Source organism: Zootoca vivipara, chromosome 10 (assembly GCF_963506605.1).
Source record: "Zootoca vivipara chromosome 10, rZooViv1.1, whole genome shotgun sequence".
Lineage (NCBI taxonomy): Eukaryota > Metazoa > Chordata > Lepidosauria > Squamata > Lacertidae > Zootoca > Zootoca vivipara.
Genome location: NC_083285.1, coordinates 26,195,809 through 26,451,225, shown reverse-complemented (window position 1 = coordinate 26,451,225; position 255,417 = coordinate 26,195,809). Strand labels below are relative to the sequence as shown.

Genomic DNA, 255,417 nt, shown 5'->3' with positions numbered 1-255,417 from the left:
GGAGTGAATTCCATAATTTATCAATGTGCTGTAGGAAGAAGTACTTTTTGTTTGTCCTGAATCATCCAACATTCAGCTTCTACTATTAAGAGAGCAGGATGGGCTGGTGGACTTTTCCCCCATCCACTTTTTCCACCTAGGATGGCCAGGCTACACCTACCTATGTATCTACCTGGGTGTTGGTTGAATAAGAGAATTAGTCAATACATAGTGAGGGGGGGGGGAATTGGCTTAGCCTGGAAACAGTGCATCCTTTGCAGTTTTTACATTCAAGAACCATTGCTCTCTGTGTCACAGTCCCAAACTTTGGTGCCTCTAGTTAAAAATATCTGGGAGACAGGCTAGAGAAGCCCTCTTAAACTGATGATTCATTGATAGGATTGGATCACTGGGCTGACAGGTCCAAGGCAGCTCCCTATATCTATATATAAAGCACCGACCTGCTCTATAATCACTTCAGTTGCTCAGAATAGCAACCTAAAAGCTTTTCACATTTCAAATTCCATAATCTTGTCACTTTAGTTAAAGGCCTGCCTTCAAGATGGAGTAGATTTTTCTACCAGAAGTACACTTACAACTCTTAAATTTTTAATACTCTTCTCACTTTCAGTGTTTTCCCCTTAAAACATACACACACCACTGCCCCGACTTTGGAAACATAAAGTTATGAAAGTTGAGCAGCAAATATATGATACACAGTGTGCTTTAGGAACATTTGTTGAGCATGCCATGTTATAGAGTCACAGTCTGTTGAGAGTGAGTCAGCTGATCCACATGCCACCACTATAATGAGATATCTGGTGGAGGAAGAACTGGCCCTATGGCTTATAGTTAGACAATGGTTCAGTTGGCTGTTTTGAAACTTGGCGGTGCAGGGAAGGTAGGTTGGAGGATGGCCCATGTTGAATATGGGGTAGAAAGGATAAGAAATGGCTAATTTTACAAACGTTTGATGAGAGGCTTTAGCAAGTGGTGGGCACCAGGGCAATATCTAGTATGGGATGAAGAGCCTCAGCCTTGGGGGCCAAATGGGGCCTTTCGGGACTCTCTCTGTGACAGGTGATGAGGCTCTTCGAAAATGCATTTCCAGCAAGCCTTCAAATAGGAGTTTCCCCCATATTTCATTTTAGCACTCTTGTTGATACAAACTACTTCCTGTCCCTGGAGCAAGACACACTCCTATCATCCGCTGCAGCAAAGCAATGATCAGGAGCTCACTTTAAGCTCCTGGTTGTTCCTTGCGTCAGTACCTGCCCACACCTGATGTCAGGTGTGGAGCAGGTGGGTTTGGTTTTCCAGGCCAAACTGGTGCTTCAGCTGGGCCATATTTGACCCACAGGCCAGAAGTTCCTCACCCCTGACTTACAGATTTCTATACAATGCAACAAGCAAAACTGCAGTCAGAGTGGATATCAAGTTGAACATGTGTGCTTTAATTTGAGAGCTGAGAACCTAATTTTAAGTGAATTGCTAATTAATCCTACGTGTATTTTGAAGGCCATGAAGCTTGAGCTAAGACTTGCCTACAACCCCAAACTGTAACCACTTTAAAATGGATCTAAGATTTTAGAAACAATTTTATTCAATTGTGTGGCGATCAGCCTAAACGTTAAGCCGGGTTACTAAGGGTTAAATAAAATAGAACTATTAGAACCCAAGGGGGAGGGCTCTGGCAGAGTATAAAAATCCCACCCCTGGAGTCAGAGAGTCAGTTGGTGGTCAGTTAGTTGAGGTAGTTGGTTGGAGTTAGTCAGTTGGTTGTTAGTAGAGAGAGAGAGCTGGTTTAAAATATTGAGGTGAATCATAGATGGTGCGGGTTATTAATCAGACAGGATAGAGTTTGTGTGCTTATTTACGAATACAGTTACCGTGTTTCCCACATTTTAAGACACCGTCTTATAATGATTTTACTCAAGAAAATAAGCCTATGGCTTATTTTCGGGGGGTGTCTTAGTGGTTCCTGCCTCCTCCTGCCGCGGCCGGCGTTGCTGCTGCTGGGCTGGCAGCACCCTGCGAAGTCAGGAGAAGCCGGCCAGACCGCTGGGGGGTTTAGAAAAAACGTCCGGAGCGCGTCCCAATGGCAGTGCTCCTCCTCACCTAATGGCAGTGCTCCTCATGTGCCGCAAAAGCCACTAAACAACTGGGGGGGGTTAAAAAGGCAGCCGGAGCGCAGCCCGATAGCAGCGCTCCTCACGCACCACAAAAAGGACACAGAAAGCTGCCGGACAGGGGGCTAAAAAGCAGTGAAGCAACGGCCACAGCTTTAAATGGCTCGCAACGCCCCCCTCGCCGTCGCTAGGGCTGCCGAGGCTGGATCGTGCCTTTCATCCCGCGCCTGCGCTGCGCGCCGGATTTTGCCCAATCCATCGGGGAGCAGGGAGCGCTCAGAATCTGGCAAGGGGGGGTCTCTCTTCCCATTCGGGCGCCTGAGCATTGCCGCTTGAAAGGCTGGAGGCTCTCGGCAAGGTGGTCTAGAGGAGCGATCGCGGAGCGCTCCTCTCTGCAGCTGCCGGTTGCGGTGGCGGGCGGCAGACAAAAAAAAAAGAGGCCAGGCTGCTGCGCTCCGCCCAGCGCTGCAGGGCGCTCCGAGCGCTTGGCGCTGCGGAGCGCTCCTCTTTGCAGCTGCCGGTTACGGTGGCGGGGCGGCAGGCAAAAAAGAAAAAAAAGAGGCCAGGCCGCTGCGCTCCGCCTGGCGCTGCGGAGCGCTCCGCTCTGCAGCCGCCAGTTCCGGTAGCGGGGCGGCAGGCTGCCTCGGGCAGGGAAAAAAAGAGAAGCTAGGCTGCTGGCTCGGGCGCGCGGAGCACCCCGAGCCTCTGAGAGCCAGCAGGACGAGGAGGAGGCTTGCCGGGTCGTCGCCCAGCAGCGCGCGCGGAGCGCCCCGAGCCTCCGGCAGCCAGCAGCAGCAACAACAATCCCAGAGGCTCGGGGCGCTCCGCGCGCGCTGCTGGGCGACGACCCGGCAAGCCTCCTCCTCGTTCTGCTGGCTCTCAGAGGCTCGGGGTGCTCCGCGCACACTGCTGGATGCCGACCTGGCAAGCCGCCTCCTGCTCTTGCCGGCTCCCAGAGGCTCGGGGCACTGCACCATGCCTCAGCCCCCACAGCACTGAGCGCGCCTCCTTCGCCTCCTCTTCCCTCAGCGGTCTCGCTCCTCGGAGGTATGGCTTATTTTCGGGGTATGGCTTGTATTTCCTGAACGCTTAAAATCCTGCTATGGCTTATATAATGACTACGTCTTAAAATAGGGGAAACACGGTAGTTGTCTTTAGCGGTAATAGGCCGGTAATAGTTATAAATTAGAGGTAATAGGCCGGTATAGGAAACATATGTAATTTGGAACATTCTAAGACTAATACTGAAACCATTACGCTTATGTACGAACAATAAAGCAACATATTTTTACTTTCACACTATCCTGGTCTGAAGTGCTTATTAAGTGACAGCAGATATTTATTTTGTCATTGGCGCAGTCATCAATAGACTGTAAAACGTCCAAGGGTGCTGCACAGGTCAGGGTGACCGCAACAAATTGTTAGCTAGGAAATCCTTTGTCCAACAACTTTTTTCTGGCATTTTTGGGGTCAGATATCTATTCTCTATCATTTAGGCTGAAACTATTTTGTCCCAAATTAGCATTTTGAAAGTGTAGCCTATCTGCACTTCTTCTGTGGCTCAGGGCTGCAGAGATAAAATATTTAATGGTGTTAAATTTTTGACACTATGCTGAGTACACCATTTGCTAGTGAAGTACTGAGGATTTTCCATGCAGCATGAAAAATAACTGCACTGTTTACTGAAAAAAAAGTCTATTAAATATTTGAGCTATTTATGAGAAGTAGCAGATAAGAGTGACACAGAATCATCTGACTTCATTACATAACCTGCTAGTTAAATGTCAAAATTGATAGGCAGAGGATGGAGAGCTCCAGTTCTTACTGCTTCCCTATCAGCCTTCATGGGCTTCAAGGGTTAGTTCCAAAATGGATAGCCTTCTTTTCAGGTACTGTATATAGTTTTCAAAGTGTTTTATTATATTGAATCCTATGGTCCTCCAGGTGTTTTTGGACTGAAAACCTCTGTTATCTATAACCACTGTGTGGGATAACCAGCCTCATATAACCAACATGCTTAAGTTTAATTAATGCATGAAGGGGTTAAGATCATAGAGTAAGCAGTCCTGCCAGGTTTAACTCGTCTTGGTAAGGGCTAGGTAATCAAGTCTTCGTTTTCCTCCAGTCTGTCTAAGAAACTCAGTGTATGAAGAGGCTAAGCTTGTTGCTCCAGCATAACCCAATGGCTTTCACAAGCCACTTGAGTTCCTGTACTAATAATTTAGGAACTTTCAGCACTGTAACTTAGCCAAGTTTTATTTCTTGCGCAACTTTTTGGGAAGCCTGCATGGAAAAGGACATGAATCTAACTTAGCTGGAGAGTTTGTAAGTACAGTAAACCATTTTAAACTTATGAAACGTGGATTCTCCAATGCTAGGGGAAGAAGGGCTACTTTGGAACTTCCTTGAACATTTTTTAATGTCTTGATCTATATTTCTATTCTTTCCTTTGCTGCATATTTTGCGATTTTAAATCTCTGCTGGGGTTCTCTCACCAAAGAGTACTTGTATTAAACCTGGATATTGGCAGCCAGAGACTTCCCCTTTTATACCTATTTTTTCCTTGTGAGCAGCACATTGGCCATGCTGGCTAGAGCTAATGAAGCTCCACAACATTTGCAGTACCACAGGTTCCCTATCCTGGACAAGACTAAAATTCATGCCCTTTGTCAATGGACTGTATTTTACTGGCAGTGGTTTCTGTGCTGCTACCCCCAGGAAAGAGATTGATAAAGCAGATTGGAGTCCTCTGTGTGAGGGACAGATACTTCTCTTGTTACTTGCTTTGCCTTACCAGTGTGGCTCCCATGGGCACCAGTGCACCTGCCAGTACCTCCTATGGCACTAATGAAAGGTGGCATTAAACATCCGCTTAAAAAAATCCACCATACACGAAAGTCTGTTTGATCTTCCTGCTCAGTTCTTTGAACTGGCTCAGCCTCAACTACAGTGGTACCTCAGTTTATGAACACAATTGGTTCCGGAAGTCCGTACTTAACCTGAAGTGTACTTAACCTGAAGTGAACTTTCCCATTGAAAGTAATGGAAAGTGAATTAATCCGTTCCAGATGGGTCCGCGGCGTTCATAAACCGAAAATTCATAAACCGAGGTGTTCATAAACCAAGGTTCCACTGTACTTTGAAGCCATTATGCCACACCCCTGTGGCAGCCATTTTGTGATAGGCCACATACCCCACTGCCCTTTATCAGAATTACACATGTGCTCACTGGTGTAGTGGTTAAGAGCGGTGGACTCGTAATCTGGTGAACCGGGTTCGCTTCCCCGCTCCTCCACATGCAGGCTGCTGGGGCTAGTCACACTTCTCTGAAGTCTCTCAGCCTCCCCTCACAGAGTGTTTGTTGTGGGGGAGGAAGGGAAAGGAGATTGTTAGCTGCTTTGAGACTCCTTAAGGGGAGTGAAAGGCGGGGTATCAAGTCCAAGCTCCCTCCCTCCTTCCTTCCTTCCCCAAAGGTTGGAGCCCCCTGCTTTACAGGCTCTCTTCTTGAAATATACTCGGAGTCGAGAGTGAATTTCATGCTCTTTATTCAGCTCATATTCATCAAGGAGAAGAAGAGAAGACGAATGGCTCTTTTCCCAAAACCATCTGCTTATATACATTATTTACACAATGGGCCTTGCGTGATTGGCTACTTCAGGGCTACTACACCTGTGGGCCAATTATATTGTGGATTGACTTCTGCCTGCAGCCTGATTGGCTGCTCCTACAGGCCAATCAGGTAGCAGATTCACTTCTGCCAGCCGCCTGATTGGCTGCTCCAGCAGGCCAATCAGGTTGCGGATTCACTTCCACCTGGAGTTGGATTGGGTAGCTCCCGCTGATTCTGAATCCTATTGTTCTAGGATTCAGCTCAGTACATAACACCCCTCCCCTCTAAGTTCCAGTCCTGCCCGGGAAGTTGCATTCGTAGTCCCCAAGGTCTGCTGGCCGCCTCCGTGTGCGTTGTGGCCTGGGGTGTTCCTTGGTCAGGGGTTCTGGTTCTGGCTCGTGTTCCGAGGCTGCTGGCTGTGCCGGGGCTGTCTGGTCTGGCGCCACTGAACCACTAGGTTGTGACTCTGGTTCCGGTGTCCTTCCAGACTCGGGGCGCCCCTCTGTGCCTACTGCTTCTGCTTCCCCTGCCCACCCCTCTCGCTCTACAGGCCTCACTGCCCTGCTGTCCCCTTGGGACCCCTCTGTCCCGCTCTCCTCCCGGGTTCCTCCTGGGAATCGTCGCCGTAGCTGGTCGCAGTGGCGGCGCCAACATTGCCCCCCTTCCGTTAGTACCTCGTACGACACGGGACCGGTCACCTTGGTGACTGTGGCGGGTACCCATGCTGGGCCTGCCCCAAAATTCTTTGCATACACTGGGTCCTGGGCCACAAATGTCCGGGGGTTCCTGCCTTTCCCCACCACTACCTCATCCTGAGCTTTGTCGGGGTGAAGTCGGTCCAGTCTAGTTGCAAGGCGCCGGCCCATGAGTAGTTCAGCTGGACTCCGGCCCGTCGTTGTGCTTGGGGTGCTGTGCTGTGCTAGAAGAAATGCGGCAAGGCGGTATTCCCAGTCCCCTTGTGTTATGCGGCGGAGGCTGTCCTTGGTGGTCCGCACCATGCGCTCCACTTGGCCATTGGTGGCAGGGTGGAATGGTGCTGAGCGGATGTGGCGGATGGCGTTCTGCGCTGTGAAGGTCTGGAACTCCTCTGACGTGAATGCGGTTCCATTGTCCGAGACGAGGGTGTCAGGGAGCCCGTGGGTTGCAAACAGCTTACGTAGTACCCGGATGGCTGCCGCCGTAGAAGTGGACGGTACCAGTGCGACCTCCAGCCATTTGGTGTAGGAATCCACCACTATGAAGAATGTTTTTCCCTGGAAGGGGCCAGCGAAGTCCACGTGCAAGCGTGACCATGGATGTCGGGCGGACTCCCAGGGCTGGACTGGGGCCCTTGGGGGATCCGGGCGGGATTCTTGGCAGGTCTGGCAGTGTTGGACCCAGGCCTCTATCTCTCTGTCAATCCCCGGCCACCACACATAACTCCTGGCAAGGGCCTTCATCCTCACTACCCCTGGGTGTGTCTCGTGTAGGGCTGTGAGGACCCTTTTGCGGAGGGGCTGGGGAACAACAACCCTGCTTCCCCATAACAGGCACCCCTTGTGGGCCGACAGTTCATGTTTGCGGTTTGTGTAGCCAGCGAATTCTGGCCCGGGGCTGCTGCTGGGCCATCCTTGCCACACCCAGTCCAGGACCCGGGAGATGACCCTATCTTTTGTGGAATGGTGCGCAACTTCTTGTGCCTGAATGGGTCGGTCGGGAAGCAGCTCCAGGGTCATAACCTCTTGCGCAGGCGCTGGGTCGGGGCCTGTTTCTGGTAGTGGTAGCCTGCTGAGTGCGTCTGCGTGGCCCATCGCCTTCCCAGGGCGGTGGATTAGTGCATACTGGTAGCCGGCAAGGAAAATTGACCACCTGAGGACACGTGGAGACAACACTTGGGGGGGTCTGCTTCTCGGGGGCAAACAGGCCAAGCAACGGCTTGTGGTCAGTCACTATGGTAAAGGGCCGCCCGTACAAGAAATCATGGAATTTTTTTACGCCCTTCACGATTGCCAGACCCTCCTTGTCAATCTGTGAGTAGTTTCGTTCGGCTGCAGCAAGCGTCTGGGAGAAGTATGCCACCGGCACCTCTCTTCCATCCGGGAGTTGGTGTCCCAGGACAGCGCCGATGCCATAGGGAGAGGCGTCGCATGCCAGCACCACTGGCAGCCTCTCGTCGAAGTGTGCCAAGACCGAGTTCGAGACGAGCAAGTCCTTGACTGCCTGGAATGCGGCCCTTTGTCGCTGGCCCCACACCCAAGGGGCCCTTTTATCTAGGAGTCTGTGTAGGGGCTCCGCTACCGCTGCCTTATGGGGAAGGAAGGCATGGTAAAAGTTCAATAGTCCCAAGAATGACTGAAGTTCGGGCTTGCTCTTGGGCGCTGGGGCCTCACAAATGGCTCGTACCTTGTCACCGGTTGGATGGACCCCTTCTGCGTCCACCTTAAATCCCAGAAAGTCCACCTGCGGCACTCCCAGTAAACACTTTTCCCGCTTCACCTTGAGGCCCGCCGTCTGGAAACGGTGCAGGACGGAGCGGAGGCGGTCCTCAAATTCCTCTGGTGTGGGCCCGGCGATCATTACATCATCGAAGAAGGGGGTGACGCCAGGAATCCCTTTAAGGAGAGAGTCCATTAGATTCTGGAATATGCCTGGTGCCACGCTAACGCCAAATTGCAGCCGCTTTACTCTGAATGCCCCTCTGTGCGTCACAATCGTCTGAGCCTCTGCTGTGGCTTCGTCCACAGGCAACTGTTGATACGCTTGGGCCAAGTCCAGTTTGCCAAAGATTTTTGACCCAGCCAGGGTGGCGAGGACATGGCTGACCACTGGCACTGGGTATGCATGGGCCGTGAGAGCCTTGTTTATGGTGCATTTGTAGTCTGCACAGATGCGGACCGAACCGTTAGGCTTGACGGGTGTGACAATTGGAGTTTCCCAGGGGGCGTTGGGCACCGGCTCCAGCACTCCTTGCTCCACGAGCCGGTCCAGTTCCTCGTCTATGCGGGGTTTCAGGGCGAACGGGACCCGGCGGGCCTTGTGCCTGATGGGTCGTACAGCGGGGTCTAGCTGTAGGGCAATGGGGGGTCCTGTATATCGTCCCAATGCCCCATCGAAAACCCCTGGAAACTCTTTGCATATGGCGTCCACGTCCACTTGTAAGCTAGTGCGGTTCACCCCGGTAACGGCTAGCCCCAGAGGTCCAAACCATGCCAGTCCCAGTAAGCTAACGTAGGGGCCCTTAACTACCAGCAAGTCCAATTGTTGCTTTCGCCCTCGATATTGCACCCTGAAGGTCCCCACCCCCATTGTAGGGACCTTACGTTTCTGGAAGTCCCGGAGGGTGAATGGGGCCGGCCTTAGTTTGGGACCCCCATTAGGGCACAGTTCCCTTAATGTTCGGGCCGAGATTATGGATAGAGTTGAACCCGTGTCCAGCTCCATGCGGCATGGGGCTCCCTCTATCTGTACCTCTATATAAATTTTCTCTGTGCTGGGATGGGGCAACTGGAATACCTGGTAGTCCGTGATCTCCGTCGAGTTGCCTTGGTGCATGGTGCCGTGTGACCTAGGTCTCCTGGGTCGGTCATCTGATGCTTGTCGACGGGTGAGTCGAGCCCGACACACCCGGGCGATGTGTCCCAATTTTCTGCACTGCCAGCACTCTGCGTTGCGGAAACGACAGGTCCTCCTCTCGTGGTTCTCCCCGCAGCTTGCACAGTTCCCTCCTTCTCGTCGAGGCTGCTGTGGTGTGTGTGCTGCTTGAGTGCGCCGCTGTACTCGGTGTACTTCCTCCCTGTCAGATTCGGATTCGTCGGTGAGGTCTTCGTGGTAGACCCTCGGTTGGGATGGCGGGGCCGGTCGTGCCTCTTGCGTTGACCTCTCGGCGGCTTCGGTTGCCAGGGCTTCCTCCAGAGCAATCTGGAACGTGAGGTCTTTTTTGGCGTAGAGGCGTCGTTGCAACATCTCGTCCCTCAGGCCACCGACGAGGCGGTCACGAAGCATGTTCTCCAACTCTGAGAAGTTGCATAACCGGGCGGCTTGGCGGAGGGAGGTCACAAACCCAGTTATGGTTTCCCCCGGGGCTTGCCGCTTTGCGTAGAAGGCATTTCGGCAAGCTACCACCGAGGGCTGTGGTGAAAAGTGCTCCTTCAGCCATTCCATTATTGTTTTGTAAGAGACGGTAGCGACATCTCTAGGTGCAAGGAGAGCCCGGGCGATTTCAAACGTCTCCTCTCCACAGACGCTGAAGAATGTCGCCCTCTTCATGGCATCGTTGGTGACTTCTTTCGCTTGCAGGAGGAAGTTGAAACGGGCGGCGTACCCTTCCCAGTCTCCTGATGCTGGTTTGAATGGCAAGAAGCTGCTGTCGGTTGCCATTCTGGGTTCCTTGGGTCCTGGAGCTGAAGCCTGGATGCACGGTGCGATGCAGCGGTGCAGCAGGTGGCGGTGCTGCAGTGCAGTGCGTGGTGGCGGTCAGCTCAGCAGGATCCCACCTTCGTCGCCAGTGAAATATACTCGGAGTCGAGAGTGAATTTCATGCTCTTTATTCAGCTCATATTCATCAAGGAGAAGAAGAGAAGACGAATGGCTCTTTTCCCAAAACCATCTGCTTATATACATTATTTACACAATGGGCCTTGCGTGATTGGCTACTTCAGGGCTACACCTGTGGGCCAATTATATTGTGGATTGACTTCTGCCTGCAGCCTGATTGGCTGCTCCTACAGGCCAATCAGGTAGCAGATTCACTTCTGCCAGCCGCCTGATTGGCTGCTCCAGCAGGCCAATCAGGTTGCGGATTCACTTCCACCTGGAGTTGGATTGGGTAGCTCCCGCTGATTCTGAATCCTATTGTTCTAGGATTCAGCTCAGTACATAACACTTCTAGAGCTAAATTCCTTATATCGGATCAGATTATTTGTCCACCTACCCTGGTATCGCCAACTCTGTCTGCCAGTCACTCTAGGGTCTCGGATGGGTTTTTCTCATTACCTGCTACCTGGTCCTTTTTTAAAGCTGGAGACCCCAAGTAGTGAACTTATCAAGGCTTTCTACAGGCAAAGAATATGCTCTATCATATTCTCTCCAATGGCAAATTTATTCACACCATGAGCCCCTCCAGACATCATATTTAAGGGCTTTTTAAGGGCTTATTACGGTATTTGTGCTCAGGATGGTGATTATACATGATCCCACTTTGAATGTAATTTGTATCTGCATAAAATTTTCCATTCACTTTCACTATGGTAATGAGCTCAGGTGGTGTACATTGTTTTTTTGCCTCCCGATTTTATTGTTACAACACTATTAGGCTGAGAGGCAATGACTTGCCCAAAGTCACCCAGTGGACTAGGATTTGAACTCAGGCAACATTTTAACCGCTGCATTCCTTGGCTGAAAAACCTAATATCCACCCATGCAGGTATCAGCATGCTTGCAGAAGTACCTTTAGGGGGGAAAGCCTCAGGGTAATGTCCCCCTAAAAACAGAGTCCAATAAGGACCAAGAATGATGGGTGAGGGTTGGCGTGGGGAATGGAAAGCTGGCAGAGGGCAGAATGGAATGGAGAGACTGGAATCCTGGAGAACAATATGTTATGCTGCAATATTTTGTCGCAGGTACCTCTCGTTCCTCTCCTAATTCCAGTGTAGCTTTTCTACTCCCAGGCTGCAGCTGTATGACTTTGTGTAAGGATTCCTGCATGTTCACCTGTGGAGCAGATTATTGGATCTGTGTTGGGAGCCCCAGAGAATATAGTTTAGGGCTGGATGGTACGAATCCCAGTGTGTATGTGTTTTAAAGAAAGCAAAGCATTAGGCTGACTGTGTGAATGAAAGCAAGCCGCTAGAGGGAGATTCTGGATTAGAAAACAAAAAAATCAATCACAATGCATCCAGTTTTGAGGCACACACTGTCTAGCTCTCGCTAGTATGACACTGTCATGAAGGAGGCTCTCTACATCAACAGGGTTGATCCATGTAATGACACACATTGTTGTCAATGCATGCAAGCATGCCTGGACTGATGGGGAGACTCCAAATAGTTTTGGGGATGCACACAATGGATATAGTATTCCCCCTCTCGATTTTTGAATTAAGTCAAAGATTTAAAGGTATGTGTGTCTATACGCGCGCACACACAGAGTGGATCTTCTTTCACACTCTTTTAAAAAAATATGTTTCATTAAAGTTTTTTTGGTTTACAAACGTATGCTCAATGTCTCTTTTTTTAAAGTTACATTTTCCATAGGTCAGTTTCATTTGTTGAGACATTAGGGTTATATTAGGAAGAAAAAAAGAAGGGAAGAGGTGGAGGGGGCCATGGTGGGTGGGGGTGGGGTCGGGAGGCGATATTTCTATTTTATGTATTTCTAATGTATGTGTGGGTTTTTATGTCAGCGTCGTTTGTGCAGGTACTCTTTGCTATTCGCTTGTGTTCCTTTGGTGGTGAGAGAAATTGTGGTTGGCCTAGGATGTGGTTGCTTGTTTGTGACTGGCTGTGTTAAACTTTATTTTCGTGTGTGAGTGGGGTGGGTGGGTGTTTTTGAACCAGGTTAGCCATATTGATTCATATGCTGTTGGTAGATTCTTGTTGTTGTCTTGTTGGGCTGTGATATGTGATGAAGGGGATGTGGGAATGTTCAGGAATGTGGATGAGGAGATATTGTTTAATATATCCTATCCCCGCTTGCGCTAGCAAGCACAAAACTTTAGCAGAGTAAAACATTCCCCTTTTGCAAAATACACAGCAGAAGAACGTTTGCGCAGGCTTGATTTAAGCCACTAAAATAAAGTGTATTTTCCTGGTATTTCCCCTTTTTCCCTCTTAAAAGAAAAGACACAACACAATGCTCTTAAAAGTATAAAAGATGTTTACTTACAAGCATCTCGAGGTACAGCACACTCAAGAGGTAGACTTGCTTAGTTAAAAGGTAATATATACATTGTGAAGTTCACTTATAAGAAGTGAGACTCCATCTCATCTCTCTCTCTAGGCTGGAGGCCTTGAGGGAGAGACTCACTAAGATGTGTGTAGTCCAAGAGGTCTGGTCCAAGAGAGGGAAAATGGCTGTTTCCTTCAGGATTTATCTGCCACTTCCTCAACTCATTTGCATGTGAAGGAAGAGGAAACTACGCTTAGTCATATCCTCCTCCTCAGTCCTCCAAGTGGACTATCTAGGGATTGTTGTGACTTGACTGCACTTAACCCTTTGCATCCCACAAACCCCTTCTCAGGCAATTCACAACATACACAAAAACATACATAAATAACTTTAATCAACCACCCAAGAGTCCCAGCTTGCCACGAAGATCCTGGAACTTCTCTCTTGGCAGGGGCTTTGTTAGGACATCTGCAGTCATCTGGTCAGTGTTGCAGTAACACATTTCAACAAGTCCATCCTCGATCACCTGGCGTATGTAGTGGTACCTGACCCCAATGTGTTTGGTGCGTGCAAGGAACTTTTCACTTTGTGTCAGCTTCATACTGCTCTGATTGTCCTCCATCAAGCTGACAGGTCCCGTTCTTGGCACGCCAAAGTCCTTCAGGAGCTGATCCAGCCAGGGGATCTCTCTGCAAGCTTCCGAAGCCGCAATGTACTCAGATTCTGTGGACGATAAAGCTACACATTTCTGTTTATAGCTGCCCCATGCAATAGCTCCGTCCCCATACATAAAAACATAGCCACTTGTGGATTTATAATCCTTATTGTCCCCAGCCCAATCCGCATCAGTGTACCCAAGCAGTTTAGGGTCTCTGACAGCTGGCAGTTTTAATTTACAGTCCATGGTTCCCTTTAGATAACGAACAACCCTCTTAACTCCAGCCCAATCATGCTCAGTGGGACAACTTACTTTCCTACTTAGGATCCCCACTGCACTTGCCAGGTCAGGTCTGCATGTGGTAACCAAATACAAAAGTTTGCCGACCGCTGACCTGTATTGCGTGTTGTTTGGCAGCAACTTCGAACCTTGTTGATTCTTCAAGAAGTCTGTGGCCATCGGTGTCGCAACTGGGTGTGCGTCCTGCATCTGCATGCTTTCAATCAGTTCAGTTATCTTTTGCCTTTGGCTGAGTAAGAACGATCCATCCTCTTCTCTCTCAACTTGAATTCCCAAGTAGTATTTCACTTTTCCAAGTTCCTTGACCTCTACTTCCCTGTTGAGGTGTTTGACTATGTCTTTATAGTCTTTCTCATTTGACGTAGAAATTAAAAGGTCGTCAACAAAGGCTAAAATGTACGAAAACTGTCCATTCCTTTGTTTGGTGTACAAGCACTTATCAGCAGTCCCTTGCTTGTACCCAAGCTGCACCAGCATCTCATGGAGTTTCTGGTTCCAAGCCCTCGCTGCTTGCTTCAAACCATAAAGTCCTTTCTGCAGCTTGCACACTAGATGTGCCTCATTTGGTTTAATGAAACCTTTGGGCTGCTTCATATAAATCTGCTCAGAAATTTCGCCGTGAAGAAAGGCTGTCGCAATGTCAATATGGTAAACTGACATTTGCTTAGATGCTGCAATACTTAAAAGTAGTCTGACACTGCTGTATCGAACTGTCGGTGCAAACACTTGATCGTAATCCTCTCCATACTTCTGGGAAAAACCTTGTGCCACAAGCCTAGCTTTGTAGCGTTGCACCTCCCCTTCTGAACCCTTTTTAACCTTGAACACTCATTTACTTCCAATTGCTTCCTTACCAGGAGGTAGTTCTGTGAGTGTCCAGGTCCTGTTCCGATGAAGTGCATCTATCTCCTCCTGAGCAGCTTTCCTCCAGAGACTGGCTTCATCTGGTGGCATCCTCTCTATCTCTTCCCATTTGGAAGGTTCCTGTGGAGACGCCGACCTTGTAAGGTAGGACAGCCGTAATGGTGGAACACCTCTGTTGGTTCTGGATGAGCGTCTGACCTCTGGTCTTTCGACCGCATCAGCTTCCTCATCCTCCTCCAGCAGTGGCATATCCCCATACAGCTGCTCGTCATCATCTTCGTCTCTGGTGCTGCCAGGGGCCTGGACCTCCACGTCTTCTCGGGTGTCACCTATAGGGGGTGCTACGACACTAGAAGTTGGATAAGTACTTTGTATTGGTTCAAAAGGAAAAATCACAAATTCCTCATCCTGTGGCTCCTTGGAACAATCAATGGCAGTGTCCTTTGTATCAACTTTGCCTTGCTCATCGAAGTAAATTACATGCTGCGAACTTGTCTTGCCAGTTTGCGGATCCAAGACTCTATATCCTTTTCCTCCAGAAGCGTACCCAACTAGGATCCCTGCCTTCGCTCTGGAATCAAGTTTGTGTCTGTGCTCCTTGGGCACATGATAGTAGCACAAACTTCCAAATACACGTATATGTGACAAATTTGGGGCTTTTCCATGCCAAAGTTCAAATGGTGTGCGCTCTGCGCCTTTTGTGGGCAGTCTGTTCTGAAGATAGACTGAGCAACGAGCCGCTTCACCCCACAGCCTGTGTGACAAGTTAGCTTCCTTTAGCATGCACCTTGTCATTTCCAAAATGGATCTAAATTTCCTCTCTGCAATTGAGTTTTGTTGGGGTGTGTAGGCAACTGTGGTCACGTGTGATATGCCTTCTCTAGCCATGACGGCCTGCATCTCATGTGAACAAAATTCCCCACCATTATCGGACATTAAAATGGAAGGGGCTCGCTGGAACTTGTTCTTGACCATGTTAAGATAGTCCCTGAACAATTCCACTGTCTCACTCTTCTCCTTGATAAAGTAGGCTACGCAGAATCTCGAGAAATCGTCCAAAAATATCAAAATATATTTATTACCTCCTAGAGAAGACACATTCATTGGTCCACATAGATCTGTATGGACAATGTCCAATACTTTAGTGCTTCTCTTCTCTGCACAACGTGGGAAAGAAGGTTTAGTTGCTTTCTCACTAACACAAGTTATACATTTTGATGTTGGTGTATTTGTGTTGCTTTGCTTTACCTGCAGACCTCTCACAAGATCACCTTTCTGTAGTTCCAGAATAACGTTGGTGTCTCTGTGTCCAAGTCTCTTGTGCCAGAGTTCCAGACTTCCTTCGTCCTTTTGACTTGGTTGCGCCACCTTTGCAGACTGGTTCTGCTGGTTCTCTGAAACATTAAGCTCATATACACCATCCTTTAGTGTGCCTTGAACATAAACTTCATCATGCTTAGTCACAATACATTGTCCTTTTTCAAATGTAATTTTAAAACCTTTCCTGTCCAAACTGGACACGCTGAGTAAGTTGCAATTAAGCTTTGGTGCAAACTTAACTTCAGTTATCTTAGTATTAATTGTTTCATGATCTACGTTGAATTTCAAATTCACAGTTCCTGAACCAATTGCCTTTACAATGTTGCCATCAGCAATCTCAATTTCAGAGGTTTCATCCCCATTAATCTCATTAAAATACTCCTTTTCATAACAGAAATGAGAACTCGCTCCACTGTCAAGAATCCACTTATTGCGCTTATTTTCACAATCCTGGACAGCTAAACTCCTCTCCTGCATCAACATGGTTTGCTCATGACTCCCCTTCTTAACACCTTGTGGTTTTGAGGGGTGGGATTCAACTTTATCCCCATTTTGACTCTTGCAGTTCCTTGCTATGTGGTTTTTCCCATTGCATTTAAAACAAATTATTTCTCTAGATGTCTGTCTGGACTTTCCAAAATGCTTGGATGCATAGCTGCTATCCTTCCTCCTTGGATTCCTTTCTTGAGAATCAAGGCTATCTCTGCATTCCTCTCTTAAATGGTTGATAAGCTCATTAAAAGTTAAATCCTTTGTGTGATCCATTATACTTTTAAATGGAGCAAACGTAGGTCCCAATGATGCAAGCATAAACGTTACTTTAGTCACATCATCAAAGGCTCTGGGAGTAAGGGCAATTCTTTGAACAATCTCAGAAAAATTCTTAAAATGCTCTGTAAACTCTTCTCTAGAATTCATCTTCAACTTGAGTAACTTATCCAACAAGTATCTATAGGAACTCTCTGTAGATTGTGCATAAATGCGTTCAATGTCCTCTAGGATCTTAGATGCATCATCTTCAAAATTTATCATTGATAGATGCTCATTCCTCAAACTGCTCAAAATTATGTGCTTGGCTTCATCATTTTTAATACTCCAAGCTTCTATCTTAGCTAAAGCTTCTGCATCGGTTCCTGTAGGCTTTTCTTCCTTAATGGCCTGCAGAACACGCCTAGCAGCAAGATAAACTAAAACGCGCTGCTTCCACTGCACAAAATTATTGTCATCCAGCAGCATAAAACTTGGTCTTGCCTCACTATCAAAACTGGAGCTTGCCATCTTAAAACTTCAAAAATTTCCAAAATTCAAAAATCTTTCAAAAATCAAATTCAAAATCTCAAAAATATCTTCACTACCTCTGAGCTTTCTCAGTGCTGTAAACTCTGAGGGAGGGGAGGGGTAGTTAATCCCCCAAGCACACTGCAGAACAAAGAGACCATGTGCTCAACCTAACTGGAAAAATCCTACAGAGTTCAAAATCACAATCCAAATCAATCCTTCAAAAATACACAAAATACGCAACTCTGGGCCGCAATAACCCTTTGTGGGAATGTTCAGGAATGTGGATGAGGAGATATTGTTTAATATATCCTATCCCCGCTTGCGCTAGCAAGCACAAAACTTTAGCAGAGTAAAACATTCCCCTTTTGCAAAATACACAGCAGAAGAACGTTTGCGCAGGCTTGATTTAAGCCACTAAAATAAAGTGTATTTTCCTGGTATTTCCCCTTTTTCCCTCTTAAAAGAAAAGACACAACACAATGCTCTTAAAAGTATAAAAGATGTTTACTTACAAGCATCTCGAGGTACAGCACACTCAAGAGGTAGACTTGCTTAGTTAAAAGGTAATATATACATTGTGAAGTTCACTTATAAGAAGTGAGACTCCATCTCATCTCTCTCTCTAGGCTGGAGGCCTTGAGGGAGAGACTCACTAAGATGTGTGTAGTCCAAGAGGTCTGGTCCAAGAGAGGGAAAATGGCTGTTTCCTTCAGGATTTATCTGCCACTTCCTCAACTCATTTGCATGTGAAGGAAGAGGAAACTACGCTTAGTCATATCCTCCTCCTCAGTCCTCCAAGTGGACTATCTAGGGATTGTTGTGACTTGACTGCACTTAACCCTTTGCATCCCACAGGGGAGCCATACCTGGGTGAAGGTATTGTCTTCTATTTGTCCCTGTGCCAGTTTCAGTTTATCGGTTAATTTTTCTAGTAGGGCTGTTTCCCATACTATTTGGTACCATTGGTCCATGCTTACTCCTGACAGGTCTCTTCAGTGTCTGGCTATGATGTTTCTGGTTGCTGAGAGTAGGTGGGTTATGAGTTCTTTGTGATATGAGTGGGCATTATTGTCTTGGAATATGTTTAGTAGGGCCAGTTCTGGGGTGATTTCTAATACTTGCTTAGTTTTCTTTCACTCTCTTTTAAAGCAACCTGGTAGGATGGAGGGAAGGAAAGTTAGATTCTGGTGCTGATCAGAGCAGAGGTGCTGGAAGAGGAGCCCTTAAGCCAGGCATCCCCAAACTTCAGTCCTCCAGATGTTTTGGACTACAATTCCCATCTTCCCCATCCCTGTTAGCTAGGGATCATGGGAGTTGTAGGCCAAAACATCTGGAGGGCCGCAGTTTGGGGATGCCTGCTAAGCCTTCTGTCTGTACTCTCTTCCTGATTGTCATTTCTGCACTCTACTTTTAGCCCTGATGGAGTTTTTTTTTTTTATAAAAGGGCAAGTTGCTAAAACAAGGTGTTTTTCCTAATGGGGGTGGAATTTAATAGCTACTTATGAAAGGAGAGGGAATTTATTTACATCGGGGAAATTACATTGGAGAGTTAACCCACCAGACTGCTTCAAGAGAGCAAATCACAAGCCTCCCAGGGCTGTTTTAGCCCATTGTCATTTGTTGTTGGTTTTTTTGAAGTATTTTTATTAAAGATTTCTTGATTTACAAAGTATCTGAAATGTCTCTCTCTCATATTTTTACATGTATCATTTTTGCAAATCAGTTTCATTTGTTGAGACATTGGGAAGAAAGAGGGGGATTGAGGTGGATAGGGGGTGGAAGGGTGGGTAGGGGTGGGATCAGGTGGTGATGTTTCTATTTTTCTTAATATATGTAGGGTTTGATGTCCACGTTGCTTGTGCAGGTTCTTTTTTATTAGTTTGTGTTCTTTTAGTGCTGAGAGATTGGGGTTGGCCTAGGTTGTGGTTGTTCATTTGTGGTTAGCTGTGGTGGTCTTTGTTTTCATGTGTGAGTGGGGTGGGTGGGTGTTTTGGATCAGGTTAGCCATATTGATTTGTATGCTGTCAGTGCCCATTGTCATTTGTGTAAGCCAGGCCTGGGGAATTGGTGACAGGGTGGTAGTTGCTAAACACTATTAGGTCCAAGGTGGCCTTTTTTCCAGGCGTGGCCACACTGTCACCTCTTCCAAGGTGGTTAGAGCCACCCACTCATGCGAAGACTTATTCACCACACCCTGAACCCACCCAGTCTTGCACCTGTGGCTAACTTTAATAAACCATGAAGGTCGAACATCCAAGCGCCATGTTATTGGCTGCAAATTCACAAACACTCTTGTCAATGCCACCAGGCTGCAAAACTGAAGCTGATCCTACAAAGCATGGCTTGATGGGGCATTAGAAAGCTCACTCGAGACGGCATCGATCGCGGCATCTTGCTTGCAGTGGAGATGACTGATTTTTGTCCTCAAAGCGCCCAACTCTTTGAGGTTTCTGAGGTGTCCTGGTCTCCCTCCCTCAATGTAAGGCTCGACAGCTTATGGATCACTCTGGAGAATTCCATGGGCCGATTGATCAAGGACAGAATGCAAACCGTGAAGTAGGTCCTCTTCCGTCAGCCTGGTCTTGACACAGGGATAGATCAAGAAAGCAATCTTCCTACTGAAGTGTTACTGTTGTTAATCAGAAATATTGGACCGTCGTAGTAAATGGGGAAATTATGAATGCTCACTTTCAGAGAGCTGGTCTGTTCAAGATTTTTTTCTTAGGGTATCACTCAACCAGTACTTGCGGTAGAAGGTAATGATATTCAATTGGTTACTATGGTAATGATGCACTAGTTGCCATGGTGCGCAAGTACTGTATATATTTATCAATTTATTTGAAGGTAGCAAACGGCGGGCAATTTTTCAATGTAATCAAATATGCCGTAGGTAGTCTAGGCATAAAATGTAGATATGTACCAATTGCACAAAGAAATGGAGGGACCCCAGAGATAAATTCAACACTTCTTGGCACTCCACATTCACATAGCTGCTAAATATGGGTGTCCGCCCCCCCAGCCCACCTTCTCCCTGTCCCTTTGTCTAAAATATTCATACATCTTCACTAGTGTCTTTTGGGACTGGGGTGGGGCAGAAGTCAGCAGTAGATGGAGCCAACAAATTCTATTTTTTGAAATAAAAAATTGTTTTTTAATTTTAATTTTAATTTGTTTTGTAAAAGAGCATGACATTACGTTTCCCCTTCCTCGGACCACAGACTCCTATGAGAAAGCATTGTTCCAAAGCTTCAAATTTATCTAATGCTCCTACTGCCTTGCAAGATATCTTTGTGAGAAGTGATACACAAATCTGGAGTGGAGTCCCTAAGAAGGTTGGATGGTGCCTTGTATGCCTCCTTTCAGCTCTGCCAAGCTCTAGTGCCAGATATCTTGCTCTGCTTTCCTTCGGACCACATCAGCAAGGCAGAGAGGGAGGCCTTGTCATCTGGGTAGCCCAGGACCTCTATACGCACTGCAGAGGCTTGCATCCCTGAGGTCACTAGTCCAACCCCCTGCAATGCAGGAATCTCAGTTAAAGCATCCATGACAGATGGCCACCTAAGCTCTGCTTAAAAACCTCTAAGGAACTGTCAGACAGCTTTTTTAAAAAAAGTTTATTCAGGATCTCCTTTCTTGTAACTTGAAGCCATTGGTTCAAATCCTACCATCCAGAGCAGGAGAAAACAAGCTTGCTACCTCTTCCATGTGACAGCCCTTAAGAACTGTGACAATTCTACGATTTTATGATCACCATGGAGAAAAACTGCTCGGTTTTTTTGTGGCCCAGCTTCTTGGCCAACAGGATCATGGTACCCCAAGAAGAGAGAAATCAGGCCAAAGCATCACTCCTTTCCCTCTTAACCAGGAACTGACCCCAGGTCATGGCAGTTATATATGCTAAATCCTCACTACCTTGGACAGCTGAACAAGCTTCTCAGGCCTCAGCTTATCACCTCCATAGAATGAGTCAGTTGGCAGGTGCCATGTTATTTGTGATGGCAAGATATCCCAAGCAGACTTTCCAAAGTTTGCTCCAAGTTAAGTAGATGTAAATCAGCTGAGCAGTGATATATTTTCCTTTAACAAAACACTTCAGAGGGATTCTTTATTCATACCTCACCTAACATTTTCCTGGCGCTGTTGCATCCATAATAAGGAACATTTGTATTAGTTAAATATTGAAGCAGGTTTCTTGTTAAAGTACAAAAAGGGATGTGATGGAGATAAAACAAGACAAGCAGGAGATAAAAGGGTTGTGCCTTTGCGACATCAAGATTTACCATTGAATAGTAGGGTGAATATGCAGCTACCTCCCTTTGTAACTCTGTCGTACTGAAGAGGCTATTTCTGGAGACTCAGCTCCATGCAAAATACATGATTTGGCATCAATGTTATATAAAAAGAAATGCAAGGAATGCAATGCAGTGCATGGAGTTTCCTTTCTTAGCATTACGCATCTCCTTCATGCATAGTTTTTCTGCATTATTTCCTTCCAGAAGACGCAAATAATTCAAACTTGGTATATCCCTGTTCAGTTCTTATTGGCCCCTTCATACTGGCGTTTTATTGCAGCTGTGTTCTGCGACATGGTCTTGACACAATAATAGTGCATTAGTTAGTGGTGGATTTATTCTGCTCAAGTTGTATGTACATCTCCAATGATACCACATTATTGCTGCCCTGAGGGGCTATGGCTCAACCAAAGTGGGACAAAATAAACCAGGACATTTGTGCTATAAAAAAAAGTTATGGGATTTCAGCATGAAGTTACAGGATATGCTGTGATTGACACAGCGGAACCACTCCAAAAATTGCTGTCACAAGCGGTATTGAAAGTGGGATTCTGTGTAACTATCCAATAGCACCATGAGCACAAATCATAATAAACGCAGAATAAAAAGGATGTTTGCAGGACCCTATAAGGTATGGTTTTCCCCTTAATATTCCTTCCAGTGAATCAGAAAATTATTGGCTCATAGCTGTTTTGGAGGGAAAAATAACCTTCAAGTTGGGGTTTTTTCTGGAGTGCCTTTTGTGTTTGGTCGACATACCTTCAAGGCAGTCCTTGCAGCTACACCCCTCCTTGAGTGAGGGTCTTGGATGGCAGATAGCTTGGGTGAGAGCCAGGTGTACTAGTGTTATAGACAGTAATCTGTGTGATCTATGGGTAGGAATTTGTTTATATATTTTTATGGTTCTGCCAGTGAATGTTTGGTCTCCTGCTGTTTTTGCAGCTCTTTTGTAGAGCAAAAATGGTGCTAGAGTTGGAGTGAATGTGTGCAAGTAGAATAGGGAAAGTGATATTGGACGACTACTGGGTATTGTATGGTTTGTGTAGATGCGAAAGAATGTGCCTTGGACGAGAAATGAAAAGGGAAGGGGTTTCTTATTTTTTAAATGTGCTGCTATCTTAATGTTTTGGGTTTTTTGTTGTTTTATATTGCAGTTTTTCAGTTTAATTCTTTATTATTATTTTTGTGAACCGATTAGAAATTGTGTTATTAAGCAGTATATAAGTAAATGAATCTACTATACATTTTGGGAAATGGTTTGTCCATTTGTTCTCTATAGTTTTGGCTGCCTCTTTAGAGTGTGTTGCCAAGCTTGGCACAACAGTTTTCATAGTGGAGGCAGCCATCTTTGGGGATTTTTGGACCCTAGCTGCCCTTTTGAATCAAGATGGTGGACCAAAACATGACTTTGTGTGATTTCACCTGTTGTTGTTTTGCATAGGCTTGCCACCTATTGAAAACTGTCATCAAACAGGGGTTCCTGAGGTGGAGCAAATTTTATCACTGTTAAGAGGATGCCAGGTGTCATTTTGTCAGACATCACTTTGGTGTGACTTCACATGGTATTTGGCATGACAAGCCCTAACTCACAAATCACACTATTTGGAAACCACAGTATATTTTGCTTTCTAAAAAATACCTGGGCAGTGCGAGACACTCCTCACTTAGATAAATGTATATGGAGTCATCTGTGTTCTTTGTCTACCATTTCTGCTATGCATCCTGGAATGTGTTACAGTTGCTTTCATGAGTTGGAATTGAAAGAGGAGAGTTTGTTCGGTTTGAATCTGGACAGGGAAAAAGAAACGAGTTCTAAGCCTTTTTTAAAATGGCTGGTAGAAGTGGTCTTTGTACTTTGTGGCTGTCTGGGTTTGCTGTTGGCTTTGGGAACAGCACTACCTTCATGAATGGCAGCTTGCTTACCTGTTCAAGCTTGTACACTTGTAAATAAATGAGGTATTTCCAAGCACCGTAAGACTCCCAGGCTGCCTCCACTACAGGTAAATGACCCTGTAAAGGTGTCTTGGAACTTGGGGAATTGGGCCTCATTAACACTGAGCCTAGAAAAGGCATATGCAAGGATACGAATGCGTAGAAATATGTTGATAATTAGACATCATTAAAACAAAACAAACACAGACAAAACTACCCTTATTTATTATATAAAGTTACACTATGAGAAACAAATCTGAATGTATATTGAAGCCTGTAATGGTACATGCCAAAATGTACAGTACTATACATAAAAGTGCATTGTCACAACAGCTTAACAGTACATTTTCTTCTTTTAAGACTGTGCAATTGTAACTCTCCTGTTGTCTGAGAATGGAAGGAATGCAATGGGAATGCAGCGGAACATGAAATGGAACTGCAACAATACAAGAGCAAAGTTAAAGCTCCTCTAAAAATGTAAAGGCACTTTCACATGTACATACTACAGATGTACATTGACACAATTAGGTAACAGTCAACAAGCAGGAAGCTACCAGCACTGCAATCTATCAAACTGACAGTCAAGGACAATACTGATTTGATTAGGTACACAGGCAAGTTACCCTTTTACTATACAGCCTGTAGCTGTATCAGTCTTTCCTGTTAAATATCCATTTACTATACTTCAAGTAGCTATAACAAACCATCAAACTACACACATTTAACTCGCGTGAATGTTCTAAGCAGAAGCAATCACTGGATGCACTGTTTCTAATATTTCCCCCCCTCTCCACTAAACAATCTCTAATATAAGCAGTATGGAGGCTGGTACAGTTATTCAGACGTACAGCGTTTCCCTATGCAATTTCATGATACAGGCACCCACCTTAAGTTTTGCCACACAACCTATTAATACAAAGTCACTAGGCTAGAATGCACTTAAAGGAACGGCAACGCTTCCATTTGTCCCATAGGTCCTAGATTTGGGCTCGTTACAAAAATAATTCCTAGCCTTGCATGGGCCATGGCAACACTTCACTATGATTAGCATTAGCTAAAACAGGCATCCCCAAACTGCGGCCCTCCAGATGTTTTGGCCTACAACTCCCATGATCCCTAGCTAACTGGATCAGTGGTTGGGGAAGATGGGAATTGTAGTCCCAAACATCTGGAGGGCCGAAGTTTGGGGATGCCTGAGCTAAAAGCTCACTATAGAGTCCAGGAGCTTAGTTAAGCTTCCAGGGTGCAGTCTAGGGATATGGGATAGAGTTCCTCTCTAGATAGTGGCAGCTTTGGTGAATGTAACATTTCCTATGGTCTATTGTGGCAAACAAAATAATCATATATACTGTCTCACTAAGTGAATTCTTTGTCATCTTGTTTTTCAAATTTATGAATTCCACCCAGATCTGGTTTCCAATTTTGGCTTGTAAATAGCTTCATCATCTGAGATGAAAATGTTTCTCTCTCCCCCATTTTAGGGCACAAATAACTAACAGAGATGTGCGTGCAGGGCTGGCTCACAGATGTTCATGTGGGCAACTTCTTTGCAAAGCTACTTACGTCTTTGCCATGTCCATGCTACATGTGATTTGGCAATCCCATTCAGCTAAATATAATTAGTAAACAAACTGCAATGGGAGTAAATCAGCCCCAAACAACAATGGTAGTAGCTATGATGCCCTTAGGTAATTCTTTCTACGATAAATTCTCCTGTGGAGTGAGGTGGTGACCTTTTATAAACATTCACAGAAATGATATAGCTTACTGTTAAGTTTGTGCAAAACACAAACATAGATCATATGTAACAGTAACAACAAAGATGAAGCACTATGCAGGTTGATAGCTTCACTCACACATAAACACACATGAAAAAAGTAATGACGTTAATTTTGGGAAAAAAGTGGTTCTGATACATTTTGTTCAGATTCTAGAGTAGAAAATAAGATCTTTGCCCTGTGAACAACCTCTCGTCTCAAAAGGAGTTATTCCAGTTTAGAAATCAAAATTCACCTGAATAAATACACTTGAGAAACAGCATTCTCTTTTGTATACAGTAGCCCCTTTCACATGCCACAAGGAGCAATAAAACCATGGCTTACTATGAACCAGTGCATGCTGTTCAATCTGTCCTACTCTTCTTGGAGCCAGGAGTAACAAACCACAAAACCTGGCTTTGTCTTACGAACCCACACTGGTTTGTTTCTTGCAAACAAACCACTAGTGGCAAGCTACAAACAAATTGCAAGAGCTAGCTACTGCTTGTTCCTGGCTTACCACTCATGGTTTGTTTCTTGCAAAGACTTGCTCGAGTCAAGCCTCGTGGTTTGTTTCTTCCACCTCTAGGACTTGTTCACAGAAAGCAATAAGCCACGTCTTACTGTGATGTGCAGGCCAATGTGTTTCAGAAGGATATAGCAGCTTTAAAGTGTAGGTTTTCTAGGAATGTTTTGTTACAAATCATTGATTAGCTAAGTATCTGCAGAGACATCTAAACCATCGGCTCATAGGAATGTAAACGTTTTTTTGTAGTGATTTGTTTGTGTGAACAGTTATCTGAAAGAACTGGTGGCTAAAAATCTACCTTTATTGCAGTGCAGCAAGCCTGAGTGCAACCATTAGAAACTATTCTATATAGCATTTCTGACAACAGGCTTTAACTTTGATTTAGAGAGCTGCCATCTACGTCGGTGTGAGATGCAAATACATTCTCCATATGCAGTACTAACCCTACCAACACACACACACACACACACACACAAAGTATTTTGAAGGAAATGTCTTTCCTGATTCACTTCTTAATAATTCTCAAGATACAAACTTTTAGTCCATATAAAAAATTGAACTATACTGCAGCCAATTACAAGTAAACAAATCCATTAATTAGTCCCTTACAAATGACCACTCATAAGTCTAAAAACTAGAGTAAGTGTAACTTATTGAACCTCACGGGATGCTGGCTGTGACCTGTGATGCTTTTATTATAAAAGGTGCAATGTGGAGTTTTCAAGTAAAAGCACGTGTTCCTGTTGTTTTAAAACGACGCACACTGAACTGTCCAGTTTAAAAATTGGACCCATGTTAATGTAGGTAGCTTGGAGACATTATACTAAAACATTTTTTTAAAAAAACGAAACAAAACCTCTCCCGTTATAAATAAGAAACGAATGGTGTGATGGAACACAAGACATTTATCAGTGCTCCATCCTTTTGGTAGTTCACTCCATGCTTGTCACACAAACTGCTTGGTTTTCACATTGTGCAAGACTTGTCTGCTGGACCTTGGGAAGGAGAGGAAGGGCCCACGGCTGGGTTTGTTTTTGGAAGAATGATGGGCTTTGGCCTAAGGGCAGGCGGTTTCAGTTGCACCCCCATCCTGGGTGCTACCATGGGCTTGAAGGTACTCATAGTATCACTGGAAGAGCTGGCGCTGCGCCGAATCTGAGGCTCGGTGCTTCTTAAGAGGACACTGTGAAGAGGGCTCAGGGATTCTGTGGAGGCGGTGCTGGAGGGGGAATTTTTCATTTGTTCCAAGGTATCCAGCACTACATCTGGGGCATGTTTTGCAGAGCTTTGACGTTCTAGTTCCCGGAGTTCATTCAGAGCCGTGTTCATTGTTTCTTCAATATCCTGTTCCAAAGGAAGAAGCGAGTTTGCTAAAGATTAATGAAATACTGTACCGAACACCAAAGATGGCATGGGGGATTGCGCTGAGCCTCCTCCCTACACATCATGGTGTAAACGAAATCTCTTTCTCTTTCTTGTGTGTGAGAGTGAACATATTAACCAAGCACCAGTATTATTGAGGCGTAGGAATGCCTCAATAGATAACTACATACATGTTTACAAAATACCAAGAACACCATGTGTAAAACTATTCAGTCACAGCAAGGTGCAAGCAAGAACAATACCAGGTGTTTCCTGCTTATCTGAAGCACAATACCTATTTTTCAGATAATAATAAAAAATACTCATGTTTTTATCCTTAGCACTATACTTGGGGCTGGATGAACTAGTGCTACAGTGCTTCTCCTGGGCAACAGAGAAGTGGACACGCTGCAAGAAGTATGTGTTATTTGGGATTTGCTGTGCAGACTTGCTACTTTTCAAACTTTAAAAAGTAGCTTAAGTAATACTGATATTATATAAATGCTCTTCGCCTATTGTAGTAGAGCCATGAAGGAAAACCGGTTGGAATTCAATGCTGGGCCTGTTCATGAGTACACCCACTGAAGTTAATAAACATGAAAAATTTAGGTTCACTGTGTCTATTCCAAATAGGACTTAGCTGAATAGAATCCCCAAGGTTAAAAAAGGGATGTGAAAACAGGTATGTCTTGTAGTTGATTTTTAAAGAGTGGAAGAGACTGGACCACGTGAGTATCTCTGAGTTCCAAATATAAGGTGCAAGCAGCATGAATTTAACATTAATATGACAATAAAAGGAAAGGTAGTACAAAGATCATATTATGGACAAGGAAGATTAGATGAAATGCAGAGTGAAGAATAGATATCAGTAGTTTAAGATGAAATTTAGGAAGACCAATGAAAAAGGCACTGAAGTAATCAAGTATGGATAAAATAAGAGTCTCACTGTTATCTGCTATCTTGCTTACCTTTATCATTAAATATATCCAGCCATCATGTAAAACACAGAATTAACTCAGAGGTGAGGCATCCCTTTTTGTGTACCTGCACACATTACCAAGCTGATGTGAACACAACACAAGCAAGGAACTAGAAATAAACACTAATAGCACAGCCACCAGGACACCAGATTGAGGTTATAGGCTTAGTTATCTCAAAAGTTCACACTAACATTCCCTGTAGCAGAGAAAGCAACAACTCCTATGTTAACTCACAAGACGCACCTGAGCAATTGCCTCTGGGTCAAGTGGTTTGTGATCATTGAAAACTGGGTATTGGCCAGATGATGTTGATCTTCTAATAGGTGGACTGTCAATTTTCTTCAGGGATTCATGCCTACTAATATTGGTGAGGCTGCCATGACCAGGCCTTCGTCTCCTTTCTGGGCTATCTGTATTGAGGCTGCGGTTTTGAAGGGCAACACGAGAAGCGCTGTGGCTTGTCATACTGGGGGAACCCAACTCCAGCGATGAATTGGCAAGGCTGTGCGGTTGATGAACTGGACAGTGTCCATCGCTGGTTCTGCCAGGGCGTCTCCCGGGAAGCGAGAGTTCAGGTCTCTTGCGTTGCCTGCACAGAGAGGCAAAGTGAAGACACAGGAAATGAAACAAAGAACGTATAAATCATATCTGCCAATACATGTTGCCCAACAAAATGTGTTGGTGTGATGAATGCGAGCTGTGAAGCAAGTCCACCAGTTCAAATATTATCTCAACTATGAAGGTCTAGATCAGGCATCCCCAAACTGCGGCCCTCCAACTCCCATGATACCCTAGCTAACAGGACCAGTGGTCAGGGATGGTGGGAATTGTAGTCCAAAACATCTGGAGGGCTGAAGTTTGGGGATGCCTGGTCTGGATCAGTGTTTCCCAAAGTGGGAGATACTGCCCTCTGGAGGGGGCTGGGTCGATCTGGGGGGGGGGGCTGAATAAAAATAAAGGGGTGGTGGAAGCATAAAGAAAGAAGCTAAGAAAATTTTGAAAAACCATTTGTATATGTTTCACCTGTTGTGTAGTGACACTTGCCACTAGGTTGGGGCACTGTTGCAGGATGGCGATAATGCCTCCCCTGGATCTGACGGTCATGCTGGAGGTGGGGGGCTATCCTGGGTTTGGGTAAACCCTTTTCAGCTGCACCCAGTCCTAGGATGTGGATCACAGCTTGCCTATTTGGCCAATGGCAGGCAGGCTGTGGCACCACCCCCGCCCCTGGGGCAGATCGGATTGAGCTGGCGGGGGGTGGGGTGGGGGGTGAGTTGTTGTTTTTCCTGAAAAGGGGGCGATAGGCCAAATAAGTCTGCGAACCTGTGGTCTAGATGATCTTTGTCAAGCCAGTATATTTTATGCCTCAAACCCCCATGAATGAAAAATCTACACAGTTGTTTCATGGATTGCCAAAATAATACACGTGGTGTGCTTTTAATGTCCTCAAATGCAATATAAACGCCACGTATTTAGTTAATGCTGAGTACTCATTTCAATATACCTTCCGGAATATATTTCGGGTTGACGATCTGTGGGAGAGTTCATATCCTTAGAGGAGGACTTGTCCTCTGTTACTGGTCCACTGCTGGCTTCACTATCTGCTTTCTGGCTCAGTGTGTCTGAAAATGTATCATCCCTGAGCAGAAAAGACAGGTCACAATATAATTCTTGAGAAACCAATATTATTGGGTGGAAAGAGTAAGAGCAGTTCATGATCTTCCCCCTCTCCATTTTCAGTCATCTCCTTCTTGTTAACAACCACTATAACCATTATATTCAAAGGCATTAGGTAGATATATAATCAAACATCGGCCAATAGGAGGAATGCAATTGAAAAATTAGGAAGCTCTGCATGGCCAGAAGAATATTCACAGCTGAGCTTCTCTTTATAATTTGCCTCCTAGCTTCAGCTTTGTAGATGCTCCTAAGTGACATTTTGCCTTCCAAATGGCAACTGAGAAGGTATCACAATAAGGAAGCAAGCAATGTATCTTCCAATTAGCCTAACAAGGGTGCCGATACTTTTAGGAGATGGAAAGCATGCTTTTTCAAACAGAATTCTGAAAAAGGCAGAGAGACAGGAAAAGTGTAGTCATATTCACATTAAAAAAAACACCTGTGGGCTGCAAATGACATAGAGGATGGTTTCAGTTTAAGACTGAGAATTCTCAACCTTTTTGGATTTGGCAGCCCTCTTCCATTATTACAGCTGCTGTAAGCAGCGTTTCTGCTTATTTAAGTTATTTCTATACTGCTCTTCATATAAATATACTTCACAATATTTAGTGCTTTTTGTGTGTGATGATATTTACCAGTAAGAGGAACAGTCATTCCTCTTTTTTTGCTGCCTATGGCGGCCATTTTATGCAGCCAGCTACAGCACTTTAAGTTAGGAGTACCAGCACTTCATTTTTTTTTAACAACAAAAAAGCACTGTCCAGGACAGTTCACAATAAGATATTACAGTAAAATATATCACTATATGCTACCTACCAGAGGGGAGAGGGAGAGAATGAAGACATAAAGGAGGAAATGATGCTCAAACACTGATTGGCTCTTTGCAGCAGGAAATTGTCCTAGGGTCCTAGCTTCCACAAGCATTCCCACCCCTATCTGGAACCCCACTCCAGGGGCTCTGCCCCACAGCTTTGGTTTATAGGGCCTGTACAATTTCTACCAATTGACCATCGGTACTTGACTAGATTGGTCTGATTTGGCATTATGACAACTTCTAGTTTGCACCACTTAGCTGTTCCTTACATATCTTGAACCACTATGTATTGGTGAGGTACAAGGCCGTCAATTCCATTGTGTCTTCCTTCCCACCAGTCATCAGAAGCTCTATGATATAAGAGCAGGGAGGCCCCTTTTTTAAAAGACAGCTCTCGTGCAGATCTTCCAACATAGTCAAACTTGGCAATAGCTTCTATTGGTTCACATTCTGCAGAGGAAAGATGAAGCACAATGTATTAGACGGGGGGGGGGGGGGAAGTACTCGGGAGGAAGAATTGCTCATAAGGAACACATAATGGATGCAAGCAAAGGTGAAGAGAGAAAGACTTTTATCCAGAAATGACATACTGCTGATCAAGAAAATAAGCCCCATAGAATTTGTGGAGCTCTTTTTCTTGCCCTTACGATATTTCCAGTGACAGGGACAAAGAGAACACTTGGGATCTGCAAGAAACTTAGATTTTTGGAATGGTCAGTCGCAGAATGAACAAGTGCAATTTTCTATCAGCTGTTTACAATGACGCCAACAATCCTGCGTGAGACTTTTATGGGCTGCCCTCAGAGTTTTGATTAGAAACCAACTTCAGATCCAGATAATACTGTCATCAAGTTGTGGGATAATGATTCTTTGATGAATCAGCCTCATGTAGCCAATACCTTTAACTTTAATTAAAGCATGAAGGGGTTACAACCATAGAGTAAGCTATGTTTACAAAAAAACAAACAACAAGAACAACAACAACACCAACACAAGTTACAACACCCTTTTACAGAGAGTTGATAAAATAGGTCTTGTGAGCTTCAGTCAGTGTGAATACAGTTATACTGAGGAACAAAATAGTTCCACCTTTGCAGCTCCTTTGAAATTACAATGACACAACTACTTCCTTGACCGTTTAAAAAAAAATTCCTTCACCTATCTATAAATACAGAGGAGATATTCCTCTGTATTCCAACAAAAACATTGCATTTCTTTTGTGTGAATTCTACATCAGCCATGATCCATCTGTTTCGGGCTTCCTCAGGAAATTCACTCCGATTTCCTCTGGAAACGGATACTGTAAACTATTCGTTTTGAATTAGAGCAAAATAAATTCTAAAATGCCTCAGATATTGCTGATGATATATATGTCTAGTTCAGAGGCTGCTAATATGGTGACTGTTAAGTGCTGGTGTGCTTGCAGAGGACTTCCCTGGTACCCTCAGAGTCTCCCAACTCTTCCCCCTGCTGAAATTAGGCTTGAAAAAAGCACTCCTTTGCAGCCAATAGAATAAGCTAAATCTTGTGATGTGTGAGTGGTGCCCACAACAGATTCTTAGTGTTGTTGTTTTTTTTTGGGGGGGGGAGAACCCTTTCCTGTCCACTGTGGTCCTGCTGACCCCCCTCCCTGCTGCTATTAAACCAAAGCAAAATGCACAAATGGCACCTTCCTTCCCTTGACTAATACTAGCTTCAAAGGGAGATTTCCAACAGCAACACCACCCCGAGAATCTGAAGCCAAGCTGTCAATTGATGGCTCAAAAAAAGATGAGTCCCTGACCAGAAAGACAGCTTTGGGTAAACTCCACAGTAAAGCCAGTAAGAAAACTGAGGTGAAAAGAACCCTGACCAGAGGGAAGACTTCAAGTGAAGTTCTCTGTATGGCTTGTGAGTTAACCAAGATTAAATGTCTTTCTGTAAATAGCGGAAGGACAGGAATATGAGTGCGAAGGTCTGGGTCCATTGCATGATGGAGCAAGCTGAGGCCTGAGTGCTCATGCACACCTGGAGCCAGGTGCGCTAATGCCGGAGGAAACAGGCCTCTAGAGACCCTGCTGACTTCCTCCCCCCCCATTTACCTAAAAGCAGCAACGCAAACCACAGCACTGTGCACAAGAGTGTTTAAAATGGCACTTAGGACATGACACCGAGCCAGAAATTTGTGCTGAAATGCAGAATTCTTTCACTTGACCTTCCTTCTAACTGTGTTATGCAGGAAAGAAGCAAGGAAACAGCTGGCCAATGACAGATCAGTGTTAAAGACAAAAACAAGAAATACACAAAAAAGGAAGAAAGAAACACTGTGCCAGAGATTCTTCATTTAAAAGGAGAGGTGATGAGGAAAACAGCATTTCCTTCGTCAATTACATATACATGGAAGGGGGGGAAAACATGGCAAACAACACAAGGGTCCTACCATCCTCACTGGTGTGTGGTCCTGTACCAGCATCTAGGTCCACTTCTTCTAAAGTACCATGTTCACTATAAGGACTATCACTGTTGAGACAGTACCATATGAATTAATACCTTATGGATGGACACATTCATCATTAAAAAATCAATTAAGCTGCCATATTATTAACATACTGTTCCTGCAAACACTACTTAACATTTTCAGTTAAGACAAAGCACTCCTAGAATCTTAAAACACTTTTATCACCTCTTTTTTAATCTAGATGTCAGATAATCTCCTTGGTATTATTTCTCTCTCCCCCCTCTCTCTAACAGCTTTTTCTTCTTTTTAAATTGGATAGTGTTATGTAACCTGGACAGTGTTTTACTCATATGAAAGCGGGGGGGGGGGGGCAAAAGGTTGCCTTAATGGAATGCTGCCTAAAGACACAAACCAGAAGTCCTTCTAGTTACAGGCAAACCTGTGTAATATTAATCTGGGTTTAAAATCCAAAAGCAGTCTTCGAAGAAGGCAACTGGGAGCAGAAAAGGGGTTGTAGGGAAAGGAGGAAGCAAAGAACTCTTTAATCCGTTCCGTGATGGTCATTTTCCTACTCCAAAACAGCTGTTTCTGAACTCTCCTTCCTCAAGATACTATAGATTATTTTTTTTAAAGAAAGGACTGTCAAGATAATGTTACAAGCATCTGTGTGTAACATCTAGTTTGACCCTGAGTACTGGCGCCTGGTGTCCTGATCTCAACACTCTTCAGTGACAGAAAATCACAATGGAAAAAAAGAATCAATTTTGCTCTGTGGCATCAATTTCATGTTCAAACCCACAAGGGATGAACTGATGACACTTTAAAAAACGTATAAGGCCAACTGCACCAGAAAAAGCTCTAATATGGAAATGGTATGGGTCACAAAGTATTACTCTTATTTGATGTATTTTCAGCTATTCTCATTTTAAAGCCCACCACCTTGTTTTAAATGACAGGTCTTTAAGAGACAGGGATAGGGTTAGCTGTCTTAAATTATCAGGAAAAGAATGAATTGATCATGTTTTGCCATTTCAGAGATTGCTTCTTGAAAACGAAGTACCCTAAAAACTTACTAATTGTTTTCAGATAGATGGGAGAAGTTTTGTTTTAACTATAACTAGATAGGCCAAATGGGAGTAGCTGATGTTCAATAAAACCAGCCAAAAGATCTCATTTATTTTTGATGCAAATAACAATCATGCTAAATCTGTTCAGTCCTAAAGGACACTTTTTAGACATCTTTCCCACAAATTGGTCCTCAATGCAGCTTGCAATAAAATAATTAAAGACAGAATAACAGCAGCATAAGCACTAAACTTTGGTACTAAAACTAAGGAAGAGATAACAAGGCAGTTTGCTTCAAAATGACTTTCTGGAACGCACAAAACCTGACCAAACTAGCATGCTTTTACAAACATCTGCTTTTATGTAACATGGCCATTTATGCTGAACCATTTCCCTGTCAAGTAGACCTTAATCAACTGGCTTTTAAAACCACTAAAATGATATTAGGCATAATTTCACATAGCTGACAGACTGGAAAACATGTGGGCCACAAAGAGACTTGCTCAACCTGACAAGTTTTATTTTAGAGAAAAAACACCTGTGGGTCATCAAGTCAGAATATGTTTTAGGTCTGGACCCCAATGCCAGTTTTCTGCTGAAAAATACGGTTTATTTTTATTTAAACCATTTTTTTAAAATTATGTTATTTATCTCATAAAATTTATATACTGCTTGGTTGTCAAAAGCCTCCATGCAGTTCACAAAAAAACCGCTTATTTTTAAATCCGCTTACTATCAATAGATCTTGAAGTAGTTTCCACGTAAAAAATTAAATAATATACAGGCATATAAATATTTGATGTGTGTTGTATATTTATGTACTTGGATTTCCTTTTTACTTAAGTATACAATAAATATACAACGCAGCACAATATCCATTTGAGCAACAATAATCCTATCAAGATAAAATTCTTAAAAAGTAAAAGAAAAGCACATTATCACTTCTTTCCTCCTGGCTGCTTGTTGCTCCTAGAAGTATGGTTTACTGCAAAAAGGAGGAATCTGGAGCCAGGCAGGGGGCAAACTTCAGTAAAAGACTGGTATGGGCCCTGACCTGGTTAAACAAGTGACTAATGTCACATATAGTTTGACCCAGAGTTAGAGGCATCTATAGCTTTTTTAAAAAAAATGCTAAATGGGGGTGAAACTTTTCACAAACTAAAAGTCATTCATACCAAACTGAAGCAATCTGACCTGGGCAAAAGAATGAAGGGCTTACCAGTATTCATCACCAGCCATACATTTCTCATAAACGGGGCCATCCAGCTCCTTAGAATCTGGAAAAATGATTTCGTGGTGAATGATGATAGTTTTGATTATTTCATTCACGTGAGCCTGACACGACACTTGCTCTTGAATGTCTGGAACAGGCATCAATGTTGGTCCAAAACAAATGGCCAGGTTATATGGATCCATCATATTTTCATCGCTGTACTGCGAAAGGCTGTTTTAAAAAAGGGGAAAAAAAGAAGAGGAGGGTTCTGGGATCGTTATGTGACCTTCCGAAACAAAAATGCATGCTTAAGCTGCATACACAGTATTACTCAACCCACCTGCCACAAGCTAGTTGCTTAATCTTGCACTGGAACGCCATAAGAGCAATTTAATTAAAAGATCTTTTTGTGACGGGTGGACATGAAGATATATGGGTTACTTGAATGACTGAGAATAATTGGTGAGAAGATGCATGGGTAACACTACACTGGGGCAGCAGATCTAAAGCAGACATCATGAGATAGGATGCCCAATGTTGGGAGGTGATGGGAGCTGCAACTCAACAGTATCTGAACAGTTACAGCTCGAAGATAAAACTTGCAGAAATGTAACAGGTGCAACAGGTTTTCGAGTGCTGAAAAACTTGCACCTGGTGCTGTCAAGGACACAGGAGTTGAACCAAAACTGCATTGAAGCCAAACTACATGTTGTTCATGTAAATATAGCCTGACACTCTCAAGGGCTATTTCAAACTTTCAGTTTTCAATCTCCTCTAGTGGTGGAAATGAGAATCCATATATTGCTATAAAGCAGCTGTTGATGATAACTTAAGCGTTTATTACAACTGAAGCTTAAAATAATTATTACTATTCTCAATTATTTTTATTTAAGGTTTTCTTGAATTACAGAAATAATACAGTGGTACCTCGACTTATTAATAACTCGACTTACGTATGTTTCGAGTTACGAATGGAGTTCCGTCCGCCATTTTGGATGTGGTTTAGATAGGATTTGTTCGACTTACGAATTTTATTTCCCCCCCCCATTGGCTTCGATTTACAAATTTTTCGACTTATGAAGGTCCGTTCGGAACGGATTAAATTAGTAAGTCGAGGTACCACTGTATATGCAATGTCTCTCCTAACATTTTTACAAATCGGTTTCATTTGTTGAGACATTGGGAAAAAAGAGGGGGATAGAAGTAGATGGGGGGGGTTTCAGGTGATGGTGTTTCTATTTTACTTAATATACGTGGGGGGGGGGTTCAGCGTCACTTGTGCAGGTTCTTTGTTGTTTCCTTTGATGGTGAGAGAGGTTGGGGTTGGCCTAGGGTATGGTTGTTCATTTGTGGTTGGCTGTAGTGGTTTTTGTTCCGTGTGTGAGTGGGGTGTGTGTGTGTGTGTTTTGGATCAGGTTAGCCATATTGATTTGTATGCTGTTGTTGGATTTTTGTCATTGTCCTGTTGGGCTGTGTATGTGATAAGGGGGAACCATACAGGGGTGAAGTCGTCTTCTTCTATTTGTCCCCATGTCAGTTTCAGAACTCTTCTCAATTATGCAAAGATTTTGGGCAGTTCTTTTTACATTTGCACAACTGCTGCATTCAAGTCATTCCTATTACAGCGAGATCTCTCAGTTCAGGGTAAAAATTATTCCAGTTTGTTTGGAAATCATGGCTTTGCTGCCAAGTGAAATATTCTCCTCTGTTAAAATGAAGGAGAATTAAAGATCAATAGAGTGCTTCTGATCGGAAGTTAATGTACTTACTGATTGAGAAAAGCAAAAAGATATCTTAGCACTATAAGGACTGATCTGGGCAAAGTCAGGAGGAGTTTTCGTATGTGAAGAGCTCTCTCATAGAGATTTTCTATTCCTGCAACATACAAGCAGACAACATACAAATAAAATCATTGGCTATGTGACGGTACAGTATACAGCACTATGAAGAGGGCATCATTTCTAATATTTCCTACTAATATTGCTGATCTCATCAAGCTCCAACTGCTAGCAAATGGCCAATTAAACTCTTTAGCGTATTTTGCCCATATCTGGAATAGTCTAAACTGGGGGAGTAAACTTGGTTGCTTCCCTTCTGACCAGAACATCTTGTCACTCAAAGGAACCGTCATTCCCTTTTTCTGCAGGCTATGGTCACTTACAAGCCTGTTAAGATGATTTATTCACCTTCAATCTGGTCCATTTCCTACCCTCACATGCTCTCCATTGGCTTGTGGGCGAGTCAGGATGCATGCAGGGGGAGACTAGGGAGAATTTTCCCATTGGGCAAGCGGAAACAGTTGCACAGACAAAACGTTTGTAGCGGTGGAGCATTGAATTTCACTATATCTCCTGTCTTCTGGAAAGGCAGCTACAATGAGGAGGTCAACGGTACATTGAGTGCAGATTCAGAAATATGTATGAATACACATATATTAACTGCAGAGGATGGCAAACTGTCTTACGGAAATTGGTGGCGGGACTTCTGAGATGCTAGTGCATTTATTAGTAAGTAACTTTGCAGGCTGTTAAAATAAATTTAACTTACTGACACAAGAAATAAGATCATTAAATCTTTCCTTAGGAAAGACAGGGTTCTCCAGCCCTCGGAAATAGAGCTTCAGTACTCCAGCAACTGAGTTAATGTCATGGTTACTTTGATCATCTGCCAAAGGATTTTCACCTGCAAAAATAAATCAAGTTAAATACTTAATATAGGCATTCTGAACAGCATTTTACTACCCAGTAGGATCCTGAGCTGTATTAAATAAATAATAACTGGTTTAGTTAAGTCCAATCTTCAATTAAAGTGAATGTAAGAGAGTAAAATAAACATTCATCTTAATTGCATAGGCCAGGCATGCCTTGAGTCATCAGCTGAGAAAAAAAGTTTATTGGGTCAGACATGCTATACTCAATCCATCTGGTCTATTTATGGACTAATGCATCTACTAAAAACTAGTCCCACTGCAATTAAGATCTAATACACTTGAGAAAAATGGTCTGAGGATTGCAGCATGCGTCAAGTCATTTGTTCAGTCAAGTCACATGCCAAGCAAATATAGATGTCTTCAAGGTGCAAATCTTTCTTAGTGCTGAAAAAAACAGTTAAAGAGATTTCAAGAACATGCGGACTGCTGTGTATTGTGATGAGAAAAATGGATTCTAAATGCCATCCCCCAGTGGAAAAGATCGAGATTTCAGACCATAAAATGTGTTTAAAATAAGGATGCTAGCAGTTGAAAGGGTTGTTGGCTGGGTAACTGTTTTCTGTTCAGGTAGCTTTAAAAACTAAAGCAAGATGCTTAGCACTTCATTGCAGCTGTTATTTAAGAAAGTCAACAATTTATATTGATTTAATACCTAGATTTTTTTTTAAAGTGGCAAACACTGTAATATTGCCTCATAGGTACTTAGGTAGGTGCCTTCTTTGAGGCACCTGCTAAAAACTATTCTGTTTCAGCAAGCCTGCCCCAGATATGTAAATAAAGTTGACAAGTATTTTAACCTATGAATCATAAAACCCACTGACAAATACCCCTTCCTTTTGGTCCATGTGGGAACCAATGACACTGCAAGCCATAGCCTTCAGAAGATCAAAAGTGATTATGAGGCTCTCGGCAGGAAGCTGAAGCAATTAAATGCACAAATTGTCATCTCATCTGTCCTCACAGTTGAACGACGTGGCCCAGGGAGAGAGGGAAAAATAGAAGTGAACAACTGGCTTCGCAAATGGTGCAAGCAGGAACGGTTTGGATTCTTAGATCACGGTCTGCTGTTTCTTGAAGATGGACTTCTGGCAAGTGATGGGCTGCACCTCACAAGGGTTGGGAGGAATGTTTTTGCCATGAAACTCAAAAACCTCACCAGGAGGGCTTTAAACTGACTTATGTGGGGGAGGGAGACAGTGGTCTTGAAGGTAGGAGTCTACCAAGTACTGAAGATGATCACCCAAATGTCAAGGACCAAATGGAGCAAACAGCATGCAGACTTAGTGGTGGGAGGAAAAAAATCCTTAAATAAGAGACATGGGCGAATGATCAATGGTCTTCAATGTCTGTATACTAATGCACAGAGCATGGGAAGTCCTTGTGCTGAACTTGACCGTAGCAGTCCTTCCAATCAGTTTTGTGGCTCATCAGCATGGCACATACATCTGTCATTCACACGGGGACTGTACTGATTTCTTAAGCAACTAATGCTATTCCAAACAAGCTGGCAACATGCAAAAACATGTGATGGCAACTCCAAAGTAGTTTGCTCCTTCATAGTGTCACTTCTCTCATTTCCAGCTTGGTTTTATTTATCTGCTACGGTAGTTGTAGCACCTGGAAGTGTCTGTAGTAAAGGAAATGAGCCTGTGTTCATTAATTACTCTGAGTGATTTGGCCCTGTTTACAAAGACCCTAGGTTTAATGTGCAGGGTTTCTTTTCACACAGAGATTCATTTCTCCCTTTTGGGGTCCGTACAAGGTACAGGCACTCTATCAACATGCTAGCCCTTGTGCAAGTGGGACAACTTCATTTCATATAACCCTTAATAATGAGGGCTTAGCCAAATTCATTAATTTAAAAAATGGTTGCGCAAAAACAATCCACAAATAAGTGTTTCAGCATGATTTGATTCTTGTGTACTCCTGTTTTGGAGGCCTGAACTGATCCCCCCCCCCCATTTTATTTAAAGGACTGAGTTTTCTCCATGGATCTATTTGAATGAAAAAACAATCTGTAAATGTCTGGCTGTAAATTAAAATGTGGACAGTCATATCCCAAAAGAGGGCACAAGTTATTATACTTTTAAGTAACTTTCACAGTTCTATCAGTATCTAAGATAATTGCTGGAGCCCAAAGGTTCAAATCCTGACGTGGTCACACACTTAAATTTCCATGTTGACTTTCACAATCGATATTATCATTTCAGTATGCATGCATATGGGAGATAAAATGCCCGAAGCCCCTCTCACTATTGTGAAAGCTCCTTTTTCCTGAAAAGCTGGAAAGGTTCTAGCTAAGTCCTGGGATGAGTATACCGTAAGACTGAATTTGTGAATGGGATCATTTTTTTATTCTAGTAAAATTCATGTCTTGGAAAGCCGCTTTGTGGGAATTGACCCTAGTCCTAAGCAGAGTGTGAAAACATTAAGAGAAAGTCTACACCTTGCCCATGGCTGGCTTTGGATCTGCTGAACCAGTACACTAAACTGCTGCCACCTGAATGTGTTGCACCCATGAATTGCTTACACTCCTCCTGCAGTAATCTGCATGTTACCCTAAGGTATTACAGTACAGTATCCTTATTGCTGAAACAGCCCCACACAAGGACAGAGATGCAGAATCTGTCAAACGGGCCATCGTCCGACATATTTGCTTATCAGGATGTGCAATAATGATTAGGTTTCAAGGAACGGAAGCATTTCTGTGTGGTTAAAAGGTTTAGAATGCTGGCTCTCACGTTACCGAAATGGAACAAAATACAATTATGTATGCATGGCAGAAAATATAATTACCTCTCTCAAATGAATTTTTAATATCATTGACTTCCACCTGGGAGCCAGATACTCTGAAAATGCCCTGGTGCTGGAGACCTGAAAAACAAGAGTAATAAAGAAATATGTGTCATTAAATTGGGTACCAAGTTATTTCAAATCAGGGAAATACTGACTTGTTACTGATTTATTAGACGTATAACCTGTTTTGTTTCTTGTTTTTTATTTTATTAAAAAAAGCGGTTTACACCATTTTGAAACACAATTCTGACTTCTAATGCCACAATTCTCACCATCTCTACTGAGAAGTAAGTCCTATTGAACTCAGATAAGTGGACCTCCTCCTCTCTCCCAACCTCATCTCTTAGCTTGCTCCTGACCCCTTTTCACTCCCCATTCTTTGCTTCTGCCATTATACTGTGTACATTCTATTCATAATTCCATTCTTTTTGCTGCCTTCCCACAGCCTCACTGTGCCTGTTTTATGAATGTGTTGTTCCACACTAGGCTTTATTCTAGAGCTCCTCACACTGCCATACTGTGAGCCTCCTTAATGCTGGATTAAAGCTTTATGACCTTCCCTAGCTGTAATCAAAAAGTGACTTAAACATCAGAAAAAAGCATAATTATTAATAAGCACAATATTCTGAAGAAACAACTAGGATTAAGTTAAATTGAATTTTTGAACTCACCATACAAGTTGATAAATCGGATGCAGCTTTCTACAATGAGGGGGATTACTTTCCCGGAGTCCTATGAAGGAAGAAAAATCACCCAAAATATACCACAAATAATATAAGAGAGATTATCTCTGCAAATAGAAATTATCAATATTAGGAAGGAATCAGCCTCAAACTCATAATGATCTGTAAACACAAACCTCACTAGAACCATACTTGTTCCAGTAATGCATTTGAGCATCAAAGGCTTTATCTTAAAAAAATATCTTCCTCAGTTTGTCAGGAGCAGAAAGTAATGCACAGCCTTTATAAGTATGCATTCTGTATGTTTTTCCTGAAGGCAGCTGACCAAATGTGATACCAAGTACCTTAAAACAAATGGACTGTTTGCCAACACTGACAAGGAAACCACATTGAAAATAGAGAGTCTTGCCTTGGGAGCGTGAAGACTTGCCAGCACCTTTTTCAGAACTTCAGTTCATACCTTGGAAGTTGAACGGAATCTGTTCCGGAAGTCTGTTCAACTTCCAAAACATTCGGAAATCAAAGCGTGGCTTCTGATTGGCTGCAGAAAGCTCCTGCAGCCAATCAGAAGCCACAGAAGCCCCATCAAACGTTCGGGTTCCAAAAGAACGTTCACCAGCTGGAACACTCACTTCCGGCTTTGCAGCATTTGGGAGCCAAAACGTCCGAATACCAAGGCATTTGGGATCCAAAGTACGACTGTAAACCATGGTTTATTAGGTTATTACACTTGAATTCGTCCTATGTATTAGATTACAAATGTAGTTCCTTATGCCTTGTGTTAGTTTTATGCCTTAATATAATTTATGGTGATGCTATACTGCTATGACATATGGCCCAAATAAATAATAACAGAAACATTTACTCATAATTAGTTAAACAACTGCTTTGGCCACTGGGCCCCTGTAGCCTAGGGCTGCCCTCGCTTCAACATCCTTGCAGTCCTAAGAGCATCTTCATTAAGCTATTCAAGGGGAATAAACAGCAATGCTATAGTTTTACAAAATTAATAAATGCGTATAGAGAGAGGGAGGGAGGAAACGTTTAATAACCACATTCACCTTTGCCAAGCTGAAATATGCATGGAATGTAAAGCAACCCCAAGGGTATTGTTTGCAGTAAGAAATTTCAAGATTAAAATGAATGTATTGTTAAATGCATTTCCATGACATTATGAAAGTGTTTGCTAAAATTTCACGTTTACCTAATTCAATGCAATCACAAAAAGCTGTCATAGATTTTTCAGGAAAAAACTACAATAAGGAATCCATTACTCAAGGTTACTATGGGATGACATGAACCGAAATAATGCATTTACCATTTTGTTAATGAGAAAAATGTTCTCCTAGATGATCCCTGGGGTTTTTCCACCACCCCTGGAAAGCCCAGGGTGCCTTTTTAATGGGAAAATGCCAGAAGTAACCCCCTGCCCCAGTCACTATGAGTTCACCCAAAATTTCAGCCTCCCACAGCTGATTTTGTTATCCAAGCAAAGAAGCAAACAAGATGCAGGAGGGACTGCCTATACACAATTTGGCCTCAATTTCTCAGAGTATTACTACAGCTGTTCTCCTGCCGCTGCTATGAAAACTACATAGTTAATATTCTGAAGGCATATCTGTGTTCTGTCACTAGCTCTATGGGGGAAAGCAATTATCCCCTCTCTTTTTCTGATTAATAGTTTTCGCATCCATTGTCTCCCGATGTTTTTTACAATGTTTGGATTTTGACTTTAGTACAAGAAGGCCAGGATAATTTTACCTCCTGGGTATTAGAGACTAGTCATATGCCTGCTATTATGCTTCCGTCTATGCTTTAGTTTAAATTCCTGCATTGCAGGGGGTTGGACTAGATGACCTCAGGATCTCTTCCAATTCTATGATTATGATGGCTAGCATGTTGATAGAGTGCCTTTACCTTGTACGGACCCCAAAGGGAGCAGACAATGAATCTCTGTGTGAAAAGAAACCCTGCACATTAAACCTAGGGTCTTTGTAAACAGGGCCAAATCACTCAGAGTAATTAATGAACACAGGCTCATTTCCTTTACTACAGACACTTCCAGGTGCTACAACTAGCAGATAAATAGAACCAAACTGAAAATGAGAGAAATGACACTAGGAAGGAGCAAACTACTTTGGAGCTGCCATCACACGTTTTTGCATGTTGCCTTCTGATCCTGCCAGCTTGTTTGGACTACCGTGGCATTAGTTGGTTAAAAAATAAGTACAGTCCCCGTGTGAATGACAGGTGCTGATTGAGTCACAAAACTGATTGGAAGAACTGCTACGGTCAAGTTCAGCGCCTTAAAATCCTACTGAGAGCAATGGATCTTAAAAGTTCAACAGGGTACACGTTTATTTCAAAAGGATCCCATATTATTTGGAAAGATGACCTCCCATTTGTCCATCATGTTGCCATGACAAAGGGATAAAAAGAACACACGGGCCAGAAAGCACACAGTAAACGCAGACCCTGGATCCAATCGCAGCTGTGAGGGACGTATGATATATAGCTTATTTTATAAATTGTGAGAGGATCCATATACAAAGCATGGCCTTTGTTTGCTTATTCTAACTAGCAGTGCTTTATGTGATACTACAAGCTGTCTGCTAAGTCTTTGCTGGGTTTAAAAAGCAAGTGACAGTGCTGTGCTGGGGGAACAGATAGGTAGGGCAGATTTGGCATTCAGGAAATGCCATATTGCATAAAGTGGATTCCATCAAGACACTAGGGATAGCTAATTTTTCTAATTTAGAGATCCACTAGAAAAACACCAGGAAAGTTTGACATAAAATATTGGGAAAATATGTTGAACTTAAAATCAATGGGTATAGTGATGTATGTCGCTGTCAAACAGAAAACCTGAATGCATAAACAGAGCTTTGGGAAAACTCAAGTAATTCACTGTTGTTTTATGTATTTGTTAGTCCAAGAGATTCAGTGACTACAGCCTAACTATTTTACATGTCTGACAGACCTAAGGTGATGCCACCCGTTGTAAATAAAAAAAAGAGCATTTATGCTAGATATGCAGATAGTTTGCAAAAAAAGGAAGTTAGCCAACACATACCGTTTTTGTCAAACTCTCTGACTGCAAGATAGACACACATACAAAAATAAAATAGTAACAAGAGATGGTAATGTTCAATTTAATAGCCTTATACCTGATGCCTTGTGTGGGAGTTCCTTCGACCTCGGCTATAAGCGTTATCAGAACAGGGGGGAGGAAAGGATGAAGATGTAAATACAGCAGTCAAAAAATTGGGTTTTCAGAACCAGCATATTGTAACATAGTCTTTTGAGTCAATCTGAGCAACACATTAATCAGAAAATGTTGCGTATAGACAAAAAAGTTTTAGCTTCTTTTAATAGACTGAAAATGCTAATCATCATCAGAATTCTGGTATTCCCTCATCACTGTGTATATATTGTGGGTGTACTTGTCCTGACTCCAAGAAGCATTATACTGAGCAGCTAGGAAATAAGACCCCCCAGGACATGTCTGCCTCAGCGTAGTATAACAGACCTTGGCCATTATGACAAGGTGTTGAAATGAGTTGCTCGGCAGGGTGAACGATCCCAAATCACCATTAAAACAAATTGTATTTCTGAGATTTAGGAGGAAGACTTTGTGGTCTGAGAGGAGGGAATATATTTATTAAGCAAAAGATAAATAGTAACAAAGTACAAAACCTGAGAGGATGTTAAGGGATTCAGTAAGATTTGTATATTAATATTCATGGTGGGTGTAACAAGAATGCGACAAAGGTGCTAACATTAATAGTGCATATTTGTTTTTTGAAAACGTATGGAACAACATTGCACTCATCATCCACAACATTTATTTCCCCTGCTTGTGAACGTTATTATCATTACAGCTTTTTGTAATACAAACCACATAAAAAAGTTGCACTGTCTTACCTTGTAGTCATATATTCTGCTCTATGACCTAAAAGATAAGGGAACAATAATCTGAAAACTAATAGAACTAAAAGTGGATTTTCTATGAAACTATACATATACCATCTAGTTCCTCTTCAATCTTCAATTATTTTTAACTGCGCAAGAGTTATACTTGCATGCCAAGGGAACTGTTTTCCCACTTCCAGTGTTAAAATGTTCAAAAAGCAAAGCCGGTATATGAAGCTGCTTTACTAAAGCTTCTGTCTTGGAGTTTGCTTGCTTGCTTGCAAGTAAAACAAAACAAAATTTTAAGCAATCTTGAAGGCTTGCATGTTTTAATGAGCTATTCAAAGTTTACATAAAGAGAAAGGGCTGGCAAGGCTGGAAGGCATATTGCCAAAGGCCGTAGAGTTTAAAAATGCATCGTCCTTAGATGTAGATGTAGTTATGAGAGTAAATATTTAAATGTGTGCTGCATAAGAATGCTTAACTGCATATTACATAATATAAACACCTGGTGCTCATCTGCCCAACACGGCTACTATACATCCTTCATGCATTTCAGGGGCTGCAGCATAGCAGTTCCAAAGCACTACCACTCATGAAACAAATGGAGGATGCACAGCAGCAGAAACTGTTGGCTTGCACCCTAGGACAGGAAGTTCAATCACACATGCATAAAACAGATCTGCAGTTCAATGCCTTTTCGTTTACCAAACAGATGCTAGTTCTATATTATTCTAAACAAGCACAATGAAGGCACTTGGGTGGCAGAACATTTAAAGAATAAATTTTCACTCTTGCATTTGCTGCAGTTTCTGCCAGAAAAAGTTTATAGCACATGTGTTATGAAACGGTGATTTGGAAACAGAAATCTATCTGCGCTTTTGAGGGATGGTTCTAGTTGCACTAAAACTCAGCTCGACCCACTTTTGAAATAAAGGCTTCCATTAGCGTGCAAAGTTTGCTAATTGGGCTCAGAAACAACTATCCAGACTGTTTCATAACATTTATGATTTCACATAAAGGGAAATGTCACCACTTTCTCATAAGCGTGGTATTATCTGCAAGGGGGCAGGAGAGGAAAATAAAGCACAGAACTAAGCAAAAGGGGTTGGCCTTAAAAGCTACTAATATATATTTGTGATTCTTACAGCCTGATCCTGAGCTCTGCTACGGAGAAAGCCAAAGGATATGACTATGCAGAGGGCAGAAGATATAGGGAGGCACGTATTACATTCTGTGGGTAGCAGATATTTATAAACTTGTTTTTGCAAGCCTGCAACAGCCTGATTATTAATCCCACTGAAAAGTATGAAAGAGAGATTTTCTGTGATTCATAATACAGAAAATCCCACTGTTACAAGAATTACTCTACAAGGACCACATTTTAAAATGCAAGGCACATTTCCTCAATAATATAATGAACAAACTGATAATACCATGCTGGTGCATAGAAGGTTTATAATGCATTCTGTTCATAATGAGGCACTATTTCAGCCTACAGGGAAGTAGTTAATAAATTCTGCAGCAGAAGATGCAAGGTAATGCTATTAAGAGAGAGAGATACCCAGACTCCTAGGAGTTATAATTTAGAATGTTTCGCACACAAAATAGGTCACATGTGACCTTGCACAGTGGGCTGTCTAATTCTGCCAAAGAAAGATTTCTCCATTTTCTGTTCTATTCACCCTGCCTGGGTTTTTTTTTGTTTTTGTTTTTAAACAATGCCATGTACTCCCCCAAGCCACCAAAAATACAAGCCAAATTGAGAAAATACAATACATAAAATAAAGTGGCTTTCAGGTCTCTGTCTGGGGTTTTATATTTTGCTTTGCTTTTGTTTACTGGAAAAGGAACCAGAATATTTCCTAACAGAAGTATAGATTCTGTGACTAATCTACTATGGTTTCAGGACAAGCCAGGTTCTGAAACCATAGTTTGATTCTGGCTTGTTTATACTAACTGTAGTTTAAACAAGTCATCGTTTCTTGAGTTTAGGCATCATGGGGACCTGTCTTTAGTTTAAAAAAAGGAAGTGGATGCATTCAATCTCTTTCCCATATTTGCTAAAGAGGAAGAGGGGCAGGGAGTACGTGAGCCTCATGATCATTTACATAGCTTAAAATTGTGGCTTCTGGCTACACCTGAACCATGTGTTTAAATATACACATTGCAAATATTTTAGATTTATTCTGAGGTTCATTCCGATTCATTTACCTTCTCCAAGTGTTCGCTGCAGTAAATCATGCTTTGCTTGGAGCTTTGTGATGAGATTACTTCCCTCCAGATACTCTCTGAATTTCTGCAAAGACACAGATCAATGCATTTTGCATCCGAAGAGGTGCTATCTACATTTCAAGAACGTTGGGGGTGAGGGTGGGGAGAGCCTATCGCACGGAAAGCAGGCAACTCACCATGAAATAGAACTGTTCCGTCTCCTGCTGGTTCGCTCTTCTCTTCGCAATGCTAGGCTTGCTCAAGTAGGTCTCAGAAACTGTTGACTTCACAGACTCTGTTGAACGACTGTGCTGGAAACATTCAGAAACGTCGTAATCCTCAATGGTGACCATATCTTGTATTGTCTGTGAAGTAGCTTCTGTCGTCTTCTTAACCTGGAGTTAAAAAGGTGCACTTCATAGCATCAAGCAGAAAAACAGACCAAGTATGTTCCACCATCAGTAGGAAGAAGGGAGCTGCTGAGTGACTTGTCACAGGTGCTACATAATACTTATTTTGCATTAGTAAGAAATCCGTATTTTACTATGGCAGTGCCAAAACATGGAATGCCTATGGACACCAGGCAGCCCCCTTCACTTCACTGTTCAGGCAAGCCCACCAGAGATTTTGATTGCTGACATGTGTTTTATTCTCCTTTTTGCCTTATCGTTGATTTTAATTATTTTTATTGAATGTTTTAAACAGCTGCTTTCAACTGTTTTTATTGATAATGTTGTTGTGTTGGGATTTTTTCGTGAGGCTTTTTTCCTTGCAATTAAGTAAATAAAATATGCATTTTATGAGATACTAGCTGGCCCGGCCATGCGTTGTTCTGGCTCATCCCTGTGTTTCCCCCCACCCTGTCCCGATCCATGACGTATCCCGTCTCCTCCCCACCCCACCCCCGGGTCACCCCTGTGATTTCCCCCACCCTGTCCTGACCCATGACCTATTCCGTCCCCTTCTCCCCCCAACACCCACCGAGGCGAGTCCCCACCTCCATTCGGCCTAGACTGTAAAGGTGAGCCGAGCTGCTGTGGAGAGGGAATGTTTTCTAGCTGCAGTACCAGTGTAGCCGCCGCTAGGAGGTGCTGTTTTGCAACCTCTTCCGGCTTCTTTTCCCCAGCATGCACTTTGGGGTGAGTTGTGTGTTCTGAAACACGGGGTTTTTGGTGTTTTACATTGCGCAGGTGTGACATCTGTCTACGCAAACTTTCCTATAGCCTTCGGACATTCGCATGTGATGTTGTGTCAAAATTTCACCTCAATCGGTCAAGCGGTTTTGGTGAAAAGTGGAAACACACCCACATGCCCTGTTTACATTTTTATATACTGTATAAACAAACTAATATGCCTGTACTCAGTGTGCCCTGGACAATTTTCTCTTTGAGACTCCCCAAACCACCCTGGCAGCACCTCCTCCATGTGTCTCCCTGGTGGTCTGGCCCTCCCTGCCCCCTGTGAGCTTTCTGGGAAGGCTGCTGAAGGAAGGAGGAGAGGCCTACTACAGAGCTGCCGAGCGCTTCTCCTTTTCGCTCTGGGTCCTATGAAAAGGAGGGAAGGGAAACAGTGGTGGTCTAGTGGGATCACCCAGGCCTGCATGACTTCCACCCTTTTTTAAAAAAGTGGCCTTGAAAGGAGGAGTGCAGGGCCAGGTGTCTCTGAAGGGCCCAACTGGGCCTGCCAGGCAATGTGGCATCTCTCATGTCTACACCAGCCTCCCTCTGGGTGTACTGGGTGGCAGGGCAAGCAGCAACCTGCTGAAACAAAAGCTGATTCAGAGCCACCTGATCCAGCTCATCCCCTTTCAGGGCTGTTTCCTTGAAAGAAAAAGGTCATGTCAGCCTGGGCAGTACCCTTGCCTAAGTGAGTGTTGCTTTATTCCCCCTGCGGTGAAGGGGACATGCCAGCCAGCATCTTCTTTCCTCCAGTGGCATCTGGCCCTGAACAAAACATGTTTTGAGCATGGCACTAAAGTCGCTTCAACCTTCCATGCCACTGTTTTGTTTTGTTTCCCCCCAGGAGGGACTGTGGCTCAATGGACGAACACCCACTTTGCACGCGGAAGATCTCAGGTTTGATCCTGGCAGCTGCAGGTAATGGCTAGGGAGGTCCCTTGCCTGAAACCCTGGAGAGCCACTGCCAGTCAGAGCAGGCAGTACTGAGCTATATGGAACAATTGTCTCTCTATATATAGATGTTCTCCTTTTCAGTCCAAAATAGAATATTTTCAAAAATCTTGGGGTCATGGTTAGTAGGCCCTGATATTTGTCAGACACTATGTGGAGTGCCAATGCTACACCTGACAAACTGCAGTTCATCTTACCTCCTCATTTTCAATTTTCAATGTGGCCAGTCGTGACTGAAGCTGCTGGTACCTAAGCATGAGTTCCCCTTGGACTGGCTGCTGCACACTGACCTGAGAAACCTGAATATGAAATGGCAAACAAAGAGATTAGGTAAAAAATGTGGGTTTTTTGGGACGGGGGGGGGGGGGAGTTCACCAACACATGTATCTATGATTCTACTTGCATTCAATGGATCACTTCAGCAATTGTCAGGAGGACAAAGGATAAAATAAGCGATGCACATTATGCTGCCTTACTTAAAGGCAATAAATATTCAAACCAAACTAACGGAACCTGCAACATAATGTTGCAGTATGAAGTTCTCCCTGTTCAAGATTCCAGCATGCTCGGTCTTCACTGGGTTGTTCTGTCCAGTCAGTGGTTTTGTTCTGTGTATTATTATTATTTATTGAATTTATATACTGCCCTATACCTGGAGGTCTCAGGGAGGTTCACAGAATAAAATAAAAATATAAAACCACAAAATACATAATCAAAATAAAACCAACAACCCAATAACAACACCCCCCAAAACCCACACATTTTAAAAGGGCATAGGATGTCAATCAAATCAACCAAACGCCTGATTAAAAAGGGTTTTTGCCTGGCGCCTATAGGTGTATAATGAAGGTGCCAGGTGAACTTCCATTGGGAAGGCATTCTATAGACGGGGAGCCACTACAGAGAAGGCCCGTTCTCGTGTTGCCACCCTCCAGACCTCTTGAGGAGGCAGGCGAATAAGGGCCTCAGAAGATGATCTCAGAGTCTGGGTAGGTTCATATGGAAAGAGGCGGTCCTTGAGGTATTGCAGTCCTGAGCCTCTTAAGGCTTTATACGTCAAAACCAGCACTTTGAATTGGGCCCTGACACGAATTGGTAGCCAGTGTTGTCGGACCAGGATAGGTGTAATATGCTCAAACCGTCTTGCCCCGATGAGCAACCTGACCGCTGAATTCTATACTAGCTGGAGTTTCTGAACAATCTCCAGGGGCAGCCCTACATATAACGCATTGCAGTCATCTAACCTTGAGGTTACCAGAGCACAGAAAACAGTAGTCAGGCTATCTATCCCTATCTAGATAGGAGTATAGCTGGACCACCAGCCAAAGCTGATGAAAGGCACTCCAGGCCACCGGAGTGCCAGCAAAGGATCCAGGAGTATCCCTAAGTGACGAACCTGCTCCTTCAGAGGAAGTGTAACTCATCAAGAGCAGGCGATCTCCCACCACCCACTAACCGTGCCTCAGTCTTATCTGGATTGAGTTTCAGTTTATTGCCTCTCATCCAGGCCATTACTGAGGCAAGACACTGCTCCAGCACTTCCGCTGACTTCACCTGCAGTTGTAAAGGAGAAATAGAGCTACGCGTCATCAGCATACTGTAGACAACGTACTCCAAACCTCCAGATAACCCCACCCAGCCATTTCATGTACAGTAGATGTTAAACAACATAGGGTATAGGACTGAGCCCTGCGGAACCCTACATTGAAGGTTCCATGGGGCTGAAAAGTATTCCCCAAGCAACACCCTCTGGGAACAACAATCCAAGTAGAATTGGAACCACTGCAAAGCGGTGCCATCCATTCCTAGTTTGGACAGTCACTCCAGAAGGATACTATCAATGATAGTATCAAAAGCCACTGAGAGGTTGCGAAGAATTAGCAGGGACATGTTTCCCTTGTCTCTCTCTCAACAGAGGTCATCATACAGGGCGACCAAAGCAGTTTTTGTGCCAAAAGGGGCCTAAACCCCAACTGAAATGGATCCAGAAAATCAGATTCTTCCAAAAGCGCCTGGATCTGGTCTGCAACCACTCACTCCAGAACCTTGCTCAGGAAAGGGAGATTAGTACCGTAACTGATCAGTAGGTAGTTAGGTTTTCCAAATCCAGGGAAGGTTTCTTAAGGAGTGGTTTTACTACTGCCTCCTTCAAGCCGGCAGGGACCACCCCCTCTTGTAAAGAGGCACTGATCACCTCCCAGGCCTAGCCAGCTGTTTTCTCCCTGCTGGTTTTTATCAGCTAAGAGTGGCAAGGATCTAAAGCACAAGTGGGGGCCCCTGATGGATTCAAGCACCTTGTCCACATCCTCGAGCCTTACCAACTGAAACTCATCCAACACAATGGGACCAGACTGTGCTCTGGAGACCCCATGAGATTCATCTGCTATAACAGCAGAGTCAAGGTCTTGGTGGATGCAAGCAATTTTATCCTCAAAATGCTTTGCGAACAAGTCACAGCGAGATACCGTTGGCTCTGCCACCTCCTTTGGGCTAGCCTGTAAAAGGCCCTGGACAACCCGGAAAAGCTCTGCCAGACGTCATAATGAAGATGCAATGGAGGCAGCAAAAGTATGCCCTCAGACTCTCAGCAGGGTGGCTCCCGCTGGGATGTTTGGTTGTTACTGTTTGTATGTTAATGTGTTAGTTTCTACATATGTTTATGAGAAATCCATATAAGAAAGAGAAATAGTGGGAATGACGGCAATCACAAGGATATGTAAAATGGAACTGTTTTAGGCACGTGTATTTGAGGTTACAGTAATAATCACCATGGACACATAGGCAACACCCAACAGCTTCCCTTTAGAGCCACATATTCACATATTTATAACAGAAATCGGGATAAAGCTCTGGGTGTTGGTTTCATCTTTCTCCCAGCATCGCTTGACACAACATGGAAATTCGCAGATATAGAGTCTGACTAAAGGCCATGGGAAGACACAAAAAATGAACATGTGTACTGTAGGAAGATGGTTCTAATACAGTCTCCAAGTTTCTGAGAAGTTATCATATGTTAACAGCCAGTGTCTCACCATACTTTTGAAGATGCTCAGGGATGCTCTAGAGAAACATGAGCAGCATAAGAATGCTATGAAAACAACTTTCCTCTTGCTCTGTTTGTATGCCGAAAGCTACTTGGCCAAGCTGCAGAGAGTTTACCCATGTTGTGGCAGATTTCAATGCGCAGTAATGAAGGGTTCATTTGGCATGGGATTTGTTTAGAGCAGCTGGTAAATTAAGTTCTACACAAAACATTCTCTTGGTGTAGTTTGTTTGCTGATCTTCTTGTGTCTGTATGAATAATGCTGGCTCTCATTGTATCCTAACTAGACCCTTTGTTTGAGTGGATAAAAGCTAGACACTAACAAAAAGGAAATCAAAGTTCACAACAGAGGGGAAGGGCTCATCCAGGCACAAACAAAAATTTTGTTTGGATTTTTATCCTTTTCTGTCTATGAAGAGTCAACAGCTACTGACCTCATCACCCATATGGGGCTGGAACTCAAATCTCATTGGAGGGCAAAAGGCTGTCGGATACATCTCCATGAACCTCTGCTTGTCACTTCGTGGTTCCAAATTGTCAACAGCATTTTCGATGATGTCAAGACCCTCATGTCGAGAGGTTTCAAGGTTATACTCTGCAGAGAGATATGTTCTTAAGGCTCTGTTCAGGCTTGCATGATATCCAAGATCGCAACACTAACAGAATATGAAGGAGAAGAAGTTGTGTTTTTTAAAAAGCAAAAAGCAAATTCAGCAGTACTATCTAATGAACAAACAAGCACTTAATAAGAGAAACCATCCATAGTAAAATTCTTTATCTTTCAATTGGCTTGACAAATGTTACTTAATCTTTACCACAGTACAATTTATTATACCCATTCTGCAGACAGAAAAGTCGGATCAAATGGAACTGTGCACTACAATTATTTGTTTGTTTGATCTTTACATTATTCCAACTTTATCTTATGCTTCTAAACAGATCTTTTTTATAAAAAAAAACCATAATTCTTGTATAAGGAATGACAATATTTAATGAAAGTGGGCTACCCATCGTATAATGCATGCCTATTATCACAAGAAAAACTTTAGGCGATATGGTCAACCTAATCATAACAGTGAGTTAGCCTATAGACCTGCAGTGCCTGTGCATAGGGAAAATGTTTACAAAACATTGTGCTTTTCCCACACAAACGGTAATATTCATTGAATATAATAATAACAATTTATTATTTATACCCCGCCCATCTGGCTGGGTTTCCCCAGCCATTCTGGGCGGCTCCCAACAGAATATTAAAAACACGATAAAACATCAAACATTAAAAACTTCCCTAAACAGGGTTGCCTTCAGATCTCTTCTAAAATTCAGATAGTTGTTTATTTGCTAGAAATCCACAGGGTGGGCACCACTACTGAGAAGGCCCTCTGCCTGGTCCCCTGTAACCTCACTTCTCGCAGTGAGGGAACCACCAGAAGGCCCTCAGCTCTGGACCTCAGTGTCTGGTCTGAACGATGGGGGTGGAGACGCTCCTTCAGGTATACTGCGCCAAGGCCGTTTAGGGCAGGGGTCAACAAACTAAGGCCCATGGGCCAGAAGTGGCCCACAGAGGTCGTTTGACCAGCCCATGAGCCGCCCCCAAACCAAGCTGCCCGCTCGTGTGCTGCACTAAACTGGCACAGTGTGGTGCGGGGACTCGCTTGCGCAGACACCGAAAATCGCATCAACGCAGCCACTGAAAATTGTGCACAGAGGGATCTCCACGGGACTGATCCAGCCCAAGATAAACCTTGTTGACCCCTGGTTTAGGACTTTAAAGGTCAGCACCAACACTTAGAATTGTGCTCGGAAACATACTGGGAGTCAATGTAGGTCTTTCAGGACCGGTCTCGATAATAAACTAATGGAACTTTAGTTAGTGTTAGTTCATCCAGATGTTAAGGAATGCCCTTCAGCAACAAAGAACTGCTTCTCCAAAAAAATGGCTTGCTTCCCAACACAGCATGAAAAGAAGCACCTGCAATTTCAGCAGTGTGCACCAGCATGCAGTGTGTTCACATTTTAACTGTAATTTAGTGTAACTCGGCTTTAAAGTGATGTGTGAATCAGGCCACTGTCTTATGTCCTTCCAAGACCCTGGCTCTAATCAGAGCAGGATACTTTAGAGTCAGACATTTTTAGGCCCATGGGCACATCTGGATTTTTGAACAGTAGTTGTCTCTACTCGTCACTTCACTCTCTCATAGATAAGCCTTTCCCCAGAGGGACAGAGAGAAAGTATATGCACACACACGTACACAACTGTTTTCAAGGGATCTGTGTTCAAGTTAGATCCAGCAGAATTAATGTGAGCTTTTTCAAGGGAGAAAAGGGAACCCTGTCAAGGCCAAGGGGGCAGTGAGTAGGGGGCTCAAAGGCTTCGTGACCCCTTCATGTAAGAATTGCATGAATACCAGCTACTTACATCAATCAGATCTGAAAGGTCATGAATGTAATACTTGAACACAGTGCCATTTGTTGCTTCAAGGGTAAGCAGATATTCATTTCTGGCTTTAATGGATTTCAGCTTGTTTTCAGAATATTTTGCTTGACGCTGAGGGGGAAAGAATAGCATGAAAATATGGTAAAAATGCACCAGTTATCTCACTTACCAAATTCTAAATGAATGAATGTTGTTCAGAAAGCAACAGCAAAATGACCACATGGTCAGTATGTATTAAATTGCTGCTGCTTTCCAAAATATCCTCGTATGTTGCTATTTTCAAGTCTCCTTTGTGTACGCCTAGCTTCATTCTGCCTTAGATTTAAGATTTAATCATAATATAAAACAACAACAGCACTAATGGGAGTTCTAATCCCCTTTCAGGTCAACCTCATGTTGACTGGCCATCCTTACAAAAGATCTATGCCCCCATCTCAAAAGAATATTGGAACTACAATTCATTAACTTCCAATGATTAAGTGGTATTAATGGATAAATGTACTTTTTCCTTCATCTTTTCAATTTTCTTCACAGAGCTGCGTCTCTGGTGTCTGTCCTCTAGCCGAATGTGAAAAACAGGATCTCCCGACCTCCCAATTTGCTTCTCTTCCTGTTTTTCAGCTTCCTTTAGTTTGCATTCTGCACTGATGCTTTCTGTATGATACATATGGTAAGTTTTCATGACCTATGACAGAAGAAGTTAAAGGTGAGCTTAGAGAAAATGAATTATTACCTGTTTTAGTCCTTGGACTCTGGGCAGGCTGTAGAATTTTTTTAAAAAATCCAAGTGATAAATAAAACCTCTAAATGTGCACAAGCTCAAACACCTGAGCAGCTTATGAGGAAATAATCTAATAATGGTGGGGCTCAGAGAATAATTCCCTATGTATCTTCACTATCTACCTTGATCAGCAAGGCACACATGGTTGATCGTAAGAACTGCATAGCTATGACCAGGTTAACTGAGATTAGTTACATGCCATTCATGTCTGTTACTCCGAAGCTAGTATTTTTCTAAGTTTACAGAGGTGAGTAGTTCTCCCTCCCCTTCTGAACATTATGTTGTTCCCTTCTAGTAGAAAATCATTACCCCAGACTGCTTAAATAAGAAGGACACTTTGCCCCTTACTTCAAAATGCCCAGGCAAGTATAATAACCCTTACAAAATTACACTTATGAAAATTGCCTCTGAGAGCTTTTTGGCTGGAGAGAGAGACAAAACTGTGTAAATAAGTAAAATAAGGCAGCTGGTAGAGACATCATTTTGAAAAAAAAAAACACCCGACAGATAAGGAGCAGAGTGAAAGGAAATGAAAGTACTTGCTCTATTTAATTTGTTAATTATACAATAAAACTCAATATTTTATCCTTTTCAGCAAATGTTTTGAAATCTTAAAAGTAGGAGCGGCTACATCAAACGCCTGGAAATGCAAGGCCTTACTTTAACAGATAAAAAGAGAGTCTATAAAATGCACTCCAGTACATTTATGGGCATGATTTATTCAGGAAAAACAGTCCCATCGTTTCCAGACCTTGGGTGATAAATACAATTTTAACAAATGAGACTTCCAACAAAATCCTGCAGGGTCCCCATACCTCCTAGCAGGAGTGTTTTTGTTCAGGGTTTCTGCAACCACACATGCCCACCTGCAAGTATTGTTAGCAAAAGGAGCTCAACTACAAAATTCAATATCTGTTTCCTTTGCCCTCCAGTTATCTGTTTTTCTTTTCCAATTAACAGTCAACCATTCTGTGGCTACTCATTGGGCAGGTTTTTTTTTGTGTATGTTCTGCCACATTATTATTATTATTATTATTATTATTATTATTAATAGTAGTAGTATGGTAGTAGTAGTAGTTCTGCATATCTTGGAGGTCTCCTAAGTATATCAAGATATCCCTGTTATTTTTGCAGTGGTCCCATCCTGGCTCCTTTTTCTGTCTGCTCCCAACACATGAGTTCACTCCTAGAGGAAGCCATGGCTGCTTTCTGGATTGTTTTCCCCATCCTCAAAAACCACACGGCCTTTTGTGTAACTGCTACAGGCCAGGCTTATTTGCTGCTGTTTGTTCACTGTCTCAAACCTGATCATAGGTTAAAGCAGTGAAACTAAAGGCATTTAAATGAAAATAAAATCCATTAAAATACGTCTTGCCTAGTTACTATGCACTGTGCTTGGCTTCATGTTGTAGCTCTGCTTTCATAAGTTCAAATAAAGCCCCCAAACAGAAAAGGAAGTGTTTTCTTATTGAATGAATAAGCAAGACAACAGTGAGAGGATGGACTTGAAGAACATGCATATCAGAGTGTATGCTTGAACACAGATATAAACAGAGTAGCCTTTCAAATCAACTGTGTCAAGGGACACAGTTCACTTTTTAGAATATTAAAATCCTGCAGTATTAAAATCCTTGCAGTTTTTTAAAATATTCTTAGGAAGAGGTGGAATTTGGAGATACTTTTAATTCCATTTGCATGCTTCACATGCTATTTAGCTTTTTTACTTTTGTACTGAACATGCTGCAAGATCACTTTGTAGTCTATCTCAAAGAATGGGATTTTTGAGCTTCAGAGAGACTCAAGACTTTCAACTGCGTAAAGAACCCTTCAGCAAAAGGAGATATTTTTCAAAATCAAAAAGGCTTTTCATGCTCCAAGACCATGTAGGCAGGAGGTGGGAAGCACACCAGACTCCAGCAACCTCTTCTCCTTTAACCTCTTCTTTTTTCCTTAAACATATGACATCCATTATCTACTGACTGCAAGTGTGTGACTAAATTTTCATGTCAGTGATATGACAATTCATTATCTAATAATGAGGTGGCTAAAAATGCTCTGGCATGGGTATGTAGTCAACGCATGACCCATTAAAAATGGCTTTTCTTCAACTTTCAGTCTGCACTGATGCAAGGAGAACTATTAGGCAACAATCAGGATCACCATTGTGCCGGTGGGACTGTGGAGAGCAGGGGTCTCACTGTCACATGTGCAAAATAAAAAAATTCCTTCAGTAGAACCTTAAAGACCAACTAAGTTTTTATTTTGGTATGAGCTTTCGTGTGCATGCACACTTCGTCAGATACACTGAAACAGAATCAACCAGACCCTTATTTATATTCAGGGGGTGGGGGGTGGGAATGGGTGATGGGCTGATAGGAGAGGTGAACCTGTTGATGGCTGTAAACGACTGCTGATTACTGCAATTGGTCCTGCGGGGGGGGGGGGGGAGCAAGGCACAAAAGAGAGCTAGATCATGCATAATGAGGCACAAAAGAAAGCTAGATCATGCATAATGAGATAAGAATCCGATATCTCTGTTCATCCCAGGTGGCTCCGTGGTTTTAAGCTTGGTAATGAGTCCCAATTCAGCAATTTCTCTTTCTTGTCTGTTTCTGAAATTTTTCTGTAATAAAACAGCTGCTTTGAGATCTTGTATAGAATGTCCTGTCACATGTGCAGTTGTGCCAATATCTTGGAAACAAAATCTTGGAAACAAGTAATTAAGTAATTACAGAAATCAGTATACTTACAGGTAAGAATGTGATCCTGGACACTACACTATGTATTTTGTCTATTACTGATAAAGGCACTGCAGTTAATCGTATATATTCTGGAAGTTACTTGATTAGCAATCGCTCAGGGCTGAAAACAATATTTATATATACCTTACATCAGTGTTTCCCAACCTTTTTCTCACTGCGATCCCCTTCTGATCTTGTTTCCTTCCATTGCACCCCCATGGGTGTAGCCAAGGGGGGCAGCTGCCCCCCAGTAAGTAAAAATCAATACAAATCTGAGGTTCTGACCCCCCCAAAAAAGCCTGATGCCCTAACAAAAATCCTGGCTATGTCCATACTCCCCCTCCTACCAGTAGAATGGTAGCTATATAAATGTTTTGTTTTTAAATGGAACATGTTTTATCTATAACTTATACAATTTATACAAAATACAAATATAATAAAATGATAGGAACATAATTAAATATTGTTGAATCAGAAGAACATAGAATCACAGAGCTGGAAGGGTCATCTTTCTAGTGCAATCCCCTGCAATGGAGGAAACTCAGCTAAAGCATCTATGGCAGATGGTCATTCAGCCTCTGCTTAAAAACCTCCAAGGAAGGAGAGTCCAGAACTTCCCGAGGGAGATCCATCTTCCATGTATTATAAAAAGTAAACAACACTTATTTGACCCCGTTATCTGACGCAGAGGGGGAAACCTACAGAAGCAGTCCAAAAGGTGCACAGGGAGCTCCGTATATATGTGAGAATTTTAAAAATCAAGTGGTCCTTACTGACCTGGTGCAAAAAGATCGTATCATCCAGAGGATTCCTGGCTGCCTGGATAAAAGATCCTTGATCTCCCTTCTCTGCACACCTTCCAGCTTGTCAGCATCCTTCTTAAATTGGGGCTCCCAGAATTGGACACAGTATTCCAGGTGTGGTATGACCAAGACGGAATAGAGTCAATCTGGACTCTAGACTTCTGAGGATGCAGCCTAGAATTGCATTAGCCTTTTTTGCTGCTGCATCATGCTGCTGGCTTACATTTAGTTTGTAGTCCACCAAGACTCCCCCCCCCCAGTTCCTTTTCACATGAGCTTCTGGCAAGTCAGGTGCCCCCCACCTTGAAGGAGGTGATAGACCCCTGCCCCAAGCCAGAGCAGAAGCACCCAGCACCTAGAGCCAGCTTACTCCCCCCCTGTAATTGTACAAATCTCACTCCCGTTTCCTGTTTAACCATTTAATGTCTCCCCATGGGGAGTTGCTGCACCAGAGAATCTGAGCTTCCCTTTTCCAGCAACTTCCTTTTGGAGCTTGGACGGCCGTCTTCCACAGATTCTTCAGCTCTGATTCCAGCATTGCAAGGGGTTGGGCTAGATGACCCTCGGAGGATACCTTCCAGCCCTACAGACCTATGATTCTATAGGACTCCTCGCTTAGCCAGCCTCATTCGCTCTTGCATAGGGAAACAACAGGCAGCCTGGTGTGACGTAGCAACCCCCCCCCCACTATGCTTTAAAAAACGACATAGTGCATTTTTTTAAAGCAGTGAGTTGTTAATAGTCCAAATAGCAGCAACAACAAGTGGAGCAAGAAGCAATTAGTACCACTTGCAATAAAACACTGTGCCACAAATTAACAGGTCTTGAATGAGCTGCACTAAATACTAAAAGGTAGATCTCTATAGGTAGTAGTGAAATTCACCAAAACTAGAAAGTATTAGACTGAAATATGGACACTGCTTGTGTTTAAGCTGAAATCCACACAATATGCATCTGTCTGAGAAAATCCATTTTGCTAATTTGGTCCCCATTAAATAATTCAACCAAGACTCTTACAAGCTATTTTATCTGCACACTGGCCTGACTTCTCTTCAGATTTTAAGTCCCCTTGTAATTTATAGTACTTTCCAAATAGTGGTGCATAATGGCGTCTGCTGCCCCTGGGCAGAAGAAATTTGCTGCTTCCATTTGTCCACTCCTTCCTCCAGATGCCAGCTCTTCAGAATGTGCAGGGGCTCTTGACTTAACCCCAACCACACACACTGTTTAGTCACAGTGGACAGGGCCGTCTTAAGTATATCGCTCCCCAGGCTCCCTCCTCTCTCTCTTAGTAAGGCCACTGCATAGGTAACTAACAGACCTCAAGGCGATGGCGTGGCCGCCCATCATTGTCCTGTTCTGAAGCTCCAGAAGTGGCAGGCAGCTCTGATGCATTGGCATGGTTGAACCAGGAGAACGATAATGGCCAAGGTGCAATTCTGGGTTGAGTGATGCTAAGCCTTGGAAGCCTTTGTCCTCTGCTCCTGGTTGTGTGAAGAGGGAACCCCCAGCCACAGGTGTACCGTATTTAGGCAAATCTAATATGCCATCAAATCTAATGTGCACCCTAATTTTTGCGACATAATCTGGCCAAAAAAGGTGCGCATTACATTTGAGTAAATATGGTATTTATGTGACGGCAAATCAGCTTGTTGCCTCCTCAAATTTGCCATTCTGGGCAATTGCCCCAGTTTGCCCTCCTATAAATATATTCCTATTTCCAACTGGTATATTATTCTATCTAATTTCAAGTAGAGTAACTTTTAATGTCATAGAAATGCTTATTTTTACAGATACCTTTGAACAAAATAATCCACTATACTGTGGCAGCACTGAGATTAAAAATCTCTCCTCCTCACTCTGTTGCAGTAGATTTAAAACTTTAATCCTTTTTTCCCCACCAAGTGACTCCACAGTTCTATGGCACACCTGAATGCTAATGAGGAACCAGTCATTTAAATTTTAAAATAGGTCCTTTTGGGAACTGTTCATTTCATCAAACAAGTACAAGAAACTGAGCAAACCACTAGGGCCACGTACTGCAGAAACAGATATTCACCTTTCATTTACCTGAAACAAATTTCTATTTCTACGAAGGCACTGTGCCAACAGGGCTCTGAGTGTTTTCTGGCTTTTGTTACCAATATCCATGGGTTGTAGCCAATGCTAGGCATACTCGAGAGTAGACCCACTGGAATTAATGGATGTGACTTAGGTTCACTCACTTCAATGTGTCTAGTCCAAGTAGAACTTAGTTGGATACAACCTTTTATCAACAACAGACACTGCTTGGTAGGATATATGCCTACACAGAATGTCTCAAAACACACAAATTAATAGCTGCAGGAGTTTTATTTTACTATTCATTTTAGCTTTACATCAATTTGCATCCAACTGTTCAGACAAGGTAAAACATATTTACGTATTTAAAGTATCGTAAAACCAGTTAAAAATTAAATGCATTGTCAAAAGGATCCCATCTCTGGGCTCCAACACTTAAATTTGTAGGCGAAGGAAGAGTGGTGTTTTAGGCATGGGTGTTCTAGAAGCACCCACTTGTTGCTTTGCTGTTTCGGACCATGGATGGTATAGCAAACTCTGCTGCCCTACCTGGTAGACAGGTGGGCAGTCTCCTTTACCTGCCCAAATGGTGGTGGTGGCAAAACTTGAAGTACATCAGACCTACCTACTTAAAGGTTTATGTTAGGGCAAATACAGAATTTTAGTATGCAAATAGTTAATATTTTTCTCTGTTTTACTCAGCTGCGAATAACGGCAGGCTTTTATTTCGACTTGTATTTCGTTACACCTCTAAACCACAAACCACAGAAGCCACTCCAAATTACACAGCTAACCTTCCTTTTGCACTGTTTACAAACATCCTTATTTAAATTACAAAAACAGTAAAAAGGGGAGCCAATACTAAAAAATCAAAAGGAACGATGCTGCAGCATCTAATTACTCCAAACTCTACTAAAGTAGAGTACAGTGGTACCTCTACTTACAAATAACTCTACTTACGAATGTTTCTACTTACGAACAGAGCTCCGTCCGCCATCTTGGATGCGGTTTAGATAGGATTTTTTCTACTTACGAATTTTTAGATAGGGTTGCTTCGACTTACAATTTTTTCCTCCCAATGCATTCCTATGGGATTCGACTTACAATTTTTTTCGACTTACGGATGTGTGTTTGGAACGCATTAAATTCATATGTAGAGGTATAATATGCTGTAGTATAATAATATGCTTTATGGAACAAAACATTAAATTATCTTTTCCTGTCGAAATAACACAATTTTATTTATAAACTGTTTACAACTTTTCTTTTGAACTATTTAAGGAGGGGGGGGGATAGTTATGAGACATAGGATGGCCCATAGCTCAGAGGTAGAGCTCCTGCCTTGCATGCAGATGGCCCCGGCTTCAAACTCAGCATCTCCAGAGAACCTGGAAAGCCATGGCCAGGCAGGGTAGACAATCCTGAGCTAAATGGGCCCAATAAAGGTCTGACTCTGTATAAGGTAGCTTCCTAAGTCTGGGGTGAGCAAGGCTTAGGACGAGCATCTATGAGACCACAAGTGAAGCAGCACCTCCAACAATGGCATGCATTTTATTTTATTTTCATTTGTTGAACACGCGTTTTGCTCAGAATTTTCATATAGATTCATGTACTATATTTACCGTAAAATGCTCTGTTCCCCCCCCCATGTGATTAGGACATACAATAATTAGAAGGCAGTGAGCAAGAGTATACCAACCTCAGAGGCTTAACTTAGCTCTTCATATCAAAAAGCCCCCTTTCAAGAGTAGTAACTGAGGTGAGGGCAATAAAGGAATCTGACCCCATGCAAGGAGGACTGAGGCAACCATATTATGCATCCGTGTATGTCAGTGAAAAGCTCCGACTGACATAGCACTGTTTCAAGTGGGAGGAGACGCGAGGTTAAGTCCAGGAGCACTTCGAAACCCATGACATTGCTGGAAAGGTGAAATTACAACGAACCACCTAAGTGCACTAAGCATACCTAGGGAACTCAAAGACACCATCCAAAGTCCAGTTAAGCATATGGCAGGTTTCAAAGGAACAGCGAGTCTTGAAGATGATTAGACCTTCATAAGAATGTCTCTTCTGAGACCACCTCAAGAGCCTTATCTGTCAAGATGTCACCAAATGAAACACACCTTATTCTTCTACAACGTGTCAGCTCAATTAAAAACATTCAAACCTGTTAAAATGGACTTTTCGATGAACAATTCTTTCAAGCAAAGCCAAATCAATATGCTTACCGTATAAAGCTCATTAAGAACCCTCATTAAATCCTCATGAAGCTGGAATGCAATCTCTTTGCTCTGTAATTAAAAATAAATTATTAGGAAGAATCACTTATAACTAGAACCGAATCAAGAGGGTTGGGGAGGTACTTTTTTTTTTTACTGAAGTTTTGCAGGGAACAAAATTTGAGCCTACACACACACACACACACACACACACACACACACACACACACACAAGCTTTTTATGCCTCCTTGAGAAAGGGAGCGAAGTTGTTCTTCAGGCAGGTGTAAGGGAAGAGAATACACAACGGCTAGAAAGACAACTGAGCCAACAGTCTTCATTTTGCTACTCTGCAGCAAATAAATCTACTGCATACATCCCTGGAAAACAGCACAGTCTTGGCAGCACTGGCTCAACAATGACCTGCGTTTCTTTTTCCTGAAGCTGATTCAGAGTGAAGGCATTGAGGCTTTGTTTGGCCCCTGGTGACACCACCCTGTAGGCTAAACCTGATTGCCTATGTGGCACTGCGATATCATTACATCTCTAAGCAATCTCTAAAAAGGCTGCACTCGCTCAGGGGAGCCAGGAACACTGGGGGGGGGCGTTACTGAAGTAGCAACCCAGAGAGGAATCAGTAGCTGAGAAGAGTTGCAAACAGTCATAGCAAGGGAGAAGATGCTGCCCCCCCACACAAAAAAATGTTCAAATTTGAAAATGTTTCAGAATGAAAATGTGGTACAGGCAGTGCTCCCCCCCCCACAGGGGTTACTCAAGTGTGGCACTTACTTCGTTGTGAGTACCGACACCTTTCTATAAAAAAAGCACTGGGTGCAGCCATACTTCAAACCCAACCAAAATTTGCTCTTGTGCCTTTTTATACCACTCACTCATATTATCTGAAGGGTTGTGCAGTGGAGAGCTTGGCATTTTCTCCTGACAGCAATTCAGTATTCCAAATATTAATGATTCAGTGATGCATTGGCAGACAACAGCTGGAGGAAAAAATGCTCTCACACAGCTGAACAGCATAATTAGAAGACTGGGGCCAAACTGAAGGGTTAAGTTCAGGATGCAATAAGCCTTTTGGAAATGAAAAATACGCTGTATTAGACATAAAGATCGTGCATCTAACAGATTCACAGGTGATGCCATTTTATATTCAAACCTGCTTTTATCTTTATCAAACCTGAGTGGTACTAAATGTTAGCCAATGGAACTCACACGCTATCTACTAAGACGGTAGTGGGCTCACTGCAGTTTTGTGTGAGCTACTTAAAATAAAGTCAAAACTTAGGCTGCTTGTGCTCCATCAGCCTCGGGATCTCTTAACAGTAAGAATTAACCATTCTGTGTTGTGTGATCGTGGGAAGCCACTCTTGCCCAAGAACACAGGGATACCCTGATGGACCAGACCAAGGCCTACCAAGCCTGGCATCTTTAACAAGACTCTCAGCTTTGTGTAGTCAACTAGAAACTGTCCAGCGCTCCACTAGTGGACCCTGGTCTACTTTCTAACCATCTTCATATTAAGATAAAAGGTAAAGGACCCCTGGACGGTTAAGTCCAGTCAAAGGTGACTATGGGGTTGTGGCGCTCATCTCACTTTCAGGCCAAGAGAGCCAGTGTTTGTCCACAAACAGCTTTCCGGGTCATGTGGCCAACATGACTAAACTGCTTCTGGCACAACGGAACACCGTGAACAGAAACCAGAGCGCACAGAAACGTCATTTACCTTCCCGCCACAGCAGTACCTATTTATCTACTTGCACTGGTGTGCTTTCGAACTGTTAGGTTGGCAAGAGCTGGGACAGAGCAACGGGAGCTCACCCGTCGCGGGGATTTGAACCGCCGACCTTCTGATCGGCAAGCCCAAGGAGCTCAGTGGTTTAGACCACAGCGCCACCTGCGTCCCATCTTCATATTAAGGCCTAAAGCAATACATGTAACGCTTTCAAGAACATAATGCTATTTATAATAAACATGTGCAGCCTTGCATACGGGGTTTTTGACATGTGGGTGGCAGCTGGGGCACATATGAACGCACCACCCCCAACAACCCTGTGCAAAGCATACTCCCCATCGTCTCTGTGTTGCTCAAGGAACATCTACAGGCAGCTGCTATTTGCATCTGCTGGAAAACACAAATAAAGCCAGGTCCCCGAGCACACAGGGGAGTCTACCTGCATTCAGGTGAAGGCAAATGTTGGGAGAGAGGCTTACTTCATGTGCAATCCTGCCCCTGTCTGCACACAGAGCATTTGTGTGTGCAGGCAAATGCCTGAAATTTTAAATAAACTTGCTGATGACTTCTAGTTTAGCAAGTTGGACAAAGTGTTTATGTTCTTTCACCAAAGAATGCTGACTTTCAGGTCAGCAGCAGAGTGTTCTGAGAGTGTCCTGGAATGAGTGGAAGGGCATTTAAATCTCCTAGGACACTCTGCTGCGGCCTGAAAATACACCACTCTTCAACATTGTTCCTAAACCTGGCTCTCCATGATCTTAGAAATTAGCTGCTTTACAATCCTCTCACACTCTCTAGTCTTGTTGCTGTGCCCCTTCACCACACCGCATAAAACTGCTTTTCCATCTGTACTGGCAGTTTTAAGTCAATTCAACATGGAGGGACTAGCAGGGTCTAACTTACAAACGCTACATTTTTTTGTGCTATTAATTGGAGACCCAGATGTCACCTTATAGAAGAATTAAACAATTTCTCACTCTCATTATCTCCACTTAATCTTTTGGAAACAAGCAATTCTCATTTGCATGTGCAATCAAATTAATGATTACATATTTGATTGTGTGGGTTTCTCTATTTGCAGACTTGCAGCATGTACAAAGGTTAGAAAGGCTGCCGAGAAGCCTGGCTTGAAACCAATGCCAAAGCATACAAAGAGAGGCCAAAAGAACCCTTCTGCATTATCCTGACTTTCAGTGTAATTCTCTCTCTTTTTTTAAAGCTTTCATTACTTCTTGCCTTAACTTTGCGATTTTGTACCTGTACCCCAGAAACCTGCACCTATACCTTTTAGTACTTCTCACAGGCAAGCCAATTGATTTTACATTAAACTTGGTCCTGTTTTTTAAAAACAGAAATGGGCAGCATCCAATTATTAATTAGTTTCCATTGCATATATGTGGAGAACACCCAGCCCTCTGACATTTTTGTCCAAGGCCACCAAAAGTCTGCTGATCAAAATAGTTCAAACACCAGAAAAAGTGCTTAGTAGACGAATACATACTTGTAGGAACTATGATGACGTACATTTGTGCTGAAATTGTAGGATTTGGTGTTATATTTTATTGGTGTGCCATAGTCCATAGGGATGTTGGCTGCAGCTCCCTGCAGGATGTATCCGTGTGAGGAAATGACTGTTTTCCTTTGACAAATACGTGACAAGACTCTATGAGGTATTCAGTGTGTTTTTAGATAGATAGAAAGAAAAATTTTTGCTAATATATGCCTACTTGTATTGGTAATTTCACTAATGAATACATTTAAGGATTTAATAGAGATGACTCTTATTAAAACTTCATTGAAGCAGATTAAACCAATCTTCTTGTATTAAATTAAGGCCACTATATTCTTCCTAATTAATTTTCCCAGAGTTTACACTATTTTATTGGTCTGTTTTAATAATGTATTTCTTTTTAAAATATCTAGTAATTAAAAAATACACATTTCCTGTCAAAACAGTAACTGGCTTCGTTTATTAATGCAATGAGGAGTTTGAGTGCAAACTGATACTTGGTAAATTAAGTGGAATGACATTGCTTCTTAATCACGTCTACTCAGAAGTAAGTCCTATAAAAATTCAGCAGGCAAGTGAGGTTGCAATCTAAGATCTTCTGTCATTATAATACTAGAATGGCCAGCTGGCACATCCCAGGGAATGGGTGGAGCCTGATGGAGATGGTCTTTCAGCAAATCTGATGGAGGGAGCCCTGCTTCCCATATCGCCCACAAAAGTAGTCTGATGAAATGGCTGCCCCCAGCTTGGATGTGAGAAGAGAGGAAGCCCGAGATGCAAAGTAATGTTTATGTGCACCTTTCTGAAACTCTGCCTCCTCCCTGCCTCTTTGGAACGAGGGCACAAGGCAGCAGCCACGCCACCTGCACAGTGACCCACTCCCAGTGTCTTCCAACACCCTGATCACCCTCAGTGAGCAAAGCAAGTAGTATAATAATAATAATAATAATAATAATAATAATAATAATAATAATAATAATACTAATAATATACCCCGTCCATCTGGCTGGGTTCCCCCAGCCACTCTGGGTGGCTTCCAACAAAACATTAAAATACAGAAATCCACCAAACATTAAAAGCTTCCCTAAACAGGGCTGCCTTAAGATGCCTTCTAAAGGTGTGGTAATTGTTGTTCTCTTTGACCTCTGGTGGTAGGGCGTTCCACAGGGTGGGTGCCACTACCGAGAAGGCCCTCTGCCTGGTTCCCTGTAACTTAGCTTCTCGTAGCGAGGGAACCGCCAGAAGGCGCTCGGCGCTGGACCTCAGTGTCCGGGCAGAGCGATGGAGGTGGAGACGCTCCTTCAGCTAAGACCATATTGTGCCCCTCAATTCACTAGCTGTTGCTGAGTATATCTAATCTCTGGAGAGTCACTTCAATTCAAAGGCACTAGTACAGCAAAATGGGAAATCAGGGAATCCAGGTGCCTAATACTGGAAGCCTTTCTCTTGTCCGTGGCAGTGAAAAAAGGACTACACATAGTGGAGACCTACACATAGTGGAGACCACTATGACCTAAACAGTAAAAGCTATTCCTGGGTATTCAATACATCTTCAGGACGGATACAAGCCCTCTGAATACACCTGACTATCTTTAAGCTTGGCATATCAAAAGCTTCACACCGATCCTGTGCACTGCTGACAAGACAGTTTTACATACTGTTCCAAAACTCTGAGCATCATCTACCCCTTTCCTTCTCTGCTTTTCTTTTTGCAGGTGTATTTCAATTCTACCCAATGAAATCAAGTTCCTGGGCCCAGCAATCTCAAACACCACAGCATAGATTCAAAAGATCACACGCATTGCACTGTAACACTGCCTTTGAGTTAAGATCTTCTTGAGCTTGCACATGACCTAAAAGCTGAAGGAGAAATTGTGGTGTCTTGTTTTTTTAAAAAAAGTTTTATTGACTTTTAGATGGCCTAAAAAGCATTCACAAATACCTACTTGGCATTCATGATGAAAAACAAAGGCCAGTGTTTCCAGCTAACTGGATCCAATAGCCACTGTTACGTCTCTTCCCCCTGATCCTAATCAGAGAGTAGAGACAGGTTTAATCTAATTAATCCTTTAAAAAAGAGAGAAATGTTTATCACTGACATAGAATTAATAGTGCAACTGTGGTAAACATCTTAATTGAAAGGAGAGCTAATTCTAATTAAATTAAATGTGAAGTGATTATATAGCTGTTTTATCTTCCATGCCAAGGAACACCATTAGATGCCTTAACAGGAAAATTAAGTGTGAACTAAAAGCTATTCTGCAATGTAACTTTTTGTCTGATTTATACCACAATCCTATGTATGCTTACTCAGAAGTAAATCCCACCGAGTGCCCTGATGTTTAATGCATAGTACTGCAGCCCTTGACATGTAAATATTATTTTGCATTGGATTACATATTCTAAATGCTGTTAGGAAACCGTAATCAGGAAAGCAAGAAATGTAGAGTACAGACAGATGGTGCATGCAATGTAAGTCTGACTTTCAGCTATGGGGTAATTTACATGTAGCTGAAGGGAGAAGCAGGGTGGATTTTTAAAAAGGCTGATCTTCTGACAGCTGGAAAGCCCACTGGAAATGCCCAATCAGTGCTTGTTCTGCCATCTCTTCTGTATAAAAATGGAAAGCCAAAAATATCTTCAAAAACTAGGTTATAGTTATATGGCTGATGGACATGCCATCATCTAAAAATACTTCTTTAGTTTGCAGAGAAAACAGAATAATATAAACCGCAACACGCTGGAAGGCATCTAAGCTTGTGATATGGCGAACAGAGGTTCCTCTGACCTTGCTGCAAGCTTTGCAATAAACACAATTAATAGCTAACTACCATATCTCCTAATTATAACACAGAAATAAAATAAAATGCCCCAATTCAGAGAGGCTGGGCACATATGTTTCTTCTTCTTTTTCTTTCTTTGGAATACAAAGAAGAGTGCCGTACGTCACTATGTTGTGCAGCTGCAATGGAGCACAGAACTGAAGATCCCCATTTTAGAGCAATTCATTCTCTTTGCCTCAGGCATTTCACTCTGCCACATAATTTTATTATATTTTTATCCCTCTTTTCAGACAAGTATTCAGACAAGTGGCTCTTGGCAATGAGGGAGGGGGTACATCTTCAAGCAGCAAGATTATGTGGATATAAAAGACGGTTCACACCCATTCACCACATGGTCCATTTAGTGAAAAATGGACACACACACCCTCAACCTATTTTGTAATCAAATCAGAAAATGCGTATTTACCAACCATAAGCACATCTGGTCTGGCCCTGAGGACAACGTATACAGACTGTAGAAAACCCATAATAGTTTAATATATTGTCATCTGGACAATAAAGAGCAGCTGAAGTTTGTTGTTGTTGTTGTTGTTGTTGTAATAGTAATAATTTATTATTTGTACCTCGCCCATCTGACTGGGTTGCCCCAGCCGATAAGCTTATAGCACAGCATGGAGGTTTCTTGCTCCAACCAGTTTTTTCTCAATTCTCTACAAATGGAATCTCTTTCAAGTAGTTTAAGAAGAATAGAGTATTATTCTACTTTGGTAGGTTGAATCTATGAACTTCCCTCCCTATTGTGAAGACAACAAAAACGTCTCTTAATAACAAAGTGTAGGGCTCATTTTTAACCCTTCCTGTATTTAAGAAAAACCTTCATCACAAAAAGCACTTTATCGTCTACATTTACAGTAAGAAATGCTGTGAGCGAGATAGTAATATCCTAATGAAAGATATTACATCCTCCTGCACAGTATTCATTAAAAAAAAATTATGTCTTTTAGGCTCCAATCCCACACATGTTTACCTAGGATTAAGTCTCACTCAACTCAGAAGGGCTTACTTCTGAGAAAACATGTATAGAATTGCTTTATGGCACAGCACTCTTAACTTGGGGGGAGAGTGAAGTAGTGAATGGTTTCCTAAGCCCTGTCAGCTAACACCAGCCACACATTTATTTTTTTAGACAGTAAGTTCTGCATATATTTTTGCAGTGGGATTTTTAAAAATTATGGTAGCTTCAGGCTGGGCTTTGCAGGGAACGAAGGAGGTTTGGATAAACTAATAGCAGTAGACCTGTGCCTGTGGAGCTTTCTTTCCATGGGTGTAAATCTGGCCTCTAGAGTAGATGCACCCAGCTACTCACCCCATGCTGATTCCCTCCAGCTGGGATCTAGGGGACAGGATTGCTCTCACAGACTACCTGGATAGCTCAGTTGGCTACAGCCTGGTGCTGACAGCACCAAGGTTACAGATTCAATGGGGCAGCTGCATATTCCTGCATTGCAGGGGGTTGGACGGGATGATCCTTGGGTTCCCTTCCAACTTTAAAAATTCTATGATTTCAAGATGGAACCCGAGTGATCAAAATACAGTACCTTCTTGAACATCCTTGTGGAATCTTCACTTATCTGCATAAATCGCATGATGACGTTGTTCAGGTAGATGTCACTCAAGGTTGCATGATCTCTGCTTTCCCGTCTCACTTGGTTGAGGAGTAAATACCAGCAATTTACTGGAGACAGCAGATTCTGGTCTTTCCTGTTGAGTACAGATATTTTACATCATTTGTATTTATGACCAGTATCAATAAGAACATGACCACAACAATTTATCTGTATAAGTACTTTATGGAATGGGTAACTAAGGGAAACATATCCAGAATTGTATTAATAATTTGAATTGTATTAATGCAGCAATAATTTTGTAACACTCCTTAAGCAACCACTGACAGTGAACATCAGGGCGACTGCAGGATTGCAAAAGGGATTATTACAATGCATATTTAAGGGTGGTGGAGATTCTAATCTTTCATGGTTGTCCTCAACCAGGATATGTTAAGAACCTCAGATTTACTTGATAGGGGTTGTCTATTACATTAGTAATAAAACAAAAGAATGCATTTTTAAAGATATAATCATTTAAATGAAACTCTCCATTTGCCAGCATCATTCATATTCATGCAGGAAGTCACCAAACAACAAAGCACGATGCTTCCAGTTGAACATTGTAGTGTGTAACTGGAAACAAGGACATATCTCGGGGACAGGATGTCACCACACTCCTTTGTGGAAAGCAGGTCACATCAGGTGGAAAGACTAATATATACAGTCATACCTCGGGTTACGAACACCTCGGTTTGCGAACAGTTCGGGTTACGAACTGTGCAAACCCGGAAGTGTTTTCACCGTGCGCGCGCGAAAATCGCGAAAATCGTGCTTTGCGCATGCGCAAAATGGCACGTCGCGTCCCGTTCGGTTTACGAACTATTCGGGTTACGAACGCGATCCGGAACGGATCGCGTTCGTAACCCGAGGTATTACTGTACTTTGGATTATATGAAAAGGAGCACAAAAAGACACACGATTGTTTCACGCTTCTGCTTTCTACACTCTGATTTCATGGAGGGAAATAATGGTCCCATCCACTATACTACTTCCCAACAACCTGGTTATAGAATTACTGCAGAAATAGTGCTTTGGTTAATGGAAATGTTGTAAATTTATGTACTACTACAGATACAGCTAGCACAGTCAATTAGATGGTGTTTAGGATGCAATCTAAACTTAAACCCATGACCCCTGCCAGGGCTTTATGAGAGTGGCAGGGCCACTGCCACATTTGCAGAAGTGGAAGCAGTAACATAGCTGCGCCAGCCTTGAGCTGGTGCAGTGATCAGACCCAGATCGGCCATCATGCCACTGAATAATGGCAGCGTGATTAACTTGAGAGCCGACCAGATCAGCTCCACCTATGAAACACCCCGTTTCGGAACCTTCTGCTGACTATTGCTGTCAGGCATCCTGCTGATGGCACTCCTGCCCTGCCCACTTGTTTGATAGTGGAAAGATGTGTGTGACGAAGTGGATTTTGCATTACCGTATTGGTGGTAGTCAGCTGTTTTACTCAGCTGAGCTGCCCAATCTACTCCCTTGCCCAGCTTAGTGCAAGAGATGGTTGGGTGGATTTGGCTGACAGAAACCTTTGGGATTCGGTGTTTGGATCATTATTTAGTAATCATAAACTCACGGAACGGCATCAGTCTCTATCTGTCTATCTCATATCTCCTTCTCCCAAATGACAATCACAGATAACTCCCAGAGTTATCAGGAGGACCAACCAAATCAGAATACAAATGAATGCATACTGCTGTTTTTAATACTATATAAAACTGACGCCTCCCGCCAGCAAAAAACAACCACTCTGATCCCCAAGCAATTTCATTTTAAGAAAAAAGCACTTTAACTACGTTGAAATATCGTGGTCTTGATCCAATTGGACTAGGCATAAGTCACATGCCTGCACACTTCCTCCTTGCCTGCCTGGTTTTACCCAATAGATTTTGGTTTCTTTAACCAGTTTCCTGTGACACTTGTTTAAAGTCTCCCTCCAAACAAGGATATGTAACCAGAATACAGTCTTCGTTTCACATTGGAAGGAGCCCTTAAAACAGTTTCCTCATTTGGAGATTCCAGCTAAACATTAGGAAGAACTTTCCGACAGCAAGAGCTGTTTGGTAACAGAACAAACAACTACCTCAGATAGCGGTGGCCTCTCCTTCACTGAAGGTTTTTAAAGAGAGGTTAGATGGCCATCTGTCAGAGATTATTTAGTTATGATTCCTGCATTGCAAGGGGCTGGACTAGAGGATCCTCTGGGTCCCTTCCAACTCTACAATTCTATGCCATCATAGGAAACTGATTTTTTAGGAAACCAGGATATATTTGCCAAAGCCAGGTGGGCAGGCACATAGCTCGTTCCCACTCCAATGAACTATGGCTTATCAGACTAAGATCACAATATCTGAACTGGGCTATTGAGTGTATAAGGTTTCTTGGCTCACTTGTATTGTTGATGGTCCTTAGTACTTCTTGTTTTCGCCATGAATCTTTCTGCTAATTTTTCTAAATTGCGAGAATATTCAGTCTCTATTTCCGCTTTTTTGCGAAAGAAATCTTGCAAGTCTTGAAGAAGTTGCACCCTCATCTCCGTCTGCTGCTCCAGACATTTCTGTTGTTCTATTAGCTGAGCTCGGATCTCTGGAAACAAACACACAAAAGGTGACAAATTAAGTATAAATGCAACAACCTTCCCTGCAAATAATATTTTATAAAACCATGAAGGCATTGCATTATACTTTTACCATACTGTACATTACACCATTGAGCAAGAATCACATTATAATATGCTAGCACATTTAGCCTGTCCAGAATATGGCAACAACAACAAAAAAAGTTAACTGGGGCTGGTCATAGGAAACACGTTGCATCTGTGTTAGAAAGACCTCGCTGGTTCCCAGTTAGTTCCCAGGCATGATTAAAAGTGCTGGTTTTAAACTTTACGGAACATCTTCTAAATGAACATAAATTCCCTTGTGTGTTCTGGTCACCCCCAAAAGTCCTGTTTTGAGTAGCATAGCCAATGAAGTTTGTTTGGTGGCTATGAAGAGTAGAATTTGTTCTCCCAATTTGTGGAGAGCCCTCCCAGAGGATTTTTGTTGAGCTTACTCTTATTTTTATCCCGCAGGAGACAGGACTGGTTTCATTCTAGAATGGTTTCAAGAGAGTTCAATTCTCAAGCTTTATTCATGTTTTAATAGGTCTGGAAATCTCTTCCTTTTGATGTTATTGTTTTTTCTTTGTCAGCTTTCAAAGGAAATTTCAGATTCTGTCTTTATGTAGTTTTTAGTGCTTTTGAGCTACAGCTACACCTTTTGAGTCCTATCATGGAAAAAAGGCTAGGTTAAAATAATAATAAACAAACGGTGAGTGGCTTATGGTCTTAAGAAAAATGGGTTCGTACTCAAGAAGTGCAAACTAGATGTTTTAAGAGACACAGATCTAATAATGCTGCTCCACATCTCTTCTCCCTCACTTCCGTATCACATCTACCGGTAACACAAACAACATGTGACATGCCATTGCACTGCATGTTTCCTTTCCTCATATCATTTGCAGAGGAGGGCAGAGGAATGCATACTGCAATGAATGTCACATGCTGTTTGTAATTACCGGTATGTACAAGGAAGCAAGAGAAGCAAGACAAGAAGCGGGTGGCAGCTCCAATCTATTTTGGCCTGGAAGTGCATGAAATACATATAGTAGGAGAACTTGATGGATTTATCCCCTTTGTGCAGACAGGAAAGGAGGAAAAACAAACACGTGCTTTGCATTTCTCACTACAGTTTCATCCTGCAATCTGGCACACAAACACACATTAGCATCTGGGAACCTTTATTTAGCACTCGTATTTCTGTAGCAACCGAGTGCGAAGTATGTCTTTGATTACATGAGACCACCTAAAATTAAACCATTTGGAATGCTGTTGGCATAAAACGTTTTATTTTTCATTTCTTTTCAAACACAAATGAAACACCCATCAGGGTAGAGGAGAAATTCTAAGCTAAAGCTCCAGTGGATACTGGCCTCATTGGTCCAACCTTAACCGCCCAACTGTCCAGCAGCCATGAATAATACATACATACATACATACATACATACATACATACATACATACATACATACTCCGTCCATCTGGCTGGGTTTCCCCAGCCACTCTGGGTGGCTCTCAACAGAATATTAAAAACATGATAAAACAACAAACATTAAAAACTTCCCTAAACAGGGCTGCCTTCAGATGTCTTCTAAAAGTCAGATAGTTGTTTATTTGCTTGATATCCACAGGGCGGGCACCACTACCGAGAAGGCCCTGTGCCTGGTTCCCTGTAACCTCACTTCTCGCGGTGTGGGAACCGCCAGAAGGCCCTCGGAGTTGGACCTTAGAGTGAGTGAACTGGGATTAGAGTGATTTGAGATGTGCATGTTGCAATGACTGAAACACCAAGGCACCAAGCAGTCACACTTTCAGGAGCGAAGCAGCTCGTAGTTCCAAAGTCTAGAGAACTTTCCCATATCACCTGCCACCACCTGAAGCACAATATTTCTCTGTGGAGGCAGCTGACACAATTCAGCTGTAAGTCACTTAGTGATGAAACACAGAGTAACACTCATTAATGAATTAATCAACAGTGAGCGCAGAAAGAGATCCAGCTCCTCCCCTGCTTATCCCTAGCTTGGCACCTGCCCTTGATACTTCTGCCTACTCTCAGCTTTCAACACTGCATGCCTGTCTTGCGAGTCTCCCGTGTCTCCTTATTGTTCTGATTTATCTTTGGCTTTCTGAATCTTAAGTCTTGTCAGAATTTCGCTCAGGCAGCTCCTTCAGCACTCTCGTTTTAGGTTATTTGAGCAGACTGGTTGCTCAGCAGGTGCTGAAAGCATTGTTTATAACCTGCAGTGCACCTGGAGAAAGACATTCCTGTGGGAGTATTACAGCATTCCCTTGGTTGCTCTTCTCTTAAATTCCCTATTGCACTAGGAACTGGGAGACCAGTGTCCAAAAATCCCCATTCTGCCATGAAGTACACCGGGTGGCAGTCAACTGAATTTAACAGAGCTAACTTAGCCATGCACATTAATTACTCTTGAGTAAAATTGGTTGAAGACCACTCACCGTCTCTCCGCCTAACCTACCTCACAGGGTTGTTGTGAGGATAAAATGAGGAAGGAAATAACCATGCCATGTACTGCATGCTACCTTCAGGTCCTTGCAGGGAAGATGGAGTATAAATGTAATCAAATAAAAATAAATAATCGAAATGGTCTCAGAATGTTAAGCTAGCTTACAAAAACATATACCAGCTGAAATAGCGTGACTTTTTGGGAATTGGGTGGGGTCTGACAACCTGTTTTTCTTTAAATGCTGACACAACAAAAAGCAAACTATAGAGCCCTGTCATTACTAACGGTAAACACCAAATTACTGCTAATTACTATGGGGATTTTGCGGACCCAGAATTATGGTTAACTCCACCAAGACGACTGTATTCCCATCAACCAGTCCACTTACCAGCAAAACAAAATCCTAGGAGTATTCCTACCCTCTAAAAGCCTGAAAGCAACAGCAACTTGCTGTGAGTGATTGTTTACATAGTAATTATCATCTTTGGGGCGTATGACTAGGCGCTGTGTCCAAGAGCTGTGTGATGCACCTGGATCTCCTTTTAATGTGATACCCCAACGGATCTGTCAAAAGATTTTGTAATAGCAGAGTCATTTGGCATCTGGTAAGCAGCAGTAAAGCGTCCTCGCTCATTCAATGTACATGCAAGCTCAGTCCAGTCTAGCCTGACACACATTCTGCCTCTAGGACCTTAATATTTACGCTGCAACCCTATACAGTACACGCTTACAGACACTTATCTGGGAGTGACACTGAACACAATGGGCATCACTTCTGAGTAAACATGAACAGAAATGCATGGTTAGTTTGTGTGTGTGTGTGTGTGTGTGTGTGTGTGTGTGTGTGTGTGTGTGTATTAAATTCTGTCACATTCATTTGCCAGATTGTCTCATGTGGTGGCAAAAACTAAAACATATTAGCTGAATATTAGCTTACACGTCTATTTAGTCCTGCAATGAATTACACATATGGAATAGGGATTGCTGAAAGTCAATCAGACTCAATAATTCTGAGGCAAAGATAGTTATCATGTTTGATGGTCTGAAAGCAGTCAGCACACAAACTAGGCATGGAATATTCTAGGCATGGAGTTTGCCAACGTGGTGCCCTCCAGATAGTTTTAGCACCAGATTGTTAGCTCCTAAACATCTAGAAGACACCAGTTTGGGGGAGGCCGAACCACTTTCCTGCTGGTATTGGTTGTTTGAAGACTTACTTTGTCTCTAGGACTGTTGTGGCCTACATCTTCAGGCCGCAACTTCACCTGGTGGCAAAGATTCAAATTCTTGTCCTGGATTTGGATCCAGCAACCATCAAATTTGCTTTTATGATAAATGGTCCAGGAAACCTCAGGGCCTGTAAGCACTAACAAGTCTGACACCATTTCTGAGGGGCTGCATAAGAATTATTGGTGGCTTTCTTGCTTCAAAAAGTTTCTCAGCTGAATGTGGTACTCCTACTGTGCTTAGTACTCCTGAAACAAAGACTGCTACATTATCTTTCTGATAACTTTCTGATAAAGTTATCTTTTTGATAACTTGGTTTTCTACCCATATTTACATTGTCCTAATAAGGTCATGTTGTGCAGGTGTCTGATGATCGTCTTCCAAAGCAACTACTCTATTCCAAACTTAAAAATGGAAAGCATAATGCTGGTGGTCAACAAAAGAGGTTTCAAGACTGTCTTAAGGCAAATCTTTTAAAAATGTAGTATAAACACTGACAACTGGGAAACACTGGCCTGTGAGCGCTCCAGTTACCAAAGGTGTCATGGGCTTTGAAGACACTCAAACTCAGGACGCAAGGGAGAAATGTGCTAAGAGAAAGGCACGCTTGGCAAATCCACACTGTGATCAACTCCCGCCCGGAAACCAATGTCCCCACTGTGGAAGGATGTGTGGATCCAGAATTGGCCTCTACAGTCACTTACGGACTCATTGTTAAAACCGTGTTTATGGAGGAGGAGGAGGAGGAGGAGGAGGAGGAGGAGGAGGAGGAGGAGGAGGAGGAGGAGGCCACAAAAGTTATTAGCCTGCAAAAAAGAAAAAAGGGCAGCGCAGGAGGAAGAAGTATCGTCCTGCTGGAGGCTGCAAAAGAAGGAATGGACAACTTCATTGCTCAATGCAGCAGCTCCTTGCATTTCTATTCTGGACATGGAGAGGGCTTCCCCCCTCTGCTAGCCCACTTGGTTTCTATGCTGTGCCCAGAGGCGGAACAGAGTGATCCATCCCTCCTCTGCCAGCTCACTCACTCACCTGCATGCAGTTTCTTGTTGCCTTGGGCTACCAGGTATGTGCTGAAATATGAGGTTGAGTTATATATACTGTACCACCATACACATACTTATCTTCTCAACCCATTTCATGCATCTATTATGTAGCGTCAACTGCGGCTTATGAAAGGACTTGCCAAAGTAAACCAGTCAGTCACTGAAGGTCCACAGAACTACTTTTATTTTTGTTGCTGCAGACAATTATGCAACTAACTCTTCTGAATTAAATATGGATCTTGTATCCCACAAAACCAACTGGATCCTGGCACGCAAAATCCAAAACGGTTGCCTAGACTATATTAAGATGCTACTCACTAAGGTATATTAGGAGTGCCAAAATGATCCATGTAGTTGCAGGAACCTCTGGGTGTTTTTTTGTTCTTGGCTATTCATAATTACAGCTGATAGTCATTTGGCTGCCTGTACCCAGAGACACCTGGCTTGAGAGCAGTACATGTGAAAAGGATCTAGGAGTCCTGGTAGACCACAAACTTGACATGAGTCAACAGTATGATACAGCAGCTAAAAAAGCCAATGCAATTCTGGGCTGCATCAATAGGAGTATAGTGTCTAGATCAAGGGAAGTAATAGTACCACTGTATTCTGCTCTGGTCAGACCTCACCTGGAGTACTGTGTCCAGTTCTGGGCACCACACTTCAAGAAGGATCCTGACAAGCTGGAACGTGTCCAGAGGAGGGCAACCAAAATGGTCAAAGGCCTGGAAACAACGCCTTATGAGGAACGGCTTAGGGAGCTGGGTATGTTTAGCCTGGAGAAGAGAAGGTTAAGGGGTGATATGATAGCCACGTTCAAATATATAAAAGGATGTCATATAGAGGAGGGTGAAATGTTGTTTTCTGCTGCTCCAGAGAAGCGGACACGGAGCAATGGATTCAAACTACAAGAAAGAAGATTCCACCTAAACATTAGGAAGAACTTCCTGACAGTAAGAGCTGTTCGACAGTGGAATTTGCTGCCAAGAAGTGTGGTGGAGTCTCCTTCTTTGGAGGTCTTTAAGCAGAGGCTTGACAGGCATATGTCAAGAATGCTTTGGTGGTGTTTCCTGCTTGGCAGGGGGTTGGACTGGATGGCTCTTGTGGTCTCTTCCAACTCTATGATTCTATGATGGCACTCTGCCTGCCCACAAGTTGGTAGGCCTGAAAACTTCACAGCGGCAATGCTGAGTTACAATTTGGGAACCATCCCCCCTGCAGAAACTGGCCATCTGTGCCAGCAATTAAGTGCTGGCATTACATCTGTCCTTCATGTTGATCACACAGAAAAGTCTGTATTCTGCTCTCTGGCTGGTGGGGTCTGGGAACTTGAGGTCAAATCAAGGGAAGGAACAGTCTTCTCTTGCACTGTATGATTTCAAAGTGTCACTGCCCAAACAAAGCAGAGATGCATTCTAATATCCTTTCATATTTATCTTCAAATTCTCAGCTTGAGGTATGAGCGTGGGTATCAATAAAGAGCAACGTTTTTGCTCTCTCGCATTCACACTGGAAATGAAACTGGAAGAGGTGAGATGATTCTCTGAGAAGGAATAATGCTGCATGGAGGGACCCTTTCACAGTCACTGCTTCCATGCCCGTTAACAAACTCTGTTCCCTGTTATTGTACTGTTATTGATGTTAATATTTTAATGGTGTGTTTTATTTATATGTTTTATGGATATGATTCATGATTATATTATCTCTGCTGTTTTACTGTTTGCAAACTGCTTTGATCATTTTTGGAAGGAAAGGCAGTATAGAGATAGTTTTAAGAAATAAAATAAGTGCAAAATAATTGAAACCATATGTTTCCTGATCTTTTCATCTATCCTGGTCCAGTACATCCATTCCACTTACATAATGCCTCTACAACACCTTATCAAAAGTTCAAAAAAAAATTCTTTTATTTCACAGCCTTCCTTCCTTCCTTCCTTCCTGCCTCCCTCTAGAGTCATTTAGAGGGTCTTTTACTAGAATCTACGTTCAGTTTGAAGCTTCTTTGCTTTTTTCTTTCTTTTACTAGGGTCTTTTATTAGGGCCATATTTGCTGTCAGTGGAGGCAGGTTTCCTCCAGCTGGAACTCACCAGAACTCTGTTCCCTCCTTAATCTCACAATAGTTGCACTGCACTCATGTAGGTACGGTGTTCAGAGACATAGCGGACTAAAATGTAGCCTCCTATTTTGTCTAGTGAATATATACTTTTGGACATGACGAACACATAAGAGCACAATCCTCCAGAGATATCTTAGGCTCCCGTCAAGGTCAGAACTATCAGAACTCTTGACAACTGTTGGAACGAAATCTGAAAAAGCAGAGCTACTACAGTCCTACGGCATAATCAAGTCCCTGTAGAAACCTCTGCCTACAGCTAACTTGGCTGAATTGCAATAGATGCCTAGCAAACACAGGAGAGCAGTCAAAATGTACTTGACAATCTGCTTTCAGTTGTGAGGTGCTTTAGAATTAATATCAATATATCTATCACCCCTCTTATGCTCTGAGAGTTCTAAAAGCGGGAGAGAAAATTACTTCAATAACTCTCCTTCAAATGACTCTTCCACCCCTCCTTTTTTTTGTAGCACTGTTTAAAAATACCAAGCACTTGGAAATCTTTTGACAAGAGCATTTTGGAGGACAATCTTCCACTCCTCTGCAGTGGTGTGCCGTAAGATTGATTTACATTTATTAAAATATTTAACATATTTTGCTGCTGGTTCTATTCTCTCCAAGGGGTAGATGCTAAATCCTCTGCATTTGAGGCACACTGCCAAAGACAATTAAAATAAAAAGGGTAAATAATGGCAAAAGAGACGAGGCAAACCACGCTGCATAAAGCAGTCTTAATGACAGAGCAATGACACTAGGTATAAAATAAATTATCAGGGAAGCTAAGAAATTATTAAAGTCTCACTATAAAGCACCAGTGAGACCAAATTTTCAAAAGTTCCCTAAGCACTTCAGTCAGGGTTGTTTTAATCAGTGCTTGAGGTAGCAAGCCTATGCAGCCTTAAAGCCCAATTAAACACAGTGGGACTTGCAGCTCCTGTTGGATTATCGGACTGCAACCTTTAACGACAACCTATGGGACCAGCTTCCAAGTAAAATGTGTTTAGGGTCATGATCTTTTTTTTTTAATCAGGAGCCTAAGGCTGCAATACTAAGCATGCTTACCTGTGATGAATGCCACTCAATTCTATGAGTGAGCTGCTCTGAGGCTTTCCAATATGGGGTGGGGGGCAGTTCCAATTGCCTCCCCCTACCTGCAGTGCCTCCACCACATCCCATAGTATTCTAGAGGGTCTCCAAGAGTGGCTTTGGAGGGGGCATAAAGCCAGTGTTAGAAATTAGCTATATAGACAGGCTAACTGGCATTTGAAACATGATGATGTTATCATCTGATTTCTTTAACTTCAGCATGGAATTTTAACCTATTTGCTAGAAAAGCTACTCTTTGCGGACCGTAAGGCAGAATAATGTATCGGGTTTTGTTCACACTAGCAGCATGAAACTCTGTAAGGTTGCTTCCCACCACTGGGTTTCCAAGTCGGGGCCAGCCGCCGGGGCCAGCTGCCCGTGGCCAGGACCAGCTGGGGCAGAACGCTCCGTGGGGCCTCCGAGGAGTCTGCCTGCTTCCTCCTACTTCTCAGCCACCCTAAATTTGGGGGGGAGGCGGCCCGTTTGGGGCAACGCGAAGCCTGCGGGTGCCCGAGATGCGTGGCTCGGGCACGCTGCAGGCCCAGTGGTGAGTGCCACCCAGCATTTTGTCACCCCCCTCAGTGGTGACACCATGGGAGATCTCCACCCCTGGGCAGGAGAACAATTAATACTGCCTCATGGAAGAAATCAGAATCTTTTAGAAATGTTGTTTTGGGGACTGGAGATGTGTAACCAAGTTCAAAACAAAACAAAACAAAACAGAACACCACAATGTAACTGCTTCTTTGGAAACTAATAATAAGTTTTGCCCCAACAAAGGAGAAAGCTGTACACAAGTTGGATAATACAGTACCGTACAAGTGTAGGAGCCACGTTACAGCAGAAACTAGTGGTTTCTAGGTGCTCATTGCCGTTTATCAGAATTGTAGTGTTGTTTTTAAAGAATAAAAAAACACCCTGTAATATTACAGTTTGCTTGCGAAGACAAAGTTTGAAAGCACAACTGAACTGTAGCACACATTTAGAAGGCAATAACATATCTAACTGCAATTGGGACATATTTTATTTGAAACTTCCTCACAAATCCCTTCCTCGCAAATCCCAGTAACTGAAGTGAGATTTACTTAGGAGGAAATCAGCATAAAACCATGCCCTTCTCTAATTATTTTAAATATTTAGGGCTGACAAATCTGCCATGCTTTCAGAATTATAAAATACTGTACTGTTATTAACTTAATAAAGATGTTGCAAGACTTGAGTGGTTTCTGAGTCAGAAAGCCAGGTTCTGAACTCATTTAGAGTCTAAAATGAAACATGAAGGGTAGGTTTGAACAGTCCAAAAATGGTTGCTGAGAGGATAAAGGAGATGGTGAGAGGATGAAACACTTTTGATTATTGTTGGGAAGGTGCTTAATTCTAGCTTCCCACTGCTAGGGAGCTTAAATTGGATTGAGGAGCCTATTTAATTAAATGTAGCTTTCATTGTTATAAAGGAAGGAGAGGATGTCCCCCTTGGGCGCTGGAGTTAATGGCATACACAGGAAAAGAAAGATTTAGTATCCAGAGCTTGAGTTTTTATGACACTGGATGCCCAAAGTAGAGGTCAACAGGCTGCCCCCTTCTTCTCTCATACCAGTGACCTAAATAAGGTATTGCTTGTGTGTAGTTTGCAAGATTTTTTTTTTAAAGAATCAACTAAAATGCCAATGCAAAACTAATGGAATATTAAGAAGAGTAAATTGAACCTCAATCATCTCACAGACATCACATCTTTTCCTTCAAAGAGGCATACTGCACTAACCATCCAATTCTCTTTCCTAGGTAGGTAATTGCCAACCTGAATTCTTTTCTTGAAATGGCAGCCCTGTTCAGCCTCTGTACGAAAGAACACAGCACAGAATATATGAAAGCACAGAGTCCCAAGTTGGAACAATCTAAATCAGGCATCCCCAAACTCAGCCCTCCAGATGTTTTGGACTACAATTCCCATCCTCCCCAACCACTGGCCCTGTTAGCTAGGGATCATGGGAGTTGTGGGCCAAAACATCTGGAGGGCCGCAGTTTGGGGATGCCTGATCTAAATCACTCTTGTCCCTGTTAACATATGACACTGTGATGATTTTAAAAAAAAAAACACCATAAGGTGCTACATAGTGACACTCTTTGTTTTGCTTTATTAAAACATTTTAAATGTATTTTATACCTAGAAATACAAAAATCACCATTTGCAACCTAAGGAACAATAAAACAATGCAGAAATGAATAGAAAAGCAGTAGCACCCTTGGTTTTATTTGCATGTGCGACTAGCTGGCATGCCATTCCTCCCACATACTCAACAACTGGATTATTCAAGCAAGAGACATCATATTCGACAAAGAATTGGACATGGGGAAGGTTAACACGCTCTCACCCAGCATTAGAAGCCAGATTGATAAAGGACAACATACTTCCCTGTCTGTCAGGTGCTGAATGAAAGCAAGCCTTGTTGTATGTAATACTCCTTAATCAAAGGCAAGTTCATCATAAAATTGTATCACCTCAGATGCTTGTGTGAATGGGCCCTTAGCCACACCATGCACTCTTTATTCTTTATTAAATGACTGTTAGATTTCCAAGTCACCTTCCTCAAGACTGATGCAATCGATGTGAATTCTGATTTGCAGGCACCCTGCATTTATAATTAAAGTGCACCTACGAGCATGTATGAACTGAAACAGGCATCTTTACTGAAGGTGTCCTTGGTATTCTGACTACTCTGGAGAGATCACCTAGCCAGAAGGATCGTTCTGCTCCCTGTCATTTCCAACCTTGCATAGCACAGACATATTTTGTGATGCAGACTCTGTTTCAGGTTACGTGCAACTCATATCCTCATGAATTATTGGAAACCTGCACAGCTAAAATTCTTCTACTGAATGTTAAAAAATAAAATGTGCCTTTGAAGGGGATTTAGAGTATCCAAGCGTAAAATGCAATGAACATTGACTGCATACAGGGATAGGAAATGGACAATGAGATGAGGTAAGAAGAATATATTTGGGTCCTGCTAATATCTGCTAGCTTCTCCACTGACAAGAGAGAAAGCATCAAAGGAGGGCTAAGCACCCACCCACCCAAATGAAAAAGAAAAATGTGTGGGAAAGCAGCAAGAAACCATGTGACCCTGTCTCCAACGCCTACGCATTCAGCATTAGAATGAAAGGGTCCTACACAAGTAGTTGTGTGTTGGGCTCCTCCAGCTGCACATGTATATATATATATGTAAAAAGGTAAAGGTAAAGGGACCCCTGACCATTAGGTCCAGTCGTGACAGACTGCGGTTGCGCGCTCATCTCACATTATTGGCCAAGGGAGCCGGCATACAGCTTCCAGGTCATGTGGCCAGCATGACAAAGCCGCTTCTGGCAAACCGGAGCAGCGCACGGAAACGCCGTTTACCTTCCCGCTGTAGCGGTCCCTATTTATCTACTTGCACTTTGACGTGCTTTCGAACTGCTAGGTTGGCAGGAGCTGGGACCGAGCAACGGGAGCTCACCCTGTATGTAGTAGGTCCCTTTTACACGGACACTAAATGTGGAGATGTCATATGTGTGGCCCGCTTCCCCCTCCATACATTCAGTGAGCATGTGGGGGTTCAGAAATGTGTATGCAGTTCTAAAGTTTACCCTTGATTTGAGGAAGGGGAGGTTGCCCACTCCAAGCAACAGGTTTCAGAGTACAATTAAAAGTGGGAGGTTGTGAATCAGTTTGCTTATTGCCATGTCTTTACCCTCACGTGGTCACCATTTAGACATCTTCAGCATCATGTTCCAAAAAACATTTTGAATCATCTCTGGGATAAAAAACACACAGACTTTTAGAAGATATCTGAAGGCAGCCCTGTTTAGGGAAGCTTTTAATGTTTAATACATTATTGTATTTCATTGTTATTTTAATAGTCTGTTGGAAGCCGCCCAGAGTGGCTGGGGAAACCCAGCCAGATGGGAGGGGTATGTATAAATAAATAAATAAATAAATAAATAAATAAATAAATAATAATTAAACCAGTGTGATTGGTTCATCAATGAAAAGCCATTATTTTACATATTTTTAAAACCATGGATTTTATTGAATCTGTTGCAAATAACTTCCCAAACCACTAACAGTCTTTACTACCTAGCTGGGGGAGGGGATGGGGACGGGGGACCAGTACCCTCATAAAATATCCTCACAATATCACCCCTTTTGAAATAATTTTAACAGACTAAATAATCAGCAATTACTTAGAAAAGCACTTAGACTGGCTGATTGCCCAATTGAGACCTCATTGACTTTTCATTATCTAAAATTCAATGCTATAAACAGCAAGCCAAAGACATGTAACTATTAAGCCAAGTGAGGAGGCCTCCTTATAAAGAGGCAGTCGTTTTAGTGCTGGGTGCAGAGAGTGCTTATAAACCTGTCACTGGCTCCTAGGCATTTCTTGATCTTTTCCATCTGCATTTTTTTAAGTCGAGTGACTTGTTTCACAGAACGAAGGAAACCACCCCCTTGTTTTTCGAACTGTCATTCACCCTGTGTTTAATCATTCCAAAGTGCTCTGCCATATCTCAGGCACTAAAGCCTGAGTATTTGCACTTGTTCTTCCTTTTAAGTGTGCAAAAGAGAACACGGCTTGGCAGCTGCTTAGTTAGAATGCCAAAATTCTGTTCACTTGCTGGCTGTAATTCACCCATGGTCACGTTTCATCTGGATTACCGTAAGAGCCATTTGCTTAGGTAATGTACTTATTTAAAATGCCACAAAGCGATAAGGGGCATGTATTACATTATTCAGGCTGAAAGCCAAGGCCTGCAGTGCATGAGGGCCCAAATACACTTTGGTGGGGGGGGGGGCACCAAACCCAGAAAGCTTTTAAAACAATCATATACAATACTTTACTTCTATGCAACAGTTATATGACGATTTCAGTTTGCTTTTATTTATTTTTCTGTCACAGAAATGTACCAGAGGGGCCTGCAGTGGGGATTTGTAATATTTGAATTTAACTTTGTCATTTCAATTAATATTATGTATAAAGTTGTGTGTTTCTTCTTCTCATAATCATCTTTCCTGTCCAATCAGAAAATATGAAACTGGTTACTTGGTGTATAATCAAAATAAACAGCAGGGAGGGAAGGAAAGGAGGACAGCGGCCAGGGTTGCCCGTGGCACCCTTGACTATCATTTAAGACACCGCAGGGTGCCACAGCACACTGGTTGAAAACCCCTGCTCTAGAGCATTGTAAAACAAGCTTGCTGGATTATACATGTGATATTTGAAGATGGCTGAGGCTTGGTCACTAGGTGAACAGAAAAGTCAAGCCACAGTGGCCACCCGAATTGCTGCTGATCTTGTGTTCAAGAGAGCTCTACCTCTCTTTTAAATCAGAACTAGTGAAGGCGGTGAAGGTCCTGTGTGAGTGCCTGGAGGCGGTTGGAGGATGGATGGCGGCTAACGGATTGATGTTGAATCCTGGCAAGAGAGAAGTACTATTTTGGGGGGACAGGAGGCGGGCAGGTGTGGAGGACTCCCTGGTCTTGAATGGGGTAACTGTGCCCCTGAAGGACCAGGTGCGCAGCCTAGGAGTCATTTTGGACTCACAGCTGTCCATGGAGGCACAGGTTAATTCTGTGTCCAGGGCGGCTGTCTACCAGCTCCATCTGGTACGCAGGCTGAGACCCTACCTGCCCGCAGACTGTCTCGCCAGAGTGGTGCATGCTCTGGACTACTGCAATGCGCTCTACGTGGGGCTACCTTTGAAGGTGACCTGGAAACTGCAATTAATCCAGAATGCGGCAGCTAGACTAGTGACTGGGAGTGGCCGCCGGGACCACATAACACCGGTCCTGAGAGATCTACACTGGCTCCCAGTACGTTTTCGAGCACAATTCAAAGTGTTGGTACTGACTTTTAAAACCCTAAACGGCCTCAGTCCTGTATACATGAAGGAGCGTCTCCACCCCCACCATTCAGCCCGGACACTGAAATCCAGCACCGAGGGCCTTCTGGCGGTTCCCTCATTGCGAGAAGTGAGGTTACAGGGAACCAGACAGAGGGCCTTCTTGGTAGTGGCACCCGTCCTGTGGAACGCCCTCCCAGCAGATGTCAAGGCAATAAGTAACTATTTTGCTTTTAGAAGACAACTGAAGGCGGCCCTGTTTAGGGAAACAGAAGTTTTTAATGTTTAATGCTGTACTGTTTTAATATTCGGTTGGAAGCCGCCCAGAGTGGCTGGGGAAACCCAGCCAGATGGGCAGGGTATAAATAATAAATTATTATTATTATTATTATTATTATTATTATTAATAATAATAAGTTGAACCACTCAATGTTTCTTCACTTGAACAATCTTCCCGTTCCCCCTTCTAGTTCTTTCCTACCGAACTTTCAACAGGGCTCCATAGTTCAGTGGTAGAGCATCTGCTTGGCATGATGAAGGTCCCATGTTTAATCTCCAAGTGGGACTGGGCATGTCCCCTGTCTGAAACCCTGGAGAGCTGGTGCCAGTCAGCATGGACAATATTAAGCTAGATGGACCAATGCTCTGACTCAGCACAAGGCAGTTTCCTATGTTCCTATGAACTACCAGATGCCTCCTAATAGGATTTTCCTGCATGTTTCTGGGATCCCTTTAACCACCCAACCAGATTTCCTTGGGAGGCAGATCCTACCACACTCCTTGCCAACTTCCATAACTCTCTGCAGAGACAACATCTTCATGTAGCTGCCTTAGAAAGAGAACGTTTCAGCAAGCACAGAACCCTTGGAACTGTCCAAGGTTCTGCTCTTGTCTGCCCTCTGACTGTGACCGGGGGGGGGGGGGGCTTCACTGGACACGAAGCCTTAAGCCCTCATGGAACTGGATAGCTTATGTAGCTAGGCTTCCTCCTTCCAAAACACACACACACACACACACACACACACACACACACACACACACCTCTCTCATAAAAACGCTGTATCTTTTAATATCCATGTAAACGGTATTGGTTTCCCTAGCCAAACTTGAACTCTCATAAGTTCTCCATGTAGCCTGTCTCTCGATAAGTGTAGGGCAGGCATGTCAAACATGCGGCCCTCCAGATGTTTTGGCCTACAACTCCCATGATCCCTAGCTAGCAGGACCAGTGGTTGGGGAAGATGGGGATTGTAGTCCAAAACATCTGGAGGGCCGCAAGTTTGACATGCCTGGTGTAGGGCTACAAGAACAACCATTTTTCCTATCCTTTGTGTTTGCCAGTCAAAATTTTGATTTGTTCATATGCTTTCTTCCGGTTATGCTCCCCAGAAAATTAAACTCCTGTCTGTTAGGGACTGGGAGTTGTCAGCTGTGGGCTCTTGTGGGCTCTTGTGCCATTGTCATACGTACTTGTGGTACCTTCGTGCCTACTGGGTTATGTTTTGTTTGCATATGGGGTTGGATCACATCACAGGACTGTTTTTTTGTTGTCTCTCCATGCACAACATTGCAATTGAGCATTTGTCAGTGTCCGTGTTGATATGTCATTTCTTGTTTAAAAAGGTATCATTCTGCCACCTACTTTGTGGCTGGGAGTATGCAGGATGTAGCCAACGAGACACATGCCGGATGTGCCAGTTGTTACAAACTACAGCTTCCGTGCCCAGTGTCCCTGCTGGCCAAAGTCAATGGGAATTGTAGTCCTCAATGTATGGAGGGTACTGCTTTGAATACTGTCCTGATCCGCTCCATATTCAGCAGAGCCTAGCAGCTGCCTTGTATCATGGGACCATAATACTGCCTTGCTCAAGTGTGATATGTTTATCTGTAGCTTCAAAATGAATTGCTATGGATGTTGTTTCAATATGGGGCATTTCTTTACTCATTTTGCAAAAACAAACTACTGTATAGTAACAGGAACAAGACATATGTAAAGCTGGCTTTGTAATGTCTGGAATGTTGGTAGTTTGTTTTACTGGGGAAAACAGGTTATTATTTATGAAAGGAAATACGGCACTTGGAAATGAATGAGACGTTAAATCTATTTCTTGACTGAAGGGACTGCAAGAAAAAAGGGTTAGGTGTGAATTAGGCAGAAGAAAAGAAACTACAAATCAGAAGTTTCAGAGCTGATTTTTCACCATAAGTATAGGCAGTTAATCTACACATACTGTATGGACACTAGTGAATCAGAAACAAGGGTGCAAGCTGAATAGTAGCAGAAGACTGACAGCAGGAAGAAATGCATTTATCATAAAATATTTATTAAATATTAGTAAAAGTAATCCCAGAGTGGGTTACAATAAGTCTTTAAAACAGGAGAATCATGAAACAACAAAATAAATAAAACCCAGTACAATAGGTTGTAAAACTTGATAAGGAACAACTCAGCAGGCCACCAGACTTATTCAACAATTTGGGCAAATAGGTAGGTCTTCACATCAGATGTTGCCAGAAAGAGTTGGTGGCAGCCATACTTAGGGAGGAAAGGGAATTTCGTACTTGGACCACCTGTACCAAGAACATCCTTTCCCACATGATGAATTTGAGAGAGGTGCCACACTGATAGGAGGTTATGCCCCAAAAATCTTAACATACAAGTTGGTCCATATGGGAGCCAGCACTCACACAAGCATCTTAACCTGCTCTTCGCACCCTAATACTTTTGCAGGGTTGAGTAGTAACTAGCAAACACCCCAAATGTGAATACCGTAAAAACACAATTTGTGGTAAGTACTGTTACAACAACCAACAAACATCAGAGATGTTTTAAGTTGCATTGCCTCTCTACAAATTACCAATTTCTTTTGTTCAGTGTCCATATTTGCTGCTGCTGTATTTTTGTAAGCGCGGAGAAATTATTTTATTCTTCAAAGGCAAGTCCATCCTGAGTGCCAATATGAAGATCCCAGCAATTATTTTGGCTCAAATCATTCTCATAATTCACCTATTTGCCTTGGTGAGGAAGAATTGCACCAGGCCATGTGACTGAGTGGAGAGGCATGGATATCCAGTGGAACTGGGAAGTGCTCTTTGTGCAGCTCTCACTTCTGCCATTAAAGGCTAAAGGTCTAATTTGGTATAGGGCGGTGTCAAATATTCATACTGTAATTTCAGTAACAGGAAAAAGAAATTAAATGTGTTGCTGGTTGAGTAGACTGGGATCTACTGGGTGTTGGGCTGTCGATTCGCAAGAGTTTCTGATTACCAAATTCGTGGGCTGAGCATGTGCATCCTGTTCTTTAAGTGCCCCCCCATCCCCACAAGCCACAATTCTGCATTTGAGTTTGGGTTGGTGAACCAAAGGGGTCTTTCAAAAACCCAAAAGTCTAGCCAGCCCTTAAGGACTGCTGCAATTCACTGTCCCATTTTGTTTGAAATCGGTGCAACATTTCTTGGGGATAAGCATCAGAAAGCAGAAGCTGAGACTTCTGGTTTAAGACAGAAACCTGATGTTCTTGGAGGCTAATAGGATAGCTGGTTGGGGTAGGAAAGAAAGGAAGAATAATAGAATTGTAGAGTTGGATGGGACCACAAGGATCATCTAGTCCAGGCATCCCCCCAACCTTCGGCCCTCCAGATGGTTTGGACTACAATTCCCATCATCCCTGACCACCGGTCCTGTTAGCTAAGGATCATGGGAGTTGTAGGCCAAAACATGTGGAGGGCCGCAGACTGGGGATGCCTGATCTAGTCCAATCCCCTGCAATGCAGGAATCTTTTGCCCAATGTGGGGCTTGAACCCACAGCCCTGAGATTATGAGTCTCATGCTCTGCTGACTAAAGAAGGCACTAAGCACATTCTGTAGAGCTGAAATTAAGAGTTCCAATGCCCCGAATCCCACTAAAACTGGAGGTTAAAGTGAATGCTGCACAGTAAACTCAAACGATTCATTGTCACAATAGGTATCAGATCCTAATTGTGCAGAGTCTCTTTGTGTTACTCAGTTTTCTGCAGAACTCCTCCACTTTTATTTTCAGTGGTATGTGGCTGAGCAAGCTGTCACACAGTGCATGTGTCTCCTGTATCGATTTTTTTTTAAGGTGCAAAGAAATGAGTGTCTCTGTAAAAAATGTTTTGTCTTGTGCTGCTAGAAAACAACCCGCAGAGGCCCAGCAGCTGTCATTGGGATTAAGTACTGAGGAAAAGCACAATCAAATAAAAAAAAGAAGCTGTAAAAAGCATAAGCAAAAACAAAAACAAAAAAACACCAGCACCACTGTAAGGAAGGAAGAGGCATGGTCACATTTGATTTCTCTCTTCTTGTGTTAGGAAGAGGAGTATATAATAGTAATCCGCTGAATTATGAGTGATTGAGGAAAAGTGTTTTCTTTTTTTAAAAAAAGAAGTGTAATTTACAACAAAATATAAACTTCAAAAGCAATAGGGAATCAAACTAGGCATTCATAGGCAGAAATAAATGAAGTGTGAAATCTGTCTTAATATGTTTGGGCAAAACCCAGCCAAAGTTATGCACTTTGAAGACCTATTTGTTTCAATGAGTATTAAGCACAAGCTAAATTTTGGCTCTATTCATATATAATGCCAAACCACTGTTCATTACATGAGCAAGTATTGTACTTCTGCATTGCTTTCTGCCTAGCTTCCTGTTTAGCAGAAACCACTGTCTTTACTCTTGAACAAGCAAATTATGGTCACCAACCCAGAACAAGAAAACACATTTTGATTTGGTTTCCAGTTGTGGCTCAAAGGGCAAACCACTTTTTCCTAATTCAGATGCAATAGAAAACTATGGCTTGCACTCAATAATAAGTCAGGGAGGGACTCAAAGCACATATGCGGAGAAGGGAAAGGAATGAGAGGGAAAGTGAGTGTTCAGACTGTCTCACACTAGTACTCACATTAAATGTGAACAGAGTCTCTGCCACTGAAATATAGGATACAAAGAGGTGCTTAACTTTAGCTAGGTCGTGGCCTGTCTTCTTTCTAAAAATGGTATCTGTGAGAAGAAACAACTACACAGGTATCCATGCCATGCCCTTGTTTCAGAGAAGTATTGATTTGAATGTCCTTTAGATACCACCCAAGGTTGAAGATTGAGTAGATACCCATTTACTGGATGCCTGCTCAAAAGCAACAGGCCTTCTTACGTATTTTTAACACATACATTTCAAAATACAGCACAGTCACAAGAAATAGTACTGCTGATTGAGCCACAGTTCAATACTTAGAAAACAAAGATAGGGGTAAATGATCCACAAAACGCATTTTCAAGTGCTTCTACTGTTCTACAAACACATTTGCAAGATCTAGCGTTACCTGTTTACATTGTTCTTCTCTTTCAAGAGTGAACATGGGGAGCCTTTTGGCTTATGCACTCGAACTGACTTTCACAGTGACAGATGAAAAATGTCCTCAATGTTTCCTTCAGTTTAACAAACAACAAACATCTCCTGGCTCTTGAGAGCTGCACTGTCTAAACTTTAAAAGGCAGGAGTTTCTGGCAGCTGTCTACACCTGCACACTCAGAAACTGCACTCTCAACAACTGAGATGAGGTGGTGGAACTAAGGCTATTACACAGAACAAGAGTGTCTGTTGTGAACAGAAATAAAGGCAGGCTGCTTTAAATATCAAAAAGAGTCATTCTGGACACATGCATAGGGTTGCATCCAATCATGTCCTTCTTGGAGCAGACCCACTGAAATTAATGTACCTAAGTTAGTAAGGTCCATTCACTGCAACTAGTCGACTTTGAGTAAAACTAATGTTGGATACAACCCATAGTCTGTAAAATGATTTTGTTGCTTGTTTGGAAATAAAACAACCCAATAAAATATGTATCCGCTCGTTTTAAGAACCGTCTACAGCTGTTTTTTATTTGTAAATAACATTTGTTCCCCAAATTGTCACCCAGAGACCTCGATTTCAAAAATCTATTTGTGATTATTATATCAAGATGCTGAATTATTTCCACATAACTTTCCATTTTCAATGTTACTGACTCCAAGCCAGAAAAAGTGGTTTCTAACCTGATAAAGAGTTGATGTTTATCCTGTAACACAAGGCAGAAGTGAATGCGGTGCTAACAAGGGTTGAATTGGACGCTTTATGTCCCTCCACATGTTGTTGGACTCTAATTCTCATCCGCCCATTCCAGCATGACCAATGGTCAGGTATGGTGGCAGCTGTTGTCTAGGAACATCTGGAAGGCCACATGTTACTTTCCCTCCTTTGTAGCCAGATGTGCATCTCAATGCAAACCCATTTTTAACCTAGTTAAAGATGTTCTCCACAAATTTGGTCAAAATGTTTGGAGCTTTCAAAGGCTGATAAGTAATCAAAATGCTATGGAATCTGGCTGGACTTGCCACCAACTTCTAAACTCCGCACATTAGGACAAAGGTGAGAAAAGTCTGTGCGATTGTAAGCTCTATATTTATGACAGGAAATCCTGTAGAGGAAGAAGTCTGGGACAGCCATGATCTTGCTGTCCTTCCACATGATGACTAAATACTTGGAAAAGAATGACAACATAGAGCTTCTGATCCCCATCTGCATCTGATATCCATATGTGCGTTCTCATCCTGAAAAACAAACTGCATAAGGGTCTGTTTCCCCTTATTTATTCACCTTGCACAGGAAAGCTTCTTGATAAGATAAGATAAGATATAAGATAAGATAAATCTTTATTGTCATTGTCCCCTTGAGGGAACAACGAAATAGATTGTGCATAGGCGTTTAAATCCTATGGAATATTCAAGTTAACTACCTTTTTATCACATTCCAGTGCATTTTCACAAATCCTCATCTGCTTCATCAGATGGCTGTGTTTGCCTCATATCTCAGGTCAACACTAATTCCCATAATGATTACGGCTCCCCCCCCCAAAAAAAACCTCCAGTCAACAGAAATACCCAACACTATTTGCCTTGTACATGTGCGTGACTTCATTCCAAAAATCCTACTAATCTGAGCTACTACGGATCTGCACCAAATTTAATTTGTGCTAACACAGATGCTTCCCAATTCTGATTGTTCTTGTTGGAACATTTTGAACGGTTTGCGGGAAACTGAATCCCTTTTCCCCAATCGCCCTTTATTTCCTTTTTTTATTAAAAAAAATATTTTTATTGGTTTTCACATAAACACACAAATTAACAAATATAAAACAAACACACACAAAAAAATACACACATAACACAACCTCTTGCATCTTATACTCTTCTGTCTTAATATAATTCCCTTTATTTCCAAGTGCCATATTCAACATGTGAAAAGTGTGATGCTATAAAAGAATTCACTTTGTGGATCTGCCCAAGGAAGTTCTTAGGCAGCAAAAGGGAAAGCAGAGGGCTTTGGAAGTGAAAATCTCAATGCTGAATGCAGAGCAGAATTGCTCAAAGTCAGGCACCTCTCCTGTGACAATCACATACCAGTATTTGATGGCTTATCCAACTCAACCCACATCAGAAACTTGTATATCTCAAACTGCAGCAGAGGAAACAGCACTCATTCCTTTAAGTCACCACTGTCCTTGCATACATTTACTGTATAAAATGTAACCATCGCGATAAATAGAAGTACAGTAGCTGCAATGTACGGTACCTATGCTTTGAACATGGAAAAGCAGAACTGACAACTCAACCAATCATTGTTTGGTAACTCAACTGGACCTATATTCATACGAATGAATACAGTGGTGTTTGGGCTCAAAACGTTTTTGGGATTCATAATTATTCATAATCTTTTCAAATATTCTATCTTTCCCCATTCTTTATTTGCTTCCAGTTCCTCAGAGTTCAGCAATAAGAATAGCCATATTAGTAGAAAGAGAAAACCCTCTAAAATGGAATGTACGATACATTTGGGAATTTTAGTATTAATTCAGCAATGAAAAATATTCTTATCTTCTTCCAATGTCACGTTAGGAAAACCCACCATCTTCTAACACACTCTCAGGACTATAGAGCAGGGGTCCCCAGACTTACCGAGCGGCGGGCCGGTGCCCGCCGCGCCGACCGCGCGGTGGGCCGGACTGCAGGGGAGTGCGCGCGCAGCGGGCCGGAGGGCGGGGGAGTGTGCGCCCGTGCGCATGCGCACACGCACACGGGCGGGGAAAAAATCGGCGAAAATCGCTTGTGCGCATGCGTATGGGCCTCCCCCGACCCGGAAGTGCACCAGAAATGACCTCTTCCGGGTCGGGAGAGGCCCGTACGCATGCGCACAAAGGATTTTCGGCGATTTTTTTGCCGATTTTTCAGATCGCCGCTGCGCCGCGCGCCGTGAGAGCGGGCGGCGGCAGCGGGCGGCGGGGGTCGTCGCGGGCCGGATTGGAAGGCCGATTGGGCCGCATCCGGCCCGGGGGCCGTAGTTTGGGGACCCCTGCTATAGAGGTATTTCAGCAATTCAGCTGCACTAGAATTTCAGAACTAATTTTTAAACAAATACATAAAACAGAAACAATTAAACTGGGTAAATGAGTTGTTGCGTTTAATAACAGACACAAGAATGCACACATTACAAATATGTAATCACCCATTATGAAATGAACAATTTAAACTATTATTCTCCAGGGCTATAAAACCTACTCCATAAACAAACTTATTCCACTTTTCAGGATTACAGATTAACAGACATTTTATTAAAAAGTGAAAACTTGATTTAAGAACATTTAGTTCTTCATTTAAAAAGGCCATTCCTAACAATAATCAGCAAATGAAAACTTGCATGATTAAAAGCTCCCCATCTGGATTGCAGTTTTAGTTAGATTATAACTATAGGCTTTAACACAGATTGAAAATACTCCCCCCCCAAAAAAATAATTAATCAGGAAAACAATACAACAAAAAATATTTTTAACGCTGCAACTTTCAAAAATGCAACCTTTAATCTTCAAAAACGCATCCCAACCTTTCCATGAACTGTGCTCGAAGCTAAACGATATTAAAAAAACACTACCTAATCTTTCAGACATTAAATATTCATATGAAATATTAGCTATGCATTTGGAGGCTACCATCACAGTCTTGATCTATGGTGAAGCTTCTTTATCTAGACATGTAAAAGCAATACATAACTACTGCTATGATAACAGGTCTAATCATTCCCTCCATACTCTTGCTATTCACCATATGCCGAATGTGCATAATTCATAGGTTACACCAGATGCTGTCTTAAGGAAGCACCCTTTAAAAACATTCACTGCGCTACTAAAAGGCACGCCACTGTTAATTACATGCCACAAAAATACAGTTCCACAAAACTGCAGCCTCCTAAATACTACACAGATGTACTGATCCTCAAGTTATACTATCAAGTCACCCATGTAGGCTATTAAGCAAATACACCAGCAGTCCAATTTGCCTATTGGATGCATTCGATTTTTTTTATTTTAGAAAAGGTAAATCAAGTCATCTCTAAAGTTAAGGAAGCCAGTTCTGAAGCACAGTCAATGGAGGCTTGAGGAGACTTTGAATGAAGTATGAGCTAATGAGAAAAGGCGCTCGGGAATAGCTGCACAGAAATTAAGGTTTAGTCTGGAGGATCTGATTGATGCTAGAGGTAGACAAGAATACTGAGCTACAGTGGGCCTGACTCACTAGAAGGAATCTATGTTCTATTATTGCTCTCTGCTCACTAGACTATGTTCTACCAAACAATTATGTCCATTACTCTGCTCGGCATAAAGAAATTTTTTGGGGGGGAGTTAAGTGCCTACATTTCAATGTGCTTAAGCAAGCTTAACTTAAGTGTTAGATTTAGGCCAGGGTATTTTGCAATTGAAAACAAAAACATCAATGAGTCAAAAGGAAACAGCATTGTCCTTAACAAAAAAACAAGCTTGTGTACCATCAGGAAGGATAATGAAAGAGGGTGGGGTAAGACAGGAGGTAGCAAAATAAGAATATAACATACTGCAAACTTCATGTGTTCATTATGAAACAAGAGTCGACAATCAGACATCATGATAAATTATTATGGTGATGAGAATGAGACTGTGGGAGTCTTGGGCTTGCGCGCTCCCCTCTTCCTTTCCCTCATTCATTGCAAACATGAGAAGATTGGAAGCTTTCATTTCCATTTTTTAAATTAACCATATTTAGCATTACACACAAGCACCAAACTGTGGCTTGATGAAACAACCCAGCTTCATAATGGCCCAGTTCACACATCACAGCAAACCAGAATTCCATAGTGTTTTATACATTAAGCAGCCAATCTGGGTTCTCTTGCTCTTGGGTCTGCTAAAGCATGAAAGAAAGAAACCATGATCCCTCGCAGTGTGTCATGGCCAAACAAGGGTATGTGATTTCTATTGTCTAACAAACCATAACCAGTAATCCAGGAACAAACCTTGGCTACAGACTGTGGTTTTGGGAGTGAAGCAATTCACCATCCCCAGTTCAGACATAATCCTAAAGCAAGTGATTGTACTTTGTTTCCTTTTCACGCTAACAGGGAGGAGCAAAATGGCCAAGACTGGTGCACTCATGGTAAACCTCTCAAACATAAGGTTAACTGCAGTTTATCATGATGGGCCAACAATGTCAATCCATGGTTTTATGTTTCATTATTTGAAACAAATCATAGTTAAGATTGACAACAGGCATCCCCAAACTTCGGCCCTCCAGATGTTTTGGACTACAATTCCCATCATCCCTGACCATTGGTCCTCTTAGCTAGGGATCATGGGAGTTGTAGGCCAAAACATCTGGAGGGCCGCAGTTTGGGGATGCCTGGTTTAGAAGGTTTGGATCACACAACAAGCCACAGTTGATAAAAAAGAACGAAAGTGAAATTTGCTTTTCACAGCAACATCAGTAAAGACAGAGGTGGGCATTCACCCTCAAATATTGCCTTGAGGTCAATGAATAATATATTCCTTTTATTCTTCCAATTTAGTGCCTGAAAAACTGGGAATATTAGAAGTAAAACTGCATAACTGTGAATAATCAATTATCACCTGGAACTCTTCTCACCAAGCCTTGCAACTAACTCACAGCTGGTAAATTTCTGATTTTGGGAATCTCTGCCCTAAACAGCACTGCAGTGAGAAAAAAAACCCCAAGATTATACCAATTGTTTCAAGTTAACAAAACAAAACAAAACAAAAAAAGAGCTTTCACCTTTCTGAGCATAGCCCACTTGCAAGTCTTAGTTTTTCACACACTCCGTTCGCTACCTTACAGAGATAAGCTTATAAGAAATGGCAGACCGTATCTATCTTTAACCAACACACCTTTTACAGTGCCCATGAAAAACAGCAGTGGGGCTACTTTTAGCTAGTGAAAGTTTCATGCACAGAAAAGAGCAAAATTAATGGCAAAGCCACCCTGAGTCGCAATAACTTCCGTGCTCTAGGCAAAGTAGAGTCCCAGATAACCTTAATTCTATTCCTCCTTTAATCATAGGAATAATTTACAATTCTGTAACCTAACTTCCTGTTTGGATTTTCCTCTCACACTTTTAACTGCTATGCCAATATCGTTTCAATGTTATTATCAACTCATTACTTGATGCCTTGGTGACTCACCAGCAGTACAATCCAAGTTGTATGATTGCCTCATTAAATTCCTGTCTCACTTCCATTAGCATTTTATAAGTTCCATGGGATTTTGGTATGTTGTAGTCCAGCTCTATGTGGTTAAAGTTTTCTTTTCCTTGAATGGCATATTTTAATGATTACTTATGTCCTTTTATTGGAAACGATAGAAACAGTTTGCTCTAAGAGGTATGTCATTAATGAATCTAAAAGAAGATTGCTTCTTGCCTTTGGACATAAATTTGTAATACAAGCTTGATCCTTTTAGCCATAAAACACACACTATGTGTTTTTATATTGCTGAAGCTCATAATGTGTTATGAGTCCCAGTGTGATGTTGCATCAGGCCTCCAGAGGGATATAGCTGAATAGATATATATTAGTTCCAGAAGATATATGTAACCGTCTCAGAAGACAAAACACATATGAGCACAATTCTTCACTTAGGAAGGCTTTTCTGTTCACATCAATTGACAAGGCAGCTTGTTTATGACCTCTGGTACAATAGACCTCTCCGGATGTTATTTGTGCTCCTTTGTCTACTAAATACAATACTCTGGGCAAGCAGAGGCTTTATCCCATATGCATGTTCTTGTGTAGATGCTCTGCAGATGTGTTTAGGAATCAACACATAGTAGGGTTCAGAACCTGCCGCTATGATAGCAACATCTGCTCTGTATGTATTGTTTGCATACATTGCACAGAACTGGGTGTGGCAGACTTGAGGAAGTAAAATTAAGATGCTGCAGGCAAGGTGTCATACATGAAATGCCCCCACGAATCCTTTTAACATAAAAATGCACCCCTGGCCTGAAGACTAAAATAGTGCACACAAGAATTCTACCCACCTGCTTCTGCATGGAAACTCTAAAACAAAGGTCAATTGGATGCTTAAAAGACAAGAATATGGTCTTCTGTATATACAAAGGAAGCAAAACTATTGGGTAGCAGGAATTAATTTTCATGTATGCATTATTCAAAGCACAACCACAGAATTGTGGATGTGGTTTATAATACACTTTACCCACGAGATTGTAACAAAAATAGGTATGTTTCCTGCTGCATTGTGGATAACTGGCAAAAATTGTAATTGTCTTAAAACGGTTGTGCAATGTGTTAAGTGTTTGGAGAATAGGTATGAAATGAAATATGAGACTTGGTCAAGTTTAAACTTTAATGTAAGTTAAAGCTAAACTGCCACATTCTCTGAAATAGTATGATGAGGAGTAATAGAAGTCATTTGAGTGTTCTTGAAGCCACCAACATGAGTTTGACCAAACTGCGGGAGGCAGTGGATTGCAGAAGAGGGCCTGGCATGCTCTGGTCCTTGGGGTCACAAGGAGTCGGACACAACTAAACAACTAATCAACAACAACAACAAAAGAAGTCATTATAGAATCATAGAATTCTAGAGTTGGACCCTGAGGATCATCTAGTCCAGTGGTCCTCAACCTTGGGCCACCAGATGTTTTGAGACTACAATTCCCATCATCCCTGACCACTGATCCTGCTAGCTAGGGATCATGGGAGTTGTAGGCCAAAAACATCTGGAGGCCCAAGGTTGAGGACCACTGATCTAGTCCAACCCCCTGCAATACAGGAATATGCAGCCCTCCCATATGGGGAATCAAACCTGCAAACTTGGCACCATGCTCTAACCCACTGAGCTATCCATCATCGTTATCAAGTTATTATGTTCAACAGACCAGAATAAAGACCCAAAATTGTATCATGATTATAAGAAGTACAGAGCAAAGTAAAAAAGCAAGGTATCAACATAAATGCATTTGGCTTAAGTCGACATAGATGCAAGATAGCAAATGCCCCCAAGGAGCTCCCCAAAATGATCCTTCCAGTTCGAGATGCTTAACTGCCTCCTTGTTCTCACTTCTGCTGATAAAATTTGGCTGCTACTAATGACACCCATGGGATTTTATCTCCCTCCCAGCCAATATGTAACATAGGTAGGATGAAGATGACCTTTGTGGTAGCTTGGCTAAGGGGCAATCATTTGCTGACAAGCTGTAGTGTAAAGAATTACAAAACAAATGAACATATTCCACAGATTCCAGTTCCTGGAGTTAAAAGGACAGACCCTCAAGGAGACAGGAACATCAGCATTTTTTATGCCAAAGCAACAGAGAGGAGGCAATACATTAAATCTGGACTGAGTAAAAGCCCTGTGATACATGCAAATTTGTAAAATGAGCGGCTAACTTAAAAGGATTATCATAAGAAATGCTTTTGGAACAAGGTGAGGTAATGGAAGCCTTTCCACATTACATTTCCTGGCAAATAAAAATTGATAAATGAAACGATACGAAGTCTTTAAACATGCCAAAAATCCCATAAATTTAGGGGAAGAACAATAATCCAAACTGTAGAACTCAAGTCTAGAATACCAAACGAGTATCAACCTTCATAAGGACACTGGGTTGGCAAAGGCTGACTTAGATGGAGCAAAAGCACTTGCAAATTTAGCTCCAAAATTTCCTTCAAAAGAAACAGCTCAATAGCAGCATGTTTTATATTTTTTAAAAAATAGAATGGGACGACAATGACCATCCTCTTAATGCACTGATGCAGAAATCCAATCAGGTCATATAACGGTGCAGGTATATCTAAATGGGTATGGCTACGCCCGCTGAGGCAGATGTGCACATTTCTAAAAGACAGGTACCTACCCATGTTGAGACTCAGGAAAGCACCCGTGATAATGAGGGTAAGGAAAACGAGAGGAAGTCAACATGGCTTAACAGAGTCATACAACTGTAGAGTTGGAAGGGACCCCAATTGGCCATCAATGCAGGAATCTCAGCTAAAGCATCCATGACAGATGATTATGTGAAGCTTCTGCATGTGAAGCTCACCGAATGACCTCGAGCCAGTCACTAAGCTCAACCTACCACACCTGGTTCTTTTGAGGATAAGGGTGGTAGGTGTAAGAAACCCAGTGGTGAAGGAATGGCATAATGGTTAGTGTGTTGGTCTAGGACCTGGGAAAGCAAGGTTCGAGTCCCCCCTCAGCTGTGAAGCTCACTGGGCGATCTTGGGCCAGTGACCATCTCTTAGCCTAACCTGCCTCTCCAGGTTGTTGTGAGGATGAAATGGGGGAAGAGAACCATATACAGCGCCTTGAGATCTTTGGAAGATAAAAGTGGTATAAAAATGTAATAACTAAATAAAATATATGTTACACAATTTATACCAGGCATAGGCAAACTCGGCCCTCCAGGTGTTTTGAGACTACAATTCTCATCATCCCTGACCACTGGTCCTGTTAGCTAGGGATGATGGGAGTTGTAGTCCCAGAACATCTGGAGGGCTGAGTTTGCCTATGCCTGATTTATACCATGCTGTCCCTTTCTAGGACTTTTCTCATGACACACATATATGCCACCCAACCCTAATCAGGAGCTGCTCTCCCTGGCCCCAAATAACTTTGCTACCTCTAAGGCAGGGATGAATGGTAGCTCTGCATACATGTGGCTGGACTTCACCATGCCCAGTCCACATGACCATTCATCAGTGATGAAGTCACAAATTCCCCATCTCTGCCTTAAAAGGAAGTACCGGTAAGTGTGCCCATGGACCTGAACCTCTCTGGCTCACTCTTATTTCGAAGTCCAGGATCTAGCAGAACACCTGCAGTAGCAGCAGCAGCAGCCGCCAAAGCTAACCTGAGCACCGTGACTGACACACTTTCACTCCCCCCCCCTTAAAAAAAAGCAACATCCCTAACACATCACACTATTATTCCAATGTGAGCTAAAGATGACTGAAGAGGAGATCAGGCGCTGTGTACGAATTCTGTTAGAATGACATCGGGGTGACAGAAAGGCCAGAGATATTGTGCTTTTTTGCAGACTCAGTGGAGAAATGAGAGAAGAGGGCTGGGCTATTTCTGCCAGGGCCAAGGCAATAGGGCTATGGGTGGGCAGTCAAAGGAGATTATTGAAAGCGCAAGAATGGAAAGATTTGTTAGACATGCCAGTCGCAGCATGAGAACCGTGGGAGGATTTGATAGCCTGCAATCAGCTAAACATTAAGAGTTAAGAATTTGCAAGCATTTATTTTTATAGCATCTGCCACATAATCAAGGTCAAATGAAAGAGCTGTGAACGTTCATCTGTTTGTATTGTTTATTTTGATTTATTTTGACTGACTAATTAGCATGCTAACTCAGCAGTACTATGCAGAGTCCTCATCTTGTCTGATATGTAAAATAATAATCTCCAACATAATTCCATGCATGCATTATAGAAGCATGCAGATTAGTATGAATGCTGCACTTGTAGTTCAATTTACAAATAGTCTAATAATCACCTATTGTAATAGATAGCACGTAACTTTATTAAGGGGCTTAAATATTCAGGAAAAGCATATGCACTGATCATCTTTTGTCTACAAAGAAACAAAACAAAACTGTATAAAACATTTTCCAGTTGTTGAAATTATGTTTGTATACAGTGGTACCCTGGTTTACAACCATAATCTGTTCCGGAGGTCCGTTTGTAAACCAAAACAGGTTGTAACCCAAGGTGCGCTTTCGCCAATGGGGCCTCCCAAAAAAATGTATTCGGAATCCCCCCAAAATGGGTTGTAATCCAAAAAAAGGCTGCAAACCGGGACACGCACTTCCGGGTTTGACATGTTTGTAATCCAAAATGTATGCAAACCAAGACATATGCAAACCAAGGTACAGTACCACTGTATTTAAATCTAACTTAATTTCTTGCTTTGAAGGCAGACACCCAGTTTTCAATTTTTGTAGGAATTATTCTCAGGATGCACAACCCTATACTTGCATTATGCCATATCTGAAGAAGCCCCACTGCTATGTTAGTGGGATGGCAACCAAATTCAACATGTGCTCAGCCCAGGAAAATGGACTCACCAAAGGGCAGAGAAATGAGAGGCACACTCAAAACATCCCTGCAAACACTTCCACAGCACACCAATCAGTCTGCACTAGTGATGCCACCCCCACATACCACCCCCACGTGGAGGCAACCAATGGCACAGCAGCCCCTTGCATTATGACACACACAACAATGCCAGCGAACCACAACTCTGTCGGCTGCACTGCCTAAGCCAGGCGTCAGGAATTCCCCTAAAGGGTTCAAGTGCCATGATACCACAACCCAAGGGGAGGAATGGGAAGACACACAACACAACACCCACATTGTTTCCTGAGCAGAGTGTTCACACACAGCCCTATGGGGGGGGGCAGGACGACAAGGTTCAAGACTGACCCTGGAAGAAAAAGATCCTTTTGCCAAACAAGCCAAGCGAGGGGGAAACCAGGACAAGAAACAAGGGGAGAGAGAGAGAGAGAGAGAGAGAGAGAGAGAGAGAGAGAGAGAGAGAGAGAGAGAGAGAGAGAAGCAGCAGACTCCTCCATTGGCTCAAGGCAGGTGTGAGCTACTGTAGTCTTTCAAATTTCAGCGGTGCCTTGTACGAAGCCAAAATTCCTTCCCCTGCACCACCTCACCTTCCATTCTGCACACATAACAGTTGCAATGCCCCACTGCTGCCCACTTGGCTTGGCACCCAGTGTGGGGGAACCAGTCGTGCTGCCCTAACTCCGCTTCTGTTCAAACCACACAGAACCTGGTTGCGAAGTAGGGCATGGATATTCAAGCCTCACAAGGGCGAAGGGTAGAGAGAAATTTAGCCACACAAACCTTTTCCAAAAGAGAGGGAGCTCCTGGAACGCAAACCCCACCTTGCAAGGTCCCTGGCCAGCCAACCACAGCAGCAGATAGCTATCAGACACATCATGGGCCTTTCCCCATCCCAGAGGAACTCATAAATGCCAGCAGCACTGGAAGGACCCCTAGCCATTTGGATCCCTTCCAATCGGGATTGAGGCCTCACCATGGGATGGAAACTGCCTTGGTCGCACTGGTCGATGATCTCTGGCGAGCTAGGGATAAAGGTGAGAGCTGTTTCCTAATTCTGCTGGATTTCTCAGCAGCTTTTGACACCATTGACCATAACATCCTTCTGTTATACAGTGGTTCCACTCCTTTCTCCAGGGCCGTGTCCAGAAAGTGATATTGGGGGGTGAGTGTTCAGACCCCTGGGCTCTCACTTGTGGGGTGCCTCAGGGTTCTGTTCTCTCTCCCATGCTTTTTAATATCTATATGAAGCCGCTGGGAGAGATCATCAGGGGGTTTGGGCTGGGTGTTCATCAGTATGCAGATGACACCCAGCTCTACATCTCTTTTAAATCAGAACCAGTGAAGGCTGTGAAGGTCCTGTGTGAGTGCCTGGAGGTGGTTGGAGGATGGATGGCAGCTAACAGATTGAGGTTGAATCCTGACAAGACAGAAGTACTGTTTTGGAGGGACAGGGGGCGGGCGGGTGTGGGGGACTCCCTGGTCCTGAATGGGGTAACTGTGCCCCTGAAGAACCAGGAGCGCAGCCTGGGAGTCATTTTGGACTCACAGCTGTCCATGGAGGCACAGGTTAATTCTGTGTCCAGGGTGGCTGTCTACCAGCTCCATCTGGTACACAGGCCGAGACCCTACCTGCCCACAGACTGTCTCGCTAGAGTGGTGCATGCTCTGGTTATATCCCGCTTGGACTACTGCAATGCGCTCTAACGTGGGGTTACCTTTGAAGGTGACCCGGAAACTGCAATTAATTCAGAATGCGGCAGCTAGACTAGTGACTGGGAGTGGCTGTCAGGACCACATAACACCGGACCTGAGAGATCTACACTGGCTCCCAGTACGTTTCCGAGCATAATTCTAAGTGTTGGTACTGACCTTTAAAGCCCTAAACGGCCTCGGTCCTGTATACATGAAGGAGCGTCTCCACCCCCATCGTTCAGCCCGCACACTGAGATCCAGCGCCGAGGGCCTTCTCGTGGTACCCTCATTGCGAGAAGTGAGGTTACAGGGAACCAGAGAGAGAGAGCCTTCTCGGTAGTGGCACCCGCCCTGTGGAACGCCCTCCCAGTAGATGTCAAGGCAATAAGCAACTATTTTACTTTTAAAAGACAACTGTCTAGGGAAGTTTTTAATGTTTGATGCTGTATTGTTTTTAATATTCGGTTGGAAGCTGCCCAGAGTGGCTGGGGAAACCCAGCCAGATGGGCGGGGTATAAATTATTTATTTATTTATTTATTATTACTAGCCAAGTAAACAGGCCATGTTTCACATGCAGGGGGACCCTGGTCAGCATACAGGGTAGAAACTCCCAGCAGAGAATAGTCCCCGGTTACGTAGGCATATCTGAGCCAATAAAGAGGAGCACTGCATGGACAAATTGCTTGGTTCCTGCATGGGCCAGCCAGTGCTTTGGGCTCACTGCTTCGCTTGGCAAACCTCTCAAGCTTCCCAATAGGCCAGTGCTGCCAAGAAGCACCCCAACAGACCTAAATGCCCATCCTATGCCTCTTTGTACCTTCTTCTCCCCCCCCTGTCAACTAACTGCCTCATACTCTATGACAACAGCACCCATGCTTCTTGCATACCCCAAGAGGCCTGCACCCTTCAACATCCTGGGAACCTAAGCAAGGAGAGAGGAGAGGCCACTGCCCCAGAGCCCAGCAAATCTCCCCATTCGGTCTACCAACTACATTCACTGGCAGGAAGGGGTCCACCAGTGGAGTCTTGCAGAATATGCTGTGGCACTTCCACGGCTGCATCTAGCTCAGCTGGTAAGAGCATGGTGCTGATAACACCAAGGTTGCAGGTTCAATCCCTGTACGGGACAGCTGCATATTCCTCGCATTGCTGGAATATCCCATGGACTGCAAGAAGATCAAACCTATCCATTCTGAAGGAAATCAGCCCTGAGTGCTTCCTGGAAGGACAGATCCTGAAGCTTAGAGTCCAATACTTTGGCCACCTCATGAGAAGAGAAGACTCCCTGGAAAAGACCCTGGTGTTGGGAAAGATGGAGGGCACAAGGAGAAGGGGACGACAGAGGACGAGATGGTTGGACAGTGTTCTCGAAGCTACCAACATGAGTTTGACCAAACTGCGGGAGGCAGTGGAAGACAGGAGTGCCTGGCGTGCTCTGGTCCATGGGGTCATGAAGAGTCGGACACGACTAAACAACAACAACATGATCTGTCATGCCAGCTGTATATCTCAAGTTCCACTGGCATTACCAGAACCAAGACTCTCGGTCAGCATATCTTTTCTACGAGGATTGTGCCCTATTTCAGCAATCCTGTCCTGAAAAGACTGATAGATCTTGAGGCAATACAATGAAGACGGAATCTCTCTCATTGTTCTTGCCAGGCCTTTGCATTTTTGCAGTTTCATTTGTTTCCTTGGCAATAGTTGCTAAGATCACTTTCAGTGCTCAGAACATAGCTGTCCTGCAGGACAACCTCAAGCCTCACCCCCTACCATGCTGCTGTCTGGAAAATAAATCACATAATTCTTGTGTTTTTCATTAGCTTTAGCACCAGGAAGCTGAATTTGTGCCAATATTTCAACATGGCTGTTAAAACTCTTATTTGTTTCCAATGCATTCTGTAAAAACATTCTGTCTTACTGTCAGATTTATAGGCCTGATTCACCTTGCACTGCTGAAACTGAAGGCGTTTACACAAGCTTGGGATTAGTTTGTGTGCTTGTCAAGACTACCCATCAAAATTCCTGATCTTAATCCCAGAGAACACGATGGGATTATTTATTTCAGTTAACTTGTTGAAACTAGTTGCATACCAACATCAGCCTCTTCTTGACCTTCATTGTTCTCTGGCACAGGAGTTGTTCAAGTGATAAGTGATCATCACTTAGATAAAATAGTTTCTCCATTGATGGCCACAGCATTCATGACAGCTATTTGGATACCTGATAGCTATTTCACACAATCAAGCTTTTGTGTGAAAGTTGCAGTTATCACTTGATAAATATCTCCCCTCAGAAACTGAAGCACTGATGGGTAGAATTTGTTTGCTTCACTTTAGTTTGGTTTTTCAAAGACCTGTTGTCTTTTAACTACTGACCATTAACTATTAGGAGAGTTGAAATATTCTAAATAAAAGTATACAGTATACCTATTGGTAAGCAGAAGCAACAGCTACCAATGCCTGAGAGTTTGGAACCCGAAACACCTAAAAAGGGGAAAGGGACTGTACTTTCAAAAGGGGGACACTATTATTATTATTTTTAAATGCAGGAAGCCTCAGCAAGGAAACAAGCATTTTGTCCAAAATAAATAGTACAGCCCAATCCTAAAATTCGGGTGCAAGTCCTGTTTATTTTAATGGGACTGACTCCCAAACCACACTCAAAATGTAAATTGAATTTCAGATGGACATGCAGGTAGCAAAAAACGAAAAACCCTGTCAAAGTTAGCCAGTTTTGTCTCTCAAATGACATCTGAAATGCAAGCATTCATTCGGAACACAAACCTAGCTTGGGTTTTCACAGATTTTTCATGGAACTGCAATAAAGAGTCTAAACAGACAACCATTTGTGTGTCAAGCTGTCGATGCTCATATGTTTGTATCTGGATTAAGAAATTTCTCTTGATTGAAACAGACTAAGTGCTAGGGAAAGTTGAATTACTCTGTGGTTATTTGAATAGGATCAGCAAGCCAAAGGCTGCACAGGGCAAAAGAGGTAAAGGAATACTAAGCTCTGCCATTCCACACTGTAACCTCCTTTTTTTAACCTCCTGAAAAACAGGGCTTGAAAGGATGCCAGGTGATACTGAATTTGTGAGAAAGAAAAATGTGGCTTTACTTTAAATGTGGCATTTCTATCATGTAAAGCCCCCAAATGTGTGTGTGGTGTGGAGGGGGAGGGGAGGATTAAGATTATAGACTAGGCAGTTCACAAACCTCTTACTACAGACCATGCAAGGGAGTCAGAGGGGAAGAGTTTCCCATTTCACTAGAATAAAGGATTCCCGCTTCCACCCAAACCCTCCCTGTTTATGCAAAGATCTGTTTCCCTAAGAACACAGGAAGAGGCATGGGGAAAATACCCAGAGACTTAATTAAACTATAGCAGGGCTTGTAATAAATACAGTTGTGCCAAAGAAGAACCAAACCATGTCATTTTCCCATTTTTGACAAGGTAGATGAGTCGTAAAGTTTCTTCAAGAAGGATATCATTCTTGTGCCTTGATAAAAAACAGTCTTCGCCCTCTTGCCTGTCTTTCATTTGAGCTGCCAAACAGGGAGAAATGCTTAAGTTTCCCTTAAGGAATCTTTTGTGCTTCCTCTACCACTAGTTTCAAAGTGTTTCTTTCACTATTTGCTGCACAGAAAGCATCGCCATAACTAATGTGATTTCCCTGTTTTTAAAGAAGCCTATAAAAGGAGAATAAACAAAGGCTACTAGGTCTACTTCCCCCTTTGGTGCTAACAAATCATTTCTTTCTATTGTTTTCACAACAAGTAAACACTAGGCAGCCCCCCCCCCCCAGAATTAATTATTAAGGAAAAGGTCAGGGAGAAAACAGTGAATGAATAATTGCTTTGTTTAAAAGCACATCTTTAAGAAGTACTACACAAGTATCCCCAAACCATCTAGGCAACATCACCCAACAAAGCATCACTGGGGTCGGCGAGGAATACACTTTCACAACTACTAAAAGGTAAAAGGGAAAGGACCCTGGACGGTTAAGTCCAGTCGAAGGCAACTATGGGGTTGCAGTGCTCATCTTGCTTTCAGGCCAAGGAAGCCAGCGTTTGTTCACAGACAGCTTTCTGGATCATGTGGCCAGCAGGACTGGAATCTTCTTACTTGTAGTTTGAATCCATTGCTCCGTGTCCGCTTCTCTGGAGCAGCAGAAAACAATCTTTCTCCCTCCTCTATATGACATCCTTTTATATATTTGAACATGGCTATCATATCACCCCTTAACCTTCTCTTTTACAGGCTAAACATACCCAGCTCCCTAAGCCGTTCCTCATAAGGCATCGTTTCCAGGCCCTTGACCATTTTGGTTGCCCTCTTCTGGACACGTTCCAGCTTGTCAGTATCCTTCTTGAACTGTGGTGCCCAGAACTGGACACAGTACTCCAGGTGAGGTCTGACCAGAGCAGAATACAGTGGTACTATTACTTCCCCTGATCTAGATGCTATACTCCAGGCATCCCCAAACTGCGGCCCTCCAGATGTTTTGGCCTACAACTCCCATGATCCCTAGCTAACAGGACCAATAGTTGGGGAAGATGGGAATTGTAGTCCAAAACATCTGGAGGGCCGAAGTTTGGGGATGCCTGCTATACTCCTATTGATGCAGCCCAGAATTGCATTGGCTTTTTTAGCTGCTGCATCACACTGCTGACTCATGTCAAGTTTGTGGTCTACCAAGACTCCTAGATCCTTTTCACATGTACTGCTCTCAAGCCTGGTGTCTCCCATCCTGTATTTGTGCCTTTCATTTTTTTTTGCCCAAGTGTAGTACTTTACATTTCTCCTTGTTAAAATTCATCTTGTTTGCTTTGGCCCAGTTGTCTAATCTGTTAAGGTCATTTTGAAGTGTGATCCTGTCCTCTGGGGTATTAGCCACCGCTCCCAATTTGGTGTCGTCTGCAAACTTGCTCAGGATGCCCTCAAGCCCATCATCCAAGTCATTGATAAAGATGTTGAATAAGACTGGGCCCAAGACAGAAATCTGTGAAGGCTCTTAGTTATTTGCTTTTAAAACTGTGCCCATATGGCTATAAAGCACTCTCTCTTGTTCTTCCAAGTTAGATGGACTGCCACGTATGAAAAAGTTGCAGATTACAGTAGTCTTCTAAACACAAAACTAATCATGCTTGCCTGATAAAAAAATGGTTCCCTTAATTTAATTCGAATTTACTACCCTTTCATGATATAAATCACAGTTTGGGGGGTATTGCTATTCCCTGCTGTTGAGTAGAGAAAGGACAGTGATCTTGTTAACAGGGTGGAAAACATCTCTCTCTCTGTTTGTGAGACAGGGGAAAGGGTATGTGTATTTGTCTTTGTGTAGCCCCCTGACCCACCAATGTATGTGCTCTGCCTCTCCAAAAAGGTTACCCAGCCCTGCTATAAATGTTAGGAGGAGGAAGCCACAAATGATTTTTAGTTTCCAGGCAGTATCAAGGATTCAGCTCTGTAGCACTGCATGCAAGACATGCAGAAATCTATACAGCTTTTGATACACAATAGGGTGTTTGTTTCTTTGCTGAGCCACAGGTGCACCCTGAACGAACACACCCAAGATTTGCATTACAAATGTCATTTCTGCGCAGCCTTTTCCACAGGACAGACATGACACAGCTGAACAAATTTTACAAGTTATCTACCTCTATTCATCTACAGAATATATTTACAGTCCTCAACCCAACAGAGAGTATTCCTTTACAGAAAGTTTTGGGTTTGGTTCTTTTAGAAAGCAGTAATAATGCAAATTGCAGCAGCTCTATTATATACCGGAATATATACACCGTGTTTCTCCAAAAAAATAAGCCATACCCCGAAAATAAGCCATAGTGATAGGCAGTTTAACCTTGTAGGTTAAACTGTACAATACTTAATATTTTTTTTTAAAAAAAGACATCCCCTGAAAATAAGCCACCGTGTGTTTTTTGAGGAAAAATAAATATAAGACGGTGTCTTATTTTTGGAGAAACACAGTATAACAATACTCTCTTGCAATCCTACTGGTGTCACATTGCATCTATTAGCAATTGATGAATTAAGCTTTTAGTAGCAACAGTAGCCACATCCATTCATGCTGCTGACCTCTGCTTTTCTGAATGAATTAAGAGGAGGAAAAGAAAAATGTGACTTCCACAAAGCTTCCCTTCCAACACAGGAAATCCTGTGTCGTTAGACACAGTATGTGTCATGCACCGGGTTTTCATTCTACTCCCCTTTAAATGCCCACATTAGCAGCATGTCACAGGAAATTATTCCTTATTTTCAGTAGTTCCAGAACAGGGCTTCTTTGGATACAAGGTCAGCATGAATACATCACTGCCTCCTTATCATTGCAAAGCAGCTGTGCAGAGGATGCAAGACACAATATAGCCTTAAGTTGCTGAATACCTCTTTTCATAGAGCTTAGGCACCAGTTTTGGGGTGCCTTTGTGTCTTCTGAATCCCCCCTTCCCGTCAAGCCATATCCAGAAAAAACCATTAAAACACAGTAGTCCATGGTATGCAGAAGAAGGATCCAAATCTAAGACACAGTAGCATTTAGAAAGGAATAGTGACAGGCGGTCATCAATGAGCTGAGAAACAGGAAGGGAAATTTACAAACACAGTGAAAATAAGGTTCAATCTCTGTGAGAAAATATGTCTTCCTTCTCCTGGAAAGAGGACTGAACAAGAATTCTGTAGCCATTAGAGCCCTGCAGCATGCTCACTTCCGAAAAGCCACAGATTAAGCCTCCTGTGCAGATAAACTAAAACAGTATTTTGGCAATGTTTTGTTTATGGCTACTGTCAGAAGAGCTTTTGTGCAAGTGCGGAGAAAAATATAAAAAAATGCATTTGTTGAAAGACAATGACCCCCTCTACCTGACTTGGTATCTAGTTAGCACAAAAAAATAGTCACTGGAAGCTTTACTTAAGTAAACAGTGAAAGAAAATTATCTAAATGCTGCAGAAACAGCACACTGGCTACTGCCCAAACCACTTGCAAATATCTGGCAGATTGACTTTGCGATGTCAATCTTGAACGTGGAAACCTGTAATAAGGATTAGTACTGAAGGAACTGTTTCTACCACAGCCTCCCTCTGTTGTGATGGTTAGCTACTCTGGATGCATTTGCCATTCATAAAACCAGTTCATATAGGCATGTTTGTCACTTGAATTGCACGTGTGAATAAGTCATCACAGGTCAAAGACCACTAACAGAATTTTCATATTCTCTCACCTCATTTAAAACACAATGGTTTTCGGTTCAATCAGCTTTCCTATCCAGCCAAAACCAACACATGTGAATCAGCCTTCACTGGGTCCACACCAGCATATATCCCAGTTATAGATTCTTTACTGACTTGCATGTAGCCATTTTGGGGTACAGCTCTTTTTAAAATACTTTGGTTTTATACTGTTAATTTTGGAGCTGTTAATGTACTAACTCTCCTGAGCCCACACAATATCATGTAAGCAGGCTTCATTAAATGCCAATAAAGTACATAATGATGCAAGTTTAGTCACTATTTGGAAAAAATTATCATTCAAATAAGACGTGCATGACGAAGAACCCGAACAACTGTAAATGTATCTATCTCATGAAAGGTTTTCCTTTGATGAGTTTTCAAGAACAGATATACATTCTGTTTTAAGCTATGAAAGAAACATATCTTAGCCAGACATATCTCAGTATAACAGTCATCTCCACTCTCAATGAGAAAGACTGCCACACAGCCACTACACACTTAGAAAGTATTATTCACCTAAAAAAAAACCCCTCTACATTTAGAAATAATCATGCATTTGTCAAAAAGCAATTTTTCCCCAGGCACAAAGTCTTTAACAATGTTGGCTGCACGGCAAATAGACTTATTCCATTTTGAGGTCAAATAAATATCCTTTCCTGTCCTAGGTTTTGTTTTACTTGAATGGCAGTTTTGGTAGCAAGCTGGGGGGGGGGGACAATTGCTGTGACCATCTGTGACTCCAGAATATATTCCTGCAGCTTCTATAATAAATTTGAATTCAATACCACCACATTCTTTCCTGCTGAGACTTTCAGGCCCTTTGAAAATGTAAAGAAAACAGATATATTCAGGACATGAAAGAAAGAGGGGGCTCATCAGGCTTGACCCTGAATTTAAGCAACAGCAGACATCATTGTAACAGCATGGCAGATGTTAGTCTTCACTAACTTTCATCTCCAGACAGATTTGTACAATCTCTGGTTCCATCCTGTTTGCTGTCTCACACGTGCAAGTCTTAACAGAGTATACAAAAGTTTCAACTTAGCTTTTATTTATGCTACCAGATTACAGAAACTTGTATAATTTCCATGCAGAGCATTTCATTATAGATTTGATTGTGAACAAACTAGCCTACAGAATCTTTTGAATTCCCAAACTTTCCAAAGTCGGTATCTTTAGTTACTCTTTTAGAGTGACAGCCTTAGGATGGAGAGTTATACTTTAAACAGTTAAATGTCATATTAAATATTTATTTATTCAAGTAAAAGATTCATACCCTGCCTTTTATATTTCAATAATGCAAAGAAAGAAACAAGCACAACCCACCAAATAAAAAAGTTAAAAAAATACAACCACACAAAAGCAACAAATACAGAAAGATTTTTTTTAAAAAAAACCACATAAAATATTATGGAATATGGTTCAAGTTTAGTGTTCATTTCTGTGTCATTTGCTTCCAGAAAAATTCTGTTTGCAAATAACATGAAAATGACTCTTAAATGTGCAGGATATTCCACTGTATTTCTGGAAGGGGTTTTTTATGACACGTGAAAGCTCAAATATAATGCAAAGATTAATGGCTAGGGAAACCTCAGAAAAACGGAATAAACTGCTGTGTGAATTTAGCCTAGGTCTGCTGGGATTATACATCTAGTTTAGACAACCAATCTCATGGAAAAAATATTATTTTAAGTTACAGGTGTGCATGTTTCACCATAATAAAATCTAGCAAAGTACCGTGTTTCCCCTTTTTTAATACGTAGTCAAAAAGTAAGGCATGGCAGGGTTTTTAATCGTTTGAGAAATGTAAGACATACCCCGAAAATAAGCCATACTTCCGCGACGTGCGGAGCAAGACCACCTAGCGCCCCAGCCAGCTAGCGGGACCCAGTACGCCGGCCGCAACAGGAGGAGGAAGCCTGCCGGGTTGGGTCGGTGCCCGGAAGCGGCGGCTGCTGCTGCAGCGCCGATAAAGCGTGCAGCAGTGCCGCACGGAACACTGAGGGCACAAGCCAGCAGGACCCAGCTCCTGCAATGCCGGCCGTGGCAGGAGGAGGAAGCCTGCCAGGTCGGGTTGGCGCTCAGAAGCGGCGGCGGCTGCAGCGCTGACAAAGCGCGAAGCAGCACCGCTCTCCCTCTCTGTGTGGGTGTCAGTCTCTTTCTGTGTGTGCGCGCGCGTGTCTCTCTCTCTCCCCCCCGTGCGTCTTTCTCTCTCTCTCTCCCCCTGTGTGCGCGTCTGTCTCTCTCTGTTTGTGATCACGTCTCTCCCCCCCCCCCGACAGAGAAAAGGTGCCGTCCAGGTTCCTCTTCGGCTCGTCATTCAGCTGCCCCAGCCTCCTCGCCGAGAGCTGACGCCGCTCCTCTCCTCCTCCTTCCCTTTCCCCCCTCCTTCCGTCGGTCCGTCAGTTGGGGTTGCGCGCGCCAGAGCCGCAGGCCCAAGCCTCGTCCCCCTCGCGCTTCCCTCACTAGCGTCTCGGAGTGGGACGGGTCCCGGCCTCCCTCCTCATTCCCCGGCCAGCGTGAGAGAGCCCGGGGAGCAGCCTCTATACCTCCGCGCGCTCACACACACGGCCGCCGCTGCCTTCGAAGCCATGGCAGCAAGCGCCAAGCCGAAGCAGGAGGAGAAGCACCTAAAGCTGCTGAGGGAGATGAGCAGCCTCCCAGTGCTCCCACCCAATCACGAGTGCTTCGACTGCGACCAGTGCAGTCCCACCTACACTGACATGACGGTGGGCAGCTTCGTGTATACCTCCTGCTCCACCTCACAGAGTGAAGTCCGCCCCGTCCCCTCCGTGTGCACGTCTGTCTCCTAGGCAGGTGGACATCCAGCCTCAGCTTAGAAGCCTCCAAGGAAGGAGAGCCCTTGATTCAGGATAGGGGAGGAGGGGAAACGGAGAGAATAGAAGAGGCAGAAAATGCGCGCGGGAGAGAGTGCCAAGTTGACACCCCCTGAAAATAAGCCACCGTGTGCTTTTTTGAGGAAAAAAAGTTGTAAGACGGTGTCTTAAAAAGGGGGAAACACGGTAACTACAGTGGTATCTTGGTTCTCGAATGGCTTAGTTGTCGAACAAATCGGCTCCCGAACACCACAAACCCGGAAGTGTTTCGGTTTGCAAACGTTTTTTGGAAGCCAAATGTACGACGTGGCTTCCGCTTGAGTGCAGGAAGCTCCTGCAGCCAATCGGAAGCTGCACCTTGGTTTTTGAATTGTTTCGGGAGTCGAACAGACTTTTGGAATGGATTAAATTCGAGAACAAAGGTACCGCTATATTCAAGTTTAGGACCTCAAATGTGCAGACTTCCTGTACTTGGCTGGGCTTCTAAAATGTTCATTTTAAAAGAAATCAGAACCAAGCTACTGCGAAAGCTGAACCCATGCATGTTTAGTCATAAAGGGGCTTACTCATCTCCTTTCACTTGCTGACGTGCATCATCTCATGATGACACACCAGTGCTCTTTTAACCCTAAACCTGATGTCCTCTAAAGCAGGAGCTCCCAAACTGTGGTCCATGAACCAGCAGTCCTCTGTGAGCTTTATTCAGGTGGTTCATGGCATGTCTGCATTAAATATTCCATATTGCCACTTAATTGCACTTTTATTGCTTCCTTATTTCTTAAAATGCATGGAATGCAAACTGTAATTCAATAATAAAAGATAATAAATAATAGAAGCAGGTGGTGCTGTGGTTAAACCACTGAGCCTAGGGCTTGCTGATCAGAAGGTCGGCAGTTCGAATCCCTGTGACGGGGTGAGCTCCCGTTGCTCGGTCCCAGCTCCTGCCAACCTAGCAGTTCGAAAGCACGTCAAAATGCAAGTAGATAAATAGGAACCGCTACAGCGGGAAGGTAAACGGCGTTTCCATGTGCTGCTCTGGTTTGCTAGAAGCGGCTTTGTCATGCTGGCCACATGACCTGGAAGCTATACGCCGGCTCCCTCGGCCAATAATGCAAGATGAGCGCGCAACCCCAGAGTCGGTCACGACTGGACCTAATGGTCAGGGGTCCCTTTACCTTTACCTAAATAATAGAAGCAATAAAAATATATTTAAAAATCATAGCACAGCACATTACAATTGCTAAAACAGGCAGAAAAACCATTAAGTGGTCTGTGAAGAACCTTAGCCATTTTCAAGTGGGGGGAAATTTTGGAAACCATTTCTCCATGGAGCTTCTATCTACTGATCTTGACCCTACCCCAGTATCATTGCTAATCCAAAGCAGAGGATGGCCACTTTCTCAATAGTGTTCTGAGCTTTCAAGGTGGAAAAGTATTGGGGCTGAAAGACCAAGGAAGTGTGGGAGCATGGAGACTATGTTGTAAGTGAGAAAATAGAGCAATTTAAGAACATGCCTGCTGCCAATATGAAAGGAAAGTTAAGCTTGGGTATCTTACAATTTCCATACTTTTTAGAGCATGAGTGAATTTGCAATTCTAAATGCCTTAACTTTTTCTGTAAGCCAAATATGTTTTCTACTTTTTGAATATTTAAAGAAGGAGAAGGAAATGAAGTAATGCACTCTTCAAGGCTGTCAATCTGTACTAAACCTCTAGCTATAGTGCCCAAACAGAAGAAATACAGTGATGGAAAAATTACATCCCCTGCACATAAAAAAAGGAATTGAAGATTATGGTATACTTGTTACCTATCTTAGGTAAATGACATCAAAACCAGTGGCATTAACATCAAGAAAACTGAATGGAAAGGGTTGTGTTTAATGAAAATGAAATCAATGATATAATTCATTAGCTGGTTATTTATGAAATTTCTACGGTGAAGAAAAATGTACCAACGGGTTGCTGGCTCTTGGGGAAGTGAAAACCACAATTCCCAAACTTCAGACTAATGCAAGCATTTTGTAGGACATGATCAAGACTTTCCTGAGGCACCTGAATCACCGAAATAGAAAAGGCTAACTAAACTTCTATTGTTTAGTTGACACAGTAATCTATAAGCTATCAAAGTGAAAAATAGAGTTCATTGCTGACTTCCTTGCCAAAATGAAACATTTATAGCATTGTGGAAGCTAACCTGTCCCTTACCTCCGTATTTCCAAACTACGGCACTATACCAACAATACCCAAGGAAGGTTATTATGGCATCAAAGGTGGATAGCCCAGTTCAAAGGGTTAAGATTGAGTATCAAATATGTGGAAACAGAAGAGATTCCAAATCTTATGTACTGTACAGAGAATCAGACCATTGGTCCAGGGTTTCCCAAACATGGATCTCCAGCTGTTTTTGGACTACAATTCCGATCAGCCCTGACTACTAGTCCTGCTACATAGGATTCATAGGAGCCGACGCCTTGGGGCTGTGGGGGCCTATATTTGAGGGGGCTGGGCCCCACAAAGGTTGTGGCCATTCCCATTCAAATGATGTGCGTGCACTGTGTCATGTGATCAATTATGCAGGGTGGGGCTGCTTACCTGGGCCCCCACAATATTTTATTCATGTTGGCACCCCTGCTAGGAATGATGGGAGTTGTAGTCCAAAAACAGCTAGAGACGAACGTTTGGGAAACCCTGATCTAACCCAATACTGTCTACACTGGCTGGCAGCAGCTCTCAAGGGTTTCAGATAGGAGTTTTTATTTTTTTCAGTCCTACTGAGAAATGCTGAGAATTGAATCAGGGATGTTCTGCATGCATAGCAGTTCTTCTACCACTGAGCTACAGCTCTTCCCCAAATATACACCACCATGGACTGATTTTACAATATCTGCAGTCCTATAATGCATTGATTTGCTATATGAAGTCACTGATATATTTCCATTCATGAGCATGACATATTTTAAAATTTCCTTATTTGTCCTTTTTGTTTCCTAAAACTTTTCTGCATCACATTCATTGTTGCACATTTTTGTTCTGGCCGTATTGACATTTCATGTGTTAATGGAGCCATAAGCATTCCGATTACGCAATAAAGACAGTCAACGCAGCTGACAGAATGTTGTTAACATTTGCCGACAGCAGCTGGATAGGACTGGCCATGTGTTTGTTTATGTAATAGACCACTATGCCCCGTGCAGTTTAAGCTTTTATCTGTAACCATTTTATAGCACTGTTTTCGAAGCAGTGAAAAACCTTCCAGTAAATGCAAAAGTAGGTCTCTTGGTGTTACATAGGTTTTAAAAGATTAAAATGTCAAGATGTCAGCCTTTTTCAGTTCGCAGGTTTGCATTTTGTACGTACAGTTATGTGCAGATAAGCAAAATGGTTTCCCCACGTTTCATCTTCCTTACTATAGTTCAGTTTAAAGACTTGGGTGGCTAGGCCAGTCACAGAAATCGTTTGCTCTATTTAGTATTTCATTAAAAGTCACAAAATGTAACGTGACACATGTCAAGGGAACACCATGATTCAGCATACAGCCAATATGGAAATCACACAATTGCTTTGTAGTGTTTTACTGAAGGAGGGTGAATGAGATTTCCAAGCCTAGGAGGTTAAAGGTAGTGCCAGGACATTTCCCTTCTCCTTTCCCTGGCAAGGCTAGGGGAAAAAGAACAGCACTGGAAACCAAGTTTCTTGAGAAGGAAAGAAAGCAGGAAAAGGAAAGCTGGATCTTGAGGCAAACGGCCTGGTGTGGGAAACCCAACCACATGGCATTGGTGGTAGGGGAGCAGAGGGTTGTGAGGCAGAACATGAACACTGGGAAGCTTGTGTGGCCTCAAGGTCCCTGGACCTGCGCTAAAAGTCTTCTTCAGCCTCTCTCTGAGGTCAGGTGGGCTGGGTTACAAAGGGCAATGTATATTCTGCACCTTATATAACTTGTGTAGAATCACACGAAATATGCAACTGAAATTTGCAACTGATTCCCCTTGTCAAGAGGATTAGCAAAAAAAGAAAAACTATTTAAGGAATTGTACTCTGCATAGGTGCACGTAGGTAATTAATGCAGTGAAGTTTACTGGGGTGGCAAGCAGCAAATTTAAATGTCTCCTCTTAAACGAAGAAGGAGGCGCAAGGCAGATTCCATCTGGATGTTGTAGTCAGAGAGGGTGCGGATATCTTCCAGCATCTTGCCAACAGAGATCAGCCTGTTTGGTCATAGGGAATGCTTTCTTTATCTTCAAGGTCTTGGCCGTGATGTTCTCAGTGGTGTCACCTCCTTCCACTGGAAGACTGCTTACAACACTTCATGAAGAAACAGCTGTAAACTTTCAGGCATATATAGATATATAGATATATATATGCACATGCAAGTATGATGTGGCTGGGGATGACAGAGAAGCAGTTTGGCTTCTTGCCCACGCCAGCTGTCTGGAATGAAAGTCCAGGTATGCTGAAGGAGTGTGGGGGTGGAAGAATATAGAGACACGGGAGGGGCTGTTTATATGCAGCAAAGAAATCAGTAGGCAAACTGAAGAAAGAAGAAAAAAAGATTAATGAAGTTAAGAGTGTGAGAATGGTTAACGGGTGTTTAGGAGGGATAGGCTGTGCTCAATCCCACCTGATGAGTTGTGGTTCTTAGGCCCAAGAGCAGAGACCACAGGTGGCTGAGAACAGTCTGACAGCTGTGATCTTGTGACTAACACAGTAGCAAGCCTAAACTTGTTTACACACATATATGGAAGTAGAATGTCCATACCTGTATGCTGCAATAGCAGAATTGAGACATAACCCACAATCTCTTATGGGCGCAAAATGGCAAAAGAGAACAGACTGTTAGGTAGCTATAGGACTGAGCAGGGCCTTTGCCTCCACATGACAGTAAATGCTGCTTAAATATTGTGAAAGCATACAAAGAGTTCACTGCAAAGAGGTCTTTGGGAACAGATTATGCAATATTCTAGAAGATTCAGCAAGCAACAGAGTAAGATAATCAGAAGCATTGAGAGAAATGCCATCAGAGTCCAGATGAAACTTGGTTCTGTGCTTTTCACTAAATAAGCATTCAGGAGCAAATTACAAATCTAGATAAGCGGATGAAGCTAAACTGAAATTGGATCATTAACATGGAGGCAATGCTGGTGGTTAATTCCAATGCTCAGAAAGAAAAAATTATTGTCTAGTGTTTGAAATGAGGTGGTAGTAATCGCCCCATCTGACTAAGTGTGGAACTTGGAGATGCTCCTGAATCCTGCTCAGAGTGGTTTTGGGGCACCTTTTACCACTTGCATTTGTGTTACCAACAGAGATCTTGGCACACGCTGATCTTATCCATGCTACTGTAACCTCAAGGACTGAACACAGCAATATTCTTGACATGAGGCTCCCCTTGAAGATGACTTAAAATCTCCAGGTGGAACAGAATGCTAAATCTCACATACTGGAAGGAGATTATTTATTCTGTCACTTGTGTAGCAGCTGCACTAGTTGCCTGTGATGTGAACTTCTGGGCCCAATTCAAGGTGCATGTTTTTACTCTTTTAAAGCAATTCATAGCCTGCATACAACATTCCTTAGATACAATCTCTCCTGACACATTATGATAATTTGATGAGGACATGCTCATATCTTTGTTACACGAGTTTAAATAAGTCTGCTTTTAGGGGCTAGGCCTCGATTGCAATTGCCTCAAGCATCTGGAATAATTGCCCAATCGCTGCAAGTAAAGAGCTGTAAATCCCACTTAATTCATGGGTGGCTTTTTTGGCAAGGTAATTGAAGGGCTGTTCTGATTAATTTAATGTAAGAACCAGGACTTGTTACCCACCAGCTGTTCAGTTTTCTTAACTGCCAGGCATGAGCCGTGGGCAGTAGCCTAGGTGAGTCAAGAGCCACGAGACAGCTCAGAACCGAAAAGCATTTCTGATTAGAAGGAGCAATGGAAACCACAGGCCTATAGAAGATGCACTTTCAACACCCATCAGCTGATGAGCAGCAGAAGCATGCCTTACTCTAGCGTAGGAACAATCAGAAGCTTTCCTTTGTAGCCACATTGGTACCTGCCCCATACCTGACATCACATATGCCATATGGTATCAGATGTGAGGCAGCTGTGTGTGATTTAGGGAAAATAGCCTGGTGGGCCAAATGGGGAGACATGGTAGGCCCAGCTTGAGCCATGCAGCAGAGGTTCCCCACCCTTCACTGGAGTCTGAGCAAGGCTCAATTGAAAAAAAGAAAGTACTTGTGTTTTCCTGCCTGCCCAGAAGCAGCCAGGTCACAATCCGAAAATTCATCACATAATCCTTGATTGTGCTCTTCACTCATCGGCCAGGAGCAAGTTTCTTGCTCCATATCTAAAGGGAATCGCCGATGATTTGAATGAAGCCAAACTGAGATATCTACTAAATGATGAAGACCCCTTAAGATCACTCACGGTTGCCAGATTCTTGATCAACATCCTATCCCTAAAGAAGAAAAACGGACTCCTGTGCGGTTCGGATAACCCTTTTAAACCATGATTTATGTTTTAGGATGTAATTAGGTGATATCATCATTGATGTATTTTATTAATTTATGAGCAGAGGGCGATGTTTCTGTTGCAAATTTATTGTATTGTATGTTGTTGGTCTTTTGTTTTGTTTTTGTTTTTGTTTTTTGGGGGGGTTGTTTTTGTAAGTTTTTGGCTGTTTTAAATTTGGAGGTTTAAGTACATATATGTTGGTTTGGGAAATTGTTGTGTGATGGGCCAATGGCCGTAATAAATATCAATCAATCAATCACGATCCGAAAGTTCTTTCCTGATAACTTTTCCACATGGAGCAATAGCCGGTAGTTCATGACACCTACATTCAAATAACGTATAAAAATAAGTGTGTTTTGAGATTAGCATTTAAACATGCCTTCCAGAACAGCTTATTTTAACTATTTTTTCTTAATCATAGGAATAGGACAGAACAGACTTAAGAAGAAAATATGTAGAAGTGACAATGACTGATCAATCCATTTCTAACCGTAAACCGAAATGATACAGTCTTTGCTGTCCCATCTTTGTAACTGGAACACAAATTTGCAGGTGTATCTACAAACAGAAGCCCATTAGCCTTCTGTTCTCAATAGACGTACTTGCTTTGCAAGTATATACATGAATGCATAACCCTCTACTCATCCAGTTTGAGGGATTTATCATTATTCTACCATAGCAATGTACATATGGGCACTGTGAACAATAAAAACTTGCCTGGGATACTGGGGCGCAGAAAGAGATGACTATGAAAACCAATGCAAAACCATAAACCTGTAAAATACAACTGTGAAATCCTGTGATACAGTGAGCCTCTGATCTATTACCGACCTAAGCAAGACTCTAGTTGGCAGCCTTTAGCCTATATATTCCATGTCCCGTCACTAATCTCCCCCAAGCCATTCTGGAACTATCTTATTAGCATTCTGCTGCACAGTCCATAAGGGAATTAAAGATTTAGAGAATTCTCGTTTACCAAATGTTTCACTGACTTTAACCTTCTGACCCACTGTGGCTACATTGACCCATTAACATTATTAAAATCAATTGCAAGGGCAAAAGGTCTCGCAGAGCAAGTTCCGCCTTTGTACAGGGCAGAAACTAACCTACACTGAGCTGAAGTAGGGTGCTTAGCTACCCACATGTTGTGCAAGATAACCAGCTCTTTAATTAGCAGAACAGCTGTGCTTTAAAAAATGGTGTTTGAACTGTGGTAGCTTTCTGTAAGCTATGCAATACATAAATACAAATGTGATCAGCTTGAAAGAGTATGTAAACACATTTCTTGATGAGCTGCAGGAACTTAATATATAACAAAGACCTTGGTAAGTGAAAGGGAATTTCAGCTTGTTAATTCACAGGATTTCAAGCTAATAATCATTCATGATGAAACGTCAGCATGCACTGGCTCAGCCGGTTTCTGCTAGGCAGAAATTTTAAGCTAATGCCACACAAGAAATATATATTTATATATGTGTGTGCTGCTCCACTGGGAGACACTCTGGGTTCGAAATGTATCATTTCTTTATCATCTCTAATGCTCTTGCTCACATAGCATAAAAATATAAGCTTTCTTGATCTGTTAAACCACAAGTGTGTGACAGCAGTCTTTTGAAAGTGTGTCAAATCTCAAATTAAGAAGGAAACAGAGGGAAAATGCGAAAACGCAAGACAATTTTAGTATAGGCTCTAGAGTGCCCATTATCTACATTCTGAAACACTCGAATGCTGCTATAGTTCAGCTAGCTGTGCATCTCCTGTGGAGCCTGATGTTCCTATAACTCTTTTCCAAACAAGCTGCCATTATAAGCATACTTCTAATGTTCTGGTACGGGCGTCGGCAAGGTTATCCGGCCATGGGCCAGACGGGCACTGCGCAACGCCAGAAATGGCGTCTGCGTATGTCCGCAGTGCCAGAAATTGCTTCTGCGGCTGCGCAGACGCCGGAAATCGAGCCTCCGCAGAAGCGATCTTCAGCGTCTAGGCATGCGCAGACGCCATTTCCAGTTTAGCACAGCGTGCGGGGGACTTGCCGAGCAGGCGGCTCGATGACCAGGCGGCTCGTGGGCCAAATAAACTGCCTCCGTGGGCCGTATCCGGCCCATGGGCCGGAGGTTGCCAACCTCTGCTCTGGTATATGTATCTAGAGACTACTTCAGCCTTCCCACAATGCACTGGCTGAGGCTGACAGAAGTCACAGTCCAAAAGAAGCCTTTGGAGGGCACCAGGTGGATAAAGCATGTAGTATCTCATACCCTTTCTAACAATGTGTTTTGAAGAAGAGTTGCAGATTCCATGAAGGCCTTTGCATGCATAACCATATACACGAAGTTCCCCTTGGTTCATATGCTTGTGTTGTATGTCCAAATACCAAGGAAGGAGCCTGCAGTGTCCATACTCAGGGATACTCACGAGTCATATACACAGATGTCAAGGAAGGAATGCACAACAACAGGGGCGGGGCTTTTCATGAACCTGCGTCGCTCGACGTGGGAGCCAAGAACACTGAAACAGGGCTGAGGTATATGAAACGCAAGATCCAAGAGAAACGTATTTGGAAATGTTTCCATGGTAGGCACATAGGCAGGGCTTACTCTATTGTTTTGTGCAATGCTTACGATATAGAACCTGCATTATTAAATTATAAGAGTCATTTATAGTGAAGCTATTTATAGTGAAACTTCTAAAGCATTGTGTTTAGGTACGAGAGAGAGAACGTAATAAATATGTATTAAGCCACAGCCCGTATATATGGCATTATCTTTGGTGAACAGTGATTTGGAAGCATAGATACATGCTGTCGAAGTGGCAAGACTCCCAGCTCAATGCTCTCTGCTAAGAGATATTCTATGCAGTGCTTTAGAAGAAAGACTACATCTGCTTAAGAGCCTGGAGACACAATATTCATGAATCTACAGTACTGTACTCCCGTTATTTCCCCACTGTGGCCAAATGTAAAGAGTTACAATTATTACTTCATGGAAATCATCGTCTGGTAAATCCGACGGTGTTTGTAGTAATTCCAAGCGTGGTTTACAAGAAATGCCACACCATAAAGAGTTCAATTACAGCATACTTCTTGTAAACTACTATGCCTGTCTTCCCTGCAACAATTTTATAGAGGGCATCTTTAAATTCTCTTTTAATCACTGCGCTCAGTAGCACCGCTTCTTCACCACCCAACCACAACATAAAGTGCATGCAATTGCAGTTAGCAATGTTTGTGGGCAAAAGCAAAGGATACTGCCGGCTAGACACAGGAATAGCATGTATCATAACTTAGTTCCAAAATTCTCTCGTCTTTAAAGTGTGACGTGTGTCAGCTATAGTGAGGAAATTGAGGCAAATTCAGATATAATGGGGAAACATGACTTCCTACCTTCTGAATAAACTATGGCAACACTCAGGTGCTCAAACTTCCCATGTTCTCTTGCAAACCCAGGATGGAAGCATCCACTTCCCGTTTTAAAGTTGTCAAAAGTTAGGAAACGGCACTTTAAGTGCAGCCCAAGAACAGTTCAGGATATGGAATCATTGATTCAGATACAGCCATACCCCATGTGACATCCTCTGCGGGTTGTGTCCTTTCAGGTTACGGACGTGCCGAACCCGGAAGTCCTGGAACGGGTTACTTCCGGGTTCAGCGTGCGCAGACACAGCGCTTCAAGATGCGGCCTTTTCATGTTGCTAACGGGCCTCCAGAACGGATCCCGTTCGCAACCAGAGGTACCACTGTACTGGCTTGTTCTCACATGGTAATTTACGGAGTTTCCCAAGTCTAGATATTGCAGGGGACCTGTTGCTTCTGAAAGAAGAAGAGAGTGGAAGGTTGAACATGTGAACCTTGGCACACTGACTTGTTCACCAGGAAATATTTCCATTTTGAAACCTCTGAACTGGAACCAAGCACTCTTTTTATACACCAAAATGGCCACATTCTACACGTAGATGGCAGTTCAATTGCTTATAGTGAAACATGATGCATCAGTACAGCTGGGTGATAGCAGCATCACCCAGGTTTTTCCAGAGCTGCACTGCTTCTCTGCTTCCCCAGTATTTCTCGACACCATTATATCCACTAAGTGTGAATATAGTAATATTTTCCCACTCTATTTCACTATGGCATGAACAACTAGGAGACTCAGGCACAATGTAGATTGGTCATGTAATGTGCGATTCAAATGGGTCTACTGTGGTTTACATGTGGGTCTACATGTGGCAAAATGGTAGCATGATAACCAAATGCTAATTTTATCTTGGGGTGCTCCAGAAGTTAAAATAATTACCTTCCCTGCCAAAAAAGGGAGGGAATGATTAAAATGTTGAGTTCTGTTTAATCATTTGTGAAGATGCCATTCATTTTCATCTTGCCAACAATTATAGAAATATTTGTCCTCATTCATATTTCTTGCCACGATACTACCCACAGAATCAAGTTGGTTATCCTTGGTTACAACTTTGTACCAAACCAAAACTGTCACCTAGAGATCCTAAATATGTTGGGACAAATTTATCTGAAAACATAAATCACAACTTTATTGCTGCAAAAAAGAGACTCTGGACGACTGAGACAGCAGCAGCTGTGTCTCTCACCCAAACACACCCATGAAGAAATTCACAGCTCTCCCTTTCACACTTCTGCAATAAGTGTTGGCAAATGTTCTCCCTACAATATGTATTTACTTCTGAGAAGCAAGCTTAAGAAGTATAATATAAAGCAAGTGTGAAATATCAGCACGACCTTTTAAACCAGGGTCCCCAAACTAAGGGGATGCGGCCCAATCACCTTCTATTTTTTTTATAATAATATTTTATTAATTTTCCAGAAAAAAGGTTAACAAGACACTAAAGACAATAAAAAGAAAGCAAGATAGAAAAAGGAATACAAATACAAAAACAAAACAGAAAACAAAAATATATAAAGCATTGTATCTTATCTCCCTCACAATGTATATTGGGACCTCCTCGGGTTCCCATCCCTATGGTTCTTATATACGTTTATAATTAGCAAATTCTATATAAAAATATTCACCTTGTAAAAACTTCTTCTTTCCCTCTAAATAACATCTTCACATATTCCACAGTTTTATTTACAACTTAATTTCTAATCTAATTGCCAATCACCTTCTAAATCCGGCCCGCAGTCTGGGAATCAGCATGTTTTTACATGAGTAGAATGTGTCCTTTTATTTAAAATGCATCTCTGGCTTATTTGTGGGGCCTGTCTTGTGTTTTTACATGAGTAGAATGTGTCCTTTCATTTAAAATGCATCTCTGGCTTATTTGTGGGGCATAGGAATTCGTTCATATTTTTTCCCAAAATATAGTCTGGCCCCCCACAAGGTCTGAGGGACAGTGGACCGGCCCCCTGCTGAAAAAGTTTGCTGACCCCTAAACAATCAAAAGTAAGAATAGGGAAAGATAGTTTCTGTGTTTGATGTCTGACCAGTGGCTGTGGCTACACACAACACTAAATAATTGTACAGCTCTCAAACGGCTTAGTTGTCGAACAAATCAGCTCCCAAACGCCGCAAACCTGGAAGTAAGTGTTCCAGTTTGCAAACGTTTTTCGGAAGCCGAACGTCTGACACGGCTTCTGCTTCAGTGCAGGAAGCTCCTGTAGCCAATCAGACGCCGCACCTCAGTTTTCTAACGGTTTCGGGAGTTAAACCGACTCCCAGAACAAATTAAGTTCAAGAATCAAGGTACAACTGTAAAGCGTAACATGCATGAGCAGAACAGACCCTAAGTTTATCAGCTTCATCTGGTACGCAGGCTGAGACCCTACCTGCCCGCAGACTGTCTCGCCAGAGTGGTGCATGCTCTGGTTATCTCTCACTTGGACTACTGCAATGCGCTCTACGTGGGGCTACCTTTGAAGGTGACCCGGAAACTACAATTAATCCAGAATGCGGCGGCTAGACTAGTGACTGGGAGTGGCCGCCGAGACCACATAACACCGGTCTTGAAAGACCTACATTGGCTCCCAGTACGTTTCCGAGCACAATTCAAAGTGTTGATGCTGACCTTTAAAGCCCTAAATGGCCTCGGTCCAGTATACCTGAAGGAGCGTCTCCACCTCCATCGCTCTGCCTGGACACTGAGGTCCAGTGCTAAGGGCCTTCTGGCGGTTCCCTTGCTGTGAGAAGCCAAGTTACAGGGAACCAGGCAGAGGGCCTTCTCGGTAGTGGTACCCGCCCTGTAGAACGCCCTCCCACCAGATGTCAAAGAGAAAAACAACCACCAGACTTTTAGAAGACATCTGAAGGCAGCCCTGTTTAGGGAAGCTTTTAATGTTTAATAGATTATTGTATTTTATTTTTCTGTTGGAAGCCGCCCAGAGTGGCTGGGGAAACCCAGCCAGATGGGCGGGGTATAAATACTAAATTATTATTATTATTATTATTATTATTATTATTATTATTATTATTAAGCAAAAACTCAGGCTCTCATTCCTGTCCCCACCTCTGAGTCTTCTGCGCACAGCCAGGAGGAGGACTTTGCTCACATTTAATTTCACTTTCCACAAATTCTGGCTTGGTGTGTCCTATGAACCACAGATCATTGTTTAAAACTGACTCAGAACAATGGGTTACATGGCTTGCTTTGCTTAACTAACTAGATTAGTTTAAACCATGATTTCCAAATCATATAGCACAACAACCGTGGAAGCTAAGAACTGGTGACATCCTTCTGCTGGCCACATGGGGGTTGTAAGGAGGAGTATGCAGACCCAAGGCTTTGGTTAGGCTTCTTCTTAGTCATGCATGTAGGGTCAAACCATGGTTTAGCATCATAGAAGAACAAGACCAGTGTGCTATCTTGAAATGCGGCACACAAACCTCTTTTGGAGCCTAAATGAATGGGCACATTACTTAATACAGTTCAGAGGGACAAGCAGAAACAGAAACTCCTGCGCCTTATTGAATAGAGAAAATTTGCAGGATTTCTCAAGGTTGCACGTGAAACTGTCCACTGCAAACTTAAGTGGATTTTTTTCTGCCTTCTCACACATGCTACATTTGACCAAATTTAACTGTACCACAATTTTATTTTCTTCCCTGGAAAAATGATAGCTCTCTTATAGTTTAAACAAATTTTCATCTACTTTGAGAATATTGGAAGAAGACAGTTACATAGCATGGATTTCGTATACTTCGTTCTGCTAAAACTTCTTTCCTAAACACCTGCTGCTAATACGAAATCTTTTTAAAAGTAGGGCACAGAAGATTCAAGTAAATATTAATTATTACACTGAGGCTTAGGCAAATACTAAATGTTCAAGATCAGAAAAAGCAATATACTTTGTCACTTCCATAATTCAGAATTCTGAAATGTTATCATTTAAAATGTTATCATTGGATGTTATCATTTAGCAGTAGGTGTTTTGTGTTTGAGAGAACTATGGTGGTGCAATGACTAGAATATTAGGTGTGTATGTGAGAAGCCCAAGTCTGTTCAGATAATCAATGGCTGGCAATTCATCGGGTGACAATGGGCAAATCACTATCTCTCTTGTTTCACAACACTATATCCTGAGGTGGCCTGGCAATGATGGCACAATTACAAGCAACTTATCTGGTGAAAATTCAGAAAAAGAAACATCTGCACCACACACCTCTGACCTAAGAACCTGGCCACTGTTGTTAGACAAACTCCAGCTATTTAAACTAATTCATTAAATGGTGCATATGATAATATTCCATCTCCCCCAGTCCATGTTGTGTTGAGTCTACACTGCCTCCTGTACCATCTGCACTGTGACTCAAATGGATACTGGATGGGTTACAATGGCAAGTGCAGACTGCATGGTCAGAAAAGTATTTCTAAACTACACTGCTCCTGTTTCTTCCAGATAATAATTCCTACATCAGGAAGTACAGGAAACTGCTATGCAGAAGCAGTATTATAATCTAGGGATTTTTTGCATATTATATGGTCACCCACACCGATACGGCCTTGAACAGCAGTTACCAAATGTGAAATATAGCATTTCACCATGCAGACTTAACAATATTCACTACAAACCTTTCTTTATCAGGAAGTTTGCAGTGACCTGGAGAAGACTGCCAAATCAGCCCCTTGAATTACTGAATAAATAGAGCTTGTTATATGCCAACAGCTGCCACATGGAGTAACTTGAAACTTCTTTCAAATGGCAGCTGTAATGTATAACTTGGCCTTCAGAAGTATAATTGCTGGGTTCCTGTAAAGATTAATAGATAAAAGCTTGTACTCCATAGGTTAGGCTAGGCCTCGATCTGCAGTTAAAGCCTAAGATTTTTTTTTAAAAAAATATACCGTACTAATAAAACACCAGTGACTTATGGCATTTCCTTGTACTAAGTCGTTCAACTGAAGCATCTCACTAAATTATCCAACTAGTTTTAATGGAATGCAAGGCACATTCTCTCAATGTGTCATGCTAATTATTTCGGTGTTTCTTCAATAAGTCAAAATACAAGACTTGAACAAAGTCAAGCTCTAGCAGCCCCTGTAGAACACTGTAGAACACAGATAATCTTTTACATATTCTAATACTAGTAGATCTCATACACAATGACTGACTTCGAACTCTGTTTATATATTATTAAGGTTAAATATCATTGTTACATGTTAACAATGGTTCCATGCTGTTGTTCTTGAAGTATTTTCCAAGTTTTACCAGGACATGGAAAAACACAAATGACTGAGTTGAAGCAGAGGAGCTCAGACTAGCAGATGCTGGAAGAGGTGCTCTATCAAGTACTTGGGACCCAAGTTGTGTAGGACATGGAAAAACACAAATGACTGACTTGAAGCAGAGTGGCAAAATGCACTTTGTAAACTACCAGTCTCATCGCCCATTCGGATGCAGAATTCAGCACGCCATTCGACCCAACAGCCCTTGGGTCAAATTCTCCCCATAAGCCTTCAGGGGAAGAAATGTCTTCTTCTGACTTCACAAGCCTGGAAGTGATGACAACAACTGTGCCTTCAATGGAAAGTTCCACAATGAGAGTTCCACAACAGAGAAGGCCCAGTTTCTCATCATCAACAACAAATCATGGCCATTGATGGGAGCACATATAGGGCTCCCCTGCAGATCTTAGGAGCTCAGACTAGCAGATGCTGGAAGAGGTGCTCATCAAGTACTTGGGACCCAAGTTTTACCAGGACATGGAAAAACACAAATGACTGACTTGAAGCAGAGTGGCAAAATGCACTTTGTAAACTACCAGTCTCATTGCCCATTCGGATGCAGAATTCAGCACGCCATACCTAATTCTGCACACAACTGCAGCCTTGTGTACTTTGGCTTAGACCCAGCTACAGTCATGCACATCTAGCCAAAGACAATTAACGGCTCCAGGATGTGGGCATCCATCCCCAAAGCACACCCCTACATATCCAACTGGTCCAACAGGGGCTAGCGCAACCATGGATCAAGATACAAATTTCCACCTGCCTTAGTTGAAGGCAAAGAAACATATCCCTGTACACATCTCACTTGCCAGATATGACATTTATCATCATAGTCCTTTATTAACAAAGGCTATTTCTGCAAACTGAACGCTTCATTTTGTGACGAAAACAGTCTATGTGGACTAGAGTGAGGAGCACGTCTATTTTCTTGTGGCCAGATATAAGAAAAAGTAAACTAGACTGTCATGTTGACATGCTGCAGCCATTTGGGTGGAGCTTATTCTTTTTGTAAGGAAAATAACTGAGGAAAAATAGGATAATTATTTCCACTGGGATAAACTACACATTTGAGACTGTTGTTGTTTATGAAAAGTGTACTGCAAAGAACAGCCCCAGCAACCACTTAATTTATTTACCACGTTTGTTCTTATTCCTGAATTCAACGATATAGCCAGTTATCTAAAAACATGACAGCCCAAATCCTTTTCCTTGTATGGTTATTTTATTATTATTTATTCCTACTTTTGGAGGAAGGTTGGTATATTAATGCAATAAACATATACATACATTCCTAGACCACCCTTTGGCCCAAGGTAACACACAATATTTCCAATAAAATTCGTAAAATATGAAAACCATTCTAATACAAAATTGTCGACCACAGACCCACAGCTCTTGGGTCAAATTCTCCCCATAAGCCTTCAGGGGAAGAAATGTCTTCTTCTTACTTCACAAGCCTGGAAGTGATGACAACAACTGTGCCTTCAATGGAAAGGAGTTCCACAATGAGAGTTCCACAACAGAGAAGGCCCAGTTTCTCATCATCAACAAATCATGGCCATTGATGGGAGCACATATAGGGTTCCCCTGCAGATCTTAGGAGCTCAGACTAGCAGATGCTGGGAGAGGTGCTCTATCAAGTACTTGGGACCCAAGTTGTGTAGGACTTTATGTGCCAAGTCAACATGAAGTCTGATATTGCTCAGAACAGACTATTTTCTTTAAAAAAAAAGTGCCCAATGCTCTGTTAAATCTAGCATGCTCACAGAATCCACAAGCCCAAAATCATTTGGTGGTATAGGTAGTTCGGTGTTTCCTTCTTTTCCCATGTTTAGCAAATGCAAAAACAAAACCCATTAAACTGTATATAAGTTTGTTTCATCTGAATAACATACTTTCCCCACTAAAGTTTATTTTGTTTTCAACACAGAATGCACACAACCATTTAAATTATTTCTATTCTACTACTGCTACTACTTCGTAACTGTGTTCTGATAGTTGTCCCATATATCCCTGTGAAGCAACTGAATTCCTCAGATGGAACACTGCTGAGAGCTTAGCTATGTCCCAGGGGTGCAGTTGGCTTGTACAAGAACTCCCAGGCATTTTGTGTTACAGAGCTCCCTAGGAAAAGAGACTGATGGTTAAACCACTCTGCAAGGGGTAGAAAGGTATCCTAACAACTCTGAGCATCCTTAACAAACTACAGGACCAGAGTTCTTTGGCAGAAAGGCACGACTGTTGAAGCAATATAACAGTGTTTTAAATACATAGTGTGGAAGTGGCCTGGATTCAATTACTGGTACCAGCTGAAACTAGATAGGCTCCTAGCATTGTGATATTTAGCAACCTATTGAGACTTTTTGTTTAAGAAGGCTTTCCTTCGAGATCGATTCAGTAATCTGTGCAGCAATCTGAAGGAAGTGGGGTTTTCATACCCCCATACTCTGGAGGCACCAGCTAGGGGGCATTCATCCTTCAAGCTGGACACTCACAAGATTCTGAGACAGTTCTGGCAAAGAACTGTAAAGCCAGTCATACATTTCAAAGCCATGTGTGATTGTACAGTAGACAACGCATGCCTGGTCTTTTTCTGGCTGCTGCTCCACATTAAAAAGCTAGTAGGGTGGAACTATAGCAGGCACCCCCAAACTTCAGCCCTCCAGATGTTTTGGACTACAATTCCCATCATCCCTGACCACTGGTCCTGTTAGCTAGGGATAATGGGAGTTGTATGACAAAACATCTGGAGGGCCGCAGTTTGGGGATGCCTGAACTATAGCCATAGGTACCCAGTTGCTTGTCTGGGAACCCTTAGTGTAGAGATCAAGGTTTCCCAAACTTGGGTCTCCAGCTGTCTTTGAACTACAACTTTGAACTAGCAGGACCTGTGGTCAGGGATGATGGGAATTGTAGTCCAAAAACAGCTGGAGACCCCTTTGGGAAACCCTGGTGTAGATCAGGTATCCCCAAACTTCGGCCCTCCAGATGTTTTGGACTACAATTCCCATCTTCCCCAACCACTGGTCCTGTTAGTTAGGGATCATGGGAGTTGTAGGCCAAAACATCTGGAGGGCCGCAGTTTGGGGATGCCTGGTGTAGATGAACAGAGTTCTACCAAAGCCAACAGGACACTATGTGAAATGGAGTTCCTGATGACATCACATGTTGGATTTACATATACAAAGGGAATTTCATTACTATGGACAAACTCAAAATTGCAATACAGTATAAACTTTTATTAGGTTCCGTATGCACGCCAGAGCAAATTAATATAGCCCACATTAATTAATATAGCCCACATTAGTTTTCGACCAATGAAGTGAAGAACTTAAATCAGCACATACAAGGAACATGAACTAGCATATTTCTAGAAGGAAGATCTCGTTTGTTTCCAAGAGACATTTTATTCAAAAGCTGCCAGAAAACAGAAAACAGAAGCTGCAGATATAATGAAGTTACAGAACAGGAAAGTGAAACTCTTAAAATATTATGTATGGTTGTATAAACACATATTCTGCTGTGACATAAAAATAAAAAAGCAATCACAGAGAAACAGAACTGATGTACAATATAGGCAGGGAGGATGTTGTAGCATTGTTTCTACAGTACTGTTAACTGCTTTTTAAAAGGCTACCGAACATTTGTAACTACTGAACATTTGTAACTGATTAAATAGAAGGTGCATGGTCTAAGCCAGCCATTCCAGATACAGGGGAGCTGTCAATCACTTACAACCCTCCCTTTGCCAAATCAATGTCCAGTACACCCTCAAAGGGCATCCTGGACATAAATTAAGTGTAGCAATTGCAGTCTATGCTGTTAAAGCTATGCAATCAAGCAGTATTTTTAAAAAGAAAAAAGAAAAGTCCTCACTTCCAGTTTAACTGTGGCTTGGAAAGAGAGGGGCTGGAGAAGGCTATTCAAAGAACGGGTCTCCCAGCTTCCCTCTTGCTGTGCAAGCCCATTTCCCTTTCCACACTGGATACTGTGACTCTATTCACCAGATGACCGTGTGATGAGTCTTCAACTGGAAGCTGGGGCACTTATCACCTAAAATGGTTTAAGCTTATCCCCCATGACACACACTCGCCTACCAATTTATCACACTCTCAAATCAGCGAGTGGCCTGAGCGGTACAAAGGTGGACTTTCCCCCACCCTTTCAAACCCCTTTCGATTGGGGGGAGGGGCGGATTTAGCCAGGATTATAACCCCCGTTATAATCTGAGGATGGCAATTTTTTTGGGGGGGGGTAATTACTCGTAATAGAAGGATGTGCGCTCGCCTCCTTGCATTGGAGTTAAGGCAGGGTAAAAACAAACCCAGATGAGGAGGGTCTGAAAAGAGGAGGCGGCTTCACTGTCCCGCCCCGATGGCCACCCCAGACTTCTTACCTTTCACTTGACTTTCATATTCGGCCACGATCTCCTTGTCCTTCTTGAATCTGCTCGGGGTTGACATATTATCCGCCCGGTTCTTCTTTCAGAGCGAGGGTAGCTGGGTGGGTGGGGAACACCTGGCAGAGTTTCGCGCGGCACAATTTGTAATTGCGGCGCTTACAGGCAGAGATCTTCCTCGAGGTGGGAAGGACGGGCGAGCGACTTCGCTGCGCGTCCCAAGCTAGATCTGCCGGCGATCGTAGCTGAAAAGGCGAGAGAGAGAGAGGACTTTTAGGCTAATCCCGGAGCAGGCACCATCTCCAGGGCGCGGCAGCAGCAACCAAAGGCTGGGCGTCGAAAGCGGCCGGGACCAGCCCTTCCCCTCGAGTCTCGGCAAATCCCTCGCTCCTCTCTTCCTGCGGCCGCTGCCTTTCACTCAGTCCGCGCCAGAGCCGGGACGGCCGCCCGCAGCATCGCGGGACCGAGGCGGCGAAATTTCGCCTGCGGACCAGAAATTTCGCCTGCGGCTGCGAGCACGACGAGAGCCAAGCAGACGGGACTCGGGCAGGGGGCGCCTCAGAGTGGATCCTTGGTCCGCCGCCGCCGCCGCCGGGCTGCTCCGAAACAAAAGTTCTCGCTCCCCCCTAATGGCTTCTCCGCCTTCCCACTATCTCCGGAGCCAAGCCCCTCGGGTCGCCGCAGCCGCTGCTGCTACCACGCCTTCGCCGCCTCAGCCGCGCTCTCCTCCTCTTCTCCGCAGCTGCTGGCCTGGAAATGCTGGCGAAGGCGCGGATCCCACCCGAAGCCGCCGCGCGCAGGCGAGAGACTAAGCCGCCAGCCCGGGAGCTTCCAAGCGCCTCGCGGGTTCTCCTTCTGCCGCCCCTCCCCTGCGCCGAGCCGACACCCCTCGCGGCCAATGGGGGCCGCGCCGCCTCGGCCTCTGCCCAATGACAGGAGGGCGGAGGGCGGGGTTTAGCAGGCCAGGCTGCCCGGATGCCTCCCGGGGTGAGCGAGAACGGACCCTGCCCAGGCTCGCGCTGGAGGCTGCGCCTAAAGCGCCCGCTTTGCCGGGCGAGATGCCGCTAGGAAGGGAGAAGGGAGGGTTCTTGCTAGCAGCTGCAAAAGGGGAAGCGGCGGGGCGAGAGGAGGAGGGGTGGGGTGGGTGGGGGTTCTTCTGCCGGTTTCTCGCTCCAGGAGCATATGGTGAGCGGGGCTTTGCTAGGGAAAGGGGTGCGAGGCAGAGATAAGCTTTCGGGAGGGCCCTTGATCTTGGCGTGGAAAGTTAAATCCGCCGCTGTCTGGCTGGAAGTGGGAGGGGGAAGGCTGCTTAGTTTGGGGATCACGCTTTTGCAACCTTGTCGCGCGACCGCCGGAGCATTGTTTCTATTCTACAGTATTGGCTTGGAAGCCCCAGTTCATCTGGCTGGTGGTTCCTGCTTGCATCGCTTGCTGCCACCCAGCCATCAAGACGTTTCGTTGAAACTGCTAGAAGGCGATAGGGGTGGCTCAAGGGTTAATCGCACCCACCCAGCTTCGCTCCCTCTATATTACCTGAGATGCGGGCAGCTTCCCTTCTGATGTGACCACAGTCTCGATGCGAAGTGACCACACCCATCTTTGTGGAGGGGACACACACACACACACACACACACACACACACACACACACACACGAGAGTCTCCGGTAGACTGAAATCTGAATAGTAGGCGAGGCCCTTCTGGCCTGTGGATCTCAAAAGTGTGTATTTTAAGTAGCACGGACCAACATAAAGCAGCTGGGATTTTGCTATTGTTGCTCAATAAGAAGCAAAATCAACCAAGCCTTTCATAACATTTTTATTCAGGCTGGCTCTGGTCAATAATATCTGAACATCAGGTCAATAATAGTTGTTTTTTGCATGGGAGAGTATTTTTTAGTTTTTCTCTCACTATGTATTTCATTATTATCCTGCATTTGCTCCGAACAGCTTCCAAGGGCAAACACTTGCCTCCCCCTCTCTTTTATTCTCACAACAGCTCTTGGTTAGACTGAGAGATATAGCAACGCGTCCAAGGTCAGTGAGCTGAGTGGGGATGTGGACCCAGGTCTGCTAGTCTGACACTCCTAATTTGTTAGACCTCACGGGTTCTCTAATATGAACAAAGCATTGTAATTAAACAGAAAGTTTAGGAGTCAGATATGGGCCGGCCCAGGACGCATTGTCATTTCAAGCAAAACAAAAAAGGCTGTATCTGCCTTCTCCTCTTCCTCAGTCTGCCATGGCTGCCACCATCTCCCATCCCAGAGGGCTCAGTGGTGGAAACAAATCTGGGTTCAGAGAAGTCAGGAGTGAGCTTTGCCTTGTGCTTCCACCAGGAAGCCCATCTCATGCTTTGTGTCACACACACCCGGTCCATATAATTTAAAGCAGTGGTTCCCAATTGGTGGTCTACGAACCCCAGGGTTCAACGTAACTCCCCCAGGGGGTGTGTGGCACCATTCACATAACAAAAACTACCATAAACATATCAACGTTTTCTAAAAAGTAAGCAGTCCACGCAAGGGCAGAGAACGGGAGTGTGGAGGGAGTGGGCCGCTCCCGGCACCACTATTCCAGTAGGGTGCTATTGCCCTGCAGGCGATGCATCACGCCCCTACCTGCTCTCCGCCCCCGGGTAACGGAGCATGCAGCTACACCACTGAGTCCACAGCTTGACCCTATAAAAGCAGTGGGTCTGCAATACTTGGCTAATTGAGAACCACTGATTTAAAGCAGAAGAAGATGCATTAATTTATTTGAAAGTTCCATCCCTACCAGAGAGGAGTGGCAAACCAAGCTAATGGACTATGTCAAGATTGCAAAACTGAATGGAAAACTCAGAAATCAAGAGGACAATAACTTTATAAAAGAATGGGAAAAATTTATAAGCTAGTTAGGAGACCACTGTAAGCAGATGGAAACATTAGCAGGATTTTGATCTCACTTATAGTGTAAGAATTACCATGGATAATATGGTCTGATATAAAAATCTGAGTATGGAAGAATATGCAGTAATAAATGTTTAAAATGGAACTCCATGGAGGGAGTGGGAGAAAGTCCTGAGATTTGGAGGAATCTCTTTATATGGATATGTTTTTCTTTTCTTTTTTGTATATAACTTTGTACTTGTAAAACCAAATAAAAATGATTTTAAAAATATATATTTCAAAGTGCCAAATTGTCTATGACGACATAAATTTGACAGCCGTTCTGGGATCTCTTGCTTGCTTTCCTGCCTGATGGCTACTTAAATGTGCAGAACTTTCAGCAGAGTTCCTGGTGTGTTACAGCGGAAGCCACGTTCCATATATGGCCATTAGGGTGACGTATGCAGTCATGTTTCACAGTAGGCTTGGGAACATGCCAGAGGTCGAAGCTTTTTTTGAGCAACAGAGATAAATGTTAGTTTCTGGATTATATCTGGACTCTAGGGCAGCTTGGCTGAATTAACCACAGTAACCATTTCCCTCCCCTCTCTTAAGGATTGCAGAAGGATTGTACATTATTACATTGGTGTAATCTTCTTCCAAGATGTTTGAAGGAGTCAATAAGCTCAGGGCTTCAGACTAAAGTCGTCTCTGACTTACATGCCACGCAATCACATTGCGGTGGCTTGGATCACAGAGAGTAAGTCCCAGGAGCATTTAGGCTTTTAAGTACCAGAGGCAAAGATGGGAAGAACTTCTAAGGACACGAGCAAGATTATTGCAGAAAACCTATTTTTACATACGCTGGCTCAGGAAGGCACTTCATTAATGCTTTCATTTAAAACACAGAGAAAGGCAGAAAATTGTCATGTTTTGGTTCCACCCACACCCAAGTTAGTTTTGAAGCCTCACTATTTAAACTTTGTTTTTGGAGAGCACTTTTGGTCCAGCATCAGACAATGCAAATCTCTTCATTTGCCCCTGGATCCTGCTTACTTAACAAGTAACAAAAGGAAGTCCATCTGCCAGCAGGCAAAATCTAGAGCAGGATAGTCTGTGCCTAGTCATTGATGCAAATCACATAAACACACCATAATGGGAATGAATGAGGCTGCAAGAGATAATGAGGCAATAATTATCTGAAACTGGACAGCAGGACTTCTTAAGTTTCCTCCTAGAGCAGGGGTGTCAAACTCAAATTCATCGGGGGCCGCATCAGCAGTTTGGTCACCCACAAAGGGCCGGTTGTGTCTGTAGGACTATGTGTCCACTCTTTATTATCATAAATTATTGTCACTGCATTCAATTATTACTGTTTTTTGTAATAATGTAAGCTCATTCCCGCCCCCACGCGGATCACATTCCTGCGTCGTGGCGCGTGTGTGGGAGGGGATGTAAACGAGGGAAATTTGAACAAAAGGTGGGGATCGACGGCTTCCGGGGGGGGGGCTCAACTAAACCTTCGGCAGGAAGGAGAAAGCCACTGCTGGGATTAAAAACCTGCAGATGGAAAGAGGGCTTCCCTCTCCCGCCCTGCGCACACCCAAACCCCGCTAGGCAGGATGCCACACACTGCAACCCACCCCATGCTTTGGAGAGGGGCAGGAACATGCGGTGCAGCGCCAACTCCCTGCTTTGCTTTTGCATCCTCCCTCCTCAGCGCCAGAGTCCCTTCCCCTCGCGCTGAGGGAGGGCAGCGGATTTCCCGAGGAGGAAGGCGGCGGCAGCCCCAGCGGACGTGCATCTTTGCCTCAGAGCTGCTCTTCCCCCCTCCCGTGCTGTTGTAATCTTCGCCGCCGCCTCTCCCTACCAGGACTGCAGGCAGAGGCTTGAAAACCTCCCCCCCCAAATCCCCCTCCCACCTACTCAAACCGTGAGGCGGGAAGAGCAGGAACCCGTGCCGTCGCCGCCGCCTCCCTCCCGGCCGCCCCCCGGGGAGCAGCTCCACCGGAACTGAGAAGCCAAAGGGCGGCTCGGGGGTGGGGGGCAGAGCAAAAGCCAGGCACCCTCCCGAGTGTCTATGAGGAGAAAACGGGGGAAGAGGGAAGAGAAACCCGGCTCCATCAAGAGAGTGGCTGTTGCGCTTCGTCTAGTTCCCCCTCAGGCTCACTCTGCGTCCCTTTTGCCCGCTCGCTCGCCCACCTCCCGGATGCAGCCGAGGAGAGGAAGGGAAGCGGCGGGCGGCGGCTCCCCAGTGCCGTCTCACTTGCTCTCAGAGACAACAGCAAAGCCCGCCAAAAAAAAAATCCAGCGCTGCTCCGTCCCGGCACCAACTTTGCCGGCGGCGCCTGTAGGGCTTTCCTACCTCCTCAGCGGGCTTCCTCCTCCTCCTCCTGCATCTCACTTCCCCGTCTAGCCGCTGTGCCACCGCCTCCCTCAGCCTCATTCGAAATTGAAATTCCCTGGCCAAGGCCGTCAGCGCGGCTCCAGCGCCCCGGCCTCCGCCTGCAGCCCCGCCCCCGGTTTTGACCCTCGGCCAATCGCAGGCTCCAGAACTACTGTCAGTGGCTATTGTCGGCGGCGGCTACGCGGGCCACATGACGAGGTCTGGCGGGCCGGATTAGGCCCCCGGGCCTTGTGTTTGACACCCGTGTCCTAGAGTAAGTGTCACAGTCTGTCACATCTCGTGGGCTAATTTCCTTTTTACTTACTGCAGTATTTCTTTAGACATGCTGTATCCTGTTCAGAATATACCGGTAGTACATAGTATATAGTGGTTCATATACTTATTAAACCTTTCTGCTGTATAAAAAGAATGGAAACCAAACAGAAGCTTATTTTCTAAGGCGCAATACTTGGTGCCCAGAGATAACTTATTTCTTCTACATTTCTGTATATTGTTGTGATATCAGTGTAATCTTGTGTCTAGTTTCCAAGTACTTGTGGGCTGGCACAGTATGGCTTATGGCTAGGCTGTAAACTACTGTGGAGACTTAATGGTTAGCTATTTAGATAGCACAGTAAAAAGGAAAGATAATCGAGGCTGCAATCCTATACCCAGCTGAACTCCATGGGACTTACTTTTGCACCGCTTGGGCTTCCATCACATACCTCGTTGTAAGTGAGCCTGGGCTAAGGGGCACCGGCCCCTTATGCTGGCCCTCGCCCCACCCCAGCCGGCTGCCCATAGACCTGCTGAGATGGGGGCAGGGCGATGGCCTCCCTGGAACAAAGGTGGATGGCTCACCTATCCCAGGAGCCCAGGGCATAGCTGCCAAGTTCTCCCTTTTTTTAAGGGAAATTCCATTATGCTGAATAGGCTTCCTCGCGAGAAAAGGGAAAACTTGGCAGCTATGGCCCAGGGGTGTCGCAAACCCTGCCCACCCAAGGGAGGGAGCGAGCGGATATTACCATATTGCCCTGAATATAAGTCTCACTCCCCCCCCCAAAAAAATTCTGACTATTAAAAGTTAAATGAGGAATGGAGCAGGTTATATTCAGGTATTTCCTCCCCCCCTCCAATTTTAAAGGTGCAGCTTACATTCGGGTGTGGCTTATATTTGGGCCAATACAGTAATAAGGTAGCAGTTAGCAAAGGATTTGTTAGTGGTTTGAAATACTCAGCAGATACACAAAGGACACTTGGTACTGCTGTGTTGTGGATATATGTAGCATTTATTATATGAGGGCACCTAGATTTGAGAGCGTTTCAATGCAATGACTTGAGTTTAAACATATATATTTTATACATATATGCAAAAGAATAACATCCTGATGGTACTTAACACTAATATATATTCTCATTAACTGTTGGAATAGTTGATCACTGATTCTACTTATGAAAAGACACCCGCTAGCTGAGTGCTTTTCCTGGAATATCACGGAGAGACGAAGCACCCAGCATAATGAATCCTATCAGCCTCCTTGAATGAGAAAGCCAGACACTAATTTTTCAAGGAATGGGCAGATGACAGCAATAAATTCATTAATCCTTGTGAAAATCTTTATGCATATAGCCTGCATAAAACACTCTTCCTCTTTTAAAAAGCAAGACCTTTTATTAGTATATCAAATGAGAGGAATCCAATCATTGTCAGTGTTATGAGATGCATCCCATGTGCAATGCCAACAACATTGATGGATGTCTTGTATCTTTAGAGGGTGGCTATTTATTTAAAAGGTGTTACTTAATGTACAAGTGCATTCTTTGTAGCAGTTGCTGTTCCACTGTGCATAAATCTCACAGTTACCAAAAGAAAAGCTGAAAGAAACAACTGTGATTTGGGTGTAAGTAAATAATAATGCCACATCGCTAAGTTCTGACTTGATAGTTTTTTTCAGTGTGTACAGCAAATCTGATTCACACACCTAGAAATCTTTAAAAATCCTCTTTTCTTTCATCTCCCCTCTGTACTTGTGTGACTATAGAGGAACTACACAGAAAAGAACTGGTCACTTTTGGCGGGGGGAATCTTTCAGAAATCACTATCTAGAGCCCTGTTTTAATCGGAAGTGGGCTTTCAGAATCAAAATGGAAAACCCATCTATATTATTCATTGAGTGTTTTTAGAACAGTAGCTTGAATCCATATTCTTATTAACTATTAATAAGACAAAAGTCTATATGAAAAATGAATCACTTCGTGCTACTGAGGGCTAAGTGCAATTTTAGTAAGCCGACCAGTGAACACATTACTGTTTGAATGGAAGATGCACGCCTGCAACCTATGGTTGTATTGTTATAATGGGCAAACACCACCGGCTGCATTTTCCAGTCCCTAGATGGCTCCATTCAAATGTGGGGTTTATTATGTTAGTTTTACTGGTTATAATGCTACTCCTTCTGTCCCAATTTCTAATGTTCCTTTTACACGGCAGTACATATTGCGTAATGGGATGGTGGCTTTTTGAACAATATACTACCATGTAACGGTCAATTTTAAATATCGAGAAAGAAGTGTATCCTGGGATACTGGCCCCGATTTCATCACATGAGTGGCAGTGGGGAATTACAATGTAAAATTCCCACAAATTAGGTTGCAAATGAATAATTTTCAGGACACAGTGTGGAAATGAGTGTTAAACGTACTAGATTTCTGGAAGTGGCATTTATGTTGTGTGAAAGGTCACAGAAAGTGAAAAAATTAACAGTGCAGGAAACATTGGGAAGGTGGAAATACCGGTAGTGTCATCTGAATGCAGCTTATGTTTACAGATCCCTTCAGCGTACAAACATGCTAAAAACACCAATTATGTAAAGTACAAGACAGTCTTTGATCTTTTGCCTAGGTTAGGACTTACTTTGATATGAAGTGAGGACGCTCTAAATTAGGAGTGACTCATATATCAAGCAATAATATGTATTGCTTTTATGTATGTTCTACCTTTCTTTCATCATGGAATCCAAGGCAGTGTACAGTACATGCAGTTCCTGGACAGTTAACTAGATCTGAACCTGCTTAGCTTCCATGAAATGGTAGCTTTAAAACTGTAGAACTTTAAGACTTCAATTCTACATTGTCTTGGGAGTAAACCCCATTGAACACAATGAGAACACAATAGGATATACTTCTGAGTAATCTTATATGTTCACTGTATACGTTTAAATAGTTCAATGACCTTGTCCCTATTTAATTGTGATCAGTTTTAATAAAGTTAATTGATCATCTAAGTTCTTGGCTTTCTTTCCACGGGGAAATTTTAAATGAAGGCATGTGAGTGTTTATGCCTGGTTTGCTTCTTGACATAGTGTGGTAACATGACAATTAGACATCCACACAAATCTTGTTTTGGCTTGCCATCTTATTAGAGGCTCCTATGCCATTAGCACTCTTTATCAAAAAAGACATTAATATAATCAAATATACCATCTACAACAGTGTATATCAGTTCTTTCAAATGGGCATAAAGAAACATTCCAGTTTTCTTAAAGGCCATTATAACCTAAATAACAGGTCATTAGGCATTGCCTTTGGCATGCCTCTTATTTGTGTCCCTAATATGCTGGGGAGAAGGGACGCAGGTGGCGCTGTGGTCTAAACCACAGAGCCTAGGCTTGCCGATCGGAAGGTCGGTAGTTCAAATGCCCGCTATGGGTTGAGATCTCCCGTTGTTCAGTTGCAGCTCCTCCCCTCCTAGCAGTACGAAAGCATGTCAAGTGCAAGCACATAAATAGGTACCGCTCCGTTGGGAAGGTAAACGGCGTTTCCATGTGTTGCTCTGGTTCGCCAGAAGCGGCTTTGTCATGCTGGCCACATGACCCGGAAGCTGTGTGTGGACAAACGCCGGCTCCCTCAGCCTATAGAGCGAGATGAGCACTGCAACCCCAGAGTCATCTGCGACTGGACCTAACGGTCGGGGTAACTTTACCTTTATCTTTAATATGCTGGGAGGAAAATGGAAATTATCGTGTTAGTAGTTTTTTCTCTTGTTTCCAGCATATTGGTCTTAATGCTTCTAGAACTTAAAAATTACTGAACCTCCTATGATCTATTTAAAAGAGTGCAAATCAATTTACTGGCATAGATAACTAAATCCAAAGTATTGCATCACAAAAAAATTAATGACCATCATAAAACCTTTAAATTTTAGTAATAGCAGATCCATTCTCCAGGTATGGATTATTAGATAGCTAATTGTACCACCCACCTAAAGGAGGGGAGGTATTAACAGGCTTGGGGGAAGCAGCCTAGTGAGGACAGAAAGTAAGGAAATTGGCAGGCCTTCTCTTCTCTGCAAGAAGAACTCAATCTGCAACTTATTTACTTACTTGTCCTTCCAAACCTGTAGCAGAGACAAGCTGTTGTAGTTTATGAATAGGGCAGATCCATGGTTTAAGTAAAAATTCATGGCCGCTAGAGTTCAAATTATAAATTGAAAGGTTTATTTAAGATCAGTTACCGACCATGGATTAAACAGAGGTGGCAAACAATGCAAATGAACATTTCTGATCCCTTATCTTTAGACAGACTAGTACTAATTACACAGCATCAGACTTGCTAGACGCAAGGGACTCAATAATCTTTTGATGATTCTTGGGAAACATACAGTACTGTAATGGGAAATCTTCATTTTATGCTGAATGAACAGTTGGGTGTGGAGAAGGCATCCAAACAGCTTCAAGTCCCAGAACTTGCCAGGTCCAACTTAATGCAGAGAGATAACACCGCTTAGCACCTTGCTTAGTCCATGGAGGCAGTTTTAGAAGGTGTAAATCAGAGGGGAGGTCCTTCCTTTCCCAGCAGACAAAGTGTGTGTATTTGAGAGGCCTCCTAGGGCATGACTTGAGAAGGCTCATGGCATGGAGAAGCCATTATTGTGGCCCAGATAAAGATATTCTAAAGTGACAGACAGGCGTCACCATGGCATGATCACAGCATATAGACAAGAACCAGGGTCTGTAAAATATGCCACTTTTGATACAGTTTAAACAGATACAATGGGCACACTCCAGCATTTTAAAAGTTTTGTTGATTTCAAGCAAGTGTCCCTGTCATCTAAATCAAAGGAAATAAAAGCGCTTAATTCTCCCTGGAAGAAGGCACCCCTTAATTCACTTATCTGCATTTTCAGATACCACAGCTCCCTCATGTGGCTCGCAGATAGAGAGATGCCCTTTCTGATAGTGGTTATCAGAAAAGTGTAAAATAAATAAATAAATACATAAAGCTCTCTTCATTTTCCCACACACTCAACCGTTAAATGTATGTTTTAAGAGACAATAACAAGTGACAAGGGTTACCTGAGAAGCTGCCTTTGTCCATCCGCTGACATCATCAGAGGAGGTCTTTGTTATTGACATCATTAGAGGAGGCAGCCTTCATAGGGGTGCCACATGCCCTTGAAATTAATCTTGGGTCTTCCTGGAGTCATGACTTTCCTGCTACCTGGAACATTCTTCCTCCTGAAATAAGGCCTGCATCGAATATCTTTTGTTTGTTCTTCAGACCAGTTGTCAAGTCTGCTCCTCTCCCGCTGGGCTTTTATTTCATTTAGAAGAAAGATCAGCTTTTTTCCTTCGCTTTGTCCAGGAACCCATCTCACATTGCTGGACACATAGGCATCAGCATTTTGAATTCCAGGAGTTAATCAGCTTACCCATTGGGATGACAGGACTGGGACAAATTGAGATGAGAGGACTAGGGCAACTAGGATGGGCTAGAACAGACACAGGTTTTAGATCATCAACACCTGTAAATCGACATGACTTCTAATTCTACACCGCCCTGTGTTATTTTCTCACTTTCCTATCTCTGTTTCCTGCTGTGCCCTCATTTTATCTCACTGCATTCTTTACTTGTCTCACAGTTTATAGACACTTATCCACATTTCACACATGTACACTAATGCAGCAATATTATCTGATGTTGGTTTTGGTCTCAACTTCAGATGCCTATTCAGACAAGGCTACAGGTATGTAGAAAAGCTCTTCATTTAGGCCCTGGAGATGTGTGAGGCTAAACTACGCTAAAGTGTATACGTATATAAACTATACATTTAAAGCAAGCCTTCCCCAGCCCTGCCTAAAATTCCTGGGATTTGTAATTTATGAAGGATTTTGGGTATTGTATCTGAGGGCCAAACTACAGCTCCCAGGATTCTTGTGGGGTTTGTGCTTTAAATGTGTGGTATGAAAAACCTTCCTATCTGGCATTTACACTTATAGTGCCTTTTTCAGCAAATTGCACCCTGTGATGATCAAATATTTAACAAGTGAATTTGAAGGAAAGTAATTTCATGAGTAGGTGCAGCTGACTCTCAAGCAGAATAAACCATTCTATGTGGCAACAGGCGCTCTCAACCATTTCAAATACTGTACTTTAAAACACTTTGTGGAATATGTAACAAGAAAAGCTACTATCTTGCCATCAGTCAACCTTTTCAAGTTTCACTCGGTAAGATAAGAGTGGTATGATATCAGGTTGAAGAGGCCTTTTATTTTTTGTCCATTTCAAAACCACAGTGAAAAGTGTGTCCGAGTCCTCTTCTTTTGGTGCCTAAAACAACGTTTCCAGCAGATACCTCAAGGCCCATGAGGAGGTCTGAAGCTGCAGAAGTGTCTTTCACAAACATACCTTCTCTGCTCACACAGAGAGGTCACAAAAGGGATTTGAGCTAAATTAGGCAAACCTGGCAAGAGTTCAATTACATCATACCAAAATAAAAAAGCACATGTCAGCTTTCTGTTGAGGTGGTAACTGATCTGTAGGTGAGTTAATATATAGAGCTGGCATCACCATTAGGCATGCTGAGGTGATTGCCTCAGGCGGTTGTCTCCTACCGGGATCTAGAGGTGGAATATCCCACTACTGTACCTGCCTGCCGCTGAGGCCACCCATTCCTATTCTTGCTGGAGAAGTGAGGAGAAGCAGCAGCAGGAGGAGGTTCCCATGACCTCTTGCTGCTGCTGCTGGCTCTCCTGCCTTTCCCAAGTTCTGCAGATGCCTCTCCTCCTGCCAGACAAGCAAGGAGAGGTGGCAGCAACAGGACTCGGACTTCTGTGAGGTAAGGGATGGGGAGGCAGCAACTTCCCATTTTGCCTCAGGTGGCAAAATGGGCCGGGCCACCCTTGCCTACTTACATCAAAACACGACACCAAGTTCGATATTGAAAATCGTGGGGAGACTCTGCCAATGCATTTCATAGCTAGCACATTCAAATTCAACAGAATCTCCTGCACAGCGCATCCGAAGTGGCCATAATATTACGTCTCTTTGTCACTTCAGGTTCACTGCACTGTGAACATTCCATGTCTGTGGGCCACTTAAATGAATGGATGCTGCACAGAAGAATAAATGTGATCTTTAATTCCCCCCACCATGGGTTATTTCATGTGTTTTTGGGGGGGCGGTGTTTGTAGGCTAACATTTTGTGCAGGCTGCTGGGGCTGCTGGGAATTGGAGATCATCAATACAGTGGTACCTCGGGTTACAAACTTAATTTGTTCCAGAGGCCTGTTCTTAACCTGAGGCGTGCTTTCGCTAATGGGGTCTCCCACTGCCGCCTCGCTGCCGGCACACGATTTCTGTTCTCATCCTGGGGCAAAGTTTGTAACCCGAGGTACTACTTCTGGGTTAGCAGAGTTTGTAACCCGAAGTGCTTGTAACCCGAGGTGTTTCTAACTGAGGTACCACTGTATCTAGAACAGGGGTCAGCGACCTAAGGCCCATGGGCCGGAAGCAGCCCGCAGAGGTCGTTTGACCGGCCCACGAGCCGCCCCCAAAATGAGTTGCCCACTGGCACGCTGCGCTAAACCGAAGCAGTGTGGGGACTTGCTTACGCGGCGCCAAAAATCACATCTGTGCAGATGCCAAAAATCGGGGCCACGCTCATGATTGTGGGTGCGTGATCCGGCCCACGGAGGGATCTCGGTGGGACCGATCCGGCCCTGGCAAGATAAACCTTGCTGGCCCCTGATCTAGAAGGACATAGATTTCTCATTTCTCCATATATTTAACCTCCACGATTGTGAAATGTTTCTATACTAAAGACTCAGAAAACAAGAGGAAATAAAGGCTTCTCCCAATATCCCCCCCCCCCGATGATTGATTAATGTATACACTGAAAAGTGCTATATACCGTATTGGCCTGAATATAAGCCTCACTTTCCTCCCAAATTCAGACTGAAAAGTTAAAGTGTGGCTTATATTTGCAATCTAATGGTATGCAGCCAGGAGTGTGGGGAGAGCGAGTCCCCCGTCCTCTCCCCTAAAGTCGGGAAGGGAGAGAGCAAGGAAGGTATGCAGCCAGGAGCAGCGAGGAATGGAGCAGCTTATATTCGGGTAATTTTCCTTTTTTTTCTCCCCCACCCCTCCAATTTTAAAAGGTGCGGCTTATATTTTAAAAGGTGCGGCCAATACGGTAAATTAAGACATGGTATTGTGATGCTTAGAAATAAGTGTAATGAAACTTAGAACATCTTTAATTGTTTAAATAATCAAATTTAATATGGCATGACTGTAATGAAACATCAGCTGAAAAAGGAATCCAGGATATACTATTTTTCTGGAAAGGGAAAAGGTATGCTAATTTTTAAAAATTACAGGGTTACAGCTTTGCTTCCAGTACTGCTGACAAAGCAGTTGTACAACATTGCAAGGCGTAGTTAGTGCTTTGCACTCTGTAATTTTCTCAAAATGAAGGGGTATTTCAAAACTTCCTGATGATAACTTGTTAAAGGGCAGGAGGGGATTCTGAAAACCACAGAAGCCCAGGATTGCCTGAGGCTGCATTATGCAGACAAACTCTGTTACAGTCGGTTAAAACAAACAAGGCCTCAAAGACGCTTTCACCTAAAACACACATCAAAAGAATTTGCTATTGTGAATGATATTTCACTTACTTCATTCTCTCATTTGTTGTATGAAAGATGAACACATACAGTGTTTCATTGAGAAGGCAGGTGATGGCAAAACGTTACATGGTTGATTTCAAGGCAATCTATAAATCCTGTACAGAACAACTGAAACACCCGATTCACCATGCTGGAGGGGGTACGGATGGGGCAGAGATGCCCTGTTACCCAGCCCTGGCCAGATCTGTGGACCTTTGCTACTGGGGGAGTTCCACAGTCAGCAAGGAAATCCCATTTGTGAGGAGCACCCCAGTGCACCCACCCACCCAACCAGTGGGCAGGCAGAAGCTACAGCTGGCAGTGCCCCCACCAGTGGTAACCAGTGATGGGGCATTTTGAGGGAGTGGGCTATTCTGGCACAGGATTTGATGGATCCTGTGCCCACCTTGTTGCTGTCACGTAATAGCAATGAGCCCACTCTGGGCCTCTTTAATATGTCAACCTAGGAGGTGGCACAACAAATGAGTCTTCCCTTCCCTGTTCCACCTCTGACCAGTGTGAGGGGCAGGACCATGGAAGCATTGATGGATACACCATTCCATCAAGCCCTTGCCACTGCCAGCCAGGGCTTTGGACTGAATTCTAAGACTACTAGAAGTATAGATTACGCTGCTATGCCTAAACAAACTAGTTAGCATTGAAGAAGGAAGAAATAGATAGATGGTGCCAATAGAAGAAGGAAGCAATAGATAGATGGTGCCATATATCACAGTAGAAGATGAGCAGATGGACAAACCCTGTTGTTGTGGATGGCATTATAAAGTCCTACACTAGTCTTGCCAGAGTAGACCTGGGGACAGAGTTCGCATCTGGGTCCGCCACAGGATCTAGTCTCTATGTCTGTATTATTGTGTGACCTGTTGACTCTGGTGAGTACCTGTCTTAGGTTGTGGGGTTGTTTGTAAGTTAAATGCAGGCCTACCACAGACCCCCAAGTGTCCCTATTTTCTAGGGACACCCCTAATTTAGAGAAGTTTTCTGATTTGATCCTGGAATGCCCCGCTTTTCCTTAGGATGTCCCTGTTTTCATTGGAGAAATGTTGGAGGGTATGGAGTTATCCAACCCCCGAGCCATCTGAAGGCAATCCTGTATAGGGAAGTTTTTTTTTTACTGTTTAATCTTTTATTATGTTTTTATATATATTGGAAGCTGCCCAGAGTGCTGGGGCAACTCAATAAGATGTGTGGGGTATAAATAGTAAAATTATCATTATGGAATGGGACGTCCCTATTTTCATCAGATAAATACTACCACTCAAGACCTGGAAGAGGGAAGAATTGTTGTCCACATTATTGATGTTACATTAACTGGGAGCTTAAGTGACAACCACTGGTGGTCTGTCATTTTCTCTTCTGCATCTGTCCTACAGTAGATTTCCCCCAGGTACCAGTCTGGCCCTGATTATCTGCTTTCTCCCCAGTGCAGATTTGGAAATAATGATCATCATTTAACCAGGAATGCATCACATCATGGTAGGGAAGATTAGGGGTGTCAAACTCAAATTCATCGGGGGCCGCATCAGCAGTTTGGTCACCCTCAAAGGGCCGGTTGTATCTGTAGGACTATGTGTCCACTCTTTATTATCATAAATTATTGTCACTGCATTCAATTATTACTGTTTTTTGTAATAATGTAAGTAATAACTAGCTCTGAAAGCAGAAACATAGTCAGAATAATGGCAAGTAGATATTCAAATGTAGAATTATTGTACAATTTATTGAAAAATGATTTTTGGTAACTGCACTGGGTGGTGGAGGCTTGCTAGGGTTTCATGCAGGACCTTTGCAGAGCTACTAGTACCTGGAGATGCTGGGGTCCTTCTGCATGCAGGACAGATGTTCTGCCAGTGAGCCACCACCCTTCACCAAAGGGACTGGCTGAGGTTGACTCACTGGAGCTGCTCTCCTGGTTCCAGGGTTTAAGGGCCAGAAGTATAAAGCAGCATCCTATGTTTCTGAGGAGAGGGAGAGGGAGGGGAGGGGAGGGGAGGAAGGAAGGAAGGAAGGAAGGATGGAAGGAAGGAAGGAGGGAGGGAGGGAGGGAGGGGGAGGGAGAGAGGAAGGAAGGAAGGAAGGAAAGAGGGAAGAGAAAGAAGAGTAGGAAATAAGGAAGAGAATAAAGAAGGAAAGAAAAAGAAAGAGGGAGAGAAGACGGAAAGGGAGAAAGATGGAAGGAAGTAGAGGGAAAGAAAGAATAAGAATGAGGGAGAGGAAGAAAGTTGGGAAGGACGGAAGGACGGAAGGAAGGAAGGAAGGAAGGAAGGAAGGAAGGAAGGAAGGAAGGAAGAAAAGAGGGAGCAGGAGGGAGAGAGGAAGGAAAGAGGTGAGAGAAAGAAGAGTAGGAAAGAAGGAATAAAGAAGGAAAGAAAAAGAAAGAGGGAGAGAAGACAGAGATAAAGAAGGAAGGAAGGAGAGGGAAAGAAAGAATAAGAATGAGAGAGAGGAAGAAAGAAAGGGAAGGGGGGCTCGCCGCCTTGATTCAGCGCCAGAAAAGAGCGCGAAGGGACCCAGGGGCAAAAAGCATTTCCCCGGCCCCAGCTGTTTGTCGGCGCTTTGTTGGCGCGGCGCTTCAGCAGCAAGGTCCCACTGCTGGGTCCCGCTGGGCTGGCTGGGGTGCTCGGCGGGCCACATGACGAGGTCTGGCGGGCCGGATTTGGCCCCCGGGCCTTGTGTTTGACACCCGTGCTGTATAAGGTAATAAAGGAGCAACCATAGAAGGAGGAAGAGGCAGCTGGAGCTATACCTAGGCCTATTGGAAAGGCTGGGCCAGAAAAATAATCATGGGCCACACTATGTCTGAAGACAAGTTCACCTTGGCCCATACACAACTTCAGCTGCAGTGATGGATGTGATTGACACATTTGGAATGTTTAAATAGCTGATCCTTACTTGATTTTTAAGCATTATGGCAGATGGGGTCTTTCTTTAGCTAAACAAGGATATACTTCCTCATCGGTTATAATAGTGCCTTAGAAGTTGATTGATTTCTCCTTCCTCTCTAACCTCAAGTCTCTCAAAAGCCCAGCTGAGCGAGAATTGACTTTGAAAATCTGTAAGCTACTCAGTGAAAATCTCTCCACTTTTTCGTTTGCAGAACATGTTAGTAACTAGCACTAATGAACAAACAAACAAAAACAAAACCCATTTGGGCTTGCTAAAACATACCTAGATACATGGAAGCATTATATGGAGTGGTGGCAAAATTAATTGGGTCATATTTAACTAAGGAGGGAGGAAAGAACTTTTTCTAGATAAATACATCAATCCATGCTTCTCCAACCTGTCGAAAAGCAGCTATAAGGATATGCACATCCAAAACACCATCTGTGGGTTTATGAAGCTGAAGTGGCCTATTAAACGCAAATGAAAATCATGTCTTCCCTCCAGCATGGAAAACCAAAGTCTTTCCTGTTCCTTTTTATGTACAGCTGTGCTAACATAATCCCACATGCCTCTTGTAGGATGTGATAATATGCATCCCATGGGAGCAATAACGTGACCTTGGGGCAATAATAATTTTCCCCTCAAAAAAGAAACACGGCAAATCATGATAATTATCCTTTAGAAAGAACTGGGCATTTATTGCACCACCAAAGAGATGATCAGTGTTGACATGCCTTGATTAGATGGACTACTCAAGACTCCACATTTGACACTCTACCTGAAAAGCTGACGGGCACAGTCAGAGCTGGCATCATCTCTGATGGGTGGATGTAATCCTTGAAGGAGTGCAGAAAATTATAATTTGAGGAGCACTTGCTTAATAGAAAAGCATAGCATAGGGTTGGCATACACCCGAATTATCCCAGACATTAATGGAATTTCAAAGGCAGAACTGACGTCCACTGGGGGCTTCCGAAAGATGGTGCTTTTTCCTGGATCTTGGGCAAGTCATCAATTTTGGGGTCTTCCTAAAAAAAGCTTTTTGAAATATGGCAAACCTAGCATTGCAGCAAAATAGCTAATGGGAGTCCAAGCTCGGCCAAAAATTCCAAGTTCACCTATTCAACTCTAGGTTATTCTCACAATACACACACATGACAAACCAGCTCAGCTAGATTACCCCATATGTATCCACATACTCTGTGTCTTAATGTTATAAGAGGTGGAAAGGCCCCACACATACGGATGCCAACAAAAGGCCTTGCTGGTGTTTTTGTTTTTGTTTAAATCACTGGACTTTCCATTTGATAGGATTAATGTGAGCATAAAACTCCCACTTCTATCACATCAGGTAGATAGGCTTGGTTTGGCTTGGCTTGACCAGCATATGACATGAAATTAATATAGTGTTGTGTACTTCACAGATGGTGTCACTGGGTCTTGGGCTTGTGATGTCTTCCTATACGTAGCTTTTTGTACCACTGTTTTGCTGTCTAAAATAAAAATAAAAATCAAACCTTCCTTCCCTTTGAATCTATTTTGATGATGTCTCCTGTAGGAGACATCTTTCTTCTAGGAAGGAAATTATGCCTAAAAGACCGCTAGTACAGAAACCTCTATGAAATGTCTTAGGCTGGAGGAAAGATGATGGAAATTGCTTACAACAAGCCCCAGTACTCAAAACCCAAGAGACCTGATTAGAGACTTAGGATTTTACATTACTAAATGTAATTAGTAGAGAGAAATCACTGGAACAAACAAGCATGAATGCCTGCAGGCAGAAGAAGCTTCAAGGCATGTGCTGCACTCATCAACAGGGAAAGCATAACATCATTTGATATTTAAAGCTGCCTTGTGGGAATCATTTTACAAAGGTAAAAAAATACAAATAACCATAAGCAACCACTATATTTTCATCCTTGATATGTAAAAGAGCAGATATCCTTCAAGAGATATGAAGACCACTTGGAAAGGATCTGCCATCTTATTGCTCTACTACGGAGACACAATGAACCAGCCATCGGGCAGTATTTGAAGGACAGGAAGAGAACAAAGGTCCTATTTTTGTCCTTATGCCCCAACATTTGTGTTTGTTCATTTCCATGTAGCATTAAACCTGATGCTTGCCTGTCTTGGATATGCAGGTTTCCATTGTGTATGAAACAAGTGTCTCTGTCCAAGAAATTAAATAAAGCTTCCATATGGTTGCCTGTTAAAATGTTTTTTATTGACTGCTTTTGACATTTGAGACAGGCCAAAATTCAGCATGCCACATTTTCCCCTGCCTGTGCATGAAGTGATGGGCAACAGCTTAATCTGCTATGTTTTCCTCATGCAACTGGAAGACCTGTTGAGCCCAGATGGGGAAGAAACCTTGGGAGCCCTAAGCCACTGCAGTCATGTAGTAAATGGAAATGTACGAAGGCATGAGTAGAATAAATATTTTGAAAGCAGCAACTTTAAAAAAGATCAGGAATTCAGTGAATGAACATTGTAGACCAAAATGAACACACTATTTAAATGCATTTCATTAGCTGAAGCCGTTTCCTTGGTAACAAAAAACAGAAAGCAAGGGGAAGGCTTGCTTCCATCAGATAATGAAAATGCTGAAAATGAACCTGCTATTGTAAAAAATAAATTGACAAAGCGTTCTACTGTATTGTGGTAGGAAGAGGGGGCGGGGAACCAAGACCAGCACCCACCTCCTCTTTTCCTGATCTAGTATTTCTTACGATTCCTTCAAGTTTAATCTTCTTGTGATCTTCAGGCAACTCTTGGCTGGCAAGAGCATGACTTTCAAGTGGGGTTTAGCTGCATCTAATTTCACTTTACAGTGTTGGTGTACAGTACATTGGCCAAGTCTTGGAGTGGTTTTGCACCCAGTTGACTGAGTTGCATATTGTACTATATGCAGAACCTTTTGTTATTTCTGAACAAATATTTTGTTTTCTGGGGAAATGTTATTTGCAGTTCAATGCTGGGCATTCCCATTTTGGACAGATAATAATAAATGCCCCCCAAATTCAGGGGACCTCCCTGAATGCTGACTGTGCTAGGCTGAGCTATGTTGCACAGCTGCCCTACACAAGGGCCGCCCACGTACCAGCTGCCTCCTTCTAAAATAAAACAGCTGTCTTGTGGCTAGCTTTCTGGAAAAGCCAATAAAGAGACCACTGAAGAGGCCATATGCAATGTTTTAGTTCGTCGGATTTCCACATTTTCATTCATTAATGGTTTGGGGTTGTTTGGTTTTTTTGCTTGTTCCATATTGCTATGGGTGGATGGAAAAAATTATTAGAAGATGAAAAATCCTTGTTATGAAAAACTTGGGATTGAAGATGGTATTCGGGGAATGTGTGGAAACAGTTATGCTCAGAAACCATGAAAAACAAAGAGAACTCTGGGGAAAGCAAGAGGTACGGCACCAAGGAGCATAAGGAAGTATGATTTAGGGTTGTATCCAGCTAATTTCTGCTCAGAGTAGACACACTGATATTAATGGACGTATGATAGCCAAGTCCATTAATTTCATTAGACTGCTCTGAATATGAATAGCATTGGATACAACCCTTTTAACTCAGAAATAAACTAGACTCCATGGCACAATGTCCAGACTGGATAGCATTCTGCTCAGACAAGGCTTAGCGCCCTTGTTTGAGTCAAATAACATAGGTAACATCAAAATCACAGACCACACCCCAGTAGAAGCTACCCTTAAAATAGGAGAGGAAACACGAACCACCCCAACATGGTCTTTCAGTCCCATCCTAAGCACAATCAAATTAATCAGAGTCTCACGAAAACTTTCCAGAACTACTTCAAAGAAAATGACGCAGACAATATTACAACTTCGCTCCTTTGGGACACAATGAAAGCGGAGCCTGCATAAAAGAGAAAGCATCCCTTAAAAAACAAACCTCCTCAAAAATTAGCAAAATAGAACAAGATATCACAGCCCTCTCATCACACTACCGGTACAAACAGGAGCTAAAAGACTCCTTAAACTTATAGGACAAAAAAGAAGGGAAATAGACTCACTCGATCGAAATCAACAAAACAATGATCAACATCCTATACTCAAAAAAACCACTTCTATGAGTAAGCAGGGAAAAACTCCAGACCATTAGCAATCACTCAAAAGAAGAATACATTGCATCACCAAAAATGATGGCAGCAAAACATTCTCCTCCAAAAAATAACCTCAGAATTTGCAATAAAATAAAATACGTCAATCTATAAACCTCCCACAACTCATTTGAGAAGAGAATCAGAAAATTTCTAGCAGGACTGACCATGCTAACCTTAACCGCTGAAGACCAAGAATTAATGGACAGTCTTATCACCCTCCGGAGGAAATAGATACGGTCCTCAAAAACCTGAAACCATACAAAGCCTCAGACATACACTAAGTAAAAGAACATAAGCTTTACCACCCCACCCCCTTCTTCCCGTCCCTCTTTTCTTCCCTACCCTACACTACATATAACACCAATGTCTCACAACAAATGTAACTGATGTGTAGAAAACACAGCCTGAAGAAAGAGACAATGCATGTGCTTTTGTAAACGAGGAAAATCTTTAATCAATATTTTTTTTAAAGAAAGAAATAAACTGGACTATATTCAACTTATAAACAATTGCAACACAACTTTTCTTTTTTAATACTTTAAGTTCATCTTTTTAAAAATAGATGCATTTTAAACTGCATGTACTCCGTAGAACCGTTAGTATTGCGGAGTGTGCAAACACCTGCCTACACATCTATGAGCGCCCTTCCACCCAGACCTGCAAGACATTAGCTCCATTCATATATATATATGGGATTGGTGACATGGCAGCCAAAAATGCAATCACATAGAGGCTGCTTCTTGCAGCAAGCTGTTTGCTTGAAGTGATTCCCCCATGCATAGGCAATGATTTTTAACCATCCTATGAGTATGCATTCTCAAGGTTAAATAAGAAGAGACCCTCATGGGAATACACTTCATACAAATGGCATCTGGGCTCCACAGTCATTATGTAGTTGTGGTGGTTGTCCCTACCCCCCACCCCCTATAGCTATTACTGCAAAATTACCTTCCAGTAGCACCTTAGAGACCAACTAAGTTTGTCATTGGTATGAGCTTTCGTGTGCATGCACACTTCTTCAGATACACTGAAACAGAAGTCACCAGACCCTTATATATAGTGAGAGGGTGGGGAGGGGTATTACTCAGAAGGGTGGTGGGAATGGGTGATTGGCTGATAGGTGTGGTAAACATAGCTGCCAAGTTTTCCCTTTTCTCGCAAGGAAGCCTATTCAGCATAAGGGAAAATCCCTTAAAAAAAGGGATAACTTGGCAGCTATGGTGGTAAACCTGTGGACGACTGTTACGGCAGACCAACACGGCTACCTACCTGTAACTGCAAAATTACTACTCAGAGTGAATGGCAACCCAGTCAGATGGGTGGGATACAAATAATAAAATTACAATTCTTATTATTTTGCATGAATTGGGCCTTGCTAATAGGGGAGTGCTCTGTTTTGTCGTTGCTTAGATTTAACATACATTTCATTATATGTTCTATGGTTTCAATTTTTACTGACGAACCGCTCAAGGAACTTTAGTTATTGGGTGGTAACTAAATATTGAAAATAAACAAATAAACTTATTGATGTGATTTGAGGCAGATTCTTCAGTGACAAGACTTTCTTTTTTTGTAAAATGAGTTCTTAATTCATTTTCAGGCTGTTAGGCAACATCTAACACTATACAAGCAGACTTCTGCTCATGCAAAACGATGTTCTTTCCTCTTTTTCTCCCTCCAAATCTGCTCTGGGGAGTCCCATAGTGGATGGGACCGCAAGGTGGCATGCGAATCCATTTCGTCAACAATGACAGCTGGTATTCATGCAGGATCCTTATATTGTGGACATGCATTTATGTTTACATTTCTATTTCGTGGAGAGAAAAAACAATGCGGGAAGCAGCTCTGGCTTCCTACGACCCTCATTACACTATAGTCTATTCAGAGTAACAATTAACCCCCTCCGTCCTTAGCTAAAAAGGAATTTTCCAATGCACTAATAAATTTTTGTCTCATTTGCGCTTTGAATTGCCGATACCATTCCATAAGCTGTTTCCTCCTTTGAATCTTTTGTTGCAAAGTCATATTTTGCTCTTTTTCTAAAATGGCAGGAAGTTCTTTCCAGTTTTTAATAAAGATAAAGGGAGCTCCCGTGGTCTTTAGTAATTGCAGTGGGGCACTGTGGGACACAGATGAATTTCCGCAATTGCCTGGTGTCATTACATCTTCTACAACAGGAACGGAGCCAAATGAGCATGCCTCATAAACCCTGTAGCATTCTGTATTTACTCCCACTGGGCACAACGTGAGATCACTCTGTAGCAATGCATCGTGGTAGTTTCGAAGGCTCTCATTTGTTTCCTGAGGCCACCACCTAGAAAAAAAAGACAAAAGGATGCTGAAAGTGCATGGTTCGTCAACAACAATTTTTTGCGGAAAACAGAAGATTCACACCACATTTTCAGTGCAACTGTTCAGTGTAGCAGCCACAGCCACAACAGTAATATCTAAGAACTGTGGAGTGGATAGTTTATATCACTGTTTCCCCAGTGCCTTCATCAATCTTTACTGCCTTTTTTTAAAGAGCTTAATGGCTTGGCTCCTAAGATAAGTTAACTTAAGGAAGTTCACAAAAGGAATGTTTCCTGTCCTCTCCTCCTCCATCTCAGCAGCCTCCTGACTCTCATTCCACATTGTTCAGGTGACTATCAGGGGGCAAAGGGGGCTTTTGGAGGACACAAACAGATGGATCAGATCCAAGTCATTATGTTGATTTTCACTTATTCACGAGGTTGATCAGAAAGAAAGAGTGCATATTTTAAACGATTTATAAAATAACAAACTGGAATAGTCAAGAGAATGAACAACAGTGCTTTGACCTTGAGTGCTGCACATCTCAAACTACCGTATTTCTAAAGAATTTCCATTCAAATTCTATGCGTTCATACACACAGCTCAAAAATAGAAAATGTTTTCTGTGTCTTCTTATATTTTTTAAGTGCAAAATTCTAGTCTATCTACAGCATTTCCTCTGCTTAAGCCATTTCCTACTTCTCTTCCATCTGACTATGTGCATGCATGGGCACACGCACACACACACACACACACACACACACACACACACACACACACGGACTGGACAATGTCACTATATTCTGACATCTATGCCAATGAATAAGTGCATTTTAGAAAAACCTGAAAAAATGCAGACCACTGTATTAGATAATGTCATTATTTTGGTTGTTACTTTCAGGTTAAGACTGCTATTTTATGCAAATCTAACTAGAAGAAAATCCCATTAAACATTTTGGAACTTACTTCTGAGTACAAAAAAGGCATACCGGTAGTACGGTACTGAACACATCACTCACTATCAATAAGATGGAAAAAATGAAGTTTATAGTTACAAGTTAAAGCTCAATAAACTTGCCAATATTATTTATGTATGGGCAAGAGTAACAGCTGTGTATCTTCTCAAGCAACCCCCCCCCATTTTCTCAAGAACTATACAGATTTATATTACACGAAATCATTAAATTTAACCTGCCTTGGATTATCAAGCCATCTCTGTTCTGCTTCCTAGTAATTACTTCAGAATTGCATTTGTTGTTTTCCTGAAAGTGATTTTTTAAATGATTATTTTAAGAAGATTGAATAGTACTCTGACAAGATTCAAAGTTATATCTCAAAGAAAGAAAGTAGAGAAGCAGATGCAATATCCTGCAGAGTTTTCCAAAAAGAAATTGCAGGCCTTAAAAGATTCTTCTCACAAGGTTGCCCTCTAATCTCATCAAGTTAAAAAAAAAGTATTTGTTACAAGCTGACCAGAAGGACTACCTAACCTGATAGTTTACCTGAAAAAAGATACAATTTGTACTGTATTATGATGCTCAGTTGGAGTCTGCTCCTTCTGCTATTGTTACAAACATAGTGTCTGTAGGAGGCATAAGAGCATAAAAATCATATGTGATTGAAGCAGATCACTGTACACACTTTTGTTTTCTCACAACGCCTTGCAACATGATGATACACAGAAAATTAGATCAATGGCAGGACTTTCATTCAGACCTACATTGGCTCCCAGTATGATTCCAAGCACAATTCAAAGTGTTGGTGCTGACCTTTAAAGCCCTTAACCAGGCATAGACAAACTCGGCCCTCCAGATGTTTTGGGACTACAACTCCCATCATCCCTAGCTAACAGGACCAGTGGTCAGGGATGATGGGAGTTGTAGTCCCAAAACATCTGGAGGACTGAATTTGCCTATGCCTGCCCTAAACGGCCTCGGCCCAGTATACCTGAAGCAGCATCTCCACCCCCATCGTTCAGCTTAGGTCCAGCTCCGAGGGCCTTTTGGTGGTTCCCGCACTGTGAGAAGTAAGGTTACAGGGAACCAGGCAGAGGGCCTTCTTGGTAGTGGATGTCTGTGGATGTCTGTGGATGTCAAGCAAATAAGCAACTATCTGATTTTTAGAAGACATCTGAAAGCAGCCCTGTTTAGGGAAGTTTTTAATGTTTGAAGTTTTATTCTATTTTTAGTGTTCTGTTGCCAGATGGGCAGAGAATTATTATTATTATTTATTATTATCATCATCTTGGAACTTTACCTGCACATCACAATGCATATAGCAGTTTTATAAAGTGCTGGTATGGTATTTGAACCCTTATCATAAAGCCTCATACAACAATTTTGGCATTTCAACACACACACACACACACACACACAAACAAACACACCCATGCTGGCAATTATTGCAAATTGGTATCAAAATTCTAATGCAGTCAACATAAAACATTGGTATTTTTAACTGTTAATATTTTTGCTGTTACAGACTATAGTTCTTACTCTTCTCTGGCTGAAATCCAACAAAGCTTATCGAGTCCATTTTGCTTCAGGACGTCCACTAGGATCTCTCGTGTTGAGTTCTTATAAATGGTTCCTAAGAAATTACACTGATACGGTCTTGGCGTGTGGAGCATTGACCAACTCGGTTCAACTACAGGAAAATATCTGTAGCTGTAATGAAAATAAAACATGTCTCTGTGTATGAAGCAGTTGTCAGAGGGAAAGAAACAACGAATTTGGAACTATTTGTTTATGAAGGCTGCAATCCTCAGCGTACTTACGGGACTGTAAATCACATTTCATTATGTCTACTTCAGACACATGCTTTCCTCAGAGGAAGTCTCATTACATTCAGTGGGACTTAGGTCTTAGTAGACATGCATACATAGGAATCTGTTTAGCAGTCAAACCTATCTGTCTCCAACTCTGCTCACAGCCTTTTCCATGCTAGTCTGCCCTTTCATTTCATTCAAAACTGTCTATTCCTGATCTACATCTACTTTCTTGCCAGCAGAAGAGACTGGTTTGTTTTTTTAAAAAAATGACACTTATTTGGTTACGTGAGCCTGTTAAAAAGATGCAGAATGTAAAGCCCCATTCTTCCCTTTTCCCCCTAATAAATGGTGTGTCAATCCAAAGGCTTCATTCATTTGGCTTCATTCTTTCATTTCTATGTAAGCCATTCACATAATTGAAAGGCATGTCCTTTCTCCTCTTTCCATCTTAGTACAGCATTAACAACCACATTTACATCAGTGGAGTACAACTCCCCAAGTACAATTTTTGCACGCAAGAACTCTCCTTGCTTTTTTTTGTCTGTGATATTTGTATCAATCTTTGATCCAAGGAAGGTCAGTCTGTGATGCCCCAGATGCTCCTGGATGACTGTCTATGGCCATTGACCATGCCGGTTGTGGCTGTGGGGAGCTGAGCTCCACAGCATCTGGAGGCCATAGGATCACTATTCCTGCTTTAGCCTATTTTTAACACAGCACAATCTACTGAGCTCCTGAAGAAATGTACTGTACCAGCAATGCATTCAAAATCCAGAACTTTTTATTATCCATTTGACAAGTTATTCCACTTCATTCTAAGATTTAGGCCGCAAGGGAAGACCTCCTTTATAAGCAGCTCCCATAGTGAGGAGGATATACTGGTAATAGGAAGAGCCCCTCTTCTTGCCCCAAATCTGCTAACATTAACAGAGCAACAGGACAGTAGCACATGCTATAGTTATTTCCATCCCACCAAGAGTGCAGTCTGGGGGCCCCAAATATCTGCAAAACCATGTTTCATGAAATTCTGTTGTGTTCAGATCCACTATATCACCGACATAGTTATGCAACTGCCCCTCAGTGAGAAAAAGTAGTATACAAATATAAAATCAGATCTCTCTAATTTAAATACAATCCTAACCTTTTTTAAAAAAATAAAATAAAATATCAGTGTAAATTCTGGTAGATATTAGCAACCTGTGAAGACATCACATTTACAGTGCAATCCTGTACATGTTGACTCACAAGGAAGTACCAATGTTCCCAGTGGAGTTTTCTTCCAAGGAACTGTATTCACAATTGAATTCCCACCCACTTAAAACTGTAGTTTAATCAACAAATTATTTCTGATTCTTAAACGCAATCATCCTAATCCAAAAGTGAAAACTAGCACTATCAATGCTAGGAAAATGTTACTTTTTGCTTAATACAGCTATTCTACAAAGCATTATGTATTCAACATACATTCCATCTTAATTAACTGTTATACATGTTAATACACAGGACATAAATTTTAGGCATATGCGAAATTAAAAATATTTTCCTGAATATATTCATGACTTACGTAGCAACTCCCAAAGGCCAGTGGAAAATATCTTCTTCGTTCACTAAGGGGCTGTCGTATATTATGAAGAGCAGGTCCACAAACCCTCCATATCTTTTTAAGTAAGGGGAAATCCATTCATTTCTGCACTGTTCACTTCCAAGCAACACAACAGCAACATGCTGCAGCTTGTGAGTTTGTACTAATGTTTGTGCATAATGCAGCCACTGAGTGGCGTAGGAGATCTTTTCTTCCTCTCGGCCATTCAGCACCAGAACCACATTGTCAGCTTCTACTGAGAAGTAGCCGGGGACTACAGCTGGACCCGTAATGAAGCTGCGAATGACAAAGCACAGGCATTGCAAGGTTTACAAGTATTACAAATAATGCAATATAACACACCAGATGGACATTTTAAATAATAGTTATCACTCATGCTCAAAGGATTTTGCTCTATCATTTTTGTAATGGAATGAAGAGGAACTGTACAATTTCTCCCAAGAAATTAAGACCACCATAAGGCTTTGTCCTGCACTGTCTGTTGCTGCCAACTCTTCATGGCCTGACCCCAAGGCTTGTTGTACCAGCAGTGTGTGTATGTATATGTATATGTATATGTATATATATATATATATATATATATATATATATATATATATATTTACACACACACACACACACACACACGGTGAGATGTACCAACCAATGTGCAGGCAATATCACGTTACTCATTGTTGAATAAACATTCTATTTGAACAATTTAACTAACTAATGCACAAAATTACGTTAAATATGTTCACTGGGATATGAAATACTGCCACCACTAAACTGAAAAGGGGTATCATACAGTCGGTACCTGAATAATGATTTCCCTGCTGTGACGCTTCCTTCTCTCCATTGGGCTGACACATCAGCAGGCTCAAGCAGACCTTCAAAGATATGCTGCCACAGGTAAAGGCCTATGAAAACATGATTTATAGTTTGAATGATATGGGACGTATCTGAACTCCTGGATACCTTAACTAAAAATGAAGATTAAAAAGAAGCAAAGCAGGCCAACTCCAATAAAGCAACACAACTCAACAAGGTAAATAAAGATCTGCAATAAATAAAAGCAATTAAGGGTGCTTTAGGGAGAGGATCTAAGCAGACAAGAAAGCAAGAAACCTACAGGAGTGCTGTAGGTGCACTTAAATCTGCAGGGTGATATAAGACTTTGGGATATTTGGCGTGGAGAGAAGCCCTGGCCCACTGGGAGGAAAACCTGAGAGGCAGGGCTGCCTTTGACAGATCCCACTCTCAGGCTAACATTCCATCCAGTTCAGTACTGAAGGAAGACACCCTCCAGAGACCTTAGATAGAAGCATCATAGAGAGTGTCTGTCCATTTGCCACTGGAAAGGGCTTTACACCATCAAGGTGTGAAATCAATGAGAGGAATACAGAAAAATAGGAAAGGTGTCAGGGACTGGCAGGGCTCCAAGGAATGGGTAAAAGATATGGGGCCAGAGGCTAATCCAGCGAAAGGGGGCAGAGATTTATAGGGGTTTGTACCTCCCACGAGGCAGGAGCCAGAGCTGAAGGAGGAGTCTCAGCAAGGTAGCAGGAATGGACTTTTCCTTGGAGTTTACTCCCGAAGCCTTTCTCATATATAAGTATAGCTGCAAGGCAGCGGAGTTTTAGTATCAGGGTTTTCCTTCTTCTAGATGGGCTACCTTCCTAGGTTGATGAGCCCCATCTGCCCCTGTACATTCAAAAACCTTTAACGTCTGTCGTCAAATTACCGGTAATTTTTAAATCACTGGGCAGGAAATGTCATGCTCCATTTTACAAGATATGATCCTAATAATATGTACTAGGAAGCTAGTCCAATGGAAATTAACAAGGCTTGCTATCAGCAAAGTGGGCTTGGAATCCTGCCTAATATTATAACCCTAAACTCACTTATGAGGAAGTAAATCCACTGAATGCAATAGTTCAATAATGAAATGTTAAGGATCGAACCCAAGGAGTGAAGCAATATTATTTAGAAACAGCAATCACATCATTAATGACAAGTGCTTACCAATAGCAGCTTTCCCCCAAATTTGTACCCTCAGGTCTGTTTGTTCCTGTTGCACTTGCATCTTTTTTAACAGTTGAAGACTATTTGCAGACTTCCGTTGCAAATCGTTTTTCTCATCAACTTCCCAAGGATTCCATTCTTCAGTTCCCAAAACAGCATGTTCTAAGTATCAAAAATGTAGACAACATGAACCATTACACCAGAACTTTGTTGAATGTGTTGTTACAGGTCCATGCTGTAGATATACTAAAACTGTGACACCTGAAGTGCATAAATCCTTTTTTATATTAAAAAAACACCACGGAAACATAGCTCAGCATATGCTTTCTATGCAAACAGTCTGTCATGACCCCGAAGTCCAGCAATGATCAGGAGACCAAGCAGAAGGCTACAACATCACTGGTTAAGAAGCCATATTTTGTTCCTGATGGTGATTTTAATGCTGCTAATCCAAGACTGGCAGGAAGGAGCCACTGAACCAAATGCCACAGCATCAGAGCCCACAGATTGGAGCCAGGATCATTGGAGCCAGGGTGGATAAAAATCAATGATTTTTTTTTTAAAAATCAAAAAAATTGGATTTTTTTTATTTAAATCGATTTTTTTGATTTAAATTGGATTTTTTAAAATAAAATGCTTTTTGAGGAAAATATATTACCATCCAAAGGTTATTCCATCATGAAATAAAGATTAGTTTTTTAAGGTTGTATATGTTTAATTTTTGGGGTAAATAAATTGCATTAATCCATTCACAATGTCATGCTCTTCCAGAGGTTTTTGTAAGATTATTGGGCAGTTTCTCTGCCTACAAGATATTATCACAGATGCTTGGTTTACTTTTGCAGTTCTCAAAACTGAATTTGACTCAACAGAGATCACATGCCTCTTCTTCACAGCAAAAATGTTATAACATGAACAGAGTTGAGAAAAAGACCTTAATCCTATTGTTCTATAAACCTATGAATACAGAATCAACCCCTTCAGTGCTAAGTTTCAAGAAGTTCAGTGAATAGCATAGAAACAATATTTTTCTGATTGTTTGGAGTGGACAGTATTTAAGTTTTTCATGTGTAGGCTGGGCTGACAGTCTAAGTTTCTTAAAATATTTATATTTTGTTTTTGTTTAGCCAAATTAGTTAACAAACATGGATGTTTGTTTAAGCAAATAACATATGCTGTAATGTTATTGTTTCAGTTGAATAAATTTATTTAAATTATTATTAAGGTAATGATTATTTTTCTCCTTCCTAAGTACAACAGTAAAGTTGTCCAAATATGATTAACCCATTAAACTGGGGATAAAAAACTAATATGAAAAGTTGTTATTCTAAAAATCTTCATCTACTTGCATATTAAAGTTATACCAGCAAGAATTAGTCTTTATGTAGAAAACTATGATTTAAATCAAGCCTTACTGACTAGTGATTTAAATCATGATTTAAATCGTGATTTAAATCAGATTGATTTAAATCAAATCCACCCTGATTGGAGATACCTTCACTTGAATCAAGGGTCCCAATAGTACCCGTCCAATTCAACAGGTCATGGAATACAGTAGAAATGTCCATCCTCATGCCACAGGGTTGACCCTTTAATAGACTATTTCTCCCTAAGGGGGCAGTGCCTGGGAAATGTGGGTTGGAGGCATAGACTCAAAAGGCCTCAGTTCACTTCCAACCCTTGTTTAGAACAAGTGGCTTACTAGGAGCTTTCCATGGTGCTGAAATTATTCTGTGGGCTCCTTTGTGGAACCAGAACAATACATGGTCCCAGCTTCTAACCCTGGGCTGCAAAAGATTTCCTGCCTGAAACACTGGAGATCCTCTGCTTGTCAATGCATATGTTGGACTAGATAGACCAATGGTCTAACTTGGTCTAAGGCAGCTGCCAAGGAGTCAGTTATAACTCTTTGTGATGTGCTTCTTTCAGTGCTGCCTCTCATGACTCACAGAGACACAACTGTCAGAACCATCTTCAGGACCCTCCCAACCATAGGGCACGGTATTGCCACCTCCTCTGGTTCAGATGACTCATGCATGGTGCCCTTGTCTCCTCAGTTCCACAGGAGAGGAAAAAATTGGAAGAATAAGGTAAGAGCCATTTTAAAGGCTGGCTTGCAGGTACTTGTCAAGAAAATAGTTCACAAAGCTATCATGTTAGAACTCTGGGAACTCTCCAAGGTCCTGCAGGTGCTCTGTGTGCCTTGAACTCTTGATGGGACACAGTTGGGGTTCCCCTATGAGCCTCAGATGTGTACTGTCCCACTCCTCTCCAACCCGCCATCCCCACCAGGCTTGATCATTTATTTCCCCTTTCCTCCATCCTAATTGTGGGGAGCAGTTCTTCCAGGAGGGTGTTTCACTTGGCTCAGCTGGTAAGGCTGCCTCTTGTTGGCTTTTCTACCTTCTTTTATGAAACTGTGTTTACATTTTTGCTCCAGTCATTTAACTTCATAGAGTCAATACGTAACAGCAGCATATACAAGAGCTCAGTAAAGTCACAGCAGCTACCCTATTAGTCTTTATCCCTCTTGTTTTTGGAAGAAGGGAGAGATTCTCTCAGGTAGCTGCTTACGTTATTATGGAGAATGTAATAAATCACCCATTGCATGCCTGCCTGGCTACCTTACGGGTCCTGCAAACTGCCTTCCTTAAAAGACTGAGCCATGGAAAATATAATGAAAATATAATGAGCACTTTTACTGGGGTAGTGGCAATGGCTACCAAACAGACCAACACAATTTAAACCTGAAGCCCTTGGTGTCTCTTTTCTCCTTGCACTTTACACACACAAGATAATGGAAGAATGTAAAATGTGGCAAACTGCCCATTATTAGAGAAACTAAATCCCAAAGTTCACTATGGCAACATGCATGTGAGAGTTTCCTTCACTGATCTTATGAAGCAAGAGAGAACTATTGTAAGCTTCAACCATGTTAGAAAGAATTAATAAAAATTTCGACAGTTGAGATATTTGCTCAATATTAGTAGGCCTTGTGGCTCTGGCTTGGCGGATGAAACAGGAACTCAGAAACAGACATTCAAACAAGCCAGCTGTTTCACTAAGCAGTGTTATTTGTACCTATGCACACCAGAGGGCAGATGTGCTTGTATAGGAACTGCGAGCCTATATTGGATGTGTGAATAAAGGATTGTTTCTTTGCACTTCTTTCAATAGAGCACACATCCAAAGGAAAGCAAAAAACTGCTAATAAATGACATCTGTGCTCAGGTGCACATTTAGACTGATCCTACCTAAAGTGCTTTTAGGAGTTAGGAAGAATTTTCCTGCAAACCTTGGTTGTTTCACCAACTGTAAGGACCCTCCCCACAGTCTTGTCCTGTCCTTCATTTTGGTTGCAACACGTAATAGGAGTGATAGTGATAGTAGCTTGGAGAGAACTGAAGTGATTGGCTAGGATTCAGGGAAGAAAGGCCCAACTTTTATTACAAAGCTTGTAATTTCCAGACTCTGCCTTGCTTCGACCACTTGGAAATTGCAAAGGGTTTAGCAGACCACTTAATGAATTTTCTGCACTAGGTGCTAAAGTATTTTGGAATTCAAATTTCAACACGATAAAATACAATAAGAAATGAGAAACGTTATAAAAAATACAGTTAAAATCAATATGACTATTTCAGTGTGATGGATATGTCTGTTGTGCTAAATGAATTTATTTCTTACTGTTTCCATTTCCATATGTATTAACTCTCCATTCCTCTTCAGTGCCTTATCTGTCTCTTTTCCCTATTTGGGTTCTTCCTTTGTTTTGATGCCAACCCTGAATTTATTCCCATGACGACATCAGAGCCTCTCTGCCCCTCATCTTTTCTGGCCCATCCCATCCACCTTCTAGGCAGACTTCTGGGTTCAAAGAAAGACAGGACAGCCGCTGTGCCTACCCTTCTTACGCACAAAGCATTCTTCACTTCACATAGCTCCACTGCTCCACACAGAGCTGCCACCAGAGAGTTGAAGCTTGTTCTAAGGCCCAATACATAGTCTACATCAGCCTTTGCTAACCTCCAGATGGCTACTAGCCAAGGCTACAGCTACTCACCATGATGGCTCGGCTTGGCTCCAGACAGAGGAGCTGATCAAAACCACAGGAGAAGAGAGTGCTCTTGTGCTCAGGTTTTGCTTGTGGGTTTCCTGCACGCATCTGGTCGGCCACTGTGAGAACAAGATGCTGGCCTACATGGGCCACTGGCCTGATGCAACATGCTCTATGTATGTTCTTAGATGTTGCTGGACTACAACTCACATCATCCCATCATTGGCCATGCTAGCCAGAGTTGATGGGAGTTGTGTTGCAAAACATCTGTATGGCACCTGGTTGATCTATTATACTAAGAAGTAATCACCTGATATTAACACCTGCTTCAACTATCATACAGTTAAATACCGGTGTTTGACATCTGCTTGTAATAGATTTGCTTAATGAAAAACAATGGTGGGAAGCTTAACCTGACACTGTTCCAACCTCTGCATGAATCTCGTTTCCATGTTACCATTTTCTAACACAACCAAGCCCAATACAAGCCCCAAACAATATATACCTATCTCACGTTCCCTTTCTCTTCTTAAAAGCACTTCGGAGTTCTGGGGAAGCACCTGATGGTACAAGACTGTGGACCAGGGCTTGGCAACCTAAGGCCCATGGGCCACAAGCAGCCCACGGGGGCCGTTTAACCGGCCCACGAGCCCCCCCCCCGAATTGAGCCACCCGCTTGCCGAGTCTCTGTGCACTGCGCTAAACCAGCGCAGTGTGGGGACTCGCTTCCAAGGCGCCGAAAATCACATCTGTGCAGATGCCGGAAATCACGGGCAAGTGTGCGCACGCGCGCATGCAATCCGACCCACAGAGGGATCTCCACTGGAGTGAACCGGCCCAGGCGAGGTAAACCTTGCTGACCCCTGCTGTGGACTCTCGGAATCTGGCCAGCAGGGGTTAGATAAAATATTGGAGGGAACGGACAGGTGAGCCCCGCCCCCACATAATGGATCACAAGACGGGCATGCACACCATTACAACGATAATGCCCATCCACTTTGAGGGTCAGCCCCTTCAAATATTTTTTGGGGGGGCGGAAGGGACCTCAGCCCCTAGAAGTGTGCCCCCAATGCTGGCCAGTCCCCTGGATACATCACTTGAAGCACCATATAGGAACAGAGTAGGACTTGTATGTGCCTGTCCTTGTCTTGCAACATTGCATTTCCCCATAAAACTCTGTAATGCAAATCCTGCTGTAAAGGGGAGTGCAGAGAGTCAGCGTCTCAAGGAGCCAAGACTGCAATCCTATACACACACCTAAAACTAAATACTGCTACTAATAATATATGACTGTGGGGATGCTTGTCACACAGAGAGAAACAGGGCGGCAGAATTAGAGGAGGCGGAGTTGGCGGGGAGGAAGGAAGGAGGCGCGTCGCGGTCCCCTTTTACCTCGCCCCTGCTTCTCCCTCGGGGCGGCAGCTCGCGAGGCAGCCGGGCGGCGGGGCTTCAGGAAGACGCTGTAAGCCGCGTAGAGGGAGAAGAGCAAGTAAGCGGCCAGCAGCGCGGAGCACAGCCGCTTCCGAGTGAGCCGCATCGTTCATGGCCCCGCGGGCGCCGCCATCTTGCTCGGGAAGTGACGCGCTGAGGGAGGCTTTGCTGCCGAGAGACGGGCGGAGAGAGAGAGGCAGGACGCGCGCCCGGAGGATTCGGGACACGCGCGTCCCGGACGGGCCCCGAGGGGGGCTTCGTGGGTCACGCGCGCGCTTGCCTCGGGGCTTGTTCTCCCGGGGAGTTTCAGCACCGGGACTCGGGAGGGGAGCTTGCCTGTCTGTGCAACTCTCGCGAAGAAGGCGAGGGTCTCATCCTGCGTGCGTGGTTTTAGTCCGCAGCTTCTTCAGATAGGGCTGGGAAAGCCTCTTCCCAAAAACCCCCAGAAGAACCTTTACCTGCCACAGGCTGCATGCATTACGCAGCATACGTCCAAAGCATGGGCGTAGCCAAGGGGGAGGGCAGCAGACTCCCCTAAATCAATCAAAATCAATACAAATCTGAGGTTCCCAACAAAAATCATTTCTACACCTATGATTCAAAGCACACACACCCAGAATCCTGGGAGCCCGCAGTTTAGCCTTCACAGAACTACAATTTACAGCACCCTTGAGAAACTATTGTTCCCAGGATTATTATTATTTTGAGGTGGGTGTGCTTTAAATGGATGCACCTGCAGCACATACCCTCCAACATTTCTCTGGTGAAAATAGGGACATCTTATTCCATAACAGCAGCAGCAACAACAATTTTATTTATACCGCACACAGCTGACTGGTTTGCCCCAGCCACTCTTGGCAGCTTCCAACATAATAAAACATTTTTTTAAAAAACACTTCCCTGTACAGGGCTGCCTTCAGATTTCTTCTAAAGGTTGTATGGCTATTTATCTCCTTCGGGGGTGCATAACTCCATACCCTCTAACATTTCTCCGATGAAAATAGGGAGGACACTCCGGGATCAAATCAGAAACAAGGACGGCTTCTGTAAATCTGGGGTTGTTGCTGGAAAATAGGGACACTTGGTGACCAGTGGTTCCTAAAACTTCCCCCATGAACTACTGAAAGATTGTATAGGGTCATAGCAGCACTCTTAATAAACTTAGGGCACATCCACACTTACGTTTCCTCTGCTTTTTCCAGGCATGGTCTGTGATTAAAAGCTCCATGTCCGAGTGCCCTTCCACACACACACACCTTTTTTTTGCTCTGGAGCTTTTCCTGCGAAAACCTCTTTGCAGCTTAATCGGAGCGAATGTCAATTTGCAGAAAACCCAAATTGACATTTGCTCCAATTCAGCTTTAAAGAGCAGGTTTTCAGGGGGAAAGCTTGAGGCAAAACAACATAAACAGACAGAGAATCATAGAATTGTGGAGTTGGAAGGTACCCCAAGGATCCAACCCCCTGCAATGCAGGAATCTCAGCTAAAGCATCCAGCCAAAGCGCAGACCTCTGCGTGGAAAGAGCGGGACAGAAGGTAAATGTGGGTAAACCTTACTTTGGGGAGGTTGTATAAGTCAAAGCACATATCTCTCAGTCCTATCTCTCCCCGCTCCTTCAGCGCCTTCATCATAATCAAAGTGAGGGCCCAATTGAAATATCAGGAACTAAGCCAGCTTGCTGAGACGAGTCCTTTTAATTTCAAAGATAATAAAATACTGGACTACATCAGCACCGTACTCTATTATAAAAATCACGGGCACCAGGTGAAAAACTTGTTAGCTAATCAAAATGTGATCGGCTTCCCAAAAATCAATCAAATGCAGGTCTGAATACAGATATTCTTGACTGCTTCACAGCTTTCTGGCAGATGACCTAAATTAAGCCTGTGAATCACATTTTGAAAACCTTTGCTGTAACACTGCATTGGACTCAATGGGGCAACTTGATATAAAACAGCTCTTTTCATTTTGGACACCCTTGATTAATCATATCCATGCCATCAGTTTTCCTCTTGACCATCTGAAGCTGAGGTACAACTGCTTTTGCATCCACATTTCTCTTCCTTGTTGTCACCCTGCCTGCGTGACTAGATCCTGGCCTATAGGTTAGACTCAAATTTGACAGACTTCTCTCTGCAGAACAACAGTTTAAGGAAGGCTGACTTTGGAAAGTGCTCAAAACACTTGTGGCAAGAGATGGGAATGGAACTCCCTTCTTGGATGGCACTACTCTATCTGCTTTGTTTATTCCATTTAAATCCCACCTTTCCTTCCTTTATCCTTATAACAACCCTGTAAGGTAGGTTTGACTGAGAGACTATAATTTGCCAAGTTCACCCAGAGAGCTTCATGGTTGAGTGTTCATTTTGAACCCTGGTCTCTCAGATCCTACTCCAATTCTCTAACCAAACTGACTGTGTCCCCATTGCAATGTTTTGGTATAATTATTTTCCCCAAACTAGTGTAAGTATGCCTAGGCATAACCATTTAGGCTTGTCACCAACAATTTAGGCCTGTTGGAGAGAAAGAAAGAATGTGGTTTGCTCCCACCTTGATTTTTGGACTTGTGATTGTCTGTGTTCCCCAGCATCCCCAGCGGTGGCCTAGGGCGTGAAACTGGAGGGGGCGCTGGCCAGCCCGACCGACCGCCGACCGCCTGCCCGCCCGCTCGTGCCGCCCGGTGCTGCCTAAGGCCACCTCCCGCGTCTGCAGGGGGGCGTAGTCAGCCCCCTGCACCAGCCCCTCCCCATCACCGCATCATACCCCTCTGCCAGCCAATAGGGCTCAGGGGGGCGGAGTCCAGCTGCGGCAGGAGAATCTTTCCAGCTTCCTGCTGGACTTCCGGAGAGGCATTATTGGCGCGCGCCGCGGTGCCACCAAGCTCCTGAGGGCAGCCAGCGTGTTCGCGCTGCCCGAAGGACTCCTGAGCCGCTGAGACTGCTGCCGCCGCGTGCATTCTTGGCCAAGTGAGTTGCCACAGATTTAAACCTCATTGATTTCAATGGGCCTTAAGCATGAGTTGGATTGGGATAGCTGATTGTGAGGGTCCTTTATTCTACTGCTACTGCTTCAGTTTAGTATCTGAACAGTACAAGTTAAAACTTGGTAATTTAATGAAATTAGGGGCCTTTCACACCTCTTTCCTATATTGCCTTACTCCCTATAACAGGGACAAGTAAATAAGTATATTTCTCATTAATTTCAGTTATGTATATGTTCAAGTCATGAGTCCATCCATATTAGCCTGCAGATTTTTCTCTAAAAGTCTGCAGGAAAATTCACATTTAAACATGAATTTTTTTAAAGGGCCTTTCTCTCAAAATGCACATTTTAAATGTATATTTGGCACTTTACATACTGCCTTTTATCCATGCCCTCTGGGTGGGTGACAATATTTTTAAAAAAGCAATAAAATGGGATTAAACTATAATATCAATATAAATACCTAGAGCCAACGCATGCAGCATAAAATTATTCTAAAACAGCATTCAGTCCTAAGAAAAACGATTTGTCTCTCAGAAAGCCTGGAAGGTTAAAAAGGTATTTTACCTGGGGCAGAAAATATTTCAACCTAGGCACCAAGGTAGGGGTGTGTGTGTGTGTGTGTGTGTGTGTGTGTGTGTGTGTGAGAGAGAGAGAGAGAGAGAGAGAGAGAGAGAGAGAGCGCTCTCATAGACACATTTCTGCCTTAACAACAAGCCATCAAGATTGCTGAACTAGTCATTTACAACCTGAAACTTTTTGGTGTTTGACCTGCAATGAGAACAAAATGCAGATGGGGGTCAGAATGCCTAAATTTAAAGTACTACAAGGCTGAAGTAAATCATAGGACGGACTATCCAGAATAGTACTAAAAATATTATAGCCTTTTGTTAATGATGCACAAAGTGTCTGTCTGTCTGAATTTGGGGCTTCCTTCTGAATAAACAATATGCCACATTGTTACTCCCCCCTTTTCTTTATAAGAATATTTAAAAACAACCACCCCATAAGAAAAATATAACAGCATACAATCAAATCATTAAAACATAAATTTGTGATTTTTGTAAGAATAACATACAAAACAAGTGACTAATAGTGAATCAAATTCTCTAACAGAAACATTTGTGAAACACAAATGTTTTCAGCATTCTTGGCGTGCAGTCAGTTTTTTCCTTCAGAGTTTACTTTCACAAATTTATCCTCCACAGTTTTTAAAACTGTGCCGAGGTAGACCCCCTTAGTTCCATCCCTCACGCCTTTGTTGGTATTCCAAATATATGCTTTCCCTTTTACATACCTCCTTTTTTGTGTATTTGTGGTCGTTTGGAAAGCAATGCTTTGATTTAATTTCTTGTCTCAGAGTAGTGCAGCGCTACTGGATTGAGTCTTGAGGCGTTTCTGAGCGCATGAGATTCTCCCTTCCTCCTCACTTTTTAGTTCTTGCCGGAGTACTCGGGAAACCCCCTGGAACTGTTGACACTTAAGATCTCCACTTAAGCGCTGGGGGTTATTTCACCTGCATCATGCTCTTTCCCCCTGCTTTACATTTGTGTCCCACTCAAGCTTGCCAGAGATCAGACCTATGGCCTGTCGCTCAGTGCACTAGACCGGAATTTAAATTCTTAATCTGCAGCCTTCGCTTTGACCTGTCAGACTCCCATATGTTTCCTATGTTTTGGGGTATTTGTCATGTTCAATTTGAATGTTCAATGTTGTCAGCTCTGACTATTAGTGTGTCTCCAGGCTCTCAGGTGGATGTCAACACTATATTGTTGTTTTTAACTGGAGATGTGAGAGGTTGAATGTGTGGCATTCTGTAAGCAAGGCATTTGCTCTACCACTGATCCCTTCCCTCTTAAAACAACATGAATAGAATTTCAAAGGAACACAGGGCGGTGTTTTAAGAGGGTTCAATTGATGTCCCTATTTTCAAAAAGGGGGAAAGAGAGGGCCCAAACAATTACCGCCCAGTCAGCCTGACATCAATACCAGGAAAGATTCTAGAGCAGATCATTAAGCAAACAGTCTGTGAGCACCTAGAAAGGAACGCTGTGATCACTAAAAGCCAGCATGGCTTTCTGAAAAATAGGTCATGTCAGACTAATCTGATCTCATTTTTTGACAGAATTACAAGCCTGGTAGATGAAGGGAATGCTGTGGATATAGCCTATCTTGATTTCAGCAAGGCCTTTGACAAGGTGCCCCATGATATTCTTGTAAAGAAGCTGGTAAAATGTGGTCTAGACAATGCTACCATTCAGTGGATTTGTAACTGGCTGACCAAAATGGTCAAAAGCCTGGAAATGATGCCTTATGAGGAACGGCTTAGGGAGCTGGGTATGTTTAGCCTGGAGAAGAGAAGGTTGAGGGGTAATATGATAGCAATGTTCAAATGTATTAAAGGATGTCGTAAAGAGGAGGGAGAAAGGTTGTTTTCTACTGCTCCAGAGAAGCGGACACGGAGCAATGGATTCAAACTACAAGAAAGAAGATTCCACCTAAACATTAGGAAGAACTTCCTGACAGTAAGAGCTGTTCGGCAGTGGAATTTGCTACCAAGGAGTGTGGTGGACTCTCCTCCTTTGGAGGTCTTTAAGCAGAGGCTTCTCAGGCATCTGTCAGGAATGTTTGGTGGTGTTTCCCGCTTGGCAGGGGGTTGGACTGGATGGCCCTTGTGGTCTCTTCCAACTCTATGATTCTATGCTGGACCAGACGAGAAGTCCCCCCCCCCCGCGAACGCAACACCATTGAGGCATAGTTTGCCGAGCTATAGAAAACAGTAGGGAAGGTAGAAAAAAATATATGATTGAATAAAAATGATGGTGGCACTCGTTATATAGCACTTGAGGTGGAATTTGTTGCAAATATGCACCTTTTGCACATTTTCTACACAATAAAAAGAATAAAAGAAAATTATGTTTTGAATAAGGCAGACCATTGATTGGACTGAGCATAAGGTAGCTCCTCCTCATTTCTTTTTACGAATACAAGGGATTTGTGGGAGGGAGACAGAGTGGGAAAGGAAGGCTAAGAATTAGCCAGTGTCATTTGCTTACTTGCTTTCACATGTGTTTGAAATATGTTTGGCCGGGGGGGGGGGCAGAAGGTGATCTCGCCTAGGGCGCAAAAAACCCTAGCACCGACCCTGGCCACCTGCAATCCAATATGAGCCTCTAGTCAAATGTTATTCAGCCAGATGTTTGACTACAATTCCCATCATCCTTGAGTACTGTCCTGGCTACGCTGGCGGGCGATGAGGGGAGTTTTGGTTCAAGATCATCTGGGGCTCCAGGATTGAAGCACAGATGACTGACAGCAGTTGCTTTATAATTATGGGACTTAATTTCTTTGGAATAAACTTTTGGGAGTAGTATGAAGTCAGTATCTAGGATAGGTCAGGGGTTATTATTAGTCTAGAACTTTGCAGTTGGTTTATGGATGGTTGCCTTGAATTTATTAAGCCCTTTAGTTGAAAATCTACTTTTTCAGATTCTTTTCCATTTTGCAGCAAAAACAATCATGGTAAGGCTTCCAAATTTATGTGTGCTGTCCTTTGCTGTTGGATAGCCTCTTTATCTGCTGTCTACTGTTTTAAGTTTCTTGGAGCCAAAGTAATTGGTCATTGTGCTGTGTTGATACATGGTTTCAATTATGCTGATAAGAATTTATTCACTGATGGAATTTCAAGATATGATACCTTTGATAAAAGTTCTTTGGAAATCTTTTTAGTCTAAAAGAACACCACATATTTAAAGTTTTCCAAAGTATCTGTGTATGCAATTCCACAAATCCCTTGACGATTGTTGGAGGGTGAGAAATGTTTATTTAAGAAGGAACAAAATATTTTTCCTTTTAAAATGAGCAGGTGGGAGGAATGGTGAAATAAATATTGTCATTTGGGAGTAGTTTAAAAATAAGTTATAGAACAACAAGTAAGCCCTAAATTATAACTGTGTTGATGGCTGTATTTCTTGAAATAAGGTACAGGGGGGGAACATTTTAATTGATCTTAAAGTGTTGTCATTGATTTTTGTGATTGAGAACAGCAAGCAATGATACCTCATTTATGAAGTATGTGTGTTTTAAGTTTTTCAGAGACAATGCTTTTGCAACCATGCAGAAGAATCAATTATTCAGGTTTTATTAAAACTATACAGAAATGAAAGGCAAGGTTCCTTTGTGCTTCTTGTTGTTGTTTAGTCGTGTCCGACTCTTCATGACCCCATGGACCATAGCACGCCAGGCACTCCTGTCTTGCACTGCCTCGCGCAGTTTGGTCAAACTCATGTTCGTAGCTTCGAGAACACTGTCCAACCATCTCGTCCTCTGTTGTCCCCTCCTCCTAGTGCCCTCCATCTTTCCCAACACCAGGGTCTTTTCCAGGAAGTCTTCCCTTCTCATGAGGTGGCCAAAGTATTGGAGCCTCCTTTATGCTATGTGAGCTTTAATATATACCTCAGATATGCAGATGACACAACCTTGATGGCAGAAAGTGAGGAGGAATTAAAGAACCTTTTAATGAGAGTGAAAGAAGAGAGCGCAAAATATGGTCTGAAGCTCAACATCAAAAAAACCAAGATCATGGCCACTGGTCCCATCACCTCCTGGCAAATAGAAGGGGAAGAAATGGAGGCAGTGAGAGATTTTACTTTCCTGGGCTCCTTGATCACTGCAGATGGTGACAGCAGTCACGAAATTAAAAGACGCCTGCTTCTTGGGAGAAAAGCAATGACAAACCTAGACAGCATCTTAAAAAGCAGAGACATCACCTTGCCAACAAAGGTCCGTATAGTTAAAGCTATGGTTTTCCCAGTAGTGATGCCTGGAAGTGAGAGCTAGACCATAAAGAAGGCTGATCACCGAATAATTGATGCCTTTGAATTATGGTGCTGGAGGAAACTCTTGAGAGTCTCATGGACTGCAAGAAGATCAAACCTCTCCATTCTTAAGGAAATCAGCCCTGAGTGCTCACTGGAAGGGCAGATCGGGAAGCTGAGGCTCCAATACTTTGGCCACCTCATGAGAAGAGAAGACTCCCTGGAAAAGACCCTGATGTTGGGAAAGATCAAGGGCATAAGGAGAAGGGGACAACAGAGGACGAGATAGTTGGACAGTGTTCTCGAAGCTACAAACATGAAGCTATTGTCAATGGGGTCACGAAGAGTCAGACATGACTAAACGACTAAACAACAACAATATAATGGAGTCACAGTAAATAAATCCCAAGAAATAGCAGCTCAGCAGAATACTGCTATTAAAAAGGCAGCTTGACAGTTATTTGTCTGCAGATACCCAGCTGAACAAAATAAGGTACAGCAGTCCTATTATGCCTGTTGAAGAGTCCTAGGAAGTACGCAATCGCTGCTCCAATGGCATATTTGTGACCCGGCATTCCAACAAAAATATATTCAGAAAAAAGGAACCCATATAGGAGTCTGACTAGGTTCTCTCTCTCTCTCTCTCTCTCTCTCTCTCTCTCTCTCTCTCTCTCTCTCTCTCTCTCTCTCTGTCTCTCTCTCTCTCTGTCTCTCTCTCTCTTTCTGTAACACACATAGCTTTCATGCACATTTTTTTTTGCTTTTTTTGCATTTCCTGTTATAAACATTCGTTTATTTCACCATAATATTCTATAACTTCTTTTGATACATCTAATGGTAATAGTAATTATCTATTACAACCACAAGACATATCTAGTTATTTCCTATCATGAGCAGAGGCGTAGCAAGGTCAGGTGGTACCCAGTGTGAAAAAAATTTTGTCACCCCCATTGCGATTTTTGGGGTGCCAGTGCCACCCCCTGATCACAAAAATCTGGCCACCGATCACATAAAACCGCCCGCCAGTGATGCGAGTGCCGCAGGTGGATTTTCGCGATTGGTGTGATCGCCGTCGTGAAAATTGCCGTCGTGCAAATCCATCCGCTGATTGCACAAATACGCCTGGCTACAATCGGCAGGCAGCACTGGCACCCACAACAGGCCAGCGCCGCCTGCCGCCTGCCGCCTGCCAAAATCAGACCATCGATTGCATAAAACTGCCCTCCAGGGATGCAAGTGCTGCCCGCCAGGGGGTGCCAGTGATCACAGGGCATTTTTGCGCAATCGGCGGGCGAATTTTCACAACGGTTTTTCACAATCCCTCCCCCTTGTTCCTATATATCATTGTTTAATAGTGAGATGGGCCTAAAGTCTTTGGAATTCAGAATATCTTTCTCAGATGTGGGGATTAGTGTTATAAACACCTTCTTCCAAGTTTCAGGTATATCGTCCCATTTTAGGGTTCCATTCATTACTTCTTTCTTGAAAAGTTTTATAATAAATAGAAGTGAGTCCATCTGGTCCTGGCGATTTTCATATTTTTGCTTGTTGTATGGCCATAGTTATCTCTTCCATTGATATTGGTTCATTGAGGTAATTTATCTGTTCCATTGTTAGTCGAGGTAGGTCACTTTCTGTAATGTATGCGTTTTCTCTTCATCTTCTTTTCCTTTTTCATGTCGTTTACTTGAGTACTTTTGGAATTCTTTACCAATGCCATTGGGATTAGAGATTATTCTATCTTCTACTGCAATTTTGTTTAAGGTATTTGGTTTCCCCCCCTATTTTCAATTGCCATGCCAGTAATTTCCCAAGTTTGTTTGCCCATTCAAATTATTTCTGTTTCAGTGATCTAATTTTTTTTGCTGTAACTCATTTTGCATTATCATAAAGAACTGTGTTTGTAGGAATTTCAGTTGTTTTTCAGTTGTTGAATCCACTGGTTTATCTATAAGTTTCTTTTCATACATAAGCACTTCTTCCATTAATTTTCTTTTCCCTTCTTCTATCCCCCACCTGTGGTTTACATTGTTGTATGAAAAAGCCTCTTACTACCACCTTGCTTGTGTCCCAGACTGTCTTTAAATCTGTCTCATTGTTTAGATTGTACTGGAATTATTCATTTAGTATTTGTGAACATTTCTTGATTACCTCTTCGTTTCTTAAGATGTTTTCATTTAATATCCATCTTAACCACGTCTTCCCTCTATTCCACAAAGTCATTTTTATTGGATTATTATCTGATAGTGCACAATTTGTTACTGGCCACAGATTTCAGCAAATATGAAGTACTTCCAGATTGAATAAGAATGGGTCATTGGTAACACGTAACGCATATTACATTGCAAAGTATTACATTCTTTAGAAGATAAAACCATGGTTGACATTTCTTTTTAAAACAAAACCAGCAGACACATTTTAAAAAGATGAACAGAAATTATCAACACCTTGCTTTTGTAAACTGTGTATAATCTCTATGACAAGGGCCTCCTCCTAGGAAGATAATACAGTGCTATCTGCCTTCTTAAATGTAGCCCCTTGAGATTTAATCTCCCTGTCAAGTACTTGGCATGAAAAACCAGAACATTCCTCCTTTCCCAAAACAGGGTCCTACTGTAGAGACTGACAAGTTGTTGGTGTGCAGAATTTAATGTAATCTATGAGAGACAAGCAGAGTAAATAAAACATCCTCCTCTTCTAATAAATTTTCTCCCTTCGGTTCGTAACAGAGAAAGATTCTTTACCTGAACTGCAGGCAAAAATCAGGAGAGACTACATTGGGTTTCTGCTTTCTCTTATTACCCATAAGCAAACAGTTTGATCACTGCAGAAAGTTTTCTGTTACATAGATTTCTGCTATTACATTTCCAACACAAACTGCAAGTCACCCGACTATTGAAAGGAATTGGTAGCCAACGTGGTGAAACTTCAGGTGTGGTTGGACTACAATTCCATTCCTGACCATAAGTCATGCTGGCTGTGGTTGATGGGACCTGGATTCTGATGTATGAAGGGATTGTGTTGGCTACTCCTGTCCTGGTTCTCGCTGGATGAAGAACTGGAACTTGGATTACAGTTTCTGCCAAAAACTTTAATGCACAAATCCTTACAGTACATAAGCAAGGGTTAGAAGCAAAGCAGGAGATAAGCATGGCATGTCCCCTGGACCTCTGCTTAAAAGGAACAGGGTGGGAAGAGCTTCAGCATAGCAAGCAAGAAATACCTTTGGACTGGGCAAGCAAGCATGCACTCCGAGTGGGTAGGGCTGGTAGCTGCCTCCTTGGATAATCAAAGTCCAACTCTTGGAGAGCCTCCCACCCTTCTTCCCGATTTGACCATTCCTCAAGGATGTTTCCACGGGGCTCATGACATATTCACCCAAACTTTTTTGGGGTGGAGTAGGTAACCACCCTTGCCTCCTCATGACAAAGGGGTGAGTAGGAAGTCAAGAGGTTTAGCAGGCACCGAGGACAATCCTCAAGGGCGCTATTGCATCCATAGATGCAGTGTTGGTCACCTCAGGTCAGGGAGTCAGAATCTGAAACCTGCACTTGAAATGAGAAACCCTTAATTCCAGCAGTCAAGAGGATGTTGAAGAAAATCTATTTTGATTCTGATGGATCATGAAAAACTATTGGCCAATATGGGTAAAAAGACTTTAAAATCAGGATTTGAAATTTAGATGTGTCCTCCTGGGCCTTGAATTTGGAACCAAGGTGTTACCTTACTGTGTGTCATTGTCATTAAAGGCGTAAACACGGGGAATGCAGTTTGGTGTATTGTCTCAGTGTGCATGTAAGCAGGTACGTCTAATCTTGTAATGTGATCCCACCAACTGGTGGTGAGAACTTTACCACACATCCATACCCACTGAGAAACCTGGGAATCCTGTTGTAACAGGATATTATAGATGAGTTTCCTACTTTGAAGTCAATGTGCTAAAGCTGGGTTGGGAAGCCTGTGGTGCTTCAGATGTTGTCAGACTTCAGCTCCCATCATTCCCTATTACTGGCCTTATTGCCTAGGGCTGATGGGAGTTGGAGTCCAACAATCTGGAGGGCTACAGGTTCCCATCTGTTGTGCTAAGGATTAAGAGTATTGCTTAAAATCTTATTTTCTCAATTGTACTCTGCTTTTCCATCACATGAGCTAGAATAGAATAGAATAGAATAGAATAGAATAGAATAGAATAGAATAGATCTTTATTGTCATTGTCCCCTTGCGGGAACAACGAAATTTCTCAGTTGCTGTATCAACTCAATTAAAAAACTCCACATGAATTAAAATACTAATAAGCACAATACAATACAGAACAATAAACAAATAAAAATAAATATAAAATGACTTCAAAGTCCAGAATTTCCATTTAAGGCCAAAATTGCTCTAGGAAAGAAACTGTTCTTGAGACGGCTCATTCTCACCTTCATTGTTCTATATCTCCGTCCTGATGGCAGGAGCTCAAAGAAACGATGACCAGGAAGCGATGAATCTCTTGATATGTCTAGTGCCTTTCTATGGCAAGCAGCATATACTAACTAGGACCCAACAGCAGCCGAGTAGATTCTTTGACCTTAATGTGTGACATCTGTTGTTAATTATTTTGTAGCATTATCAGTCCAAACACTTGCAGGTGTTTGCCCTTGTTTTAATTACCTGTAATGTGTCTTGAATTGATAAAATGAACACTATGTTTATTTTTATGTTCGTAAATAAAAAGGGGCATTCTTATGCTTGGAGTTTAGTTATGTAATAATATTGTGTGCAATTTTGTAAGTTTTTTGGGTTTGTTTTTTACATATGGTAAGATTAATATAATAAGTGATATTGTGATCCCACTATGCCAGTCTGTTGCTACACTGGGGCTAATGCTGGCATAAAGAGCTGTGAACCTAATGCTCCACTGGCAGCAGTTGCAATACAGCATCATCAATAAAGCCCTAAACGGCCATGGCCCAGTATACCTGAAGGAGCGTCTCCACTCCCATCGTTCAGCCCAGGCATTGAGGTCCAGTGCCAAGGGCCTTCTGGCGGTTCCCTCCCTGTGAGAAGTGAGGTTACAGGGAACCAGGCAGAGGGCCTTCTCTCTCTCTCTCTCTCTCCCTCTCTCTCTTGGTTAAATATATGTTTATTGTTTTTCACAATTAATTCCACATTAACACCAATAAAAAGGAACATTTTTACTCCCCAATCCCCATATGTAGCAATACCTTTTCAAAACCTTTTCTTTGAGATTCCAAGAATCTCCAGACTTCCCTCCACCCCTCTTCTGTTTTTTATACAATTTTTAAAATGTTTTTTATACAAAATTCTCTTACATTTCCATATCCATGTACCCAATTTTCTAATAATTACACATAGTTAAGTAAAACTTACTAACACTTCAAATCATTTCCCATTATTTAACACAGATAGCATTTAAGCATCAAGAATATCATTTCAAACAACTTTCTGCATTCCACATCTGTGCTTAACTATTATTTACCCAATTTTCTAATAATTACCCATAGTTAATCAAAACATACTAACACTTCAAATCATTTACCATTATTTAACACACATGTACTTTAAGCATCTAGAATAGAATTTAATACAACTTTCTGCATTCCACATCTGTGCTTAACTATTATTTTCCTCTTCTAATTTTATCTCCATCTCTACTAATTGCAAGCGTTTAATCAAAGCCTGCTAATGTGCCAATATCTACCATATTTTGCACATAAACAACAACCATTTCCAGGAATATTTCCCATTCCTTTCCCTAACTTTAACGTACTCAGATTTCATCAGAAGGCATCTGTCAGTTGAGGCAAGTTCTAGATCCAGCTCGCAGAGGGCCTTCTCGGTAGTGGCACCCAACCTGTGGAACGCCCTCCTATCAGATGTCAAGGAAATAAACAACTATCTGACTTTTAGAAGACACCTGAAGGCAGCCCTTTTTTAATGTTTTATCGTGTTTTCAATATTCTGTTGGAAGCTGCCCAGAGTGGCTGGGGAAACACAGCCAGATGGGCAAGGTATTAATTATTATTATTATTATTATTATTATTATTAGTAGTAGTAGTAGTAGTAGTATCAACAGCTGTGGAACCAAATGCAGGTTTTTGCAACACCAACAGGCATGCCCACAGCATCCTTTATGACCAAACATGATGTCCCTCCTTAATTATGTATCCCCGTCGCCAATTCAAAGAAGAAACCAATCACGATCCTATGCACCAGTTATGCCTCCCATTTTAAGGAAGCATCAATCAATGTAGAGCAATGGCTGGATGATCCCAGACACAAAGATGGCAGCATTGATCAAAGCTCCCTTGCCAGTGAATACTATCATTGCACAGCACCCAGGAGTATTCAGTTGCTAACTCCAAGGCTCCCCACCTGAAAGATCCTAACAGAGGCGCCAGGTGAACTTCTCTGAGGGAAGCTGCAAGACTGGGTGCTACCACTTTCTCTAGTCGTCATCTACCTTGGTTCACTAGGTGAGGAATCTGGAGAAGGGCTTCAGATGAATATCTTAAGGTCCACGAAGTGACTTGCTGGGACTACTGGCCCAAAGATGTGATAAGAACGAGACTTTTTGCAAGAGAGAGTCACACACACACACACACACACACACACACACACACACAAACAGAAGAGCAGAATATCACAACAGGAAACATCACGGGGAGCAACACAACAAACCCCTGCTAGCTCAGTGGGAGAAAGGACTGAAATAGAAAACCAGCGGGGTGGGTTTAAGTGCTGCCATGGAAACATGTTGACATGACCTCCACACAACATACTTTCCCTTTTCTGCCAGCAACAACGATTTTAAGTCTATAGTGCATTGTGACATTAGTTATACTGCTTCATCATGGAGGGTTTTTTTAAAATTTGTTTCTGTTTTGGGGAAATAGCTGGCATGGTTGTCCCCCCAAGTTAAATACCACACACAGGTCACCCATCCCATCCCCCTCAATGTGGACCCCAGTGTTCAAAGAGAGGAGATATAAACCTTTCCTCGCCAGCCACGAATTCTAAAGACACCCCCCACTTCGCGTGCTGCAATTAGTATAAGGGGTAAAAGCTCCCAGCTGTAAAAGCCTTTCCCCAACCCAAAGTTGTGGGTAGGTTTTAGATCATGACTGGTGAGGGAAGGGTAAAATCTCATTTCTTTGCATGCTGTGGTCCTGAGGATAATAAAGCCTTCCTCTTCTACCTAGCATTAATTTAATTAATTTAATTTATTGCTGTTGTTATTTAAAAAGCCAGGTGTAGTTGTTAATCACACTGTTAATATCTGCTTTGGCCCTGGCTTTCCAGTGACTATTGACATAACAGATGGGACACAGAGCCGTATGAATCATATTGCCTAGCACATTTGTACACATTTGTATAGCACCACTGTTAACACAGCATTCAGAAAACTTCACCCACCTGCCCCAATAATCTTCACAACCACCAGGTAAAGTAGGTTTGTGAAGGATAGGAGGTGACTTGTCTAGGGCTGCCTAGCGATTTGAGGCTGAGGTGCATAGGCATACCCAAGGGGGGCAGCTGCCCCCCAAATCAATAAAAACCAATAAAAATCAATACAAAACTGAAGTTCTGCCCTCTAACAAAAAGCCTGCCCCCCTTACAAATGCCTGCCCACCCCCTAGCAAAAATCCTGGCTACGCCCATGTTGAGGTGAGATTTAAACTGGTAATATCTCAGTTCTCACCTCCCAGATATATATTTGGGAAAATGCCATCTCACTCTTCTAGATTAGATGATCAAGTGGTAACATTTCTGTTCCATTTTGGAGTTGAAAGAAATCTCAAGTGGCCAGACAACAGTCAGTAATGGCAAATTGCAGGAACCAGTGATACAAAGTTCTTAAGGTAGTATCTTTCAGTAGCTAAAAGTAATTTCAAGGGTACCGGTAATGAAATTGGATTGTAAATGGCAATAAAATCATTTTCACGTAAAGTTTTGGCCCATAGATACAGAAAAGGCAGCTGAGTCACCAAAATAAGCAATGCCATAAAAGTTGCACTACAAAGATGATTTTATGAGCAGATATGCCAAAAGCAGAAACAGAAAAACCCCGAAATTCCCCTGTATTTTCCACATTGCTTGATTCCCGCCCCCCTTGCATTAGGATTTGTTTATTTATACTTATATCCTACCCTTTCTCCAAAGAACTTGTAGCAATATTTATGGTTCTTCCCTGACTCACTTTTTCTTCTCACAACAACCCTTTGAAGTAGGTTAGGCTGAGAGAAAGAGAGCGACGGACCCAAGGTCACCCAGAATGTAATCTACACAAAACAGAAGGTATATATTTATTATAAGCTTTCCAATCAATTTTGACTCAAGTGCACTTCTGAATATAAAAAGAAATGTTTCTTTTTTAGACACATGATTTTATTAAGCTAGAATTTTAAAGCAACTTTCTTTACTCCGTCACGTTACTCTTACAATAAAAAGTGATGCCAAGAAAGCACCTGTTTACAACTAGTGTATACTGTATATTTGTGACACCAGCATACAGAACACTGGCATATGCATATCTGGATAAATGAATAAATAAGAGTGCAAATTATTCCCACAGTAGACTTGACGAGTACTGCAAGAGCAAATAATTGTTTTGAAAGAGACTTGCTTGTGATACAATAGAATATAGCGGACATGATTTGAGAATCATGGTTGTACAGCATGTTTCTTTTCTTACTTTCTCAGCAGAGACTGCTAATGATCATCCTATTTACCAGCGTCATGTTATGAGCCTAACCTTTCTGAAACCACTGGGCAATTGAAGTGCTTTCAGTTAGCAAAAATGATCTATAATAGGTATACATTTACACATTGTGTCTAATGATAGCTTGCATGTGTGAAAATGCAATCGGAGTACAAGCAGAACTCTTATCATAAATTGAAATCGACAGTCACAGACCTGGTAAATTGATCATGTCATTATAATTCCCTCTGTTTCAGTTGTCTTCCTGTGATAGTGGCCGTTGTGGCCAAAACCAGAGCATGTGAGGATTGCAGGAGTACAAGGGGAAAGAAAAGTTGCAGGACTTTTTAGTTTATAGAGGAAAAAATGAATAAGAGGTGGCATTATAGAAGTTTATAAAATTATCATGCATGGCATGGAGAAAGTGGATAGAAGAAAGGTGCTCTCTCTCTCTCTCTCTCTCTCCCTCTCTCTCTCTCTCTCCTTCACAACTCATGGACATAAAAAAATTGAATGTTGGAAGATTCAGGGCAGATAAAAGAAAGAACTTCTTAATGCAGCACATAGTTTAAACTCCCACAGGAGACCAGGATGGTCAGCAACTTGGATGGCTTTAAAAGAGGATTGGCCAAATTCATGCCAGATAAGGGTATCTGTGGTTTCTAGCCATGATGTCTAAGCTCTGCTTCTGGGACCAGAGACAGAAGTGCTTCTGAATAACTCTTGCTGGTAGCCACAGGAGGAGAGAGAGTTTGGATTCTGCCACAGGCATCTAGTAGGCCACTGTGGGAACAGGATGCTGAACATTGGCCTGACCCGGCAAGCTATTCCTATGTACTCACCTGCAGGGCCGGATTTAGATGAAGAGAGGCCCATCACTACTCCACTTGTGAGGAACCTCCCCATCCCCCACCTTCACAACTAGAAGAAAACGGAAGAGTGTTATAAACAAAACTGAGTGAAGCCAAGGATGATGACGGGTATTTAAAATTCTGCAATTCACAATTGCTCCTTTAAAGAACATAAGATATTATTGTTAAATACCATGGTGATTTTTTAAAAAATGAGCAAAATTAACACTGAAAAACTTTTGCAATAACTGGGCAGGCCGCAGGAATACCTGCTGGAATTGGCAAGGCATCTGATCCTCACCTGAATCTCATACCGGTAGCTCTCCTGACGAGTGCTTTGGTCCCTTTCTCAATTAAGGATCCCCTTCTCAATTTAGTAATCAATTTTAATCTAGAATTTAAATTCTCAAAACTTTCTTATTTGTTAATTTGAGCAAGTAAACTACTGCTCTCACTTCATTACAAACAGTATTTCTACCTGCAACACACTTGCAATTAACCAACCAGAAGGATTACTGTTAATAGCACCAGTTTTCCTATAACTTGATATTGCTGGATAGTTTTGATGAACTGCAAAAGCATTTTTAGTTTGCTTTCTGTTGCCACCCTGGAACTTTTCTTTAGTAGTGCCACTTTGTTTTGTATGATTCCTTGCAAATGAAGAAAAACAACTTTTCTGTTTGTCTATGTTGATAATATAATTTTGGTTACTTAGGACCAACCAGATTGTACAAAAACAAGATTGGGCACAGGCCTGGCCAGGACATAGGCATCCTGACTGTGACAAAGGTGACCTGTGTGCTTGCTTGCTTGCTTAACAGCTGTTGGGAACTTCAATGTCCCTGCTCTCCCTTCTTATGGTCTTTGTACTGGACCTGGAGACTCCAATAGAGAGCATTCCATGTCAAGAAGGAGGGAAAGTGGGCACCCTATCAAATGACAGGTAAGGAGCTACACGGAGCAGGGCCTTTTCACTTGTGGTGCCCATTGTATGCCTTGCTCTTCCCAGACCTGCTCTCTTTTGGCCTGTATTTTGTAGCTTTATAATTTAGGAAGACTTTGGAAGAACTGGTTGACAAGTCTTATCAGTCACTGACGTATGAGCGGATTTTATTTGCTGCTATTCTGGGCTTCTGGTGCACCAGGGTTTACACCAGAGTAATAGAGTTGGCCAGGATGCCAGAAGGGATACAATTTACGAGATTTCTCCATTGTACAGCAGGGGATGTTTAGTCAAAGGCTGAGCTGAAGCATTCCCTGCTGGTTACCTGCTTTCAGCAATAGGGATCGCTGTCAATTGGTTAGCTGTCGGATTCTAGAGCTCCCTATTGGTGGCTGTTAGGTAATTCACAAAATACAGAGTCCATTCATAAAACACAGTGTTCATTCATAAAGCAGTAACATAAATCTCCATTGCTACATATTGGGTGTGGGGCGCTGGTGGCGCTGTGGTCTAAACCACAGAGCCTAGGGCTTGCCGATCAGAAGGTTGGCGGTTCGAATCCCTGCGATGGGGTAAGCTCTTGTTTCTTGGTCCCTGCTCCTGCCAACGTAGCAGTTTGAAAGCAAGTCAAAGTGCAAGTAGATAAATAGGTACTGCTCCAGCGGGAAGGTAAATGGCATTTCCATGCGCTGTTCTGGTTCGCCAGAAGCAGCTTAGTTATGCTGGCCACATGACCCGGAAGCTGTCTGCAGACAAATGCTGGCTCCCTCAGCCAGTAAGTGGACTTAATGGTCAGGGGTCAATTTTCCTTTTACATATTGGGTGTGTATTTCAATGGTTGAACGTACAGATTTATGGCCATGCTGTAGTGAGTGCTTATGCAACTGTGAATAAAAGGTGGCTGGGCTCATTGTCTCGGGGTTTGGGGGGGAGGTGACAAAACTGATTTCCAATAAGTGCCCCCCTTATTTCCATAACAAGTCCTTGAGTCTATACTTTGAATAGTGACACCAGGGACCTAGAAGGGGCAGGGCTTTTCAGTCCAACCCCTGCACAATCTCATCAGGGCTGACCTTAAGGCAATTGGAGCAATTTGGTCAAATTGGGCCCCACGTGCCACTCCTAAGGGCACCAGGGCAATCTAGATGGATTTTATTTATATCCATAAGATTTTGCAGACTTTGGCTGTGAACTGGGTCCCTACCCAAAAAATAAAATAAAATAAAGTTGTGCCCCACTGCTTCAAATTGGGCCCCACTGGCTAGCCCTGAGTCTCATAGTTGCTGGGCCTGAGTTGCTGAGCCCTTGCAAGAAGTCTTGGGTTTACAATTTCGGGAGAAGGGAAACTATGGCACTGGGGAAAGGTCAGGCTGATGAGGCCTCCTAGAGTTAGAGGCCCAAGTTGCCCTGCCCTCGCATGAAGTATTGAGTTTGGTTATTTTGGGAGAGGGGAGACTGCCCGCTGGGGAGCGGGCGGGCTGGCAAAGCCCCCTAGATTTAGAGGCCCTAGGCTTCAGCCTACTTAGCCTATACATAAATCCGTCACTGCTCACCTGCATACTTTTCTGTAGGTACGGTACGTACAGGGAAAGCACAAGCTCCCCAAGAAGAATGAGCTACTCTCTATGCTACGTCTACACTTGGAAAGGAAACACTTTTGATGTAGCTGGTAGCTCAGCACCAGAATATGAGAGGTTTTCCCCTTCCCCCTCTGCAGTAATGTCAGTCGTCCCAGTTAAATCCACTAGAAATGGTTTTTACATTTATTTTTTCTATAGCAAGCTAGTCAAAACACCACACTGACTGCAGGTGTGCCTCAAACTTGCTAATGGTTCTATAATTGCAGACCCTCCCTTGTTCTCAATATGTGGCAGTGGAGCGAGTCATAATCATATTTAGTATTTATCTAGAACACCTGTGCAATCCATTTTTCCGGAAGGACCAAACTGAGCCGTTCTTATTCTGATTGACATTTCCTAATGATGCCTTGCTTTTGCAAAGCTTGAATAGCTTTCATTTTGGTAAAAAAATATACTATTTCTGTTCCACTCAGTGCAGGCTTCTGAGTAACTACAACTTGTGTTATTTATGCACGACCACACCCTGGTGCATTATTGAAAAATGTATGAGTTTATTTATTTAACTACTGATCATGCACATTATTTCTAAATTTGCTGATTGTAAAACCTAGTACACTCATAAAGACCTGCCTGGTAGTTTGACAAAAGGAATAAAATAGATGTACTCAAGGTTCTTCCAGAAATTTTCTAAAAAGAAGGGGTGATGTGTCATTGCCCAGCTTGCAGTTCCTTCATACACTTCTTCAAGACTCGTGGCAATATCATTTTCCCTAAAAGCCTGAATGTGGGGTGGAGCTGTCTCTCCAGTGTATGTGTAAAACAGAGAAATCTAATACGATTCAGCACTCATTATGCCCAAAAATGATTCAGCATTTCAGAATCAAAACTCCAGAAGCCTTTGCCCAAGATCACAGATTCCATAGGCTATGCAAGACCAATCAAACAACAATACAAAAGAGGAAGCCATAATTAAACTTGCAGAGTTACAGTACAAATGCAATAAAACACTAGTGATAAATATTGTAGGGCCACAGGCAAAACAACAATACACTTCATGAGACAAAAACCTGGATACATAGCAATGTCTTTAACCTTTGCTTGAAAATTTCAACTGCAGGGGAAAAACTGGATGCCGCCTGGCACAGGGAGTTACATAAACAAAGAGCCACCACCAGGAACACACTGCCACATGTCCCCACATTTTCAACATTATGAATTTTGTAATTTTAGAGCAATGTGATATTATGTACGGTAGCAATAAAAAATCACTTACTGAGCAACCTATGCGTGAAAATGTGATTTCAGGCAATAAGAAAAGTATTACTGGTAATGTATGCACTAATATCTATGTAAAGAAATGTGTATTTTTTGGTAGGGTATTCCTTGCCTTGGAATGGACTTACCCATTTTAAGGGGAGGGTTGTCATTCTGCAAATGCCTTGTTCACCGGGTGTTAAAAGGTTGTACTTATTTTGCTCTGCTGGGCACAGGAGAGTATTAAAACAGGACTCTGTAAACATCAACCCTCCAACCACAGATTAAGCATCATCATTCAAACTAGTAGTTAAGGACACAAGTTATCAGAACTGAATGTACCTCATCCTAGTGATGCCTGCATAATTTTAGAAACACATTTTCCACCCCTGCCGTTGTTATATCTTGATTGTTCTAGCCATATACATAACAGCAGAACAGAATGTAAATCTCCCTTAGGAGAGTGTACCGCAAAGGAAGTGGACTTCAGAACATCCTGAAGAAAATGCAGTATCACATCTGACCCCAATGCTATCCTAGAGACTTAAGGAATTCTATTCCCCAATTGGGACTGCAATAAACTATAGCGAAGTGCAGAAGGTCAGCTTACTCAAGATGATTCATATCAGAGACTCCACTTCCTGAATAGTTATGGAATATCCCAAGGTAGTTCTGAAAAGTTTGGTGAACAATAGATGACCTCTTTTGCCCCAGCTTGCCCTGTATAGGGAAGTTTTTAATGTTTGGTGCTTTATTGTGCTTTTATATTTGTTGGATGCTGCCCAGAGTGGCTACCATCTGACTGGTAGTTTCGGGTTGTCCTTCCTCCATTAGTACAAGATTTACAAATTAACGGAGAGTTTGCACCGTGTAGCTAAAATGCTGCAAGTAAATTGAAAAATTCTCTAGGTGTTTCATTGTAACTGCAGTTTCACCTTATAATAAATTTATAAAATCAGTTTAGGTGGGAAGCAAGAAAAGCAACCACCATAAACCCTGTAAGCCAAATTCTTCTTGTAGGCAACAAGCACATTAATATAATTAAGGGTTGTGGCTCAAAGTGCAACTGGCCAATGAAACAGACAGTAATTCTAATGAATGGATAACCAGGTTTTGCATGTTGCAGCCAGCAAAATTCAACAGTCTATTCTTACCATGAGAACCCTACTTCAGTTTCTAGGATTATGTTGTTACTGCGTGACTTGTTGAACCTTTCACTTCTGATTCAGTCTTCACCACACAGGTGCTTAGATTATCTCAGGTTTGTTAGGGTTACATAGCTCCCAGGCAGGGTCACAGCTGGGGTATCTTCCACTCCAGGGGAGGGGAACTTCCAAAGGGCTTGTGAAGACAAAATAGGAAAATCTCATGTAAGACATTCTGAGATCCTTGTGGGAAGGGGGCTCAAACTGTGGTATAAATTATTATTATCTCTCCCCAAATTGCGCATTGTCAGTCTTACAGAAAGGGTGGGTAGCGTTAAGTTTTTGTCTGTGAATGCCTTCTGAATAGCATTCTTGTTCCCAAGCAATTTGTAAGGTAAATGAAAATATAAAATGGTCCCTTCGTGACAAAAAGGGGGGGGGAGATGCCACTGAATGTTTTGAGCCAATTTTATGAGCACCTGGAAAATTGGCTCAAATGCACAGTTATGTTACCTCTCATCAACCTCACTCCTTCATAAAAGAAAGGAAAAAAGGCACACGGCTGTTAGAAAGTAACAGATCTATTTGGAAATTGACCATATTCTGTCAGTGTTACCTTCCAAAACAGAACAGTGTGCTGCTGTCAGTGACTTCCTTTAATTAAGGAAAGTAGCTATTACCAATATCCAAATGGACAGTTTTCTGAGGTCTGGCTAGATGAGGTGGTAAAGTTATTCAGCAAGGAGAAACACTGATCTTTAAATTCTTGACCTTGTAAGACCTTCGTTCCCGAATCTGCCCCTTTCATGTTAATGTCAAAAACTTCTTGCTGAACTGAAATTAGCATTGTATAAATTTAGATTGTGCTGAAATGTCTTATGAGCATCCTTGGCTTGCTTTCAGGAACTCTTAAAACTTCTAACGAAGACAAATACCATAAGTGCAATTAATATGAACATCTTCTTTCTGTATTTTGGTGTAACATACAAAAAGGAATTTGGACAGCTGAAATGCACTCGTGTCAGAAGCATTAAAAACATTTAAACACCAGAAGCCCCTTTTCATAGATTACACCAGATACAGGAAAAAGAACAACAACTAATTGTGTTCCTCTCCTTTCCAGACCTTGTTTAGAACCTGCAGCGCTACTCATTGGCCGTACTAATGAGACTATGGAGCATGATGACCAATAGAAAGACTACTCTCACTCTCCATTTCATGCTGTGTTCCATGTGTAAAGCCTAACATTTGAGTTTAGTAGGCACACAAAGAGAGATAAAACTCAGGAAGCATGTCATAATGGTTCTTTCTCCAGCAATGTTATGTCTGGAAAACACGAGGCATGAAAGGTATAGCCAAGCAAAATGGCAAAAAGCAACTGACATCTGGTATTTTCATGTACCCAGGGGCGGCTGGTATCCACTAGACCGGGCAGGGCTGCCGTGAGGTCACAGGGGCATAGAGAAGGAGTATCCACAGGTGTGTAGCCAAGTTGTTCTGAGTTTCTCCCTAATCTCCTTCCTTGCAAAGCCACTGTGGACCCTGAAGCAAGCCCACACTAAACCATGAAGTCCACTGGGTGATTTTGGGCCAGTCACTGCCTGTCAGGCTTCAGGGAATCTGATCCCCCTCCCTCACGGCAGGCTGCCAGTAATGGAAAGAGAAGAAGCTCTTACCAAGGTATTTTGTTCAATATTCACAGAGAGAGACGTAGAATGCTGTCTCTTGGATAATGGCTTTGCTCCGAGTAATCTCCTCCCCCTTTTCTCTCTTAGTTGTCAGCAGCTCCACCCCCTTTATGGTGGCTGCATAAGGCTCTTCGTCTATTCGCTTTCTGCTCTACCACTTTCACTGCCCTCCAAGTCCTAATAAAAGGGGGGTTTGGAGTGCTTTCTAATGATAATGTGTCAGCCAGCTGCTCTGGCTCTGCTGTTCCCCCTCCTCTTCTTCCATTATCTCTCAGCTTTGTCCCTTTTCTGTCTCAGAGTCATGACCCTCTGCAAACCACCATTGTAAATCTATACTGTCCTCCTCCTCTCAGGAAGATTCAGGAGAAGGGGGAGGTGCGACGGCACAACGGCACTTTCCCCTCTGGCGCCATTGGGCCAGCCGTCACTTAAATACAGTGCACCCACCTCACAGAACACCAATTCCTACAAATTACCCCAGATTATCTTGTGGGGGACTTGTGTGAGGGAAAACTTAACAATTTGGAGTCTCAGGTAGGATTTGATCAAATATACAAGAGAGATTTTATTTAACAAAGGATGTTTATGTCATAAAGTGGGTAACATAAGATACTTCAGATTATAATGTTCTTTCACTTCAGTTCTTTCTCAGTTGTTGCACAGCTGCTGCTGCTGCTGCTGCTGCTGAATACTTTGGTTCTTAAACAAGGTGGTACTTCCTGTCAGTTACACACCCCTTAGACAACCCTACTTCTGACATACTCCAAGTAACAGACCCAAGGGATCTCCACACCCCTCTTAACTGGTTTGGGAGTCTTCTCTTTTTGTAGAAAAATCTCTCCCCTCCTGACCATAGCTGCCAAGTTATCCCTTTTTTAAAGGGATTTTCCCTTATGCTGAATAGGCTTCCTCGCGAGAAAAGGGAAAACTTGGCAGCTATGCTCCTGACTGGAATGAGTCCTAAATAGACTGTATTCTCACAGCTTCTACTTCTCCTGGTTCAGCCTCAGCCTCCCAGTTAATTCCTGGCCTATTACTCTTACAGGACACCACACACCATCCTTCACACTAAACTCAGATACTCCTTTCTCTAGCTTGTGTTACATTCCTCAGAGTGGATGTTTCTTCGACCCAGAACCAACTCTCTCTCCTCTCCCTCCCTATCTCCCAACCTATCAAACCGTCTCTCCAAATCCTCTCCTTTTCAACCCCCTCTCCTGGAACCCCGGCCAATCAGAAGCTGCCATTTGTTAACCGTTTGCAGGCAGGGAAAAAGAAAAAGGAAACACTTGGGAACCTAACCTGCCCAGCAAAACAAACTTTTCCATTACAGGAGGTGGTCTCCATCATTTCTCCTCCACTGCCCAGTCCCTGACAATGCCTCTCAGCCTAACCCAGGGGTCCCCAAACTACGGCCCCCGGGCCGGATGCGGCCCAATCGGCCTTCCAATCCGGCCCGCGACGACCCCCGCCGCCCGCTGCCGCCGCCCGCTCTCGCGGCGCGCGGCGCAGCGGCGATCTAAAAAATCGGCAAAAAATCGCCGAAAATTCTTTGTGCGCATGCGTACGGGCCTCTCCCGACCCGGAAGAGGTCATTTCTGGTGCACTTCCGGGTCGGGGGGGGGCCCATACGCATGCGCACAAAGAATTTTCGGCGATTTTTTTTCCCGCCCGTGTGCGCGTGCGCATGCGCACGGGCGCGCACTCCCCCGCCCTCCGGCCCGCTGCGCGCGCACTCCCCTGCCGTCCGGCCCACCGCGCGGTCGGCGCGGCGGGCACCGGCCCGCCGCTCGGTAAGTCTGGGGACCCCTGGCCTAACCTACCTCACAGGGTGTTTTGAGTGTAAAAATGGGAAGGTCAGGAAGTGTGTATGTTGCCTTGAACTCCTTGGAGGCTAGGTGGGATTTAAGTTTAATAATAAATGAATAAATAAGCAATATTGATTTTTCGATATACATTTTTGAAGTGCCAAGTGCTTTAAATGTAGTGTACATCTACAGGCTGAAGCCTCTTAGTATCTTAATAGTAATTTTAATTGCAATTTTGCAATTAGAATAAATAAACATGTTTTTGATTAGGGCTTTTTTTGAGCTGGAACTTGCTGGAACTCAGATGGGTGCTATTGGCATTACAGTGGTACCTTGGTTTGCATACGTCTTGGTTTGCATACGTTTTGGATTACAAACACGTCAAACCTGGAAGTGCGTGTCCCAGTTTGCCACCTTTTTTTGGATTACAACCCATTTTGGGGGGGAGGCCCCATTGGTGAAAGCGCGCCTTGAGTTACAACCTGTTTTGGTTTACAAATGGACTTCTGGAACGGATTATGGTTGTAAACCAAGGTACCAGTGTATAAGAGAACAGTGGAAGCATTAATGGTGCATTCCAGCACCTCTTTTTCTATGAAAGTTGCAGTGGCTTTGATATTCCCATACTGGCAACAGAGAGGATGCCTAGCTTTCGGGGGGGGGGGGGAAAATACCAATGGATTTCTTTCAGGGCAATTTTTCCTGCAGCTGCACTGCTAGGTTAAATTTAGCAAACCACATTATGTAGCTATGAAATTTCTTGTGCTGAAAGAATTGCCTATCTGCCATCTTTATAATTTTTAGTATAAGACAGCAATTTGGCTATAATTGGATTCAAGTTTCCGCAAATCAACATTCTGGGCATGGCTATCTGGCTTGTAGATCTTCAATTCCTGTTAATTGTGCTGGCTTCCAACAATTATTATTTGGCTACTTTAGTGCATTACACATAAAAATAGATATAATATTCAGTGCACCATTGAGTAAACTCAGTGATTTGCCATTTCTAGTTAAGCCCATTATTACAATATACTATAGGAAGGCATCCCCTTGTTATTAAGACAATTGCTACTTCTCCTGCTATCCATAATTGGCATTTTTCAGAAATAATTACTTCTCTCTCTCTCTCTCTCTCTCTCTCTCTCTCTCTCTCTCTCTCTCTCTCTCTCTCTGTTGAGGTTTCCCTATCATCAAAGTTCTCTGGTTTTCAGTGGTTTACAGGGATTAAAACAAAATAACAGTAAGGGAAATATAAAATAACAAGTTGCATTAATGCAGAAAGTTTGCACCCACAAACGTTTAAAACTGAGGGCAGAGGAATGCAATTGACAGAGCTAAACCAGTATAAATCTGTAACTTCATTTAAGAGGCCTGAGGAAATGAAAAGGGGTTTTCCTGGTGCAGAAAGGTATTAAAGGGGGCATCAGATGAGCCTCTCTGGAAAGGACATTCCAAAATCAAAAAGCCACCACTGAAAAGACCTTTTCAGGGTGGGAACACTTGGTGGGGCTCATCCAGACAAGCTGTGTGTTGAGTTACAATCCTGATTTGCTTGCAGAAAACTTGTGTGGAGATATATCTGGTCTTTATTGACCATTTATTAAGTTTTGTCTTTGGGGAGGTTACATGTCAATGAATATTCATCCTGAATTGCTTACAGGGTTTCTATATATTTTCCCAGTGCTTTTTTTCTGGAGGGATGCAGGGGTACTCATACTACTAAATATTTTCTAAATCTAACAGGAGAAGTAACTAAAAAATATCTATTAAAAATGTTTCTTCTCTAGCACGGTGAATCATTAGTTCCATTGAATAGCACGGTGAATCGTCAGTTCCATTGCTGCCCCTCATTTCCTGTCGCAGTGTTTCCTGAGTCCCAGAGAGAATGAGAATACCCCTAAACATTTTTAAAGGAAAAAATGCACTGTATTTTCCCATTAATCATTTGTTCCTTCCACACTTTTTGATTCATTTCTAAACCACAAATAGTCTTTATCGTTTTTTGAAAAGTGGATTTGGTGCACTTGGGCAACTGCAACAGAGCCCATTAATCCACTTACTGCAGAAACCTAAAACTCCAGTATGCACTTGATTTTCTCCTGCAAAATAGTGACAGACTGGCAGCACCCCAAGGTGTCTTTTCAACTGTGTGACAGCCACACACGTATAAATCTCTCTCCCTACTTGATGCCCATTCTACAGTATATATGTGTATAACAAGAAGGCTGATCACTGAAGAATTGATGCTTTTGAATTATGGTGCTGGAGGAGACCCTTGAGAGTCCCATGGACTGCAAGAAGATCAAACCTATCCATTCTTAAGGAAATCAGCCCTGAGAGCTCACTGGAAGGACAGATCTTGAAGCTGAGGCTCCAATACTCCAATACCCTGTGGGGTGCACACTACTTTTGACCCTCACACCTCCTCCCCAAAAGCCCAGCACCTCACTTACCTGACTTTGGGAAGGCAGTGTGAGCATGGGTGTGTATGTGTGCATCAAATGTTGCCAAGGGCCACACATGGCCCTCAGGCAGCATGTTAAACCACTCTGGTCTAGGAGCATGTTGCTATAGGATGCTGAGTGTTGCTGATCCTTAATTATGGTGCCCTCTCATTCACACACACCTATATAGATAGCTTTTTTATTTCGATGTTTTTTAATTAAAGGAAATACAACAAAATACACAGTTATTTTTCACTTCACATTTGAAACAAATGAAAAACAAATCCTGAGTATGAACAATGATAATCTGAAAGAATCATAATAATGATAACTGAAAATAGTGTACCGCCAGAGAGGTAGTAATTATTTATTACTCATTCCAGTTTTATTTCTATAGGGAATTGGGGGGCAGTTTGGGGTTATATTTTAACAGTTCACAAATTGCTAAGAAAATGAAGATGCAGTTAGATGTTCCAGATGTTATTGTAGCATGATGGTGCTGAGTGTTGCTTTTGATATTTATGTAGAAAAATAAATTATTGAAATGTCTAAAATAATAATAATCTTCATTTGTTCTCTTTGTAAACATAGTTTTTTGTCAGGTTGGTTTTTTTGTTTTGCTTTTCAATGGACCATATTTTATTTACTATCCTTCTTTTGTTACCCTCTATAGGTGTTTCCAAAATCTTGTAATGATAATTATTGCAATTGTTGAGCAAGTGTTTTGTTAGGTTGTGGGTGGTACCATCCTTGTTTGGTTCATCTCATATACCCAAAAAGGATAACTTGGCAACTGGTAATAAATTTTGTTTTACAATCTGTTTAATTCCAATTACAGGTAGGTAGTGTTGGTCTGACGTAAGTCGAAACAAAATAAAAAAAATTCCTTCCAGCAGCTCCTTAATTGGTCTCTAAGGTGCTGCTGGAAGGAATTTTTTGTTTGTTTGTTTAATTCCAACAAATGCAACCTCCCAAAATTGTGCAGTCCCACTAGAGATGGAAGTAGGTGCTTTTTGCTTTTTTTTGCATCTCCAGCAGAGTGGGGAGAGGTTTTTTGTTTGTTGGTGTACAATAGCTTTACATGCATTTTGTACCACCTAAACACAATCTGTAACATTGATTCCTTAATCGGGCTGAGACTGGATCTACCAACATTGCGGACCAGATTTTCCTCTAGTCTGATAGCTCAATTTTGGCTTGTAAATTGTTTTCCCCACAGGCTTATATACCATTCGGGTCACCTAATTCCAGTCCAGCTAATATTTTGTCCATTTGAGCTACGTGTTCCCTGGTATTTGCATAAAATGTTAAAAACAAGTGCTGAAAAGCAGTTATTATTATTTATTAAATCTGTATACTACCCTAAACTGTAGATCCCCTTTTGCTTGCTGTACTATGTGGTCCTTCGTTATCATAATGTGCTTAAAATCTAACCAGTTATGGCCCACACTCACTATACATGCAGCTTCATTACAGTCCATGAATGTAAAAGTCACTGAGTCCCTCAGCTGAGCAATTCAAGAAGCCTACTGACCTGCTCTTACTTTTTTAAAAATGGGTGAAAAAGTCTGAAGGTTCCTTTGGGAAGAAGGGTGGGATAGAAAGGGTGGGATAGAAAGGGGGTTCCCCCCCCCAGGAGTTCACTACGGTATACACCTAATCCATGTTTTTAGGCTCTTCTTAAGGAAGAAAGCAGCCCGAACAAGTATTCCACTCCATGATTCCTTTTCAATACTGACCCAATTTTTTGTGCCATCCTGTTTACTGGTAAATATCGAGAGCATTTTGGACAGCTGGTCTGTCACAACAATGCAGCCAGATAGTTGGGGTACCCCAACCACTGTCCCCTTTAGAAATAATTGTTTCTTAATTCAGCTCAGCCCCTGAAAACCTCCCTTGATTAGTTTTTGTGAGGGGGGTAATATTTTAGATGGATTAGGGGTTGGCGAAATGTAGAATAATGATAAAAGATCAGGCACGGCAGATTTAACATTTTCACAGCTACCATTTTCCCAAGTAATGAGAGGTTAAATTTATTCCATTATGTCAGATTTTTAAGAAAAGGCAAGCCTGGAATGGTTTGTTTATGTTCTTTGCTACATTAACTCCTAAATAACAGAAGTGCTTGGCAACTGATAGGAATCTTTTATCATTTTTACTTACACTTTGAAATTTAGGGTTGAGATTAAACATCATTATATTGCATTTGGAGTTTTTTATTTCAAGGCCTGCAACATTTTCATATTTCTCAAATTCATGTTGCAGATGGGAAGTGCCGGTTAAAAGGTCTGCTGGCTTGGCGGCCATGTTGTCTGTGAAGAAGAGATTTATTAGGTGTTAGTTTCCATTTATCGCAAACCCTTTCATGTTATTACCATGGAAAGCAGCTCTAAGGCCAAAACAAATAATACGGGGAGTAGGGTACATCCCTGTTTCTCCCTCTGGATATGATGATAGGCTTAGAGCCATAGCCATTAATTCTGATTAATGATGTGGAGGGTTGATATGTAGGTTGGATGGCATGGGCCAGTTTGGGGCCTAGATTTAGGTTAGTAATTATCTGCAATAGAAATCTCCATTCCATACAAAGGCCTTAAGGCACCTAGGGATAAAATTCCAAGCAGTGCTATTTTTCTAGAGAAAGAGGTGCTGGAACTCACCATGAACACCTCCTTTGTTCTCTTATAAAGGCAATGGCGCCCACCTGACAGAACTTAGTTCTGGCAAGTTCTGGCTTAAAAAAGCCCTGATACCAAGGGATACTCAGTGTTCCTTGTGGTAGTGGATTACATTTAAAATAAACGTAATCTAACTAGAGCTGCAATAGTTCAACGCAGTGTTTTCTTCTGGGAGGAAGCACAACATTTTGTGAATCTAAGTTGGGCCTCATTGAGGGGCAGTATTTCAATATGAATAGGAATATGAGAGTACCCCTAAACATTTTTAATAGGAAAAAAAGCACTGGTTCTACCTAAAAGAAGGCTGGACTGATCAATATATTGTGGAATGAAAATTGTAAGCCTATCAACTAAAAGGTAGCAAAAAAATTATAGCCTACATGAAGCAATGCAATCTTGTTGTTCAATATCTGTATCAGGTTTAGTGATTAAAAAATACTCTAGCCCATTTTTCATCAGTGGAGTCTCTCCTGCCAGACTGTGACTCTTCCCCAGCAGTAAGTGCTCTTCTTTTAGCAATAAGTCTTAGTCCTAGATTCACAGCAGTTTTAGCAGTTTTAGCTATGTCATCGACTGTGAGAATTAAATAAGCATGTTGTTGTTGTTATTTCAAGGGTTCCATGTTTCTGTGAGCACTGCAATGAGCTGTTGGAAGTGTGCCATTAAATCTTGAACACTGAGGGGCCCTCCTCTAAGGACTGAGGAGTTTTTGAGGGAGAAGTAAGCATTTTGGAATGAGTACCTACTTCCCCATATTCCTTTGCTTAGCCTAAAGCAGGAGTCAGCAACCTAAGCGTCCCATGGGGATCGTTTAACCGGGCCACGAGCTGCCCCCGAACTGAGCCACCCACTTGGTGAGTCCCTGTATGCTGCGCTAAACTGGCACAGCACTGCACGGGGACTCACTTCCGTGGCGCCGGAAATCGCTTCTGTGCAGACGCCAGAAACCGCGAGTGTGCACGCTCACACATGCACGTGATCCGGCCCATGGAGGGATCTCCACTGGAGTGAACTGGCCCAGGCGAGGCAAACCTTGCCGACCCCTGGCCTAAAGTAAGCTAAACAGCAAGTGGCCTCTCTGGGTTTGCTATAGGACTAGGATTACTTCCACATTGCTCCTACCTTGATTTGGGAGCGTTTTAAATTGTGGATGGTAGGTGCCAAGGTCTGTTTTTCTCCCACTGGTTTCTGAAACCTGGGATTAAGCCTCTGTTTTCTTGTTCCTCATGATGACAAAGATAGGTATGCAGATAATCCGTAGAGAATAATATCCTATTACTTTCTTACATCTGCATGACAAGAATATGTGATGTGTATGCCTAATTAAGGTGTGTGTGTGTGTGTGTAGCTGCTGCCTCCCTCAAGGAAAGATCCTGCAGGGAATTGCACAGAACAAAAGAGAACCAAAAAGCGCTTTATATCATCCAATATAAAGCGGATTGTGGTAGGGCTGAGAGGAAATTTACTTTAGGGTTTGGGTTATGGCCTAGGCCACAGGTCATGCTGAGTAATGGGGGCGTGGGTATGTAAATCCCTGTGTTCTGATTGGTAGAAGGGTCCCCCTTTTAAGGTCTTGCCCTCCATTTTCTAGGCACATTTTGCCTTGGCGTCCGAATCCCCTCCCACCCGCCCTTTTTTCTTGCAGGTTAGCACGACGGGCCAGTAGGAATTTTTCCAATTGGCTGATTGGCTTTGCCTCTTGGTTTTCGCCTACTGTGTTAGCAAATTGTCACAACTTGTTAGGTTGGCGGTTAGGCTTTTGGTTGGTTAATCGGTTGGTAGAGGGGTGTGGCACACAGATGCCTACCCCCACCTCCGTTTGCTCCATATAGTAGTATTCCGTTAAAGGAATCCCGGGGCTTACGCTCTTGTCCTTACCATCCCGCCATTGGCGGGGATGGTGGGCCCAAATTATAAGAGTAAGAGCCTTGGGGAACATTCTTGGGCAAAGAGAGGAGGGAATGACTGGGCTCAGCCACCTCCTCTCCCCCAGGTATGTTTACTTGACTTCCCTTCAGGAAGTCGGAGCAGGAACTGTCCAAGCGGACAGTGGTGAGTCCTGTCCCATGGTGACAGCTGATGTGAGTCCTGCCCCAACTGGGCAGATGAGGTGAGTCCTGTCCGAAGGGGACAGCTGATTGAGTCCTGTCCTAAATGGACAGATGCTGATGGTCCTTCTTTAGGAAGGATGAGTGGATAACGAAAAGCCTAAGCCAACACTCGGATTAAAATTGGTGTATTTAATAAAGTTGTGGCCCTAAATTATTTGCCAAAAACCAAACCATAATTACGTTGTCAGTTGTGAGTTATTTAAGGTAATTTCTGGAAGCCTCGACACACAAACTGTGAACGGTTGTGCAATGTTTGACTGTGTACTATAGGTTATTTCCACAGAAGATGCTTCCCCTGAATAATCCTGCGAACATACAGGGTTGTGCGAGCAGAGAAAGATCCAGAGGCTGCAATGCAAAGCTGTTGACTCTGCAGATTAAAAGTTGTGTTTTATGCCAGGCTTCCTTCTGTAATATTTATTATTGGACCAAAAATCATTACACATATACTAGTGGAGCCATAAAGGCAGCAAAGTTTTTGTCAATATAGAGTCTGGAGAGAAGTGTAAGTGCTTTGCAGGGTTTACTTTCAGAGAGTGTAGGATTAAAGGCAAACAGAAACATAGGTTTAGGTTTGTTGAGATGGTAGTTTGTGGGTTTTGGATGTACCTGCAAGGGTATAAAGTTTTTCAAATGAAACTGATGGAATTTATTTGTTATGACCCTAGATTTCAGTGTTTCAGTGTCAAATGGTTTTGGGTTCTCCTTAGGCTTTTTTTTTTTTAAGTCAATTATAGATTTCTGTTCAAAAGACCAATATGAAAATTAAGTAAATTTTCACATCCATTAAATAAGCAAATAGGCTTTTAAGCTGTTACACATTTGTTTCTTTTTAATTCCCTCTTTCCCCATGGGCAAATATAAGCGGGGAGAAAAATCAATATGTTATAAGCAGAAAGCAGCACACTGTCAGGCAAATATATATTGGAAGAAGTTTCAAGTGCTTTGTGAGGCAATGTATTGATCATTATAATAATAAACCAAACTATTATAATAGTGGAGGCCCATGGCTGATTTTTTTGAATTGGTGGGTAAAATTAGTAAGGAGATACCTATTGAGTGATAGCAATGTGGTACTTTGCTGTGGGACTGTGAAATCTGGAGCCAGCCCTATTGCTTTAGCTCAGGGGTCAGCAACCTAAGTCCCATGGGCCACAAGCGGCCCACATGACGGAGGTCATTTAACCGGCCCACGAGCCGCCCCTGAACCGAGCCGCCTGCTTGGCGAGTCCCCGTGTGCTGCGCTGAACCGGTGCAGCACAGCGTGGGGACTCGCTTCCGCGGCGCTGGAAATCGCGTTTGTGCAGACGCCGACGCCGGAAATTGCGGGCGCAAGCACGATCCAGCTCATGGAGGGATCTCTGCTACAGTGAACCAGCCCAGGCAAGGTAAACCTTGCTGACCCCTGCTTTAGCTGTTTCCCTCCACTATAGCCATAATTTGTTAACTCAATTTGTGCAGGGAATCCAGATAGTTATGGGTAGCTTGTGGGTGTTGCTGTTGCGGTTGTTTGTCAATTAAATGGGCAGACATGATAGTCAAGGTAAAGAGGTAATGGTAATCCCTTCCTCCGGGTTGAAAGTTACTTGAATCTGCAATCTCACTATCTCAAGGCACTCCACCCAGAGTTCCTTTAAGACCATGAAAAAACACTGAGAGGTGGAACTTTGTTTCTTCCAGGCACCAAAATGCCAAATAGGTCTGCACTTACGAAGCACAGGAGAAACACACACACAAAAAGACCCTCTGATATATGCAGGATAAATTAATTCATATTCAACGAAGCGGATGCATTTCGAGCAACTGCAGCCTCACTATCCAGGGGAAATGAAAAGGAATATAAAATAGCACACTTGTTATATATAACATCCCAAAAGAGACACAGAGGTGCTTATGGCTCACAAAGAAGGAATAGCAAATACAAAGCTTTAGCTGCCTGCTTCTTTTTTAAAAATATATATATGGGAAAACATCCAAGGAAGATGCTATTCCCATTCCACTGACTCATGGTTAGATTAATATTTTTTCTCACATTTGAATCTGCCATAAACACACACACACACACACACACACACACACACACACACACCCTAATTGTTATTACTGCTCTGGATAGTGTTCAGCAAATAACAATCTATCATTTGCCTTCAGAAATAACTGGATTTAGGTTGCACCCCGGGGAATGTTGTTTCAGAATCTTAAACTGCAATGCCTTTCAATTGGTTTATGTGACCTTCTTTTTATCTTAATAATATTCTTATTGAGGATGTTTTGAAAGGGCATATAGCTGTGATCGTACCTGTGTGCTCCATGAGAAGCTTCATTGCCGGCTAATATTCTTCAAAAATAACAAGACTAAAACCAATTATTTTTGTTTATTGACAATCTTAAAGGAGTAATTTGCAAAAGAAACGTGCCATTCGGGTGCAATCCTATGGAGAAGATCTTGGCTGAAAGTCTCTTGCATCCAACAGATAGTCTGCTATCCTGTTGGAACTTGAGGTTTGCTGTCATTATTTAGGCAGTATTGGGGTGTCTAGGGAAGTGTACAGCCATGCCAAACCCTATACCCCTTCAACACCCATGTACATTGGCGGAATATTACACCAGTCCTAGGCTTGGTGAAAGACCCCCGCCTCCCTCTCAGCTGCCTTAAATTGTCTTAATTTTTTTAATTACAAAAAAATAGCTGTCCCCACCCTCTGTAATGCCCACATTGTGATGGTAAGGCATAGCATATGGTATAGCCTAGCACTCAATCGCAGCAGAGCACCACAGGTCTATCAACCCCATAAATGAGGACCAGAAGCCATATAACAGAGCTTGGGGCTCTTTTGCCCTGGCCTCATGTTGTCCACACTTGCAGTTCACAAAGGATGAAGGGAAACAGAAGAAAGAGAACTTTGCACATGAAAGGGAAACTTCACACAAAGCAGCATGGCTTCGCAACACACATGGGATCTTGAGCTCATGGCCAACACTTCTTTGTCTTGCAGACTCTCCAAGTGCCCCTATTTTCCAGGGACAGTCCCAGATTTACAAAAGCCATCCTGGTTTCTGGTTTGATCCTGGAATGTCCTGCTTCTCATTAGGACACCCCTTTTTTATTGGAGAAATGTTGAAGGGTATGGAATAGGGCATCCCCAAGGCTCCCCCCCCCCAGCTGGAACTCACCAGAACTCACTTCCAGCACCTCTCACAGGTGGGCACCATTGCCATTCTAAGATAACGAGGGAGGTGTTCATAGTGAGTTCTGGCACCTCTTTTTCTAGACAAATAGCACTCGCCATCTCTATTTTCATCAAAGAGATGTTGGAGGGGACAGATAGGATGTCCCTATATTCATTGGGACTACAAACACCCAATGCCACTAGAGAAGTGCTAGGATGGAGCAGCCAATATAGGTAAACATGGAGGGAACTTGCTCTCCCCTCACCGCCCCCTTTGCCATGTATGAATATTGTGTCTTTTCTGAATTCCATTGCTCCAATGTTGATCCCTTCCAACAGTGGGGAGCAGGGTTCTGCATACATAAGGAAGGTCCACACACAAACAAGCTCTCCCCTTGGCAAAGGCCAGGCACTCCAACCCAACCGTCTCCACCGCTGGCCAAACATTGCATTGGCAGTGACTCCAGTCACCTAGCAGTGAGATAGATTAGGCTATGCCCAAAGCAAAGTCCAGAATGGTTCGGCTTAGTTATGAATCTAAAATAATACCCTGCATGTCTTGGTACATTTAAAAAAAAAAATCCTACAGTGGAAATGGTTGCTCGAAATCATGCATTACTTCAGGGTCAAAGACATGAGCAAAAGAAAATTGCACTGGGAGATGTTTGGGCAACAGTAAAATCGTTATGATCTGAACATCTGTCAAATTATTATTATTCGTTTCTGTATAGCTTCAAGCGTACAAATTTATTTTCAACTGCAATTTCCCCCACAATGAAATGTGTAAGGCGGTATAGCAGCAAGCAGATACTGTAATTTGAGTACTCATAAGCAGTTTAGGAGTCCTGTTGGGGCGTTATCCTTCATATGATCTTATAAGTGTTGAGAAATAGAGCAGAGAATGCACTGAATTCCCCCAATGGGTCATGCATTGGGTGGGCCTGAAGAGAGGGCTTTCTGTTCTATGTGCATAAGATATCTTCTGCGATTCAGAACCATGCACCATCAGCATTCTGCATCATGAGGGGAAGCCAACATGCACAGAGAAGATTCCTCTTTCCTATGCAGAAAACAAGAGAAGAAGGATCATGTGTCTGAAGACCATATAAGAGGGAGAAATGATATTTTTCAATGAAGTCAACAAGGAGGAGGAGGAGATGACTTTCCTATCAGGCCATACCTTGCTCACGAGAACCTGAAGAGTGGGCCTCCTCCTGACTTTCCTCAATATCCATCTACCCATTACAGGTGAATCCACCATACTATGGGAATAGAATCTTCTATGTAGACAGTAAGGTCTGGGGTCCTCCAGGATATCCTGGGGCTTCAAAGCTCCTGATTTGAATACTTCAAATATGAGATTCAGTAATTTTCTAGGCTCTAGTGGCTTAAGCATGATCAAAGTGGTTGACAGTACGGACGAGATTCAAGATTCAAATGAGGTGTGAGGAGATCCACTCTTGTCACATTGTAGAAATCAAGCCCTTGTTTCCTTAAGGAGAAAAGGCTTGGAAACACAGCGGTGAGAAATACAGGGATGAGGATAAATCTGTTGAGTTTTGCTTCTTGTCCTCCTATTACAGGCCCATTGTAATACGACTGTTGGGAAAGACTGCAAACTTCCACCGTTTAAGCTGAAATAAAGCAACACAGTTCCGTTTCTTAAGTTTCTGATTCTATTTCTATCAAGTAGCAGTACACAGTGTAATTTTGTTTGCATGCCCTCCTGAAAGTTATATTTTTAGAACTCATTTTTTAAGGTTCCTGATTTATCGAAAAGGTCTTCAATTTGTCTTTTGTGGAACTGTGGAGCAAAACAAGAGTCTCAAGGGTCTAAAACAGGGGTCAGCAACCTTTATCAGCAGGTGGCCGGTCCACCGTCCCTCAGACCATGTGGTGGGCCGGAGTATATATTTTTTGGGGGGGGGGAATGAATGAATTCCTATGCCCCACAAATAACCCAGAGATGCATTTTAAATAAAAGCACACATTCTACTCATGTAAAGACATCAGGCAGGCCCCACAAATAACCCAGAGATGCATTTTAAATAAAAGGACACATTCTACTCATGTAAAAACACACTGATTCCTGTCCGCGGCCCAGATTGAGAAGGCGATTGGGCCGCATCCGGCCCACGGGCCTTAGGCTGCCTACCCCGGTCTAAATCAACCCTTTTGTCAAATGGCAATAGATTTTCCTTACATGCACCACTGTGTAAAACAAATATGAAGATTCTGCTTGAAAATTGATAGTAATCTGGTGTGTTAGCAATCTTCCGCTTCTAAGTTGATTGCTGCCAGTTTCTCCCTCTTTCTTAAAAACAAGTTTGCATGTGTAATTTTGTCAGTTCCTATTAGTTTTCTATGCATCAGCAGATGTCCTATATGGCTAAGATCCGCTTATGCTGCAGAATACATTCTACTTATAGGGGTGAGACCTTTCACATAGCCTGTTCTGGCCTAAGATGTTCGGGAGGCTCTTACATTTGGGGGTCACCATATTGGCCTCCACTGGGCTAGAGGGTTAAGCACAGGTCTATCCCAGATGGGCTTCTTAATGCAGTATTTGTGGTATTATTTGTAGTATCAGAGTAATACTATGCAATGGAAGGCTATCTAATGCCGCAATATAGGGCACAGGGCTGAGGGACAGTTAGTGAGCATGACAACACTGAGCAAACAATGAACAGAGGAAACTGTCTCATCCCTCCCCATCCTGGGTAGAGGACATTTCCATTTTGGCCATCAGTATCTTCTCTTCCTCAAAATGTCTCTTAGATATGAATAATATATTCTTTGAGTGAGGAGGAAAGACACATGAAGTGTGCATTTAGAGTTGCTCTGGTAGAGTCTGCTATTCTGCTCATTAAGTCTGAAGTACTCATAAGCATCTTAAAAAGCAGAGACATCACCTTGCCGACAAAGGTCCGTATAGTTAAAGCTATCGTTTTCCCAGTAGTGATGTATGGAAGTGAGAGCTGGACCATAAAGAAGGCTGATCGCCGAAGAATTGATGTTTTTGAATTATGGTGCTGGAGGAGACTCTTGAGCAGGCATCCCCAAACTTCGGCCCTCCAGATGTTTTGGACTACAATTCCCATCTTCACCGACCACTGGTCCTGTTAGCTAGGGATCATGTGAGTTGTAGGCCAAAATATCTGGAGGGCCGCAGTTTGGGGATGCCTGCTCTTGAGAGTCCCATGGACTGCAAGAAGATCAAACCTACCCATTCTGAAGGAAATCAGCCCTGAGTGCTCACTGGAAGGACAGATCCTGAAGCTGAGGCTACAATACTTTGGCCACCTCATGAGAAGAGAAGACTCCCTGGAAAAGACCCTGATGTTGGGAAAGATTGAGGGCACAAGGAGAAGGGGACGACAGAGGATGAGATGGTTGGACAGTGTTCTCAAAGCTACGAATATGAGTCTGACCAAACTGCAGGAGGCAGTGGAAGACAGGAGTGCCTGGTGTGCTCTGGTCCATGGGGTCACGAAGAGTCGGACACGACTAAACAACTAAACAACAACAACAAGTCTGAAGTGCCAGGTCTCATGTTTGACTTTTTGCATAAAAGGGAGGAAGAATAGAAGGAACATCATTACCAGAATTAAATAAATGGTATGTGAAAGAAAAAATTGATGCGTATCACATCTTCCCTACTATTAGTTTTATTGCAGTCAGAACTGCTTCATTGTTTGAAATTACCATAAAGCATGTTCTCTGAAGAAGCTCCCGGTGCTTTAAAATTGTATTTTGAAATAGGCCTTCCAAGGCTTAGCTCCGACTTTGCGCTGTAAGTCACTTACACATTTTTTTGCAACTATCCAATACAATTCACCAGTTGAGAAGTAACTGGAGGTAATCTCAGTGGTGCCAGTAAGAGGGCACATAGTCTTCTCAGCCATTTTATTATGAGGATTATTCAACCCCCCCACCCACCCCGGAGAAGTATTTCATAAATGGCAGAAAAGATTTCTGGCATTCCACAGTATAATATAATATCTTAACAGATGACGTTCTGAAAAAAATATCCTACCCTCTAGCCCTTTTTTGGTAGAACATATCTTTGTGAGCCAAACCCTAAGCTCACTAATTTAAGTAAACAATTTTCATTCCATCCTCACAGAATGGAATCCTTGCTGCAGTTGTTGAAATCCTACTACATCTGCTATGCATGACCAACATTCACAGCAGGATTCTCCTAAGCTTGGTGCCTTCATGTTTTGGATGTCTCCCATGATCCCTGACTATTGGATATGCTGGTTATAGCTGAAAGGGTTGTAGCCCAACCTCTGGCACACTTTTTCTCCTGAACCTCCTAGCTGTTTTCCTCTGTTAGAGATCAGAGCTATGTGTGATACACACACACACACACCTAAACTCACCTGCTGCCTTCAGGTACACTGGAAGATGTTATCCATTGTTGAATCAACTCGCAGTCCAGTCAGTTTATGTTCATGGAATTTGGTGGTGGAGGCAAATCTTGTCCTTTGACCGAAGCAGCAAAATAACTTTGGCCAGCCCTGGTGCTAGAGTAGGGAAGGCCAACCAAGAGAAACTCCTTTTGGTATGCTTAAACATTTTGAAAAATAGCCATACCCACCACTATGTGTAGCCACAAACTGATTTTTAAACTTTCACATGTAGTCCAGTTGAATTATAAGCTACAGTATTGGTTATAAAGCTGGAAAGTAGTCTACAGAGAGAGTAAAGGACCAACACTATTACACACACACACACAAAATCCCACCAAATGTCTATGGAGTTCCCACAACTATGGCCACTATTCCATTTGATGTGACCAGAGGATGTGGTGCCCACAGCACTTGCTCAAAAATTCAAATGTATCCATGGACCTAAAAAGGCTGGTGACTCCTTGGGATAAGTAACTGACTAGATGATCTGGTATATTGACAAAACTGGCAAAATTTAATAAGCTTAATTTAATAAAGAAAATAATTAATAAATTAAATAAGCATGAAAAGTTTATTGAGTTGCCCAATGCATTTTAATAAAATCACAACTATATTTGGTGGGGAAATCATTTTATTTATAAGTTCTGATGGTGAATATTCCAGGAAAATTTGATTCATGTCACTATGCCATTTATACAGATACATTTCTGATGATCCAAACAATTTGGACTCATGCATGTAACACTTACATTGCATTAGTTTTTCATGTATTCTGAGGTATGGAGACCACTTGCTGGAATAGTCCTGTGACTAGCAAATATTTATGGATCAATCCTAAGATTCTCTCCCCATGCTTGTTGCTATGTAGATATCTATATCACTTGACTTTGCCACTCACCATGGTTCTGTTGGGAGCTGCCAGACTCTCTTTATGGCCTTAACTTACCCCACATTGTTTTCTGAACTTAAGCCAGCTGAGCTTTTACTAACATGCATAGAGGACTATAAACTACATCTTAGAAGCTATGAAATAGCTGCGTAACTGTATCCAGGACTTTAAAAGTTTAAGAGCCATTTGGCTGACAGCTGTGTTTGTTGCTGTTCAAATAATGCAGTCTACTAAAGTAGTTTTTATGCACCTTTCCCCGTTAAGGAAGTGGGTGTGTTTAAAATTACACACTTTAGTGTTTATCATTCATTTTGGACTATTATTTTGAAAGCAACCTGGATATTTGTGTTGCCTACCAGTTACAAAATGTGTGGGGTGTGTGAGACAGAGAGTAGACATTAAACAGAGAGTGTATTTTCTAATCCAAAACAAGGCAGGGTAAATATTATTCTTCCAGCTCTCTGTTCGTGCACAATTTCAAACTTGTGCAGTGTCATGCCAACAGCAAATAAAACACTGAAAATGGAGATTAATCCTTGTTACCTTAACATCTCAAGCAGAATAAACTTGTGTCAAGAAACCAGACCTGTCTGATAAAGGAATGAATGAATGAATAAGGTAAAGGACCCCTGGACAGTTAAGTCCAGTCAAAGGCAACTATGGGGTTGTGGCGCTCATCTCACTTTCAGGCCAAGGAAGACGGTGTTTGTCCACAGACAGCTTTCCGGGTCATGTGGCCAGCATGACTAAACCACAACGAAACACTGTGATGGAAACCAGAGTGCACAGAAACACCGTTTACCTTCCCGCCTACCATATTTTTCGCTCCATAAGACACACTTCTTCCCTCCCAAAAAAGAAAGGGGGGAAGTCCGTGCGTCCTATGGAGCGAATGCGAGAGCCAGAGCCCACGCAAAAGCCAGAGCCTGCACCAGAGCCAGAGCCTGCACCAGAGCCAGAGCCACGCCTAGGACAATTCAAGAAAGCAAAATATTTTTTTCTTGTTTTCCTCCTCTAAAAACTAGGTGCGTCCTATGGTCAGGTGCGTCCTATGGAGCGAAAAATACGGTGATTATCTACTTGCACTGGCATGCATTTGAACTGCTAGGTTGGCAGGAGCCAGAACAGAGCAACGGGCATTCACCCCATCGCAGGGGTTCAAACTGCTGAGCGTCCAGTTGGCAAGCCTAAGGGGCTCAGTGGTTTAGACCACAGCACCACCCACGTCCATAAACACATCTAATACTACTTCAGAGGTGTGTCTCTTTTCTTCTCTCTCTCTCTCTCTCTCTCTCTCTCTCTCTCTCTCTCTCTCTCTCTCGTGTTTCTTGTAAACTGCTTAGAGGTTTCACTACAATCAAGCAGAACAGAAATTTTGTAAAATAAATGAACATATACCCCATGTTTACACCAAAGATCTTAAGTTGGCATACATTATTTCCACTCCTCCCCATTTTATCTTCAAAACCACCCTGTGAGGTAGGTTAGGCTGGGAAGAGAGTGGCTGGCCCCCAAGTCAATCTAGTGAGCCTTATGGCTGAGTGGGGATTTGAACTCTGGTCTCCAAGGTCCCAATTGAACACTCTCTGCTTCTCCACACTGGCTCTCCTATTCCGCTGCCTCTGTTGCAAATCTTCGTGGAACTTGGCTTGGCTGTAGCTATAGAGGTATTTATACACACCTCATTCTCCATTCTGTGAAAATAGAATCATAGAATTGTAGAGTTGGAAGGGACCACGAGGGTCATCTAATCCAAGGCATGAATTGTTTCCCCAATGTGGTGCTCAAACCCACAACTCTGAGATTGAGAGTCTCATGCCTTACCAACTGAGATGTCCCACGGACAGTGTGAATGTGCTTGCTGGTTGTGTTTGTCAAACGCCACTGCACCTGCTAGGTACGTCCCCTGGCTGTCGTGTCCTAGGCATAAAGAGTTTTTCTCACTAACACCCAATGTGTGGCTGATAGGAGCTTGGCAAGTGAGCATATTGGCATGGGCAGGGAGTGGCCAGGTTACCTATCACACATTCAATGATAAGGTGATGGGGGTATCCTATGAATGCACATTCTTTAGACATGGAATGTGTATCATGACTGTAGTGTCATGATAGAATAAAGCGAACTTCAAATCCTGGTAAGCAGTGCTGCCCTGTTTGGTGCTACTCTTGTTATAAAGTGGTGCTTTTTTTCTGGCATCACGAGGTCGGTCTGCAATGTCAACCTGATGCCTGTTCTATTCTGTGCACTACTTTTGCTTAGTTCTTTTCATACTGGTTTGACATGAACATCCCGTTCCTTTTCTATTCATAATTCCTTTTCTATTCATAATTGTCTGACTGCAGCTTTTCAGCACCAGAGCTGGGGAAGATAAGAAGGCACTGACTATACACAAGTTTTGTGTTGTATTCTGGCAAAGTGAATTAATGTCCTTTTCAGTACAAGCCAGCCTACAGACTCTCATTTTTCCTTCCTGCGGGACAGCATTATGGGCCAATTGTATAGAACCCTGCTAACAAATCTGTTTACCGTACTTACTTCTACCTGCTTGAAACCTGAATTTAATAGTTAAGGTTCAACGGGCACCCCCAAAATCTCTAGTAGTTAAGTGACGTGCTAGATTCAGTCATGAGTTCAAGCCACAGTCACTGGGTAGTGGTTATTAACTTGTATAAAAGAAGTGTGTTTTGCTCATATTTAGAGCAGGATTGCCAGGTCAAAACCCTTGTCGGCTTCACAATTCCTTCATGACACTTTTGCTTTGGCTCTCAAACTTGTCTTTGAAGGTCTCTGCTCAGAACCTTCCTATTCAATAGGGTTCTCAGTTTCGTTTTTAGCCATAGTAGCAGGACCCCTACATGTTGCTCAGATTGAGCAGGCAAATGCATTCTGATCACAGCATCTAATATATCAGGGGGAAAGAGTTCAGCACTTTCAAGATGGATATGAAGGATACATCAATGCTCAACTTGTGCTCAACTTGAATATTTATGGAATAAATTATGTCAACGTCAGAGACAAATGGAGGGCCAGCTCTTAAATGCATTTGTGAAAACTGCTATAATATTAGCTATGATCACATTGTGTAATGTAACTTATAACGCATTGCAAAATGGCTTTCTTGGTGCTGCAGTCTGTTAAGAACCCCAAAATTCATTTACAAGCACTATATTTCCCAGCTCTCAGCTGTCATGCTTCTAATTTGAAAAGCATTATTTCCAGTGATGAAAGCAGTTTTATTATCTAAAAGGTACAGAAGGGGGGAATGCAGCCCCCAGAATATTAAATGAATCACTATATTGCTGGCCTCCTTTGTCAGAGAATGAATTCGTGAAACCAATGGCTATAGAACTGCAATCATTAACATTCATCTTGAATAATAAGGGGACAAGTTAAAGATCCTATTTTCACTTGCTATTTCATGGAGAATTAAAATTCTTTTCATAAGCAGTAACAGTGGAAAAGGAAAAAAAGAAGGATGCATCAATTTCACAAGCAAGAAGTTATAGCTGAGATGAGCTTATCCTTAATGCTATAATATATGACATTTGGGAGTGTCTGTAGTAATGGTGGAGTATCTGCTTTGAGGCAGAAGGTCCCAGGTTCTGTCCCTGGCATCTCCAGACAGGTCTGGGAGGGTCCCCCATCTGAAACTCTGCAAGTCAGTGTAGACCAGGGTTTCCCAAATTTGGATGTCCAGCTGTGTTTTGGAGAACAACTCCCATCACCCCTAGCTAGCAAGACCAGTGGTTAGAAATGATGGGAATTGTAGTCCAAAAGCAGCTGGAGATCCAAGTTTGGGAAACACTGATGTAGACAATAGTAAAGTAGAGGGATAGTTGGTCTAACTCTGCATACATCAACTTCCTATGCTCCTGCGGCATATTTTACAAAGCATGATTTGTGAGTGGGGGAGCAGCAGCTGAGGAGCATCAAGTGGAAGTCATGTGACAGTCATGTAACCATGAGATGGAAGGCAACTCAGAACTGGAATGAAGTTCAGGGATTCTGCAGGAGACTCAGCTGTTGAACTGGGGTGTGGAAGAGCATGAGTTTGCTATTTAATTAAATCTCCCATATTCTTCCAGGAGTTAAAAAGGCAAGCATATCTGGGGAGATGCAAGCAACCTTTTGTAAAACAGGCATTAAAATCCGCTTGCTGTTTGTCAGGAAAATCCTGACCTGTCCTGGTTTCGGGTGTAAAAATGGCGTCAGGGAGGAATTTTGCTGAACCAGCAAAATGTCAGGGAAAACCTGGATGAAAAGGTGCTAGGTGGTCCAAAACCCAACCAGCTGATTGTTTTTAGTCACAGGAGGTTGAGCAAAAGTAGAGCCAAGAAAAAACTACCATCACTAACCCAAGAAGTATGAGATCCCCAGGTTTCATTTCATTTCGTTTCACTTTTAATTTGTATACTGCCTTTCTGTATTACTAAACACAAGGCGGTTTACAAGCCGAAGAAACAACAAAATAGACAGCAAAAATCACACACTAATAACAGTCTGATCAAATACAAAAAAGTCATAATAAAAACATAACTCTAAAATAAACAACTTCTATCAAATAAAGCAATATTCAACAATCCATTAGAGTAATAGTAAATAGTGAAATTAAATATAAGCAAATAATAATTAGAGAGCTTACACTTAACAATTACGATAAAGAATTACTAAATTATAAACAATAAAAACGGCAAGTCACAATGCATAACATACCCACAAAGCTTAAAAAACCATGTAAAAGGATCAAATTGAGAAACAAGGACACACAACTTTATAGATGATTAGATATAGATATAGATATAGATAAAGATATAGATGATATATCTCCCTTAAGGTTCTCAGAACAAAAGCATTTTACTGATACTTCCCAATATTTTCTGTCTCTGAACATACACAGCTCTTCTATGTTGAGTCAGACAATTTAGTCCAGAACTGGGCTAGATGCCCAGTTTTCAATCTACTCTGAGTGGCAGAGACATCTTCCCCAGCCCAGCCACCTGAGCCCCTTTACCTAGAGATGCTAGGAACAGAAGGGCTTCTTGCACCTCCCACCTGCAGCAGACCTATTACCTCCTTAACCTAATTGTACAAAGGACTACTGCAAATTCAAGCCATTGTTTTCACGATGTTGATGATGAAAATGAATGTTAACAGTACTTTCAGACTGGGGGAGGGAATGTGACTACAACAGTAACTATCCCATAACTATTACAGTAAAGAGAAGGATTGCACAGAGCGTTATATGTTTGTTCCAAATTGTGTGTCGAGGTCACCAGACATCCCCCCCCCTAATAACTCACACCAGACACTTAATTTTTGTTTGGGTTTTTGGCATTATTTTGGCCACAGCTTTTGGCTTAGGCATTGGTTAAACCATCTGTCCCCCGCCTGGGACAGATCGGCTCCGACTTCCTTAGCCATCTAGGGAAGTCAAGTAAACACCCCTGGGAGAGGACGTAGCTGTGTACAGGCACTCTCCCCTCAACCCCAAATGCTCCCTGAGGCTCGTGCTCTTGTAAGGCCCCAGCCCCTTGCGGGGTTGTATGGACAGAGCCCATCAAGCCCCAGGATTCCTTTAACTGAATACTTCTATGAGCAGCAGCACTTTAATGAGGTGTAGGCACAGCACAGCCTTTCCAGGGCCGGTGCTAGGGTTTTTTGCGCCCTAGGCGAGATCACCTTCTACCCCCCACCCACCCCGCTTTGAGACTCGTTCAGGTAGTGATAAAGCTGGATATCAAATCCAAACTCTCCTTCTCCTCCTCTTCTTCCTATACCAACCTTCCTCTGAAGATCACAAAAACACAAAAATGCATACCATAATAACAAAAACATCTCTCTCTCTCTCTCTCTCTCTCTCTCTCTCTCTCTCTCTCTCTCTCTCTCTCTCTCCTTCTTCCCCAGCCTCCTTAAAAGGCCATAGATTGTTTAACTAACTAAAGGCCTTGGAGAAGAGTAATGGTTTTGCCTGGCACCTTACGTGCATCAAAGCCCATGAAATAAATTCCTTGATTTAGGTTTCCTCTGCTAACAACCACAGTTTCTTGGTAGAATCACTCTTAGCAGCAATCATGCTTTCAAAAGAAAAAAAGGGAAGAACAAAACTAATAAGGCTAACTTGCATTAGAGAAATATAATGCATAGTGTTCTTTTGTTTGCCATCCCCACTGAGAATTGAAATCACTGTGTAGAATAGAAAGGTACTATGATGATCTCTAGGCATTAATGACCTGCTTTCTAATTATGGATTTAATAAGTAAACAATTTTTAAAAAGCGCACCAGTTCCTCAAGATCTTACTGTGGTTAGCTGGAATCCTTTTTTGCCCCACTGGTGGCAAAATGGTAAATGCCATTTTTAAATCAAGTGAAAACCAATCCAAGCTAAATTATCTGTGCTGTTTTGCTAACTGCAAAGGAAACCCTGCAGTCATGCAAGCAAGTCCAATTCTTTGAAGGCTTTGGCATTCTTAAGTGATTTAATTTTCCCCAAGTTGGAAGATGAATTAGTTCTTGATATTTATAATGCTTGCCGCTACCCACTCCCAGCTGCCTAACAATATTTTTGGGGGACGCCCTCCCTGTAAAAGGGTCAAGCAGAATTTATACCTCAAGGAAGTTCTACCTGTGACTAAGGGAGCAGTCAGCAAGTCAACAGCTGAACTGGGAATGGAGCTATGAAGATTGTGTGTGTGTGTGTGTGTGTGTTCCACTTTTTAAAGTGAAAAACATACCGATATCTTCCCAGAATCAAAATGCATGTCTCTCTCTGTGTAGTCAGTGAGACAAGGAGAAGTGCATTCCACTCTCCAGAGAAAAGGTGAGGTATAAATGTAATGTTATAAATAAAACAAAAAAGTACCAATATAAGAATGGGGTGTGTGATGAGGTGGCACTGAAAAACAAGAGGGAAGAAAGCATATAGGGCCAGATAAACATATTTATGTGGGGAAATGTACAAGTTAAGGAAAGGGGTTGGGTGGGAAACGAGTTACATTGATGAAAAGAAAACTGATGCAAAAAATATTCCTCGAAAGAAGAGAAGATACGGAAAATAAGAACCAAGAGAGAAAGAGAGAAAACATTGGAAAAGGGCAAAGGAGGAGAAAGAAAGTGGTGAAGAGAGGAAAGGAAGAGAGGAATCAATGAAGGAGAAAACCGAGAGGCACCTGCTCAGTCCACGCTGCAAGTCTCCAGGTCGAGGGCCGCTGGCAGGGCGCCCTCGGAGGCAGAGCCGGGCTTGGGGTCTCCGTTGAGGCTGGGGTCTGGCGTGGCCGCTGCCGGCGAACCACATCGCAGGCAGGCGGGCCAGCAGGAGGCCCAGTCTTGGGAGGCAAGGAGCCCCACCAGGTTGACGGCGAGGCTGAGCGCGCCAATTATAAGGATGAGCTCGGCATCGCGGATGGCCTGAGGGCTGGCCAGGCGCTGCACGGCCTCCACAAGGATGGTGAAGGAGAGCACGGCCAGGAAGACGGCATTGCTGAGGGCGCCCACCACCTCGGCGCGGCCGTAGTCCAGCGGCGCCCGCCAAGCGTTCAAACGGCCAGCTGGTCTGGCCCCTTCCCCTTCCTCAAAACCAAGTGGCAACAGCCAATCAGCCAAATGGCAAAATTCCTACTGGGCCCCTGCCAAGCAGGCGACCCCATGAGAGGCAAAGCAATGTCAGGCTAAAAAAGAAAAACCATTTAAAAAGAGGTGGGCAGGAGGGAGATCCGAAGCACTTTGCAAAAGTGAAACCAAACTGCTGCACACCGAGGTTTTAGAGACCCTTCCTGTCAATCAAAAGTTGTTACATGCTCTTTACCCCAGCAACACAGAAAGGACCAATCACACACTCTCTCTCACTGCCTACACCACCCCCAACCCGGGAGATGTCTTATTAACCCTTCCGCAACCCGTGCTTTCCTTGAATTGGAGAACGCGCTCTGTCAGAATAATTCAAGGTACGAAATTATCATGCGAGAGGCTGGACTAGTTGAATCCCAAACCAGAATTAAGATTGCCGGAAGAAATATCAACAACCTCAGATATGCAGATGACACAACCTTGATGGCAAAAAGTGAGGAGGAATTAAAGAACCTTTTAATGACGGTGAAAGAGGAGAGCGCAAAATATGGCCTGAAGCTCAACATCAAAAAAACTAAGATCATGGCCACTGGTCCCATCACCTCCTGGCAAATAGAAGGGGAAGAAATGGAGGCAGTGAGAGATTTTACTTTCTTGGGCTCCTTGATCACTGCAGATGGTGACAGCAGTCACGAAATTAAAAGACGCCTGCTTCTTGGGAGAAAAGCAATGACAAACCTAGACAGCATCTTAAAAAGCAGAGACATCACCTTGCCAACAAAGGTCTGTATAGTTAAAGCTATGGCTTTACCAGTAGTGATGTATGGAAGTGAAGGCTGATCGCCAAATAATTGATGCTTTTGAATTATGGTGCTGGAGGAGACTCTTGAGAGTCCCATGGACTGCAAGAAGATCAAACCTATCCATTCTGAAGGAAATCAGCCCCGAGTGCTCACTGGAAGGACAGATCCTGAAGCTGAGGCTACAATACTTTAGCCACCTCATGAGAAGAGAAGACTCCCTGGAAAAGACCCTGATGTTGGGAAAGATGGGGGGCACAAGGAGAAGGGGATGACAGAGGACAAGATGGCTGGACAGTGTTCTTGAAGCTACAAACATGAGTTTGACCAAACTGCGGGAGGCAGTGGAAGACAGGAGTGCCTGGCGTGCTCTGGTCCATGGGGTCACGAAGAGTCGGACATGACTAAACGACTAAACAACAACAACAACAACAATGAAATTATACTATGATTCATTTTAGAAGCATCTGATAACATATTCATTGACACTGATGATTAAAAAATCTGTTCCTTTCTTTAAAATCTCAGTATATAAAGCTAGTGTCCCAAACGTCACCTGCTAGGTATCTTGGGTGAGTGTAGTAGATTTCAAAAAGTGTTTTTTCTTTATCAAGAATAACATTAATCACTATCAAGAATAATAATGACTCTGAGGTGCCTATTTTTTGGGTGCACAGAGGGCTGTTGTGCGGATTCATCTTACTCAGTGGGCAGATTATGTGATTACATCTGTGCAGCTCTTAATCAATTCCTATACTGACACATTAATTACAGTGCAGGCCTTACAAAAATGAAGCGGTTGTTCTTTTTATTCCCATTAAAGAACACTTTCAACATCAAATAAGCCAGGAGCAATGAAGTGAGTTAGAAGGAAGTTATTAATTAATAGCTGTTCGTTAGGCTGTGTTGCCAACCATGATTCCAAGACAAATACAAATCAGCCCATGTGGTGTCATTAATTATAATTCAGTACACCACACTTTGCTAATAGATTTGACTACCTGTGCTTTGAAATTCTGTATGGTTTCCTTATATCATTATTTGATATTAACTCAACAAGTTGACCGTGTGCTTGTTTAGAGGGTGACATAAAACTGTCTTTCTCCATTGGCAGGAGCAGAGTGTCATGAGTCCCATGGAGTTACCTTGGTGGAATTCATCAGATGAGGGGGAAGAGTGAGCTGGGAGACACCAAGGGAGGGCCCCAGCAGGCTGGGAGGCAGTGCTCAAGATCCACAGAAGGACTCTGACCACAGGGAGGGGCCCAGCAAGTTGAGAGTTGGGGCAAGGCTGAGCTACTCATCAGAAGAATGGCACCATCAGATTCTCTCAAGTTCTGCCTTTCAGCTGACAGACACGATGCTCGCTCCACCTCCAGTGCTGCTCACTGTCCACAAGAGCTACCCTCGTCAGAGGAAGCCCTTAAGGAAAGATCTGGCAGTGAGCAGGCTCAATTGGCTCCACTCCTGTCTCCAAGAATGCGGAGCTGACAGCACTGGCATGAACAGATGCTACATGCTCGGCCTACTTGGAGGAGTGCTCACTTGCTTGCCAACCACATGAATGACTGTGTCCGCCTCGCTCTTTGAAAGGAGAGCTAGAGGACATGTCAATTGTTGGAACAACATGTTAGCTTATTCCTGGTGATGAATTGCAGAGCTCTTCTGTGCCTTAGATCCTTGTAACCTGCCTTATGTTGGGATGCTGTATTGGTTTCTGGGATAAAACCTTTAAATCTAACAACCAAGATGAGAACATTCCTTCCAGTAGCACCTTAGCCTTAGAGACCAACTAAGTTTGTCATTGATATGAGCTTTCGTGTGCATGCACACTTCTTTTTTTTTTTGTTTAGACTACGGCAGACCAACATGGCTACCTACCTGTAACTAGAACCAAGATGAGAGTTCAGAAAGTGGAAGCCAGGATACAGAGATTTCTGTTGTGAGTTCCAGAAAGTGGAAGCCAGGATATAAACATTTCTGTTGTGAGTTACACACCTGCTTGATTTGTCACCTTGGATTATGAATAGTCTTCTTACAGTTTGAGTTGTACTGCAGTGGCACACAAACTACCAAGAGAAATGACACTTTGTTTTTATGGTAGTGTTGTGGCGATAAAAGGCATTATTGTAATTTTGCAATGTGGTAAAATAATAATAAATGGCATGCTGCCATTTTACCATGCCCATTAAAAGCCATCCCAGATAATAACAACAAAGTCTCACAAAACATTTGGAGAATACTCAGGTTTGGCCTTTGAGGGGGCTCACAGGAGTTCTACAACTGCAAAAGGAGCTGAATTCAAGACCATGGTGCCCAGTCTAGCAAAACTGAACTCTTATAGTATACACAGTTTTTGAACAGCGGTAATAGTGGGTTTCTGGGTGTCCAAAGCAGATTATTAAAATGGGTAGAAACTAATTGACAGCTGGCTGTTTCCTGCCAATCACAATTCACACCAGGTTCATCAGGTAGAGGTTTGACACATTTGGGGAGTTGGAAAGACGGCCATCATGGTGTGAATTGCCACCAGCTTTATCTTGTCTGTCCTACTCACAAAGAAAGGAAGACAGCATCTCAGAAACAGCAGCCTTTCTGGATCTATAAAACAAATTCACACACAGGCGTCTTCACATGCAGAGGACATCCCCAGCAAAGCACAGATTTGAAGTTCATTTTAAGGGCAAGACACTGACTACTCTGTTACCTTCCAGAGTAAAGATGTGCCCGTTTTATGAGCCTCCCATAAATCCCACTGTTGACTGCATAAAGTGATGTAGTGATATGGAGCCATGGCTCTTAAATAATAAGGATTTGTGGGGTGTTTTACTGATGGTTGTTTTTATATAGCATTAAGGAATTTGTTAGGAGATTGACACAGCTAACAGAAAGACATTGCACGATCTAGAAGGAGACGTGAGGCAAGAAAGGGGGAAATGATGATGTGTGGGATTAGAGAAGAATCAGCTTTACAGCACAGGTTCCCTCCCTCCGTTGCTTACATCTTCTACTGATGACTTTTGCAGTGCTTTATGGGAAGGCAAATCTCTTGTGCCAAGAGCTATTTTGGAAATATCAACTAATATTGAGAAACCCATGTAACGAATGCCACCCACTGGGGTTTTAACACTTTCAAACAAACCTGTAAAATGCATGAAGGATGAAATACCTAAAATACTTTTGTTACTTAACAGGTTGAGGGGACCACAGCTGTTCAAATGCAAAAAGTTCCACTGGGTACATGCAGACTATTTGGGTATGTCCTGGAGTGTGGCCACTGACTAAAAATTATTCACACTGATGTAGACGTACAGAAGAAGTTGTTTTTCTGCCGCAGCCTTGTTTGTATTGCTTTAGTAGTTTAGCGGTATCTGGTCTGCAGGAACTTTGCAACATTATCCTTTGTGTGGGGAAGACCAGCATCCAATCACTCATTCAGTCCTTCTGGAGTCCATTTTCAGTTTCTTGCGATCCATCAGCTGTAAGCTTGCACACAGGCATGTATGTACTCAATGAGCAATCACCAGGGGCAGCCCAGCCTGTTTTGCCGCCTGAGGCGAAATGGGAAGGTGCCGCCTCCCCGGAAGCCTCGCTTACCTTCTGTAGTGCTAACATTAGTTATGCAAAGGTGGAGATGAACACGATGAACAACCATCATTTTAATATTATGTTCATCCTTGCAATCCTTTTTTATATTTATCTTCATAACCACCATAAAAATTCCCAAAGGATGATCAAGTACTATTTCTCTTAAACTTGAGATCCTGTGTATACTTACTTGGGAATAAATTCCATTCAACTCATTGAGATATACCTTCAAGTAAACGTCTATTAGATTGAACTGTGTTAACTGGCGGAAAATTCTGTTCTTCCATCTTTGAAGTCCTGCACCCCAGAACAAAATGAGATTTGAACTGGATGCTGAACACACAGATATCTTGTGTAAAATGAATGATGGAACTGATTTTACCTCTGTTCGCCACAATGATTCATTCTGTCTTCTGGTTCCCAGGAAGAAATTATGTCTGGAAAACAAGGTTTTGCAGGAAAGAGCCAAAATAAATTAGAAAGGCTTAATGAGCTCAATCTGATCAATGAATGAAATAAAAGCAATTTGATTAAGTACCATCATATAAAAAGATAGCTGTAGGGATTAAAGGGCTTTTAAATGTAGAATATTTAAATGTAGAATATTAAATGTAGAATATATATATAATGCCTGAGTAATTTATCACTCAAAAGGCCACCAATCTAGATTCTTTATATCCCTTATGGTACTTCCAGATACTATACAAGAATGTGTATATTAGGCAAAATTACATACAAAAAAATGTGTGTTAGGAGAAAATTGCCCTAAAATGCTGATACGTTTACAGGAGGACTTAAAAAAAAAGCAACCTAAGGGATGTGGCAATGCAAATAAGTGAATTTAAGGCAGGAAAAATGAGAAACTGATAAGAACCAAAACTGACAGATTTTCCCATCCCTATTTTCCCATTCCTAGGGGTTTGTTAAACTTTGAGTGAAAGTTTGTTTCATGCACGATAATGTAGCAATTTTTAAAAAATTAATTTTTATTTTTGGTGGGGAGGTGGGAGCAGCGATTGGTTGTACAATGCTTTGAGATTTTGGAAAAGTGGAATTAAAGTATTTTATTATTATGATTAACCAATGAATAGTTATCCGAAAGCAACAAATCATAGCAAATGCAGTGCCTTCACTAATGGCAGCTATAACAAAAGGATCTGAAGAACTCCCCTTGAAGTAGTCCTTTTGGCCTGAAAATGCCCTTGTGCACATCCACTTCAGCTCTCTGAATCAGGAATTCTGGGTGCTCCTGCATAGCTATGACCATAGGATAAGTATAAGGCCTATTTTTGTTTGCTCAGTTTTGAAAAATTAGATTAAGATTTAAGCTATCTAATTAAAAGCTTTCTAATTAAAAGTTGGGTAACTTGCCCAACTTTCAGGGGTGGGAGAGTATGAGCACAACAGGGAATAATACCTAGTCTTATCAATAATCATGCACAGAAGGGGAAAGTACTTTCAACTCTTGCCAAAGCTTTTATGTCTGTCATTTTAAATTAAAAAAGGACCCATAAATAATATTACCTGTCTCCCATTATCCAGTATGTTGGCACAAGCCTGGACAATTGAACTTCACTAGCTCTGAAAGCTCCAGTTTAGCCACATATTGATCTCTTGCAGTTGCTCTCTATAGATAAGATCTCAAACCCCAACACTTATGGAAACAATAGTATTATTATGGATTTACAGGGGGCAAGGATCCTCCAACATTCCTGGGTGCCAGCTTCTCACGATACTTCCTGAAATTAGTAAATGTGAGGATTTAGCAATGCCCCCAAAATATAAGACAAGCCAGCTCTCTCAGTAGATTGGCTGAGAGAGGTGCCATTGAAGAACAAAACAGGTGAGGTTAGTGTCATTATACTGACAAAAGGTGGGACATTCACTGTCAGAAAAGAAAGGAGTGGAGTCCCTCCCCCAGCTGTGTGTTACTTAACAAAAGACAACAGCAGAGTTGGGAGGGGGCAGTTGCCAGGGTTACAGGGGGCATGATGTCACGGGAATGCCTTTTGGGCACAAGGCTTGGGTTGCGTTTTAACAAGGGGGGTTGGGAAGAAGAAGAAGAAGGATGGGGGCAGATGCCATGTAGGCTGACGGATTGACACGTTGTGTAGAGGAAACATAAAGATGGTGTTTTGGCTGCTTTTCAATCCAATGCCGCGCTGCTGTGGGGAGCAAGCTCCTCTTGAGATGTGATGCTCAGAACCCTCTTTCCATCCAGACTCAGGTGTAAATATGTGTAAATAATCCATATTTCATAAAAACACTACAGTCCCTGCACAAACTCTGGTTAAGTGCCAAGACCACTGGAAATCTCACACTGCAAGGCAGAGATTAACAATAGGTTACTTACAGGTAGGTAGCCGTGTTGGTCTGAGTCGAAGCAAAATAGAAAAATTCCTTCAGTAGCACCTTAAAGACCAACTAAGTTTTTATTTTGGTATGAGCTTTCGTGTGCATGCACACTTCTTCAGATACACTGGAAACGGAAGTGTCAGACCCTTATATATATACAGAGGGTGGTGGGGGTGGGTGGGAATGGGAATAGGTTACTTACGTTCACCAGTGTGCATGGAAATTACCCTTAAGAGAAGTGCACCTTGCCAGGAGCCTTGAGGGGGGGGGAAGTCATTTTTAAAAGAATATATGAAAATATATACAACAGGCAGTCCCCATAGACCCCCACCCCCAAGAAACATTCCATGCATATGCAGTGTAAATAATACAGGTGTGTATAATAGTTTAGGGTTGACTGCGTCAGTTAGGTGTCTTCTACTCTCCATCTTAACAGATGGCCCCATGTTGTAATGGTAGATGATTTAATCTAGACTTGTTCAGGCTAATTCTGATTTGTGACCAAGTCACTTCAGTACTACTATTGGTATAATTATATTAGGGTTGTTAAGCCACCTTAATGTTGCTGTTCCAAAAGTGCACTATTGAGCGAGCTTTGCTTAAAGGTGGATGCTGTATGTTATGTACTCATAACATTCCATCTCTGCATTTGCAACGAAAATAGACATGTGAGATTGAAGTCCCAATAGAACAGGCAATGCCATTTTCCTGCTGCCGTTTGAAGGAACTTCCCTTCCCATACCTGTTCTACAAGACTTGGTGGGGGTGGGGTGAAATCAAATAAAGCCTACTACTTATAGTTGATAATCTGGACAGATTATCGGAGCTGTCAGTTCCACTCATTTCTGTATTCTCTGGATGGCAGATGGCCCAGCTATCTTGCAGAGTGGGTGTTTTTGCTATACCATGAATACTAATGGAACTAGTTTTTCTCATAATGGGAAAACTTGAGAGACTGAGATGAAACTCATCTTCTACAGATGATAAGTACCAGTTCCAGTATTCAGTGTTCTGATAGCTACTCTACAAGCGAGACCTGACAGTGCAGCGTGTACCCCATTGTGAGGAGACTTGTACGCCTATTCAGTTGAATGTGCCTGCAAGTCCCCTTCAGACCTTCCTGCTCAATGCAGGCAGGGAAGGGCATACTGGAGGTGGGGACAGCATGTCTGTACCCATGCCCCCTACATTCTTTATGCCTTCAGCTGCTATTTGAATGCCTTATTTGAAGCTTTAATGTAATGGTCACAGTCTATATGTTCATTTCCTTCTAACCTCACTGTTTACATCTTCAGTTAGCTGTAGAAGAGGACCAGGTCACCAGGCCAGGTTATAGACTGAGGACCAGTCTATAGAGGACTGGACCCATAGAGGACCTGGTATTAGATGTGACAGCAAAATGAAACCCATTAGGTTCAAATATGGCATTGCCACTGGTTATGAAGAGACAAGCAATAGGGCAGGACTACTGACTCCATGCCTTGCTATGGGTTTCCGAGAAACATCCTGCTGGCTGCAGTTGGAAACAGGATACTGAGCCAGATGGAGCCTTGGTGGGATCCAGAAAGGCTGTTCTTCTGTTTACCGCTCACCAGCCTTAAATGTCAGTGTCAATAGACTAGTAGCAGGCACACAGGCTATAAAACTAGCCTAGGGAAGAAATGGAATGAAAGAGCAATGTGTAACATGCCAAACAATGCGCCTTGACACGCACGGCAGTGGCTCCAAAAACATTTGTCCAGCAGACTATTTGTTTTGATATTTTATTGTTTGAAATGGGGGTGGCTTTTATGCTTTAATTGTGACTTTGTGGGGTTTTATTATAAGCCACCTTAAAGACCTGCTTAAAGCCAGAATAACAGAATGTAAACTAGAACAGTCTTTTTTTTAAATAATAATTTAAAAAATGGTGAAGGAACCAGAGCACTTGTAAGAGAGGATGGGTGTTTATCTAGGCTTCTGCCGGTCCCTCCCACTAAACCTAGTACTATTATCGCAAACCAGTGCACTTATTATTGCCACAGGAATCGTGTTGAAAATGGCTTTTTCGTGGTTCCATCTCCCCACTGGAAGACTTGGTCACTGTTAGTGCACACAGGTCAAGTCAGCCATGACATACTGCCACAGCTCCACCAAGTAGACATGTTTCCTTCCACAGAGAAAGGGGCTTGTAAACATTATAGCACAGAAGCGGAGAAATTGTTGGGATAGCACACTGAGCAAGAGTCGTATGTTCATCAGCAATAGGATGAGCCAATAAGATTAACAAGAAAGGAGAGGAAATCACAACCACCCATGCTTTGGTACCATGAAACTGTCTCTAGTTCAAAATAAAGTTGCCTGGCTATTGGCTGAGTCTGGTTGTTGTGAACCTAGCTTGCCAGTTCTGAAAGAACACTGACCTCCTGTCCATAGTTTGCACAATTTCAGCAGAGTGGGGTTGGTAAGGCAGCATTCCGTTCATTCAGAAACATGTGTATATTGGGAGAAAAGTGCACTAAAATGCTGGTGCATTTTCATGCAGACTTTAAAAAAAAACACCCACTGGAGCTGATGTGGAATTGTAGAGAACTGCACTTAAGCGGGGGAAATGAGAAATGGAGAAATACTGAAATTGACAGATTCCCAGACATTAGTCATAGGCTGGGCCTATGAATCAGGACATATTTCTTCTTTGTTTCCTTCTGGCCCTTACTCCTCACAACGAGGCCTCCTATCACTCCTTGTCACAAGGCACAGTGGAACTTGTACTATCACTAAAAAGCAACACTGCCTCATTTTAAATGAATAGGTCTTTAAAACGATCACTCTGGCAATGAGGTGCTATACTTAGCATCCTTGAAGAACATCCTGGAAATACTTCTGAAGATAACCATGTCCTGCCAGCAATAATAATTATACTAGGTAACATAGCATGCCCCCAATTTTCTGAGCTCCCTATTAGATGATGATCTTACCGAAAGGTCAAAATAAACAACTATAATCTCAACATGCTATAATGACTTACGCTGGTCTGACATCAACAGCTACAATTATTTTCGTAGCAGGAGGGGACTCTGCTTTCTGCGTTTGCCTTCTATCCTCTTAGAATTATCATTTTAAATAGCCAAATGTACTGTATGTTTGTGGTTCTGAGTTTCCAGGGCAGAGAGCATGACTGAGCTCAAGATTTATCTGTTTGCAATTGTGTATTGCACTGCTCAATAAGCTTAGTGGGGCTTATTTGCTTCTAAGCCTCCCACTTAGGACTGAAGCCTCTCATGTTGCAAAATCTCAAGTATTAAAAACCTAGGTCATGATTTGGATCCAAACTAAGCTAGTTGAATTTGACTCCTATTTAAATCAATGGGACTAAGGAGCCAGCCTGGTTTCAATGGGACCCAGGTTCAATCTTCAAATAGCACCTGGCTATTAAAATACCCAAGCACTGGTTCTGATTTTGGTCAAAGCTGCAAATAGACCTATCTGAACTCCGGTCCACACTTTCTATGCTTCCCACTGCATCTTCTTACAAAACACTTAGGCTAGTAAATGCTGCATAACTTACAAAAACAGAATGTAACTATCTTTAATGAAATAAGAACTAAGCCTGGGAGCAGGTTAAAACAGATTGTTTTGCAGCTGTGGTTTAACTTCCTTATCGGTACATTGTGGTACAGGAGACAAGCAATATATTTAGGGAATTATCTGGAAATATTAATCTGGAAGTGGGGGTGAGAGGCTAATGTGCAACTCTAATAAACCCAATGGCTCATCATTCATCAATTAATTATGTAACAAGTCGAGTGTTTTGGAAATATGAGCATTGTGTGCTGCATATTGTTATAAGAAAAACTGCTCCCTTTCCCTTATGGGGTATTAAGTGGGTTCCCTATCGGTAGGAGAAAATAACAGAGGCCAAGCAGAGTATACAGTACTGAGAAGCAAAGCGGCTAGTAAGCCTGATCTTTATTCAAGGAACTGTTGCAACAGGGTCCCCACTCACCACACACAGGAAGGAGGAGAACCCTGAACAATGGTGTGCAAGTCCCTATATAGACTTTTGAAATTGCCCACCCTGTAGCCCAAGACCACCACCCCAAAACATCATACATGCATCACAGAAGGAGGCAGTCTCCAGCAGAAATTTGAGAGTGTTGCTTCTCTCCTGTCTGCCACGATACCTGATAATGCCTTACTTGGTTGCTCAGCTTAACAGATACTTGCCAGACTGTATTTGAAAAGGGAGGTGTAAACCCTTACAGTCAAAAGACAATTTGAAAGCTTTTCCCATTTCCTTCCTCCTTGCAGAGAAATATCTGAGGTCAATTTGGGAGAGTCAAAATGGCTTCAAGATTGCTCTCCTGCACTTTTTCAAATACGCGGTTTATATACTTGTGTATGTGTTTGCCTTGTACATTTATGAACATTTATTTTATATTTGAGACCTTAGAATTCTTATAACAATATAAAAGATAAGCATTCTTGGCAGGGATTTATTCGAAATGCATGTTTGTGCTTTTTTGAGTAACATTCAGTTTAAATTCCTTTTCCGTTTCCTGATGCAGAAATGCAGACCTTATGACCTTCCATCTATTTGATCCTTGCTCTTCTTGGCTTATAACGCCTTGCTGAGGCGCCCGTCACCACCAGGAGGTAGCAAACGCCTCATTAAAAGAGGCCATGCTCCTAGATGTCTTGAAAGGAGGTGTGTGAAACTAAAGAAACCTCCCATGATGGTACTAACGTATCATTTGGACACAAATACTTGCTTTTGAAGGGAGAGCTCTTCTTTTCTAAGCAGCTGATGGTGCCTCGTATCAGCATATTCCTGGACGATATGTTGTGGTGAAAAGTGAACGTATTTTTTTTTTAAGGGTACACTAATTTTACCAGCTGCCCTGGGCTCCTCTTGGAGGAAGGATAAGATACAAATGGAAATAATAACAATAAGAATCACAATTGTTCCAATATCTTATTGTTGACTGAATATTATTTCCTTGTAGATAAATTTGTGTGACCCAGTGGCAGCAATGTGATCCCCAAATCCCAAGCGCTCTAGTACTATTAGTCACAAGGGTCTCCAATGTGGTGCCCGTGGGGGAACATGCACTCTCAGGTATCTTTCCTGGCACCCTCAGGGCACCCTCGCCATCCACACCCACTCACCACTGAAATTAGGCTTGAAAGCTACAATAGAATAGGTTGTGGGATATGCTTGGTTGCAGTGTGTGTGTGTTTGTGTGTGTATGTGTATTTTGCCCATAACGGTTTCTCTGCTTTGCAAATGTGCCCATGGGCTTAAATCCTACTAATTCAAAGCTAAACTAGACAACTGTTAGATTTCCCCATGTCCTTTTCCTTTTCAAATAACTAGGCATGACCCTCCCGGCAATTTGAATGTGGGACACAGCACAGGAATAGGAGACAGTAACAAAATAATGAGTGGAAGAATGATTGGCAGTGAGGAATTCTGTTGTAATAGTAAGTGGAGTCAAGAGTGTAGGAAAGGTGGAAAGAGTTAGTTGAGAAGGAGGCCTAGAAGGTTAGATAGTTGGAGAAAATTAGACTTTAATCTTAACCCCACTTGCCTGGGAGTTCAGGATTACGCTGTCATGTCAGAGAGAAGACTTGAAAGAGCAAGAGGAATCAAAGAGAATGGGGATGGAGATAAGAAGCAGGGAGTTAGGATAGCTTTTAAAGAAGGGAGTCAGGTATGCTGAGGCTGGATGCCGAAATTATTATTATTTGTTGTTGTTTCCAAATGACTACTTGCTCAAGTTATTTTCCATTAACTAAGCATGTGCACTAGTTTTCAAATCCAAAATTGTGTTCTGGTCTGAGGGGTTGTAAGTTAGCAGGATTCCTCCCCATGTGCTGGCTTTGAATTGCACAGCAAAGAAAATAAGATGAGAATTCTACTGCTCTCTGTATATCAGTAGGTGGTGGCAACAAACAGCAAGTTATTTTATTGAATAGTAAAGATTCAGTGCTAGTGGATAAGCTGAATGACTTTCCGAATAACCTCTAGGCGCTAAGGCCTACTAAGGAGACCCTGGGGACATCACAGGGAGGCTTTAGCATTTTGTCACAATTCCCCAATGCAAATTGTATCTCTGAAGCTTTTCTTAGTATGGATGGGAGACCCAAAGGTGCTAGTGTTGTTTTCTTCCCCCAAGTTGTTTCTTTAACAGATGTGAGGCTATGGGGGAAGGTGAAACCATGCCTTATTATTTATTCTTTCCAAGTCCTGGTGTGTGCAAGCACACCTTTCCCAAGTGCTCTGGGGTAACACAAGCGTCCTCTATTTTATAGTAGGTGGGGGGGGATGGGGAGCAGAGAAGCCATGTGGGCTGCATCCTCTTTTGCATCTGAAGACAGAAACAGATGCAATCTCCGGGTTGTGTCCTGGCAAGCTCTATCCACATTTCTAATCAAGTAAAATTTATAACTTCTGGCAAAGTCCTAAGTTATACGTCTCTGAAAAGTAAGCAGCCCTAGCAGGTTAAAATCAAAACCAAGAGTTAGAATAGCCAAAACAAATTTGAATCCTTCTTTTCCTTTTCTCTTCACAGCTGCTTTTTTATGTTAGCGGGGCTTCTGAAACGTGGTCTGCTGTTAAATGCATCTTTTATCTTCTGACTTTTACATTTATTGAAACCATGCATTCACCTTTGATGTTTTGCCAGCTATTGGCTCCACTTTCCTAAGATTTTTTCAAAGGTTGAATTAGTGCTTAAGTTATATGTTTTATTTGACTTTTCGTGTCAAGCTTCTGAAAGAAACAAAAACCAGCCATAGAGTGAATAAAAATACTCCTTCACAAATTCTTCTACCTATGAATGTAAGATGTTTTTAAATGTTTCATATAGCTTAGAGATTCTATATATCTTTTTAAACATCTATATTTGTCTGTCTCTCAGTATATACATCTTGCTAAATAAACACAGGAACAAAATGTAAATACTAGCCATGCTTAATGGTCCTCTGTTTTCCTTTCTGTGGTTTAATCAGTTTTGAACTGTAGTTCTATGAACCTGGAAGTAAATCCAACTAAATTTATGGAACTTACTTCTGAATAGACATGAACAGGATTACATTGCTAATTAGACTTGCCCACCCATCTGCCATTTAATCTATAATGGTTGAAAAAGAGCAGTCACTTTCCATACAATTCAGTCTGCTCACTTGATGTACATACTGTTTTCCCCAGACTACAGTGGCAGTCAAAGTTAGCACCATGTGAAATATTGTCTCCTTGGTTCATTTTCGTCCACTGTTGGAGAATGGCGTCATGTTCCTTAGAGTGCATTAGTAAGCGCATAAGATTCTTCTTTGACATTGAAGGAATACATTCTACCAGCTCTTGCCAATTTCCCATTTCTTCCTCTGCTAACCAGTACAGTAATTTATAATTCTCTTGTATGTCATTCCTATTGAACAACCGGGGTGGGCTGGGAGTTAACTCTCAGTATACACACATTCGATTGGGTTGCAGATATCTGGGTGCCCTGTTTGTGACTTTTCTGTACTAATCTATTTTATTACAGGAATTACTGAGGCTGAATACTCCATTTAAAAGTATTTAAGGTAAATGACCACTGCAATGAAAATGAGCACAGAGACAGCACTGAAACAGATGTGTTCAAATAGCTAACATAATATTGAGAGTGACGTGGTATCTTTAAGTCTTGTGTTAAAGTGTAATATGCAATCCATGTGATGTGGGCAGAGAATGAAGTTAGTCCAATAGGTTTTGAAATCTTACAAACTCATTTGAAATATTTGGAACAAGCTCTTGATAAGATTGGCATCTGCGCTAGAAGTGGTGACCAGACTCAAAGTTATTCTTAAATAAGTAAATGTACTCCCACTCATACTTACCTCCTTTCATTCTAATAGTGGAACCTCGGTTTATGAACACCTCGGTTTACGAATTTTCGGTTTACGAACACCGCGGACCCATCTGGAACGGATTAATTCACTTTCCATTACTTTCAATGGGAAAGTTCGCTTCAGTTTATGAACACTTCAGTTTATGAACAAACTTCCAGAACCAATTACACCCATGCTTCGGGTTAAGTACACTTCAGGTTGAGTACTCTGCGGACCCGTCTGGGACGGATTAATCCACTTTCCATTACTTTCAATGGGAAAGCTCGCTTCAGTTTATGAACAGACTTCCGGAACCAATTGTGTTCATAAACCAAGGTACCACTGTAAGGGAAAAAGCTATTCCAGGGTGACATTGTATCATAGGGTCCTTCATTATAAATTACTTTTCTTATTATAGAGATTCTGAATAGGCATTATTCAATAAAATTGCAGACTGGATGAATAATGTGCATTGTGCTGATTCATACTGAACAACATGCGTGTTTCTGCACAATTCCTTATTGATACAAACTATGTTCATTTCCATATATTATAGCTTTTATGTGGCTTACACAACAGCAGATATTTATTTAGAGAATAGATCATATTGTTTCAGTTCAATTATATTGAAATAATGCTCCATAAATGATATTGACATATTTCTGAAATCTAGTTAGGGCTAATCAGATTGCTAAAGTGTGGTATTAAATTTGAAGGGTGTTTTTTTATTTTAAAAAGTTGTGTGTGCAATTAGTTCTTTAATAAATACATTTTTGTGGGGGGGGGGGGAACAGGGGTAGCCACATGCAAATTCTGTAACAGGCCCAGTGGTGTTTCTGGCCAGAAAGTAGATCACAAGCAACAAAACAACTAGCAAATAATATATTATGATTTTTGTACTATTTTTCACCCATTACATAGGGACTGCGCTCACTTGTTTCAAAGTGGTTTGTTTAAAAAAATACTATGCGTACTGTGAGGGACAGGGGATATCGCGAAGTCCCTCCCCTCCTGAGTTCAAGCCAATCACCGAGCACAGGGGAAAGCAGAGAGAGTTCCGATTCCAGTAGGGAAGCAGGAAGTCGGGTCCGAGGCTCAGGCAAGGTAGAGGAGCCAGGGTCCCAGGCGGGACAGGAAGGGGCGAATAAGGGAGGGAGACCCATCCCCCCAACGCCAGAACTACGCAGAAAGAGGAGGGGAAAGAGGATGGGTCTGCCAAAGCTTTTGTGTTGGAGAAAGACGCGCCAAAAGCCATTAGGAGGTTCTGAAACCGACTGATCACATCACTCCGTGTAAATAGCATGACTTCAGCACTGTAAATACGCAGCACCAATAAAAGAATAAAATGCAGAGCTGCGTAGCGTCGTTACTCTGAAGTAGTCCACTCCGGCCACTGTGACAGCAACCTCCTAATCCTTTTTTGGGCTACTTTGGAGTTGCCGGGATGAGCGTGTCAGAGGCGGAGAAATGGCGGCAGATCGCGGAGCAAGCCCAGCAAGAACTGCAGCAGCTGTCGCTGCAGGCGCAGGGGGAATTGAAGGCAGCTAAAGAAGAGACTAGGAAGGTCCAGGACGACCGGCTACAACTTGCGGAACAGGTGAGAGCGCTACAGGAAAGAGAGCAGGAATTAAGGGCGGTGGCGGTAGACCTCCAAAACAAGCTGGATGCAGAGAAAAACAAGGCGGGAGGGGCACCCCAAGTCCAAGTGCTGCCAGGAAGGAGAGCCGGGACGCTAGTAAGCAAGTTCAATGGAGACCCGAGGGAATATCAGGGCTTTGAGACTGAGATTGTGTATGCTCTTGAGCTGCACCACGCTGAGTTCCCTGATGATGAGCACAGGGTAGCGTTTATTGTGGAGCACCTTACCGGGGCAGCCAGGGAGTGGCTAAGACCGTTAATCGCAACAAAGAATCCTTGCATGAAGAATGTCAAACTATTTCTAGAAGGTTTGAAAACGATGTATTCGTCCGATAGTCATATGGACCAGACTAAGGAGGAACTTCATAATTTACGCCAAGGAAATATGACAGTTCGCGCGTATTGGGCGAAATTCACCATGCTGGTGCACAGATTGGGGTGGGAACTCGAGTCACCCCCAATGCAAGCGGCGTTCTACTTGGGGTTGCATGAGGAGGTGAAGGATGAGCTCTCGAGAGGTCCAAAGCCCAGTAATATGGATCAGCTGAGCAAAGCGGCTCTGGCGGTGGGGGTGAGACAGGAATCCCGGTGGAGCGACAAGCAAGCAACGCGCGCAAAGCGGGCTTGGTTCCCACGGTCGCAGGAAAAGCCACTCCCCCAACAATCCTTTCAAGCCACGCCTGGGGCCAGTCAGGACCAGGAACCCATGCAGATTGATAGCGCGCGCGCGGGGGCTTTTCAAACCCCAGCGGCGCCAAGACGCAAGGTGGGAATTGCTTTCTCTGCAACTCCCCCCAGCATCTCGTCAGAGACTGCCCACATCGCAGGGAGTGGCAAGGAAAGGCGGGAACGGTTGTGCCCTCCCCCACTGACGCAGCACCACAGCAGGGAAACGGGAAAGCCTGGCTGCAGGAGACAAGGGGCAGCAGCCAGGCACAGTCAGCAGACAACAGCCCCAGCCCACCCACCCGCACAGAGAGGAGCAGAGCCAGCCCACCCCTCCCAGAGCAGGAGTGGTTCTAGAAGTGACGCTCACGCTCCCAAATGGCTATCCCCTGACGGTCCTCGCCCTAATTGACAGTGGGGCGTCAGCGAACTTCTTCTCGAGAAACTTTGCAGAAGAGCACCAGATCCAGCTTCTGCAGCTGGATTTTCCTCTGCACGTGGCAACCATTGACGGCAGAGAGCTGCTGGGAGGGGCCATCACGCATCAACCCCCCCCCCATGAGAATGACGGTGGGAAGGCACTCAGAGACACTGGCATTCAACGTCACCACCATCTCAGACCCCCCCATCGTCTTGGGCATGAGCTGGCTGGCGCGCCACGACCCCTCCATCAGTTGGCACCAGAGATGCATCACTTTTGGATCGGACTTTTGCCTGGAACATTGCATGCAGCACCAACCAGGGGAGGGGCCTCCGATAGCAACGGTGGCCACCATGCACATCAAAGGGGGTGAGGCGATACCCAAGCCGTACTGGGACCTGCAGGAGGTCTTCAGCGAAGCGGAGTCCGACCACCTACCCCCACACAGGCCTTTTGACTGCCAGATCAACCTGGTGCCAGGGGCAACTATACCCCCAGCCAAGCTGTACGCCATGTCAGACCAGGAACTGGAGGATCTGCGCGCTTTCATCGACAAGAACCTCAAGCGGGGGTTCATCAGAGAAAGCAAGGCAGCAGGGGGCAGCCCGGTCTTCTGGGTGGACAAGAAAGACACGCAACAGCGCCGTCTGGTGGTGGATTTTAGACGACTGAATTCAGTGACAGAGCCAGTGGCTTTCCCCATGCCCAGAGTGGATGATCTCCTGACAGCGGCACGCAGGGGCAAGATTTTCACCAAGCTAGACCTGAGGGGGGCGTACAACTTGATCAGGATCCGGGAAGGCGATGAATGGAAAACCACGATGTTCACGCCTCTGGGCTCTTTTGAATATCTGGTGATGCCCTTCGGGTTGCAAGGGGGATCAGCATGCTTCCAGGCCTTCATGCACCACGTCCTGGGGTCCCTCCTTTTCAGGAAATGCTTGGTCTTCCTGGATGACATCCTTATCTACTCCGATGACCCAGTGCAGCATGTGAAGGATGTCAGGGAGGTGTTGCAGCGCCTGAAGGAGAACCACCTGTATGTGAAGCTGGAGAAGTGCAAGTTTCACACCAAGGAGGTGGACTTCCTAGGCTACAAGCTGTCAGACAAGGGGCTGGCGATGGACAAGGACAAGGTGCAGGCCATCCTGGACTGGCACAGCCCCAGGACGCGCAAAGATGCCCAACGCCTACTAGGCTTCGCCAACTTCTACAGGAAGTTCATCAAGAACTTCTCTCGCGTTACGGCTCCCATCACTGACTGCCTGAGAGGCAAGCAGAAGTTCAGGTGGACACCAGAGGCGCAAGCAGCGTTTGAAAGCCTCAAGAGGGTGTTCGCCTCAGACCAGAACCTGTTCCACGTGGTTCAGGACGCGCCCCTACGCGTGGAGACAGATGCTTCTGATAAAGCTGTGGGCGCCATTTTGTTGCAACTGGACGCCAACAGAGAGTGGAGACCCTGTGCCTTCTTCTCCAGGAAGTTGACCCAGCCAGAGCGAAACTACACGGTGTTTGATCGGGAACTTCTTGCGATCCACGCTGCGTTCCAGCACTGGAGACACTTCCTGGTGGGCGCCAAGCACCCCATCCAGGTGTGCACAGACCACAAGAACCTGGAGTTCTGGAGAACTGCCAGGGTGCTCAACCAGCGGCAGATACGGTGGGCAGAGTTCTTCTCGAACTTCAACTTCTCCATACACTACATCCCGGGAGAGCAGAATGTCAGGGCGGATGCCCTCTCCCGCAAGCCAGAGTACATGGAGGAGGAGGCGCCACCGGCACCCAGGCACATCTTCCCCCCGTCAGCTTGGTCCTGCGGAGCAGCAGTGGTAAGCGAGGCAGAACTCACAGCACTGACGGCAGCGGATGAATTTGCCAACCGCATCTTCAGAGAACTGAGAGGGGGGGGAGCAGGCAAACGACTTTGCAGAACGCAGGGGGCTGCTTTTCTACAAGGGGGCACTGTACCTGCCCACCACCCAGCTTAGACGTACGGTCCTCAAGCAGATGCACGACAACCCAACGGCGGGTCATTTTGGGAGGGACAAAACCGCTCACCTAGTCATGAGACACTTCTGGTGGCCAGGGGTGCGGGAGGATGTGAGGGATTATGTAAGGGGCTGTGACACCTGCCAGCGGGCAAAGGTGGTCAGAGCGCCACCAGCAGGTTTGCTGGAGCCCTTAGCCACACCGCACAGGCCGTGGGAAGTAGTGTCCATGGACTTCATCACAGACCTGCCGTCGTCCAGGGGCAAGACCGCAGTGTTGGTGGTGGTGGACCTCATGTCCAAAATGTGCCACTTTATACCGTGTGCCAGGGCGGTCTCTGCAGAAGAGACAGCCAAACTGTTTGTGGATCACGTATTCAGACTGCATGGATTACCTTTAAGGGTTATTTCGGATCGTGGCCGCCAATTTGTTTCCAGGTTCTGGCGGCGGCTCATGAACCTCCTGCAGGTGGAGGTCAGCTTGTCGACGGCTAGACACCCGCAGACCAATGGACAGGCGGAGAGGGTCAACGCCATTCTGCAGCAGTACCTGAGATGCTACGTCAGCCAGCGGCAAACGGACTGGGTGGATCGCCTGCCACTGGCAGAATTTGCCTACAACAATGCGGTGCACGTCTCCACAGGGGTGTCGCCCTTTAAGGCCAATTACGGGCGTGACCTCAGATCTTTCCCAGAGAGGGAGGGGGAGGAGGAGGAGGAGGGCCCACAGGCTGAGGATTGGGCAGAGGAACTGGAGACGGTGCACCAGCAGCTCAGAGAACACTTGGAGAGAGCCAAGGAAGCGTACAAGAAGGGGGCAGATCGCCACAGGCGACCGGGGGAGGTCATTAGGGTGGGGGACAAAGTGTGGTTGTCCTCGGAGGGCCTTCCCATCAGAGGGTGATGCAAAAAGCTGGCGCCCAGAAGGTTGGGCCCCTTCACGGTCACGCAACAGGTCAACCCGGTGGCATACAGGCTGGCACTGCCAGAGGACATGAGGGTGCACCCTGTGTTTCATAGATCGCTGCTGTCGCCGTACAGGGAAAGCAGCAGGCTCCGAGACAGCGAACAAACCCCTGAGGGAGGGGGGGAGAGGGAAGGCAGGGAGCAACTCAATGAGGCCACGGCCATCCTGGATTCAAGGTGGGGGGTGGGGGGACTGGAGTACCTCATGGCATGGGAGGATGCTCCACCGTCCCAGAATGAATGGGTCCCAGCCACTCAGATACAGGAGGAATTCCTGGTAGAAGAATTTCACGCCCTCTTTCCCCATAGACCCAAGCCCTGGCACATGGAAAGGGAGGGGGAGGGGGAGGAAGCACGGGAGAGCAGTTCACCATGGCGCTGGGAAGCGGAGTTTGAGGAACCAGAGGATGAGGTATGGGTGTCACCGAGATCCACCCAGTCAGAGGAAGGAGCAGATTGGCAGAACATTTTTACCCCCACCAGCTCTGACGCCACGGACTTTTTGGGATTCCCATCCTCCCAGGCGGACGGGGGGGGGGGGGCTTGCAGGACTGGGGGGAGGTGTTCACACCAACGGGCTCGGAAAGCACTGAGTTCTTAGGCTTCCAGTCGTCACCGACACCTGGGGGGGACCTGGGGAGGGGTGAAGGAGAGCTTGGGAGGGGGGTGGATGTGAGGGACAGGGGATATCGCGAAGTCCCTCCCCTCCTGAGTTCAAGCCAATCACCGAGCACAGGGGAAAGCAGAGAGAGTTCCGATTCCAGTAGGGAAGCAGGAAGTCGGGTCCGAGGCTCAGGCAAGGTAGAGGAGCCAGGGTCCCAGGCGGGACAGGAAGGGGCGAATAAGGGAGGGAGACCCATCCCCCCAACGCCAGAACTACGCAGAAAGAGGAGGGGAAAGAGGATGGGTCTGCCAAAGCTTTTGTGTTGGAGAAAGACGCGCCAAAAGCCATTAGGAGGTTCTGAAACCGACTGATCACATCACTCCGTGTAAATAGCATGACTTCAGCACTGTAAATACGCAGCACCAATAAAAGAATAAAATGCAGAGCTGCGTAGCGTCGTTACTCTGAAGTAGTCCACTCCGGCCACTGTGACACGTACTATGAATGCTTCTCCCCCCCCCCAAAAAAACCCCTTAACTTACAGCTACTTTCCCCTGAAAAAGAAGAGAGATCTATCAGGTTTGCAGAAGTACAAGAAAAGAAACATAAAGAAATCTCAGGGTGCAGAATCTCTTGGGTGCAACTCTGAACAGGTGTTCCCTAGGTTAGAGGAGAAGCTGCAACAGATTGCTTCAGTTCCCATTTGTCTTAATATACTTGCCATGGTGTTCATATCATACCTAAACAAGTTGTTAGTGTGAAATTGATTTCATCTTGTATATAATTGTACATGAGTAAATTCAGGCAGATATTCAGGAAATGTCAGATCCTGGTGGGATTCTAACAGCATAATAAACAGAATCTCGGTATCAACACAAGGCAGATATATCCTGTTATCAATGGGACTGGGTGTTGCAAAGGCAGCTGCGGAATGGATGTCTATCCTCTATTAATTCACTTCAGAAAACATTTCAGCTATGCCATTAAACTGTTGGAGTAAATTCAACCACATGATTTACCTGATCGTTTCTTTCTTTCAGCAAATATCCTTGGCAGTGTTGCTGTGATGCTGCAGCACAAAACACTACTGCCATTTTTGGTGATAATGACTGCTATGTTCTATTCAAGACTTGGGTAAGCAATAATGTATTTATACTTAGATGAAGAAAATGGTATCGGGAGTCTGCAACACCACAGTTCCGTGATGTTAAACTCAAAGGATCAAAAAAAGAGGTCTTTAAAGGACGGGTGTTTTAAAGAAGAAAGGCTGGAGTAACAGAGTTGTGTTACACATACAGAAAATATAATCAAGTCTTTTCAACCTGGAAGTAGGTCTCCTTGAATTTAAATAAAAAAATTCCTTCCAGTAGAAGAATGATTTTTTAAAAATTTTGTTTCGACTACGCCAGACCAACACGGCTACCTACCTGTTCCTTGAATTTAATGAGACTTCCTTCTGAGTACAGAACTGAACTGTAACTGAGGGACTGTTGGCCATTTTGAAATATTTCCAAAGTTGCAAAGCACAATAAGTCATTTAAAAACATTTTTCCATGTAAGGAAGCACAAGAAGCAGCAATGTGTTTGGAGGAGTGCAAAGGAGTGTAGATTTCAGTTAAAACATCAAGAAAGGTTTTAGCAGAGAAACAAGATGCCAATCTCATTCACTGGAAGGAAAAAGGCAAATTGGACAAGCATTTATTGGAAATGCTTCAGGAAAAGAAAACTAGATTTAGGATCAAAAGTGGGACTAATTATTCCTTTAATAGCTATAATACTGCAGTGCAGTAGTCAACTAATCATTTTCATAGGCTTTGATTTTATTCAGCTGTGTGAACGGCCAAAATCTTTGTTTGTAATTCAGGTTGTTTCCATGCATAGTTTAGCCTGAAACTATCTTTTGTTCCCCCAGTTTATATGGTGAAGCTACGGAAATGACAATAATTGCACTGGCGGGGGAACAGGGCGGCGGGGGGAGCGCACCACCCCCAGTGGCACAATCCCAGTGGGGTGCCATTGCTGCTGCCCCCCCCCGCACTGGGCACCACGCCCCCAGGACGCATGTCACGCCCCTGCGGGCAGCGTGCCACTGATTGTGAGCCTGTTACATTGCATTGTTTTGTGTGTGGATATCTCTGACACTGTGCTCTCTCTGACACTGTGAAGCACAAAAGGTTCCGTGGTTTTCCAGGGAACTCCAAGCTATGATACATGTTGTATGAAGGCTAGAGTGGGGTGAGGCTTGATTTGAAGCTGATAAGACATGATCTGCAGCACATAGACATGCCTGTTGCGTGGTGGTGAAAGCAGCAAAATCCGTTGACTTTGCTGCATCCATCACATCCTTGAGTAGCTGGCAAGCAGAGCTATCCTATATGGTTGAGAGAAGTGTTGACACATATCTCTGGGGCATAGTGCTGGAGACCTGCTGTAACAGGTTTGCCAGGCAATTTGAAGATAAAACAACTCATCTCCATGTTGAGTTGAATGCTTCTGTTACTACGGAGCCAGGTGAGGTGTCCGACACATCTTGCCCTAACTTGTGAGATTGGTTTCAGTTGATGAGGCCTAAGGATGTGGACTAGGTGCTGGCAGTGGTTCAGTCCACAACATGCTCTCCTGACTTTTACAGCTTATTCAAGCTAGCCAAGGGGGAGTGGCCGGATTGGGTCCAGGGAGTGGATAGTGGATATTTATAGTTAAAGCTATGGTTTTCCCAGTAGTGATGTATGGAAGTGAGAGCTGGACCATAAAGAAGGCTGATCGCCAAATAATTGATGCTTTTAAATTATGGTGCTGGAGGAGACTCTTGAGAGTCCCATGGACTGCAAGCAGATCAAACCTATCCGTTCTTCAGGAAATCAGCACTGGAAGGACAGATCCTGAAGCTTAGGCTGCAATACTCTGGCCACCTCATGAAAATAGAAGACTCCCTGGAAAAGACCCTGATGTTGGGAAAGATTGAGGGCACAAGGAGAAGGAGACGACAGAAGATGAGATGGTTGGATAGTGTTCTCGAAGCTACACATGAGTTTGACCAAACTGCGGGAGGCAGTGGAAGGCAGGAGTGCTTGGCGTGCTCTGGGCCATGGGGTCATGAAGAGTCGGACATGATTAAATGACTAAACAAAGGGGTTCTTGGCACTCAGAAGGAAATGGTAGTGCAACCATTCCTAAAGAAGTCCTTGGACCCTGAGGTACTTGACAGCTACTTTCTTGTCACAAAAAACCCCCTCTGAGGCAGCCCTGTTCAGGGAAGTTTTTAGCGTTTGGTGCTGTATTCTGAAAAATAACAGGGGAACACCAGTGAAATGGAATAAACTGTTGTGTGAATGCTGCCTAATCCATGCAAAGACAAACTAATAATAATAAATTTGCAGCAAAGTTATCCAACTTCTGCAAACAGGTTTGTGGAAAGTGCTCCAATTCTTATATATGTTTCTCTGCTTGCAAATAAAGAAGTTATTCTCTCTTACCAGGACAGGTCTCTGTTTGCAGTAGTGAACACTGAGGACATTCTTAATAATGGATCAGATAGCCTCTCTTCTAACTGGGATGAATTTGGTAGGGCAAGTGCAAGGCTGATCTCTTCGGAGTTTCTCTGGTTGTGCCAGTTCCAAAATTACCATTTATCTTCATCTGAGAGAGAAGCACCTTCAACAAATGTACGTTGTTAAATTTCTTGATTTAATCTAGATCAAAACTTTCCAAAATCTCGAATCTTTAGGATTAATTCAAGTAAGCTAGCCAGGTTCAACCAGGGTCAATATGTATGTCATTATCTCTGAAAAGATACTCATTAACGTTGGTTTAGCTCACCAGAGGAAACTCAGCAAGCATCCATTGCAGAATGCTTGAGGCTTGGAGCTTGAAGCATGAATTAAAGCTATTAGCCTTTATGCCTGGCAATGGGCAAAATCCATTTGCCCTGGAGGAACAGTACCAATGCATGAAAGATTGTGATTGGATTCCATAGGGTCCTGGTTTTACAACCTTCTCTGCCCATGTGTGTCTATGGGCATATCGGCAGACCACAAAGCCAGATGCTGGGAGAAATGGGATGTCAGCATGTACCAACGGATTGTGCCAAGAGAAATAAAAACATATTGATCTCTGAGTTCAAGGCAGTGATTGATGCTTTTAAGCATGGTTGGAAGCTTCCATTGCATCATCAGAAAATCCTGGGGTTCATAGTTTTTATTCTTTCTGGCTGGTTGTTGGGGTGGGGGTTTTGTGAATGTGTGTGTGTGCTTCAGAACTATTATTTTTACCCCTATACAAATGTACAATGAAATAATCAATTAGGCTACAATCCTAAATTAATTTATCTGAATAACCTCCATAATGCATCCTACTTATTTCTGACTAGACATGTACAGTATTACATTGTTAGCTAACCTACTGAAACAAAATTTTCTTTAATACAACCAAACAATATATATATATATATTTTCTAGAACCCCTTATTACTGTCATTATATTGTGATGGATTTATAATGACGACTTTATGGTTTGGAAATTGACTTATTTGTCTTATAATGGATTTTGTGTGTTTTGTTAAATTCAACTGATTCTAATATGTAATCTCATCATTAGGCAATAGTCTAAATTGCTGTATTAATGAAAAGAGGTCACAAAAGCCAACAGACCAAAATACGGTATGTATCTCAATTAGAATAATACACATTAAAAGTAATATGGATATTTATCAGTTTTAAGGGGGGGGGGGATAAAGCTTCTAAAATGAGAAGGACATTGGGTACAAGGTAATCCCAAAAAACTGTAGATCCAACTCAAGATAGCAAATTAAGACATTGAAAAAAACAACCAATTGCTCATTCCTAGAATTAAATCTAGACAAGAAAGTATAGCCTTACACATGAAAGTATTAAAAACAGCAATAGCACATAGTTATATGACTTAATCTATGTAACAAAAAACATATCTTTGCTTTCAAAAGCGCCAAACATGTCAAGAGTATTTTTGTACACAGAGACATTGAGTACAAATACGTAAACTGAATCTCAATTTATGAGATGTTGGAGATCTTAGGTCAGGTCTCCTGTCTCTTTAAGGCTGTAGCCGTTTTACTCATTGAACTCAACAGGACTTACTTTTTAATAGTCAGGTATAGGACTGTGCTGTGTCGATGTATGTGGGTGAAGTGCATCAGGACCAACGTGCTGGGAGAGTACCAAAGAGGCACTTAAAAATGGGGTGGGGAATGGCATGGAGAAAGGATTCAATCACCCTTGCCCCACACTCTGTTTTTTATTAGATTTCCCTCTCATCTAATTTGGCAATCAGGTTTGGTCAGGAGCAGCACCTCGAGAGAGTTTTTCTTGTGAGAAAGAAAGGTCTAGTCTGTAACAGAGTAAAAGGATATGGTATTTCTACAGGCTGTTAGAATGGAAAATATACTAATTCTTTACAATCCATAGTATCGTCCTGTCATTCATGTACTCTGGTATGCATATGGAAAAAATCTGGATAGGAAAACTAGAGGAAACTTAAAATACACCTTTGCTGAAGCCATTTTTTGTAGTAAATACAAAGTCCTAATAGCTTCCTACATTAGACACTGAATCTGAGTTTTATTAGATGTTCTGCAATGGATTAGACAGCTTGCTTGCATTGAAAGCAGGCTCTGTGGATTTTTGAAATTGCATATATTAACACCCGGAGGGATTCAAAAATGGGGTTGCAACCTGTTTAAAGTGAACAGGGCACTTAATTCACCATCTGGGGTTCTTGTTGTGCTCTATATTTATCTGTGACCAAATGTAGCTATGTCTAAACCTGTACTGAATGGTGAATCCGGAGTGTTGGCATTTCCTAAATGCATTTTACACATTTGTCAGAAGCAAAATATACCCCCTGACAATACATGTGTAATATTTACATCTCTGAAAAAAGATGCTTCATGAACTATGATTTTATATGGTTTTTGTTTTAATTTGTATGCAACTTTTGATGTGATCTGAAGACAAAGAATGCAGTTAATCATTGTGCAAATATGTGCCAAATGTGGTTCTAGGGGATTCCAGCTTAAATGAAACAGACTATTTAATGCAACGTCGCAAAACTATAGAAGTAGAAATGTTATAGTATAAAGCTCTCATTAGTTTCTAATATCATATTATTTAAAGTCTCACCACAATGCACTTTCCATGATTTTAACAATTAATTTAATTCAGCACATCAATGTTCAATGAGGCTTACTCCCAGATAACCATAGAGCGGCCACATTACCGGTTTTCCTCATCATTTCCATCTCTGTTTCTGTGTGATGAGCTGTTTCAAATTCATGTTGAGGGGGATGACTGCAGAACTTGAGAATGGTAGTTACTGTAAACTGTTTAAGCCAGTAGGCATTTGAGGATTTCCATCACGGCAGTAATGAGTCTGCACTGGTATAAAGGCAGAGATTCTGTGCAACAGATAAACAACCCCAGAAGGGGAATCAGAGTGTCATCTTCACTTACCTTTGCCTCTCCAAATGCTCATGGTCTCCAAAACCAGGGGGGGCACCCTGCTTTCCTCTACCTTCTTTATTCTCTTCTTCCTTTCAGTCCTCTCTCCAAGTATCAGTCACCATCTTCCTCTATCTCTACAGCCATGTACACACTCTTTTACATTGCATTCAGTTCTCTCCCACCGCTGATCTGAGGAGCACACAATGTAAGCCACCCACCATCCATATCCATGTTTCTTAGGAAATTCTGCGTTTTGATGCATTTCCCCAAAAAACCAGCTTTGATTCGAATAGAGAAAAAGAATGGATCTAGCTATGTTTTAAACTGGTAATGTGTAGGCAGCATACTCAGACATGCATTCTCTCACTGCCCCCCACCCCCACCCCATTAAAAGCTTGACAAGTACCCTGCTATCACTTCTACGGAAACAGCTCTGTTCTAAAAAACCTATAGAAAGGCTGGTGGGGATCCACTTGGATCCCCACCGAGTTGGGATCCAAGTGGAAGACAGGAGGAGCATTAAGACTGCCAGCCATAGGAGCCAACTCCTAGGGGGTGAGGTTCTTTCGGGCCCCCAATAAAATATTTGTACCCCCCGCCTCAGTTGATGAGCACTGCCATTCAAATGCTGTGTCTTGTGGTCAATTATATAGGGTGGGGCTTACCTGGGTCCCTTCAGTACTGTATTTTATTCAACTTAGCACCCCTGCTGCCAGCCCTCACTCACTGCCAGGGCTTCTATGTTTTTAATTGGTGCCTGAAGTTCAACAGTGGAGCTGAATTCCTGCAGTTGGAAGATATAGAAACCTTTCTACCCAAAGGCAGTAGCCCTGCTTAGTGAGGAAGGTGTGAGGGGAGGGGGGAAATCTCCCACATCTATTCTCAGCAGCTGGTGGTAGCAACTTGCGCATCAACTTTCACGTGTCAAAACACTCTAGCCATCTTGCTTCGTAGTGGGGCTTTTCAATGGAAAGGCCATTTCAACATTTAGAGCGATGAACACACAGTGAGGTTTTAAGATGGGGAGCTGCCTTTATCAATCAGACCTCACAGCAGGGGTGCTGCCAACTTGGAATATTGATAAGCCCCGCCCTGCACAATCGACAAGACGTGCACGCACACTAGTTGAATGGCCATCTACAGGGGAGAGGGGGCTGCCCCCTTCAAATGTTTTTTTGGGGTGGCCGAAAAGACCTCAGCCCCTAGGGGTGGGCTCCTATAATCGTATACACACAAAGAAAAGGGTTAAAAACAAACGAACACCCTGTGTGACGGCGTCAAGCGGAACGAGTTCCTGGCCTGTGTCAGCAGAGTGATGTCCAGAGGGGAGTCCCGGACGCCCGGGCTGGGCGCCAAAGCTACGGGCTGCCTTCGACGGGAGAGCAAGGGGGCGGGGTTAGGGCTAATTCCGAAGGAAAAGCTGGAGAGCGGGAACCGGGGAAGCAGAAGCGCGCGGCGCGTCTGCAAGCAAGGCGTCCCGAGCGGAATTCAGGGGAAAGGAGCGCGAGGAGGAGGCGAAAGAGGCTGGCCATTTGGCGCGCTTGACCGACGGCAACCGTGCTGGAGAAAGAGGCGTCACCGCTCTCGCGGCTCCTCTCTGGCTGCTTCAAAGAAGGAACCCCGTCAGGAAAAAGTGAGCGGGAAAGGAGTGCGTCGGAAAGGCGGGAAAGCTGAGAGAGCGCCGGAGCGCGAGCGGGAAGCGTCGCCATGCACTTCGGAGAGGGTGCCGGCGGTTCCGCCGCCTGGGGAGCGCCGTCGTCCGCCTGGAACGCGAGCGAGGCGGAGGAATCGGGCGCCAGCGCAGAGCCTCCCCGGTCCGGCGGCGGCGCCAACGGGAGTAGCAGCAACCGCTACGGGCGGGACGAGGAGCTGGCCAAGCTGGAGATCGCGGTGCTGGGCTTGACGTTCGCCTTGGCGGTGCTGGGCAACTCCTTTGTGCTGCTGGCGCTGCACCGGACCCCTCGCCAGAAGGCGTCGCGCATGCACCTCTTCATCCGGCACCTGAGCTTTGCCGACCTGGCGGTGGCTTTCTTCCAAATCCTGCCGCAGCTGTGCTGGGACGTGACGCACCGCTTCCACGGGCCCGACGGGCTGTGCCGCGTGGTGAAGCACCTGCAGGTGTTTGGCATGTTCGCGTCGGCCTACATGCTGGTGGTGATGACGGCCGACCGCTACATCGCCGTGTGCCACCCGCTCAAGACGCTGCAGCAGCCCAGCAAGCGCTCCCGGTTCATGATCGCGGCCGCCTGGGCGCTCAGCTTCGTGCTCAGCCTGCCGCAGTACTTCATCTTCTCGCTGCGCGAGGTGGAGAGCGGCTCCCAAGTCTACGACTGCTGGGCGCAATTCGTCATGCCCTGGGGGCCGCGCGCCTACATCACCTGGATCACGGGCAGCATCTTCGTGGCGCCCGTCGTCATCCTGGTCACCTGCTACGGCTTCATCTGCTACCACATTTGGAGCAACGTCCGCGACAAGACACGACGGCGACGGAAGCGGGAGGTGGCTTCTCCGCGAGGGGGCGCCCTGCGCAAGGGGCTGCTCCTCACGCCCTGTGTCAGCAGCATCAAGAACGTCTCCCGCGCCAAGATCCGCACGGTCAAAATGACCTTCGTGATCGTCTCGGCTTACATCGTCTGCTGGGCACCTTTCTTCACCGTCCAGATGCGCTCCGTCTGGGAAGACCAATCCAGCTGGCATGGTAGGTACCTGTTGCGCTGAGTCTCTTCTGTCTCTTTCGTTCTCTCTCTCTCCATCCCTGCCCCGGGAGTCTTCCTCCTCTAGTAGAAATTCCAGAGTGACTCCGGATTTCCATTCTACTAGCGCTGCTGCTTGCTTCTTTGCACACAACCTGTTGCTTTCTCTAAGCGACCAGAGTTGAATTTTGCTTTGGCAGCAAGCTCTGAGCCCCTGTATCTCAACCCCAAGCCTAAGGCCACATATTTCAATTATTTGGAAGTAGTGTGTGGCCCAGTCCTGCCTATCTTTCACTGGACCTCACTCCAGAGCAAGTGGGCAATTTATTTCAGGCATACTTTCTTAGAACACATGCAATCTAAACATGCCCACTTAAGACCGTCTGCTCTCTGAACTCACATTCCTAAGGAGGAAATGGATTGCTAGACACAGCAAATATTTAAAATTGAAAAGTCACCATTGGACTGTGGTGGACAAGGGCACTGATGTTCTGCCAGAAATGTTCTTGCATGAACTGAGCTCCTCTGGCTTCTCCTTGCATTTGGGTTATAGATGCTGGTTTGAGTAAAATGCTGATCGGCAGTGCAGCCCTGCACATGCTTGCTTCAACCCAAGACACAACTCCTGCACAACAATGCCTCCTTCCCTCACCTAAGCCTTGGTGCAAATTTTCATTTGGAAGTGTTTGGTATTCTAGCAACCGAAAGGAGAATAATGGGTTGTTGGAAGGAATATAAGCTTTCTGCATTTCAAAGTCAGGATTGCAATCTATATTTCAGTATCAACAGGTTGAATTTAACTCGCTCACACACAATCTCACCCTTTTACGGACAGCACAAGTTATATATTTCTACTCAAAAGTAAGTTAATTTGAGCAAACCATAGCTGCCAAGTTATCCCTTTTTTTAAGGGATTTTCCATTATGCTGAATAGGCTTCCTCGCGAGAAAAGGGAAAACTTGGCAGCTATGGAGCAAACTCTCCTGTAAATGGATGTACTATTCAGCCTCCGTCTGTCTGGATTTGGTAGCCACTGGTGGTAAAGGTAAAGGGACCCCTCACCATTAGGTCCAGTCGCGGATGACTGTGGGATTGCGGCGCTCATCTCGCTTTATTGGCCAAAGGAGCCAGCGTACAGCTTCTGGGTCATGTGGCCAGCATGACTAAGCCGCTTCTGGTGAACCAGAGCAGTGCACGGAAACGGCGTTTACCTTCCTGTCAGAGAGGTACCTATTTATCTACTTGCACTTTGATATGCTTTCGAACTGCTAGGTTGGCAGGAGCTGGGACCAAGCAACGGGAGCTCACCCCGTCGTGGGGATTCAAACAGCTGACCTTCTGATCAGCAAGCCCTAGGCTCTGTGGTTTAGACCACAGCACCAGCCGCTGGTGGTAGTATATATATATACAAATAGGGGGCATATATACTGAAAGAGCAGCAAAAATACAGTTTCATACAGTAATTCTAAATAAAATTCATAGGTACCTATAATGGGTGTCATTTTAGTAAGTACCTTGAGTCATACCAAATACATTTATTCTAAAGGCATCTCTGAAGGTCCACCAAAGTAAATTATTATTTTAAAAAATCATTCTAAGGCGCTCACTGCAGGTTATGCCCCCCCTCGCAAATCACTATGAGGTAGTTTAGGCTTACAGAGAACAATTGGCCAAGTGAGCGTAATGGCTGAGTGATGATTAATTAGATTGTATTACCGTATGTACCATAATTACTGAGCTTATTCTGTTGGTAAGACATAGCTATAACAATCCTGTGTCACAGGCCTTCCCTATCATTCATAGCCTTGAAGAGATTCTTTAAAACATTGGTTATGTGATTGGGTCTTCCCTGCCTTTATTTTCTTTTGTGCAGCTGTGAGGAGCTGATGCCGGTTTGTCTGCTACATTAAAAAAAATAATGTTTAAAAGAGTCTGAAGTAAACACAAATATTTAGGGGAAAATCTTGCTTGCAATGTAATTTTAAAATCACATACTGGTAATTATGTAAATAATAATCTGATATATTCATGATCACTAAGCCCCACAGCTTTCTCTAAAAAAAATTAAGGCTCCCTGATAGGTAAGGTTGTTTGCAGTTAATTGGTCTGATGAACAACACACAACACAAGCCAAACTTTGCGCTTAACTTCACAAGGGACTCAGAATGTATCTGCAGAGTTTTGTTTCCTTTTGCAGAAGCTAAAGATCAAAGTATAGCACCAGACAGCTATGGATGAATTTGTAATCTTTTTTAACATCATACCTCTAGAAGCTATCTGAAAGGTTGTTCAAAGCCATGTTTTCCATAGCATACAGATTGAAAAGAATAATACATAAAATTGAAGCCTTATCCATTAGAACCACAATAAGGCAATTATCTTCTCAGATTGTGTGAGACACTCATGACCAAGAAAAGGTTTTTTTTTTACAAGCTTGCAAAATGTTTATTTTGAAAATATTTTTTAAAAAGAAAAAAAGTCTTTTTTTTAACCAGCCTCCTATTTTGATATTTGTTTCAGGTTAACAATACATGCAAACCTGTACTTACATACACAAACAGCAGTTATGGGAACAATACTTTGCTTTCTGCTCATTGGACATTGCGGTGCCCAAATGAGTCATATTAACCTAGGTTTGCCATATTTCAAAAAGTAAAAACCAGGACACCCCAAAATTGTTGACCTTTTTTTAAAAGAAACCCCCAAAGCTGTTGAACTTTTTTTACACACGGTTTTTCGATTGGCTTGCCTAAGATGCAGGACAAAGCGACGCATTTTGGAAATTCCCGTAGACATAAATTCCACCTTTGAAAACCCAGTAATGGCAACCCTAGGTTAACCCAAAATGTCTATTGATCAGTAGTGTGTAAGTAGTAGATAGAACATTTCAGCACAGGTAAGCACAGCATGTTTAAATCCAGTGACAGGTATGTGTGACAGATAGGTGTGTGTGTGTGTGTTTATGACTGTTAAATCAGATCACCTGAAATTCACTGTTCAATATGCCTTCTGCCATATGTAATATGGGATCCTGAACAGCCTCAGCCCCATAATTTTATTTTTGTGCAGTATCAGGACAATGGGTGAGGGTGATGAGAGGCTGCTGGAGGCAGGGCTTGTCAGAAAATCACTGAGGAAGCTTTTCTGAGAGGTTTCCATTGCCTATGCTAATAAAGGTTGATTTGAAATCCCAGGAAGGTCAAGTATCCTACTTGACACCATTTCAACTGAAACAGAGGCAAATGAAATTTTAGTGGCTTCTGGGAGGGAAGAAGCAGCCTGATTATAACGAAGAAACTTGCTTCCAGATTAAACGAAGGAAATGCACACATGCAAATCAAATAAGTCCACTTGCTTAGTGCTGCTGGCTCCTAAAATAGATCGTTGCCCTTTTCAAACGGCAGTTGCTATGTCGAACATACTTTATATAGCAAAGTACACTGCAAAGTTGATTTTAATTTTAAAACTATGTTGAGAATCTATACCTTATTCACCAGCAATGACACTTAAGGAAACATTTGCATAATCGCAATGTATCAAGACAATACAATAAAACCAGATCTTATGAAAACCAATAAATTATGAAAGAAAAGACTTGTCATAAAATTAAAATTACATCACGGATATGCCCACCAATATTAACATTAAGGAGATCAAGCACTTAAATAAGTTGCATTTTTTAAAGGTAATGCATATAGGTGGAATATCAAAGGGGTTGTATTATTTGCATATATCAAGGCTAGTTAACAGAATGACCTGAAGTTCTAGGACTACAGCTTCTATTAGTTCCAGCCAGCATGTCCAAAGGTCAGGGATGATGGGAGATATAGTCAGAGAACCTCTGCAGGGCATCTCATCAGCTATTCCAGGTGTAAATATTATACTGCTGAATTTCTCCTTAATTTGGGGGTTTCTGAATTACTGGAATTTTTTATAGGAGCCACACTGATTAAACGCTGGAGTTCATCGGTCTACCTGATATATATTCTGAACTTCTGCTGGTGCATAAAGGCGAACTATGTTAATAAAAATTCATAGGAAGAAAATCACAGTGAAATTATCTTTTATCTGAAGGCAATTTGGGGTGGGAAGATGTAAAGGATGATGGAGTCCTATGCCTTTAATACAGTAGTACCGTGGTACCTCATGTCGTGAACGGGATCCATTCCGGCAGCGGCCGTTAGGCAACATGAAAAGGGCACAACATGAACCACCACATCTGCACATGCGTGTGACGCAATGCGGCGCTTCTGCACATGCGCAAAGCGCGATTTAGCACTTCTGTGCATGCATGCAGGTTATGGACGCACTGAACCCGGAAGTAACCCGTTCTGGGACTTCCGGGTTTGGTGCATCCGTACCTGAAAAGACGCGACATGAAGCGAACATATCATGAGGTATGACTGTAGTTGGGTAGAAGAGGAATTTCAGTAGGTAATAGCTTGCAGGTAAACCATACCTGCTGAAATCCCCCCCTTCTGCACAGCTATTAAAGGCAGAGGAGGAAGGAAGAGGGGTGCAGTGGGTGCAGGGCACCCTGGGTGTCACCACTGAGGGGGGGGATTGACAAAATGCCAGGCGGCACTCACCGCAGGGCCTGCAGCACGCCCAAGTCACGCATCTCTCCTGGGAGAGACATAGTGGCTTATATGCAGCTGCCTTATATGTAGGGCAGCTGAGTGGGAGGAGGCAGGCAGACTCTGGAGGCCCTGCGGTGCGCTCCGCCCCTATGGATGGCTCGCCCCACCCCCGGGCGTGGCTCCCCAGGCGCCCGAGCAGCTTCCTCCGCCACTGATTAAAGGTCAAGGAGTCTGTTCTCCTTTGCACCTGGCCTCTGTAGGGCAATTGGAGTGGGCTTCATGGAACTGTAGTAAAACAATAGCAGAGTGAGACTAGGAGGATATCCCTGTTCTTTTCAAAAATATTGGGACACACCAGTTAACTGACTTTGCACCAAGTCGTTACCAGGTTCATATCTGTATTACAGTGGCAAACATACTCTTTTTGGGACAGGTGCATGATTAGTTATTTGTAGAAAAAGACAAAATACGACCCTTGGACAAAATTTCTCTTAATGTCACAGCCTAAGCCTTGAAATGGCATTACGAACAAGAAATTAATGAGCTGTCTGTTCAGTCCGCTAAACAGTTGTGCAGAATGTTTGAGGCTGTTTGTACTAGAGTATAACTAAAGCAGAATTGAGTTTACAAGTAGCTGTCCGGATTAAGTAGAGACAGAGAATATACTGTACAAACAAGATTTTAAGAGGGATTTAACAAAGCACCAGAGCCTCTGGTGTGCAATACTGGTTGCGTTAGTAAAAACATTGCCAACCTGTGGGACCGAACTGGTGTTGAGGGTCA

The 255,417-nt window shown here is 43.1% G+C and overlaps 3 protein-coding genes across 4 annotated transcripts in view; 1 reads left to right on the top strand and 2 right to left on the bottom strand.

Annotated features, from left to right (window-relative positions):
* Nucleotides 1-23,431: 23,431 nt before the first annotated feature.
* SRGAP1 (SLIT-ROBO Rho GTPase activating protein 1) lies at nucleotides 23,432-136,423 on the bottom strand. Its single transcript, XM_035128372.2, has 22 exons — nucleotides 135,574-136,423; nucleotides 73,692-73,887; nucleotides 71,227-71,389; nucleotides 63,603-63,665; nucleotides 55,491-55,673; nucleotides 54,971-55,099; nucleotides 52,986-53,207; nucleotides 49,706-49,807; nucleotides 47,577-47,774; nucleotides 47,380-47,464; nucleotides 45,178-45,205; nucleotides 44,421-44,454; nucleotides 41,242-41,302; nucleotides 40,571-40,648; nucleotides 37,612-37,746; nucleotides 36,834-36,939; nucleotides 35,071-35,295; nucleotides 32,769-32,848; nucleotides 30,619-30,799; nucleotides 29,360-29,494; nucleotides 28,099-28,444; nucleotides 23,432-26,857 (listed from the first exon to the last, which is right to left on the bottom strand). Exons 1-22 carry the CDS (start codon nucleotides 135,638-135,640, stop codon nucleotides 26,480-26,482), a joined length of 3,195 nt encoding a protein of 1,064 aa, XP_034984263.1. The 5' UTR covers nucleotides 135,641-136,423; the 3' UTR covers nucleotides 23,432-26,479.
* A 20,819-nt stretch (nucleotides 136,424-157,242) lies between these two features.
* RXYLT1 (ribitol xylosyltransferase 1) lies at nucleotides 157,243-171,128 on the bottom strand. Of its 2 annotated transcripts, none has more exons than XM_035128558.2 (6): nucleotides 170,923-171,128; nucleotides 165,477-165,638; nucleotides 164,269-164,371; nucleotides 163,434-163,748; nucleotides 161,595-161,765; nucleotides 157,243-159,121 (listed from the first exon to the last, which is right to left on the bottom strand). In XM_035128558.2, exons 1-6 carry the CDS (start codon nucleotides 171,065-171,067, stop codon nucleotides 158,701-158,703), a joined length of 1,317 nt encoding a protein of 438 aa, XP_034984449.2. In that variant the 5' UTR covers nucleotides 171,068-171,128; the 3' UTR covers nucleotides 157,243-158,700. The 2 variants fall into 2 exon arrangements, with proteins under 2 accessions (XP_034984449.2, XP_060135618.1); XM_060279635.1 differs by lacking the exon at nucleotides 157,243-159,121 and adding an exon at nucleotides 159,859-160,361.
* Nucleotides 171,129-248,818: 77,690 nt separating this feature from the next.
* AVPR1A (arginine vasopressin receptor 1A) overlaps nucleotides 248,819-255,417 on the top strand; it is an 8,353-nt gene continuing 1,754 nt past the window's right edge. The window contains exon 1 of the mRNA XM_035127762.2: nucleotides 248,819-250,059. Coding sequence (XP_034983653.1) covers nucleotides 249,069-250,059 — 991 coding nt within the window. The 5' untranslated portion in view covers nucleotides 248,819-249,068. The remainder of the gene's footprint in view (nucleotides 250,060-255,417) is intronic.

What these genes read in the sequence shown, in the direction of transcription:
- SRGAP1 (XM_035128372.2), bottom strand. Translation starts at nt 135,640, where the DNA reads ATGTCAACCCCGAGCAGATTCAAGAAGGACAAGGAGATCGTGGCCGAA. An exon ending in GCAGAATATATGACTACAAG is followed by an intron (nt 44,455 to 45,177) that starts GTAAGACAGTGC and finishes TAACGCTTATAG; the next exon opens with CCGAGGTCGAAGGAACTCCC. An exon ending in ACCACACACCAGTGAGGATG is followed by an intron (nt 30,800 to 32,768) that starts GTAGGACCCTTG and finishes TTTCCTCTGCAG; the next exon opens with AATGTGAACCAATAGAAGCT.
- RXYLT1 (XM_035128558.2), bottom strand. Translation starts at nt 171,067, where the DNA reads ATGCGGCTCACTCGGAAGCGGCTGTGCTCCGCGCTGCTGGCCGCTTAC. An exon ending in GAGGGAGAAGCAGGGGCGAG is followed by an intron (nt 165,639 to 170,922) that starts GTAAAAGGGGAC and finishes TTTGATACTTAG; the next exon opens with AACATGCTGTTTTGGGAACT. An exon ending in TGGATTTCAGCCAGAGAAGA is followed by an intron (nt 159,122 to 161,594) that starts GTAAGAACTATA and finishes TTTTTTTTCTAG; the next exon opens with GTGGTGGCCTCAGGAAACAA.